The sequence below is a fragment of the Salvelinus fontinalis genome, chromosome 40 (genome assembly GCF_029448725.1).
Source record: "Salvelinus fontinalis isolate EN_2023a chromosome 40, ASM2944872v1, whole genome shotgun sequence".
Lineage (NCBI taxonomy): Eukaryota > Metazoa > Chordata > Actinopteri > Salmoniformes > Salmonidae > Salvelinus > Salvelinus fontinalis.
In genome coordinates, this window is record NC_074704.1 from 27,235,172 (window position 1) to 27,523,529 (window position 288,358).

At 42.8% G+C, this 288,358-nt stretch overlaps 5 protein-coding genes across 13 annotated transcripts in view; 2 read left to right on the forward strand and 3 right to left on the reverse strand.

Annotated features, from left to right (window-relative positions):
• Positions 1–9,659: 9,659 nt before the first annotated feature.
• Positions 9,660–114,921, reverse strand: LOC129839736 (signal-induced proliferation-associated 1-like protein 2). 2 transcript variants are annotated; one of them, XM_055907338.1, is made up of 22 exons: positions 114,709–114,921; positions 72,716–74,452; positions 69,869–69,996; positions 67,867–68,055; positions 62,288–62,462; positions 60,251–60,354; positions 57,610–57,767; positions 52,496–53,075; positions 49,422–49,696; positions 46,783–46,998; positions 35,674–35,823; positions 33,587–33,684; positions 32,883–32,980; positions 30,768–31,186; positions 28,076–28,300; positions 23,904–24,009; positions 22,716–22,956; positions 20,750–20,881; positions 14,509–14,571; positions 12,593–12,713; positions 11,621–11,702; positions 9,660–11,050 (listed from the first exon to the last, which is right to left on the reverse strand). In XM_055907338.1, exons 2-22 carry the CDS (start codon positions 74,181–74,183, stop codon positions 10,901–10,903), a joined length of 5,178 nt encoding a protein of 1,725 aa, XP_055763313.1. In that variant the 5' UTR covers positions 74,184–74,452; positions 114,709–114,921; the 3' UTR covers positions 9,660–10,900. The 2 variants fall into 2 exon arrangements, with proteins under 2 accessions (XP_055763313.1, XP_055763314.1); XM_055907339.1 differs by lacking the exon at positions 14,509–14,571.
• A 553-nt stretch (positions 114,922–115,474) lies between these two features.
• On the reverse strand, positions 115,475–150,340 carry LOC129839147 (uncharacterized). 4 transcript variants are annotated; one of them, XM_055906426.1, is made up of 21 exons: positions 150,124–150,340; positions 149,375–149,902; positions 142,959–143,123; positions 142,487–142,605; positions 139,960–140,074; positions 139,545–139,622; positions 138,719–138,834; positions 134,295–134,448; positions 133,848–133,990; positions 133,655–133,748; positions 133,228–133,356; positions 130,408–130,557; positions 129,976–130,185; positions 129,542–129,688; positions 129,008–129,160; positions 122,660–122,877; positions 122,310–122,493; positions 121,963–122,121; positions 121,293–121,613; positions 117,548–119,260; positions 115,475–117,139 (listed from the first exon to the last, which is right to left on the reverse strand). In XM_055906426.1, the coding sequence occupies exons 2-20, from the start codon at positions 149,861–149,863 to the stop codon at positions 117,572–117,574; spliced, it is 4,833 nt and encodes a 1,610-aa protein (XP_055762401.1). In that variant the 5' UTR covers positions 149,864–149,902; positions 150,124–150,340; the 3' UTR covers positions 115,475–117,139; positions 117,548–117,571. The 4 variants fall into 4 exon arrangements, with proteins under 4 accessions (XP_055762401.1, XP_055762400.1, XP_055762404.1 ...); XM_055906425.1 differs by having other exon boundaries at positions 150,054–150,340; XM_055906429.1 differs by lacking the exon at positions 150,124–150,340 and adding an exon at positions 149,064–149,130 and having other exon boundaries at positions 149,375–149,464.
• A 12,162-nt stretch (positions 150,341–162,502) lies between these two features.
• rrp36 (ribosomal RNA processing 36) lies at positions 162,503–166,708 on the forward strand. Of its 2 annotated transcripts, XM_055906856.1 has the most exons (8): positions 162,511–162,766; positions 163,415–163,862; positions 164,223–164,355; positions 164,613–164,679; positions 164,985–165,089; positions 165,289–165,366; positions 165,465–165,582; positions 165,980–166,708. In XM_055906856.1, exons 1-8 carry the CDS (start codon positions 162,764–162,766, stop codon positions 166,114–166,116), a joined length of 1,089 nt encoding a protein of 362 aa, XP_055762831.1. In that variant the 5' UTR covers positions 162,511–162,763; the 3' UTR covers positions 166,117–166,708. The 2 variants fall into 2 exon arrangements, with proteins under 2 accessions (XP_055762832.1, XP_055762831.1); XM_055906857.1 differs by lacking the exon at positions 164,985–165,089 and having other exon boundaries at positions 162,503–162,766.
• A 51,095-nt stretch (positions 166,709–217,803) lies between these two features.
• tmem264 (transmembrane protein 264) lies at positions 217,804–223,187 on the reverse strand. Its single transcript, XM_055906836.1, has one exon. The coding sequence runs from the start codon at positions 221,357–221,359 to the stop codon at positions 220,331–220,333; it is 1,029 nt and encodes a 342-aa protein (XP_055762811.1). The 5' UTR covers positions 221,360–223,187; the 3' UTR covers positions 217,804–220,330.
• A 42,991-nt stretch (positions 223,188–266,178) lies between these two features.
• Positions 266,179–288,358, forward strand: part of si:ch211-126j24.1 (phosphofurin acidic cluster sorting protein 2) — a 109,538-nt gene continuing 87,358 nt past the window's right edge. For all 4 annotated transcript variants that reach the window (XM_055907125.1, XM_055907127.1, XM_055907126.1 and 1 more), the window contains exon 1: positions 266,179–266,583. In XM_055907125.1, the coding sequence (XP_055763100.1) occupies positions 266,351–266,583 (233 nt within the window). In that variant the 5' untranslated portion in view covers positions 266,179–266,350. The remainder of the gene's footprint in view (positions 266,584–288,358) is intronic.

Consider the following 288,358-nt stretch of genomic DNA (forward strand, 5'->3'; position numbering starts at 1 on the left):
GGTATGCTAGGCAGGACACTAGATTCTCTAATGTGTGCATACACTATCATCAGTGGAGGGGGAGAGAGAGTGTCGAGTAACACACACAGCGTTTGATTTGATTTTAGCTGCCAGTGATGGGCAGGACTCCCAGGAGGTATGTTTGTAAATTAATTTGATTAAGCTATGTTAGCCTATTGATTCCTTTTTGATTAATAAATAAAACCGTTTTGGTGTTTTTCTGTAATACCTAGCAATTTTATCAAGTTGGCTTTAACTAGCCAGCTAGATAGGTTCCCAATCTCCCAACCTCATAACTAGCTACCAAGCCATTTCAGGCGTTCAATCAAGTTAAGAGTAGCTTGTCTTAGTATCTTAGCTGGCATGCTTGCTGGCTAGACTTTAGAAAATACCAAAAGTGCTTTAATTCTTGGGTTATGATAGTATATACCAGTGTGGCAGCTGTACTAAACTACTAAGGGCATAAACGTTGTTAAATAATCAATGTGGATCATTCATTTAAATGACAATTGAACAGGTGAAGACCTATGCTTAGATAACCTATGCAGAACAATAGATAGAAATATGTGCCTGTAGGATCTCTTAGAGATCAGAGGGGAGATGTACTGTACACAGAGACATTGGCATCTGGACCTGTGGCTGTCTTGACTGGATTGTCGCCATGTGTGAACCGGTATTGTGGTTGTGAGAGCCGCTGACAGTTTTCAATGCATCGATGCCACAGTAGAAGCCATATTCTTTTTATGTGTTCTTAGTGCCGATTATAAAAGGAATGCTGAGTTTCTATGGTGACGTGGGAAAGTCAAAGTACAACGACTCAGAGCCGATCTAGTTGATGCTCGCGTTCAAGTCGTTATCACATGCATGCGAAGCTCATAACGGAAGTCTATTAGCGACTTTAAACACTTTATAAGTTGTACTCCGTTTAAAGTGGCACCCACATTTTCAATGAAGGCTTTCTATGGCACCTCACTCCCGCCAGATTGTTCCCCGGCAACCCTTTGTTTACTGGCCTGCCTGAGGCTACTGCCTCATAAAAAAATAAACACATTTCGGTCCCACTTTAAACAAAGTATAATTTCTAAAGGCTTTATATAGCATGCATAAAGATAACGGCTTCGTAAGCACGACACAAATGCTTCACAAATCATCCATAAGCGTATGTCATACCCTATGAATGCTGTAGAATGTTAGATTCGGCAATTCACCATACTGTGGGAATTGTTATGTACCCTTTATACACAATTTATAGAGTATGACATAGGCTTATAGAGGATTTGTGAAGCATTGTTGTAGTGCTGAGGAAGCCTTTATAAATGATACTTTGTTTAAAGTGGGACCAAAATGTATTTCGTTTTTATGAAGGCAGTAGCCTCAGGCCAGTAAACAAAGGGTAGACGGGGAACAATCTGGCGGGAGTGAGGTGCCACCTACTGCCGCTATGCCATTGAGTAAGGCACTTCATACATAAACTGCTCCAGGGTGCTCCTCTTCAGCTGACCCTGTGTTGACCCTGTGCTGCTTCGAGGCTCTCATGTAAGTGTATGTTCACATGTCCGAAGGGGTTGGTAAAAAAACAAACATAATACAGCAAAGACACATTTCCATTTTACAATAACAGTTGTATTGTATTTTATTATGAAATGCTTGCTTAAATGTAGACTCAGCGAAGTGACATTGCCACGAGCGGCACCGCAGATATTGAGATGAGCAAGACGCAAGACTTCGCTCTAACACAGTCACACAGTATCTGCGCATGTGCACGGGTTCGCGTCACTCTGTTCAGAACAGCGGAGAAGTCGAGCCCCGCTTCAACGTTCGTAATTGTTGTGGAAATGTGCCCTCTGTGCTGTTTACTTTCTGCATCTATTGTACGTCATTACACTGACTCTGCATTTAATGTACTGAAAGGTCAGACACAAAGGTCCTGTGTAGCCTCTTACATATACAGTGGGGTCCGGAATTATTGGCTCCCTTGATAAAGATGAGCAAAAAAAGACTGTATAAAATAAGTTATACAAATACTGAGCTAAAAACGTTAAAGTATATTATTATATACTAATACAATTGCTCAGAGAACTAGATTTTGTTCAACAAGTAATAAAACATATCTCAAAAAGATTGGGTCAAACTGACTGAACCCACTATTATCAATACCGCAGCACCCTGCTAACACTGAGCCGTTTTCTGAAATGTTTTATGAGATTGGAGAACACATTGGGAGGGATATTGGACCACATTGGGAGGGATGTTACACCTCCATCCAGAATCTTTCCAGATCCTTGATATCCTAAATTCCCAATCTGGCCCTCAAACCATCATGGTCACCTAATAATCCCCAGTTTACAATTGGCTCATTCATCCCCCTCCTCTCCCCTGTAACTATTCCCCAGGTCGTTGCTGCAAATGAGAACGTGTTCTCAGTCAACTTACCTGGTAAAATAACGGTAAAAAAATAAAAAATAATAATAAAATAAAATCCTTCATCTGCGCTTATGGACTCCTGTATGTATCTTTCTGTAACTAAAAGCTCTATAGGCCTATATGTTCAAATAAACAAATTATATATTTTTTTGCCTGAAATAATTTTGTAATTATGAAATCCAGGGCCAAAAATCTGAAACAAAATGGAAATCTTTTACTAATTGATGTGGCTCATTTTCACTGACCTTCCTGTGAACTTTCCTAAAATAGTTTTTTTAGGATGTAAATCATCCTTACATGCACACACGCACACCGATACATCCTCACGCACGCTTACCAGTCACCACACGCACACATACTGTACTGTTCACCAACCACTAATACTACAGTTACTATCTAACACTTAATTACTGCTTATTACAACGGTTTATTGATTGCTCAATTTACATATATAATTGATAAAAAGTACATGGGGGCATACTGAAGTGAAACGAATGGTGACCTTTAGCTCACTTTGGTTTCTTCCGATAAACATACACCTTGCACTGTAGATTTTAACTTCTACAGCTTTGTGTAAATAATTCATTTGAAAGATTATTATTTTAAAGTCCCCTTGGCTGTTATGTTCACCCAAAATGTCCTTCATTTGAAAAGGGAGGAGTAAATGAACTACTTACGGAAGAACCTGCTGCTACTGTTTCCTACATAAGCAATAGCAAAGATTAAGCAAGAACTATTCCTCATTTCTACAGACAGATGGCTTCGGTAATGTCACACTTAGTCCACTGGACAAATTTTTGTCACCTTTGTAACATTGGCAAAGAGTGAGTAGAGTGGAGGTTGTTCGGTGAACCATGCTCATGTGATGAGTAACCTTCGTAAGACCTGAAGATTTTCATTGGCTAGCTTTAGCTCAGCAGTCTAGCATAATATTGTCGTCTCAATTCACAACTCTACTGACAGATAGCTTCGGGAATTTTTCATTCAGGGCACCGGACCAAACTGTCAACATGGCTAACCTTGGTAGTAGAGCTGCCGAATTCTCCCTGTAGGACCGCCGGGAGATGTGACTTTGCATGAACCTTTTCATGTGTCTGGCTGCCCCCCCCCCCCCCTCCTGGTCCTTGTGTACCCGAAAGGTTGCACATTTAACTTATTCTGTTTTATCCCATTTGAACTGTTCCAACCACTCAATTTATCATTAAGCCCTTGATTAGTTTGGGGGAGAAACAATGTTCCAACTTACTTGAAAGGACTGCGTAGTGAAAAGCAAAGTTGATGGAGCCCTAATGATGCTTAGATTAAGCTTCGATACACGGTCGGTCACATACACAGCAATATACTCCAAATGACCATTGCATTCCCATGATTATTATTAGAAAAATGTTCTCATTTTGACCTAAGGCTCACTGCTGAGAATACACTCTGGCCTAGAAAGCCCAAACCTTTTGAGGCACCGCAGCTGAAACCATTGCACAATTTGCAGCTTAACCCCGAGCCATAGAGGTCTCTGATCTTTCTCTACACTTCCTGCTTTCCATTGTGTGCGTGTAGGACACAGTGAAAAATACCAATGCATTGATCTTTTTTCCCTCTCTCGCAGCATTTTTTTCTTCATGAAATCAGGTCATCGGACCTATGAATTATAGATCCCTCTCCATGACAAACTCCGGCACTGACAACGTCGCATAGCTTTCTTTTTCCCTTCGGGTTGAACGCTTCTGTTCGGGATTTAGCGTTGCCTGGTGCTTTCGCAAGCATCTTTGTAAATTGTTGTTCCATTAAGTCAACTCTTGGTTCAAAACACGGGATCATTGGGAAGGGTAGGACACAGCATCTTCTCATTCCGTGTTACACTTCTCGGATCGGGGCTCTCATCCTAAAAGCACTTTGTCATGCGGCAGGTGCTCTATACGTTTCACCACGCAACCACCAAAGTGCTCTAAAATACTCTGATCGGCTCCACTGAGGAGAACGCTGGGGTTTTGAAATGGAAGGTGAAACATGAGCCAGAGTAAAGGGGGTGACAATGGAGCTCCATTCAATATTCAGCACTCCATCCATCTAACTTTCCCTTTTTTCTTCCATTCATCTTTAAAAAAAAAAAGCTCACTTTGAACTATTTCACTGGCCTATTTGTCTTCTCCACCTTGCAGGATGCCTCTCCTGTTTGATCGCTCTTCTCCTCAACGTCGCTCCTCCTGGCTTTTCTGTTTCTCTCGGGCCCTCATTTTTTAAACTCTCTTTTTCATCTCCAACCAAACCTTGCTACTCCTCCTGGACTTCACCGACGTGCATGCGTGTGTGTCTGCTCCCAATTGCATGTGTGAGTGGGTGTGTCTCTCTCTCGGTTCTTCCACTTCTTACATCTGTGGTCAAACCATATGACAGAGAAGATGGCACCAAAGAACATGGCTGATGTTTTACATTCTCCCAACCAATTGTGCAATTTTGTTATTTTTTTGTGTAACTTATTTTTTAACTTATTGTGTACATAATGTTGATGCTACTGTCTCTTATGATCAAAAATAACTTCTGGACATCAGAAAAGCGATTACTCACCGCGGACTGGAATAAACTTTTTCCTTTAATGAATCCGACGAGAAGGATATCCTGCTTTCACTGGAACAGGCCCAGATCCACGCCTTCTGCGTGAAGAAAAGACACCGGAAAAGAGTACGCAGATCAGGAATCCTTCTGAGAATCCAGAGGCGAGCGAGCAAACTCCCATTCTCCTTGCTAACATGCAATCGTTGGAAAATAAAATGTATGACCTACTGTTAAGATTATCCTACCAACGGGACATTAAAAACTGTATCATCTTATGTTTCACGTGGCTGAATGAAGAAACGGACAATATAGAGCTGGCGGGATATTCCATGCACCGGCAGAACAGAGACACTACCTCTGGTAAGACAAGGGAGTGGGGGTGTGTGTCTTTTTGTTAATAACAGCTGGTGCGCGATGTCTAATATTAAAGAAGTCTCGAGTTGCTCGCCTGGAGGTAGAGTACCTTATGATAAGCTGTTGACCACACTATCTACCAAGAGAGTTCTCATCTGTATTACTCGTAGCCGTCTATTTACCACCACAAAGCGAAGTTGGCACTAAGACCGCTCTCAACCAACACTATAAGGCCATAAGCAAAGACGAAAATGCTCACCTAGAAGCGACGCTCCTAGTGGCCGGAGACTTTAATGCAGGCAAACTTAAATCAGTTTTACCACATTTTTACCAGCATGTCACATGTGCAACCATGGGAAAACGGGGCTGTAGTGGAGCGGGTTGAGAGTTTCAAGTTCCTTGGTGTCCGCATCACCAACGAACTATCATGGTCCAAACATACCAAGACAGTCGTGAAGAGGGCACGCCAAAACCTTTTCCCCCTCAGGAGACTGAAAAGATTTGTCATTGGTCCCCAGATCCTCAAAAGGTTCTACAGCTGCACCATCGAGAGTATCCTGACCGGTTGCATCACTGCCTGGTATGGCAACATCTTGGCATCTGACTGTAAGGCGCTACAGAAGGTAGTGCGAATGGCCCAGTACACCACTGGGGCCAAGCTACCTGCCATCCAGGACTTAAATAATAGGTGGTGTCAGAGGAAAGCCCATAAAATTGTCAGAGTCACCCAAGTTATAGACTGTTTTCTCTGCCACCGCACGACAAGCGGTACCGGAACGTCAAGTCTAGGACCAAAAGGCTACTCAGCAGCTTCTACCCTCAAGCCATTGGACTGCTGAACAATTCATGAAAATCGCCACCGGACAATTTACATTGACCCCCCCCCCCCTTGTACACTGCTGCTACTCGCTGTTTGTTTGTTACCTATGCATAGTCACTTCGCCCCCATGTACAGATTACCTCAACTAGCCTGTACCCCTGCACACTGACTCGGTATCGGTGCCCCCTGTATATAGCCTCATTATTCTTATTGTTACTTTTTATTTTAGCCTACTTAGTAAATATTTTCTTCTTCTTGAACTGCACTGTTGGTTAAGGGCTTATAAGTAAGCATTTCACGGTAAAGTCTACACTTGTATTCGGCACGTGGCAAATAAAGTTTGATTTGATGTGGAGAGAGGTGAGGTAATGGGACCTAAATTGGGTGGCTGGGGCCTGTAGGAGAGGCATCTGGGACACAGGCCTACTGTTGTAGACAGGCTGGGCTGATATCTGTACAGACTTCCCCACCATACCACAGGCTATTGTCCCTAAGGGATGAGAATGTTCTCGATCTGCCATACATAATGGCTCATCTGCTGGACACAATGAGAGTATGTTGCCTTCTTAGTTGGACATGAAAGGGATCCACCCTTCTTTTTTTTCCCGCCTAAACTGACATAACCAAATATAACTGCTCAGGACCTGAAGCAAGGATATGCAAATTCTTGATACCATTTGTGGAAATGTGAAATTGATGTAGGAGAATATAACCTCTACCGCTTCTCTCTCCCGGATCCGGGATCCTCCTTATAAAAAAAGCTGATTAGCATAGCCTAGCCTAACGGGACAGGGATATCATATAATATAATTTCATGAAATCACAAGTCCAATACAGCAAATGAAAGATAAACATCTTGTGAATCCAGCCATCATTTCCGATTTTTAAAATGTTGTACAGCGAAAACACAATATGTATTTATATTAGCTAACCACAATGGCATGTTTCCACCACATAGGTAGCTTTCACAAAACCCACAAATAGAGATAAAATGTATCACTAACCTTGAACAACTTCATCAGATGACAGTCTTATAACATCATGTTATACAATACATTTATGTTTTGCTCGAAAATGTGCATATTTATAGCTACAAATCCTGGTTTTACATTGCAGCCACCATCACAAATAGCACCAAAGCAGCCAGAATAATTACAGAGAGCAACGTGAAATACATAAATACTCATCATAAAACATTTATGAAAAATACATGGTGCACAGCAAATGAAAGATAAATATCTTGTGAATCCAGCCAATATTTCCGATTTTTTAAAAGTGTTTTACAGCGAAAACACAATAGAATTATATTAGCTCATCACATTAGCCAAACACACAACACCATTTATCCACCGCAAACATAGCTTTCGCAAAAACCAGCAATAGATATAAAATTAATCACTAACCTTTGGACAACTTCATCAGATGACAGTCTTATAACATCATGTTATACAATACATTTATGTTTTGTTCAAAAATGTGCATATTTAGAGCTGCAAATCGTGGTTATACATTGTGAATACGTAGCAACAATTCACCAAAATCTCCGGGGATATTTTGGACAGTCACCTAATCTAATCAAAGAACTCATCATAAACTTTACTAAAAAATACATGTTGTACAGCAAGTGAAAGATACACTGGTTCTTAATGCAACCGCTGTGTTAGATTTTTTAAAATAACTTTACCACAACATACAGCATGCGTTATTGTGAGACAGCGCTCACCTATTCTCCGCGGTGTTGGAGTCAACATATTACACAGAAATACGAAATAACATCATAAATGTTGTCTTACTTTTGCTGTTCTTCCATCAGAATGTTGTGCAAGGAGTCCTAGGTCCAGAATAAATCGTTGTTTGGTTTTAGAATGTCCATTTCTTCTGTCGAATTAGCAACTTTGGCTAGCCATGTGGCGCGAACATGTCCATCATCTCTTGACGCATGTAACGAAAAATTCCAAAATTTCCAATAAACGTTGAATAAACTGATCAAACTCGGTTGAAAAATCCTTTGGATAGGCAAGCCCTGACACAGAGCCTCGTTTTCAGATTTTTCACTTCCTGTATGGAATTTTGCTGCCAAATGAGTTCTGGTTTACTCACAGATATAATTCAAACAGTTTTAGAAACTTCAGAGTGTTTTCTATCCAATAGTAATAATAATATGCATATTGTATGATCTAGAACAGAGTACGAGGCCGTTTAATTTGGGCACGATTATTCCCAAATTGAAAACAGCGCCCCCTATTCACAAGAAGATAACATAGATCTGGTAAAAGATAATACAAAATAATATTTTTTTTGTCCCATCTTTGAAATGCAAGAGAAAGGCCATAATTTATTATTCCAGCCCAGGCGCAATTTAGATTTTGGCCACTAGATGGCAGCAGTGCATGTGCAAAGTTTTAGACTGGTCCAAAATGTTCTATCAAGACTGCTCAAATGTGCCTAATTAGTTTATTAATAATTGTTCAAACAATACCATGTTATTCTTTCACTGTAATAGCTACTGTAAATTGGACAGTGCAGGTAGATTAATAATTTAAGCTTTCTGCCAATATCCGATACATCTATGTCCTGGGAAATGTTCTTGTTACTTACAACCTCATGGTAATCGCACTAGCGCACATTAGCTCAACGGTCGCGAGGGTGGGACACCGATCTGTAGAGATCCTTAAGAGGTAAAACTGGTGTCAACCAAATCTAGGCCTTGTTTTCATAAGAGACTAGTTTGGTTGTGTGGGGTTTTAGGAAAATACTATGCTCTGATTTCTCAACACACAAGACTTTCCAATATGTTAAGTCTAACCGAAAAGGCATAAACACAATTATAGTCCGATTACTATCATGTGAATTCTCCAGTACAAGACACAAGGTTGACAGCTATTTGCACTCAGAGCAAAATTTCACTTGTGCCACCTTGCCATAACAGCTGGTAGCCCATCACCTCTGAGCCAAATACTTTACAGTACCATCATTTTGGGGCAAATATTTATTTATTTATTCGTTTAACATGGCTCCAGGATCCATATCTGAAAGTATTATAAATGATATTTCTTCCAAGCCATGAATAATTCAAAAGGTTCATCTAGGTGATGCTTGTGAACACTGCCGGTCCATCTGGGTCTAATAAGATTTGATGATAGTGTGCCACACTCCAGAACACCCGTTTCCAGCTAGCCAGGCACCACTTTTGCGAGATCCTTTAGAGAGGAGCTGTTTTGAATAATGGCCTGACCTATAAAAAAGGCACTATGCGGATTCCCAATTGTGCCGAAGATATGATCCCTGTACAAGTGTTACCCATAATTCAATACTCTAAACGACTGCATGCCACTTACCAAAACAGTGTGTAGCACTGATTATAGTCGATTTTTATCAAGAATGTCAACTAACCAGTTCATCAGGGACATACTATAGGATGTCTGTTTAAGACATAATTTGTCTGCAAAACAGCACAGAACTTTACAAAAAAACACCTTAATACTCACAAACGTTTTCCCCGTTGAGTCCATTTTGTTTTTCCAACATCCTACATTTATTAAAAAAGCAAACCTTTTGTCCCATCTTTAACAAATCATCTTACAAAGAAAGAAAGGCATACAAATCAACAGGCTGTGTTCGAGCAGCATCCAAACGTTGGACTTCCCAGAAATAACCCTTTATATGTATATAGTATTTATATCTCATCTCTTGCCAACTATACAGACATTGCCAATAAGGAGCCTATCATCTTTTTTAGTGCAGAAAGGATCAAAATACTCAATATTAAAATAAACAATTTGGAGGGTAAATTTAAATAAGAGTGTTAAATACAAGACACTTTCTCTAAAGTACTGTACAAAGACCATCAAACACACTTTGGCATTGGAAATACATCATTCGTACACTTGGTGGTAACTTATGTACCTGCAAGTGTTCAGGATCGACTGCATAAGAATACTTTTCTCTGTGGCAAAAAGAAAAAGGTATAACATCATGGTAGACATCATTAGTGAGAGTGGTGGACAAGGCGTGGGGTTGGAAAAGGGACTACAACAACAGAAAAGACTACAGTGTCCATACACCACTGGTTAAAGTCAGGCACGTTTTTTGTTCCTGCAAAATAAACACTTCCAAGTAATCCGATACAACCGCAATTTCGACAACACCACAATCAGTGCTAACCATTAATAACAGTTTTGTGACTAGCACCATATTTATTGCTAGGACAATTTCATTTTTTTTTTGTTCAAAAGTGGAGTATTTACAAAACTTATACAAGAACCTTGTAACACCTTAGTTATTTCCTGGTTGTTATATAATGCATTAAAAGTCAAGGTAAAGTTGAGTAAACTTGTTTACTGAGGGAACCGATAAGTTTACACTTGCCTTATTCGACAAAAGAATATAGATTTCACATAAGTTACATTCATTTTTTGTTGTTGTTGAAATTCACATGTTCCTTCCTATAACCAAATAGCCAAAAACATGAGATCTGCAGCATTCTTCCCTTCCTCCCCTTTATCTTAACCTTCTTTAAATGTATCCCTTTACCCTCCCCCGGCCCCTTGGTATAGTTACACTAATTCATGTTGTGGTTTTTTGATTTCAAAACAATGCTACTAGCATTAGCACGCTAACGCGCACTCATGCGATGGCTATTCACTTTGAATCACCGTAGCCATCGTTCCACTTGACATGCCACCGGCTCGGGTAATGTGGAGTTACCGGCCATGTCGCAGTGTGTGTGTCAGTGTTCTTTGTTGTCGTTGCTCAGGGCTTCTTGTTGTCGACCGAGTGTAGGAACCACTCACTGAACCTCCTGAGCTGGGCGGCTGCCGTTTGGCTCTCCTCGTGCAGACGCATGTTGTCCTGACGCAAGTGCTGGACCTGCTCCTGCAACAGGGCCTTGTCCTCTTGCTCCTGTGGAGAGGGAACACACACACTCCGGTTATTACGCAACCTGGCGTGATGACATTGGCTATACATATGATCACCATTTGGCTTCATTATGACATAATTGTCCGGTTGTACACTGCTTTTCTGAATGAGAATACAAAATATAACCAGATGACAAGCAACTGGTCTCTGTTATAGCCAGGTAAAGATGTATGTTATATGACGGCGTCACCACATCATGGGCAAGCAATCGTATTCTTGCTGTTTATCTGGTCAGATAAAGACATATTTTTCTGGATGCTGAAAAGACTGACAAAACGTCCTTTTACAATCAGTATTCCACCTGACCATGACGACTGGTTTCGCTGGGGTTGTATGATTTACACCATACACCGACAGAGAAGCGTACATTTTTAAAACAACAGCTAATTGCACATACCATTTTAGTATATCGTAGTAGTATACCGATTCATGCGTTCGCCGCGCATGCCTTTGGATAAAAGTAATTAGCTAAATTACCATGTTATTGTTGTTATACATGCTAAAGTGATTCACTGGACACGTTACCGATGTGCTTCGGGGAGTTGACTATACCTTTCGTAGGTCGAACTGAAGCTGTCTGAGGATCTCTTCCAGTTGGATGACTTTGCCAGTGAGCCGAGCAGGAGAGCCATCCCTATATAGAGATAGAGAGAGACAGGCTTCTTTAAAGTTTTGCGAGTCTACAGAGCAGTCTATAGAAATGGACCTGTCACAATCTTCGTCGGGCGAAAGAGAGGAGGACCAAGATGCAGCGTGGTGAGTATTCATTTTAATAGAATACTTGAACAAAACCAAAAAAACAAACGACGACGAAACAGTCCCGTAACGTGAACACAAGAACACATAGTTATTAGTTCATTTTAAAAAGGTCCTATGCAGTTGTTTTTATCTCCAAATAAAATGTTCTGGTTACCAATTAAGCACCTTACTGTGATTGTTTTCAATTTAAAATAGTCAAAAATAAACTCTTCTTAGCAGAAGAGCAATTTTTCAAGGAAGGATCGCTATAGGACTGTCTGGGAGTGGTCTGAGTGGGGAGGAGAAAACTGAAAACGAGCTGTTATTGGCAGAGAGGTTTGGAACTCTTTCTTATTGGTTTATTAACTAATTTGTGTTGACACCAGGCAGGCCAAAACTCCATCCGACCAAAACAGGCGGAAATTTTAGGCAGTCTTTCAAAAAGCTCTTACACTAGAAAGGCATTATCATATTTTTCACAGTATTACTCCAACCACAATGTGATTTAAAAAAAAAACACACACACAGAGAGAGAGGGATAAATCACATTTTTGACTACACTGGGGCTTTAATCGGAATCTTTTGATCATAAAAGTTATTCCTTTAGAGGAGGATGAACAATATTATTTCGGGATTCATGCTATTGTCAGTGCATTCAGTCAGTAAGTAGTGTTAAACATACACATATGTAAGACCTTCTAAATCCCTAATCCCTTCTAAATCCCCTTCTCTACTAAGTCAAGCTCCTTTAACTGCCTGCCCCACCCATAGGCGCAGTACACCTACCCTGCCTCCGGAGCGGCAGCCTCCGACGCAGCCACCCTTCGACTCAGCTCACGGGAGAGCTCCATGGCCTGCTGGGCCTGCTCCACATCCAACACGGAGCACAGTGAACCCTGGTCCGCTGCTAAAGAAAACACACACACACTACTATTAAAGCCGACAATATGTAACTTTTTGGGGGTAGATCTGTTCTATGTGCTCTATTTCTATGCATCCCATTCTTACGTTTCGTTTTGCACACCAGCTTCAAATGGCTGAAAATAGTCAACAAAAATATAAACGCAACATTCAACAATTTCAAACATTTTACCGAGTTACATTTCATATAAGGAAATCAACTGAATTTTTTTTATTAATTAGGTCCCCAATCTATAGATTTCACAGACACAAAAAAAGGCAGAGGCGTGGATCAGAAAACCAGTCAGTATCTGGTGTGACCACCATTTTGCCTCATGCAGTGCGACACATCTCCTTCACATAGAGTTAATCAGGCGGTCGAATGTGGCCTGTGGAATGTTGTCCCATTCCTCTTCAATGGTTGCGTGAAGTCGCTGGATATTGCCGGGAACTGGAACACGCGGTCGTACACGTCGATCCAGAGCATCCCATACATGTCTGGTGAGTATGCAAGCCATGAAAGAACTGGGACATTTTCAGCTTCCAGGAACAGACATGGGGTCGTGCACTATCATGCTGAAACATGAGGTGATGGTGGAGGACGAATGGCACGACAATGGGCCTCAGGGTCTCGTAATGGTCACTCAGTGCATTCAAATGGCCATTGATAAAATGCTTTGGTGTTGGTTGTCCGTAGCTTATGCCTGCCCATACCATAACCCCACTGCCACCATGGGGCACTCTGTTCACAACGTTGATATCAGCAAACGGCTTGCCCACACAACGCCATACAAATGGTCTGCGGTTGTGAGGCTGGTTGGACGTATTACCAAATTCTCTAAGACGACGTTGGAGGCGGCTTATGGTAGAGAAATGAACATTCTATTCTCTGACAACAGATCTGGTATACATTCCTTAAGTTAGCATGCCAATTGCATGGTCCCTCAAAACTTGAGACATCTGTGGCATTGTTTTGTATAATTTTAGAGTGGCATTTTATTGACCCCATCACAAGGTGCACCTGTGTAATAATCAGCTTCTTGATATGCCACAGCTATCAGGTGGATGGATTATCTTGGCAAATGAGAAATGCTCACTAACATGGATGTAAACACATCTTTGCACAAAATTTGAGAGAAATAAACTTTTTGTGCGTATGGAACATTTCTGGGATCTTTTATTTCAGCTCATGAAACATGGGACCAAGACTTCACATTTTTGTTCAGTGTACAAAGTTTTTGGTTATGGAATATACATTTCACAGCAGTGTAGATGGTACAATGATTCTCTCCACTTGCTTGTTTTCTTACAAACTGAAATTAGTCAAAGTATTAGAATTTTAGCAACCAGGAAATGGCGGAGCGATTTCTGCATAGTGAACCTTTAGATCCCATGACACACATTTCGACTTCAATAATGTTCTGAACTGCTGGGAAACGCTAGATTGGAAGAGGAGAGCAGTTTAAATCAGGCGTGTTAGTGCTCGGCTGGAACAAACGTTAGCGGGAGAAAACATCACAACAGAAGAAGTGGTTGAGGTAACACCAGGCAGAAGCATTAGGTGGCTAGAAGGTGGTGGTAGTAGTAGCTACTGTAGTGTTACAGAAATGCTCGTAAAAACCCTCATTTGATTTGGTTTCAACACTAAATCTAATTGTGGAGGTCCCATAGCAGTAATAGCAAAAGCACCAACGGCAGTAAAGGCGAAAGAAGCTCTAATGCCAGTAACTAACTAGTGGTAGTAAAAGTCAAGGAATTCCAGTGAAGAGTAGAGCGCCTCGCTGAGCAAAATGTCATGTCACCTAGTGAGTCTTTCGGACAGTCTTTATCACACAGACGACTGGCATCCTTGTCGAGCTCCAGACCTGAAAACAGGAGACAGCACATCCCTCAGATACAGTTCAGCTACCCGCACTGTGTACAGTCCACTTTCAGTGCAAATAACCTACAGAAGAGCTTAAATGCTCCAAAAGCAATGTTCTAAGGAAAGGCACATTCTGGTGCAGCCCTTTGTAAGCAGTCCAATCTTGCAACCATGAAGGTGGAAAGCATGACTAATAGGGAGTGATGTAGAGTAGAATGGATCCTGTGGAGGTAAACCTAAACCTTTGCCAGAGTCTATTCTAAAAGCAACAATTATGGAGCTACTTTCTAATTTTCGCATACTTTTTTATACTGAACGTTATCAGATCTAAAACGAAACCTAATATTAGATAAAGGTTCAAGATTCAGTATCAACAATGTGCAAAAATAGACAAAATCAGTAAGCGGCAAATACTTTTTCACTGCACTGTATATAACAACTTGATGCACTGTCTCGGTGGGTGAAGAGGGTTGCACGAGCAGGCTGCGGGTTAAATATGAGAGCAAACTGGATTTCACAGTTAAGGCCCCACTCACAGTATAATATACAGTGCCTTCGGACTGTATTCAGACCCCTTGACTTTTCCCACCTTTTGTTACGTTACAGCCTTTTAAAATGGATACAACAACTCAGCTATCTACACACAATAGCCCACAATGACAAAGTGAAAACAGGTTTAGACATTTTCACAAATGTATTAAAAAACAACAAACAGAAATACCTTATTTGCATAAGTATTTAGACTCTTTTCCATGAGACTCGAAATTGAGCTCAGTTGCATCCTGTTTCTATAACTTGGAGTCCACCTGTGGTAAATTCAATTGATTGGAAATGATTTGGAAAGGCACACACCTGTCTATATAAAAGGTCCCACAGTTGACAGTGCATGGCAGAGAAAAAAACCAAGCCACGAGGTCGAAAGAAGTATCCGTAGAGCTCCAAGACAGGATTGTGTCGAGGCACAGATCTGGGGAAGGATACAAAAACATTTCTGCAGCATTGAAGGTCCCCAAGAACACAGTGGCCTTCATCATTCTTAAAATGGAAGAAGTTTGGAACCACCAAGACTATCCTTAGAGCTGGCCGCCCAGCCCAGTCAAATTGAGCAATCGGGGGAAAACGGCCTGGGTCAGGGATGTGACCAAGAACCCGACAGGTCACTCTGACAAAGCTCTTCTGTGGAGATGGGAGAACCTTCCAGAAGGACAACCATCTCTGCAGTACGCCACCAATCAGGCCTTTATGGTAGAGTGGCCAGAAGGAAGCCACTCCTCAGTTAAAGGCACATGATATCCCGCTTGGAGTTTGCCAAAAGGCACCTAAAGGACTCTCGGACCATGAGAAACAAGATTCTCTGGTCTGATGAAACCAAGATTGAACTCTTTGGCCTGAATGCCAAGCGTCACATCTGGAAGAAACCTGGCACCATCTCTACGGTGAAGCATGGTGGTGGCAGCATTATGGCGGATTATGCGTTTAAAATATTTCGACAGAACAACGATTTATCATATTAAATATTTCTTACTATGAGGTGATTTTCCATCAGATTCTTGGGCAATGCATCCTTTCTTGGGTCTAATCTTCTTTTGGTTGAAAGATGTCCTCTGTCCGTCGAAATGACCACTAACGTTCGACCGAGACCCATAAACGTGCCCGGTGCTTGAAAGTGCATAACAAAGCAATGCCTCAAAATCGCACTAAACGGATCTAAATTGCTATAATACGGTTCAGATTAACTACGTTATGATGTTTCTAACTCCTACATCGAATTAAATTACAGACAGATACATTTCACGTTGATAACCGAGCCTCTGAAAATGGCGTCCCGAGGTCCTCTTCTGCGTAATGGCAAAAGTCGAAAGGGGGGCTACCCTCACTCCTTGCCCTTTTATAACCTCTGAGAGCCACGCAAAGAGCCCATTCCACTTCTCATTGGTTACTGACATCCAGGGGAAGGCGGGTGCAGTTCATGTCGTTCCATAGGATATACAGAGACTTTCAAATCTGATCTGAAATCAGAGCTTCGCTCTCAGACCATCGCAGTACCTGTCATGGATTTCGCTGTAGAAAGAGTTCTGGGTCACCCACAGACAAAATTCCAACTTCTATAGAAACTAGAAAGTGTTTTCTATCCAATAGAATTAATAATATGCATATTGTACGATCAGGAATTGAGCACGAGGCAGTTTAATTTGGTGACACTCAGAAATATAAAATGCTAATAGCGCCACCTATTGGCAAAAGGTTAAAGGCACATGATATCCCGCTTGGAGTTTGCCAAAAGGCACCTAAAGGACTCTCGGACCATGAGAAACAAGATTCTCTGGTCTGATGAAACCAAGATTGAACTCTTTGGCCTGAATGCCAAGCGTCACATCTGGAAGAAACCTGGCACCATCTCTACGGTGAAGCATGGTGGTGGCAGCATCATGCTGTGGGGGTGTTTTCTCACGTCACCCCGCTCCTCCGCTCTCTCCACTGGCTTCCAGTTGAAGCTCGCATCCGCTACAAGACCATGGTGCTTGCCTACGGAGCTGTGAGGGGAACTGCACCTCCGTACCTTCAGGCTCTGATCAGGCCCTACACCCAAACAAGGGCACTGCGTTCATCCACCTCTGGCCTGCTCGCCTCCCTACCTCTGAGGAAGTACAGTTCCCGCTCAGACCAGTCAAAACTGTTCGCTGCTCTGGCACCCCAATGGTGGAACAAACTCCCTCACGACGCCAGGTCAGCGGAGTCAATCACCACCTTCCGGAGACACCTGAAACCCCACCTCTTTAAGGAATACCTAGGATAGGATAAAGTAATCCTTCTAACCCCCCCCCCCCCCCCCCTTAAAAGAGTTAGATGCACTATTGTAAAGTGGTTGTTCCACTGGATATCATAAGGTGAATGCACCAATTTGTAAGTCGCTCTGGATAAGAGCGTCTGCTAAATGACTTAAATGTAAATGTAAATGTAATGTGTTTTTCAGCATCAGGGACTGGGAGACTAGTCAGGATCGAGGGAAAGATGAACGGAGCAAAGTACATAGAGAGCCTTGATGAAAACCTGCTCCAGAGCACTCAGGACCTCAGACTGGGGCGAAGGTTCACCTTTCAACAGGACAATGACCCTAAGCACACAGAAAAAGACAACACCGGAGTGGTTCCAGGACAAGTCTCTGCATGTCCTTGAGTGGCCCAGCCAGAGCCCGGACTTGAACCCGATTGAACATCTCTGGAGAGACCTGAAAATAGCTGTGCAGCAACACTCCCCATCCAACCTGATAGAGCTTGAGAGGATCTGCAGAGAAGAATGATAGAAGCTCCCCAAATACAGATATGCCAAGATTGTAGCATTTTATCAAAGAAGACTGAAGGCTGTAACTGCTGCCAAAGGTGGTTCAACAATATACTGAGTAATGGGTCTGAATACTTATGTAAATGTGATAGATTTTTTAAAATTTGCAAAAATGTCTAAACCTGCTTTTCCTTTGTCATTATGGGGTATTGTGTGTAGATTGATGAGGAGGAAAGAACGATTTAATCAATTTTAGAATAAGGCTGTAACCTAACAAAATGTGGAAAAAGTCAAGGGGTCTGAATATTTTCCGAAGGCATTATAAGCCAGTGATTCTCAACTCCAGCTGTAAAGACCCACATGACTGCACATTTTTGGTCTAGCCCAGAACTAACACACTCGATTCAACAACTCAAACAGCCCGTGGCTAAGTTGAATCAAGAGCATTAGCACTGGGCTAGAACAATAAAGTGCAGTCAGATGGGTTGCCGAGTGGAGAAACACTAGAAGCCAGTACCCTTCCTTAGTAACTGACATGGCACAGTACACTATTGTTACCTTCCAGATAGAGAGCATAGGACAATTCTGGGTAGGGAAGAAGACATGAAAAAACAGACTAAGCTTGTGAGAAGTCAGAATAGCCTAGAAGATGTCCGAGTGGGCATCACATATCAATTTAGAAAGCCGGGTAAAGTGAGGTTGAGGAAAGTGAGGTTGAGTTTCTTGCGAAAGGGCAGCACCAACCATCCCCCCACCTGCATCTGTCTTCTCAATATTGGGATGGTGTTGAGAGGTGACGTGGATTTGGAATGTGGTATTTGAGGACAGAAGGGGAAAGGGATGGGAGCTGCTCTCGCTAAGATTGTCCTCGCTCAGGAGTGAGAAGAGGGGAGAGAGAAAAAGGGAATTGCGAGAGGGAAGAGAGATGAAAGTGGTTCTCACTAAAGATACGTGTCTCACTGAAGTTGCTTCTGAGAGCCAAGTGAGAGACTGAGGCTTTGAAAACCTCACCCATAATTACACGTCCCTCTTTCTTCCTTTTAACAATCACTCCGTTCTAATTGACAGTCTCAACATTGGCTTAACATTGACTGAAGTAAATCACAGGTGAAGTGATTATCATAGTAGAACACAAGAGGGCAAAGGGGGGGGGGGGGGGGAGTAAAAGAGAGATAAAGAACAGAGTCAGATATTCCTTGTCCTTAAAAAGACTAGTGAGTTGGAAACAACTAAAAACATCCCACGGCATTCTTTCTGTAACGCTCAACATGGAAGACAAACGGTCGAAGATAAATATGAATCACAACTGAAGAATGAGACGCGCAAGGAGAGAGGAATGTCTGTGTTGTGTCTGTTCTGCTGCCCTCTTGACTGTGAACCATTTGTCCTGTTCTAGTATGCGTGGGTCTACGGTAACATAAATAATGCTCGCTTGTTGCTACTAATGCTCACCCCGCCATGCTAATGAGGGCTAGCATGCTCGAGTTTCTGCGTGCTTAGCAACACTGCCTTGAGAGCACACGGCGAGCGACACGAAATACAACAAGCCAATTAAACGACACGGCATAATAATGCCAGGGTCAGCACTCCCACGACTCTCCAAGAAAATTAGTTCCCCCTTCTTTTCTCTGTTGTTGACTTCTATACAAATCGAAGGCTGCCGTGCAGCCCGATGCTAATCAATGGAGTCCCCGGCCCCACCCCTCGTTGCTCAGGGTGAAAAAAAATGTGGTCAACGGGTCCAACCTATCCAGTCTATAAGCATCTGTTTAGGTCATGAAGGAAAGCAGAAGGCATTTGAAGGAAGGGGAAAAAAAACATTGCGAGTACATCACCCTGTAATTCCAGATGACCAGAAACACAGTTGGACGAGGTAGCTAAGCCATAATTGCCAGAGAACGTGTGCAAGCAAGAGGTGCAATTACGGCGCGAATTCGGCAAAATGGTTCCTTGCTGTGCGCTCCATTGTCATAACGCTTCGCTTCTCAAGTCCCCAAATACTCTCTCTCTCTCCTTCCACTTCCTGCTAATTAGCACCTCGAGGTAGACAGACTGAGTTCAAGGTAGACACAGACAATATGGGAGAGACTGAAGATTTTGACTGGGTCAAGATGATATTGGGGGGGTCAATTGTAATTCATGTCAAGTCGACTTCAGCAAATGAATTTGGCAGACTTTAACTGGATGACGGACAATGAAATCACATCTGAACATTAAGAGAAAAGAAAAACAACTTTTAGAATGGTCTTTTCGCACTTTGAATTTCACGCCAAATTGGATACCTAAATTGACCAGAGTGGGGGGAAAAAAACAGTACGATTTAGACACTGAATAAAGGCCAGGAATTGTTGGCAGCAGCTAATGGGGATCCATAATTAATACAAATACTGAGTGAACAAAAGGGTGACAGTTCAAGCGCTGAACGCCTGATGAGAACTGGGGACAAAAGATTTGACAGCCTTTGACAGTATGACACCTGACAGGAAGAACCTTGGTAGCAGCAAATGTTAGTCAGGTACCACTTACAGCTAGCTAGCATTCCCAGAACATTTCTGGTAGGTTAGCGAACAATGTTTCTGGTAGGTTAGGGGATAACATTCCCATAACCTTTGTTGGTCCAGCTTATAAGTGCTTTAAGAAAGTCTGTCCAAAGGGATATTTTCCTTTTGACATTGTTCAAATGTATCATTTCCAAACAAATGTGAAGATTCCCCTTCTGATGTTCTCGCATCACAACCAAATGGGTACCCGACAAAAAAACATTCCGTACTGTTCTAGGCAATGTTAATTGTTAGCTGGGTAAGCTTTTGGGAGCATCAAAAGGTCAAACAGTAAATAAGCACTCCGTTTTGTTTAATGCCATGCGGGAGTATGATGAATCGAGACGTTGTCCTTACCTTCAAAAGCCCTTGCGGCATCAACAAGATGGGACCAGTCCAGGCCAGACACTGCTTCCGGGAGGGGCATCAGACTGCCATCAGCCATTTTGCAGCGGTCGGCCAGGGAGCTGTCAGAGAACCACAGCTCATCTGTAGAGATGAGACATTTCGGGTTTAGATAAGTGACTGACAAGCTCACCGATTTGGTTCTCCCTCCTTCCGCCTCTCCCTCCTTCCGCCTCTCCCTCCTTCCGCCTCTCCCTCCTTCCGCCTCTCCCTCCTTCCGCCTCTCCCTCCTTCCGCCTCTCCCTCCTTCCGCCTCTCCCTCCTTCCGCCTCTCCCTCCTTCCGCCTCTCCCTCCTTCCGCCTCTCCCTCCTTCCGCCTCTCCCTCCTGTCTACCGATAATTAGACATCAGTGCTCATCCATTCTCCACTTGGAACACCTGCTCCCATGTTAAGGCCAAACTGCTTGCAGATTTCCAAAAGTCATTTCAGGGTTTTGGAGTTTCAAAGTCAGTAAAAACACAAATAGAGTTTAAATAAGATGGTACTCTTAACGAATGAAAGACGGGCACTTTCCACCAAAGCGTAAAACAAACATCTCGCAGAGGTATTTCTTTTGTTGAGACATCTGGAATTCCCCTTGAAGCAAATACAATTCAGCCTGTTCAATTTGCACCAAATTGAACGTGCGAGACAAAACCCCATCCAAAATGTTAGAAAATGCGAAACAATTACATACTCGAATTGCACTCCTGCTTGGAAAACTGCCAAGAACACGGTTACTAAAAAAACGATGTCACAGTCTGCTGTTGAAAGCTGATTAGAGGACGGAGACGAAAGGGGGAGCTTCCTCCCGCCAGACAGACAATTAACCTGCATCTAGGGGACATCCACAGGGGTCAGCTTTGGCGAACAGACTCACACAAACCTAGGCATACAAATGTGTGCATAAAAATCTCACACACAGCTGGAGATGTGATCCCCCCCCCCCCCCCCCTAGAGTTAAGGTGATCTGAATAAGACACAGCAATCACATATCCACACACACACAACCTCCACCCTCCAAGGTGTGTGTGGAGGGGGGATTCAGTCATTGCGAAATACAACAAGTGGTTAGAATGTTTCAACAAAAACCGCAAGGAGGACCGACAATGAAAGGGTTAATATTTTGCATACTCAATGAGCACATATTGAGATGTTCTTCCCAGTGGAAAATATCCAATATATTGCTGTATTTCTTATGAAGAGAGTAAACTTTTTAAAATAGGTTTGCATAAGACAGATGGGAAATTGAAAGTGGCATACGCTGGTAGCTTTTACTACGGGTCTCGTAAAGTTCAGCTTCAGACTGGCAAGGGCGTTTGTATTTAATTGACCACAATGAGCTCGCAGTTAGATCTTTTTTTATTTCTATTGCCTTCATTTGAAAATCAAAATGGCTGCCCTGCCACTTTGTTTACTACTAAGCTGAGGAATGAGTCTGGAGAAATATAAAAGTGGCTGTAAATATCACAGAGTAGGCCTTTAAGTGCTTTTCAGGAGTAGGTGAATGCAGCTGTCCACTGTCCATTTGCCTCGTTTGCGTTCCATCTTTGGCAGATACATGAATGATTTCGTAACATGTGTTCCATTCCTAATTGAACGTCTGAATCAATGAAATGTACTCCAAGGTTTCCCTAACATATAATACAATGTAGGACAAACTTTGGTACTTTTACACTGACTATACAGTTTGGCATATTTCGATTTTAAGGTAAAAGGGGCCTTGAAAAAAACGGTATGAGCTGAATATGGTGGGTTAGAGCAGGGCTGGAAGAAAAAGTATACATCCTGTAGCTCTCCAGGAGAAAGGTTGGCCATCTCTAGATATAAAGAATATATTATCTATCTGTTCTATTACATTCTGTTTTCACAACTGACAAGACCTAGCTAGCGAGAGAGACTACGCCACCCCCCCACCCTAAACGGGCAGACACTCACTCTTGTGTAGCGGCGCCCCGTGGCTGTGGCCGAGGCTCATGCGAGGTGGCAGGGTGCTGGGGTAGGGCTCAGTGGGGGTGCTGAACAGGATATCGTTGGGCAGGGCCTGGTCCAGGAGAGAGCTCCGAGAGTTGACCAGGGACAGGGTTTTCCTGTAGCTGCTGCACAGGCTCTCGTCCGACAGGGTCCGGTACAGGGACCTCCGTGGGGACATGGGCAGGCCGCCAGGACCTGTCAGACTCTGCGGGAAGGGATGGAGAAAATGAGGGAGGGGAAAAAGGGTGACTGAAAATCCTGAGACGTTTTACATCTCGGAGAGCTGCACCGCGGAAGGGGTGATTCAAGCTCCAGCTGGTAGTGCTAAACTAGGAAAAAAACTGCCTGAATCTTCCACAAAATTGGCTAAACAGTAACTTCGGTCTACCACAGTGCCAAAAATGAGAGCCGATAATTTCCCCTCAATTATCTAACGATAGCTTCCCTGCGCATAGTAGTTGGTATCAATTCAGGGCGTCAGACAATAATCTTCCATTTATTACAGGAGGATATGTCAAGACTATTGACTATTATGTTGCTGGCAGCCAATTTCCTGTGATGTATTTCTCAATCAGTGAACAAAGAGGACCGAAGAGCAGCTTGCTAGCTCCCAGATCAAATCCATTTGTATCAACCCCTTCCCATTCTACCTCCACCCTTGTTTCCTGGCCACATTGTCTTCTTCTAATTACCCAAGAGCCTTTACATCAAGTAGTGGCTTTTTTCATGATGCTAGGCCGGTGGTATTGAACGGTAGATGTCTAAATTAACCTTTCGACAGGCGGAGGGAAGCTGTGCTCGAAAAAAGGTTAGCCCAAGTCTGGCGCCTTATAATCCCACTTGGTTTTCTTTTCATTTGAAAACGGTGGCAGCCTTGATTTTTAATATCACAAGCAATCTGAATGGATTATGTCAAGCGGAGGAAGGAGCCGACTGAAGGAAATTAAAGCAAGACACTCATTGTCAGGGGAGGAAATGGCTAACACGACACTAGATAATGCTGTCAGCTCTATTTATCACATTTCTATCTGCGACGTTCAAACCTTTCCTTTCACTGAACACAGCCCAGACAGCGTACGAATGAACCACGGAGTCGGAGTGATAGTGAACCGAGTAGTGTGTGGAGAAAAACTTGCGGGAGCAGGGGCTCACCTTGCCACGCCCCCCCTCCCCAGGGGAACTGTCGGGCAGCATCATCTTCAGGAAGGCCTCTCTGGTCAGGCTGGGCTGGCTGTCTGCACCTAGCATGGCCCGCAGCCTGCCCCCCAGGGGAGGATGGGGGATGCAATGGAGAGAGGGAGGGAGGGGAAGACGAACAGGCGGAAGAGAGAAAAGAGATTGAGATGAGTGAAAAAGGGATAAATGAAGAACGATGGTAAGGTAGAGAATGTAACGAGAAAGTGAGGGTAGAGAGAGAAAGTGAGGTGGAGAAAGGAGGGAAGAAAGAGATCGGGATGAGAAACAGGCAGAGAGAGGGTGTATATTGGGGGCAAAAAAAAATGGTAAGAGAGATGCATTAGAGACAAGCTTATCAGTTTCATTGAAGTTTCTTGTGAAAGCTATTGTCCAAGGGTAGGTGGGAAGGCAGTCTCTCCTGAACAAAGAACATGTGTCTAAAATAACACCCAATTCCTGGTCAAAAGCAGCGCTCTACATGTGGAATAGGGGGTAATTTACCCACAAAGGTGAGGTAGAGGGGGCATAGTGACACGTGTGGGAGAGTAAGACATATATAGAAGCATAAAGCTATCAAAAGTAAGACCAGGCAGCACATTACACTGCTCTTTGGGAAGGACAAAATCATAAAACAAGGTCATAAGAAATAAGTATACTACCAGAACTACTGTAAAGGGTTACTGAAAGTTGAATATCAACACACACACACACAAACAGGGGGAGTCATTTATTACAATATGCTGTTCGGAACCAGTCAATCACAGTTCTTCAACTGGAGGGCATCTAGCTTGGGGAGTTGCCGTTTCCAGGTAAACACACAGAGTGGGGGTGGGGTGTCACGGAAGGCACAGTTTGCATTGTGTACAGACACCATGTGAATGACAAAGCGGGTCGATTTATTTTACCAGCCCATTTCAACCGGGCTCTGTCCAATATTTATTAAGAAATGACGCACTTTAACTTAGACTTCCACACAACCAAATGGTGATTTTAATCTCAAGAAACGGCTAAATATTATATCATCTCAATTTTACAATGTCATTTGTTAGTAAATACAAAGTAAATAGTGGACTGTAAAATAAAGCATACGTAAGAGGTTTATTGAACCAAACAGGCTTCCGTAAAGCTAGTGTACCTGGATCTCAGTGTTAGAGTCTTTAGTAGGAAAGACAATACGCCTTCCATTCCACTGATGTAGAAAACCCCAAGTGAAAAAAGGAGGGAAATTATGGTAATGTACATTGAGATGTAAACAAAAGCTGTATACATGGCTGATATGCAAGCATACTGCGGTCAAAATTGTTATGCTATATATGGTCATACCTCAAATAACATTGGCCTTATCAAGCAGACTATGTTATAAACCTGTTACTTTTGTGTTAATTGTTTCTGTACAGGGGTAAGTACACTAACTACTTGTTCTTGCAGACATAGTACAAACTATTTACACAATAGTTACCTTGGAATAAGGCCAATGTAGTGGTGATGAAAATACTGCTCTACTCTTGTTAACCTCCACCAATCATAAACATTACAATGAAACCTGTCATGCCATGATATAATATAACAACAAAAGAATGGCAACTGTCCACGAATGCTACTTCTACACTATATATACACAAAAGTATGTGGTCACTCACCATTTTAAATGAGTGGATTCGGCTATTTCGGCCACAGTCGTTGCTGACAGGTGTATAAAAATGTAGCACACAACCACGCAATCTCCATAGACAAACATTGGCAGTAGATTGGCTGAAGAGCCATTTACTGAAGAGCTCAGTAACTTTCATCATAGGATGTCAAATGTCTTCCCTGCTAGAGCTGCCCCGGTCAACTGTAAGTGCTGTTATTGTGAAGTGGAAACGTCTAGGAGCAACAACGGCTCAGCCGAAGTGGTAGGCCACACAAGCTCACAGAAGGGGACCGCCGAGTGCTGAAACCACGGTTGCAACACTCACTCCCGAGCTCCAAACTGCCTCTGGATGAAACATCAGCACAAGAACGGTTTGTCTGGAGCTTCATAAAATGGGTTCCCATGGCCAAGCAGACGCACACAAGCCTAAGATCACCATGCACAATGCAAAGCGTCGGCAGGAGTGGTGTAAAGCTCACCGCCATTGGACTCTGCAGCAGTGGAAATACTTTCTCTGGAATGATGACTCGCGCTTCACCAACGGACGTGGAATTTCTTTCCTTCTTAATGCGTTTGAGACAATCAGTTGTTGTGACCAGGTAGGGTTGGTATACAGAAGATTGCCCTATTTGGTAAAAGACCAAATCCATATTATGGCAAGAACAGCTCAATTAAGCAAAGAGAAACGACAGTCCATCATTACTTTAAGACATGAAGGTCAGTCAATGAACTTCGAAAGTTTCTTCAAGTGCAGTCGCAAAAACCATCAAGCGCTATGATGAAATTGGCTCTCATGAGGACCGCCACAGGAAAGGAAGACCCAGAGTTACCTCTGCTGCAGAGGATAAGTTCATTACAGTTAATTCCATAAATTAACTTTCAACAAGGCACACCTGTTAATTGAAATGCATTCCAGGTGACTACCTCTTGAAGTGCAAAGCTGTCATCAAGGTGTAGGGTGGCTACTTTGAAGAATCTCACATTTAAAATATATTTTGATTTGTTTAACACTTTTTTGGTTATTACATGATTCCATATGTGTTATGTCATAGTTTTGATGTCTTCACTATTATTCTACAATGTAGAAAATAGTCAAAATAAAGAAAAAATATTTTACTTCAAAAAAAATAATTGGGTATTAGAAATGATTTCAGACAATTACATTGATGGAAGCTATGCTCACGGGGCGCCAGTCGGGGAGACATGTTCTAGATTACTCATGCTTCACCATCTAGCAGTCCGACGGACAAATCTGGGTTTGGTAGATGCCAGGACAACGCTACCTGCCCCAATGCATAGAGCCAACTGTAAAGTTTGTGGAGGAGGAATAATGGTCTGGGGCTGTTTTTCATGGTTCGGGCTAGGCTCCTTAGTTCCGGTGAAGGGAAATCTTAACGCTACAGCATATAATGACATTCCAGACGATTCTGTGCTTCCAACTTTGTGGCAACAGTTTGGGGAAGGCCCTTTCCTGTTTCATCATGACAATGCCCCCGTGCACAAAGCGAGGCCCATACAGAAATGGTTTATCGAGATCGGTGTGGAAGAACTTGACTGGCCTGCACAAAGCCCTGACCTCAACCCCATCGAACACCTGTGCGATGAATTGGGATGCCGACTGCGAGCCAGGCCTAATCCCCCAAAATCCGTGCCCAATCTCACTAATGATCGTGGCTGCATGGAAGCAAGTCTCCGCAGCAATGTTCCAACATCTAGTGGAAAGCCTTCCCAGAAGAGTGGAGGCTGTTATAGCAGCAAAGGGGGGACCAACTCCATATTAATGCCCATGATTTTGGAATGAGATGTTCGACAAGCAGGTGCCCACATACGTTTTTTAATGTAGTGTAGCTTCAGCAATCCACACTTGTTTTGTATTATCTATTTGCAGTCTCATCTATATGTTTACTTTGGGGGCACTATGCCCACTACGAAGGCTGTTTTGTGAACGGAAAATATCAGAAAAGGTCGCACTAGCCGATGGACACTTGACACTAGCTAAATGAGAGACCGTACTAGAGGACACTGCTTCAACTCCTACTTATCAATAAGATGGGACATGTGTCAAGAGGATTCTGTCAGAGCATCAAGTAATCAGAGGTTACTTTTAATATGGCTGTCCCCTTTGATCAGAACCTGCCTAAAATGGGGGCCTTTGGTTAGTATGGCAGTATGGCACCTTTTCAAAAGGACCAAAGCACTCAGTTTGTCAGCTCGCCATCTTTTTTCCAGTTCAGTTAACTTAACCAAGAAAGACCGTCAACCTGGCCAAAGGTTAGCAGGAAAGTACTAGTAAAGTTGACGCACTTGTGGCTTCTTTATTAAAATAGGACGATGGGGTTTGTTTCAACGGGTTACGTAGAGTCGAGGCTGAAAACTTGTCAGTCATGGGGGTAGAAAAATGATGTGTGGCACTGGCAACTATTATGATGCTATAGAGCATATAGACAGCGCTCTAGGAGCAAGTTACATGTCCAAGTAAGAATACAACCCCACAAAACACTGCTTATTTACTCACCCGTAGTCTTTTGGCCTGCCCAGATCCTCCATTGGAGAGCCATCCACGGCTTTCTTCCAGCCAATCAGATACTCTTTGCCTGGTGATTGGCGGGCGTGGATGGGATCATTAAGCCCCGCCCCTGTCACCGTGCTTCCGGAGGAGACGATGTAGACTTTGGAGGAGTCGACCGAGGTGGAGGTCTTAGGACCACGTTCCGAGGGGCTGCCTGAGTGCCGTGAGCCACTAGGAAAACCGAGACAGAAACATGTGATCACAGTTGGCCAATTACATCAAATATGAGGGGCTACCAAAAAAAACAGGGTTTGGGGTCAGTCCATTTTAGATCAGTAAAGTCAGGGGATAATCAGGAGGGATAATTCTGCCTCCTGAATTGAACTGACCCAAACCCCGCTACCCATATCAGTGGTTCTCCTCACGACGGGCTCTGTGTGGTTCTCGGAGCAGGTTTTGATCCTAACTCCTATTACTCCACTAGCCTACTTCAGCAGAATTCATGCCAACCCTGCCTATGCGGACAACATAGTGATACGAATTGGGGCATGATGACACTGCACTGTTGCCGCTGGCAGCGAAGGGCAAATGTGTCACACCTCATTAAATGCTGCATTGTGCACACTGCGGGGGGAGGCAGGATCATGCCATGGCCACAGTGAGCCTGCCACAACATGGAGGACCGGTCGTCAACCTTTTAGCATAATCTTGTTCCCAGACACTTTCGCCCCAAATGCACAAAGAGTCTGGTGGACCAACGCGTCAAACTTAGCCCTTTGTTAGACAATACAGAGAGGCTGGAGAAACTCCCAGCGCAGGCATTGGTTTAAATAGGCTTAACCTACCAACCAATCATCTCCCAGAACGCTTTCCCCTTCACTATCCCCCGTATGCTAGCACAGAGCCACGCCCCGCAGTCAGGTGATTCGCTAAAATGTAATTACAAATACTTTACTCAGTAGAGCACTCCCATAGAATTCTATGGCCACTCCCATTAAGGCCAATTTAGAGTGGTTGATATCCCAGGATTATATAGGCTGGGCGCAATAGCCGGAGGTAAAATAGCCGAGGTGTACTCACTTTTTAAGACACAAGCTCAAGTACATAATAAAAATATGAAATCATATGATGTAGTTCCTATTCAACAAAAGTTGAGGAATCGGGCTTGAAATTACAATGGCTGGCATGTACATTAATCAAGAAACTGGCTGGCTGGTATCATGTTACTGGTATAGTTAGTTATCCTTGTTAGTTTGCCCAATATTGATGTTGCGTTATCCATGTCTCCCTCCCTGCCCTGGATCCCCATTGCCTAGCGCTTTGGCTAACACTGACTTTTGCTGGTGCTAGGCTCACAATCGTTAACTATGCTGTCGCTGTCCTCTTCTTCCGCTAGAACTCTTTGACCCGGCGCTGTGACATCCTCTTCGGAATGGGCTTACATGCACGTTGACGTTAGCATTGGCACTGTCCCTTAAACTTTCCGGCCCCACCTTTTGCGTGGTGGTGTTACTTTTCCATGTTGATTTGGGAGTTTTCCTAAGTGGACTTCTCTTGATAGATAGCTCTTCTCGTGAACGGGAGCCCCTGCTCCCTCTAGTTTTTCCTGCACACTCTACTTGGTTCACTATCACTCCGACTCTGGTTCATTCGTACGCTGTCTGGGCTGTGTTCAGTGAAAGGAAATGTTTGGAACGTTGCAGATAGAAATGTAATAAATAGAGCTGACATGATTCTCTAGTGTTAGCCATTTCGGGTGCTCCAGATGGCCAGTCCATTACTGTGAGTAAGGCTAAATAGGTCATTGCTGTGCCTGCACAATAGATTGTTTTATTAATTCACATAGACACTGGGCACATCAACATCGATAATGGCGCCGCTAAAGTAGCCAGCTAACCTACTTAGCCAGCGACTAAGCAAAAACCACCGTCGTCATCATCGCAATCTCCCCACTAGATTCCCAATCCATTATTCTCGCACGTCCTCTCCAAGCTTGTGCACAGTAGCCTGGAGTCAAGGTTACCTTTCCAACATTTCATGTCCTTCATTTTTGGATCAGACCGAACGAAACGGAGTAGACCGTTTCCTGCCCAACTCTGCAGTTTGCTGCTGGGCCAGGCTGAGTACCTCCATATTGGGGTCAGGTAGGACCAGATATAGTCTTCATTTTCATGCTGTGCCAGGCTGAGCGGTGACATCAGGTTCTCCATTTTCAGTCAGACTGGATGAGCCAAAGTGCAGTTTCCTACCGGACTAAAAGTACAATGTGTAATGTGTACATGCCTAGAGCAAAAATAACTCACATCCAATAATGACAGACATTGAAAACATGGGCAGTTTGACCTCACATTACTTAGCCTGATGATGTGTCATTGGAATGAAAAAGGTACCAGTACTGATTTACATTTTTCAGTACCAGGGTTAATTTTAGAGTTAATATTCTACAAGAGGCGCTGATGATCAAGCAGAATAACATGTCAGATGCTGGTACCGCGGATCGGTGAGTCGTTGCCAACAATTCAAGCGCTGGTCATTGGTCAGATAAAAGGGATCCAGTCAGCCTCTTGGTGTAGGGTGATGTTGCCCCTAGACACTGATCATGGGTCAGTTTTGCGGCTTCCCCACTAATGGATTGGGAGAGTGGAAGCTGATCCTAGATCTGTCCTTTGGGGAACTTTATTTTGGAGCTACACCTTACCTGGACATGGAGGAAATCTCACTCAGGTCGCCCAGGCTCCCGTCCGTTACGTGCCCAGCCGAAGTGGCCTGGGTGCTGTAGCCTTGTGACGTCAATCCTCCTTCCGGCGTCCCCGCTCCGTGGTAACCCCCCGTCCCGTGGTTCTCCAGCACCCACTGCTCCCCTCGGGCATTCTGTGGGACTGGCCGGCCAGCTGAGACCCCCGGTACACCACCTCCGCTGCAGCCGGGTAGAGGGGGAGGTGGCGGGGGCATGCAAGGTGCCGTGTCGATGCCGCTGTCGGTAGATGCGCCCTTGATGTAGATGAGGCCCAGGGCATCGGGGTCCATGGGGTCACCAGAGCCGAAGCGCTTGTCGTCGCTGCTGCCGCTGGAGGCATTGCTGGAGAGCGTGTTGCTGCTGGAGTGGCTGGAGCCGGACTGGGAGAAGAGATGGAGATCAAACAACAATAGTTAGTGGTTAGCAGCATTCATTTGTGTCTGAAAATTAGCGGTTAAATCCTTGCTTCGTCCATTCTTGTTTTCTCAGTTCCTCTCAAAGAGCATTGGAGTAAAGGATCCAAGACCTCGCCCTCCGACCTCCAATGACCTTTGAGAGGAATTGAGGAAACAAGGATTCGGCAGCTAGTGTACATAGGCTATGTGTCCTTACACCACAATTCAATCATATCTTAGATAAAAGTGGAAAAACACATTGTGGATTTATTCACTGGTTCAGAATGTATTAACTTAACTTGAGAATTATGAAATTGGGGCCCTGGAAATGTTTGGTACAATTTACTATTGTACTTATTCGTTGTTACAATGTATTTACAGCAGTAAATTACCATAATCCTAACCCTAATCTAATCCAACAAGTCGTGTGGGAAAATGACCAACATACCACTTCACAGGCCTTTAGTGTAACAAAACTACATTTCATTTAAAACATTCTTTTCTTGTTGCTAGACTATATGTGGTTTGGACTTTAAACCATTCACATTTTGATTTAATAGAGCAATCCAGCCATTGAGCTTCCTACTCCTGTTAAGAGAGGTATATTCATAGCCGACTTGGGTCCCATTTTAACTACACCGTAGTAAAATAAATAATTCCTGAAGCTGCAATTAATGGAAAACTCCATAAACCGAGCCATTTCCAAATGGGTTCGGAGGGCATATGAAACTTTAATGCGCTCTGCATAGGGAGCCAAGTACATTCTACCCCTCGTTCTGTTTATCCCCTCAAGCTTCAAACATTGCAATATTTTTCCCAGGGCCAATTGTTGGGATGCTTCCTCATTTACAGTAATATTAATGAAAATAAATAACGCACATGAATCGATATTCACCATGCGTCGCCATTACTCTCAATGCACATTTACATTTATTTCAAATTAAGTGGTGGTGGTGGTGGGGAGAGGGGGGGGGGGGGGGGTTTTACAGGATAATAAATCCCGAAGCGACAGTTTGCTGTTAGTAAAAACGTCATCAACGACAAGGGTAAGCTGACCTTTCCTGGCCTGATCCATCAAGGACCGTTTTAGTCAACCTGAAGAGAGGAGGGGGGGACCCTCGTTCTCCGCAGTCATAGCGCTACACACCATCGCACTGTGTAGGCTTGGGGCTGTATGGGTAACCAAGCCGTTCTCTACTGCTAGGTGTGACCCTAAAGATCAGATGACTATACTGTACGGTATCATGACCCATCTGTCAAGGGTGTCGTGTTGCGGTCCAAAACCGAAGACCATGCACTTTGCTAGTAGGGGACAAGGTGCTCTGCGCGCGCATAGTTAGGTCTACCAAAGCCTTTATCGACTGACGGGACTCCTATGGGAAACGGTCACCGAATGGCCATGATGTTCTGTCATTGGATGACATGAATGCTTTCATGTGAAACGAATGAAACATATGATTGATTAATGAATCACTTTGTTTACTTACAACTACCTGATTTAGTCCTGAAACAGTGTTACAAGACATACTTTCCATTGATGTTCAAAATGTAGGCTATTGCATGAGATGACATAGACGCAACAAGCTAACCCAAAGAAAAAAGCATTACAGCGTAAAATCAAAGTTAACCTGGCAACCCTCAATAAACATCAGGATAACTCTTTCCAAATACGAGTACTCACGTGTCGGTATTTATCGGGGGAGTCCTTTGCTCCTTGTCTCGGCTGGCTTCTCTCCCTCGTGCTCAGAATCTTCGTGGAGGGATGGTGCCACTTGGCCTCTGCAAAAGAGGAATAAGACAATTTGTGATTTAAAAAAAAATGTATTTATAATTTTCTCATTAAAATACTTGTGTTGCAATTTCTACGATACTGCTCACCAGAGTTGACGTCAGGAACTATTATATATTCACTGGGAACTAAACAGATTGAAGTGGGGAGGGACTACCTGAATGTGTCCAATAAGAAACGCCTGTTTTCCTTTCCCATTTCAAAACCTTTTGATACAGCGTGAACTAATGAATATGACCCTAGTTGCCATTACTGGCATTTTTTCAACGCAGTTCCTGAAATGCCAAAAAATGAATTGGAATGGCAGTCATTCTATTTTATGTTACAGGCTATGAAAGCACATTTTGTCATTTGTTGACATCCCAACATGACACATTTGGTAACACTTAATGTGAATGACAATCTTGAATCTGGAAGAATGACAGTTAATATTGCTTTCTGTTTTGTCCGTCTCCAGTTGACCTTTTCGCTAAGTGCATTTCTACTGACAGGCGAGTGAGTCTCTGTCGTAGCACAGTTGATAATGATGATGAAAATGGTATTGGTGAAACATGATGCTTATGATGGTGCAGGTGATGAAGAAGAGTAACTCATACCTGCAGATCTGGTCCTCTCCAGCTTGGGCTCCCTCTCTCTCCGGCCCTCTCCCTCCTTGTCGCTCGGCTGGTCCAGGAGCAGTGCAGGGGACTGGCATCTACAGAAAGACGGATATGACAAAGCTAGCGGTATAAGCAAACTGGTTTAAATCTTCAAAAGTGGGAGGAAAGATATGACGTCTTTGCTGAACATTCTAACCCTGAAGACAATCAGGTCAGCCATTTTTTTGTTTTTCGCCCAAACAAACTCACAGTTAACTGACCCCGTACCTGAATGATCCAATGTAGAGCTGCCAGTTCTTTTCACAAGGGTTGGTAACCCTTGTCCTGGAGTGACGTAGGCACTTAAAAATGTTTTTGATTTAACCTACCTGGATGACCAGGTGTTATGCATTTAGACAATCATTTAACTGACCAATTACCTCAGTTGGTATGGTGTGGTACCTAATCGGAGCAAAATCCTGCGGCACTCCAAGAACAGAGTTGCCTACCCATGCCTTGCCTAATCACAACTGTATCGACTTTCAATGCAATCATTTTGTCAAATGAGAATTGTTGTCCTAAACTCAGGCCTCAAAGAGAAAAGAGAATGCTAACCAGCATATCATGGCTGCCAAACATTAGAATTCAGAAAATGTGTTCAAATTATAGTCTTCTCCCACAGCATCCTCAAAGCTTTGCCATTGCTTTGCATTGGAACCTTTTAAGTGCATTGTAATACTTATCAACCCCACGTCCTGCTCTACACACCACTGGCCATTGTTTCACTGTTTCTCACCACTTGGCTCGTCGCACGGAGCTATTTCAAACCTTTCCCTTGGTGTGTAACAGTATCCGTTAAGCTGCGGCTGCCCGGACACATTTCCACAACGGATGCTGTGGGGATATTGAAGGAATGCCTTATAACCTGAGAGCCAGGGTCCGGCTGGGGCCTCTGGCCCGGCGCCTATAACCTGGTCTGGACTGCCGAAGGTCAAGGAATGGGGGTACTGGAAGAACCAGGATGGGGGGGGGGGGGGTAGTAACGGTATTGTTCTGTCCTAGATAGAGGAGACGGCCTATCATATGACACAACTGGTCCCACTACATATACTTAATGTATGGGTCACTGTATTGAATATATACACAATGCTGAATATATGGGCCGATGTAGTGAAAATAAACACTACACTGATGCTTCTGCATTGTTTGGTCTTTGGTGTTTTAGGCTGGGTATCTGTAAAGTACTTTGTGACAACAGCTGAGGGATAAAGGGCTTTTAAAATAAATGTGATTGAATTTGATTGATTCATATGCAGTATGAGTCACTGTGAATGCTGAACAGTTATGAAAATTGCTTTGGATAAAAAAAAAATGCTAAATGACCATAGTATTATTATAGTCCTCTTTCTCTAAAGATTATGTGCCATCTACAGTATGCACAGGAGGGAATAGTCTGGTTTAAAGGAGTGTAAATATGGATTGAACTTTCGATGTAAATATCTAGCCTGTAGCACTATTCATATGAATTTTAATTGTGCATTATTCTTGTGTTTCTATATATTATGTACTTTGTCTTTTTAAGCACGTGACCAAATTAATTCCCCCCCGTTGGGATAATAAAGTTGATCTAATCTAGGAGCAAAGAAAAGCACCTAAATGCATTTTATTAGATGACAGCCATCTCTCCCATTTATTTGTGCTCGGGGTCTGTAGATTTCTCCTAATGCTCATAGCTGTAGGCCTATCTGTAACCGGGACACACAACAGACGCCATCAAATATGGACCTGATTATTTTGAGAAAAGTAAACATCCAATGAAAACTTTGATTTTGGACTGAACTATCCCTTTAAACAGATAAGTGGGCGGGGTTTCCACTTTTGGTACTATTTCATTGGCACGATTGCCCCAGACAAGCTACATCAGGCGCAGACACAGTATTTGAATATAATTGTATTCAAACCCAGTCTGCTGTGTACGTAACTCTCCATGGAAGGGTGAGGCTTGAGGTTGAGAGTTCCCTCACATGTACACCGTAGTCGTCCTAAAATATACACCATAGCTGTCATAAAATGTGCACCGCAGCACTGTGCTCTAATGCACTTACCCGTTAATGCATCCCGCCTTCTGGGACCAGGTGCCACAGGGTCCGGGGTCACTGGATGTGGACTGGTTGCTTGGGGAGCTGCAGTACAGTTGTCCTGTTTCTCGACTGCTACAGGAGGCCGTAGGGGAGATCTCATATTCCTGCAGTATCCTGAAAACCACAAAATAACATTCAGGGGACATTGAACCTAAACAGGCCTCAAAGTGCCCCACCTATTGGCTACAGCTCCAATGGCCCCGTTGAATGGAAAGGGTTTGTTGTTGGTTTGATTCTCAAAAGGGCCACGCAGACTAGGTCTAAGGAAACGATTTGACTGCACCGAGCAGACCAAACCAAATTGGCCACCGGGTGGGTCTCTTGGGATAAATGCATCTGCTAAACGACCATGTTATCACAGATATTATTCTCAGGAGTTGTGAAACAAAATAAAAAGAGCTGTCAAGACAACGTCAGGCGTGTCAATACAACTCATCACCTCGCCTGGACGCATGATGCATATGATCCTGTTTGTTTGTTTTGTATATCATTATGTGTACTATGCCAAAGGTCAAATTACAGATAAGAACGTTTATATATATGAATATTAAAAAAAAGAGGGTTTATTCGATACTGACAATACAAAGAGTAGGTCAACCGTTATATTGTGATGATAAGTTGTAACTGGACTACGAGAATCCCATCCATTTATGACGTGTGCTTGGGGAAATACTTGGGAAACATAGCGTAACTAAGCAGTTAGGCAAGGCGTTATTCTTAGCCTGAACACACTGTTCCAAGCCTCCGCGGAGTGGGAGATGCTCGAGCCTCCGACTCGTGAAACCCGACTCTCCCGCCGGCCCGGGAAGAACGCGGAGCCCTCGAAAAGGAAACACGGAATTACACATCATATGGAAAAGCTGCGATGGGATGGTAAATGTGCAATGGAGAAGCGAGCATAATGGAGGTGTGAAAGGGATCTTCAATGCTGCATCTTCAGCAGCATTGGAGCAGGCCTGCGTCGCAAAGCGTTGGCAGCTGCAAATTGAGTCCCACTCCCTCTTAATTAGCTGGCAAAGCTCTGACTAGGAGTCGAAGCCACAAAGTGTTTGCATATGTTTATTGTGTGGGGATCGTTTTGAATTCCGTGTCTCCATGTAGGTTTCCCTTAGGAAAACATGTCACCTGAATGGTTCCACTGTACTACCTCAGAGTATCACTTCTGTTTTTTCTGTAGAACCCAGGCAAAGTGTCACATATGACAAATACGGTATGGTAAAAGTGTGCGGGGAAATGTAATGTTACGTGACTCATAACCCAGAAATCCGTTTTTTATATTTCCCGCTGGTAACGGTGTGGTGACTCCCGGTACGCTCCACAGTGCTTATAAGAACCAGTATGTTACTATATTAACTGGTCTGGTCCAAAACGTAGACTGAGGAGGCTAGTGTCTTGGAAATACGTGGTCATTTAAAATTGTAAATATGTTTTTATTTTCAAGACATTACGGCGACATTGAAAATTCAAACTTTGTTCTGAAAGCTCTCCCCCTGAAGTGTAGCTCAAAGCGCTAACTAAAACCCAAATAATAATAAAGGACAAGGACTAGTGGGTCAGGACTTTAGGTTCACTAAAGCCTTAGATGGAGTTTATCGTAGCACACTGCACTTTATTATGGGCGACAATTTTAGTACTCATCACTGCATTCTTCTACCAGAAAGTTGGTTGGCCCTCTGATGTCACGTAGGTTGATACATTGCCATGTTTTCATTTATAAAGCCATTTTACAAAATCAGTACAGTGGGACTGACATCTTCACTAAACTTTAGACACCTGGTCTCAGGGATGGCGAACTCTGAAAATTCCGTTGGTCTCTACAGAGTTCTGTAACTCAGCTTTTAGTTTTCTGCCAACTTATTTGGTGGAACAATCTTTAAAATGTTCTTAAATGTGATGTTTTGGTGCCTCTAGGGTAATTCAGAAAGCTGATTGAGGACCTTATTACTGATAAATGGGTTTGTTTTTTTATGACCGTGTTTTCCTTTCTGCTTGCGTTTTGTATTTATATTTTGATGTGGGTATTTTCTGTAACTCAGGGTGCCATCTGTAAAAGAGATCTTGGTTTCAGTATGAATTAGAGGTCGACCGATTATTGGAGGACCAAAAAAAGCCGATAACGATTAAAATCGGTCGATATACACTGCTCAAAAAAATAAAGGGAACACTTAAACAACACAATGTAACTCCAAGTCAATCACACTTCTGTGAAATCAAACTGTCCACTTAGGAAGCAACACTGATTAACAATACATTTCACATGCTGTTGTGCAAATGGAATAGACAACAGGTGGAAATTATAGGCAATTAGCAAGACACCCCCAATAAAGGAGTGGTTCTGCAGGTGGTGACCACAGACCACTTCTCAGTTCCTATGCTTCCTGGCTGATGTTTTGGTCACTTTTGAATGCTGGCGGTGCTTTCACTCTAGTGGTAGCATGAGACGGAGTCTACAACCCACACAAGTGGCTCAGGTAGTGCAGCTCATCCAGGATGGCACATCAATGCGAGCTGTGGCAAGAAGATTTGCTGTGTCTGTCAGCGTAGTGTCCAGAGCATGGAGGCACTACCAGGAGACAGGCCAGTACATCAGGAGACGTGGAGGAGGCCGTAGGAGGGCAACAACCCAGCAGCAGGACCGCTACCTCCGCCTTTGTGCAAGGAGGACCACTGCCAGACCCCTGCAAAATGACCTCCTGCAGGCCACAAATGTGCATGTGTCTGCTCAAACGGTCAGAAACAGACTCCATGAGGGTGGTATGAGGGCCCGACGTCCACAGGTGGGGGTTGTGCTTACAGCCCAACACTGTGCAGGACGTTTGACATTTGCCAGAGAACACCAAGATTGGCAAATTCGCCACTGGCGCCCTGTGCTCTTCACAGATGAAAGCAGGTTCACACTGAGCACATGTGACAGACGTGACAGTCTGGAGACGCCGTGGAGAACGTTCTGCTGCCTGCAACATCCTCCAGCATGACCGGTTTGGCGGTGGGTCAGTCATGGTGTGGGGTGGCATTTCTTTGGGGGGCCTCACAGCCCTCCATGGGCTCGCCAGAGGTAGCCTGACTGCCATTAGGTACCGAGATGAGATCCTCAGACCCCTTGTGAGACCATATGCTGGTGCGGTTGGCCCTGGGTTCCTGCTAATGCAAGACAATGCTAGACCTCATGTGGCTGGAGTGTGTCAGCAGTTCCTGCAAGAGGAAGGCATTGATGCTATGGACTGGCCCGCCCGTTCCCCAGAACTGAATCCAATTGAGCACATCTGGGACATCATGTCTCGCTCCATCCACCAACGCCACGTTGCACCACAGACTGTCCAGGAGTTGGCGGATGCTTTAGTCCAGGTCTGGGAGGAGATCCCTCAGGAGACCATCCGCCACCTCATCAGGAGCATGCCCAGGTGTTGTAGGGAGGTCATACAGGCACGTGGAGGCCAGACACACTACTGAGCCTCATTTTGACTTGTTTTAAGGACATTACATCAAAGTTGGATCAGCCTGTAATGTGGTTTTCCACTTTAATTTTAAGTGTGATTCCAAATCCAGACCTCCATGGGTTGATAAATTTGATTTCCATTGATAATTTTTGTGATTTTGTAGTCAGCACATTCAACTATGAGTTAAAGTATTTAATAAGAATAGTTCATTCATTCAGATCTAGGATGTGTTATTTTAGTGTTCCCTTTATTTTTTTGAGTGTCACGCCCTGGCCTTAGTATTATTGGTTTTCTTTATTATTTTAGTTAGGTCAGGGTGTGACATGGGTAATGTTTATGTTTTGTTGGTTTTGGGTGTTTATTTGGTAAAGGGGTTATGGGGTGTAGTAGATGGTTTTGTGTTGAGTGTATATGTCTAGAGTTGTCTATGTTGGTTAGTTATCTAGGAGAGTCTATGGTTGCCTGAATGAGTTCCCAATTAGAGACAGCTGATTTCGGTTGTCTCTGATTGGGAGCCTTATTTAGGGTAGCCATAGGCTCTCATTGGTGGTGGGTAATTGTCTATGTAGAACGTTTGTAGCCTGTATGTATGTGCACAACGTTTGTAGCTTCACGGTCGTTTTGTTGTTTTGTTAGTTTGTATAGGTTTTTGTGTCGTGTTCATCTTCGTGTTATAATAAAAGAAGATGGCTTATTTTCCAACTGCTGCATTTTGGTCCGTTAATCCGCCACACGATCGTGACAGAATTACCCACCATAGGACCAAGCGGCATGACCAGCGGCAACAGGAGAAATACAAGGATTCATGGACATGGGAGGAAATTTTAGACCGGGAGGTACCAGGAGAATATAACCGCCCCAAAGCTGAGCTGGAGGCAGCGAAAGCAGAGAGGCGGCGATATGAGGAGCTAGCTCGGAGGCAGGAAAAGGAACCTACAAAGGATCTGGGTTACACTACGTGGGAGGAGATCGACAGGTGGGCGATCAACCCAGGGAGAGTGCCGGAGCCCGCCTGGGATTCTCTGGCGCAGTGCGAGGAGGGATACCGGCGAATGGAGGCAGCACGACGAAGCGGTAGGAAGCCTGTGGGAAAACCCAAAAAAATTCTTTGGGGGGGGCTTAAAGGGAGAGTGGCGAAGTCAGGTAGGAAACCTGCGCCTACTCCCTGTAATTACCGTGGAGAGCGAGAGTACGGGCAGACACCGTGTTACGCAGTAGAGCGCACGGTGTCTCCTGTACGTGTGCATAGCCCGGTGCGGGTTATTCCACCTCCCCGCACTGGCAGGGCTAGATTGAGTATTGAGCCGGATGTCATGAAGCCGGCCCTACATATCTGGCCACCAGTGCGTCTCCTCGGGCCGGTTTACATGGCACCAGCCTTACGCATGGTGTCCCCGGTTCGCCTACATAGCCCGGTGCGGGTTATTCCACCTCCCCGCACTGGTCGGGCAACGGGGAGCATTCAACCAGGTAAGGTTGGTCAGGCTCAATGCTCAAGGGAGCCAATACGCCTGCACGGTCCGGTATTTCCGGCGCCACCTTCCCGCCCCAGTTCAGTGCCACCAGTACATACACCACGTAACAGGCTTCCAGTGTGTCTCCAGAGCCCTGTTCCTCCTCCACGCACTCGTCCTATGGTGCGTGTCTCCAGCCCGGTACCACCAATTCCGGCACCACGCACTAAGCCTCTTGTGCGTTTCCAGAGTCCTGTGCATCCTGTTGCTGCTCCCCGCATTAGCCCTGAGATGCGTGTCCCCAGTCCGGTACCACCAGTTCCGGCCCTACGCACTAGGCCTAATGTGCGTCCCCAGGGTTCAGTATGCCCTGTTCCTGCTCCCCGCACTAGCCCTGAGATGCGTGTCCCCAGCCCGGTGCCACCAGTCCCGGCACCACGCACCAGGCCTACAGTGCGCCTCAGTCGGCAGGAGTCTGCCGTTTGCACAGCGATGACTGAACTGCTCGTCTCCCCAGCGCCATCTGAGCCATCCGTCTCCCCAGCGCCATCTGAGCCATCCGTCTCCCCAGCGCCATCTGAGCCATCCGTCTGTAATGAGCCTGCAAAGCCGCCCGTCTGCCATGAGCCTGCAAAGCCGCCCGTCTGCCATGAGCCCACTGAGCCGTCCGCCAGACAGGAGCCGCTAGAGCCGCCAGCCAGACAGGAGCCGCTAGAGCCGTCCGTCAGACAGGATCTGCCAGAGCCGCCAACCAGACAGGATCTGCCAGAGCCGCCAACCAGACAGGATCTGCCAGAGCCGCCAACCAGACAGGAGCAGCCAGATCCGTCAGCCAGCCATGAGCAGCCAGATCCGTCAGCTAGCCATGAGCAGCCAGATCCGTCAGCTAGCCATGAGCAGCCAGATCCGTCAGCTAGCCATGAGCAGCCAGATCCGTCAGCTAGCCATGAGCAGCCAGATCCGTCAGCTAGCCATGAGCAGCCAGATCCGTCAGCTAGCCATGAGCAGCCAGATCCGTCAGCTAGCCATGAGCAGCCAGATCCGTCAGCCAGCCATGGGCCATCCCTCAGTCCGGAGCTGCAGTCCCTCAGTCCGGAGCTGCAGTCCCTCAGTCCGGAGCTGCCATTCCTCAGTTCGGAGCTGCCCCTTACCCTGGTGCTGCCCCTTACCCTGGTGCTGCCCCTTACCCTGGTGCTGCCCCTTACCCTGGTACTGCCCCTGACCCTGGTACTGTCCCTGACCCTAGTACTGCCCCTGACCCTGGTACTGCCTCTTACCCTGGTACTGCCCCTTAGTCCGGAACTGCCCCTGAATGCAATGGGGTTAAGGTGGAGGGGGGTCGTTTGGAGGAAGCCTAGGAGGTGTTTAGGTACTGTGGTGACGTGGGGACCGCGACCAGAGCCGGAGCCGCCACCGTGGATGGAAGCCCACCCAGACCCTCCCCTAGACTGTGTATGGTGCGCCCGGAGTTCGCGCCTCAAGGGGGGGGTTATGTCACGCCCTGGCCTTAGTATTATTGGTTTTCTTTATTATTTTAGTTAGGTCAGGGTGTGACATGGGTAATGTTTATGTTTTTTGTTGGTTTTGGGTGTTTATTTGGTAAAGGGGTTATGGGGTGTAGTAGATGGTTTTGTGTTGAGTGTATATGTCTAGAGTTGTCTATGTTGGTTAGTTATCTAGGAGAGTCTATGGTTGCCTGAATGAGTTCCCAATTAGAGACAGCTGATTTTGGTTGTCTCTGATTGGGAGCCTTATTTAGGGTAGCCATAGGCTCTCATTGGTGGTGGGTAATTGTCTATGTAGAACGTTTGTAGCCTGTATGTATGTGCACAACGTTTGTAGCTTCACGGTCGTTTTGTTGTTTTGTTAGTTTGTATAGGTTTTTGTGTCGTGTTCATCTTCGTGTTATAATAAAAGAAGATGGCTTATTTTCCAACTGCTGCATTTTGGTCCGTTAATCCGCCACACGATCGTGACATTGAGCAGTGTATATATATTTGTAATAATGACAATGACAACAATACTGAATGAACACTTATTTTAACTTAATATAATACATCAATAAAATAAATTTAAATAAATAATGAAACATGTTCAATTTGGTTTAAATAATGCAAAAACAAAGTGTTGGAGAAGAAAGTAAAAGTGCAATATGTGCCATGTAAAAAAGCTAACCTTTAAGTTCCTTGCTCAGAACAGCAAAAATCCTTGAAGCTGGAGACTCAAATCTCCCTCACTAGCTTTAAGCACCAGCTGTCAGAGCAGCTCACAGATCACTGCACATGTACATAGCCCATCTGTAAACAAACCCATCTATCTACCTACCTCATCCCCATACTGTATTTATTTATTTTTCTTGCTCCTTTGCACCCCAGTATCTCTACTTGCACATTCATCTTCTGCACGTCTACCATTCCAGTGTTTAATTGCTATATTGTAATTACTTTGCCACCATGGCCTATTTATTGCCTTAACTCCCTTATCTTACCTCATTTGCACTCACTGTATATATACTTTTGTTTTCTTTGTTCTACTGTATTATTGACTGTATGTTTTGTTTATCCCATGTGTAACTCTGTGTTGTTGTATGTGTCGAATTGCTTTGCTTTATCTTGGCCAGGTCGCAGTTGCAAATGAGAACTTGTTCTCAACTTGCCTACCTGGTTAAATAACGGTGAAATAAAAAAATAAAATATGAAAGCTGGTTTCTTTTAACATGAGTCTTCAATATTCCCATGTAAGAAGTTTTAGGTTGTAGTTATTATAGGACTATTTCTCTCTATACCATTTGTATTTCATATACCTTTGACCATTGCATGTTCTAATAGGTACTTTAGTATTGCCAGCCTAATCTCTGGAGTTGATAGGCTTGAAGTCATCAACAGCGCAATGTTTGAAGCACAGTGAAGAGCTGCTGGCAAACGCAGGAAAGTGCTGTTTGAATGAATGCTTACGAGCCTGCTGCTGCCTACCATCGCTCAGTCAGACTGCTCTATCAAATCATAGACTTAATTATAATATAATAACACACAGAAATATGAGCCGTAGGTCATTAATATGGTCGAATCCAGAAAATACAATTTTGAAAACAAAACGTTTATTCTTTCAGTGAAATACGGAATCGTTCCGTATTTTATCTAACGGGTGGCATCCCTAAGTATAAATATTGCTGTTACATTGCACAACCTTCAATTTTATGTCATAATTATGTTCAATTCTGGCAAATGAATTACAGTCTTTGTTAGGAAGAAATGGTCTTCACACAGTTCACAACGAGCCAGGCGGCCCAAACTGCTGCATATACCCTGACTCTGCTTGCACAGAACGCAAGAGAAGTCACACAATTTCCCTAGTTAAAATAAATTCATGTTAGCAGGCAATATTAACTAAATATGCAGGTTTAAAAATATATACTTGTGTATTGATTTTAAAGAAAGGCATTGATGTTTATGGTTAGGTACACATTGGTGCAACGACAGTGTTTCTTTCGCGAATGCGCTTGTTAAATCACTGCATCGATTATATGCAACGCAGGACAAGCTAGATAAACTAGTAATATCATCAACCATGCGTAGTTAACTAGTGTTTATGTTAAGAGTGATTGTTTTTTATAAGATAAGTTTAAATGCTAGCTAGCACCTTACCTTGGCTCCTTGCTGCACTCACATAACAGGTAGTCAGCCTGCCACGCAGTCTCCTCGTGGAGTGCAATGTAATCGGCCAGAATCTGTGTCCAAAAATGCCAATTACCGATTGTTATGAAAACTTGAAATCGACCCTAATTAAAAATCGGCCATTCCGATTAAAATCGGTCGACCTCTAGACTGAATCGCTGATAAAATAAAGATGAAATAAATTCACCATTTGGTGCCAAGCGGGATTGACATCTTAACTCATGACGTATTAAGTTTAATGAGAGAAATGTCACAACAACCATTTGGTTCCCAGACTGCCAACAGAAGAGTTTTTAGCGAAGCAAACCACCCATTTTCTTCAACAGGTCTATAATATACACTGACTGGTACAAAACATTAAGAACACCTTCCTAATATGGAGTTGCTCCTCCCCCCCCCCCCTTCTCCGTCAGAACAGCCTCAATTCATCGGGGCCTGGACTCTACAAGGCTTCGAAAGCATTCCACAGGGATGCTCGCCCACGTTGACACCGATGCTTCCCACAGTTGTGTCAATAAGGGATCAAAGCTTTCACCTGGATTCACCTGGTCAGTCCATGTCATGGGAAAGAGCAGGTCTTCACAATATTTTGTACACTCAGAGTAGACTTGTAAAGTCTTCCATAACAGACATATACAAGGACACTCCAATCTGAAAATAGAGTTCTCTCCTGAGAGGCCAATCCATGCCGCAATCACTCCTGTGAAACCACCGGCTAGAAGGGAATCACTTCATCTCAATTTTCCGCCAGCAAACAGGCTGTGCTTTTCTTTCTACAAAAGGTCAAACTCATCCCACACAATTGCACTACTCCCACATATACCAGTATGCTTGCATGCGCACACACAGTTGTCACACAGTTGTAAATGGACATGCACACACTGATTAGATGTAACACCACAGATACGCATGGCATGGACACACACGCGCGCGTTCAATCTGATGTGTAATGCAACACTACCCTGAAAGACCAGTGCTGAGGTAGCCTTACTGTCGCTGTGTGTGTGTGTGTGTGTGTGTGTGTGTGTGTGTGTGTGTGTGTGTGTGTGTGTGTGTGTGTGTGTGTGTGTGTGTGTGTGTGTGTGTGTGTGTGTGTGTGTGTGTGTGTGTGTGCACAGACAATCGTGGACAGTCCACAGCAGAGGGGCAGTGCAGGGCTGCAAACAAGCACCTCAACACTCTAGAGCTCAATAAAACATTCACACGCCATGACACCCTGCTAGCTAACACCCCCCCCCCCCTCCCTCCCCCCATGCTGTGTGCCATTTTTAAATAACAGGGGCACAACATGGAGGTTGATCCTCAACCCTCAGACAGAGTGAGAAACATACACTCTAAATACAGGGTAGAGAAAGTTGATGCTTATGGAGTGATAATAAGCCAACAAAATGAAACATTTCATAATACAAATTCAACATGATTAGATTTGGATAAAAATTCTGTTGCCACTAAAATCACTCCATCAACCTATGACCCAACATAAGAGCAAAAATAAAACACTAGGAAAAACCTTATGGTCTCTTCTGTTTGTTTTTCTGTTAGTATTATATCACAGTGCCAAAGAGCTCTTCTCATCTACATTCAGCATTGATTCAGTTGTTTTCTCTAGTCCTGGGACCCACTGTGTGTGCAAATACCATCTGACACAATGTCTATGAGAAACACTGATTTAAGTATAGTAGCCACAGTATGTTAGAGTTGGAATTAGAGCTGGGTCGAGTTCATTAGGCATGAACGGTAGAAACAGACAAACAGGGACGGTTTACCCAGACTTGTCAAATAAAAGCTCATTCCTGTTTTCCATTGCAAATCATTTTAAAACACTGTTGGTTTCCCTAACGCCCCTTCCGCCATCTTGTTTTTCTTCCTGTCAGAGCCCAGTCTCCCAGTCATGTATTTGCCACTTGCTAATTTTATGCTAATCAAATTACAAAAACCTTGACCTCATTATGCACAGCCTATGCTAATATCGTGCAGTGTGTCAGTGATACTAAGGATAGAGGTGCCATTGTGTCCGTCGAGAAAATGATACAATTTCACTAACAAAAACAAGTCGGCAATGAGTCCTATTCAATTATTAGTACAGGTCCTTGGGATGAGTCAGACATGGTTGGCAAGCAAATCTGTATATGTACATGAAAATATTTTCTGAGTTGGAGTGACTCCTCATGCCAAGCAAGGAAGCATGCTTGATGTAATATAGCTCAAGTCTCTTTCGGTGACACACTTTGAGCATGATCATGAGTGTCAAAAGGCAGGGATACTCAAATCTGGCCTCCAGACAAGAAGTACTGCTGATGTAAATTCTTCGCTCGAAGCAGGGACTGATTAAGATCGAGATTCCACTCACTAGCACTAACCAAAACAGTGACAATGAGTTTACTCTGTTCGGGAAAAGTAACATCAGGACCTTGGCCATCCAGGCTCAAAATTTGAGTACCTCGGATCTAGGGCGCTGGAACGAGGAACTATGAGTCAAAGAAGATGGAAGTGGGTGCTGAGGTGTACCTGGTCCCGTCCTGTTGCTTCCTGTCGAAGGAGGTGCTGCGGGAGATGGCCCCCTGGGCGTAATGGAACATCTGCTGCCCGGGGCTGGGGCCCTGTGTGGGGGAGGTCCGGGACATGGATGGGCCACCACCCGGGGCTGCTGAGACACGGTGCCAGGCGGCAGCCGCGCTGGTCTTGTACTCCACCACGGGGACGCGGTACATCTCCGAGCAGCTCCTGATAGAACAAATCAAAGACACCTTAACAATTGAGCGTCTCACAAAACAATCTTAAAGCGGTGAAGTACATGTACTTATATTATACTGTAAGAGCATGAGTAAGTGTTGTTACATGTTATTGTGTGCATCTAATGTAAAAAGTGTGACACAATCCTCATAGGCTACTCTAAGTCAATGGGAGAGTTATGTTGATATTTGGCAGATGGACTGCATTTAAAGTGTTAGATATTTTGAGATTTTTCACTGCCTGATACGTCCGATTCCAAAAGAGGTACAGCCGTCATTCCACCTCTTTCTTGCTCGCTTGATTTAACCCTCAGAACATAGTATTAACCCAATATTCTGAGTGCGAAAGAGATGACCAACTTTCCATTGCATTTGGGACCAGACGCTGCCAACTTGTGTCCAACCTCATCCAAATGTACTGCTACTTTGCTACAGTTAAATATGTTCAACATTTGCTGACGGATATGAGCTACATTGACTAAGCCTGTGGCCGATTGACATCAATAACACTGGTATTAGTATTTTATTAGGATCCCTATTAGCTACTCTTCCAGGGGTCCACAAAAAACATGACATAGCACATAACATTAACAGAGCAGAGATAATTAGCTATATAGGCTGAGTCCCAAAAGCCCCCCTATTTCCTATACTGAACAAAAATATGAACACAACATGTAAAGTGTTGGTCCCATGTTCCATGTTCCATGAGCTAAAATAAAATATCCCAGAAATGTTCCTTACGCACATATAGTACAAAACTATGGATCATGTTGTTTTCTCCTTCACTCTGCTTGATTCCTGTTAAAACATGATTTGGCAAGTTTCAAGATCTCAACCGACGGCATTGGAATGTCCCAAAAAAATGGCACAGCCGAAAGCACTGTCTTGATTCATAAGTCTCAAATGGCACCCATTTCCATTATAATGCACTACTTTTGACCAGGGCCCATAGGCTATTTTTGAGTGGCCTTTTATTATACGGTGCACCTGTGTGATGATCATGCTGTTTAAATCAGCTTCTTGATATGCCACACCTGTTCGGTGGATGAATTATCTTGGCAAAGGAGAAATGCTCACTAACAGGAAGGTACATTTTTTTGGTGGATCTATTCTATATGGGAATAGATCGATGTAAATGCACCAGCTAAAAACATATGAGGTACAGTTGAAGTCTGACGTTTACATACACCTTAGCCAAATACGTTTAATCCGAGTAAAAATCCCCTGTTTTAGGTCAGCTAAGATCACCACTTTATTTTAAGAATGTGAAATGTCAGAATAATAGTAGAGAAAGTGATTTATTTCAGCTTCTATTTCTTTCATCACATTCCCAGTGGGTCAGAAGTAAACATACTCTCAATTATTATATTATTATTATTGGTAGCACTGCCTTTAAATTGTTTAACTTGGGTCAAACGTTTTGTGTAGCCTTCCACAAGCTTCCCACAATAAGTTGGGTGAATTTTGGCCCATTCCTCCTGACAGAGCTGGTGTAACTGAGTCAGGTTTGTAGGCCTTCTTGCTCACACACGCTTTTTCAGTTCTGCCCACACATTTTCTATAGGATTGAGGTCAGGGCTTTGTGATGGCCACTCCAATACCTTGACTTTGTTGTCCTTAAGCCTTTTTGCCACAACTTTGGAAGTATGCTTGGGGTCATTGTCCATTTGGAAGACCCATTTGCGACCAAGCTTTAACTTCCTGACTGATGTCTTGAGATGTTTCTTCAATAGATCTACATAATTTTCCTGCCTCATGATGCCATCTATTTTGTGAAGTGCACCAGTCCCTCCTGCAGCAAAGCACCCCCAAAACATGATGCTGCCACCCCCATGCTAGGAACAACAAAAGGCCACTAAAATGTGCCGTTTTGTCACAACACAATGCCACAGATGTCTCAAGTTGAGGGAGCATGCTAACTAAAGGAATGTCCACCAGAGCTGTTGCCAGAGAATTTAATGTTCATTTCTCGACTACCTCTCCAATGTCGTTTTAGAGAACGTCCAACCGGCCTCACAACCACAGACCACGGGTAAACACGCCAGCCCAGGACCTCCACATCCAACTTCTTCACCTGCGGGATTGTCTGAAACCAGCCACCCGGACAGCTGATGAAACTGATGAGTATTTATGTCTGTAATAAAGCCCTTTTGCTGTGAAAAACGAATTCTGATTGGCTGGGCTTGGCTCGCAAGTGGGTGGGCTTATGCCCTCCCATGGCTGCGCCCCTGCCCAGTCATGTGAAATCCATACATTAGGGTCTAATGAATTTATTTAAATTGACTGATTTCCTTATATGAACTGTAACTCAGTAAAATCATTGAAATTGTTGCATGTTGCATTTATATTTTTGTTCTGTGTAAGAATAAAACGGCACAAGTTTAAGTGCAAAGAAGGTAATGGTGTTTAACCTACCTCCTGGGTGTACCGTCTTCGTGGGGCTGGACGATGACCACGCTGACTGTGTTGGACGTGCGCAGCAAGTCGATCATCTGCTCGTGGGATAGTGTGGCCACAGCCACCTTGCAGATCTCCATCAGCCGGCTGCCCGGACGGAGACCCACCTGCCAGGCGAAGCCAAAAGGCTCCACGTCCGCCACCACGCCCTCGAAGTTGACGTGGAATCCCAGCTGGCCCAGACCGTTCCGCCTAAGGGTCACCTCCACTGTCTCGCAGCCCCGGGTGACAATCTAGGACGACATGACCAAGAGAGTCAATTCCAGCCTACTCTGAGCTAATGGCTTTATTAGGGTTTATCCATGTTGGCAATTGTTTTGATGCGTTATGAGCATTACCTTATAAAGCCTACTGTAGATCAACCTTTACCCCCCAGTTAACCTCATGGAGGGGCAGTAATTAGCAACTTTGTGGTTTGATCTAATCCACACAAAAACAAAAAACTTCAAAATCGCACGAAGCCAATGAGAACTTAAATCATTATCCCTTTTCAAGATAAAGTTGGTTGAAAAGACTAAAGGGCTCCATTCAATCAAACTTGGCAACAAAAACGAAATATAGTCCAAAAGTGGTCTGAGCTGGCCTCTTGAAGCGCAGGAAACAGTTACGGGATTTGACAAAAAAAAAACGTTTGCCAACAACAGAAGAAATACCTAGATCATTTCAGAACAAACCAGCCAATCGAACAATGTCAAGCTCTGCAGAGATTAGGGTCGTCCCGATGCCAAAGGTTAAAAAAAACACAATCTCTGTTTTGAGTGGCAACGTGTTTACTATTTTTCATCCAGACTCCCCAGTTCTTCCCCCCTTTTTGGCGTCTTAAAGCCTGGGCGTACGAGGCTAATGGTATCGTAACAACCCTAGCAACAACCCTAGCAACCCTAGCAACAACCCTAAACACCTTTGGATTATGCCATTTAACTGAACTGTAAAGGGCCTGGGACAGAGCGCTCAGGGACACCCGACCCCATACGACCTCTCGTCTCCCCCTAAATAACACAATTATCAACCAAATGACTCAATCAATTACAGGCAACAACAAAAAAAGCAGGAGGAAAGTACATGCCCCGGCAGGCGTTTATTACCAACAGTGATTCAAGAACAGTAACTTCTAACAACAAACATATTGTTGTGAGGCTGAGGTAAAGTGGCGGTTTAAATGGGGGACATCTGCTGACTTGCTGACTGAACTGCTGTGACTTGGGCCGGCTCCCAGGACTTGAGTAATCTTCTCAATGCGGCATTAACCCGTAGTAAACCATTTAACTAAACAAGATCTTTTCACATCAGATATTTTACAAAATACCAATTAGTGAAAAAATATCAGAATTGGGCTACCTGTCTAAACGCAGCCAAATACTGAGGTACAAGGTTTTATGCAAGTGTCTTATGATATTAAACTACAGTTCAAAAGTTTGGGGTCACTTTAGAAAAATCCTTGTTTTTGAAAGAAGAGCACATTTTTTTGTCCATTAAAATATCAAATTGATCAGAAATACAGTGTAGACATTGTTAATGTTGTAAATGACTATTGTAGCTGGAAATGGCAGATTTTGGGGGGAATATCTACATGGGCTTACAGATGCCCATTATCAGCAACCATCACTCCTGTGTTCCAATGGCACGTTGTGTTAGCTAATCCAAGTTTTTCATTTTAAAAGACTAATTGATCATTAGAAAACCCTTTTGCAATTTTGTTAGCACAGCTGAAAACTGTTGTTCTGATTAAAGAAGCAATAAACTGGCCTTCTTTAGACTAGTTGAGTATCTGGAGCATCAGCATTTCTGGGTTTGATTACAGGCTCAAAATGGCCAGAAACAAAATACCTTTCTTCTGAAGCTTGTCAGTCTCCTCTGAGAGTTCCTCTGTCCAGTGTCTGTGTTCTTTTGCCCATCTTAATCTTTTCTTTTTATTAGCCAGTCTGAGATATGGCTTTTTCTTTGCAACTCTGCCTAGAAGGCCAGCATCCCAGAGTCGCCTCTTCACTGTTGACGTTGAGACATGTGTTTGCGGGTACTATTTAATGAAGCTGCCAGTTGAGGAATTGTGAGCGGTCAGTTTCTCAAACTAAACACTAATGTACTTGTCCTCTTGCTCAGTTGTGCACCGGGGCCTCCCACTCCTCTTTCTATTCTGGTTAGAGTCCGTTTGCGCTGTTCTGTAAAAGGGAGTAGTACATAGCTCTTCAGTTTCTTGGCAATTTCTCGCATGGAATAGCCTTCATTTCTCAGAACAAGAACAGACTGACGAGTTTCAGAAGAAAGTACTTTGTTTCTGGCCATCTTGAGCCTGTAATCAAACCCACAAATGCTGATGCTCCAGATACTCAACTAATCTAAAGAAGGCCAGTTTCATTGCTTCTTTAAATCAGAACAGTTTTCAGCTGGGCCAACATAATTGCAAAGGGGTTTTCTAATGATCAATTACCCTTTTAAAATTATAAACTTAGATTAGCTAACACAACATGCCATTGGAACACAGGAGTGATGGTTGCTGATAATGGGTCTCTGTACGCCTACTTAGATATTCTATTAAAAATCTGCCATTTCCAGCTACAATAGTCATTTACAACATTAACAATGTCTACAGTGTATTTATGATCAATTCAATGTTATTTTAATGGACGACAAATGTGCTTTTCTTTCAAAAACAAGGACCCCAAACTTTTGAACGGTAGTGTATGTCTCACGCAGAAGTGGCCAATCTTCTCTCTGGTCGGTCCAGTGTGGGTACAGCCAAGCAGTAACAAACTCAAACCCAATTCAAGTAATCAACTAAACCTAGCCTTCAGTAAACACTTGGAGAAGTTGAATTAGATATGTTCCTTGTGGGTCCGATTGGCGACCCCTGGTTTAAAGGACTTTAACACTGAGGCGTGGTTTCCCGGACACAAATTAAGCCTGGACTAAATTTAATTCTCAATGGAAGATCTTAATTGAAAATAATGCTTAGTCCAGTATTAGGCTTAACCTGTGTACAGGATGTGTAGCACTGAATTATGTTGTCTTTTAGCCTAACACAACCTTCTTACCTCCAACCTCTGCATGATCTCCCGGACGTCGTCCCAGCATCCTTCCAGCGTGGAGAACACCACACACTCGCCTCGCTCGTAGAAGAGCCGGACGCTCCCAGATGTTGCGCTCCAACCAAGGACGTCGCGGCAGTAGCAGTTGAACACCACCTCCTTGGACACCTCTTCGATCAGCACCACAAACTCATTGGAGACGGCCAGCAGGCAGCCAATGTCCGACGACTGGCCAAAGTCCCGGGCCACCACGGCCCAAGTGACTGCCCCGTAGCTCTGGAGGTGGGCGTTCCGCCGGGGTCGGCTGCGCTCTTTCTTCTTGACACCCAACGAGATGAAGCTAAACTTGGCCGCTGAAGAGTCCACGGGGTTGGCGCTTACAAAGTTCTCGGCCAAATCTTTCAGGTACTCTTGTCGCGTGCGCATGGCCATGGCGCGGAACTTGTCCGACTTATGCACCGCATTCTCACCGTTCATCATCTTGGCCAAAAGGAAGTCCCGGAACATGGCCGACTTTGGGAAGAGCACCCCCTGGGGGATGGGAGGACCGAAGGCGGGCACGTCTTTAGATCTGGTGACCGCCACACTAAAATAAAGACAAACAGCTATTTTAATCCCTCTGTCGTTTACCATCATGATATTTTATAAGTAACACAAACAGGTCAAAACAATACATTTGAGAGAGATTTGTTGGGGGGGAATTTGAATTAAAGCCACTCCCTGGAAATGAAAAGGTTACAAACTGTTGTTCTGCCAATCAAAGGCCAATTACAAGAGCAGAACAAGTGGTTTCATGACCAACTGTACATCATATTAGATAGCTAAAGTGCTGTTCCATTGCGTGAATATAATTGACTACACAAGCTTAATTTTAAAATCCTCTGTTATAAATAGAGGTGTGGTTTCAGTTTAAACAAATATAGGTTGTTTCAACCCTCACAGTGGTGTAGGTAGTGACAAGCAACTGGTGTTTCTGTATGATCAGAATTCTGATTCAAGACTCAGGTCCTCTAACAGTAAGGGCCGGAAATCATTGTAGTGGATTTGAATCGTACAGCAGCATATCCAAATCAAATCAAAGTTTATTGGTCGCTCACACAGATTTGCAGAAGTTATCGCAGGTGCATCAAAATGCTTGTGTATCTAGCTCCAACAGTTCAGTAATAGCTAGCAATTAAAAAACGTAAAATACACAATCCAGAAAAATAACAAGCAATGTCAGAGACTGGAATATAAATATATAGTGGGGAGAACAAGTATTTGATGCACTGCCGATTTTGCAGGTTTTCCTACTTACAAAGCATGTAGAGGTCTGTAATTTTTATCATAGGTACACTTCAACTGTGAGAGACGGAATCTAAATAAAAAAAATCCAGAAAATCACATTGTATGATTTTTAAGTAATTAATATGCATTTTATTGCATGACATAAGTATTTGATCACCTTCCAACCAGTAAGAATTCCGGCTCTCACAGACCTGTTAGATTTTCTTTAAGAAGCCCTCCTGTTCTCCACTCATTACCTGTATTAACTGCACCTGTTTGAACTCGTTACCTGTATAAAAGACACCTGTACACACACTCAATCAGACTCCAACCTCTCCACAATGACCAAGACCAGGGAGCTGTGTAAGGAATCAGGGTTAAATTGTAGACCTGCACAAGGCTGGGATGGGCTACAGGACAATAGGCAAGCAGCTTGGTGAGAAGGCAACAACTGTTTGCGCAATTATTAGAAAATGTAAGAAGTTCAAGATGACGGTCAATCACCCTCGGTCTGGGGCTCCATGCAAGATCTCACCTCGTGGGGCATCAATGATCATGAGGAAGGTGAGGGATCAGCCCAGAACTACACGGCAGGACCTGGTCAATGACCTGAAGAGAGCTGGAACCACAGTCTCAAAGAAAACCATTAGTAACACACTACGCCGTCATGGATTAAAATCCTGCAGCGCACACAAGGTCCCCCTGCTCAAGCCAGCACATGTCCAAAAGTCTGAAGTTTGCCAATGACCATCTGGATGATCCAGAGGAGGAATGGGAGAAGGTTATGTGGTCTGATGAGACAAAAATAGAGCTTTTTGTCTAAACTCCACTCGCCGTGTTTGGAGGAAGAAGGATGAGTACAACCCCAAGAACACCATCCCAACCGTGAAGCATGGAGGTGGAAACATCATTTTTTGGGGATGCTTTTCTGCAAAGGGGACAGGACGACAGCACCGTATTGAGGGGAGGATGGATGGGGCCATGTATCACGAGATCTTGGCCAACAACCTCCTGCCCTCAGTAAGAGCATTGAAGATGGGTCGTGGCTGGGTCTTCCAGCATGACAACGACCCGAAACACACAGCCAGGGCAACTAAGGAGTGGCTCCGTAAGAATCATCTCAAGGTCCTGGATTGGCTTAGCCAGTCTCCAGACCTGAACCCAATAGAAAATCTTTGGAGGGAGCTGAAAGTCCGTATTGCCCAGCGACAGCCTCGACACCTGAAGGATCTGGAGAAGGTCTGTATGGAGGAGTGGGCCAAAATCCCTGCTGCAGTGTTGCAAACCTGGTCAAGAACTACAGGAAATGTATGATCTCTGTAATTGCAAACAAAGGTTTCTGTACCAAATATTAAGTTCTGCTTTTCTGATGTATCAAATACTTATGTCATGCAATAAAATGCAAATGAATTACTTAAAAATCATACAATGTGATTTTCTGGATTTTTTTTGTTTTGTTTTAGATTCCGTCTCTCACAGTTGAAGTGTACCTATGATAAAAATTACAGACCTCTAGATGCTTTGTAAGTAGGAAAACCTGGAAAATCGGCAGTGTATCAAATACTTGTTCTCCCCACTGTAAATACACACATATAATGGTGTAAAGGCAGTATGGACAGTATTGTCCAGCAGTTGATATATAGGTTGAGCCATGACTAGAATACAGTATATTGAGTGCATTCGGAAAGTATTCAGACCCCTTGACTTTTTCCACATTTTGTTATGTTACATCCTTATTTTTCCCTTATCAATCTACACACAATACCCCACAATGACAAAGCAAAAACAGGTTCACACATTTTTATTTATTAAAAATAAAATATCACATTTACATAAGTATTCAGACACTTTACTCAGTACTTTGCTGAAGCACTTTTGGCAGCGATTACAGTCTTGAGTCTTCTTGGATTTGAAGCTACAAGCTTGGCACACCTGTATTTGGGGAGTTTCTCCCATTCTTCTCTGCAGATCCGCTCAAGCGCTGTCGGGTTGGATGGGGAGCGTTGCTGCACAGCTATTTTCAGGTTTTTCCAGAGATGTTCGATCAAGTTCCAGTCCGGGCTCTGACTGTGTCACTCAAGGACATTCAGAGACTTGTCCAGAAGCCACTCCTGCATGGTCTTGGCTGTGTGATTAGGGTTGTTGTCCTATTGGAAGGTGAATCTTCGCCCCAGTCAGAGGTCCTGAGCGTTCTTGAGCAGGTTTTCATCAAGGATCTCTGTACTTTGCGCCGTTCATCCTACCCTCAAATCCTGACTAGTCTCCCAGTCCCTGCCACTGAAAACATCCCCACAGTATGATGCTGCCATCACGCCTCACCGAAGGGATGGTGGCAGGTTTCCTCCAGACGTGACTCTTGACATTTAGGCCAAAGAGTTCAATCTTTGTTTCATCAGACCAGGGCATCTGGTTTCTCGTAGTCTGAGAGCCTTTAGGTGCCTTTTGGCAAACTCCAAGTGGGCTGTCCTGTGCCTTTTGCTGAGGAGTGGCTCTGGTAGCCTTGCATGCATTAACACGCTTCAATTACTTACTTACGTCAGCCACGGAGGACGAAAGCATAGAGTTCTGGTGAGCATCGGTAGCTATGTCGGCGGCTCTATGTTGTTTTCCTCGAAGCGACAGAAAGTGTTTAGCTCGTCCAGGAGTGAGGTGTAGGTGTCCACAACGTGGCTGGCTTTCCTTTCATAATCCGTGATTGTCTGGAGTCCCTGCCACATATGTCTCGTGTCGGAGCCGTTTAACGCAACTCCACTGTGTAATGTTGTTTTGCCTCTTGATTGCGTTACTGAGGTCACGCCTGCTTGTACAGGTCCACATTCCCCTGTCACCTTGCCATGGTTAAATGCGATATTTCACACTTTTAGTTTTGCGCGAATGCTGCAATCTATCCACGGTTTTTGGTTTAGATGAGTTCTAATCGTCACAATGGGACAACATCCTCTATGCACTTCCTTATGAACCCAGTCTCCGAGTCAGTGTGTATGTCAATACTACTATTCTCAGAGGCGACCCGGAATATTTCCAGGTCCGCATGATCAAAACAATCTTGAAGCATAGATTTCGATTGGTCAGACCAACATTGAGCAGTCCATACCACGGGAGCTTCCTGTACCCGTTTGCCTATAGGTGGGCAGGAGCAGAAGAGAGGTGTGGTCTAATTTGCCGAAGGGAGGGAGGGGGATGGCCTTGTAGCCCGCCTCAAAAGGGAGAGTAGCAATGATCCACGGTCTGTGTTGCGCATGTAGCACAGGAGATGTGTTGATTGGATTTCGGTAGCATTTTCCTCAGATTTCCTTTATTAAAAAGTCTCCAGCTACAATAAATGCCGCTTCAGGATAAGCGGTTTCCAGTTTGCACATAGAAAAGTGTAGTTCCTTGAGAGCCGTCGCAGTGTCGGCTTGGGGGAGAATATACACGGCAATAATGATGACCGAATAAATGTATTTTGGGGGGGTAATGCGGTCAGCATTTGATGGTGAGGTATTCCAGATTGGGAAACCGTTACCACAATCACACAGAGAACCCTGCTGGCTGAATGGACAATATATCCGCAGAGTCATGATTCTGTAAAAAAAAAGACTGTTATACAGTCCCTGATGTCTCTCTGGAAAGAGATCCTAGCCCTAAGCTTGTCAACTTTATTATCCAGGGACTGAACTTTAGCGATGGAGGGAGTTGACACTTGATTCAACAAACATTAATAGAGGTACTTCTTATAATGATTGGATTCCAGCCTTATTGAAATTGGGCCCTTAGGTACATGAATGCTTGAATCAATGCAAGTTAATTGAAACCAGCTTTACACATCTCTCACACCATGCATTTTAGAAGTGTCGGCGGTCCACTTTGCTCACCTGTAGCAAACATTTTCTGTGCAAGGGTTGTGGACTCTGACGATGATGAACACGTGCTGGAAGTGTGAGCGAATGTTTTTGGGAGTGAAGGGAAGAGCACCAGATTCCTGGAAGATGACGGTGACGATGTCATTTCCAATGTGCCTCTTCCTCAGTAGCTAAATGGCAAGAAAAGGAAACGGAAAAGAAAAAGCACATTAGAATTCAGAAGAATAAATGCCCGTACAGTACATGAGAGACTAGGACAAGGTCTCAAAGGCTGATGAAGACCTAAATGATGGAAATCTATCCCATTCTAGAACACAAGTCAAGCTGTTAAGTGGTCAAGGAAAGGATATGGAGAACAGTAAAACTTGTTTATTTGGAGTCTATCAGAGGGCCTGTGGGAGCTACAGTTCTGTCATATTGCTTATACCTCTCATATCCTCGCCAATCAACAGAAGTGCTAAAGGCAGTGGCTAGGGTCCAGGGTTTCTTAACAAGGCGATAGCCTCCTCACCAGGAGGCCATAATCTGTTAAGTCCCTTGGTGTAGGTGGTAAACAAACGGGATGAGGGGTGGAATTGACTGGATAAAGGGGCTCAAGTAGCGGCAGAGCCTCTGCCGACCTTGGGGGGGGGGGGGGGGGGGTTTGGGTTTACGGCTAATCTCAGAAATCAAATGGGATCCCAGGGGAGGAATAATAATAATAATAATAATAATCATCATCAAGGCCCAAGACACATGGCCCGTTCTAATTTCGTAAAGCTCAGAAAGACACTGGCCCTCGTTCCTGTATAGGTGGCTTTCTATGAACGCTGGGCAGATTGCGGCATGTCCAGGAATCAGGATTGCCAGATGGCCACAGCTTTAAGATGGCCTAAAATCTTTATTGCTGTAACTTAATTTCAGACCTGCAGAATAGTCCATTAATAAAAAATAAAAAAAACTGATCTGAATGCTGTTCCCAAGAGCTTTACGTAAGATACTGCTTACGACTGCAAAGCAAATAGAATCAACATGGTGCACGTGACAATTCATTTATAGGGCGTGTTGCTATGGTCTAGATAGAAAGACCCACCCAGGCATATTCACAGACACCAAGCAGAGTGGGAATTGAATTGAGGAGTGCATGTGAAATTGTTGTCGTGGCAACATCTCCAGAAATATAATTTCCAATTAACAAGTCACTGACTGGGGGGAAATTATGCGCAACTCTGAAATGAAGAGTGCCAATTTCTAATATTGGAGAGCAGATTGTGACTAAAGGATCAACATGGCAAGATACCTGCTGTAGTAAAGGGGTATAAACTAGAAGAAATGTTCATGATAATGGTCACTAAAAATGAAGATTTAAAATAGGGTTGCATTTAGAGTTAACTTCATTAACATAAGTGATTTAAAAAATATATTTTTCAAAGCAGCTTAAAAAATGTGAGCTTGACTTGAGTTTCTGGGGGGGGGGGGGGGGGGGATACCAAGCTAACATATGGAATTGTTAAGATGGTCATATCAAGGATCATTTAGCCATTTGATTTAGAATTTTAGAACCCCTTTAGGTATCCCCCCCAAAAAAATATTAAAACAGTATTTGATGAAACATTGAATTTGGGCTTACTGAACTTAGCCGATAGAAAACACATTGATAACATATTCATACATGTAAAAACAGATCATTTTTAGATAGTAAAAAAAATTAAGTTTGTTTTGAAGTGTCTGTCCTATATCTGAGTGATATAAGATCAGGAAACTATTTAATTATTTTTGCACATATTTAACCCAATTTTTTGGGCACTAAACTATTGCCATATATACTTTAATACATTTTTTAAACTGTTACCGGGTTGCCAGTTAAACCCATGTAATAAAATAGATAGCAACTAGCTTAGACGGATTTTGATGGGGATTTTTTTATTATGCCAATTAATTTCCGCGGCTCTGCGACAATCTAACTCAAGAGGGTTATGTCCAGTGGTTTTTACTTAAGTAAAAAAACGTTGAAGTACTACTTAAGTAGTTTTTGCGGGTATCTGTACTTTACTATTTCTACTTTTACACTCGTAAAGAAAATAATGTACTATTTACTCCATACATTTTCCTTGACACCCAAAAGTACTCGTTATAATTTGAATGCTTAGCAGGACAGGTCCAATTCACACGCTGATCAAGAGAACATCCCTGGTCATCCCATACTAAGGTATCTTTACTTCTACTGAAGTATGACAATTGGGTACTTTTTCTACCACTGGTTATGTGCACATTTCAAGTTTAGATTCAGCCCTTAATGTTTCAAAAACTGACCTACTAGATCTTTATGTTAATTATCAAAAAGGTGTTAAATTGCTCTTTTGAAGTGGCACTCCAAAATCTGGCTTTAAGGGCAGTTACAACAATATTCAAATACCTCAGTGGCAGTGACATTTGCCGAGACCAATCTCTCAGACTATTCACACAAATGTTGGGGGCCCACTGTGGGTGGACACAGATTGACTAGAGCTGCTTTAAAAGGGATACTTGGGGATGTTGGCAATGAGGCCTTTTAGCTACTTCCCCAGAGTCAGATGAACACGTGGATAAAAATGTTACGCGTCCGTGTCCAGTATGAAGGAAGCTAGAGGTAGCGTTGCTAGCAGATACCCAGAGACTTCCAGAGTCCACTCACCTGTTGTCTGTTGTTGGGGGTGTAGGGGAGCAGTGTGGACACGTGGAACATCAGCTCGTAGTCTTTGTAAGTAGTGTAGAGAGAATGTGTTCCGGTGGAATCCGCTGTAACACCCAAACAAAGAATTTAGGTCAGAGCAGCTCAGACGGAGACATTCTAAACAATAGAATTGAAAAGAATGCTATACTGCAGTCTCCGGGAAAAATGATCTGCAATAAGATCATTGTATTCTGCAACAATAATCCTGTGGTGTTGCCAGGGACGGACTGGAACCAGAAATGAGCATTTCGAACATTTCCAGCACAACGGCCCATTTGTTTTCGAGAGGCCCCCCATTATTAGTCAAATAACGATAATACAGCGCAATTTTTTTTTTTTTCAACAAATGTACACAGGACCACTGGGCTGACAGACCTGCTATCTTGCATTTGCCTGAAATGCCCTATGGCCAGTCTGTTTCTGGGTATTTCTAAATGGCCCGTTCTCTTTCCCTTGAGCTCAGAAACAACACTGGCCCTTGTTCCTGTATAGGTGGCTTTATTTGAATGCTGGGCAGATTGCGTGTTATGTCTAGGAATCAGGTTTGACAGACGGACACCGCTTTAAGATGGCATAAAATCTTGATTGCTGTAACTGAATTTCGGACCTCCAGAATAATCAAAACAGTGATCCGAATGATTTCCCCAAGAGCATTACGCACGATACAGCTTAGAACTGCAAAGCAAATAAAACCAACATGGTACACATGACAATAAATGTAAAGAGAGTGTTGCTATGGTTTCGATAGAAAAGACCCACTCGGGTTTATTCAGACACCAAGTGAAATCAAGCTTTATTTATACAGCTCATTTCAGAAATGGAATGCAACAAAATGTGCTTCACAGGAAAAAAATATATAAAAAAACAAGGAAAATAAAAGCTGAAATATTTACTACACAACAAACATAAGAATAAAAACTAAAAAGAGTGACAAAAACTGAATGACTAAAAAACAAAGCTAAAAAGATATGTTTTAAGACCTCTTATACAGCCATACTGCTCGTTCTGTGCGTGATTTCCTACAAGATCGGAATGTCAGTGTTCTGCCATGGCCAGGGAAGAGCCCGGATCTCAATCCCATTGAGCACGTCTGGGACCTGTAGGATCGGAGGGTGAGATCTAGGGCTATTCCCCCCAGAATGTCAGGGAACTTGCAGGTGCCTTGGTGGAAGAGTCGGGTAACATCTCACAGCAAGAACTGTCAAATCTGGTGCAGTCCATGAGGAGGAGATACACTGCAGTACTTAATGCAGCTGGTGGCCACACCAGATACTGACTGTTACCCCCCCTGTGTTCAGGGACACATTATTCAATTTCTGTTAGTCACATGTCTGTGGAACTTGTTCAGTTTATGTCTCAGTTGTTGAATCTTGTTATGCTCATACAAATATTTACACGTTAAGTTTGCTGAAAATAAACGCAGTTGACAGTGAGAGGACGTTTCTTTTTTTGCTGAGTTTATATACACATATGGGAATCAGTACCAATCAGTCCTGGTGTTGCTAGCATCAAGCAGAAGGCAACAACAGCTCTGAAGTTGGCCAAACTCACACAGTACCTCCATAGACTTTAGTCATATCTCCATATACAGTGGCTTGGTTTTCACATTCAACAAGTTTACTTGTTTCACATACTCCACACTTTCAAAGCGAAGGAGAAACAAAGGATAGGAGCTGTGTGGGTTTTGTTTGCACTGTTTAAAAATATTTTTTCAGTGTACAGAGAGACATGGACTTTTTTTGTAGTTCTTTTGCGATCTACCACATTTTTTTAATAATACAGAGAAAAGGACTAACTTCTAAGTTTGCTCCTATCAAAAGATATGCCATTCAAAACGGTATTCTCCTTCTTTTCAGTTGGTCCGTACAAGATGACGTACAGCACGTGTCCAGCTGGGCCCTGATCTTCTAACTTATTGCACATGTATCAACCATATGATAAATCAAATGCGAATAAAACAAACAAACGGTGTGTGTGCGTCGAGCCGTGAACACTTACTTTTGTTGTCCAGCTGGGCCCGGTACTTGGTGAAGCCCTTCAGCCTGACCTTCTGGCCCAGCAGCTCCATGAACTCCTCCAGGGCGGGGCTGGCGCTCTCGTTGTTGTACATCTCCTCTTCGGTGCTCTGGCCCGCCTGGCAGTACATGATGCCAACTTTGTGCTGGAAGCTCAACTGGAAGCACAAAGAACAATAGGGTTGGGGTTATGACATTGTCAATGTCTGCCCAATATCCGTTTATTCCATGCTAATGTGTGGAAGAACCTTGTAATATAGAGGTGCGTTAGCAGACACCTAATGTCTGTTTATTCCATGCTAATGGGTGGAAGAACCTTGTAATATAGAGGTGGGTTAGCAGACACCTAATGTCTGTTTATTCCATGCTAATGGGTGAAAGAACCTTGTAATATAGAGGTGGGTTAGCAGACACCTAATGTCTGTTAATTCCATGCTAATGGGTGAAAGAACACTGTAATATAGAGGTGGGTTAGCAGACACCTAATGTCTGTTTATTCCATGCTAATGGGTGGAAGAACACTGTAATATAGAGGTGGGTTAGCAGACACCTAATGTCTGTTAATTCCATGCTAATGGGTGGAAGAACCTTGTAATATAGAGGTGGGTTAGCAGACACCTAATGTCTGTTTATTCCATGCTAATGGGTGGAAGAACACTGTAATATAGAGGTGGGTTAGCAGACACCTAATGTCTGTTAATTCCATGCTAATGGGTGGAAGAACACTGTAATATAGAGGTGGGTTAGCAGATACCTAATGTCTGTTTATTCCATGCTAATGGGTGGAAGAACCTTGTAATATAGAGGTGGGTTAGCAGACACCTAATGTCTGTTAATTCCATGCTAATGGGTGGAAGAACCTTGTAATATAGAGGTGGGTTAAACAGACACCTAATGTCTGTTAATTCCATGCTAATGGGTGGAAGAACCTTGTAATATAGAGGTGGGTTAGCAGACACCTAATGTCTGTTAATTCCATGCTAATGGGTGGAAGAACCTTGTAATATAGAGGTGGGTTAGCAGACACCTAATGTCTGTTAATTCCATGCTAATGGGTGGAAGAACCTTGTAATATAGAGGTGGGTTAGCAGACACCTAATGTCTGTTAATTCCATGCTAATGGGTGGAAGAACATTGTAATATAGAGGTGGGTTAAACAGACACCTAATGTCTGTTTATTCCATGCTAATGGGTGGAAGAACCTTGTAATATAGAGGTGGGTTAGCAGACACCTAATGTCTGTTAATTCCATGCTAATGGGTGGAAGAACCTTTTATTTATTTATTTTATTTATTTTACCGTTATTTTACCAGGTAAGTTGACTGAGGACACGTTCTCATTTGCAGCAACGACCTGGGGAATAGTTACAGGGGAGAGGAGGGGGAAGAATGCGCCAATTGTAAACTGGGGATTATTAGGTGACCATGATGGTTTGAGGGACAGATTGGGAATTTAGCCAGGACACCGGGGTTAACACCCCTACTCTTACGATAAGTGCCATGGGATCTTTAATGACCTCAGAGAGTCAGGACACCCGTTTAACGTCCCATCCGAAAGACAGCATCCTACACAGGGCAGTGTCTCCAATCACTGCCCTGGGGCATTGGGATATTTTTTTTTTAGACCAGAGGAAAGAGTGCCTCCTACTGGCCCTCCAACACCACTTCCAGCAGCATCTGGTCTCCCATCCAGGAACTGACCAGGACCAACCCTGCTTAGCTTCAGAAGCAAGCCAGCAGTGGTATGCAGGGTGGTATGCCTTGTAATATAGAGGTGGGTTAGCAGACACCTAATGTCTGTTTATTCCATGCTAATGGGTGGAAGAACACTGTAATATAGAGGTGGGTTAGCAGACACCTAATGTCTGTTTATTCCATGCTAATGGGTGGAAGAACACTGTAATATAGAGGTGGGTTAGCAGATACCTAATGTCTGTTAATTCCATGCTAATGGGTGGAAGAACCTTGTAATATAGAGGTGGGTTAGCAGACACCTAATGTCTGTTTATTCCATGCTAATGGGTGGAAGAACCTTGTAATATAGAGGTGGGTTAGCAGACACCTAATGTCTGTTTATTCCATGCTAATGGGTGGAAGAACACTGTAATATAGAGGTGGGTTAGCAGATACCTAATATCCGTTTATTCCATGCTAATGGGTGGAAGAACCTTGTAATATAGAGGTGGGTTAGCAGACACCTAATGTCTGTTTATTCCATGCTAATGGGTGGAAGAACATTGTAATATAGAGGTGGGTTAGCAGATACCTAATATCCGTTTATTCCATGCTAATGGGTGAAAGAACACTGTAATATAGAGGTGCGTTAGCAGACACCTAATGTCTGTTTATTATAAGATTTAAAAAAAAATATATTATCTCAATTCAAATCTTATAAAAGATAACTGGCATAACGCTTGTGAAACATTTCTCACAATTTTGGGGCTCATGACCAAATTATAGCAGGTGCTATTTTTCACAAGACACGTTATTTCAGAGCAACACCGAGATGGGACATAACAGTATTCAACAATGCGTTCCGTCTCATCTACACTCTTGATTGAAATGCTCTGTAGTGTCAGGGACGATTGCCGGCGCCGGTGTACGGTGTCAAATTAGACTGAAACGCCCATGTAAGCACACAGGGAGGAAGGGCTTTTTCCAAGAGTTTTACCAGCCCAGTGGATTTTATCTCCTGCTATCAATACCTATTACCTGACACCCGGTGCTGAGATCGTTCATTTTGAGAGCTAGTGCTAAGTGCACTGCGGAGCAGACACACACAAAAAAAGAGGAAGTAATTACAGTGTGAGTGGCCCTCAGACCACACCTAACTGTTGGTCCTGAATCATTGAATAATCTTAGAAATGCTATAGGATGAAACGTTTTTGTTTTTTTTGGTGTGTGGGGAGGCTTGGGGTGTGTGGTGCAAGACCGGGATCAGTAGACACTTGTGAAACAAAAAACAGTGGGGGTGCCCACTGCTCACAGCTAGGCGACATGACGAGACGAGCGGTCAAAAGAAAAATGTATTAAAATCTAGAAAAGGTCCCAATTTGCTTGGCCGGTCTCTTCTCATCTCTCCTAACACAGGGAATGAAGGGCCTCGCCTCCTGGTGCCTGCTGCGGCAGTTGTCGTGGCAACACTGCACAAATTCAGTAGGAGCCGAGGCCATATTGTTTTGGACAAGGGGAACGGAAGCTGTGCCGCCTTAGTGAAGGATTCACACTTGAGGGGGATGGGGGAAGTACTGCCGGTAAAGCGACGTTAGATTGCCATTGATTGTTGTCTTCACTATGTATCTCCACGGTTGCTTAACGAGTAGCTAAAACAATAAATAGCATTCCAGTCCTACTTACAGTAGATATAACCGGTGAAAGCTTATTATGATATTATGAATATCACATCAATGAAAGGTAATGTAATTGAATTCAGGAACATGTAATTAAACTTAAATCGAATTGAGGAATAAGAGACGTGACCGCTAGATATTCACAGAGGTCAAGAGTCCCCCTCCTCGCTCTCCAATAGATTTACAAACCACCCGCCACTTTCCGCCAATGACAGAGGCTAGTATGAAACTTGATCTCGTCATTACTCTTATTGCACACCGATGCCATTTCACCCCCTGCTGTTACATGCTTTAGGAATCGATCTGTCTCGATGCACGTCTCTGGTTACCCAGGTATCCAGTTACACGGCAATAACGCTTATTGTTTTCCCCCTGTCCAGAGTTGAGTGAAGCAATCAAAATCTGCAGCGTAATCCCTTGTTGTAAGCGGAAATACTTACTTATGACAACAGTGATGTAGATTGTATTAGGGCGTGTCATATTGTGCACTCATTTGCAATACAAATACCTTAGTCATTTACACTACCGTTCAAAAGTTTGGGGTCACTTAGAAATGTCCTTGTTTTCCATGAAAACATACATGAAATGAGTTGCAAAATGAATAGGAAATAGAGGCAAGACGTTGACGAAGTTATAAAAAATGATTTTTATTTAAATAATAATTGTGTCCTTCAAACTTTGCTTTCGCCAAAGAATCCTCCATTTTCAGCAATTACATCCTTGCAGACTTAAGACATTCTAGTTGTCAATTTGTTGAGGTAATCTGAAGAGATTTCACCCCATGCTTACTGAAGCACTTCCCACAAGTTGGATTGGCTTGATGGGCACTTCTTACGTACCATATGGTCAAGCCGCTCCCACAACAGCTCAATAGGGTTGAGATCCGGTGACTGTGCTGGCCACTCCATTATAGACAGAATACCAGCTGACTGCTTCTTCCCTAAATATTTATTGCATAGTTTGGAGCTGTGTGTTGGGTAATTGTCCTGTTGTAGAAGGAAATTGGCTCCAATTAAGCGCCGTCCACAGGGTATGGCATGGCGTTGCAAAATGAAGTGATAGCCTTCCTTCTTCAAGATCCCTTTCACCCTGTACAAATCTCCCACTTTACCACCACCAAAGCACCCCCATCATATCACATTGCCTCCACCATGATGACAGATGGAATCAAGCACTCCTCCAGCATCTTTTCATTTTTTCTGCATCTCACGAATGTTCTTCTTTGTGATCCAAACACCACAAAAACTTAAGATTCGTCTGCCCATAACACTTTTTTCAAATCGTCCTCTGTCCAATGTGTGTGTTATATTGCCCATCTTAATCTTTTATTTTCATTGGCCAGTCTGAGATATGGCTTTTTCTTTGCAACTCTGCCTAGAAGGCCAGCATCCCAGAGTCACCTCTTCACTGTTGACGTTGAGACTGGTGTTTTGCGGGTACTATTTAATGAAACTGCCAGTTGAGGAATTGTGAGGGGTCAGTTTCTCAAACTAGACACTAATGTACTTGTCCTCTTGCTCAGTTGTGCACCGGGGCCTCCCACTCCTCTTTCTATTCTGGTTAGAGTCCGTTTGCGCTGTTCTGTGAAGGGAGTAGACATTGCATTGTATGAGCTCTTCAGTTTCTTGGCAATTTCTCGCATGGAATAGCCTTCATTTCTCAGAAGAAGAATAGACTGATGAGTTTCAGAATAAAGTACTTTGTTTCTGGCCATTTTGAGCATGTAATCGAACCCACAAATGCTGATGCTCCAGATACTCAACTAGTCTAAAGAAGGCCAGTTTCATTGCTTCTTTAAATCAGCACAACAGATTTCAGCTGTGCTAACATAATTGCAATTGGGGTTTCTAATGATCAATTAGCCTTTTAAAATGATAAACTTAGATTAGCTAACACAACCTGCCATTGGAACACAGGAGTGATGGTTGCTGATAATGGTCCTCTGTACGCCTACGTAGATATTCCATGAAATAAAATAATGAGCAGTTTCCAGCTCATTTACAACATTAATAATGTCTACACTGTATTTAGGATCAATTTGATGTTATTTTAAAATGGAAAAAACAAGGACATTTCTAAGTGACCCAAACACACACACTTTGAAAATATGGAGTAGTTTTATTACCTTTTTAGATCATTTAAGCCAGCAAAATGAAGACTGTGCAAGAGGTGTGGAGATTTTCACTAGCGACTGTATGTCTATGGTCACTCACCCCCTGTTGGTCCAGCTTGAGGAGCTGCTCAGGGACCTTGGGCGAACTGATGGCCAGCCGGAGACACTGGATGTTGAGCTCTGGGACCACATACTCCAGCACCTCCTTCAGCGGTAGGCCCCTGGCCATGCCATGCTTGGCGGTGGAGGGCACGGCGTCTTCCAGGATGGCCCCTCGGAGAGTGGTGAGCTGGGGAGGACAGCGAGAGAGGCTGGAGGTCAGCTGGGTGTCTCGCCCTGACGGTTGAGTTGAATTTCGAGTACCAATTTATAAACTCGTGAATAAAGTTGCAAATTATAAGTACGTATAAATTATGAATAACCGTTTCATCATTTGCTAAGTTTAACCCCCTGGAGTGTATTGATGCACCGGTGCATCAAAGTCTGTCAGTTTAAGCTAGAGCTGCGTCTCAATCCACCGCATCACCCATGTCACCCTTCCACATCTGCGTGGAAAGTGGCAGATCTACAGTGCTGTTTGTCAGACCAGGAGATATGCCGAAAAAAATCGGTCTTCTCCGTCTCTAGCATCCAAACGGTTTGTCGCGGGACTCGTTTGAAGTCGGTAACGCTAATGTACTAGCGTTTGTCTGTAGTGTCCAGAATCGTTTGGGATACATATATCACCGTAGAACGGGGAGACAAACGAACGTGATGGTGTTCTCCATTTTGCTCTACGACCCTCACAAGTGACACGGGATCCGTCTAAATGTAACCCATACAAATTAATGGAAGTATGGAGGTAGTTCTGTGCCCAAAAAATATTTCCTGAGCGTTCTTATATCTCCTAGATAAAAGACACACTTCAAAACCTTATTCATTTTTTTACTTGTATTTTTGGCCATTTATGAATGTGTAATTCAATGCGTTTCTATGGGTTACAATAGTAAAGGATGATCCATGGTATGACCTTCTTAAAACAATTCCATATGGCAGCTTAGAAGCCCCCAAACGGCTTAGACTTAAGAATTGAGCACATATAGGCGTTACAATCATTACAATTCATAAGGATTTAGGTACAACATTGAAAGCTTATTCATGAAGTGTAAGCATCTATAAAGGCTCATTCGTGAAAGTTGTTATTAAAGGTTCAAAATTTGTTGCGGATGTCAGAATCTTTTCTGCACCCATGTTTCAAGAGCAACATGATCCTAAATAATGTTTGTAACACATTATGAGTGAGTGGGAATCATTTAAGTGTTTGACTGTCTTTAGTAATGTAGCTATGATGTTATTAAAGAACTATTCCGTTTTTTGGGGGGGGGGGGGGTGAATGCTTACAAATTATGAATAATATTTAAAAAATTAACTACATCAGGAAGAAAACGTAAAAGATAAATTACTGTGATATATATGAAACGTGAGTGATATATGGAGTAGTGAACTAGGATACTTGTGATGAAAAGAGAGTGCCTCCCCAAACAGCTTCACTTTCCCGCTGCATGCAGTTAACCCAGTGAGCTGGGAGAGAGACGTTTAAGTTAGGGAATTAGCTTTTAGTAAAACTAAATAGATTAGCTTTTAGCATTAGCGAGTCATAAGAAGTGCAACCACGAACGCCCCACTTACAGTGTCTCATGGGAGAACTAACATATCGTGGGATCAAACTTTCCCTTTAAGAGTTTAACTTCCATTAACTTGTCAGATTAAAAGTTGTCTAATGTCCCATTGGTTTGATCATACAAAAAGTCTGCTCATCTAGTTGACTGTGTATCGTCTCAGAACAGATGTACCTTTTGGTTGTGATTATCTAGAGTTCAACTACTTGGTTGAGTTTGAATTCAATTTAGAGGTATTTTCTATGTCACACCATTTGTTGTGATATAATTAATTGATTATTCATTATGTATGAAGGTATGACAATATTCTACGACTTCGGAATTCAGCATAGTCAGCAGTGTACATCATCATTACTGTGAGAGTCCACAGTAAGAACCTGTGTACATCAAACATTTTAGGACACCCTCAGCCTTAAGTGACATCTACCCTTTTCAATGATTTACCTCGCTAGTCCGGAAGGTGACCCGGTAGTTGTACTGTGCTCCCTCTTTTCCCTCATCCAGCTTTTCCCGGCGGATACTGACCGCCACGGGGCCCAAGTTCTCATCCGTGCCAAAGTAGTTCTGGTGATCTGAGGGTAAATGGCAAACGACGGCACAACACAAACGTTAGCTGTGGTTTGGATTATGATATACATAAGAAATATTTATTTTCAATTCACGTAAAATAAAAAATGTGGCTTTGGCACTCTGGCTTACAGGTAAAATGTTTTAAAAAAGAATTTAAAAAAAGATTTGCAACAAACACAGTTCAACTTGACATGATTTGCCTTTTGATTGGATTTTCCTTTGCATTCCTTAAACTCCGTGAATAGGGCCAACACATCACAGATTATAACCCGAGCAAAGCCAGAAAAGTAGACCAAATTCACCAACTAGATGGACCCACTGGCATTGCTAACCCATAGAGAGATATGCCTTAACCTAGTGTATCAATAACCATAAAGAGATATGCCTTAACCTAGTGTATCAATAACCCATAGAGATATGCCTTAACCTAGTGTATCAATAACCCATACAGAGATATGCCTTAACCCAGTGTATCAATAACCCATAAAGAGATATGCCTTAACCTAGTGTATCAATAACCCATAAAGAGATATGCCTTAACCTAGTGTATCAATAACCCATACAGAGATATGCCTTAACCTAGTGTATCAATAACCCATAAAGAGATATGCCTTAACCTAGTGTATCAATAACCCATACAGAGATATGCCTTAACCCAGTGTATCAATAACCCATAAAGAGATATGCCTTAACCTAGTGTATCAATAACCCATACAGAGATATGCCTTAACCTAGTGCATCAATAACCCATACAGAGATATGCCTTAACCTAGTGTATCAATAAATCAATGAGTGGACAAAATACAATTAATGTAGTAAAGCTCCCTTTTACTTGATTAATTGACATGTAGGCATATGACCTTGTAGGGTTCGAAAAGACATGTAACTACAGGCTCATTTCCAGAAATCCTGCACGGACTGCCAATCCTGCACTGTAGGAAAAACAGTCTTTGCAGTTCATTAACTTCAGTGCGGGTTTCATTAAACTCATCCCTAAAATGAAGCGCATAACAATAAACATAAGTGGAAAGTAGAAAGTGTTGAAAAGGTAAATAAAGAAGAGGACCAGGGGTGTCAAATTCATTTTGCCCCGGGGGCCACATTCAGCTTTCAACGAGGTCCGGCATGCCGCACTGGAAATGTGTTCCATTTCCTCTGTCAAAATATACTCCCTGACTGTCTAGCTTTAACTTATGGGATTATATATATATAAATATATATATAAATAAACAAAAGTATGTGGACGCTAATCTTCAAATTAGTGGATTCGACCATTTCAGCCAGACCTGTTGCTGACACGAGTAAAAATCAAGCACACAGCCATGCAATCTCCATAGACAAGCTTTGAAGAGCTCAGTGACTTTCAACGTGGCACCGTCATAGGATGCCACCTTTACAACAAGTCAGTTCATCAAATTTCTGTCCTGCTAGAGCTGTCCCAGACAACTTTAAGTGCTGTTATTGTGAGGTGGAAACATCTAGGAGCATCAACGGCTCAGCCGCGAAGTGGTAGGCCACACAAGCTCACAATGAATTGGAACGTCGACGGCGAGCCAGACCTAATCACCCAACATCAGTGCCCAACCTCACTAATGCTCTTGCGGCTGAATGGAAGCAAGTCCCTGCAGCAATGTTCCAACATTTAGTGGAAAGCCTTCCCAAAAGAGTAGAGGCTGTTACAGCAGCAAATGGGGGACCAACTCCATTTTAAGATGTTTGACGAGCACATACTTTTGATCATGAAGTGTATATAGTTTGTTTTCCCACAACAACAAAAATCCCAAAAGAGCTTCAATGGTCTATATTATTTATAAATTATACAGAGCATTCGAAAAGTATTCAGACCCCTTACTCTAAAATTGATTTAATAAAAAAATGTCCCTCAATCTGCGGCGGCAGGTAGCCTAGTGGTTAGAGCGTTGGACTAGTAACCGAAAGGTTGCAAGATCGAATCCCTGAGCTGACAAGGTGAAAATCTGTCGTTCTGCCCCTGAACAAGGCAGTTAACCCACTGTTCCTAGGCCGTCATTAAAATTAAGAATTTGTTCTTAGTTCATCATTCTTCCTCCCAACAAAGTTTGTGAGAAATTGCCAGAACAATCTGAGACATCCAAAAATATTTTCCACCTACGCTGGCGTGGAATTGCCCATCTTCAAGTTTAGCTCAAGTCTGAAAAAAGCTATTAGCGACATCTTGGGTTGATTGTGGATATTCATATGACTAATATTTATTTATTTTCAACCTATGGATACTGACAAATGTAGAGGGGAAAACTAATGCGCTGCATTGCGGCGGTGACTCGAGCGTGACTATCGTCATCTCAGGCAATGTCAATCACTGACATATAAGCGACATTTAAGTGCCTTCAAGTGCCCAGAAGTTGTGGTCAACAAACAAGCTACACTTATGCCATCGAAAAAGCAGAGTGGAAAATTGCAGATTTGACATGTACCTGCAATCTCAGGTGTCATGTTGACGTCTACTCCAGTCAATTCTTTCCTCATTCAATGAGCAGGTCAGAGATTTTCAGCGACCCTCACATTTAGCTACACATGGCCAGATTCTATGGCGTGTCTGCAAACGTTGTGCATTTGTAAACACTGCAAAGCACATCGTAAATGAACTTGAAAAACCCCATCTGGCTCTTTCTTTTAAGTTGCTAGAGTACATTATAGTAAGGAAACAATTTAGTATTAGGAGGTAATCAATGCCTCTCTTACCTTTATTGTAAAAGTACTTGTGGTAGTAGTAGGTCCCCTGGTCAATGTGTTCGATTATATAGCGCTTGTACATGTCCCTGTGGAAAGCCTGGCTCTCCCTTGGCACCTCGAGCACCGACACCCCTGCGTTGGTGCACCGGGTGCTGAGCGATGATTCCACAGAGTAGCCTTGTCCTCCAACCCCATAGTTTGCAGCATAGTCTCCACTCCCATAGCTGGCGCTGCTGGCTTTGCTCAGGGCCACCTTCCTCTCGCCCTCGCCACCAGTCTCGTTACGGAAGTACGGGCAGCTGAGCACCAGGGTATTGCTCTTCCCATCCCCTTCATCTGCGTCCATGCTGGCCTTGTGGCCCAGGTCCTCGCAGCTGCCTACGGGTGACTCACAGATGGGCATAGTTGTGGCGCTGTCTCCCAGCCCAGAAGCCGGCGCCTGGCACTGAGAGGCGGCCGATGCCCCAGTGGTAGTGTTCTTCCTGCGACCCAGGTCGGCGCGGTTGGCCACCGCCTCGCTGATGTTGAAGAGGACGCTCTGCACGTCGTAGTGGGCGAAGCACTTCTGGAAGCTCAGGGGCCTTCCGAAGCGCCCTCCGTCCTCCTGGTCCAGGTACTCGCCCTCGCTCTTCACATTCCGCAGCCTCCGGAAGATGGAGGTGTCGGCCTTCTCCGCCTTCATGCGTTGGATGAAGGACTTCTCCCGCTCACGGCTGTAGAGCAGGGAGCTGTCCACGTAGTCGTAGCCCGGGATGCAGACAATGTCGCCTCGCGCGATCTGGGCGGCCGTCTGTAGGCTGGGTGAAAGGGTGGTGTTGAGACGCAGCAGCTCCGGGAAACTCTGTGGAGGAGGCACGCTGGGTTGGTCCGAGCGGTCCTCCATGTGGTAGCCCCTCAGGGTTCCCACAAGGTCTTTGCTGGCGCCGGACAGACTCTGCTTGTCGAGAGAGGACGTGCTGCCATACTCACGGCGCAAGGTGGCCCCAGTGTTGGGGTTGATGGTGGTGTGATCCAAGTCCTCGGCGCCGATGTCACTAATGGTGACCTCGCTGTTGCTCCTCTTGATCCCAGGGAAGCCCTTCATGGGGGAGTGGCTCAGGAGGTCACACAGCGGATACTTGGTCTCTGGGAACTCGGCACTGAGCAACTCCTGGTTCTTTTGGAGGATGACCTCTGTGCTAAGATTTGACGGTCCCTTCTGGAAGGTCGGGACCAGGCTGTCATAGCCTGGTGGAGGTTGTGACTCCCAGCCGTCCTTTCGCTGGGGCCAGTCCGACACCCTCGCCCGGACACCCATCTTGGGCATGGCTGGCGTTCCTTGCACGTTGGCGTTTGGAGGTCCCATGGGCCTCTTTAACGCTTGGAGTTTCTTGTTGAACGGGTTATCCGACTGCATCAAATGATTGGAGCCCTTTGGTTCGCCAGCTACTCCAGCAAGATTCACTACGTCCTCAGTCCAGAGGCTAGGCGCGTTCATATCCTGTGTACAGGTACCTTACAGTCCCAAATTTCATGACTGGTTTCCAATACATGCCATTTGCTCTGGAAACTGCGATCAGGTAGTACTAGGCAAAAACCCAAATCTGGGGTTTCACTTCGCCAGGTCCATAATCCATAGAAAATGATTAGCTTGACAGATCTGCTTGGGTCTCTGAGGGACAGTGCAGCATAGAAGAAGGTGAAGATCCTTTCCTGGTCCACATCAAGCCAATGACCGACACATGGTGATCCTTTGTGGATTCAGATCTTAAAAAGTGAGAAACATAACACAGGTTAATTTCATTCAATTATAACATCAAAACTAAAAACAGATCTAAAATTGCATTTCAACAATTTGTACAAAGGCCTAAACACAATGAACATCAATTGTCATTGCTATTTCGGTTTAATCAAATCGGACCGAGGGCCTACAAACAATGTCCATGTACCAATATTAGAACAAAAGACATATGTATTGCTTTGATGGGGTTTTTGGCACATTGGGAATGGTGTGGCTGAAAGATTAAAGGCCTTTTCAAGTTCAAAGGCTCATTTGCAATAATTTCGAATGAATTATTTCATGTCTCTAGGTGCTGCAAGCTACATGGCTGTAAATGGCCCACAACCTTGTTGAATTAGAAAGATTTATCGCAGTTATCTGATCTGTTAATAATGTAACATGCCACACAGCCTACGCAAAAACAAGTAATGCCTCCTAGGTCTTACAGAAGAGTAACAATGTCATATGATATGAATCATCGTATCACTCTCTAAGTCAACTGTTTAGCACACTGCCTCTGGACTGTGGAGTCAATAAAATGTTAAAGTTGTGGAGGGCAGGATTTCGGAAAACAGTATACAACTGCCAACATTAACCAGTATTTGGTTAGTCATCTTGGAATGGGATTAACCGTGTGAACATGTGACCGACATGTCAACCTTCCTGATAAGTACCGTATGCATTTGAAAGTGATTCTAATTAGAAATGACAACATTACTGTGGAATTGCCCTTATTAAAAATTGTAGAAAGAGTGGAAGGGGGTATGTTTATGTTAAGGTAAGTTGCATTATTCAGAGGATTTATTTCAAAACAGGCTACAATGGTTGTGAACAAGGAGAAATGTACATCCGTACCAGATTTGAATATCCATAATTCACCATTTCCTATAGTAAACATCAACAGATTTAACACCGGGGGGGTATGTTAACACCATGTTGGAAAATACCCGTCTGCATATGTCCCAAATGGCACCCTATTCCCTACATAGTCCCGGGTCGAAAGCAGTGCACGATCTTTAGATAGGCCCCAAAACTCTGACCAGACGAAATAGTCCCCCTTACCCTTTGAAGAAAAACACAGGCCTTAACCTTTCATCTGTCTCTCTTGCCTCATTGTATTGAATGTTGAATGGCTCTGATTGGATGCTCACTTGAACTTTAAGGTTACCTTAGTGTAAAAAAATGTAACTAAATAAAGAGTATGATAACTAGAATAAAGTAACATCTTGTTGAGTTTTTTTTTTAAATTTGTTATAGGATACTTTTGAAGGTGCCACATCCATTCAAACACCATGGACCTTCACTGACTAGTTTATGAATCAACACTCTTAGCGAGAGCCAGACAGTCTACTGCGCACTAATCAGTGTAGAAACACCTCCAACAGACGGCTGTTCAAAGCGAGCATTAAGCATTCATAACATCAAGGTGTAAAAGTTATTCGCAATCACTACAGAGGCAGCCGTGCTATGACACGGAACACTGAGGGGGCCCCAAGAAGGAGCAACCGATGCCACCCCCCCCCCCCCCAATGACGCCCTACTCCATTATTAAAAACACCCTAATAAAATTAGATCAAATTAGAAAAGAGCCCTCATTAAATGCATGGCCTTGATGTCCGACTGCTTGAGAGCAAACAGATCATGAAAGCGTGAGATGAAAACTGCTTGTGACATACTTTCTTCCCCCCCTTCAGTACTCGCCAGGAATCTTCTGCAAAGGTTCCCGCCTCGGCAAAAGAAGACAACTTTGGTTCTAAGGCTCGAGTCAGTTATCTGATCTACAAAGCCGAATTAAGTGGATATGGGTTTAGAAGTACAAGTTCGTACTGCTTGACATATCAGTATGTATACTTCCTATTGGCCATCAAAGGCCTGACTGATGCTGCAGTAGGGCCTGACTGATGCTGGAAGTTGGGACAAGCTCAAGTGTGATGGTGCACTGCATCAGATGCTCGATTCTTCAATATGTCAATGTTTGTGTTGTTATATGTCTCAAATTAAAAATACATTTTTAAAAAACAGTACATACAGCACTATATTAAGCGTTATAGAGAGAACCGACACAATTGCAATAAACCCATAGTAATTATCAAGAGTCAGATAAATTGCCTGAACATTGGTCGTTAAAACAAGAGCATCTAAAAAATAGTTTTTTTTTTTTTTTTAAACAATTAAAAAAACATACAAACGTGGTCACAAATGAACGGGCGACACCGTCCATCAAACGTCAGCCTGAATGCAGGCTACAGTCTGCATTCAGGCTGAATGCCACAGTCGGTTCCAGCGGGGCACACAGAGCTGGCCACTCACCCAAACATAACGGTGTGCAAATGTTAGGCCAGTGACATGGGAGCAACATTTGGCTGGGAGGCAGAGTAGCGTTGTTTTGGTTGAAAATCGATAGAACGGACACTATGCACCCCGACGGGGGTACAGTGAAGTGGATGTCAGTACTGGGTATTGGATTCGGTGATTCGGGAGAGTCTGAGATGAATGGTGTGTGGCATCTAGAAATGAGCCAGGCCTAACTCATTGCTGGCTGCAGAAGTTTGTACTTGTTATGTCTGTCTGCATGGCTCAAACCCATGTGACACACTGTTACACTGAACTATAGATGTGTGTGTGATCTGGACATTGTACTTGAGCTATTTTCATATGTGACGAAGCTATTATTTGCAGTACTACAGTTCAAATTCAGTTATTCAGTCACATTTTGGGAAATGCTCAAATGCCCTGTATCATCACACTCCATTAACCACGGGAACGAGCGCAAGTGGCGATGTCCTTTGGGAACATTGGGTAATTAAGAAAGGCAGATAGACCTCCACTTTGCAGTATGATGAGGTGGGCAACAAAACAAATGACAGAGAAAGGAGGCCAGTGAGCAGCGGAAGCTTTGCTGCCAGTTCCAAACCCCCCCAGAGACAGACAACCCCATCATTCCTTTGTTCTACTTTTACAATGTGAGCTTTATCTTTACCATTAAAAATGATTCAAGAAAGTAAAACATACTGTATGTATTTTTTGAGGGGGGGGGGGGGGGGGTGGATTATAAATCGAGATTCAAATTCGCACCAAGGGATTGGCCGCAATATGCCTTGAAGCCTTCGAATCAAGGGGCTCACGTGTCTCCAACTGCTGACTGGGCTCGTATCCAAACCAAGGGGCAAGAAAACAAGGGCGTCAAAGCCTGCTTCCAACACCGTACATGGGTGCATCCCATTAACTGGCAACCCACCCTGGCACTCACATAACCTCACACATCAATAAGACAGAACTGAGATAGCAGGGTCCCCATCCATCTTCCCACTGCTCGTCTGCTTTGCCTTGTTAGGTGCACTAGCCTAAGTACCCAGGCATTCTAAGCCCCTGGAAGAACTACGAGATACTCCCAGTCACAGGCCCTAATGCCTTCCATGCCAGGGGAAGTTTTTCCCGGGATTAATTCCAAGCGGAGGCATGCAGGATGGGGTGGGAGGGGGAGGGGGGGGTACAGACGGGGATCAGTTCACATACACATTCCAGTGCGGTCCTGCCATATGCACTCCACCACGACATGCGTTTGATTCCCTGAAGCAGAGACAAATCAGTGTGTGTTTACTTTAAAAATGACTACTCCCTCAAGAAGGCAGGTTGGTAAGAGGGGGGGGCGGGAGAGGTTGGTCATCCATCGAGAACACTGTGCGGCTGTTTAGTTGCGGGGCTGTAGCTAGGGAAGAGGGGCAGCGGTGGTAGTGGTAGGTGGGCCAAATGAAGGTATGGAGAAAGGCCGTGAATAAACAAAGAGAGAGGAAGTGTGGAACATCAAGGAAGTGAATGTAAACACTATGATGGCTCTGCAGGAGCTAAATGAAAGACGGACCCCTGGGAAGGTTCCGGGGAGGCACATATGGGTGGGTTGTGGGGAGGATAGTGCATCTGGACATTAACATTGGTGTTGTTACGGTTGTGGTTATTTCCTCTACTGTTGGTCTTTCTGTTTACTATATAAAACAGGCCAGCTAACTTTCCTACATATTTTTGAAATAGTCAGTTAAACAATTTATTTATTTTTATTTGACCTTTGTCAGACATAACCTAGGTACAGCAGATCCCTTTATTGTATTGGACACTTAAAATGTGCCTTTAGAGGCCATGCAATTCAGTTCTCATCTATAAAACAAAAGTAATTTAGATCAAGAGTCCATATTAACAAAGGAAATTGAAGGACTAACAGTACAGTTAGATAGCAATAAAAACAGTACCATAGAGACACAGAATACGTTCGAGGAAAAACAAAAAGAAAAATGGAGGAACTTATTCAAGAAAGATCCAGTGCAATATATTATAAAAATAAAGCGAACTGGATGGAATATGGGGAAAAACGCACCAAAATAATTTTCGATCTTCAATATAGAAATGCTATCAATTTTTTTAAATTGAAACTTGTTACAAATGGAGTCACGCATGATTCAAACAATGAATCCTGATCTAGGATAACTGTTAAACCATGAAATTATTTGGCTTGCTCTAAAAGGATTTGGCTAAAAGCAAGGGTTTTCGTTTCAGTATCCTCCATCTCCACTAACCGAAGCTAAATTGTATGGATTTTTTTCCCTAATAATAATGTAAAATTAACATCCGTACAGAAAGACTCATGTAAAGGCCAAATTACAGAGGAGGAACTTGTTGATGCAATTAAAGCTTTTAAGGCTGTGGAAACTCCAGGGCTGGACAGCATACAAGTGGAAGTATACCAAACTTTTTTTTGATATACACAGAAGACCATTATCAGCATGTTTTAACCACTCCTATATAATGGTAGATTATCGACACACAACAAGGTCTGATTTCATTATTACTGAAACAGGATCCAAGTGGTATATATAAATATACAATCCATAAAAAAAAATTGGAGGACTCTTACACTTCAGTGTTTTAATGCAAAAATCCTAGAATTTAAAAAATATTGTCAGATATTATTCATCCTAATCAGACAGTTTTTTTTACATGGACGATACATTGGAGATAATATAAGACAAGTAATGGAAACAATAGAATACCATGAAATATCGCGGACACCAGGTCTGGTTTTCATAACTGATTTTGAAAAGGCTTACGACTGGAGTTTATATATAAATGCCTGGAATATTTCAATTTTGGGGAATCTCTTATAAAATGGGTTAAAGTTATGTATAGTAACCCTAGGTGTAAAATAGTAAATAAATGGCTACATCTCAGTAGCAGTTTAGATTTACAAACCAGAAAATCTAGTTATATATGGTTGTTAATCAAAGTTAGCTGGCTAACACAGTGATCCTGCTTTGTAGTATACCCCTCAGCACCTACCCTGAGCTATTTGAGATCATAGTAGCAGAGAGTAAATATGCCTTTACCCCAATAGCCAAATAAAACCACAAACTACTGGCGTTGGGTACTGGAGATATACAAAGTAGACCCGCCTCACCAGAACGCTTTTAGTGTAAAAAATAACGTGTGTACATGTAGTAGCTTTTTTTTACTAAAATGGCAAGCTGTTACTGAATTAGGCCCATATAGTCTGTGATGAGTGAGATGAGAAATAAGAAGGAGATAGTTGACTGCATCAGTACATCCAGTATATTCAAGTATGAGATTAAGTCAAATATCTTTCTAAAGACAACAATCGGAAAAATCAATTTTCATATCACTACTCCCGGTGGGCAAAACTGGGCTAAGCTGGCTGAAATGACACAGTTACAGGTTGCATGTTTATTGGATTCTCGCAGCAGTTGCTCTTCCACATCCTAAACGTATATGGTATAGCTATCCGTGTTGGAGTATAAAGTACTGTATCATTACTTTCAATCAGCCTATGTCAGCAATCTCTAGCAGTTTCTTGGCAAACCAAGTGGTCAACGTTAAGGGCTGCCAATAAAGCTCTCGTTGAGTTTTATTGAAAGTGGGATGGCCATGCTCTGGCTCCGCTGACTGGCCCAGTTGACTTGGATCAGCTGTTCAAATAAATCAAGGCCAGAACGCACCAGAAGCCCTTTTCAACCCGTGAACTTACCCCCGGCCAACATCACCCTTCACAGCTGAGCTCTAGGCAAGCTGCCACATGGAACCAAGATATGGGGTTTTTGTTTGCATAGATAAAGCACTGATGACATCTTTAAACAAGTTATGGGATTTATGGGTACTGTACGTCGGGCTGTTGTTTGATTAGCAACATGGTGCTCCAGGCTCGATCGTATCGAGCCCACGCAAGGAGCTCCCAGCTGAGATGGAACTGCTGGACTAGGACAATGTTGACTTTTGTTTGTTTCTTTTAGGGGGTCTGACATTTTGTTCAACTCCCCCATCTGGACTTCTCATGCTGGGAAACACTCCCACATTCGTCTCCTTCTTTCCCCTAACAGCAAGCCTTGGAATTCGTGGGCAATTAAGTGTGTTAAGGCTCAGTTATTCAAATGTCTAACTTTTAAAGTAATACCTACCATATGCCTTGCAGCATGTAACAATGCCACTCTTAGAGGCTAAGGACCAGACGGGGATGTGACTGTCGTTACCAAACAACTTGGGACGAGTGTCCTAAATACAGCACAAGGATGGGATGGCCAAGAACCAAAACCTTTCAACTGCAGACTGTTGCTGTGTCTATCTATAAAAGGCTCAATCATGCATTCCCCTTGTCTTTTTTGTTAACTTCAGCATACTAAACACTGAACCCAAACTCAGTCCTGGAGGGCCACTATGTAAGCACTAGACTCTTCAAGAAATGTCTTCAATTTATGCAAATCTTTTGGAATAAACTACAAAATCACCTGAGAAGGCAGCATCCATTCATTGAGAGCATCATTTTTTTTAAAGGTGAGTTGAAGACAATACCAGCCTATACAGCAGTCGGGAATTGTTTGGAAAGGACAGGTGCTCGAGATAAGACTGTTTACTGTGTCACTGCATCATACCACTCGTCTTACAGACAAAAGCAAGGAAAACAGTAGTAGGACCTCATCACCAAACAGTACAGCTGCAACACCAATATGATGTTAACAGCATACACAGGCCCGTGGACAAATGTCTCTGCGTGACGGTAACCATTTGCCGAGTAACAAGAAACACAAAAGAAATGGGTCAGCACTCGGTTGATGACATCAGTTGCTTTTATTTATTTATTTATTTTATTTCACCTTCATTTAACCAGGTAGGCTAGTTGAAAACAAGTTCTCATTTACAACTGCGACCTGGCCAAGATAAAGCAAAGCAGTGTGACACAAACAACAGAGTTACACATGGGATAAACAAACGTACAGTAAATAACACAACAGAAAAATCTATGTACAGTGTGTGCAAATGCAGTAAGATTAGGGAGGTAAGGCAATAAATAGGGCATAGTGGCAAAATAATTACAATTTAGCATTAACACTGGATTGATAGTTGTGCAGATGATGATGTGCAAGTAGAGATACTGGGGTGAAAAAGAGCAACAAAAGTAACAATATGGCGATGCGGTAGTTGGATGGGCTATTTACAGATGGGCTGTGTACAGGTGCAGTAATCGGTAAGCCGCTCTGACAGCTGATGCTTAAAGTTATTGAGGGAGATAAGTCTCCAGCTTCAGTGATTTTTGCAATTCGTTCCATTCTTTGGCGGCAGAGAACTGGAAGGAAAGGCCGGCCAAAGAGGTGTTGGCTTTGGGGATGACCAGTGAAATATACCTGCTGGAGCGTGTGCTACGGGTGGGTGTTGCTATGGTGACTAGTGAGCTGAGATAAGGCGGGGCTTTACCTAGCAAAGACTTATAGATGACCTGGGGCCAGTGGGTTTGGCGACGTATATGTAGCAAGGGCCAGCCAACGAGAGCATACAGGTTGCAGTGGTGGGTAGTATATGGGGTTTTGGTGATAAAACCGATGACACTGATAGACTACATCCAGTTTGCTGAGTAGAGTGTTGGAGGCCATTTTGTAAATGACATTGCCTAAGTCAAGGATCGGTAGAATCATCAGTTTTACGAGGGTTGCCACTCATAACACGGCTGGTTTTGGGCTCTTGCAACTTGTTGCAGACACTTTGAATCTGGGCACATAGGAGGGTGTGAACAAAACACAGAAGAACAAGCCATGTGCACACACACAGCCCTAGTGTTCTCTTTCATTTCCATATTCATTTGATCAAATCAAATGTTATTTGTCATATGTGCCGAATACAACAGGTGTAGACCTTGAAATGCTTACGTACAAGCCCTTAACCAACAATGTCGTTGAGGAAAATACCTAAAAGTAACAAATAATTAAAGAGTAGCAGTAAATTAACAATACCGAGGCTATATACAGGGAGAACCATGTGCAGGGCACCGGTTAGACAAGGTAATATATATATGAGGGTAGAGTTATTAAAGTGACTATGTGTAGATAATAACAGAGTTGCAGCAGCGTAGAGGGGGGGGGGGGGGGGGGGGGTGTAAGTAGTCTGGGTAGCCATTTGATTATAGGTTCAATAGTCTTATGGCTTGGGGGTAGAAGCTGTTAGAAGCTTCAAGGGCCTAGACTTTGCGCTGCGGTACCGCAGAGAGAACAGTCTATGACTAGGGTGGCTGGATTCTTTTACAATTTTAGGGTCTTCCTCTGGCACCGCCTGGTATAGAGGTCCTGGATGGCAGGAGGTTTGGCCCCAGTGATGTACTGGGCCGTACGCACTACCCTCTGTAGTGTCTTGCGGTTGGAGGCTGTGCAGTTGCCATACCAGGCAGTGATGCAACCAGTCAGGATGCTCTCGAAGGTGCAGCTGTAGAAACCTTTGAGGACCTGAGGACTCATGCCAAATCAAATCTTGTCTCCTGAGGGGGAATAGGTTTTGTGGTGCCCTCTTCACGACTGTCTTGGTGTGCTTGGACCATGTTAGTTTGTTGGTGATGTGGACAAGGAACTTGAAGCTCTCAACCTGCTCCACTATAGACCCGTCAATGAAAATGGGGGCGTGCTCGGTCCTCCTTTTCCTGGAGTCCACAATCATCTCCTTAGTCTTGATCACGTTGTTGTACTGGTACCACACGGTCAGGTCTCTGACCTCCTCCCTATACGGTGTCTCGTTGTTGGTGATCAGGCCTACCACTGTTGTGTCATCGGCAAACTTAATGATGGTGTAAAAGTCGTGCCTGGCCGTGAGTGAACAGGGAGTACAGGAGGGGACTAAGCACACACCACTAAGGGGCCCCCGTATTGAGGATCAGCGTGGCGGATATGTTGTTACCATCCTTACCACTTGGAGGCAGCCCATCAGGAAGTCCAGGATCCAGTTGCAGAGGGAGGTGTTAAGTCCCAGGGTTCTTAACTTACATAGGTGTTCATTTTATCCAGGTGTGAAAGGGTAGTGTGGAGTGCAGAGATTGCATCATCTGTGGATCTGTTGGGGCGGTATGCAAATTGGAGTGGGTCTAGGGTTAATGGTGTTGAGGTAAGCCATGGCCCAGCCTTTCAAAGCACTTCATCGCTACACCGTGAGTTCTACGGGTTGGTAGTCATTTAGGCAGGTTACCTTAGTGTTCTTGGGCTCAAGGACTATGGTGGTCTGCTTGAAACATGTTGGTATTACAGACTCGGACAGGTTGAAAACACTTGCCAGTTTGTCAGTGCATGCTCGGAGTACACGTTCTGTCAATCCGTCTGGCCCTGCGGCCTTGTGAATTTTGACTTGTTTAAATGTCTTACATCAACTGCGGAGAGCATGATCACACAGTCATCTGGAACAGCTGGTCCTCTCATACATGTTTCAGTGTTACTCGCCTTGAAGCGAGCATAGAAGTAATTTAGCTCATGTGGTAGGCTAGGGTCACTAGGCAGCTCTCAGCTGTGCTTCCCTTTGTAGTCTAATAGTTTGCGAGCCCTGCCACATTTGACGAGAGTCGGAGCCGGTGTAGTACAATTTGATCTTAGTCCAGTATTGACGCTTTGCCTATTTGATGGTTCGTCGGGGGGCATAGCAGGATTACTTGTAAGCTTCCAGATTAGAGTCGCGCTCCTTGAAAGCGGCAGCTCTATCCTTTAGCTCAGTGCGGATGTTGAATGCGGTCCATGGCTTCTGGTTGGGGTATGTACGTACAGTCACTGTGGGGACGATGTCATCGATGCACTTATTAATGAAGCCAGTGACTGATGTGGTGTACTCCTCAATGTGCTAGTCTGTGCTAGCAAAACAGTCCTGTAGCTTAGCATCTGCTTCATCTTACCACATTTTTATTGATCTAGTCACTGGTGCTTCGTGCTTTAATTTTTGCTTGTAAGCAGGAATCAGGAGGATAGAATTATGGTCAGATTTGCCAAATGGAGGGCGAGGGAGAGCTTTGTACACGTCTCTGTGTGTGGAGTAAAGGTGGTCCAGAGTTGTTTTCCCTCTGGTTGCACATTTAACATGCTGATAGAAATTAGGTAAAACAGGTTTAAGTTTCCCTGCATTAAAATCCCCGGCCACTAGGAGCGCCGCTTCTGGCTGAGCGTTTTCCTGTTTTCTTTTGGTGTTATACAGCTCATTAGGTCTTAGTGCCAGCATCAGTCCGTGGTGGTATGTAGACAGCTACGAAGATTATGGATGAAAACTCGCTTAGTAGATAGTGTAGTCTACAGCTTATCATGAAAGACTTCTTAGATATTGTGCACCAGCTGTTGTTTACAAATATACATAGACCGCCACCCCTTGTCTTACCAGAGGCTGCTGTTCTATCCTGCCGATGCAGTGTGTAACCCGCCAGCTGTATGTTAATCATGTTGTTGTTCAGCCACGACTCAGTGAAACATAAGATATTACAGTTAATGTCCTGTTGGTAGGATATACGTGCTTTTAATTCGTCCAATTTATTATCCAGCGATTGTACGTTGGCCAGGATGGCAAAGGCAGATTAGCCAATCGTCGGCGGATCCTCACAAGGCACCCCGATATCTTTCCGAAATATCTCTTCCACGACTTACGGGGATGAGGATCTGTTCAAGTGTCTGGAGTAAATGCCTCTCGTCAGACTCATTAAAGAAAACTGATTCGTCCAGTTCAAGGTGAGTAATCACTGTCCAGAAGCTCTTTTCAGTCATAAGAGACAGTAGCAGCAATATTATGTACAAAATAAGTTACAAACAATGCGAAAAAATAAATAAAAATAGCACGGTTGGTTAAGAGTAGAGGTCGACCGATTAAATCGGAATGGCCGATTAATTAGGGCCGATTTCAAGTTTTTATAACAATCGGAAATCGGTATTTTTGGGCGCCGATTTGACGATTTTTATTATATATATTTTTTTTTACACCTTTATTTAACTAGGCAAGTCAGTTAAGAACACATTCTTATTTTCAATGACGGCCTAGGAACGTTCTGCCTCGTTTAGGGGCAGAACGACAGATTGTTAACCTTGTCAGCTCGGGGGATCCGATCTTGCAACCTTGCAGTTAACTAGTCCACTGCTCTAACACCTGATTACATTGCACTCCACGAGGAGCCTGCCTGTTACGCAAATGCAGTAAGCTAAGGTAAGTTGCTAGCTAGCATTAAACGTATCTTATAAAAAATAATCAATCAATGACTGTCATTGCTCCAATGTGTACTTAACCATAAACATCAATGCCTTTCTTAAAATCAATACACAAGTAAATATTTTTAAACCTGCATATTTAGCTAATAGAAATCCAGGTTAGCAGGCAATATTAACCAGGTGAAATTGTGTCATTTCTCTTGCGTTCATTGCACGTAGAGTCAGGGTATATGTAACAGTTTGGGCCGCCTGGCTCTTTGCGAACTAATTTTCCAGAATTTTATGTAATTATGACATAACATTGAAGGTTGTGCAATGTAACAGGAATATTTAGTCTCATGGATGCCACCCGTTAGATAAAATACGGAACGGAATAAAGATTTTGTTTTCGAGGTGATAGTTTCCAGATTAGTCAAAGGTATATGGTTTAGAGAGAAATAGTCGACGCGTTATAATTCCTGTAATAACTTGCGGTTGAACTTGAAAGGGGTTCCTTCGTTATTTTACTGTTCATGTCTTCCATAGAGAATTTCTTGATCTACTTCAAATAAGGTCTGTGTTTCGTGCAGGCTTAAACCGCCTCGACGTTTTGATACCCGTGTAAATCTCACCAGGATAAGGTAACGTTTGTCAACATATTTTCATAAATCCACTCTAGAAAGACAGATTTTCGCTTATATTTAGCCAATATTGATCAGAGTTACCACAGTATAAAATTGGCAAGGTGGTGTAAGCCTACACGAAACACAGACCTTATTTTAAGGGAATCTAAAAATATCCTATGGAATAAATGAAGGAACCGCTTTTCAGATTTTGCTAGAAGGTGTCATGGGAATTATGACTCGCACTTTGGTCGTCAATTCTTACCATGCCCATTATTAAAATAGGATTTCCTGCATATAGAAATTACAGTTTTTGTTTTCAACATTCATCACAGGTAAACTCAATTTATATTTCAAACAGTTGAGAGTATTTGTCTCCTAAGCAGACTCTTCAGTATTATTGTCACTTCAGAGCTGTGTGTGTGTGTGTGTGTATTTATGTATTATATTAAGTTAAAATAAAAGTGTTCATTGTTCATTCAGTATTGTTGCAATTGTCATTATTACAAAAATGTGTGTGTGTGTATGATATATATATATATATATAGATATATATATATATATATATATATATATATATATATATATATATATATATATATATATATATATATATATATATATATATATATATATATATATCCAATTTTTTTAAATAAAAAAAAATAAAAAAAAATAAAATAAAAAATCGGCCGATTAATCGGTATTGGCTTTTTTTGTCCTCCAATAATCGGTATCGGCGTTGAAAAATCATAGTCGATCGACCTCTAGTTAAGAGCCCATAAAAACGGCAGCCATCCTCTCCGGCGCCATTGCTAAAGGCAGTGCTATGTCCAATGACAATGGTAGCAGAGACAGAGAGTGAAACGGAGAGTGAAACGAGAAGACGGACAGGGGCTTTTTCCGCAAGCCTATTTTCCCGCCCGGATTTCCCCATAGAGCTTGATGAAAGCCGTCTGTTGCATTGTCCGTTGACAAAAAATGTCACCCCATTAGGTGGGAGCGAGGAGGAATCATCATTCATGCTGGAATGCTAATGAAAAAGAAAAAACGAGGGAAAGAGAGGCGGCAACTGAAGTCTCCTATGAATATGAAAAAGGAGAAGGAAAAAAAACAGAGCAGCAGGTAGCTTGATTGCATTGCAGTAGCTCTGCTTCGCTTGAATGAAGTCAAGTCAGTCATCCCATATCAGGCTATAGCTTGGCCTAGTTGTCGAACAATAACACCTTTAAGGAGAAGTACATCCATCCACCCCCAAATTTCGACCATCTGGTGACAGAGGGAGCACTGAACAGAGAGATAGTGAGACTCCCCTCACACCCTACTGTGAGAGGGATGGGATGTGTAGCTAGCTATCCCCGGGTGTCCTCCCTGAACAAATGCCCACACTCTCCAACTGCCGAACTGATTGGGAGGTATTAGCATGTGTATAGAGGAAAGGGACACCATGACATTCAGTTTATCAGGACGGCAGATACAACCCGATTGTGTCGCCCAAAATAACCCCGGTCCACGTTGCAAACCCCCCAACTTCTGAGGGGCTGAAAGGGCCTTTAGAGGGGGAACAACAGGATTGAAGAAAGGCCTTTCAACTTATTCTGGGGGGGACACAATAAAAGAACGGAGCCCCTTTAAGTTCATGAGGTTTAAAAAGGAAAATGCTAAGGAGGCAAAGGATCTGGTGCTTTCAGAGCCTCCAATAGGACCTTCTCTGGGCGGCATATTTTTCGTCTTCCTGTGGATTGCAGCGAAAGAATAGGACAAAGGTATGGAGGGAGAGTGATTTTTCATAGAGATCCGAATGTACAATGCAGTCTCGATTTCGGGCCTGCGTGTATGGGTGTACGTGCGGGTCTGTACATGCATGCGTGTCTGCATGTGTGCGTCTGCACTCAATTCATCTAACCACTCCCTTTCACTTGGGAGCGTGTTTTGAAAGCGCTACCAAGTCTGACGAGATCATCTGGGATCAACCAAAGTCTCAGAGGAAACAGCCTCGACAACAGCATGATGCTTCTGCTTAATCCTCAAGTACACTACCACCAGTGCCTCTATTTAGACAGACTAGAGCGATCGGTCTCTAAGTCAATAAGTAACCCTTCCTAATCTGTTTTACACTGGTCTTAACTGTATAAACGTCTTACAATGCAGGGTTTGATGCCGAGGGCTTGATTCTGTGTGCTCAGAATCAAGCCCTGAAAACGTCTGCCTGGTGTCAGTTTGTTTAGACTCTAGGGTGGGGGGGGGGGGGCTCTAAATAATGCTAATTGAATAATGATCCTACATGTTTAAAATGCAGTGGTATGTTTTACAGTGGTAAATATGAAAACAAATAACCCCCACCGCTCAGTCATGGTTTAAACCATATTTGTATGTGGTGGCATTGTCCAATCAGTAGTGCTGAATTTCAGCCACAGCTGAGCCCCTTTACACAGTTTCCTTTGTACTTCCTCATTTTGCGCCATTTGTTTCCAATGCGTCCTTTTAAAAAAACAGCCTATGATTTTATTCCAAAGCATTAGATTTATCCCTTGATTTATCATTGTTTGCTTTTGTCAGGTAGCTGTTTAGAGTGCTCATTGCTTTGTGTTTCAGGTGCACACGAGCACTGGTGTTCTCCGTGCCCAAAAGTCGATTTAAAAAAATATATATTTGTTTTCTTTCAGCTGATGGCTGACAATATCACTAGACAACTAGCCAAAAGCTGGACACCAATGCGCATCCAATCCATCCAACAAGTATACGTTAATTACAGTAGGCGTATAGTTACCTCTTTCGGTTAGAATCATTCGATTTTGCAATGGCATAGGCCTAAATTATTTTTGGATTTGTGTACACGAGAACTGTTTTCATGGCGAAACGTTACGCAGGCATAGTTACACATACAGGACATTTCCCGAGACCTCTTAAGATCAATGATTCATACAGGGTTTAAGTTCAATTGTTAAATGCTTAATAATGACAAATAACACGGTCATAATTGTAATTATGTTAATTGTGTTTTATGTCACACAATCTGTAAAGACTCCAAGCATTAATACATTAAGCACTATTTATTTTTACCAGTACACACTGGCTACCAGTAGTCCTATTTGAAGTTCACAGTAATACACATTGTAGCCTAGTTTAGTAAGTTGACCGTGTGACCATCACGTTTTCCCCAGGACAGTTTGACGCATTTTAGGTGTCCCGACTTATCAGACCACAGTTTTTTTTTTTTTTTTTTTGTCTATTAACTAAATGGCAATCACTGAATGTAACAGATGTCCATTTCCATTCATAAAATGATGCAAGTACACACGCAGTTTGTATAGTGGAATTATTTTAGAGTGGACGAACGTGCACAGGTAGCCTACTTCTTTTTATTGATTTGTTGGACAGTCAGATGAAAATAACATGACGGGTTGTGTTCATGCCACAATAAAAAGGTCATTCATTTTTACTGTTTAAATTGCGTGTTGATTATTAGGCTCATAAAAAATCAAATGTGCAAGAGTGTGCACTCAATAAAGACCACCCCCCACCCTCCCGAATGCCCCTGGGTATTTCGCACTCTGCTTGTCACACGTCACACGTGACACCAAAGATCGGAGTCAGAGAGTCGACGCAATATTAAAACTAGCGTTAATGTCACTTATCGTTTCAGAGTGCATCGAATGCCACACAAAATAGCACGCAACAATGGTTTAAGCGTCAGAAGAACGTCAATGAAAGCCAGTCCTAGTGGTTACAATTTTATGATTACTTTGTCAGTCTTGCTCAATCACGCAACAGCAGGTGCGTGAGAACTTCTAGACCGCTCGTCTCATCAAAACATATTTTGGCCTCCCGGGTGGCGCAGTGGTCTAGGGCAGTGCTAGCTGCGCCACCAGAGTCTCTGGGTTCACGCCCAGGCCGCAACCGGGAGGTCCGTGGGGCGACGCACAATTGGCATAGTGTCATCCGGGTTTGGCCGGTAGGGATATCCTTGTCTCAGTATGTGAATGTAATAAAATGTATGCACTCTACTGTAAGTCGCTCTGGATAAGAGCGTCTGCTAAATGACTAAAATGTAAATGTAAAAAATATTTTGGTTGAGGGTTAGACACCCCTCTCATTGGTCGAAAAATATATGTGGTTCCCATTATACTAATCCATATTTAACACAAACACGAATCACCGGCGGTTGTTCTCCACACACCATTGAAAACGTTCCATTTTTCATATCTGTATTTTTAAAATAAATCTCTGTGGGTGAGAGAGGAGGTGTGTGTGTGTTGGGGGGGGGGGGGGGGGGGGGGCTGCCAGCGTTTCAGTCTGGTGGAGTGCTGTAGATCACTGCCTCCCAAATCAGACAGCTGTCAATTATGTGTTGTCTGTGGGCAGAGAGAGGACAAGAGACAGAAATAAGACCGAGTGAGGCCGAAATGGACCGAGGCAAAGTAAAGAGAAGGAAAGGAATAAGAGTGGGAGTGATAAAGATGGACAGAGAGGGAGAAACAGCAATATGGGGAATAATAAGAGTGGGAGGGATTCAAATGGAGACCGAATGACAGACATGGAAGGAGAGAGAGAACAGGAGAAAGACAGTCTTTGGATCAAACCTTTGTCTCCGAACACCAAACAGATCCTAATACATATATTTGGACACGTTCACTCTGCAGCCACAACAACCAGAGACTAACAAGACCCTCTTGACCCCAGATTGTTTGTCATCAACATACACTACATACATTACACCAGTTCAGCTGACACTTGGCATTGTGCATGGTAATCCTAGGCTTGCGAGTGGCTGCTCAGCCATGGAAACCTATTTCATGAAGCTCCCGACAAACCGGTATTGTGCTGACATTGCGTCCATAGGTAGTTGTAACTCGATAGTGAGTGTAGCAACAGATGACAGATGATTTCTTTTTTACACTCTGCGCTCTTCAGCACACGGCGGTCCCGTTCTGTGAGCTTGTGTGGCCTACCAGTTCGCGGCTGAGCCGTTTTTGCTCCAAGACGTTTCCACTTCACAATAACCGGATTTACAGTTGACCGGGGCAGCTCTAGCAGGACATGAATTTGATAAACTGAATTGTTGGAAAGGTGGCATCCTATGACGGTGCCATGTTGAAAGTTAATGAGCTTTTAAGGAAGGCCATTCAACTGCTAATGTTTGTCTATGGAGAATTTCTTATTTATTTCACCTTTATTTAACCAGGTAGGCAAGTTGAGAACAAGTTCTCATTTACAATTGCGACCTGGCCAAGATACAGCAAAGCAGTTCGACACATACAACAACAACACAGAGTTACACATGGAGTAAAACAAACATACAGTCAATAATACAGTAGAAAAATAAGTCTATATACAATGTGAGCAAATGAGGTGAGATAAGGGAGGTATAGGCAAAAAAAGGCCATGGTGGCAAAGTAAATACAATATAGCAAGTAAAATACTGGAATGGTAGATTTGCAGTGGAAGAATGTGCAAAGTAGAAATAATGGGGTGCAAAGGAGCAAAATAAATAAATACAGTAGGGGAAGAGGTAGTTGTTTGGGCTAAATTATAGATGGGCTATGTACAGGTGCGGTAATCTGTCAGTGAGAATGCATGGCGGTGTACTCGATTTTATACACCTGTCAGCAATGGGTGTGACTGAAATAGCCAAATCCACTAATTTGAAGGTGTCCACATACTTTTGTATATATAGTGCAGTTTCCACTTGAAAGAGGGGGTGTGGCAATGTAACGGTCACGTGACACCATTCATTTCTATGTGAAGAAAACCAAATTAAAATCACTTAAGATGGCATCTCACGGAAACATAACATGAGCGGTTTGAGCTACTCCAGAAAGTGAGGTTGCAGACTTGCTCTGTGTTTCCCCTTCTCATTGAGTAACTCAAGGCCGACCCGGGGTACTGCAGGGCGCCATTACAAACTAAATTATCCTCATAACTTCTTCTGTGTGCGATTTAAAAATAATTGGTTCAATGACAGTACATTCGGAAAGTATTCAGACCCATTAACTTTTTCCACATTTTGTTACGTTACAGCCTTATTCTAAAATTGATCAAATAAAAAAAACATTCAATCTACACACAAAACCCCATAATGACAAAGCGAAAACAGGTTTTTAGAAATGTGTGCAAATGTATTAAAAATCAATTGAAATTCCTTATTTACATACAGTGGCAAGAAAAAGTATGTGAACCCTCTGGAAATACCTGGACTTCTGCATAAATTGGTCGCAACAATAGACAAACACAGTCTGCTTAAACTAATAACACACCAACAATTATATGTCTTCATGTATTTATTGAGCACACCGTGTAAACATTCACAGTGCAGGGTGGAAAAAGTTTAATAACTGGTTGACCCTCCTTCTGCGGCAATAACCTCAACCAAACATTTTCTGTAGTTGTGGATCAGATCGGCACAACGGTCAGGAGGAATTTGACCATTCCTCTTTACAAATCTGTTTCAGTTCAGCAACATTTTCTGGATGTCTGGTGTGAACTGCTCTCGAGGTCATGCCCCAGCATCTCAATCGGGTTGAGGTCAGGACTCAGACTGGGCCCCTCCAGAAGACGTATTTTCTTCTGTTGAAGCCATTCTGTTGTTGATTTACTTCTGTGTTTTGAGTCTATGTCCTGTCGCATAACTCAACTTCTGTTGAGCTTCAATTGGCGAACAGATAACCTTACATTCTGCTGTCTTGATGAACTTGGGAATTCATTTTTCAGTCGATGATAGCAAGCTTTCCAGGCCCTGAGGCAGCAAAGCAGCCCAAACCACGATGCTCCCTCCACCATACTTTACAGTTGGGAAGAAGTTTTGATGTTGGTGTGCTGTGCTGTGCTTTTCCTCTCCACACATAGTGCTGTGTGTTCCTTCCAAACAACTCAACTGTAGTTTCATCTGTCCACAGAATATTTAGTCAGTAGCGCTGTGGAACATCCAGGTGCTCTTTTGCAAACTTCAGAATGTTTTTTTTTTGGACAGCAGTGGCTTCTTCCGCGGTGTCCTCCCATGAACACCATTCCTGTTTAGTGTTTGACGTATCGTAGACTCGTCAGAGATGTTAGCAAGTTCCAGAGACTTCTGTAAGTCTTTAGCTGACACTCTAGGATTCTTCTTAACCTCATTGAGCATTCTGCTCTTGCAGTCATCTTTGCAGGACAGCCACTCCTAGGGAGAGCAGCAACAGTGCTGAACTTTCTCCATTTATTTACAATTTGTCTTACCGTGGACTGATGAACATCAAGGCTTTTAGAGATACTTTTGTAACCCTTTCCAGCTTTATGGAAGTCAACAATTCTTAAATCATAGGTCTTCTGAGATATCCTTTGTTCGAGGCATAGTTCACATCAGGCAATGCTTCTTGTGAATCGCAAACTCACATTTTGTGAGTGTTTTTTTATAGGGCAAGGCAGCTCTAACCAACATCTCCAATCTCGTCTCATTTACTGAACTCCAGGTTAGCCGACTCCTGACTCCAATTAGCATTTGGAGAAGTCATTAGCCTAGGGGTTCGCATACATTTTCCAACATACACAGTGAATGTTTAAATTATATATTCAATATAGACAAGAAAAATACAATAATGTGTGTTATTAGTTTAAGCACACTATGTCTCTTGTTGTGACTCAGATGAAGATCAGATCAATTTGATGACCAATTTATGCAGAAGTCCAGGTAATTCCAAAGGGTTCACATATTTTTTGTACATAAGTATACATAAGTATTCAGACCCTTTGCTATTAGACTCGAAATTGAGCTCAGGTGCATTCTGTTTCCATTGATCATCCTTGATATGTTTCTACAACTTGATTGGAGTCCACAAGTGGTAAATTCAATTGATTGAATATAATTTAGGAAAGGCACACACACACACCAGTCTATACAAGGTCCCAGTTGACAGTGCATGTCAGAGCAAAAACCAAGCCATGAGGTCAAAGGAATTGTCCGTAGAGCTCCATGACAGGATTTTGTCGAGGCACAGGGGAAGGGTACCAAAACATTTCTGCAGCATTAAAGGTCCCCAAGAACACAGTGGCCTCCATCATTCTTAAAAATGGAAGAAGTTTGGAACCACCAAGACCCTTCCTAGAGCTGGCCGCCAGGCCAAACTGAGCAATCGGGGGAGAAAGGCCTTGGTCAGGGAGGTGACTAAGAACCTGATGGTCAGTGACAGAGCTCTAGAGTTACTCTGAGAAGATGGGAGAAACTTCCAGAAGGACGACCAACTCTGCAGCACTCCACGAATCAGGCCTTTATGGTAGAGTGGCCAGACGTAAGCCACTCTTCAGTAAAAAGCACATGACAGCCCGCTTGGTTAGCCAAAACGCACCTAAAGAACTCTCATACCATGAGAAACAAGATTGAACTCTTTGACCTGAATGCCAAGCATCATGTATGGAGGAAACCAGGCATTGCTCATTACCCTACGGTGAATAATGGTGGTGGCAGCATCATACTGTGGGGATGTTTTTCAGCGGCAGGGACTGGGAGACTAGTCAGTATTGAGGGAAAGATGAACGGAGCAAAGTACAAAGAGAACCTTGATGAAAACCTGCTCCAGAGCGCTCAGAACCTCAGACTGGGGCGAAGGTTCACCTTCCAACAGGACAACGACCCTAAGCACACAGCTAAGACAACGCAGGAGTGGCTTCGGGACAAGTTTCTGAATGTCAATTCAGTGTGGACCAGCCAGAGCCCAAACTTGAACCCGATTGAACATCTCTGGAAAGACCTGAAAATGGCTGTGAAGCGACGCTCCCCATCCAACCTGACAAAGCTTGAGGGGATCTGCAGAGAAGAATGAGAGACTCCAAATGTTTTTCCATTCACTATAACAGAGGATCCTGTTGTTTTCTGCTAACAATGCATGATGTACCGCTGTCGGCCTTAAACTTCCATGGCTTCAATGAGAGGGGGCAGTCCTTCTCCCCTGTGTGCAGTTGGCCACCATGCAATGCAAACATTTTGCAATGGGGAAAAAAACAGTTTCTTATTGGACAAGTACAGGTAGTGCCTCCCTGTTTCAGTCTGTGTTATTCTGTTTGTTACCTAATAAATATGACCTAGTTACCCACCATTTGCAGAGGAAAGCAGTGCCAGCCACAAGTTGAGTGATCTGTTGGACTGGTGACCGAGTGTGATAGCAATAATTCACATAGGTTTGAAGTGAAATAGTGCAGGAAAGAGGGATGGGTAACAAAATGATTAGGCGACAATGGAATGGGGAAGAGAGTGGAAGTATATGAGGTAGAGATAAACCGAGAGAGATGGAGATTGCATGGTCGCAGTGAGTATGTTGATGCCTCTCTTCTTCCGTCTCTAGGCAACAACCAACCGATTGGACTATGTTCTTCAGAGAGAGCAACCGGTCGGCTGGGAAGGCGTGCACCGTATCATTGAAGAGGAATTTGATTGACAGAATGTGCCTCTCCGTTTGGCTTAAGGCCTGTCGGGAAAACATTTTAGAGGGGGATAGACTGTAATTTAAGGCTCTTTCAAGCCTGCATAAAGTGTGGCAATGCTTCAACACATCTGTTGGTTGGGTGTGTGTGTGTAGGAAAGAGTGGGAGTGTTGGTGGGGGGGGGGTTGGGAGGGGGGGGGTAGCCAGCAGATGTTTCTACCACCTGACACTCCCATGTTAAAGAAGTGACGTGCCATCTGTTTTGCAGCCCGCTGTGCCAAAGTCAAAATGATACGAGTTCGTGGTCCACTTGAGTAAAAAAAGGGAGTGTTGCATTTGTGTGAGTGGGTTGAAGGGGGTAGTGAAGGGGGGAGGGGGCAGCATTTTTTTCCCCTTCAGAGGCCCCTGTGTGAAGGAGATAAGCTGGAAGAAAAAGATGAGATGGTGCCTTAGCTTTCAAGATTTATCATGCTGTATTCACCCCCATCTTCGACGGACTGTTAAGAGCCTAAATGCAGGAAAACGTTCATACCCGTCGGCCTAGCACACACTAATCCATGCTAAAGTGTGTGTGTGTGTGTGTGTGTGTGTGTGTGTGTATATACAAGCATGGTAGAAAAAAGACACAAATGATCATAAACCTTGTAACTAGCTGAATGAAAGGTTTTGCTCCAGAGAAAGCCTAACTGTCTAGTTGAATGTAGAGCAAGTTATTTCCATTCCTTTGTATGCTAGTGGAGGGGTATGGTATGTCCATTCATCATCTAGGGAGAGAAGACACAGAGCAGTCTAACTTTTACAAAGTCAACCAGGCTTGCTTGATCATCAACCAGGCTTGCTTGATCATCAACCAGGCTTGCTTGATCATCAACCAGGCTTGCTTGATCATCAACCAGGCTTGCTTGATCATCAACCAGGTTTGCTTGATCATGCAAATATCCTCTACTATAAGGCGAAAATACAAATAAAACGCTTTGTTTGTTTTCACGGACTCTCAAAACTCTCCTCCTAAATCCCATCTCACACACGCGCAGGGGCGGCGCAGTGCACAACGCTAACGGCGTAAGCAATTTAGCCATCGCTAGCTTTAATTACCGTCTCCCCCCTCCGAGGAGCCAGAACACCTGCACTATGTCAGCTCTGAAGTGGATGGGAAGCGTGATGCTAATGACAGACAGACTGGGGGTTCTCTTGTGGTGGTTATGGCAGCGTATTAGACATTGCTGTATGACATTTAGGTCTCACTGAGAGAGTACAGTCGGTCTTTGAAGGGACTGGAGCTTTAAGGCTAGACCCAAAGCATTGTAGTTGGTTGGCTTCCAAGCTCTAGCCTGTCCGCGTGTCTGAGCTGTATAGTAGGCTGTAGACAAATCCTGTGGTGGTCGTCATGGCCACAAGAGTTGGCAAGGCAGCAAAAACAGACTTGGTTTTTCTTGGTCTTTTTACAGGCCACGCATACAAGAGCAACCCGTACATACAAGAGCAACCCGTACAAGTGCGAAAATGGAAATATGTTTTTTTTGCATATAGCAATGAGACGGCCAGGGATCAGACATTACTGACACCTACCCCGGAGCAATTGAGCAAGGCATGTATGCCTAAGGGCAGATCAACAGATTTTTCACCGAGTCGGCTCGGGGACTCGAACTAGCAACCTTGTGGTTACTGGCCCAATGCGCTAACCGCTAGGCTATCTGCCGCCCTGAGATAGGGTGCAGAGTGAGACAGGGTGTGTGAGTCGTGTGTGTGAGTCACTGACTGGATTTTCTGAACTCCCTTTTACAGTATGTTTGTTTTCCTGTTCCAGACTGATAGCAAACGAGCACATGTGTACATGGTGAATTTGTACAGCCAAACAGATGATGTTTCTACAAACTGACCAGTGGCCATAGCAGTGTTTTCCACAAGTACATGGAGTAGCCAGCCAAATAGAAATAGTAGCCAGCCAGGCTCCCCCGGGCTGGGGGGGGGGGGGGTTCTGATATCTGATATAGCTTTATTTTGGTGGCTTCTGGTACATTCAGGAAATTTGGGATGCACGATATCGGTGAACATATCAGAATCGTCCGATATTAGCTAAAAATGCCAACATGGACCCGATGTCTAGTTTAACGCCAATGTGCAAAACCGATGTCAAAGCTAATGTTTATATAGGTATGCACGTAGGTACTGACGCCACGTAAAATGTAGCGCTATACGTGCAACACAGCATTCCTAACCTAGCCAACGATGTCTGCTGTTGCCCTTGACAATCAACCTTGACAATCAACTTTCGTGGGTGATGTTGGCTTTTGCCGACTGGTCGAACACCGGTGCGCTATTTTTCAGATGTTGCCCTACCGCAGTTACACAGTGATGGCGTCGCTGCTATTAGCTTCACGACTGACATTTGGACCAGCGATATCAGCCGCATGAGCATGCGGAGTCTGACAGCACATGGTCGTCGAGGATTTCGTACTGAGGAAAGTTGTATTGCATGCTCATGAATGTGCTGGTTGTCATTCCGCTGCTGCCATTTCAATGGCATTTGAGAACATGTTTGAAACATGAACACACTAGCTAGCTCCAGTCGAACAACTGACTCAAAATATGCTCATTGACTGCTCCTGCAGCAGGCGTGATACCCTCTGTCATGGCATTGAAACGCCCGCTCAACAAAACTGACGACACAGGCTGTGAACAAGCGAGTCGGTGGCATTCTCTTTACTGTGTCACCACCATGCTCGATGCTATGTACAAGGACCGCTACTTCGATGCAGACAAGAAACCAGGGTTTACGTGAAATGTTACAGACACAGCTGGACAAGATGGAAACGGACACAGTGACAGTGCGCACTGAGGAAGAGGCCACAGACAGAGCTGAAACTTCACTGCTTGACATGTTTGATGAAATCCTGGTTGAGAATGAAACGACTGAACAAATGAACAACGAAACAGCACAGCAAGTAAGTGAAAGAAATAGATTTTGATTATGTTTTACTGGTAATGGGGACATACGTAAATGTCAACAAATTCACTTTTTGGTCAGTGTGGTGTGTGTGTAACCTTTAACAAGACAAGTCAGTTAAGAACAATTTCTTATTTACAATGATAACATTCAGCCAAACCCGGCCGACGCTGGGCCAATTGTGAGCCGCCCTATGGGACACCCAATCACGGCCGGATGTGATACAGCCTGGATTCGAACCAGGGACTGTAGTGACACCTCTTGCACTGAGATGCAGTGGCTTAGACCGCCGCGTCCGTGTGTGTATTAACTACTTAACTGTACTGGAATGCTTAAAGTGGCCGTCTAAATGTTTAAAATCGGTTATCGTTTTGTTTTTTTTGCAAGGAAAATATTGGATATCGGTATCGTCCAAACATGTCATATCGGTGCATCGCTAGAGGAAATAACACCGATCAAATGTTTTCACACTTTTACAGTGTTACTTGCATCAGCTGTTGTACAATATGACATAAATTACAAAGGGTCTGCGGACATCCACAGGCGTCAAGCTTCCTTTTAAGATGCACTTTCTAAGCTATTTGCAATACAGGTGTTAAACGTGGGCTTTGCTACACAGAAAGCAGTAGATGACTACTCCATTGTCAACACTTGGATTCAAATCATTAGACGTATATCACCATCTTCGAAAATGTCACATACAGAGTCGTGAAAAAAGTATTTCCCCCCCTTTCTGATTTTTTTTCTATTTTTGCATACTTTTGATACTGATACTTCAATCAAAACCTAATATTAGATAAAGGGAAACTGAGTGAACAAATAACAACAATTACATACTTATGTCATAAACAAAGTTAGGCAATATCGAATGCCCTGTGTGAAAAAGTAATTGCGGCCTTGCACTCAATACCTGGTTGTGCCACCTTTAACAGCAATGACTGCGCCCAAATGCTTCCTGTAAATACATTTCTTTTTCAGTTTATTAATTTTTTTTAAACTACGGTTCCCTTTGTCTAATATTATGTTTTGGTTGAAGATCTGAACATTCAGTATAAAAAAAATAAAATGCAATTAGAGAATATCAGAAAGCGGGAAAAATACTTTCACAGCACTGTAAGCATCATTAGCGTTTAAGAAACAATTAAATCTGTTTATTTTATCACGCTCAGTGCAGAAATGTTACAGTAACCACAGCGTACACAACACACCCAGGTAAAGCGAGGTAGGACCGAACAGCAGACTCAAACCAGCAGTGTTTCACTGTTGTCAGTACATTTGTGACTGACAGGCGCTGTCCTATGATGTTCAACCTCTGTCAGGTATCTCGCTCCATACTTCTCCCGCTAAAATGAAAGATATGCATCTTCAAGCGATCTGTGGATAGGACTCCTGTATCAGTAGGATCGTAAGAAAACCCATACGGAAATTGTTAGGATCGTAAGAAAAGCCATGCGTGAAACGTAAAACATTCAAATTCATCTGTGAACATACAAACACCATGTTACGATTACAGACAAACATTTTAGGCTCGAATAAATCTTCTTGCAATTCTAAAATCTTTGAGTTTTAGTAGTTTCATTTTTTTTTTTTGTGTGTGAGGAGTGCTACCATTCTCTGGGTTCTGTCTGCAAGCATAACACAGTAAAGAAAACAGTCAGGGAAGTCAGGGAATACCGGAAAGAGGTATCCTGCACATTTTCAAGTTAAGTCTCCATTTTAAGGCCTCATGAGTGGCGCAGCAGTCTAAGGCACTGCATCGCAGTGCTTGAGGCGTCACTACAGACCCGGGTTCGATCCCAGGCGGTGTCACACCCGGCCGTGACCGGGAGTCCCATAGGGCGGTGCACAATTGCCCCAGAGTTGTCCGGGTTAAGGGACGGTTTAGCCGGGGGTGCTTTACTAGGCTCAACGCACTCTAGCGACTTCTTGTGGTTGGCTAGGCGCCTGCAGGCTGATTTCGGTCGTCAGTTGATTCATGTTTCCTCTGACACACTGGTGCAGCTGGCTTCCGGGTTAAACGGGCAGGTGTTAAGGAGCGCGGTTTGGCGGGTCATGTTTCAGAGGACGCATGACTCGACCTTCGCCTCTCCCGAGCCCGTTGGGGAGTTGCAGCGATGAGACAAGATGGTAATTGGATATCACGAAATTGGGTTGAAAAGGGGGGTAAAACACAAAGAAACACTCCATTCTCTACTACTCCTCAGTTGAGGTACCTTCACATTTAGTTAGCTAATGTCATGGCTTAGTTTGCCAACGCAAGTCTAGATAGCACTAGTGTAACAGTATAACTTTAAACCGTCCCCTCGCCCCGACACGGGCGCGAACCAGGGACCTTCTGCACACATCAACAACGGTCGCCCACGAAGCATCGTTACCCATCGCCCCGCAAAGGCCGATGTCTTGCAGAGCAAGGGGAAACCCTACTTCAGGTCTCAGAGAAAGTGACGTAACCGATTGAAATGCTATTAGCGCGTACCCGCTAACTAGCTAGCCATTTCACATGCGTTACACTAGCTGTACTATGCCTACAACAGTGAAGTTTCAGTCCGCTAGGTACAGTGGGGCAAAAAGGTATTTAGTCAGCCACCACTTGTGCAAGTTCTCCCACTTAAAAAGATGAGGCCTGTAATTTTCATCATAGGTACACTTCAACTATGACAGACAAAATGAGGGGAAAAAAACCAGAAAATGACATTGTAGGATTTTTAATACATGTATTTGCAAATTATGGTGGAAAATAAGTATTACAGGCCTCTCTCGTCTTTTTAAGTGGGAGAAGTTGCACAATTGGTGGCTGACTAAATACTTTTTTTGCCCCACTGTATATCTCTACAGCATGGGCATATCTCTGGTGACGTAGACATACCCATGCATGCACCTTATCAAAACATGACTCATTTAATATTGCACTGTCCCATTCTCTGGGCTCTGTCTGCAATCATAATCAGTAGTATCTACCAGGAATAATGAAACACATAATAATAATAATAATAATATGATGTTTGGTGAATCTATGAATTATGAATGACCACTGGAGTCTTTGCATCACTCAAAATCTTGCCAAAGCATATTCTGTAGGAGGGGTTAATATAAATTGTTCATTTGACATGATTTATATGAATTGGGTCATGAACATGCTTTGAAATGAACAAGGGAGAGGTTAAAACGTAGGCTAAGTCTGGCATAAGCTTATTCCCACACTACAACAAGTAGAGCGGTGTTTCCGCCGACACATTGGTGCGGCGGGCTGCCGGGTTAAGCGGGCGGGTGTTAAGAAGTGCGGTTTGGCGGCTCATGTTTCGGAGGACGTATGACTCGACCTTCGCTTCTCCCGACCCCGTTGGGGAGTTGCAGCGATGAGACAAGCTCGAAATTGGGGAGAAAAGGGGGGTAAAATACAAAATCTTTTTTTTTTTAAGGGAAAAGTGCGGTAGCAAGAAAAGTAGAGGTCAGACAGACAGACAGACAGACAGACAGACAGACAGACAGACAGACAGACAGACAGACAGACAGACAGACAGACAGACAGACAGACAGACAGACAGACAGACAGACAGACAGACAGACACACAGACAGACAGACAGAACTAAGCATCTGAAAACAGAGAGAAAGAAATCATTAGAGGGAGAGAAGACGCAGCAGACAGCCATTGAAAAAATAAAAAAAGATTGAAAGAGTGAGGGTAAGACAGAGAGAGCAGACTAAAAGCCTCAAGAGATGAAGAGCAGAAATAAGACAATGACAGAGGAAGAGTGGAGAGAGTGAGTGAGTGAGTGAGTGAAAGTGAATGCATGTTTAATACTCCATTGGGTACATCAGAGCCCTTCCCCGACCTGAGGCGGTCACATCAGTAGATTCTAGGAAGCAGGTTTGGGAAGCCTCAAACAAGACAAGACCCCCCCCCCCCCCCAACCGTGCTCCTCCATCCCCCCATGTCCTCTCCCACCTCTCCCTCCATCCCCCCCCTTCTCTCCTCTACTCAGGAAAAAGCATGCAGGGGCGGGCGTGGGGCCTGCCTGCATCGAGGCTTCCTTCAGCAAACATGTCTCCAGGAGCAGTATGTCTAGTCTCTGAGGAGTGGCCACCTTTGACCTCTCGAGTCTGTCAGAGCTAATGATCTCATGAAAAGACATGCCTTTTGAAAGGAGGCAGGTACTCAGATGAAATGTGTATCCTGGGTTAGGAAAGAAAGAGGGGAAAAGAGCGAACAAGGCTTTGGGGAAATGCTGACTTGTATTATACAACAGAATAGTTCAAGGCAGTGACGACTATAAGAATAAAATATTTCTCTGGTGTAACATTACCTGTTGAAATGCCTGTGTGTTTAGGAGCCATTTGCTCTACTCTGAAAGTGCACAATGAGTGCTGAGTAAGGGAGGATTAGTCAGCCCTACAAATTCCTGCGCCCACACCCACACCATATATAAACCAGATACCAAAACACCACAGTCTAGTAACAAACAGACATATGCCCTAACACCCACCTAACACATGATTTTACAATTACGACAAACTCGCACATTATGACCCAGTCATCCAACAACACATGGACCATATAAACGTGGGCCAAGATTTTCAGATATTTATGCTAGATGTCTATATACATTTATGCTAGATGTCTATATATAACATGTGAATAGACTAGCCCCATAGATAGCCTTAACACACACACGAAAACCCTGGCCCCCTGAATGATATCAGGAGAGCATTTCTGCCCAGTATGAAGTGAATTTGAACAACGCCACAGTGGCTCTTTTTGCGTTTTGACCTATGACCTTTGAGTGTTCATGGCCGTGTTGGCCAGAAACGTCCATTGAATAATCACATTGAATAAAGACACCATCACCAGCAAACTACGGCAAAGAGCATGTTACCCGGTGATTACGGTCACTACCCATTATCTGCCATTGCAACTAATTAAGCCCGTTGAAACTGCTCCCGGGTCCACGTTGCCGCTCTTGATTAGCGAACATAATTCCAATTAACCTCGAAACAGATGGGGTCATCTTCCATCTAACGGTTCCCTTTTGTGGAACGGAGGACTCCCCACGTGACGGCACCGGTAATCGGTTCATCAGCGGCTCGTCGTGAGGGCGAGTTCATCGAAGTGGGATATCGATGAGCTTCCCGGTCAGCGGGGTCAACTTGGGGTCAATGTTATCCGGCAGGATGTGTGTGGCAGAATTGTGAAGCTGGCAATACGTATTCCATGAAGTATGAATTAAATCCATAGACAAGCCTATCCATAGACAAAACTCTTGGTGAGTAAGACACTGAGTAGCACTTTTAAAAAGATTTCGCTTCTCTGTTTGAAGCATTTGGTGGAATCGCTTGACTGGAGAAAAAAAAAGACAGAAAAAAACCCCAGCTCTTCCTGTGTGGTGAGGCCTACTGTGCTGAGGACCCTCTACAAATACATCCAAAAGGTAGCAGAGAAGCTGCTCCCAAAAGTGAAGAAGATTTAGAAGACTTAGGTACGCAATAACATTTCAACTGGTCGGTACCTAAAATGTGTGTTATTGTATCCCCAAAGCTTCTTACAAAATCCCTTTTGGGAGCAGAAAACAGTTTAGGGTGGGGGCAGGAATAAACGTTTGAAAAATTGAAAGATGTGGATCAGAAAAATAACCAACACACACAGCTGGTGTAAACAAAACATAATACTTTAAAACCTATAAAGGAAACTGTAATAAAAAAAAGCATGACAACCAAAATAGAACTCGATACCAATCCAAAGCCACTAGGAGTAGGTCACACTGTTGGTAAATGACTACATAGCAAAACATCTGTCATGAGGTCTTATGACTGGTTGGTAGTAGAGCTGGGTGATATGGCCTAAAAATCTTATTTCAATTTTTTCCAAATTTATGGGCGTTTCATGATATACATCTCAATTTCTTTAACGTTTTCTCTAAATAAGCTTTGTTGGAAAATTAAAAAAAATAATAATCTAATGAATTCGGGGCGTGAAACATTATACCTAGGCAAAATAAGCATTCCACAATCATAACACAGACAAATAATTTCATTATTTTATCAAAATAGTTGAATTATTAACCTGCTTTTTTTTGCAATAACCACAGATCTGGCTTTCAAGTTTGTCTTCAGAAATTCGATTTTTGGTTCCAAATGTAACCAGAACCATGTACATCCACTTGTAATGACCACCTTCTGGTAGCAGGCATTGTAGAAAACGAACACGTCTCCTGCACAAGCTCTCAAGCACAAGGTCACGTGCTAATGAGTAGCCAGCTAATCCTCATTTTTCGAGTCTAGACAACTTGGATCTATTTGCTTGCTAACAAGGTAGGCCAGTTGAACTATTAGGAATTGGTGTCTGTGTGCGAGTGGGAAGGTGCACAAGTGCACACAGCACAGAAGAAACGAAGAAGACGAGACCAAAAACACATAACACTCATGAAAACTAACGGAAAATTAAAACCTTGATTCTTGCGATACAAGCATTTGGAACATTGCACTAAAACATACATTTGAATTCATTTTGATACGTCGCCCGGCCCTAGTTGGTAGTCATGCATTAGTCTGACGAAGTTGCCCGATTCAGAACATTCCTCTAACATGCAAGCCAACATGGTGACAGTAATCAAAGCCATTAGAGCCAATATGGTTGTTTAGCATCCAAAGCCACTTAGGCCTCCAATAGGTGTAACCTAAAAGGGAATCAAAGCCACACCCTTGGTGTTCCAAGCACCATCCTCTAACCAACTAAAGTTCTTCTTGGTTCCTATAATAACTGAACAACCAATATGCTGTCATCTTTTTCTACCTTTTGACTTGTCGACCAAAAATGTTCAAAGATAATGTGTTGCTAGTACTCGTCCTTTAAAAGCTAAAAAAAAAAGAAAGAAAAAAAGGAAGAAAAAAAGAAAAGAAAAAAAATTGGTGACAAACTTCCTCCTGCTAATATCAGCACATCCATCATTTCCCTCAGCCAGCTCTGCTCAGTGGGACTTGATCCGACGACTTCCCATCCCAATTCATAAACGACATCAGTGGAGATAGCAGAGTCAAGTGATCCAGGAATGTCAAAAGGAGATCCCCGAGGGCTTTCAATTGAGATGTCACTTTTCGCCTCAATGAGGAGAAGGAATGCAGGGAGAGAAGGCCGGTAATCTTCTTCTTATCTCCCGTTCGAGGCTGGGGCCAGTGAGGTCAGTACCCCGCTTCTGCTCTGGGCCGGAGAAAACACGACACATTCCCCCAGGTTGTTTCGCTTCAGAGGGGCTGCAGTTAACCGTAGCACGGCCAGAGGGGTTATCACAAGCTTGAGTTCAGGGTCAATGACGTGGCAGACTTTGAAATATCTGGTAAGGTGGGCTTAGTTTTTATCTGAAAGATTGAACCAGGCAACAACTTTTTCATGGTGTCCTTTATTTTTAGCCCTTTAAAATGTTTCAGTCACTGAAAGGTCATTAAGCCAAATGACACTTAGAAGAAAAATATAGATCCTTCTCTTAATCTTTCACAAGTATATGGAAGACATCTGGTAGACAGCTGTACGGGTCAAGCACGTATAAAGACTTGGTAAATCGGCCCCTGCAACTAACCGACACCAAGAGGAGAACTTCAGTGCAGTGATAGGTCATTGACAGGACTTTTACTTTTGACATGCAAATCCTCAGAGAATCTGCGGATTCCCAGGGTTATACAAAGGTTACACTAGTGACCTATCATAGGTTGGGGATGTCGGTCTATGGGGATTAGGTGAGAACACCTCTCTGGGAGCCAAACAGAAAAGGCTTTATTTATCTCAACCTTTTGATTGAGTTAAAACTCTGATTGGATGTGGCTGACCCACGTCTGTCAATGTGGTGCATCGAGGGCACTTGCACCTTAACCCCCCCCATAAAATCACCCCATGATTACAATTGGGTGCGGTCTACAAATGGGTCTAACAATGCCATAACCCACCCAGTGTCATTCTGTCATTATCACAATAATAATTCTAATGATAGTGTGTTCCAGAAAAAGGACATTGTCGCCCTATTATTTACCACCATCCACTAAACGACGAAGAATAACTATACTTGAAGACAGATTTGTTACGAAAGCAGTCAGAGCAAACTAATCTTCCTTTACAGCACAAGAAAAGGGTTAAGGAGGATCACATAAGTGAATCAAGCATATAGGGCTCCTCATCCACCCACACAAACGAACCCACAAAGAAAAATAGAAATGCCATGGGATATCCCATCAGTGTAATATGGTGGGAATTGTAGGCCACAAACATAATTTGTACTCTACTGTCGAGGACATTCAGTCGACATCCTCATTAATTCTTAGACAAATGGCTCGAAAGCTGTCTCCTCTGGCAATGACAAATGGAAATACTAAATGGTTCCCATGTCGTTGCTGAAATAACACAAACTGTGGGACTCCCACTTGGAGATGACAGCGCTGAGGGACTAAATGTAACAAGCTACGATTAGTAAATCGAACAAACAAATGTTGCAAAGCACAGAAATGGAGAGCAATGTCCCCAAAGGGCTAATGTACACATTAATACAACAACAAAGTGGCTTGTCATTCACTAATAATTGCAGAACCATTGTCACTGAAACTGTCATCTGAAAAGAAAGTCTTGCTCAATCCTCAAATGCATTAGTAGTGTTAAAGAGGAAAAACACAAGAAACTTGTCAGCACAGCTGCCAAGAACCAATAGAAAACTTCAATGAGACGGTGACCAAATATGACAACGTTTTTTTGCTTTGACCAGTTAAGACAAGCCCCAGATGATTGTCTATGTAGACACCCACACTACTGCTTTGTAGCGCATCGCTACTCAATAGTTACGAAGGCCTCCAAGTGTCGTAACACTCTAAATAAACCGGTCTGTCTTTTGATTGCATACACCTCAATGACAACAACGGTTGTCGCTTTACCAACCTTTTGACGGGTGTTTCTACAATAGCATAAGGCTCCCCTTTCTTTTCATAGACCCATCAAGCTCGATTCGTTGGTTCGTAGTTCCCAGATGGACACCAACCAAGGAAGTGCCTGTCAATTAGAGGTTATTTAGAGCTGAAATTATTTTAAAAATTCACCCGGAGGCAATTTGCTGACATCCTGAAAACAGATTCAACCTTGAGGAAATTAAAGGTGGCCGTCTACTTTAAACACCGTTTGTTTTAAGCAACGTTGCACTTGTCTTTGTTAGTAGCTTGATGTAAAGTTCAAAATGTCTAAGATCCTGAAGTTACTTTCACCGAGCACTCTGGAAACAAAGCGTGTACTTAGCAACTGTATCGGCCCTGGCCTCCTATTACTACTAACTTAAAGATTCGATAACCATCAATTCAGCCAAATGAAAATGTTACGAATAGAAACCCGGGCACAGTCAAAAAAAAAACTTTGCACAAACCAATGAAACAAATACATTTACAAAAAGGCCCAAAGTCCTCATTTATACTTGTCAGCAAGATTGCACACAGCATCCATTTGTCACATCTAATTTGAAACGCATCCAAACCGGTTCAACACCGCCCCAGCAAAAGCATTCAGGCACACTTGATTGGTCCACAGCCATTTTCAAATACTAAAACATGTCGTCAACAGATTCGTTTCTGGGTGAAAATAAAGGTAGGCCATCTATTCGATTGGCGGCGATAAAGCTCTGTCGTCAGCTTTGAAACGGTCTTTAATAGAAACGAACGTGTGTCTGAGGAGAAGTCGAATTGGATCCCAGTGTGGGCTATGGTGTCAGGTGTCGAGGCAGATGGCTGCGTGTTTGGAAAAGGCCTTGCCAGCAGCTTGATCCCCTCCCTTGAGAGCATGAGGTGCTGGGATAGAGAGAATGTCAGATGATAGCGCAGAGGTTCCAAACGGTTACAGAGACTGGGAATGCGGTTACGACGACACACGAGCAGGCTAAATGTTATCCTTCCTTTAAGGGAGTGTAAGAGAACAGCAGTAGCGTTGATTCAAGTCATTCATATTTTTCCCAAGGACCCACCGAGAGCCATAGCTATGAAGAAATGCTGACATATTACACACCGGAAATTATTTTGCATTCTTCGATACTCGAAAAAGTAGAGCTGTGCCGTCTAGGAAGTTCATCCAAAGGTTGCTTCGGGATTTAAATATTTAATTGGCTTTAACTCCTTGCACTTAAGTCAATCCACTTAATTGACCTTAAACCTTGACCTAAGTCAATCACCTGACCAGTTTATGGCACCAGCGCAAACACCGCGCAGGCCCAGTCACCGTATAGTAATTACAGCTAAGAATAGATTAAACACACAAACGAGTCGAGTGAATAAAGCCGTCCATACTGGTAAACCTGTTAAATCCCATTTGTCACCCTGCAAGAGCTATGGCCCCCGTGACTGACTAGCTGGGCTGGCAAAGCAGCGTGCTAAGACCAGGTGATTCACGTTGGAATGTCACCGCGATCAGTAGAGCGGAAGTCAGAGGCCTTTCCCCCGAGCTGGTGTCGCCTCTTTAGGGCTCTCTGCTGCTATCATGGGGAAGGATACGTTTTTTTTCTCCATCGACCTGCAACTAAACTCTCTATGGGGTTTATGGAGGAGTGGCGCATGCCTGGCCACAGTCTCCTTTCACCTGTGGTATGGAGAATTGGGAATTAAGGGAGGTGATTGTGGAGGCAGCTCTTCCCTCCAGCTTCATGGTGAAATCAAATCATTAAAGACCCCCCAGAGTGGCCCAGATGAAGGGAGGTCAACGGAGATTCCAGCAGAGACTTCCGGACTCCATGCAGGGACACCAAGAAAAGGCCTGGCTACCGCTGTCCTTCGCACAGATGGCCCAGGCTAGCTAATCCCAGTCTGCGTCCGTGCATTCCCTTGTTACCAGATACCGGGTCATAAGAGTTGCTGAAGGCCCTTTAAAAAATGTGTTTACCCAGTCCCAAAACCCCTTGTCTGTAACACTATCAGGCAGCCTTTCTACTCATGCACATTGAAATAGGTCTGCAAGCTGGCCTGCGGTCAGGTTACACATGTGGATGATTCAATGTGCAGACTATCGCCAGTGGCCATTTTCCTGTTCTGCGCCACACAGGATTTCTAGTCATGCGACACAAAGTTGCAGACACCTGGTTAGGAATTGAAATATGTGCGGTACACTACTGGGCAGGGTAAGAAAAAAGGTCAAGTGAAGGACAAGAGGAGAACTTGTTTCGTCTACAGCAGTATGGCACTTAGTCCTTCCTCTCTTGACCTTGTTTGGAGGACCACGAAACACGTCAGGAATGATTCTCTCGCACTCCATTATCTATAAATCACGCAAACAATTGCACATGATCATCCCTGCCAAGTAGGATACTGGCGATGAGATCACACTCCAATTATTTAACCTCCCCGGGGGAACCAACGAAGCAGAGGACAAGGAGGTGGGGAATATGGAGATGAGTAGAGAAACCTGACCCGCAAACAACAGATCCAGATAACATTACGCTCCAACGCCCTACAGCAAGAAGTACTCTGAGTTTTCAAACATCAAGAGTGGAAAAGGGGGAAAAGGGAACGCAGATAAGGATTTGTGGATTACTTTCATCTACAGTGAACACCTTGCTGAGGGACGACTTTCCTTGGCCTGCTTCAAGGGGACCTTAATGCAGACAGAAAATACCCTGAATACACTGCATCTATAAACGGGCTTGGCTCGTCTCAGCTGTCCAGCATTCCAGGAACAGGTTTACAAAACAAAAGCCATGCCTTTTAATTAGCTGCCTCCAGTAAAAAAAAAGTTGGAGCCCCATTGAGCCTGCTTGAGTGCTGACAGGTACTTTTGCAAATTCAGATAAAAGGAGCTAATCTGGCTAAACAAATCACCCTTAAGCTTGTCCTCCCAGGCGCTTGGCAATAAAAATGCTATTGATTTTAGCCATATGAGGAGGGTATGCAGGCTAGAATTGGTTGCCAGTTTTGAGCATTTTAGGCATGTTGATGAGTGGAAGGATTTTGGGAGCCAAAGGACCACAGCACTTCCCTTGTTCCCATAGCCATTTTTTTTAGGGATCCTCGTGTGTTTTGGCGACTTTATATTTAGGAAAAAGCTAATCTCGGCTAATGTATTCTTGGCTGCCTCTTGATCTACCAAGGTCTATCCTGGAGAAAACGACTCCCTCTTTTCAAAGTTGAGCATTTCTGTCAGATTCCTTTTCTCGTGGCCCGATAAACCACTTCACAAGTCATTGTGTTTGACGTCTCAAACTCGCAAAGCATCAGCGAGCTATAAGAAGATGCACTTAGCAGGCGTTTCTCCAAAAGTCTGAAATCAAAAGTGCCGCGTTGTAGGCTGATGAAGGCAACAGCTGAACTGTCAAGGTTAACACTGCCACACTGGGTAGAAGAAACAGACTTAGTTTTAACAAAACCCAACCCTTTACACAGGTACCAACTAGTTTAGTTGACAAATTATCCTCATATATGCTTGTGTGTGTGAGACTTATTTTGATAGCATAATAATATCATCATCACTACGCTATCAAAACACAATGTTTAGCAAGAGCCTACATAACTTAGGATAGATTCATTAGAAACTATACAAAATGTATTGTAGAGCAAACTTATCCAATTTGAGAAGGCATACTCAGTGGTGTAGTGGAGGGTATACGCAAGTATACGGCGTATAACCATTTATTTTCAATGGTCATTGTATATACTCACTTCTTAATGCCCAAGATGCATACCATCAGAGACGGAAATATCCATTTGAAATGTAGAAAGTGATCCAAAAATGCAACAGCCATCATGGGTTGCCAATATGACTAGGATAATGCCTTTGGTTGCTAGACAATGAAAGAACACTGGTTGCTAGACAATGAAAGAGCACTGGTTGCTAGACAATGAAAGAGCACTGGTTGCTAGACAATGAAAGAGCACTGGTTGCTAGACAATGAAAGAGCACTGGTTGCTAGACAATGGAAGAGCACTGGTTGCTAGACAATGGAAGAGCACTGGTTGCTAGACAATGGAAGAGCACTGGTTGCTAGACAATGGAAGAGCACTGGTTGCTAGACAATGTAAGAACACTGGTTGCTAGACAATGAAAGAACACTAATTGAACAGGATAATACATTTGAGGAAGGCTTAATAAAATAAATTGCCTCCACATGTCTATGGTGGAATTTTGGCTATAGGCTACTTTGAAGCTAGGTAAGAAATGCCTCATAATATGAAATAAAATGTCCAGGTTTCAAACAATTAAGGAACAGGAACAAAATACAGCAATGCTAATGATAGGCCTATCCGTCCTCAGGTAGATGGAAGGGCTTTCACAAAAACCTTCTCAATAAAAATGTTAACTAGCTACAAAGTAGCCTATGGCTAGCCTGCTAAATAATAACATGATTATTGTTATCAATCCAGTGGCCATTTTTTTTGCAAACTACATCTCCTGTGCAACAGAAACACCACTAACCACAGTGTACCTGAGCCTTTGAATTAAAGGGAAACTGCACCCAAAAATAAAAATGTCTTACATTTTTTCCCAGATCTCAAAAGTTGTCTCCTGATGTGGTTTGTTGTTGTGGACTTAGAAAAACAACAAAATTAGATATTTTATTTAAAAAGGTGTGAGCGAAAACCTGAGAGAAAAAACATGGGGCAAATCTGAAACCTGTGAATTTCTGACTCCGTTGACAGACTCATTTATCTGTTTCAATACCTGGCCTACTATTAGCAAGCCCGAGATGTACTCTTAAGGAGCCTAATAATTTCCTTTACTCCTAAAGATCAAAGGACCTCATGTTATTTTCGGAGGTAGACTGGCTCTGGCTGCCAAAACAGCCAAATGCTCCATCTAAACGGGAATAGATTCTCAATTGCAATACGATTCTAGAAAAATAAACCTCTTTACTTTCCTATTCCAACAAAATAATTCCACAAATGCAAAATACACACTGTTTTAACCAGCTTTATCACAGTTGTCACTGAAAAATACTGTCGGCTACGTTTCTGGCGGCCTTCTTCCGTTGCACACAGGTGTTCGGAGCACGCTAGATAGCACAGCGGTCCCCATGTCGTCCGTATTTTTGCTGTAACATGGAGATATGGCCTTGTGGGAAAACACTAACCCCATAAAAAAGTTGTGTATCAATTAAACATTTCTTGCTGATATGAAATATAAAGTCGTTATACTTCCAAAACGGTACCACAAGCAATGCATGTCAATGTTCAGAACGAGTGTCAGGGCTCTTAACAAAACTCCCCAGTACAGATGACACCTTCATCCAATGACCTTCATCCAATGAGTCACGATCAAGGGCAAACTCTTAAGGCTTCCGCATGCTTCAGTGCGGCTGGCACCTAGCCAAAACGAGTGTGCTCACATCTTCACTTGAACAACAAGAATAAAGCAGCAAAAGTACAGTTTGTCCATCTTGAGGTGCCATAGCCAGTAGCCATTCACTTCCTCAAATAGTCAGAATGAATCTTAGATAACTCAAGGAATCTGTGATTCATTTTGATTTTTTTCGTCGAGGAGATCATAGTCTTCGCAACTTTACATCCAACTCAGTTTTTTTGGTGCAGTATTTCTCAAGTGAAAAAAATCTGAATGAAAACGAGTCGTCTATCGTTGAATGACAACAAACACTTAATTTAAGAATCCCTACTGCTGAACAATGACTGATGAAGGGGTGTAAACTTCGGCTACCGAAATTCGGCTTGTCTCAATTTTTTGTGAACGCACGAAGAAACCCTTGCTGAAGTCCAAAACGAACATAAACATCACAAAATGCTGTCATAATATATACACAAACTGTTTCCAAATATTTCTCCACGGGAAGCATGCAGGCCTTTAAGCCTACTGCATGCTTCTGCTAGGGGACCCAAACGAGGGTGCTTCGCTAGAAAAACAAGAAAAAAGCGGTAATAGTACTGTTTGTCCATCTTAAGACACCATAGCCAGATACACTTCCTCAAATAGCCTGAATTAATCTAAAATAACTGAAGAAATCGGTCATTATTTTCACTTTTTTGTCAAGGAGATCATAGTTGGGCAATTTTACATCTAACTATGATGTTTAGTGCAGTTTTTCTCAAGTACATTTTTTGCTATTAGTCTCTCCTTGAATTACAAACACTTAATTGAACACTCTCTACTGTTGACCAATCACCAATCTTCCTCAACCTATGTCGGCTTGCCTCTAGAAAAAAATCTGTCCACGAACAACCGAAAAAAAACCTTGCCGAAGACCAAAAACGTCACAAAATGTCGTCATAATATATGCAGGAACTGTTCCAGACGGGAAGTATGCGGACGCCTTTAGGTTTTCCTGACTTAAAGACCAATATAGGATGTATCATTTTAGGTGTGTATGTCACTGTTTCTCATAGAATTCTTCACAAAAAAAGTTTGTATAATTTTGGCAAAAGGTTTGTATACCTACTTCACACCACTGTCGTTTTGACCTTTTTCCCGTTGAATCCCAACATAACATGCATTGAGTTTTGCAAACAATCAACATTTGACTCAAAGGAAAGAAGTTGAGCTAGCGCTGTTATTTGTAGAATATCAAGAAGCCTTATCGTATCAATTCTGGCTACAAAATATCAGTCCAGTTTACAGTTTATGAACGGTGTTTTGCTTCTAATGAAAAGTTAATGTAATTTAGGCTAGAGAGCCCGCTGTTGAGGGCGAACTCACAGCACAATAGAATCGCAGACCCTTTTTGTTTTTACCATTCGACACCAGATTTAGCTGGTCAGGCCGACTTTTAAAGTTGCATTCGGTTATGATACCATTTGAACAGCTTTCAAATCAATTCATGCCAACGTGTTATTCTTATAAATGTGGCTACTTTAATCGAATTACTTAAAACAACAAAAAAGATCTTACCTCAGGCGAGATCTAGATAACTCCCATCCCATTTTATCCAAAACGATTAACTTGAAGTCTTAACATCCTAGTTGAAGAATAAACTGTATTTATCAAGGACTTTTTGCAATTGCAACTAGACAAAGCCCCGTCCCTACAATTCATGAACTGTATCAATAGGCCTAGCTGTGTCTGTCTATACAACTAGTTTCTGTTAAGTCGCGCTGGCAACATCGGCAGAAGTCCCGCCTATCCCATGCGGTAATTTGTTTAGGGATAGGCTGACCTACCGTGACGTTATTGCTCGTTTGTTCTCTGAGATGTCAATCATCACTTGTAATTACTGAAACATAGACACAGATAATGCAGAAAGAATGAGTAAAATCATACAGAATACAGTAATGAAAATGTGAGCATAAGTAATAGTAGTGACACATTATCTTTCCTGTACTGCTCGACAATGAATCCACTTTGGTCCACATTGTGTCCACATAAAGTAGCCTATCTAAATGAAGGCTCTTAAATGGTCCATTACTAGCCACAACTGGAAGTTTGCACAGCCATGAATTGGACTACAAGTTGTCTTGCTTTTTGTAACAATAATAAAGTGAATATCTCTGAGCCTGGCCTTCTAAAATGTCTACTCGAAAGGCAATCTTCCTAGATACTTCAAATTCATTGAAAGAGTATGAGAGGTTGAACTTCTTCATGATAACCTGAAATAGGCTTCTCTATTACAACTAATAAACTGACAAACCACTTCAATTCAATATGAACAGACTGCAAATTATCTTTGATTTATTTATTTTTTCTTTACAAAAGTGATTACAATTATAAATGATAGTCTACTGTACAGCAGATTAAAATAGGTATCAATGGCAGTTCTTCCTTTATGTGCCCTGCATGCAATTCATACACAGTTGAAAGAAATTAGACACCAAGTGGCATTAAAGAGACAGAGCAAATACATTTTGATAATCTTGTATGGTATTCCATGGGGTAAGTCTATTCAGTTCAGTGTATTGCACTATTTGTGACCCTGCATCAAGTGTCTGATTGCTTCAATACAGTAATGTGTATTGCTTTATGTTGTATCAGGCAGTCAAGTCATGGTAACAGCCAGTAACCAATGGAAAGAGACACAAAGAAGATTGTAGTGCTTCGGCCCTCCATTGGCCATTGACATCCATCAATTATTGAGTGGAAATCCATCTTTGGTATGGGACGTTTGATACGGGATGTCCTGACTCTGTGGTCTCTAAAGATCCCATGGCACTTTTAAGAGTAGGGGTGTTAACCCCGATGTCCTGGCTAAATTCCCAACCTGGCCCTCATACCATCATGGCCACCTAATCATCCCCAGCTTCCAATTGGCTCATTCATCCCCCCTCCTCTCTCCCATGTACCTATTCCCCAGGTCATTGCTGTAAATGAGAATGTGTTCAACTTACCTGGTAAAATAAGGGTTAAAAAAAATGGGTTGAGGATACCTAGTCAAAATCACAGGTAAGAGTTTAATATGGGGAATTCTAGCTAATTTCCCTTATTGAAGAACAGTACATTCATAACTACTTTGGTCTTGTATGGATGTTTTCAGTCTCCTCTAGTGAGATTCCTGCAGACTGCTTGCAGCTGGTGTAAAGTACTTAAGTATTTTTGGGGGGATATCTGTACTTTACTATTTATATTTTTGACAACTTAAAATTTTTCTTCAATACATTCCTAAAGAAAATAATGTACTTTTTACTCCATACATTTTCCCTGACACCCAAAGTACTTGTTACAGTTTGACAGGGAAATGGTCCAATTCACACACTTATCAAGAGAACATCCCTGGTCATCCCTTCTGCCTCTGATCTGGCAGACTCACTATGTCTCAGGGTTGGATTGTGCCCATGGCTATCCGTCTATTAAAACATTTGTTTTATTATTGTGCCATCTGGTTTGCTTAATATAAGGAATTTGAAATGGTTTATACTTTTACTTTTGATACTTAAGTACATTTTATCAATTCAGTTTACTTTTGATACTTAAGTATATTTAAAACCAAATACCTTTGGACTTTTACTCAAGTAATAGTTTACTGTGTGACTTTGACTTGAGTCATTTTCTATTAAGGTATGACAATTGAGTACTTTCTCCACCACTGCTGCTTGCACACGATAGTCCTCTAATGTCACTGAGACAATGTGAAGTTAAAGTCCATTTTGAGTCAAGGTTGGTTAAGGGGCAGAATAAACTGATCATAGATCTGGGCCCGAATCCCACAAAGCATCTCAGAGTAGGAGTGCTGATCTAGGATCTGTCATATCATCTTATTCATTATGATCTAAAAAAAAATCTAACTAATCCTAGATCAGTACTCCTACTCTGAGACGCTATACGTTTAGGGACACTTTAATCTCTGGCTGGTTGGTCACTGGTCTGTGCTTCAGTGTGGCATGGGCACCACCTGGTGGGAGAAGAAGGAACATGAGAATACATTGAAGATTAAAATTGAGTTGTTCAGGGCAAAACCAGTTTCAGACAATTGTTCACTCAATGTTCAGGCTGTATCAAAAGGTGTTATCTGTGTTAAAACAGACATGCATACACTTCAAGCTTTTCCTAATGCGGTGTCCATGTAGAACTTGATTTAGAATTGAAATGTAAAAGTCTGAAATCTAAATCAATGTTACTTATCTAAATCAATGTTACTTAGGCTACACTTTGCAGTATGAAACCAGTTGGTTTGTGTGTAGAAATATTAATGCAAGAATGTATGTGTATTACACTATTGCAGATGCATTGTGTGTGTGTGTGTGTTTTGAATGCAGATATATACAACTATCAGATGGACACTTTTGTTGATCTTACGTACCTCATATTTTTGGACCACAGTAATTCAAGGCGCTCTTTCCCGGTCTGTGCCATTCCAAATATCCTCCAGCTCCTCTTCCTCCTCCTCAAACTGCCAATGATCAGGATGGATATGATCTGGTTCTCTTTTGGGTGAAGTTTCTTTTTCCAATACCATCATGGGTGCGGAGCTGTCGGAGCACACGCAACAGTTGTCCTCAGAGCACACAATGACTCGCCCAGACCTGCGCACACCCATCCACGTGGAGTCTTCAGACACAGTAGACAAGATCTTGATCTCTACAACTCGAAGTGCGCTTTGGAAAGTGAATTGCCTCTTTGCCGAAGGGAAGTATATGTGGTCATTGAGGTCTTGAATCTTAGTGTGAACACTTAAACAGTTGTGCTTGTGGTTCGGTGGCGGTTCAGTGCGGGCGTGGTCATGCATCATCGAGCTGCTGCAGTGTGGTTCAGAGTCCAAAATGGCCACTGGAACAGAACTCTCAACCTTATCCTCATCGTGGAGACCCACAGTGCTGGAGAAAATGTGCTCATGTCCAGCAGCAAGGGCAGGACTCCTCGTGGCGCATCTTAGGTCGTGATAGGCGTCATCTTTCGCAGGTAGCGAGACACACTGAACCAAAAGAGAAGCAGACTCTGCGCTGACCTTCTGCAAGTCCTGCCTTGCTGTTTCACAGCTCATTTCCTCTTTTGGACTGAGGGCGAACGTATGGCCAATCACTTTGTGAGTCTGACTGAGTGAGTGTGAGTCTGCCAATTTGTATAGATTCAAAGGTGAACCATTTTGACCAGCATAGTCCCCTGTTTTGCAGATACTTTCGTCCCCTGGACTGAGGGTGAAATTCTGCCCAATCACTTTCTGAGTTAGACTGAGTGTATTTGATCCTGGCGGTCTACACGGAATCGAAGGTGAACCATTCGGACTGTCATGTTCCCCATCAGCTTCAAGATGCCTTTCCTTCTCTGGACTGAGGGCGAAAGTCTGTCCAATTACTTTGGACGATACGTGAGTCTGACCGAGTGTGTTTGAGCACGATGGTCTATACAGATTCAAAGGTGGACTGGCATGGTCCCTGTTGGCTTCAGAAGGCACTTTCTCAGTTGTGAGGTCTTTTGCACCCATCTGTGAGATTTTCCCCCAATCCTTGGGCAGGTCAAAGCTCAACATCGACCCAAGAGGGATAACGCCATAGTGGCTCTTGTCTTGCCTAATGGTCATCTCATTGGGTCCATGCAAGAAATGCCCCTGGATGGTAGGAACGGTAGGATTGCTTGACGTGTCTGAAGAGTTTCCATCTATGACACTCACCACAGAATTATTTTTGATATACAGTTGGAGTTCTGTATTTACTGGACTCCCTTGTTTGGCACGGCATTCCTTCTTATCCTCCAGTGGCCAGGTGTAGGCTCTGTGTGCGGCACCGATGGGCACGGTAGTAACCCCCTCCGGCTTGGGCATTCCGACAATGCCAGTCACAGTGTGCCTGTGTGTAATTTTCTTCCTCCTTTTCATCGGTCCCTTCAGGTTTAAGGTAGAGGTGGGACTGGTTCTGGGTAAGGTGGGGAGCAAGACAGTACTGACTTGGGGTACGAAAGTAGCGTTGGTTGAGCTTGTGGAAACGGTGGTTGACAGGTGGCTCCTGTCTGGGATATGAGGCGATGCCACCTCTTCAAAAACAGGACTTCCGTCTGTGACTTGCAGATAGGTGCTCACCTGAAACAGATTAAGATACTTGGATGTGTTAAAATACAAAAAATCTGCCAAATGTGACTTTCATTATCCTTGAAGTTAAATGCTTACGCAACCATGATCAAAGATATCTTAGATTCATGTACGAAGACCCAATTTGATACTCGTAACAAAATTTATGAAATATGTAGTGGATTCTGTAGGAAAATACTGTACGTTATTTTAAGACATTACTTCAGCTGCAAGCCTTCAAAATGGGATCACACATTCTGCAAACGTTATCAAAATCACATGGAGATGAGGTGGTCTCATACCCAGCTGCAGTGGCAATGGCTTGACCATGACTAATCCATTGAGTGTGAGCCAAGTTGATGAAACACCACATCTGGAATGGGGGACCTTACAGAAATCTTACAGCACATTCCTTTACTAATAGCTGCTCTAAGCCATTGGGATCAGCTCTCCCTATCCCAGTCCCAATCTAAAGCTTTTTAAGATCAACACAATAGAAATGTGCCTGAATGTCTTGAGGTTCTACTAGATGTTTTGTGTTATTAGCTGTGGGGATGGGTTTATCGGCCTTGAAATACACCACATGGCCAAAAGTATGTGGACACCTGTTCGTCGAACATCTCATTCTAAAATCATGGGCGTTAAGATGGAGTTGATCCCCACCTTTGCTGCTATAACAGCCTCCACTCTTCTGGGAAGGCTTTTCACTAGAGGTTGGAACATTGCTGCGGGGACTTGCTTCCATTCAGCCATAAGAACATTAGTGAGGTCGCGCACTGATTAGACCTGGCTCGCAGTCGGCATTCCAATTCATCCTAAAGGTGTTCGATGGGGTTGAGTTCAGGACTCTCTGCAGACCAGTCAAGTTCTTCCACACCGATCTCGACAAACCATTTCCATATGGACCTCACTTTGTGCACGGGGGTATTGTCATGCTTAAACTGGAAAGGGCCTCCCCCAAATTGTTGCCACAAAGTTGAAGGCAACCAATCATCTAGAACAGGGGTGGGCAACTCCAATCCTCTGGGGCTTGGTGTCACACTTTGGTGTCACACTTTTTGTACATCCTTAGCAAACACAGCTGATTAATCAAATTGCATTCTAAACTGAAGATCATGATTAGGTGATTATTGGAGTCAGGTGTATTAGCTGGGGCAAAACTGTGACACCAATCAGGCCCCCTAGGACTGGAATTGCCCACCCCTGGTCTAGAGTGTCAGTGTATGCTGTAGGGTTAAGATTTCCCTTCCCTGTAGCTAAGGAGCCTAGGCTGAACCATGGAAAAACAGCCCCAGAACATTATTCCTCCTCCCCCAAACGTTACAGTTGGCACTATGCATTGGGGCAGGTAGCGTTCTCTTGGTATCTGCCAAACCCAGATTTGTTTGTCGGGCTGCCAGATGGTGAAGTGTGTTTGTGTGCGGCTGCTCGGCCATGGAAATCCATTTCATGAAGCTCCCGACAAACAGTTCCAGAGGCAGTTTGGAACTCGGTAGTGAATGTTGCAACCGAGGACAGGCGATTTTTGCGCCCTTCAGCACTCGGCGGTCCGTTCTGTCAGCTTGTGGGGCCTACCACTTCGCGGCTGAGCCGTTGTTACTTCTAGACGTTTCCTCTTACAGTTGACCAGGGCAGCTCTAACAGGGCAGAAATGTTAAAACTGACATGTTTGGAAGATGGCATCCTATGACGGTGCCACATGGAAAGTCACTGAGCTCATTCTACTGCCAATGTTTGTCTACGGACATCGCATGGCTGTGTGCTCAATTTTATACACCTGTCAGCAACAGGTGTGGCTAAAATAGCCGAATCCACTCATTTGAAGGGGTGTCCACATACATTTGGCCATGTAGTGTATTTGTGCCTTTTAGGTAGACTTGACAGTATAACGTCATCGTACACGTTGGATCAACTACCTGCTTACAGACATCTACAGCAACATAAATCAAATCTGACTGTTGTCCAAAACTTTGCATCCTCCATTTAATTTGGTTGATGTTGTCTTGTGGTATGTAGATATGAATATGTGGTGATCTGTACTCACCACTGCCTGCCTTGGCTCCACTGGCCCCTGTTGCAGACTGCCCCCTGGTGGCTGTTGGTCAAAACTGAGGATGAGGTTGATGCTGCTGCCCAGTGGGGTGACAGTAGCACAGGGCTCTTCAAGGATAATGCTGGGCGAGTTTACTGCCACAGCCAAGGGGACGTGTGGTGTGACGTTTACCAGCTTGGCAAAGTTTTCTCCATGGTGAACTATCCCCGATTGGGATTTTTGTGGTCCTTCAAACCGGCTCGCCACCATCAGCCTGTGCTTTGTGGACAGTCTTTCCGAGGACTTGTTGTGTTCTGCCAGAGAGGATAGAGTCTGCAAAGAAAACCAAAGATTTTGTTCAATAACTCCTTTTTTAAAATATTTAAATTATTTTTAGGTTTTGTGCAATAAGCCTTGATCCTTAGAAGCATAATTTGCCAAGATTTGGGCAGGTTGAATATTGTCAGAAAGCACTTGGTCTTCTATACACATCTATACAGTAGCTTCACCACAGCGATGTAGTTCAGTGCATTAAATGTGTCTAATTCTAATAGAGAGCAGTGGTATTGTTCTGAAAGAATTTGTTATAACGAATAAATATCGTATTGACGTGAAAGCAGAGATATCCTTTATTTTTTTACTATTATTATACATTTTTTAGGGGGTAGCAGGGATATCCTACCTGGGGTTGGCCTTGTGAAAATCTGGTTGCGTCTCCCTGAGGGGCATCACTTCTTCTTGAATCCCTTGACCTCTCCCGACCCAGCTGGTCTTTCTGCGCCCTCCAGTACACCAGGATCCATCCCAGCATGCTTTGCAGTTCCTCAGTCCTCTCCTTTATCTGTAGAAACAGTTGCCAGACATTTTCAGTCTCTTCTAATGGTTGGGTCATTGGGGTTTGTGCACCTAGACTAGTTAAATTTTTAAAACACGTGAAAGTACAAAATATTTTAATTGATCACAGTCTTTTCAAAGGCTGTGGTCCACAGGGCAAAATATGTTTGTGACCCCTGTTGTAAAAGAACTCACAATATCTGCCAAGTGATGTCGCTCCTTGATAAGCTTCTGCCCAGCAGCAGCGAGCTTGTCAAACTCGTCAAACTTCTGCTCTATCCTCAGATCTAGCTCAGATGGAACACTCGATTCTGCCAATCTCCACTGCTGGGCTGAAGCCTCTGTAAAAATGCAAGTCTGTGTGTCCTCTGTCCATGAGCTGTAGGGGAGAGAGAGGAGAGAGCTCAGTAGGTCAATTGGTTATTACAATAAGCATTCATGAGCACTAAACATTTACATGTACATTATTCAGGACAAAACAGGCAGAACATTCCAGGTGTACCAAGAACAATAGTTGACATCATACTGTATGTGTAATCCCTTACATCATGGCCAGGTAGGCCCTAAGAAAGTCTTGCAGTTGCCGAAATTGTTGGAGGTTGCATTGGTTCTCTGCCATGCTCCAGCCCAACTCCTGCCAAGCTTGCTGGGTCGCATGGACGTTCTCCCCCAAAGCCCCTGCCATCTCAGGTAGGAGGACCTGTAGTTGCGAAGCCAGTCCCTCCATCTCCTCCACCTCCTCTTTTATGACCTGATAGTCCCTCTGAAAGAAGATCATACTGTATGTTTTATACTGTATGTGGAACAATTACACTTTCGCAGGTGAGATGAATATTCTTGTATCGGAGTTTAAGCCTGACAGAGGCTCAAAACCAATCCAATTTAGCGAGTTCTGAACTAATAATGCCTGTCATGATCTTATGATAGATAATGGACATGGGGTTGCATTCTGCTATGAAAACAAAATCTATATTTTTTTCTGGTCTTTCAATCTACAGAGGGATACCATGGCTAGTATGATTGAACTCCTCATGTATCATGACTGGATGGCCAAGATTACACTATTGACAGCTTATGCTGGATCGTTTGAGACAACTTTCCCTTTATTAATGATGTTCGAAATTTTAACACAGGTGTAAAGTCTATGAATCTGAGATGATATCTGACAATTCTAGAGTTTTTTTTATACAATGCTATGGAGCGTTAAAGCAAGCTGAAGCATACACAATATCTCTGAAGACACTGGACCATACAGTGCATTCAGAAAGTATTCAGACCCCTTGACTTTTTCCACATTTTGTTACGTTACAGCCCTATTCAAAATGTATTAAAAAAAACATTGAAGTATAACATTTACATAAGTATTCATACCCTTTCCACAGTACTTTGTTGAGGCACCTTTGGCAGCAATTACAGCCTGGAGTCTTCTTGGGTATGATGCCTCAAGCTTGGCACTCCTGTATTTGTGGAGTTTCTCTCATTCTTCTCTGCAGATCCTCTCAAGCTCTGTCAGGTTGGATGGGGAGCGTCGCTGCACACTGTTTTCAAGTCTCTCCAGAGATGTTTGATCAGGTTCAAGTCCGGTCTCTGGCTGGGCCACTCAGGGACATTTAGAGACTTGTCCCGAAGCCACTCCTACGCTGTCTGGCTGTGTGCTTAAGGTCGTTGTCCTGTTGGAAGGTGAACCTTCACCCAGTCTAAGGTCCTGAGTGCTCTGGAGCAGGTTTTAATCAAGAATCTCTCTCCATTCATCTTTGCCTCGATCCTGACTAGTCTCCCAGTCCCTGCTGCTGAAAAACATCCCCACAGCATGATGCTGCCATCACCATGCTTCACCTTAGGGATGGTGTCAGGTTTCCTCCAGACATGACGCTTGGCATTCAGACCAAAGATTTCAATCTTGCTTTCATCAGACCAGAGAATCTTGTTTCTCATTGTCTGAGTCCTTTAGGTGCCTTTTGGCAAACTCCAAGCGGGGTGTCATGTGCCTTTTACTGAGGACTGGCTTCCGTCTGGCCACTCTACCATAAAGGCCTGATTGGTAGAGTGCTGTAGAGATGGTTGTCCTCGTGGAAGATTCTCCCATCTCCACAGAGAAACTTTGGAGCTCTGTCAGAGTGACCATTGGTTCTTGGTCACCTCCCTGACCAAGGACCTTCTCCCCCGATTGCTCAGTTTGGCTGGGCGGCCAGCTCTAGGAAGTGTTTATTTATTTAATGTATTTATTTTATTTAACCTTTATTTAACCAGGTAGGCAAATTGAGAACACGTTCTCATTTACAATTGCGACCTGGCCAAGATAAAGCAAAGCAGTTCGACACATACAACAACACATAGTTACACATGGAGTAAAAACAAACATATAGTCAATAATACAGTGAAAAAAAATATTTAAAAAAAAATAATAATAAGTCTATATACAATGTGAGCAAGTGAGGTGAGATAAGGGAGGTGAAGGCAAACAGATATATGTATAAATAAATAAAAATATAAAAAGGCCATGGAGGCGAAGTGAGTACAACACAGCAAGTAAAATAAAAACTAAAAAAAACACTGGAATGGTTGGTTTGCATTGGAAGAAAGTGCAAAGTAGAGACAGAAATAATGGGGTGCAAAGGAGCAAAATAAATTAATAAATAAATACAGTAGGTAAAGAGGTAGTTGTTTGGGCTAAATTGTAGATGGGTTATGTACAGGTGCAGTAATCTATGAGCTGCTCTGACAGCTGGTGCTTAAAGCTAGTGAGGGAGATAGGTGTTTCCAGTTTCAGAGATTTTTGTAGTTCGTTCCAGTCATTGGCAGCAGAGAACTGGAAGGAGAGGCGTCCAAAGGAAGAATTGGTTTTGGGGGTGACTAGAGAGATATACCTGCTGGAGCGCGTGCTACGGGTAGGTGCTGCTATGGTGACCAGCGAGCTGAGATAAGGGGGGACTTTACCTAGCAGGGTCTTGTAGATGACCTGGAACCAGTGGGTTTGGCGACGAGTATGAAGCGAGGGCCAGCCAACGAGAGTGTACAGGTCGCAGTGGTGGGTAGTATATGGGGCTTTGGTGACAAAACGGATGGCACTGTGATAGACTGCATCCAATTTATTGAGTAGGGTTTTGGAGGCTATTTTGTAAATGACATCACCGAAGTCGAGGATTGGTAGGATGGTCAGTTTTACAAGGGTATGTTTGGCAGCATGAGTAAAGGATGCTTTGTTGCGGAATAGGAAGCCAATTCTAGATTTGACTTTGGATTGGAGATGTTTGATGTGGGTCTGGAAGGAGAGTTTACAGTCTAACCAGACACCTAGGTATTTGTAGTTGTCCACATATTCTAAGTCAGAGCCGTCCAAAGTAGTGATGTTGGACAGGCGGGCAGGAGCAGGCAGCGATCGGTTGAAGAGCATGCATTTGGTTTTACTTGTATTTAAGAGCAGTTGGAGGCCACGGAAGGAGAGTTGTATGGCATTGAAGCTCGCCTGGAGGGTTGTTAACACAGTGTCAAAAGAAGGGCCAGAAGTATACAGAATAGTGTCGTCTGCGTAGAGGTGGATCAGAGAATCACCAGCAGCAAGAGCGACATCATTGATGTAAACAGAGAAGAGAGTCGGTCCAAGAATTGAACCCTGTGGCACCCCCATAGAGACTGCCAGAGGCCCGGACAACAGACCCTCCGATTTGACACACTGAACTCTATCAGAGAAGTAGTTGGTGAACCAGGCGAGGCAATCATTAGAGAAACCAAGGCTGTCGAGTCTGCCAATGAGGATGTGGTGATTGACAGAGTCAAAAGCCTTGGCCAGGTCAAGGAATACGGCTGCACAGTATTGTTTCCTATCGATGGCGGTTACGATATCGTTTATGACCTTGAGCGTGGCTGAGGTGCACCCATGACCAGCTCTGAAACCAGTGTCTTGGTGGTTCCAAACTTCTTCCATTTTATAATGATGGAGGCCGGCCTCCCGAGTGGCGCGGCAGTCTAATGCACTGCATTGCAGTGCTTGAGACGTCACTACAGACCTGGGTTCGATCCCAGGCTGTGTCACAGCCGGCCATGACCGGGAAGCAGTGCAGCTTGGCAGGGTTGTGTTTCGGAGGACGCATGGCTCTCGACCTTTGCCTCTCAATGGGACAAGACTAACTATCAATTGGATATCACAAATAAAATAAAAAATAAACAAATAGAATGATGGAGGCCACTATGTTCTTGGGGAACTTTAGGTTTTTAATCAACAAGTCATTGTCAGCTCGAGCTATCAAGCAAAACCCATTGCTTGACTATACTCCCAGACTAACGGCAGGAAGCTAGAGTGGAAACCATCCCTTTTCAGAAACACAGCATTAATAGAACAGAAATGTCTTCCAATTAGTCAAGTATATAATCGTTAACTATTAATATCAAACCAATCAGGTAAATACATAATTCTTCTATCACAGTACCCTTCCCAAGATCTGTGTCTCGACACAATACTGTCTCGGAGCTCTAAGGACAATTCCTTCGACCTGACGGCTTGATTTTTGCTCTGACATGCACTGTCAACTGTGGGACCTTATATAGACAGGTGTGTGCCTTTCCAAATCATGTTCAATCAATTGAATTGACTACAGGTGGACTCCAATCAAAACAATAGTTTTCAGCTGTGCTAACATAATTGCAAAAGGGTTTTCTAATGATCAATTAGCCTTTTAAAATAATAAACTTGGATGAGCTAACACAATGTGTCATTGGAACACAGGAGTGATGGTTGCTGATAATGGGCCTCTGTACGCCTATGTAGATATTCCATTAAAAATCAGCCGTTTCCAGCTACAATAGTCATTTACAACATTAACAATGTTACACTGTATTTCTGATCAATTTTATGTTATTTTAATGGTCAAAAAATTAGCAAGGACATTTCTAAGTGACCCTAAACTTTTGAGGTCACCTTCGTCGTTGTAAGGATGGTCGGACCAAGATGCAACGTGGGGTAGGTTAATCATTTTTATTAATGATAACCAGCAACAAAACAAGAAAGAGCAACCAACGAAACGTACAGCCTTGTAGGGCTCAAAAGCAACAATACAAAAACAAGATCCCACAAACAACAGGTGGGAAAAGGCTTCCTAAATATGATCCCCAATCAAAGACAACGATAGACAGCTGCCTCTGATTGGGAACCATACCAGGCCAACATAGAAATGCAAAACTAGAGTACCCACCCTAGTCACACCCTGACCTAACCAAAATAGAGAATAAAAAGGATCTCTAAGGTCAGGGCGTGACATTTGAACAGTAGTGTGTGTATATATGAATATATATATACAATACCAGTCAAAAGTTTGGACACCTACTCATGTAAGGGTTTTTCTTTATTTTTTACTATTTCTACATTTTAGAATAATAGCGAAGACATCAAAACTATGAAATAACACATGGAATCATATAGTTACCAAAAAAGTGTTAAACAAATCAAAATATATTTTATATTTGAGATTCTTCAAAGTAGCCACCCTTTGCCTTTGACAGATTTGCACACTCTTGGCATTCTCTCAACCAGCTTTGAGGTAGTCACCTGGAATTCATTTCAATTAACAGGTGTGCCTTGTTAATTTGTGGAATTTATTTCCTTCTTAATGTGTTTGAGCAAATCAGTTGTGTTGTGAGAAGGTAGGGGTGGTATACAGAAGATAGCCCCATTTTGTAAAAGACCAAGTCCATATTATGGCAAGAACAGCTCAAATAAGCAAAGAGAAACAACACTCCATTACTTTAAGACATTAAGGTCAGTCAATACGGAAAATGCCAAGAACTTTGAAAGTTTCTTCAAGTGCATTCGCAAAAACCATCCAACGCTATGATGAAACTTGCTCTCATGAGGACCACCACAGGAATGGAAGACCCAGAGTTACCTCTGCTGCAGAGGATAAGCTCATTAGCCTCAGAAATTGCAGCCCAAATAAATGCTTCAGAGTTCAAGTAAAAGACACATCTCAACATCAACTGTTCAGAGGAGACTGCGTGAATCAGGCCTTCATGGTCGAATTGCTGCAAAGAAACTACTACTGACGGACACCAATAATAAGAAGAGACTTGCTTGGGCCAAGAAACATGAGCAATGGACCAGTGGAAATCTGTCCTTTGGTCTGATGAGTACAAATTTCAAAATTTTTGGTTCCAACCACATTGATGAGATGCAGAGTATGTGAACGGATTATCTCCGCATGTGTAGTTCCCATTGTGAAGCATGGAGGAGGAGGTGTGATGGTGTGGGAGTACTTTGCTGGTGACACTGTCTGTGATTTATTTAGAATTCAATGCACATTTAACCAGCATGGCTACCACAGCATTCTGCAGTGATACGCCATCCCATCTGGTTTGCGCTTAGTAGGACTATCATTTGTTTTTCAACAGGACAAACCAACACACCTCCAGGCTGGGTAAGAGCTATTTTACCAAGAAGGAGAGTGATGGCGTGCTGCATCAGATGACCTGGCCTCCACAATCACCCGACCTCAACCCAATTGTGATGGTTTGGGATGAGTTGGACCAAGAGAATGCCAAGAGTGTGCAAAGCTGTCATCAAGGCAAAGGCTGGCTACTTATATTCTTCAAAAATATAAAATATATTTTAATTTGTTTAATACTTTTTTGGTTACTACATGATAGTAAAAACAAAGAAAAAACCTTGAATGAGTAAGTGTGTCCAAACTTTTGACTGGTAGCCTATCAGATGATAGATCCTGGGAATCAAACCCACTATCCTGACGTTGCAAGCACCATGCTCTACCAACTGAGCTACAGAGGACCACATCCAAATAAAAAACTGTTAAGTCAACTCCTGCCTGACTCATACGTTCTTGGATGTCTTGACTTTGATAGAGGGAATGTCCTCTTTTTAACACACATACATACACTGTATATACCTCTAGCTCATCCTGTTGCTCCTGCAGTCCCTCGAGTTCAGAACTATAGGGCTCACATCTGACCGCCATGTCTGTCTCAGTGTCCAGAATGTTCATGCTGAACTCTGCACACCTGGACAAGAGCTGGTTGATGCGCAGCTTCAGTGTTGATTGCTAGTAGAGGAGAGGAGAGGAAAGGAGAGAAGAGAGGAGAGGGGGCATCACAGATTTTATTTTAGTCAATAGGTAAAAAATGACTTTGTGCTTGTAGAGTTTCACAAATTGAACAATAGTAACAGAAACAGCCTAACTTTACTAGCATTGACTGGTTACACTATTTACACTACAAGCACAGTGTGCAAATCTGTGGCGTTTTTTTTATGTTAAAAGCAACAGAAAATAATAATATAATATATGCCATTTAGCAGACACTTTCATCCAAAGGGACTTACAGTCATGCATGCATATTTTACTTACGGGGGTTCCTGGGAATGCTCTACCAACTGAGCTACAGAGGACCACATCCAAATAGAAAACTGGTACGTCAACTCCTACCTGACTCATACGTTCTTGGGTGTCTTGACTTTGATAGAGGGAATGTCCTCTTTTCTCCACTGCTTCACCAAGACCCTCCAGGACCTCCACCAATTCCTCCATAGGGTGGTCCATGCACCCCTGGTCATCCATTTGTCCAGTAAGGGTCTGCCATGATACTCAAATAAATGATTCAGTATTTTGGTAGATTGTGGTTGTATTCATCTAATTTAAGTTATCTGATGATAGAATTGGAGTGGGATTAGCTTTGCCTGCAAGGCCAGTGACCATGTCTTGTTGAGGTCTAATGGGAGTTTTAGTGGGAGTGTATGTATCTAGAGAAAAAACAGACCCCACCTTCCTTTTACAGAGGTTTGAGGAAACCGAGTTTCAAGAAGGACATTAATAAAGTGGTATTTGGAAAACCACGTAAACAGATAAAGCTGAAACCTTACCTGTTCCTCTACCTCACAACGATCAAAGTTTTCATCGTGGTCAAGACACCTCAGCAGCTCTGTCAGCATTCCTCTGTCGTTTTCCTCCAATGTCTCAGAGAGATCCTCGACATCTGGGACGCTCCAGAATTCCACGTTGTCCGTGGTTGCCCTGTATTCTGACATGCGTCCTTCGAGCCGATCCTTGTCTGTCTCATGGTTGTCATCCCTCTACAAAGGATAGCATGGATTTGTCTTCAATGCTGCATAAATTGCCCTCTGGGGACCAAAGAGGGTCTCAGAATAGGAGTGCTGATCTAGGATCAGGTCCCCCTATCCATATAATCTTATTAATATGATGTAAAATACATAACTGATCCTACATCAGCACTCCGACTTTGAGACACTATGAATACAGGCCCAGATCAGTACATAGACACCAATAATCAATACCTCCAAGTTGAGCCTCTCAGAGCTGTTTGCATCAATCATGCTTCTATGATGTCTTCTCCTCAGAACTTCCCATAGCGTCTCCACTTGGCCAAGGAGGTCCTCCATCTTCACACCACCTTTGTGCTGGCCTTGGGTTGACCCTGGCTTTTCCTGTCCCAAAGCATGGAACATGAATCTTTGCTCTAGTCTATTATGTCATTTTGTAGGATAAAATAAAATATTTTCCATTTTAACAGTCACATTTATACATTTCTGAATTGTAAATTCTATTAGTCAATAGGAAAATCCCGATAATGAAAGTAATGTTCAATTTAAACCCTTTGCCAGAATGAATGACCCCAACTCTGATATCACCTGCAAATCTCATCATACATATACTGAACAAAAATATAAACGAAACAGTCAAAGGTTTCACTAAGTTACAGTTCATATAAGGAAGTAATTCAATTGAAATAAATGAATAGGCCCTAATCTATGGATTTCACATGACTGGAAATACAGATATGGATCTGTTGGTCATAGATACCTTATCAGAAGGATCAGAAAACCAGTCAGTATCTGGTGTGACCATTTGCCTCATGCAGCGCAACACATCTCCCTCACATAGAGCTGATCAGGCTGTTGATTGTGACCTGTGGAATGCTGTCCCACTCCTCTTCAATGGCTGTGCAAAGTTGCTGGATATTGGCGGGAACTAGAACACGCTGTCGTATTCCCAAACATTTAATCGGTGACATGTCTGGTGAGTATGCAGGCCATCGAAGAACTGGGACATTTGCATCTTCCAATAATTGTGAACAGACCCCTGCGACACAGGGCCGTGCATTTTAATGCTGAAACATGAGGTTATGGCGGCGGATGAATGGCACGACAATGGGCCTCAGGATCGCGTCATGGCATTCAAATTGCCATCGGTAAAATGCAATTTTGTTTGTTGTCTGTAGCTTATGCCTGTTGACATTAGCGTAACAGCATAACCCCACTGAGACCACGGGGCACTCTGTTCACAACGTTGACATCGGCAAACTGCTCACCCACACAACGCCATACACGCTATTTGCCATCTGCCCAGTACAGTTGAAACCGGGATTCATCCGTGAAGAGCACACTTCTCCAGTATGCCAGTGGCCATGGAAGGTGAGCAGTTGCCCACTGAAGTCAGTTACAACACCGAACTGCAATCAGGTTAAGACCCTGGTGAGCATGACGAGCACTCGGATGAGCTTCCCTGAGACGGTTTCTGACAGTTTGTGCAGAATTTCTTTCAGTTGTACAAACCCACAGTCCCGCAGGTGAAGAAGTCGGATGTGGATGTCATGGGTTGGCGTGGTTATACGTGGTCTGCGGTTGTGTTGCCGGTTGGACGTACTGCCAAATTCTCTAAACTACGTTGGAGACAGCTTATGGTAGAGAAATGGACATTCAATTCTCTGGCAACAGCTCTGGTGGACACTCCCGCAGTCAGCATACCAATTGCACTCTCCCTCAAAACTTGAAACATCTGTGGCAGTGTTGTGTGGCAAAACTGCACATTATAGAGTGGCCTTTTATTGTCCCCAGAACAATGTGAACCTATGTAATAATCAGTGGCAACCCGTCATTCACGGCAGGTGGGGCAGAGCCCCACATTTGCAAAAAAATATAAATAAATGTATATATATATTTTTTTTTTTGGGGGGGGGGGGCTTGCCTGTTTGCATGTTCTTTTGGTAGGCTCAAGGTCATTAGCCACAGAAATGACATCAAATCACGTTCTATGTCCAGTAGCTTTGATTGGACTGATCATGTTAACATCTTACTTTCATAATTTTAGCTAGCAGTCATCATCATGATTCGTGAATCAAGTCTACTGGCAAATCTTTTTTAATCCTTGTCATATGAAGAGATATAATAAAGAGAAAATATAGATTAAACGTATCGGTGCTCATCGGCCATTGGACATAAACATTACACAACAATTTGGATATAGCAAATTCAACAATGAGTTGTTTGGAAGGAATCGGTGACGGTGGCTAATCGCAAGGATTGCAGCTGGGAAGTCAGACCGGGAAAATACGTTTTGAACAGTCATCCAACTCGGAATTGTAAAAAAAAAAATATTGATGACATAATTTGGGACCAAAGAGGGTCACAACAAAGTGATTCCAAAAATGTCTTATATGCTGCTGCATAATTTATGTAATATGCCAGGGTGATATGGTCAGCCATATCAGTTATGTTTTTTTAAAAAGGCAGTAAATGAGGATGAATGAACTGTTTCGCTGCCAGACAAGGCTCCGCTGATAGCCAGGTGTAGCAGTGGTAAGGATTCACTCCATGGTGCTGAAAGGAAAGCTCTGCTGTTGGGACAGCTTTATGTAGGCCCTAACAGTTTCTGGGCACCGCTTGTCGCCATTATAGTGCAATGAATGTATTGTTTAGTGTTGTGTTGTGTAGTAGCTTAGCTGGCATACATAAAAATAAAAAAAAAGTGGTTTACCCCAACAAGATTTAAATGCTAAAATCGCCACTGGTAATGATCATGCTGTTTAATCAGCTTCTTGATATGCCACACCTATCAGGTAGATGGATTATCTTGGCAAAGGAGAAATGCTCACTAACATGAATGTAAACAAATTTATGCTCCAAATTTGAGAGAAATAAGCTTTTTGTGCATATGGAACAATTCTGGGATATTTTATTTCAGCTCATGAAACATGGGTCCAACACTTTAGATTTATATTTTTGTTCAGTATATATTGCCCAATGTAAAACTTTCTGAATCCGATAAGTACCGTCGCAAAGACTGCATATTATGCAAAGAAAAGCTACAAGACTTACTCCCTTGGACAGGTCTAAGCAAATCGTGTTCGAAACAACATTGTCTTGGTCAATATCAGCTGGCAGGTTTTTAGTCACATCTGGACTGGGGGTTGACATAGCAAGGTTGTCTTTCAGCCATGACAGAGTCTTCAACCAAGAAACAGGAAAGGAAGAGGAAGTGAGGAAACAAGAGGAGGAAGTGACGTTTGGTTAACCCAGTGGGATGCATCCAGGCCCAAATGCAATCATTTGCAGATAAAGGAAAACTACAGCGCACTGGGGGTTCGCTCTCGATGTTTACACCGCACCAAAGTTGTAAACCCCGTTAAAATCAACAGACACTGTTCATGTCGCGGACATTGTCACTGGATATTTACTCTAAAGTATTAGTACTGGTACTGTAGTAGCAGACCACAAAAAACACCAGAAATCAATCCATAGCTACCTTATCAGCAGATGTGGTAGAATTTTGCAACTGAATACCAAGTTCCGATTGGGAATCTGGAGAACAAGTGTTCAAATGGGTTGTCTGGTCCTTTCTGCAAAGCAAGCACACACGTTCACTTAATGTTCTGCTTGAAGGGTCGTCAACAATTTAATCTGGTTTCAAAAAACAAGACGCTGATGAAAGTCTGTACCCTTGCCTCTCCGCACGCCGTCTTCCAATCAAGTCATCCAGACTGCTGGCGGTGTCACAGGAGACTCGGGCATAGATTTCAGAAGGCTGTTCTTCAACTTGACAAACAGTCAGCTTCCCGGGGACACCACAGTCTTTTGTGTTCTAAAAAAAAAGAGAGAGGAAATGACATAGGTCATTAGTAGGTCATATAATTAGAGTTCAAATACTATTTCACAGAGGTATCAAGTACCACCTACTCTGATGATTTACCCGTTTCATAACAGTTCACCCAAATTACACCACATATTACAGAATTACATATTCGTTGTTAATCGACTGCTTTGAAGGTAAGGAAACCTATATGTCATGTTGTCATTTGGGTGAACTGTCGTCATTTGAGTGAACTATCCCTTTAACTACTTTTAAAGAGAATTTCCTAGTTATTTGAAAAAATGGGTCTGCTGACCTCGAACCCTTTGAGACGGTTCTGTTCCTCTTTGATGTCCTTTCCTATGGTCCTCTGGGCCTCATGTTCCGAATCTCTGGTTTGACTGTGTGAGCCAGGTTCGTCGCAGGAGAAGTTTATGTCAAGGGTGGTGGGCAAATCTGGCCACTCGCTCCTGCATGGCAAAACATTATGGGTTACTTATTGTAACCCTGGTTCTATCAATGATAGTGACCCTACCCTACTTCATCCAGAAGGCCAGTTGACACTCTCAGTGCTAGGTTCATTGGTAATGAAATAGAACAGTTCATGTGAGTGACTGGGCTAAAATCGTGATAAAGCAAGAACAAGCTCACTGTAAACGACCATTCCAGCACACACGATTACCTCTGCACGTTGTTTTTGCTGTTGTTGTGATTGTGGTTTCGGATAGAGAACGAACTCAAAATTGTCTCGAGAAAAGTCACTGTCCGAAATGTTGACAACAACAAACATGCAGAGGTAATCATGTGTCCGGGAGTAGTCTTTTACAATGTACGATATTATGCTCATTCTCCACAGCAAACACTGGTGTACTGTATACACCCCGGTGATATACTAGGGAAATTGTGTTTCCTGAGGCTTCTATTTTCAGCCCCGCAAAGAAGATGAGAAAAAAGCATTGTGGTGCGGAGTGTTAAAAACAAAACACATACTGTATTTTAGTGCTTTTAATGGAGGCAGATTGGAAACAAAGGGGTAGATAGATGTGGGGGAGAGGTCAGAAGGGTGGACACGAAGATTGAACTCTGGACTCCAGGGCTGTGGTACATAGCGACGGGAGTGATACCACTTAACCACGGCACAGCACCTATTGTCATGCATTCGAGACAATATCTCCAAAGTGGATCCTTCGTGGCAGCTGCGGATGCCTGTTAGTCAGTTGCACTGTATATTCTTCAGGGTTTGAGTCATACCCACAAGTTTGAGCACTCCTCAACATGTCCAGAGCGCTTCTGCTTGGAGACGTGTCACGTGACTCAGAAATCACAGGATGAACAACATTGACTGGATCCCCCGGATAAGCTGAATTAGCTAATGACATGTTATGCAACCATGACAATCTGAACAGACAGAGGGCTTTGTCCTTGGAGTGACTGACTGGGGCTGGCAGGGGTATAAAGGAATGATGTCACCCCCCCTCTGAAGGGGTGAGGTCATGGTTTCAGGAAAGTGCTTTTGTTTTTGAAAGAGACTATAAAATAGAGAGGGAACAGCTGGGAGGAGTCAGACATCTTGGAATCAAAAAGGAACACTTTGTGTATGTCGGTTGTCTTTAATTCGAACGTTCTTTCCCGCCGGCGCCCGTGAAGGAAATCTATTTCCAGTTTTGACAGAAGAGAGCCTATTGCTGCCCGTACAACAAAAATACAGCGTTTGTGATGCTGATACACACGCGACAGAAATGGGCACACCTCTCCACACAGATGCTTGGAATGTGGGTCATCGGTTTATATTTCAAAGGTTTGATACCCTAAAGTTTTATGGTTCAATGGGTTAAGACATGTGTTAATGCCTCTGTAAACCATACAGTTTAAATCCAACATCTGAGGTAGAACATTTGTAATTAAACTTCCAAAATGTAACTTTAAAAAGGCAGAAGTGCATTTAACCCACAGTTGAATGACTAACATGGTAACTGACCAGTATACTTCTGTTCAACAAGCTTTATAAGCTACATCCATCTGTATCCCTGGTCACTAGGCCATACCATACTTATGAGGCACTCTGCACACATCTGCTGAAGAAATTAGGAGCAGGTTTATCGTATAGTATAATCTCCCCCAAAATGTCTTTCTCTATATTTATCTATATCTAATTTTACACATGTCGCTCCAACTTCTACACAGAACACTTTTACTGAGACACAGGGGCTTGCAAAATCCGTGTCATGTTTAAAGTTGGCGCATTGCATAACACAAAGAGAATGTCAAGAATGAATTCCCCTGAATTGATTCCATGGCGATTATTTGGACTGCATTTGTTATGAGTGAAACTCAGACTATGGCTTATTAGGGCAAGAATCATTTCAATGTGGGCTTCAGTTGCCATTAGGGCATTGGTTCTAATCCCAGAATGTCGTGTTAGTTACGCAACAAGAGTGTTAGTAGAAAAACAATCTTCTTCTTCACCGAGTATGTTTTCCATTTTTCCAATTGTAAACATCAAACCTTTTCATCTGGAACACATATTCCATATGAGTTCATCCAGACGTAAACTGTTAAGCAATGTTTATCAACGTGTTGGAAAGTTCGGAGTCGACGTGTGGGTTGGGTCAAAAGGGCTGCCCATTTTGTATCATTATACTGTAGCAACGGCTGGCTAATTCAGTTATTGGTGACCTCCATTATTGATTTTATTCAGCACTACCATATGTAAGCGATTTTATGGAGGGAAAAATAGCAATGGTGTGAAGTACTTTTAAGGAATACCTAGGATAGGATAAAGTAATCCTTCTAACCCCCCCCCCTTAAAAGAGTTAGATGCACTATTGTAAAGTGGTTGTTCCACTGGATATCATAAGGTGAATGCACCAATTTGTAAGTCGCTCTGGATAAGAGCGTCTGCTAAATGACTTAAATGTAAATGTAAATGTAAGTACAAATAAAAAATACATTTTTGGGGTAGCTTTTACTTTTACTTCACTACATTCCTAAAGAAAAGAATGTACTTTTTACTGCATACATTTTCCCTGACACCCAAAAGTACTCGTTACATTTTGAATGTTTTGCAGGACAGGAAAATGGTCCAATTCACACACTTATTAAGAGAATATCCCTGGTAATCTCTACTGCCTCTGATCTGGCAGACTCACTAAACACAAATGCTTCGTTTGTAAATTATGTCTTAGTGTGTCCATGGTTATCCGAAAGTAAATAAAAAAAACAGAAATGTTGCCATCTGGCTTGCAGATGGCATTTTAAATTTTATTTTTTCTTTCTTTTTTGATACTTAAGTATATTTTAGCAATTACATTTACTTTTGTTATTTAAAACCAAATACTTTAAGACTTTTACTCAAGTTGAATTTTACTGGGTGACTTTCACTTTTACTTGAGTCATTTTCCATTAAGACATCTTTATTTTTACTTAACTATGACAATTGGGTACTTTTTTCACCACTGACAAATAGGCTACAGGTAAGCAACCTGGTTGTCAGACTGTGGTTTCAGGAGGGAAATATACACAGTCTTCAATAGGGTTGAGTGATACAAACACATCCTCACTTGAACATTTGAACCTTGCCCCTAATTTAAATTGTATTTGTGAGTGTTTATTTCTATGTTAATTGTATTCCATGGTTCCTGCTTAACATACATTATTAATATCATGCCATAGTTGAGATCTCATTCCACCAATTCACCTGAACCAGTTAAGTGTGTAGTAATTGAGTGTTTGTGTCTGAATTGGTATTGGCTACTGAGTTGGTATTGAATTGGTATTGGCTCCCACTGAGATAATGAGCTACAGATGTTTAAATGTTTGTGGGAGAGTGCCAGTGGGGAAGAAGAGGTAAGCAACGATAGACCAGTGAAGGTTATAATTTTATTCTGGGGCTTAATAATCTTTTAGTCCATGTTTTTAACATTTTAGCTCTGCCATTTTGAAGCCTGTTTTTGTATTTATATATTTATTGAAAATAAATCTCCCAATTTGGAAGAAACCATTCCAGTTATTTTAGTAGAACCCTTTTTATGTGAAGGGAATTCAGGAACCATGTGTGAACGTTGCAAACATTCTCAAAATCCTTGGATGTTCGCATTTGATCTTACATTTATAGCAAATATTGCCATAATATATAGACACGATGATAGATGGCATCCTTGTAACACACCCCTAGATAATGTGATATTAGATCAGTGTTTCCCCGAGTACCCCCAACAACACACATTGTTGCCCTGGACAAGCACATCTGATTCTACTTCTCAAGTAATCAAGTTGAATCAGGTGTTTTTGTCCAAGGCTACAACGAATGTGTGCTGTTGGGGGTACTCCAGGACTGGAGTTAGGAAACACTATGTTATATAATAGAAGGACTTTATAGGATATCCTGAAATGGCACCCCATTATCTATGTAATGCACTACTTTTGATCAGAGTCGCATGGGCCTTGGTCAAAAATAGTGAACTACTGTATATAGGGAATAGGGTGCCATTAGAGCAAGGTTTCCCAAACTTGTTCCTCGGGACCACAAGGGGTGCACATTTAGTTTTTTGCCCTAGCACTACACAGCTGATTCAAATAATCAACTAATCATCAACCTTTGATAATTTGAATAGCTGTGTTGTGTAAGGGCAAAAACAAAAACGTGCACCCCTTGGGGTCCCGAGGACCAATTTTAGGAAACGCTGCATTAGAGAAACAGACAAACAAACAAACAATATGGGCTTTAGGACCCTTATTTACCCACTACCCTCCTGGAGAAGGCCCCAGCTCTCCTGCACCTCGGCCTGCTTCCGCGTCACTCTGGCAGCCAGGGTAGGGTGGAGGTCCGAAAGGCGTGAAACAGTCTCGTTCAGCATCTGGAGAGAGCATGGTCGAGGAGGGGATGGGGTTAGTGGATGGATGTGACACAATTCATTTACAGTTGATTTACAGTCTTGGAAAACGACCCACGCTCTTGAAAATGGAAGTCTACGGTTAGATTTAACACGGAAGTATAACATCACGTCATAGAAGACTTCTTCTATGGTTAAGGGGGAAACGCCTCAAAAAGATTCAGAGAAGGTCTCAAAGGGAGTATTCTATATTTTAGTGTTATGTTTCACTGTCTTATGATAGTTCCTCTGTGTTTCTCTCTACTTAGGATTGAGGTAGTATTGAGTACTGAGCAGGTGGCCTAGTGGTTAGAGCATTGGGCCAGTAACCGAAAGGTTGCTAGATCAAATCTCTGAGCTGACAATGTAAAAAAATCTGTCGTTCGGCCCCTGAACAAGGAAGTTTAACCCACTGTTCCTAGGCCGTCATCGTAAATAAGAATTTGTTCTTAACTGACTTGACTAGTTAGATAAAGGTTACAAAATGTGCTTAGACCATACATTACAGTTGTAGTGTATTCCTTTTCAATTCATATCGGAGTACATTTTAGTATTTTCAATGAGAACATTTGTAAACGACCGGTATTTCACTTGAAATGGAATTGAACACAACCCTGATGCATGAATGATGCACTGCTGCATTTCCCCATAAATGCATGAATTATTTTGAGCTCCATTCCCCATGTGCCACTCACCATGATTTGGCTGGCAATATTGTAGATCTCTGTCTGACCGCAGCTCTCCTGGTTATCTGATCCAGACAGGACGCTTCTCTACCAAACAAATAAAATAATATAGAGTCAATCGTTATGATACTAAGCATGTGTAATCACGTGGAATTACCAAAACAATGATAACCTGCAGAACCTTGGGACCACATTTCCACATGCCATTCAAATGATAACAACGAGGAACTATGGAGTAAAACGATCTTATATTTGGGGTTAGGATGTTATGATGGGGACATGATGATGTACTAAGCTCATGACGCATATATCTTTCAAGAATCAATCAAACATTTAACAGCATGTACATATTGCAGATTGTACCTTTAAAGGATCACTGGTGCAAAATAGGACTCTTGTCCAAATTCCTATTCTGCCTTTTTACCTTCCTGTTGATGGTGCAGATGATGGTGTCAGCCTGTTGGTAGAAGGAGGAGACGTCCAGAGCCAGTTTGAGGTCTTGGTGATAGTTTCTTAACAGTGACTGGAACCTCAGCCAGCTACCAAAAGAGACACAGTATCTAGTTCAGTGCTTTGGCAATGGGATCACAATGGGGTCAAATTCCCAGATATGACTTGAAATCCAAGATGGATGTTCAAGTCAGACCAAGTACTGTTACATAACATGGAAAGCTGTAGTTACATAGGCGTAGATAGGAAAACAACATGTCAACGGTAGCCATAACAAATAGACATCCATAGCACCAAGGACAAAGTATATGTAGCCTAGTCAAGGACTCTAACCCAGACGCTTAGAAGAAATCACAGTATGCCTTCCGAGAAACCATCAAACAGGCAAAGCGTCAATACAGGACTAAGGTTGAATCGTACTACACCGGCTCTGACGCTCGTCGGATGTGGCAGGGCTTGCAAACTATTACGGACTACAAAGGGAAGCACAGCCGCGAGCTGCCCAGTGACACGAGCCTACCAGACGAACTAAATATCTTATATGCTCGCTTCGAGGCAAGCAGCACTGAAGCATGCATGAGAGTATCAGCTGTTCCGGATGACTGTGTGATCATGCACTCCGTAGCCGATGTGAGTAAGACCTTAAAACGATTTAACATTCACAAGGCCAGACGGATTACCAGGACGTGCACTCAGAACATGCACTGACCAACTGGCAAGTGTCTTCAATGACATTTTCAACCTGTCCCTGACCGAGTTTGTAATACCAACATGTTCCAAGCAGACCTCCATAGTCCCTGTACCCAAGAACACCAAGGTAACCTACATAAATGACTATCGACCCATAGCACTCACGTCTGTATTCATGAAGTGCTTTGAAAGGCTGGTCACGGCTCAGATCAACACTAGTATCCCAGAAACCCTAGACCCTCTCCAATTTGCATACCGCCCCAACAGATCCACAGATGATGCAATCTCTATTGCACTCCACACTGCCCTTTCCCACCTGGAGAAAAGGAACGCCTACGTGAGAATTCTATTAATTGACCACAGCTCAGCGTTCAACACCATAGTGCCCTCAAAGCTCATCACTAAGCTAAGGACCCTGGGACTAAACACCTCCCTTCAACTAGATCCTGGACTTCCTGATGGGCCGCCCCCAGGTGGTAAGGGTAGGTAACAACACATTTGCCACGCTGATCATCAACACGGGGCCCCTTAGGGGTGCGTGCTCAGTCCCCTCCTGTACTCCCTGTTCACCCATGACTTCATGGCCAAGCACCAACATTAAGTTTGCCGACGACACAACAGTGGTAGGCCTGATCACCAACAACGATGAGACAGCCCTATAGAGAGGAGGTCAGAGACCTGGCAGTGTGGTGCCAGAATAACAACCTCTCCTTCAACGTGAAGATGATTGTGGACTACAGGAAAAGGAGGACCAAGCACGCCCCCATTCTCATCGACGGGGCTGTAGTGGAGCAGGTTGAGAGCTTCAAGTTGCTTGGTGTCCACATCACCAACAACCTAGCATGGTCCAAACACACCAAGACAGTCGTGAAGAGGGCATGACAACATCTATTCCCCCTCAGGAGACTGAAAAGATCTGTCATGGGTCCTCAGATCCTCAAAAAGTTCTACAGCTGCACCATCGAGAGCATCCTGACTGGTTGCATCACCGCCTGGTATGGCAACTGCTCAGTCTCCGACCGCAAGGCACTACAGAGGGTAGTGCGTACGGCTCAGTACATTACTGAGGCCAAGCTTCCTGCCATCCAGGACCTTTATACCAGGCGGTGTCAGAGAAAGACTCAAGCCACCCTAGTCATAGACTGTTCTTTCTGCTACCGCATGGCAAGTGCTACCGGAGTGCCAAGTCTAGGTCCAAAAGGCTTCTTAACAGCTTCCACCCCCAAGCCATAAGACTCCTGAACAGCTAATCAAATGGCTATCCAGACTATTTGCAATGACCCCCCCAGCCTCATTTTTATATTGCTGCTACTCACTGTTTATTATACATTCATAGTCACTTTACCTCTACCTACATGTACATATTATTTCAATGACCTCGGCTAACCGGTGCCCCCGCACATTGACTCTGTACCAGTACCCCCTGTTTATAGCCTCACTACTGTTATTTTTTATTGTTGCTCCTTAATTATTTGTTATTTTTCTATTTTTCTTTTTTACTTTCAATTTATTTTAGTAAATACTTTCTTAACACTTTTTCTTAAAACTGAATTGTTGGTTAAGGGTTTGCAAGTAAGCATTTCACAGTAAGGTCTACACCTGTTGTATTCGGCGCGTGTGACAAATAACATTTGATTTGATTGAGCCATAGAGGAATCAAAAAAACTCAAATAAAGCGCGAGTGGCCATGATTTATCATGAGTATATCACAGCTTAGGGGCCTCGAGTGCCTTGCTGTTATTGCTTTATGTTTTAATTAAAGTAAGGCGTTATTGATACATCTTGCTCAAACGGTCAAAAATGGGACTTACGTTTGGTTCACGGTGTTCTCTCCAGAAGGGATTTTGTTGCCTTCTATCTGTTGCAGTCTCTTCCTCTTCTCTCCCCTGTGGTCGGTCTCCGCGTCAAGCGTCTCGTACTGATGTCCATCCTATAGAGGACATTATAAAGGAAGAATCGGTGAACCAGTATACTCAATGCATGGTTCTGACACGTGAGGGCATGTATGTGGAGACAGTACAATATTGTAGGAAGTAAATGTAATTCATGTGTGGTGCATAAAGGCCCATGACATGATACCGTTTCTTTATCCATTCCAGGGTGCACATTTTTGTTTGAGCCCAGCACTAACACACCTGATTCCACTAATGAGTTGAGTCAGGTGTGTTAGTGCTGGGCTGGAACAACATATGTTTTATGGATCTGAGAAACACTGAACTATGAGCTTCACCATATCATGGACCTTTGTGCCCTACACATTGATTCATTAATTGAAGCGCAAACCTGTTTTATGTCCAGACTTCTCGTCGTCTGTATGAGGGAATTCTCAATGTCCTTTCGGTCTCGCTGTTGGGTCGGTGACGCGTCCTCTGGGTCCTGCAAAGGACATCCAAGGACACTACAGCCATACTTCAGATCCCAATACTTCCTCTTGAACCAAGAGTCCACCTGTATAGAAACACGATTGAGTAATTAACAAGTCTTTAAAATCAAGTTGATACGAAATTAGTTCAAGGGATGTTTACTGTAGCAGATATGCTCTTACAATAAAGTATCTATCCATGATGACATGAGTACATTTGATGAGTACTGTAGTGTGGAGATTACTGTTTATAAATACAGAAAATATACTGAAAAGAATATATAAAAATACACTGGAACACTGATTTAGGTGTTTGGCTAACTAAACAGTTTGGAACCTATGATTAAACACCTGGAAGTGAGCAAGAAAAAAGGAGTAAATGTACTATTATTGATAGTCGTTTGTTACAAAGTAAAACTGCAAAATAATCATATTATTGATAGTCAAAACAGAACAAGCCTGCAATATATCATGAAATACATTCCTTTACATTTCCCAATCTAATTTATACAGACATGTCAAATTGCAAACATTGCAGGTGCACTGAGAGACAGTTGCAAGCCTGTGGTACTCATCATTCTTGTGTTTCACAATTGCACAAATAAATGAAAAAGAAGTGATGAATTAAAAAGACGACTCTAGCTCCCACTCCTTACATTTCTTATTGGACAGTTAGTTCAATTTTACGACAGTCTGTAAACAAGATGAATTGGTCCCATGTGGGTAATATATATATATATATATATATATATATATATATATCAGTTGAAGTTGGAAGTTTACATACACTTAGGTTGGAGTCATTACAACTCGTTTTTCAACCGCTCCACAAATTTCTTGTTGACCAACTATAGTTTTGGCAAGTCGGTTAGGACATCTACTTTGTGCATGACACAAGTAATTTATCCAACAATTGTTTACAGACAGATTATTTCACTTATAATTCACTGTATCACAATTCCAGTGGGTCAGAAGTTTACATACACTAAGTTGACTGTGCCTTTAAACAGCTTGGAAAACTCCAGAAGATGATGTCATGGCTTTAGAAGCTTCTGATAGGCTAATTAACATAATTTGAGTCAATTGGAGGTGTACCAGTGGATGTATTTCAAGGCCTACCTTCAAACTCAGTGCCTCTTTGCTTGACATCATGGGAAAATCAAAAGAAATCAGCCTAGACCTCAGAAGAAAAATGTAGACCTCCACAAGTCTGGTTCATCCTTGGGAGTAATTTCCAAATGCCTGAAGGTACCACGTTAATCTGTACAAACAATAGTATGCAAGTATAAACACCATGGGACCATGCAGCCGTCATACCGATCACGAAGGAGACGAGTTCTGTCTCCTAGAGATGAATGTACTTTGGTGCGAAAAGTGCAAATCAATCCCAGAACAACAGCAAACGACCTCGTGAAGATGCTGGAGGAAACAGGTACAAAAGTATTTATATCCACAGTAAAACGAGTCATATATCAACATAACCTGAAAGGCCGCTCAGCAAGGAAGAAGCCACTGCTCCAAAACCGCCATAAAAAAAGCCTGACGGTTTGCAACTGCACATGAGGACAAAGATTGTACTTTTTGGAGAAATGTCCTCTGGTCTGATGAAATAAAAATAGAACTGTTTGGCCATAACGACCGTCGTTATGTTTGGTGGAAAAAGGGGGACGCTTGCAAGCCGAAGAACACCATCCCCAAACGTGAAGCACGGGGGTGGCAGCATCATGTTGTGGGGGTGCTTTGCTGCAGGAGGGACTGGTGCACTTCACAAAATAGATGGCATCATGAAGGCAGGAAAATTCTGTGGATATATTGAAGCAACATCTCAAGACCTTAGTCAGGAAGTTAAAGCTTGGTCGCAAATGGGTCTTCCAAATGGACAATGACCCCAAGCATACTTCCAAAGTTGTGGCAAAAAGGCTTAAGGACAACAAAGTCAAGGTATTGGAGTGGCCATCACAAAGCCCTGACCTCAATCCTATAGAACATCTATAAAAAAGCGTGTGCGAGCAAGGAGGCCTACAAACCTGACTCAGTTACAACAGCTCTGTCAGGAGGAATGGGCAAAAATTCACCCAACTTATTGTAGGAAGCTTGTGGAAGGCTACCCAAAACATTTGCCCCAAGTTAAACAATTTAAAGGCAAGGCTACCAAATACTAACTGAGTGTACGTAAACTTCTGACCCACTTGGAATGTGATGAAAGAAATAAAAGCTGGAAATAAATCAATCATTCTCTCTACTATTATTCTGACATTTCACATTCTTAAAATTAAGTGGTGATCCTAACTGACCTAAGACAGGTCATTTTTACGAGCATTAAATGTCAGGAATTGTGAAAAGCTGAGTTTAAATGTATTTGGCTAAAGTGTATGTAAACTCCCGACTTCAACTGCATATATATACACACTACAGTTCAAAAGTTTGTGGTCACAGAAATGTCCTTGTTTTTTAAAGAAAAGCACATTTTTTGTCCATTAAAATGACATCAAATTGATCAAAAATACAGCTTCATTAAATAGTACCCGCAAAACACCAGCCTCAACGTCAACAGTGAAGAAGCGACTCCGGGATGCTTGGTTGCTGATAACGGGCCTCTGTACGCCTATGTAGATATTCCATAAAAAATCAACCCTTTCCAGCTACAATAGTCATTTACAACATTAACAATGTCTACACTGTATTTTTTTATCAATTTGATGTTATTTTAATGAACAAAATTTTTTACTTTTCTTTCAAAACAAGGACATTTCTAAGTGACCCCAAACTTTTGAACGGTGATATATACACTGAACAAAAATATAAACACAACATATAAGGTGTTGGTCCCATGTTTCATGAGCTGAAATAAAAGATCTCAGAAATGTCGTGCCATTCATCTGCCGCTGTCACCTCCTATTTCAGCATGATAATGCACGGTGCCATGTCGCAAGGATCTCTACACAATTCCTGGAAGCTGAAAACATCCCAGTTCTTTTATGGACTGCACACTCACCAGACATCTCACCCATTGAGCATGTTTGGGATGCTCTGGATCGACGAGTAAGACAGCGTGTTCCAGCTCCCGCCAATATCCAGCGACTTTGCACAGTTATTGAAGAGGAGTGGGACAACATTCCACAGGCCACAATCAACAGCCTGATCAACTCTATGCGAAGGAGATGTGTCACGCTGGATGATGCAAATGGTGGTCACACCATATACTGACTGGTTTTCTGATCCACGCACCTACCATTTTACATATTCCCAGTGATATGAAATCCATAGATTAGGGCCTAACAAATGTATTTACATTTCCTTATATGAACTGTATCTCAGTAAAATCTTAGAAATAGTAGCATGTTGCGTTCATATTTTTGTTCAGTGTATATTTGAACCACCTGTGTGTAATATATTACAAAGGATTTCTGTATGGTCATTTAAGCATTTGCAATACATTGGCTGTCACAGGGATCCATGAGTTGTAGTGTAATGTATTAGGAATGTAGCTGTTATTCATTTATAAGTGCTGTTAAAAGTAACCATGATGTGTTATGAATGGTTATCGCATTTACTGCACTATGAGCATGGTCATGCATTATACAGATGGTTATCAGTATTTGTAACATAAAAATGTGAAAATAATGTTTTTTTTTTGCCATAGCTGTGAAATCACTACAGGCGATACATTCATTTCATTCCATTTACTTCTGCCACTTTGCAATTCTTCATTTTCTGCGAGCTCCAGAGCACTACTCCATCTCCATCTACTCCATGCGATTTCATAACCTTGTCTGTCGCCGTTCTCTCAATGCCATGCCAATACATTCTGTACTGATGACCTCATGCAAAACGTTGAATGATGCCTATTATCTTTCCGAGACCTCTTACATCATCACTGTATGTAGCTAAATCATGGAGCAACCTGCTGCTGGTTCCCTCCAGTCTCCACAATAATCTGAAACTTGTTAGGCCTGCCTGCTTTTCATCTTAGAAAGACGTTTGTTTTCCTGGAACGTAATGTACTGTATTTTCTGCAGTGAAATACAAACTTTGGTAACAGTTTACTTAAAGCTTGCAGTATGATGCAATGATAAGCTTGTATGTGAGCTTTTATCATGTTTTACAATAATGTGTCTCTGTAAGCCCTGTTGCAGAGGTTTCATGTAAGAACTGTTGCACAGGTTTCATCATGTTGCAAGATTTCCATGTGTGTAGTCCCAGCCACAGGTAGGCTACGAAAGACCACAACACTGAATGCACATACCCTGTAGTATTTGGATAGCTTGGCTGGCTAAAAACAATGTGTCTATTTAGTCGTGGGTACTTGAAAAGTTGAAAACTTCATGAGATGTTGTAACAGCGGTCCTCCTCCTCTTCGACCGAAAAGGAGGAGTATTGAGGGAACCAAGGCGCAGCGAAGTTTGAACACATATTTATTTAACAAAGACACGAACTTGTATAAACTAACAAAACAACAAAACGGTGAAGACAGACCTATACGACGAACTTACATAAAACAATAAGAACGCACGAATAGGACAATTAGACTACACAAACCGAACAAACCGTAACAGTCCCGTATGGTGCAAACAATTACACTGACACGGAAGACAATCACCCACAACGAACACTGTGACAACGCCTACCTAAATATGACTCTTAATTAGAGGAACGCCAAACACCTGCCTCTAATTAAGAGCCATACCAGGCAACCCAAAACCAACACAGAAACAGAAAACATAGAATGCCCACCCAACCTCACGTCCTGACCAACTAACACACATAACAAACTAACAGAAATAGGTCAGGAACGTGACAGATGTAGACATCATCATGAGAAACGGGGAAATGTACAGACGGATGCACAAAAACGGACCCCCAGAGCTAGACTCAATCCTGGTGAACAATGAAACGTGTCTACTAAACACAGCTTTGTGTGACTCAGCCAGCCCACCTACACAGGGCCGAGATGAAGAACGAAGAGAGCCAAAGCCATGATCTCATCTCAAAATAATTGCTCCTCTTTCTCGCTGTTGGGGCGTTCCTTTCCCCCTCCCACTGTCCTTTTGCTAGTTGCACGCTCAGCATTGAAAACTGTGACCACGGGACTGTCGTCTGTATAAATATCTAACTTAATTTTCCGGTTTACTTCATATGAATATCATGCTTTCTGAGTGCATAAAATATGCATCTTAACATGGTATGTGATAATAAGTACACGATCTTCCTCGTCTGTAAGCTTATTTTGGTATGCTTGTGCCACTGGAGTGGAACTTATGGAACGTGTGGAGTTACATTTCAAAATAGTTGTTCAATGTCGCCATTAAATACAATCAGGATCCCCTTTAAATTCCGAAAGGCACTCGCAAATATTGAAATAACCCGTTTGCCAGCTGTGGATCTGGAGAAACACTTAATCACAGGTACCAACTTCAGTTTGGCATCATTATATCCGCCAACGCAATGTGCCTGTTTGCTATTTTTATCGCGCAACCCCTTCATTTATGGAATTGGGAGTCGTTTATTCTGTGGAAATAACCAGTTCATCCGAAACGTGGCCTTTTGCCTAGCTTAATGAAAGCCTGCTGATGATCTCATGGCTCCAGAGTACAGTGTGGATAATGCAACACTGAGGTAATAGTGCACACATTGTGTGTGTGTGTGTGTGTAGGTTCCATGCTGGAACAATGCACGTTATGGTGTGTGTGTGTGTGTGTGTGTGTGTGTGTGTGTGTGTGTGTGTGTGTGTGTGTGTGTGTGTGTGTGTGTGTGTGTGTGTGTGTGTGTGTGTGTGTGTGTGAAGGTTTCATGCTGGAACAATGCACATTATGTTGGTGTTTATATCACGTTGTTTTTGGTAACAGCTGAAAAAAAGCATACTGTGTTGCAGGGTGGAAGGCGTCCAACGGAAAGATCCTGGTGTTGTTACTCAGCTTAGCCAGTAACGCAAATCCAGTAATTATTAGTATGTTAAAAAACACTATTACGTAATGAGAGCATCACATAGTATGTGAAATGAGGGAGAAAAACAAAACATTACTTACACTGGGTTTTGTGGTCATGGATTTAATTCCCAATCCTCCTATTGCCTTTTGGCTCTGGACTTACTTTCTTTAAAGTAAACAAGTCAATTCATTTGCTTTCAGAAAGCTCGAGAATGGTTAACACTGGTCACATTGACCAACAGAAAACAAAACAAATGTCCATAACACTGGTTGAGACATTCACCATTTTAAAGTCAATTGATTTGAACCAAGTGATTTGAAATGTACATTAGTTGGTGCTGGCTTGTAGCCTATCCCAACTCAATAACATGTGAGACACCATGAATAAAACAACTGTAATCCAAGGTTACCTTAGACTGAGAGTTGGACCTCTTATCCAAGTCGTCCTCTACCATCAAGGATGGCGGTTTTGGGTGAACACTGTTGCAGTTGCTTCGGATGGTCTCTGACGTGGATCTAACTGAGGTGGCCAGGTCAGAGTCACACACGGACACGTCGGGGACTGTCTCGACGTTCCGGCAAATAGCAATCTTCCTGATGGATCTAGAGGATGCAGTGGGGGACACAGAATTCCTGTCCTCCTCCACTCTCTCATCCTGATGTCCCTCTGGTGTTGAAGCGTAGACCTGGGGGGCCACTTGTGGGAGTTCCGAGTCCCCAGGCCACCCCTGGGACTGGCCCACGTAAAGGGACATTTGGTCGTGTAGCTCCAACTTTTTCGGAGCAGCAGACTTCGGCAGATAGACGTCCACGAACTCCTGGCATTTGGCTTCGGAGGGGACAGACAGCCTGGTCCCAATGGTAAAGGGTTGGATTTTTCTGACGACACCCTCAGACATGGTTTTTGATAGCTGTGCAGTTTCGTCTAGATGGGCATACTGTGACAAGAATCACAAAACAATACAGATATCTCACCTCATGTACTGCAATGTCCAGTATCAGAAGTTAAAAATTTGAGGAAAAATAAGACGAATCCTCGAATAAACAACGCTCTTTTACCCCCAAAAAATTGTCAAACGCAAAACTCACTCAAATAGCCACCCGCCTCCTTGCACCTCATGGAGAGGAAGACAAGTACAGGACACACAATAGAACGTACCCTCCTGTCTGTTTCGAAGCTATCCACTGAGCTACAGCGCCTGTGTCATGTCAGGGGAAACCAATATGAGGAGGGAGGAGTGCCTCTTCTGAGCAACCACCAAGCAGAGAGAGAGAACTGAGTGAATAGAGAGAGAGAGAGAGAGAGAGAGAGAGAGAGAGAGAGAGAACTGAGTGAATAGAGAGACAGAGAGAGACAGAGAGAGAGAGACAGAGAGAGAGAGAGAACTGAGTGAATAGAGAGAGAGAGACGTCATGCCAATAAAGCAAATTGAATTGAATTGAATTGAATTGAGAGAGAGAGAGAGAGAAAATTGAGTGAATAGAGAGAGAGAGAAAATTGAGTGAATAGAGAGAGAGAGAGAGAACTGAGTGAATAGAGAGAGAAAGAGAACTGAGTGAAGAGAGAGAGGGAGAGAGGGAGACAGAGAGACAGAGAGACAGAGAGACAGAGAGACAGAGAGACAGAGAGACAGAGAGAGAGAGAGAGAGAGAGAGAGAGAGAGAGAGAGAGAGAGAGAGAGAGAGAGAGAGAGAGAGAGAGAGAGAAAAGGGAAAGTGTCTGGCTTGCTGCCTGGGTGCTCTCTTAGAAAAAATAGGAAGGGAAAGAGAGGGGGGAAGTTTCATTAGAGGAGTGAGGTCACCACTTTCTGTCAAGGGCTGGGCAGAGTCAGAGTGACTGAGGGTTGTAAAACTGGAGCTGTAAAAACTTCCTCCCTAAACAAAAAGCTCCATGCTCAGATATGAGTAGAGTAACAGAGGGGTAAAATGCTCTCTTGCGCTCTCTCTCGCTCTCACTCTGGTCTCGCCTGCTCACAGCTGGACAATGAGGTCATGCTTTTAACAAGAACAACAAACATGAAGCACCTCTAGATCTCACGTCTGCAGTCTGCTCTCTCTCTCTCTCTCTTTCTCCCTATCTCTCTTTATTTCTCTCCATAACTGGTCAAATTGTCAAATGTTTACTCTACAAAGACTAAAAGGTGAGGGTATTTGCTTGTCCTCAAACACGCCTCAAGAATCCATTGTCTTTTCTAACAGTTTTCACACTTTTTCATAACATAACATCCCTAGGAGTTTGTTTTGAGGAGTAACAAAATCCAATGCAATTTCCCACTTATTTTTCTAATCCCACGTTCACAGTCCAAACATTTACAGACACACATAGGAAACACATTGTGCTTACTCAGGCCTCAGGCTTCCACTTGATTTGAACCAGGTGTCCTATCTATGGGTCAAACTACATCAGGCTACTACTGTAACATCCTCTGTCCTTCTTTGGCAATCACTTACAGGTATTTTCCATGTTATAAGCCATAGGCCTATACTGTATGTGGACTGGGACTTATACAATGTTGTTTGTTCTTATAGGAACAGGAGAAAATACCTGTTTTTGTTTCATGAAGATGGATTGGGGGTTTGTAGAAAGAAGATTACTTTTGTTTTCTCAGATATTTCCCTGTGTAATACTATACTCTGGTGGAACTGTGTTCACATATTTGGCTTGTACAAGATGTGGGGAAATTCCCTCGTTGATTTATGAACGCGACACAATTACACCGTGCTAACTTGCTCGCTCTCACAAATAAACACCCTTCTCGTGTTTTGTATTTCACCCTTACACCCCACGCCCCCTTTGTCTCGAGGCTCAACTGAAGTCAATTGACTTAGGGTCAACGCCATGACGACCAAAAATACTTAAGGCGTGAAACAGCCCTGTCCATTTACTGTTCCAAGAACCAACCGTCTTATGTGCACTGTAGCTGCATGACCTCGAATTCCTATGGCTATAGCTCACCCCTTACAATGACAGCTCTTGTTTAGCTGATAGCAAGAACAAAGAGTTCAGTCACATACTCCTGCGTTTCCAACACTTATACCAACATGGGTTACTAGACATTTTCATTTTGCCATGATGCTAATGAAACATTAAGCATTCCACGAATACATTTCAATATGCAGTATTTTAATATAAATCTGACCATCTTGATCCTACCATAACACAAACTCTATGGGGTGGTTTCGCGGACACAGATTAAGCCTAATCCTAGACAATTTTTCACTTTTAAACTGGACAAATTTCTATTACAGACATGCTTTAAAATAGTCTCAGACTTGCCATAGTCTAGATTTAAAAAGTCTGATTTCCAGAAGGACGATTATAATTCATTTTGATCTTTTTTTTATTTTTTTTATTTCACCCTTATTTAACCAGGTAGGCTAGTTGAGAACAAGTTCTCATTTACAACTGCGACCTGGCCAAGATAAAGCATAGCAGTGTGAACAGACAACAACACAGAGTTACACATGGAGTAAACAATAAACAAGTCAATAACACAGTAGGGGGAAAAAAAGGATCTATATACAGTGTGTGCAAAAGGCATGAGGAGGTAGGCAATAAATAGGCCATAGGAGCGAATAATTACAATTTAGCAGATTAACACTGGAGTGATAAATCAGATGATCATGTGCAAGTAGAGATACTGGTGTGCAAAAGAGCAGAAAAGTAAATAAATAAAAACAGAATGGGGATGAGGTAGGTAGATTGGGTGGGCTATTTACAGATGGACTGTGTACAGCTGCAGCGATCGGTTAGCTGCTCATATAGCAGATGTTTAAAGTTGGTGAGGGAAATAAAAGTCTCGAACTTCAGCGATTTTTGCAATTTGTTCCAGTCACAGGCAGCAGAGAACTGGAAGGAAAGGCGGCCAAATGAGGTGTTGGCTTTGGGGATGATCAGTGCAAAATACCTGCTGGAGCGCGTGCTACGGGTGGGTGTTGTTATCGTGACCAGTGAACTGAGATAAGGCGGAGCTTTACCTAGCATGGACTTATAGATGACCTGGAGCCAGTGGGTCTGGCGACGAATATGTAGCGAGGGCCAGCCGACTAGAGCATACAGGTCACAGTGGTGGGTGGTATAAGGTGTTTTAGTAACAAAACGGATGGCACTATGATAAACTGCATCTAGTTTGCTGAGTAGAGTATTGGAAGCTATTTTGTAGATGACATCGCCGAAGTCGAGAATCGGTAGGACAGTCAGTTTTACTAGGGTAAGTTTGGCGGCGTGAGTGAAGGAGGCTTTGTTGTGAAATAGAAAGCCGATTCTTGATTTGATTTTGGATTGGAGATGTTTAATATGAGTCTGGAAGGAGAGTTTACAGTCTAGCCAGACACCTAGGTATTTATAGATGTCCACATATTCTAGGTCGGAACCGTCCAGGGTGGTGATGCTAGTCGGGCGGGCGGGTGCAGGTAGCGAACGGTTGAAAAGCATGCATTTGGTTTTACTAGTGTTTAAGAGCAGTTGGAGGCCACGGAAGGAGTGTTGTATGGCATTGAAGCTCGTTTGGAGGTTAGATAGCACAGTGTCCAAGGAAGGGCCAGAAGTATACAGAATGGTGTCGTCTGCGTAGATGTGGATCAGGGAATCGCCCGCAGCAAGAGCAACATCATTGATATATACAGAGAAAAGAGTCGGCCCGAGAATTTAACCCTGTGGTACCCCCATAGAGACTGGCAGAGGACCAGACAACATGCCCTCCGATTTGACACACTGAACTCTATCTGCAAAGTAGTTGGTGAACCAGGCAAGGCAGTCATCAGAAAAACCGAGGCTACTGAGTCTGCCGATAAGAATATGGTGATTGACAGAGTCGAAAGCCTTGGCCAGGTCGATGAAGACGGCTGCACAGTACTGTCTTTTATCGATGGCGGTTATTATATCGTTTAGTACCTTGAGCGTGGCTGAGGTGTACCCGTGACCGGCTCGGAAACCGGATTGCACAGCGGAGAAGGTACGGTGGGATTCGAGATGATCGGTGATCTGTTTATTAACTTAGCTTTTGAAGACCTTAGTGAAAGCTTAAATTAAACCAGGCCAAAAAATGTATTACCTGGACTATTTCAGTGATGATCAAAGACCACCACCATGGCCAGACAGAAGGGCGATTATAGACAGGAGCAACCCACTGAATGATTTTGATTAAATCAATTTTCGTGATCGTTTCCGTATATACAAAGAAAATGCAGCTGACATTGAGGTTTTTGGCATCTGGAACCTTCCATTGTGAAACAGGAGATTTGTGTGGTGCAAGTGAACAGACAGTGTGCAGAATAGACCACAAAGTCAACAATTTCGAACTGAAAGACAATTACATGACGTTCCATTATGCTGTTACCCAAGCCAACTACAAGGTAGTATGAATATGGGAACTTCCCTGGAGTCATTAGCTGTATAGATGGAAGTCATATTCCCATCTACAGCAGATGCTGAGACGTACAGGAATCTTAAAAACTGTACAAAGTGTGTGCACTCCCAATTTGCAGTTCTCCAACATTGTTGCACGCCGGAAAGGTTCAACTCTAGAACTCCTCTTTGTATGCTCATAGTGGAATCATACTTGGTGACAGCGGGTATGCACAGACCAACTTATTGTTCAACCCCTATCTTCCTGCAATAGGACCTGAGCAACAACGGTACAACCAAGCTCATATTCGCACATTTTTGGTTTGCACATTTTTGGTATATGGAGACTTCAGCATGCTTATAGAGAAGGGAACTCAACATGTACTGCACTGACACAAATTACTGTACTGTTAGGTTTCAGTGCAGCCTTTGAAATTATTGACCATAACCTGTTGTTGAAAAACATATGTGTTATGGCTTTTCAACCTCTGCCATATCTTGGATTCAGAATAGAACTCAAATGGTTTTCTTTATTGGAAGCTTCTCTAATGTCAAACATGTAAAGTGTGGTGTACCTCACAGCAGCTCTCTAGGCCCTCTACTCTTTTATTTTTATCAATGACCTGCCACTGGCATTAAACAAGGCATGTGTGTCCATATACACATCAGCAACCACAGCTAATGAAGTCACTACAACCCTTAACAAAGAGTTGCAGTCTGTTTTGTGGTCCCGTGTGGCTCAGTTGGTTGAGCATGGCGCTTGCAACGCCAGGGTTGTGGGTTCAATTCCTACGGGGGGACCAGGATGAATATGTATGAACTTTCCAATTTGTAAGTCGCTCTGGATAAGAGCGTCTGCTAAATTACTTAAATGTAAATGTAAATGAAATGTAAATGTATGTTTTGGAATGGGCAGGCAGTAATAAACTGGTTCTGAACATCTCTAAAACTAAGAGCATTGCATTTGGCACAAATCATTCCATAAGTTCTAGACCTCAGCTGAATATGGGAATGAACAGTGTGGCTGTTGAACAAGTTTAGGAGACTAAATTGCTTGGTGTTACCTTAGATTGTAAACTGTCACGGTCAAAACATATAGATTCAATGGTTGTAAAGATGGGGAGAGGTCTGACAGTAATAAAGAGATGCTCTGCTTTTTTGACACCACACTCCAAAAAGCAAGTTCTGCAGGCTCTAGTTTTGTCTTATCTTGATTATTGTCCAGTCGTGTGGTCGAGTGTTGCAAGGAAATACCTAGTTAAGCTGCAGCTGGCCCAGAACAGAGCGGCACGTCTTGCTCTCCATTGTAATCAGAGGGCTGATACAAATAATATACATGCCAGTATATCTTGGCTAAGAGTTGAGGAGAGACTGACTGCATCACTTCTTTTTATATCACTTATTTTTATACAGACCACTTCAGACCACGTCACTTCTTTTTATACAGACCAAATAGTCTTCTAGGCCTATGTAAATCAATGACGCTTGCATTTAACAAGCGGCTCACGTCGACCTACACATATTAAACCATAGACCTATAATTAATAGACTATGAGACTAAAACATAATGCCCAGGTATAACAGTAATAATCACAATAGGCTTGGCAACCTCTCACTGGCTCAGCGACCAGGAGATATTAGGCTAGGCGGCCACAAATGTCATTTAACACGAGGAGAGCCGAGAGCTCCGTATTGACTCAAAACAAATGTACTTTTTTAAATTACTCAGCCATTTCAAAAGTTATGTCCCCCCATCCGTGACTTTTCCTAAATAAGTTTAACACCATTTTTTTAATAAGCAGTTTTAAGAGGGCATGTCAATTGAAACTACACCTAAACTATATCAAAACAAATTTCACACATATAACAATTGTTACCCTAAAGACAAGATTACATTGACAATAGTCTGGTGGGTGAGAATATTATAAATTGTATAGGAAGAATCGGATGAACAGCACAGCTTGGAAAATAACACAGAAGCAGGGGAAAAAACAGAGTGTGAAAAAGTGACTGTTGCTAATTCTCCTACAGAATCACAAGCAGGTAAAACATTTTGATGTCTATATAATATCCGAAAGAGCAGATTCTTAGCAGAATTACTGCTATTACATGCACTCTATGAGGACAGACGCTGGGAGACGAGAAGCAAGTACAGGGAGTGAATATTTTATAAATAACTGACATGAAACAAAACAAGGACAGTGTCTGGACAGGGGGAACAAAAACGATATTAGCGATGACACGGGAATGAAACTGAGGAATAGACAGATATAGGGGAGGCAATCAATAAGTGATGGAGTCCAGGTGAGTCCAATGAAGTGCTGATGCGTGTAACGATGGTGACAGGTGTGCGTAATGATTGACCGTCTGTGAGGAGGAGTGGGAGCAGGCAGGACACACTCTCTACACTCAAAGCATAGTAATATATTTAAACTCAGAATATCCCATTCTGTTCTTTTGAAATGTATTTTCTTAAATTCAGATATTAATTCCTTAAGACCTGCCTTAACAAATGAATACTCTTTGTGATGGTATTTATTTATAGATGATAACACTTGAATGGTGGTGTTTTAGTGGTTTTTCTTTTGTACATATAGCCAGCCTAATGTTACATAAACTAATTAAAATGCTATTGTGTTCTTTGAAATACATGTTCTTCCATATTCTGTTACCCAAGACCTTCATAAACGGAAACCAAATTCTTATTCTTCCGATAGTATATACGAAATGTATTTATTAGACTAATAGAATGTTGACTTTCAAAAGACACCTCATTGGCCCGAAGGGGGGTCCAACAAGGCCAGGCTTTTCTAGTGTTAATCCCTGACACGGAGGCCAATCAAAGTAGATCAGGTTTGCAATAGGTTACACGCTGCATATGAAACACCATCAAATAAAACTTAAATTATAGACTAATAGTATGCTAATGCACATAATAACAGGGCCATAGCCTATATAGACTAGAACAGTGGAAATAATATTCTTAGACGAGATCACTTTATGCAAGGGAGTGCAATTCTCTACTTGGAGCGGGACATCAAGTGCACCTACTATGTATTGTGTGATATCAATGAAATTATCAATAGCTTATAGGGCCTAACTATAGTGCACGGACAGAGAAGCACAGAGCTAAGTTCTATTTCCAATTCAATTCAATTCCGAAAAATGATAGGCTACTGGAAATAAATATTGTTTCACGGATTTACCTATTTTCATATACACTACCGGTCAAAAGTTGTATAACTTTTATAATTACACTGGTAATATGTCAGTTGTTGTAGCCTATTACTTGTGAGGCACATAGGACCATACATTTAAATAACTTTTACATTTTTATTCAACTGAATTGTCTCAGCAGAGGGAGGGAGAGAGTGTGAGTCGAAGTGGAGTGTTGTATAAAAATGGAGTTGTAGTGCTGATCATTGTATCTGAATGTACTAAAACTCTATTCAAGGTCCTCGATTAGATAAATGTACAGCACTAGATTTTATGAACGATGTCCTTGAGTGTCATGAAAGTCATCATCCAAATAAAATGTAACATTATTATTGCCAATATACTGTATATCCCTTTTGTTTTCCCACCCACTCCCTATTGCTTGCTAAGAATTCTATCTGAGGGTGTATGCATGTTTAGACCGATGACGGACTTGGACTGGAATAGGTGCTATATAGCTATATAAATAAATACTGGCGTCAGAGTTAGTAAAGGTTTATGTGCATGGTTTGAACGTCAATAAAAAAAACTTAAAAAAAAAACTGAACCCAGACCTCTTTCTGACCAGTTTCAACTGAAATTGAACTAGCTAGCAAATTTGTTGCTAGTGTAACCGATGTGAAATGGCTATTTAGTTAGCGGTGGTGCGCGCTAATAGCGTTTCAATCGGTGACGTCACTCGCTCTGAGACCTGAAGTAGTTGTTCCCCTTGTTCTGCAAGGGCCGCGGCTTTTGTGGCGTAACGATGCTTCGAGGGTGGCTGTTGTCTATGTGTGCAGAGCTTGGTTAGCTTGGTTAGCTCGTTGCTAGCTGGCTTGATCAAACAGGGCTGGCAATGAAATTGTGTCTAGCAAAATTGTACAACCAGCATTTTGTCAAATTTGTGAAATCACAATGTAATGAAGAAGATGACATGAAGTGAGTTTAGAATTCTCAAACAATATGACAGAAGCAGCTTCAATTTGATCGGCTGTTGCATGCTAATTTAATTGTGTTTGAGTTGCTTCATGTAACAGCAACGTTCATTGAGATGATGTCACTTGCAACCTGCAATTGCAACTAAAATTGTTGTAGTCAAGTCACTAAACCTCGAGTCCGAGTCGAGTCTCAGGTCCCCTGTGCTCGAGTCCGAGTCGAGTCACGAGTTCCTATGGGTAAGTCCAAGTCAGAGAGAGATGACAAATTCAAAGACAGCCTACTTTTCTATACGCCTACTCAAGGGGAGAGAGAGCTAGACTGTTGTCTTACTACTAAATTCAATACTATTGTTTGCAATTTCGCAAAGTTGTTTGTGTTTCTTAAAAAGGCAAAGCTAAATATTAGGCTTGTGACTGGTGGTTACGGGGAAGCAAGAAAGTCAAAAGTGTAGCCTATGATCGGAGTAAAAGCCTGAGCGAAGTCTGCCTGGCCACAATCATCGCTTGTGCTCCTGCAGCTCACCAGCTGATGTAGGCTGTGTGTGCCGGATGTGGCACGTCCTTCCCGCAGCTAGAGAACAGAACCCTCGCTGCTCTGCGCAGCCAGAGCTGCTCATATTCTGCTTATCAGATCAGCCTATCCAGTGCAAGTGCAAATACAAGTCACGAGAAGGCAAGTCCAAGTCAGCAATGGTCGAGAAGGCGAGTCCAAATTCAAGTCAACAATGGTCAAGTCCAAGTCGAGTCACAAGTCATGATAATTGGGACTTGTGTTGGACTCAAGTCCGAGTCCTGGACTCGAGTACTGTAACATTAACGTCATGATTAATGTCACTGCAGCCTTAAGACTTATAAACTCAGACCTTTGCTAAATATGTTTAGTCTCCCAAAAAAGCTTGTCCATTTCATGTAACGTTCATAATGTCTCTCATTTGCTTCATTTCTCTAGCATGCCTATATTTAGAAGTCTGCCTTGTTGAGTATACACTCCCCCCACGGACTACTATAGACACAAATATCAAAAGTTTAATTTATATATTGTTTCGCCATTCTGAGACATTAAAGTTGTGATTTTGCGTGTCAATGTAATGTCCATAACGTTGGAATCCCCCAGCTATTTGTACTTATTTTGACATTGACCTCAAAATCAATTATAAATCATTGCTTACATATAAATCAAATTGATCAAAAAAAATAAATAACTTTCAGAGGACAGTGGAATCGTTCGTGGAGACTTCTCCCCCCAGCAGAACACTGTAGTTGTGAAATATATAACCTTGCCATCACACTAGCCTCAGTTCCACTTCCATACTCCACAGACAACCTCCCTGATGTTTCACTTCACAAAAAGTGAAGGAATGAGAAACAAGATTCTCTGGTCTGATGAAACCAAGATTGAACTCTTTTGCCTGAATGCTGTTAGCGTTCGTTTCTTTCAGAAGTTGACAATCAGGAACATAGCACGCACGTTTCCAAGTAAGTTCTGCATCGAACAAAAGGTCTCAAGTTGTTTTATTAAAGCGAAGTCCAGCCGTAGTGATGTCACCGACTACGTCATTACCTTTTTACTCCTGAGACCAAAACCCTGCATCCACAGCTGTACAAACATAGAGTTTCAGTGTTTATCTAAAAGCTAGGCAATAAATGTCCCCTCCCCAAAGTTGATTTATTGTGGAATGTCTGAGTAGTCTCTTATCTCCCACACTCCCCTGCAGAGTTCTGTCTCAGTCACACATTTCTAAGAGGGGTCTTCTTTATAAGATAGAGAGAAAGAGCAAACAACTGTGGACAATTCTACAACTATATAATGAATATATATTTTGTTAATCTGTAGTCTAGGACCCTATAAATGTAAGGAGGGAGGGGTCTTATGACCCCTTCTATTAATATAACATAAAAATAATCAATTATTCTAATACATCAAACATTTTTGGTACAACCCTTTTCATGACCCCTAGGTGAACCAGACAATGCCAAGCATCACGTCTGGAGGAAACCTGGCACCATCCTTACGGTGAAGCATGGTGGTGGCAGCATCATGCTGTGGGGATGTTTTTCAGTGGCAGGGACTGGAAGACTAGTCAGGATTGAGGGAAAGATGAACAGAGCAAAGTATAGAGAGATCATTGATGAAAACCTGCTCCAGAGTGCTCGGGAACTCAGACTGGCACAAAGGTTAACCTTCCAATATGACAACGACCCAAAGTACATAGCCAAGACAATGCAGGAGTGACTTCGGGACAAGACTCTGAATGTCCTTGAGTGGCCCAGACTTGAACCTGATCGAACATCTCTGGAGAGACCTGAAAATAGCTATGCAGCGACGCTCCACATCCAACCGGACAGAGCTTGAGAGGATCTGCAGAGAAGAATGGGAGAAACTCCCCAAATACAGATGTGCCAAGCTTGTAGCGTCATACCCAAGAAGACTGAAGGCTGTAATCGCTGCCGAAGGTGCTTCAACAAAGTACTGAGTAAAGGGTTTGAATATTTATGTAAATGTGACATTTCATTTATTTTTATTGAGAAGCCCAAGCTTTTGTGGTACAGGTGGCATTCACCTCTGCGCCGCAGGATCATTCTGGTGGTCTCTTGAGCATTGGTGTTCCTGTAAGCACACGCAAAGCAATGCCCACTTGTGGTGCCACCGGATAGCGAAAAACAAGTAAGTTAACCTTTATTTATTGTCATTTCAATTTGTTTGTAGTAGTTAAGTGTTGAATTAGATTAAATAGGTACCTCAATCGTTATTTCAAATAATTTCAGCAATTGCGAGCTAGGTAGCTAGCGAAGTAAATTTAGCTAGCTAGAAGGCTCAGCTAAATAAAAATCCCCCTAGAAACAGCCACATCTCATAGTCACATCATGAGATTTGTAAATGAAAGAGGAATATAATAATACGAATCGAATGGAGTTTCCCAACTCCCCATTTAGATTATTTCTGACGCAGCACAGAAATGCCTATATCCAGATGGTGTGTCCTAACAGACCTGCCAACTTTCTTTGTTACTTTTAAGGTTTAACCAACATGCAGTACCTCCAGCAGTCGAGAACCATTCGTCCACCAGCTCAGGGACAAGCTCCTGATCTTTGTGTCTGGTACCTGTCACAAGCTACACTATTCACAGCCCTGTGTAATGTTCAATATAATTACATTGCTGGACTTTTTCAAACTTAATGTATTTGTATTGTTTTAAAAATGTAAAAATAAAAGAAAACACTTTAAATGTGTATTTGTTTTAGCTGATAGTGAATTCCCTAAGTGTTAATACATGTGTGTTTACATCGTTAAGCCTTTACGTATGTGTTATGAATGACCAAAGGTGTCTGACTTTCCAGTAAGTACAGTGTCACATGATACAAGGAATGTATGTATGTGTTACAAATTACCAAAGGAGTCTGACTTTAAAGTAGGTGCAGCATCATGCGATATAGTCTTTATGAATGATTGAAAGTGTCTCACTTCAAACTAAGTATTACAGGACACAAAATAAAGTGCCAATAAATAGGTCATTAATGTACTGCTGATTTTTGAAGGACAGCTACCCATTTCCACTATTTCTCTTCTTAAAATGGGATTTTAAACCCTAACTAATGAAGGCCAAATTTGATTCGTTGGACCTTCCGCGCATTTGGGCATAAGTGTCCGGGAACGAGATTAGGTGTATGTGACAAACATGACTACACTTCAGAGCATGGGCCATCCTACAGCACAACATGTCACATGTTCATATCATATTCGACATAAGTGGGTTATGTCACATTTGATATTGGTGATTATGTCACACAGTTATGCCACATTTATGAAGCCTGTATAATGCATGACATACGGTTAGAGATGATTTGTAACACATTCATGTAGTGTTTATTAAGGCATTATAAAGCCTTTAAAAGCTGAACATCATTTAAAGCGGGGCCGTTTTTTTCACTCTGCAAGTAAGCCTACCTACCAATGAGAATGACAAAGAAGTTTGAGCAGTGTTGTCCAATTTTATCGAGAATAAAGCTCTGAAGTGCATCGGGGGATGAGCAACACATTCTTGTTAGGATAGACAGAGAAAGGTGCCTTGAATTAGAAAATGTCAGCATTGTAACAAGGTCAAATTTAAGGTAACGCATACATCTTTGGGCCCGCGTCTGCTTGTATCTGAATACCTATTCAACAGTGCCCCCCCGTTGGTCGATTAAATATTGCACGGGAATCAGTCAGACTCAGAGTAGCTAGCTAGCTAACAGTACGCAACTAAAACCCACGTGGATAACTTCTTGGGCTGGTTGCTATTATAGTTCGTTTCTAAGTAAGGATCGTCGTTCATATAATGGTAAGTCGTTAACGTACCTACTTAATAACTCTTCTGCCAAAAACAATACCGTGTTATATCCACCGTTGTTGTTAGTTTGACGTTTTTATTGCAAGCTAGCCACTATAGCTAACGTTAACTAGTAACATTAGCCATGCAAGACAAGGCCTCTCTAAAGCCTGGTACTCGAGTTGTGTTCTATTCGGGGGGAGAGTGAACGCCGGGGACTTGCGTTGAGAGACATTATTTCTGCATGTCACAAAATATAAGCTACAGTATTTATGTAGGCGTAACAGCGATAGTTGGCTACCATACTTACCGTTCCACCAAGGAGTGGCTTTCCAATGTAGCGCACGGCAATTTGTTTTTAGGGGTTTTATGTAACCTTTCTCGGCATAGGCAGGTGAGCCAATCAATCACATTTATTTATAAAGCCACCGTTTTTCCAAGGACTCTAAATACGCGTGCTGTTTCTGGTACCGGTATGTCTACGTGTTGCTAGAACGTGCAGCCTCATAGCAACATGTTAGGCGTAGAGGTGTTTCACCCTTTGTTGTTATTGTTTAAAATCGACTTTCTCAAAGTAGGCTACCTAAATCTATTTCAGGCCACATACACTTTGTAAGCGAGTGAGCTAAGGCTTTACAACTCCTTTGTTTCTTTTCACAGTCCACAATGTCCTCCGGGCACCAGAAAGCAACGATGAAGCGAAAGCAACATCAAGAAGTGGCTGTCACTGTGTCTAGGTTGGATAACAAGTCAAAAAAGACCAAAAATCTGTCAAATAAAGCCCCTGACAGTAGTGGTGAAGACTCTGAACTGGAAGAAAACTTTGCCTTACTCAGTAAAAAGAGCTCCTCAGGTATGAGCCAGGAAGAGTCTGGCCAAGAGGAAGAGGAGTACAGTTTGAGTGGTGGAGAGGCTCTTGAGGATGACAGTGAAGAAGAGGCTAATAATGAAGATGATGCAGAGGTTGAAAATGCAGAGAGTGATGGTGTTGACCACACAGGTTTGGGTAGTGACACTGAGGACTCTGAGGATGTCGATGATGACGCAGAACAACCGGAATTGGTAAACAGCAGTGGTGAAATACAAACAGAAGACAACATTAAAAAAGGTAAATCGTAAGCGTAGTTTCATTCACTGCAGTTGAACTCCCAGGAACAAATGTTAGGTGTTTTTATTTTATTTATTTAACCATTATTTATCTAGGCAAGTCAGTTAAGAACTAATTCTTATTTACAATGACGGTCTATAGGATAGTTTGGTGTGTTTTCCATCTCATTTATGAAGAACAAATCCTATATCCATACAGAACTATAACTATACAATTTGTAACCAAATGGAAATTGTCTGCATTTGAAGATTCAATTTATAATTTATACATAATAAGGTTATAAAATATTCTCGACTAGTGAAATGTCATGTATTCTAAGCGAGCCAGTGAATCCTTCATTTTTCTTTATGACTTTTACAGAGCTTTCAACAATGTCTTTTGAGGACATTATGAAGTTTCAAAACAAGGTGGGGACAAAGGTCTACAATGAAATAGCCTACGGAACAACCAAGGCTAAACAAACTCCCACAAAGAAACGCCTCAACAAGAATAGGTAATGTCCAATTGTCTGTTCCCCTTCATGCATTAGAATAAGACCATTACGAATAGCTGAGTTGGAGCATGGATGGCACTCTAAATATGTGTTATGGGTTTTCGATTCCTTTGTGAACCTTATTGTATGTGTTTTTATTCCGTATATGTTGAGCGTACGTCATTTTGGAGAAAATCTGTTATTTCATTACTGTGGGGGATGGTGTATGTATTTAAACTCCTAACAATCCTTTCTCAAACATTGTTTTTCTCTTTAAGGCCAATGGAGATATCAGCCAAGAGGCCCGCCCCTTTTCTCAGACAAGTAGTTCCTGTCAAGAAATCCGTAAGGCTCTTCTGAAGTATTTTGTAGATTGACATCTCCAAAATGTTGCTTTTGACCTCTCAAACCTACTTGTTGCATGCTGTCTTTTATTTATTTAACTGGGCAAGTCAGTTAAGAACAAATTCATATTTACAATGACGGCCTACTTGGGAACAGTGGGTTAACTGCCTTGTTCAGGGGCAGAACGACAAATTTTTACCTTGTCAGCTCGGGGATTCGGTTGCTGGACCCAACGCTCTAACCACTAGGCTACCTGCCGTCCCAGGTGTAATTGTAATCGTTTGTCACTTTTCCCCCCCTCTCAGGTGTCAAGAGATCCTCGATTTGACGATCTGTCCGGTGAATACAAACCGGAGATCTTTGAGAAAACATACAGATTCATCACCGACATCAAACAGCGCGAGAGAGATGTGTGTGAACGATCAATTCTAATCAGTCCATATTTGTCTAGTCCATATCAGTCCGTTTTCCATTTTAGACAACACACATTTTAAATAGGACTTGTTCTGCATTATCTCTTGTACAACATGGTCCTGCTTGTCCTCAAGATTTTTTACATTTGACTATCACTGAATTTAATTGTGTTCATTCTTTGTGGTATATATATAGGTAGTGCAGAAGAAGCTCAAGAAACCAATGAAGGGCAACCAGAAGAAGGAGAAACTTCAGTTCCTGTTGAAAAGGATGGTGAGTTAACTGCTGAACACACACACAACCATGCAAAGTAGTTTTAGAATGAGCGCTGCTTTTTCTATATAATTCACCCGATTCCTTCTCATATTCAGGAGAACCAGGAGCGGGCCCGGAAGAGCTGGGAACAGCAGCGTGAGAAGGAGCTAGAGTTCAAGAGGAAGCAGAGAGAGATGGCGGGCCAGGGACTGAAGCCTTTCTTCCTCAAGAAATGTAAGTTGGGATGTAAAAGCGTGACATTCTATTCTATTTCTTCTACTCTGAAGTCTATTTATTCTTCTCTATAGACATTATTTTTCTATGTTGTAAAGCTCTTAACTTCAGATATGATACAGTTCTATAATCAAGGCAACAACAATGCAATATCGTTGAACCCCTTTTAGAATTTGCCACTAGACTATAATACAATGCTGTACCCTGTTTGGTTGGGTGGGGAATCTCATGTTTTTTTCACATTGTAAATCAGACATTACAATGGAATAAGAGACTGTATCGCTGTCCAAACGTCATCTTCATTGACCACAAGACTCTGGTTGTAGAAATGCCATTACGGCGAAAGCGCAGATAGGATACTCAAAAGCCTTACTCTGCTCTCTTAACCCTCTCACAGCTGACAAGAAGAAGCTGGAGCTGGCAGAGAAGTACAGCGAACTGAAGAAGAGCGGCAAGCTGGAAAACTTCCTCAGCAAGAAGAGGAAGAGGAATGCTGGCAAAGACCGCAGGAAGCTGCCTTTCCAGCAGAAGTGACTGTCCTGATTGGGACATTTTGGCCTCAGAAACTGGCCCAGGAACAGTCTTGCTCTTTTCTTTGTCCTTGATGATGATGATGATGATGATGATGATGATGATGGGACATTTTGGCCTCAGAAGCTGTCCCAGGAACATTTTACACTGCTTTGTTTTTACTAAGGGCCAATCTACCAAGGGGTCGCTCTTCTATCTTGAGATTCATGTGAGTAACTTGAACTGGTCCGAATCCCATTAACAATGTATGATTTATGTGAGAGTCTCAGATGCTTGCATGCATCTTAAGTTTGGACTGAGCCAATAAGGTTAGGAGAGGGCTGAAAGAGACTGAAGCCAAGCGAATGCGGCCCTATCATGGCCATGGAGGTGTCCCATGGGAGAGGACTTAATCACAACTATGGTATATTTAGTACTTCATATCGTCTTCCCGTATTTGCTCACCGCCGAGGAATTTCTGAAAGCACACTGTTGATTTTGTATGTTTTTATGAGGACTTCCAATGCAAATACGTATGGTTTGTATGTATCATGTTATTTCATTGGAACATGCAGAAGGGTCATTTTTGTATTAAATATATACGTCATTGCCAATATCACGAGTGTCAATCCTCTCCTCAACCAAACCTAGCATCTATGTTATGATCATTCATTGACAAACTTGGTTGCATGGCACTTAAGTGCACTCACATTGTCAAATCAATGTTTTCACCAATGATGAGTCACAAAATGGATCAGATGGGTGTAGTTCAAGACTGTATCCTGACTAAAAACTTTTTTGTTTATTAAATGGGTTTACGTGCAAGACAATGGGTTAGATGGGTCATTGAATGGGAGTTCAAATACTAAGGCTGTTCTTGATTGAGCCTGCCTGTTTTAATGGAACCAGTGATCCCAAAAGTACAAACTCCAGGCAGGCTAAAGCCAACTCTGAAATAATTTGAAAGCTTTCAAATTGTGTTAGTGAGTGAATCTGTCCCATGATTACGAGATTGAGATATTAAGTTAAAATATTCCAGTATATCCCCCAAAATATGGATGTTCTTGTTGCCAGTAGTTGTATTCCTTACATGTTGTCACGGACTTGTTGCTGCTGGATGCTGAAGGCGCTGACTGAAGAACAACTAGAAAGATTTCAGCCTGTAGCCTGAATTTCCTGTAGGAAGCCAGCTAGAGAACGATGTCAGGCAGGAAACAGTGGTGGAGAGCTACCTTGATGAGGTGAACAGTAACGATCACCTTGGACATCCTGGTAAACGTGAAGATAAACCAGAATTATATAGCTGAGAGATGTTACTTGTCAAAAGGTTTAGAACACCTCATTCAAGGGTTTTTCTTTATTTTTACTATTTTCTACATTGTAGAATAATAGTGAAGACATCAAAACTGAAATAACACATGGAATCATGTAGTAACCCAAAAAGTGTTAAACAAATCAAAATATATTTTATATTCTTCAAAGTAGCCATCCTTTGCCTTGACAGCTTTGCACACTCTTGACATTCTCTCAACCAGCTTCATGAGGTAGTCACCTGGAATGCATTTCAATTAACAGGTGTGCCTTCTTAAAAGTGAATTTGTGGAATTTCCTTACTGTGTTTGAGCCAATCAGTTGTGTTGTGACAAGGTAGGGAGGTATACAGAAGATGGCCCTATTTGGTAAAAGATGAAGTCCATATTATGGCAAGAACAGTTCAAATAAGCAAAGAGAAATGACAGTCCATCATTATTTAAGAGATGGTCAGTCAATCCGGAAAATGTTAAGAATTTTGAACATTTCTTCAAGCGCAGTCGCGCTATGATGAAACTGGCTCTCATGAGGACCGCCACAGGAATGGAAGACCCAGAGTTACCTCTGCTGCAGAGTATAAGTTCATTAGAGTTACCAGCCTCCGAAATTGCAGCCCAAATGAATGCTTCACAGAATTCAGGGAACAGACACATCAAAACATAAACTGTTCACAGGAGACGGACACCAATAGGACACCAATAATAAGAAGAGACTTGTTTGTGCCAAGAAACACGAGCAGTGTCCAAATTGAGAGTCCAAATTGGAGATTTTTGGTTCCAACCGCCATGTCTTTGTGAGGACAATGACCCAACAAATCAAATCAAATTTATTTATATAGCCCTTCTTACATCAGCTGATATATCAAAGTGCTGTACAGAAACCCAGCCTAAAACCCCAAACAGCAAGCAATGCAGGTGTAGAAGCACAGTGGCTAGGAAAAACTCCCTAGAAAGGCCGAAACCTGGAGAGGAACCAGGCTATGAGGGGTGGAGATTATAACAGAACATGGCCAAGATGTTCAAATGTTCATAAATGACCAGCATGGTCAAATAATAATAATCACAGTAGTTGTCGAGGGTGCAACAAGTCAGCACCTCAGGAGTAAATGTCAGTTGTCTTTTCATAGCCGATCATTGAGAGTATCTCTACCGCTCCTGCTGTCTCTAGAGAGTTGAAAACAGCAGGTCTGGGACAGGTAGCACGTGCGGTGAACAGGTCAGGGTTCCATAGCCGCAGGCAGAACAGTTGAAACTGGAGCAGCAGCACGGCCAGGTGGACTGGGGACAGCAAGGAGTCATCATGCCAGGTAGACCTGAGGCATGGTCCTAGGGCTCAGGTCCTCAGAGAGAGAGAGAAAGAGAGAATTAGAGAGAGCATACTTAAATTTACACAGGACACCGGATAAGACAGGAGAAATACTCCAGATATAACAGATTGACCCTAGCCCCCCGACACATAAACTAATGCTTCATAAATACTGGAGGCTGAGACAGGAGGGGTCAGGAGACACTGTGGCCCCATCCGATGATACCCCCGGACAGGGCCAAACAGGCAGGATATAACCCCACCCACTTTGCCAAACCACAGCCCCTACACCACTAGAGGGATATCTTCAACCACCAACTTAACATCCTGAGACAAGGCCGAGTATAGCCCACAAAGATCTCCGCCACGGCACAACCCAAGGGGGGGCGCCAACCCAACACACCTCCAGGCTGTGTAAGGGCTATTTTACCAAGAAGGAGAGTGATGGAGTGCTGCATCGAATGACCTGGCCTCCACCATCACCCAACTTCAACCAATTTGAGATGGTTTGGGATGAGTCGGACCGCAGAGTGGAGGAAAAGCAGCCAACAAGTTCTTAGCATATGTGGGAACTCCTTCAAGACTGTTGGAAAAGCATTCCAGTTGAAGCTGGTTGAGAGAATGCCAAGAGTGTGCAAACTGTCATCAAGGCAAAGGGTGGCTATTTGAAAAATCTCAAATATATTTTGATTCGTTTAACACTTCTTTGGGTACTACATGATTTCATTTGTGTTATTTCATAGTTTTGTTGTCTTCACTATTATTCTACAATGTAGAAAATTGTCCAAATAAAGAAAAACCCTTGAATGAGTAGGTGTTCTACATTTTCTGACTGGTAGTGTAGATGAACACGCAGTATAAACTGTGATCATTTAGACATTTTGCAGGCTCATTATAATGAATGGAATGGTATCAAACATGGAAACCAGGGCCTGTATCCACAAAGCGTCTCAGAAAGGGTCCTAGGAATTCTGTTAAAACCTGTTTTAAGACAAGAAAGAAACTCCCATGTCAGAATCATTTTTAGGATGATGTTATGACACTGCTAAGACAAACTCTGAGCCAGGAGTAATATCGCCCCCCCCCCACATCCATATACATATACCCGCATTAGCAGTTTTACAGCTAATTTCCTGCAATCCTACACATTTTCCCATAGGGTGGAGGCAAATGTTTGCCGTTTTTAATATGATAACTGATGATCGAAGGGCCCCACCCCGGTCGGTAATTCGACCATGCTTACTACACGTTTAGATAGCTGGCCACTTGACTAACTTACCAATCAAAACAAATTTGCGAACATGGGCTAATTGAGTGAACGCTGGTGCACAACCAAATTTCAAATGTGTACCTTGTGTACTATACTGTTTCACGTAGGTCTAGATGATGTAATGGTTGATCATATAGAAATACCAAAGCATTCTTTCAACAACTCCAAAGCAATTGCCTGTCTATGGCGCAGGACCTACTGACTCGCTGCCTTTTCCTATTTTCAAGACATCTGCTGATAACACTTAACCCCATGAAGTTGTTTTTCACTACCTTGACATCTTGGCTGCCACACGCTTTTCTGTAATAAACACCATGAAGTGTTTTCGATCTATGGATTCAGCACACTGTCAGCTACAATAAATACAGAGTCAAAACAAACTTTTGAGAAATTTATAAGAGCGATAATGTGCCATAAAGGCAAAAAGTGAAAATACTGATGGTGAATTTCTTCGTTTTTTATTGTGAAAAGCATTGCAATACATTATGAACAAGATATCCAATGCAAGACTGTGGTTCCCCCAGGTCTTGATTACCTCTAAGTTTTAGGTCCCACAGTTGACAGTGCATGTCAGAGCAAAAACCAAGCCATGAGGTTGAAGGAATTGTCCGTAGAGCTCCGAGACAGGATTGTGTCGAGGAACAAGGGTACCAAAAAATGTCTGCAGAATTGAAGGTCCCCAAGAACACAGTGGCCTCCATCATTCTTAAATGGAAGAAGTTTGGAACCGCCAAAACTTCCTAGAGCTGACCGCCTGGCCAAACTGAGCAAACGGGGGAGTAGGGCCTTGGTCAGGGAGGTGACCAAGAACCCGATGGTCACTCTGACAGAGCTCCAGAGTTCCTCTGTGAAGATGGGAGAACCTTCCAGAAGGACAACCATCTCTGCAGCACTCCACCAATCAGGCCTTTATGGTAGAGTGGCCAGACGGAAGCAACTCCTCAGTAAAAAGCACATAACAGCCTGCCTGGAGTTTACCAAGAGGCTCCTATGTGTTTTCAGCGGTCTGGGAGAATAGTCACGATCGGGGGAAAGATGAAAGATGAATGGAGCAAAGTACAGAGACATCCTTGATGAAAACCTGCTCCAGAGCGCTCAGGACCTCAGACTGGGGCGAAGGTTCACCTTCCAACAGGACAGCGACCCCAAGCGCACAGCCAAGACAATGCAGAAGTGGTGTTGGGACAAGTCTCTGAATGTCCTTGAGTGGCCCAGCCAGAGCCCGGACTTGAACCCGATCAAACATCTCTGGAGAGACCTGAAAATAGCTATGCAGCGACACTCCCCATCCAACCTGACAGAGCTTGAGAGGATCTGCAGAGAAGAATGAGAGAAACTCCCCAAATACAGGCGTGACAAGCTTGTAGCGTCATACCCAAGAAGATTTGAGGCTGTAATCTCTGCCAAAGGTGCTTCAACGAAGTACTGAGTAAAGGGTCTGAATACTTATGTAAATGTGACATTTGATTTATTTTGTATAAATTCGTAAAAATTTCTAAAAACCTGTTTTTGATATGTCATGAGGTATACCTCTACGCAGACGACACCATTCTGTATACTTCCGGCCCTTCCCTGGACACTGTGCTATCTAACCTCCAAACGAGCTTCAATGCCATACAACACTCCTTCCGTGGCCTCCAACTGCTCTTAAACGCTAGTAAAACCAAATGCATGCTTTTCAACCGTTCACTGCCTGCACCCGCACGCCCGACTAGCATCACCACCCTGGACGGTTCCGACCTAGAATATGTGGACATCTATAAGTACCTAGGTGTCTGGCTAGACTGCAAACTCTCCTTCCAGACTCATATCAAACATCTCCAATCCAAAATCAAATCTAGAGTCGGCTTTCTATTCCGCAACAAAGCCTCCTTCACTCACGCCGCCAAACTTACCCTAGTAAAACTGACTATCCTACCAATCCTCGACTTCGGCGATGTCATCTACAAAATAGCTTCCAATACTCTACTCAGCAAACTGGATGCAGTTTATCACAGTGCCATCCGTTTTGTTACTAAAGCACCTTATACGACCCACCACTGCGACCTTTATGCCCTAGTCGGCTGGCCCTCGCTACATGTTCGTCGTCAGACCCACTGGCTCCAGGTCATCTACAAGGCTATGCTAGGTAAAGTGCCGCCTTATCTCAGTTCACTGGTCACGATGGCTACACCCACCCGTAGCACGCGCTCCAGCAGGTGTATCTCACTGATCATCCCTAAAGCCAAAACCTCATTTGGACGCCTTTCCTTCCAGTTCTCTGCTGCATGCGACTGGAACGAATTGCAAAAATCGCTGAAGTTGGAGACTTTTATCTCCCTCAACAACTTTAAAAATCTGCTATCCGAGCAGCTAACCGATCGCTGCAGCTGTACATAGTCCATCTGTATACTACCCACCCAATTTACCTACCTCACCCCCATACTGCTTTTCTTTATTTACTTTTCTGCTCTTTTGCACACCAGTATCTCTTCTTGCACATGATCATCTGATGATTTATCACTCCAGTGTTAATCTGCTAAATTGTAATTATTCGATTTATTGCCTACCTCATGCCTTTTGCACACATTGTATATAGATTCTCTTTTTTCTACCATGTTATTGACTTGTTTATTGTTTACTCCATGTGTAACTCTGTGTTGTTGTCTGTTCACACTGCTATGCTTTATCTTGGCCAGGTCGCAGTTGCAAATGAGAACTTGTTCTCAACTAGCCTACCTGGTTAAATAAAGGTGAAATAAAAAAAATAAAAAAATATATTGTGTGTAGATTGATGAGGAATAAAAACAATTGTATCAATTTTATAATACGGCTGTAACTTAACAAAATGTGGAAAAAAGTCAACCGGTCTGAATACTTTCGTAAGAAAAGTTTACTTTTGAGGTCTTAAACGCGTCACTTTACATGGAAAGGAAGCGATTAAGAAGTTTATACCTACTTAAACTCACATCAGTGTGTATATTTAACAATCTAGCTTCATCCTTTGCCCTCCAGTGGATGGTAGCGTTACTACACCACAGAATGACAACACTGTCTATGCTCAATTTTCATTGGTTAATGAAAATAAAGGGCCTAGATCAGGGGTGTCAAACATACGGCCCGCGTGCCGGAACCGGCCCCCAAGGAGGTTCGATCAGGCCCGCAGGATAATTTGAAAGTGGGAAAAATGCATAAAAGACATGGAATTAATATTTTTAATTCGCTGCAATTCATGGATTATCCGCTAAGGGGCGCACTCTTTCCATCAGAGTAGAAGACAAGCCGCATCACTGAGACAGACTGAAAACAGCAGACGGTATCAATGCGCCATCTGCTGCTTGTTACGACGTTGTTAATACCTTGGTCTCTACCTCTCCGCTACACCCTCATTAGCCAAAATGTCGTTATCCAAACGGAGAAAAGTAGATAAGGAGTGTAGAATTTTCAAAGAAAAATGGACCACGTCCTATTTATTTACAGAGATGCACGGAAAACCTTCGTGCTTGGTGTGTTTGCAACAAGTTTCGGTATTGAAGGAATATAATATTCGACGCCACTACGAGACTCATCACAGCGAAAAATATGACGGCTTGCAAGGACAACTGAGAAGAGATAAGATTAACGAATTGCTGGCGGGTCTGAGGAAACAGCAGTCAACTTTCATCCAGAGCCGAGAAGTCAGTGAAGCAGCGGTAAAAGCCAGCTACCTAATTGCTAGCGAAATAGCATTAGCATCGAAGCCGTATTCCGACGGTGACTTTGTTAAACGATGCATGATGAAGGCGGCTGAACTTGTATGTCCCGAGAAGCGACAAGCTTTTGCCAATATTAGCCTGACGAGGAATACTATAGCAGAGAGGATTTCGGAACTATCGGCAGATTTAGACAGTCAATTGAAACAGAGTCAAGTCATTTATTGCATTTTCCGTGGCAATTGACGAGAGCACATTTGCACAGTAAATTGCACATTTGTCTAAAGAAATATGAGGTGTTTCATGAAATGTTTTGTAAAAGGATAGTTCATTAAATTTCAATATTTTCCTAATGTTCTTGTGCTTCTTTACACCAAAACAAAGGAAAGACATGATATTTTGGTTATTTATAGCAGAGTATGGTATAATTTTAATGGTCCGGCCCACTTGACATCTCCCTAGGCCGTATGTGGCCCACGATGCGAAATGAGTTTGACACCCCTGGCCTAGATCGAGTTCCAAATGTGGTACCACTGTTTTCAACTCGACCGTAATTCAATTTTGGTGATTTTATTTAACCATTAATCATAACAACAGTATAAGTAATACTTAATCCACTGTCATGCACCTTCTATTTGGAACGATACTTGGAAAGGACTGAAATGTACAATTGTGTCACAATACAGAGGCGGATGCAAGATGCAAGCAACGATGGTTTAATGAAATAGTTTACAGCATCAACAGGACAGACAGAATATACTCAGACAGAATCCAACCCAGGGCCTAGGGCACATCCTCTGATGATAGCGTGCTGAGAAATCCAAGGGAGTGAGTCCGGCTGGGTAGGAAGGAGCACAGCAGATAATCCCCACAAGGGCTACGAGAAAAAGAGCACTGACACACGACACAACCTCAGGGAAGAAACAACGATCTGACAACAAGAAACACAGGTTACAGAACATATAAAAGGGGAAGATAATTAATTCCAGCTGGCGCAGACAATCAGGCCAAGATTGGAAACCACGCCCACACAAACACAGGAGAGAGAGAGAGAGAGAGAGAGAGAGAGGCAGTGGATTCATGAACCGTGACACTACCCCCCCCCCCCCTAGGAACGCCTCTTGGCGTTCCCAGACAAATCTACCTGTCGATTGAAATCATCGATAAGGGAGTGATCCAGAATGTCCCTAGCGGGTACCCAACTTCTCTCCTCCGGACCGTAACCCTCCCAGTCTACCAGGTACTGGAATCCGCATCCCCTCCTTCTCGAGTTCAAAATCCGATTGACAGAAAAGGTGGTCTCCCCATCAACAAGTCGTGGCGGCGGCGGAACCGGGACCGGCGGGTTAATGCGTGCCTGAAACACCGGTTTTATCTTGGACACATGGAAGGTAGGATGAATTCTCCTATACGCCGGAGGAAGCTTGAGCCGGACCGCCACCGGACTAATGATCCTGGTGACCTTGAACGGCCCGATAAATTTGGGGGCAAGCTTGTTAGAAACGGATCGGAGTGGAATGTTCTTCGTGGAAAGCCACACTCTTTGTCCAACGACGTATACCGGAGGCTTCGACCGGTGGCGATCGGCCTTAGCCTTGGTGCGCGCCCCCACCCGGAGGAGAGTCTCACGGGCTCTGCTCCATACGTGACGGCACCTCTGGATGAAAGCGTGAGCGGAGGGAACCGTGACCTCGGACTCAGTACTGGGAAAGGTAGGTGGCTGGTAACCTAAACTACACTCAAACGGAGAGAGACCCGTGGCTGCCACTGGCAACGAATTGTGAGCGTACTCAACCATAGAGAGTTGTTGACTCCAGGAAGAGGGGTTCTTAGAAACCAAACATCGCAACACTCTCTCCAAATCTTGGTTGGCCCTCTCCGTCTGACCGTTGCTCTGGGGATGAAACCCTGAAGAAAGACTTACACTTGCTCCCAGTAACCTACAAAACTCCTGCCAAAACTTGGACACAAATTGGGGCCCCCGGTCAGAAACTACGTCCATCGGCAGGCCATGTAAGCGAAAGACATGATCCACGACCGTTACCGCTGTTTCCTTGGCAGATGGTAATTTAGGCAAGGGAATAAAATGAGCCGCCTTCGAGAACCGGTCCACCACGGTCAAAACAACCGTCTTGCCCTGGGAGGGCGGGAGACCGGTAACAAAATCTAGCGCGATGTGGGACCAGGGTCTCGAAGGGACCGACAGCGGTTGGAGTAACCCATCTGGGGGTCGATTAGAACTCTTCCCAGTGGCACAAACCGAGCAAGCCAAGACAAAACTGTGAATGTCACGAGCCATCAGCGGCCACCAAAAGCGTTGCTTCACTAAAAAGCTAGTACGGCTGACTCCTGGATGACACGCTACGTTGGAGCAATGCCCCCACCGAATAACATCGGACCGACACCCCTCCGGCACAAACAACCGATTAGGCGGACAACCGGGCGGAGGCGTTACCCCTTCTAAGGCCGTTCTGACCCTCGATTCAACCTCCCATATAAGTGTGGAGACCACTAGGGTCCTGGGTAGGATGCACTCGGGAGTGGATGGTCGTTCGGAATGGTCATAAATACGAGAAAGGGAATCGGGTTTGACATTCTTGGAACCCGGGCGATACGAGAGAGAGAAGTCAAAACGTCCGAAAAAGAGTGCCCACCGCGCCTGCCTGGAGTTGAGTCGCTTGGCGGTTCTGATATATTCCAAATTTTTGTGATCGGTCCAAACTATAAAAGGTACCCCCGAACCCTCTAACCAATGGCGCCACTCCTCCAATGCTAACTTCACTGCCAACAACTCTCTGTTGCCAATGTCGTAGTTGCGTTCCGCAGGTGATAACCGATGGGAAAGGAACGCGCAAGGGTGCATCTTGTCGTCAGAAGAGGAACGTTGGGAAAGTACCGCACCTACCCCCACCTCTGAAGCGTCCACCTCCACCACGAACTGACGCGAGGGATCGGGAGCTATGAGGATGGGAGCCGAAACAAAGCGGCTCTTGAGTTTGGTGAATGCAGCCTCGGCTGCATCGGACCACCTGAACGTCACTCTGGGGGAGGTTAAGGCGGTAAGAGAAGCAACTATCTGGCTAAAGTTGCGAACGAAACGCCTGTAGAAATTGGCGAATCCCAGAAACCTCTGTAGGGCCTTACGGGAATCTGGGCTTGGCCAATCCACCACAGCCTTAACCTTGTCAGGATCCATGCGAATACCTTCAGTCGAGACGATGTAACCTAGGAATGGAACAGATTGTGCATGGAAAATGCATTTTTCCGCCTTGACAAAAAGTCCATTCTCCAACAACCTCTGAAGCACTCGTCTGACGTGCTGAACGTGTTCCTGGAGAGAAGAAGAAAAAATCAGTATGTCATCCAGGTAAACATATATGAACTGATCAATCATATCTCTCAGCACGTCATTGACGAGTGCCTGGAAAACCGCTGGGGAGTTGGATAACCCAAAAGGCATGACCAAATACTCGAAGTGCCCTCTGGGGGTGTTAAACGCGGTCTTCCATTCGTCCCCCCTCCTTATGCGAACCAAATGATAAGCATTGCGTAAATCCAACTTAGTGAACACGGATGCTCCCTGTAACCTTTCAAAGGCTGAGGACATCAACGGTAAGGGATAGGTATTCTTCACTGTGATGTTATTCAACCCACGGTAATCAATGCAAGGACGCAGAGATCCGTCCTTCTTCCCCACAAAGAAGAACCCCGCCCCCGCTGGAGAAGAGGAAGGACGAATGAATCCAGATGCCAGAGAATCAGAGATGTATCTCTCCATAGCCTTTCTCTCAGGAACAGAGAGTGAATATAACTTGCCTTTAGGCGGAGACTCACCTGGCAATAATTCTATTGCACAGTCATAGGGACGATGCGGAGGAAGAGAAGCAGCACGGGACTTGCTGAACACCTCCTTCAGGTCGAGGTATTCAACGGGCACGTTAGACAAATCCACTGCCTCCTCTAGAAACACAGAATCAGACACAGATGAACAAGCAGACACTAAACAGGACTCAAGACACTTGTTACTCCACATAGATATAGAGTTATGACCCCAGTCAACTCTGGGGTTGTGTTGGGTGAGCCAAGGGTGGCCGAGAACTAATGGTGCAAGGGGTGAGTCCATGAGTAGAAATGATAGTGTCTCAGTGTGATTGCCAGAAGTGATGAGTGTGATAGGTTCAGTGGTGTGAGAAATGTTGGGGAGTTCTTGACCATTGAGAGCGTTGACGGATATCTTGTGCGTGAGTGAGGTGATAGGAATCTGGAGCTTGTGAGCGAGCTTGAAGTCCATGAAATTACCCTCTGCTCCTGAGTCCAGTAAAGCTTGGGTGTCGTGCGTGTGGGTGGCCCATCTTAGTCTTACCGGGAGGAGAGTAGATGATGAGGTCTTCTCTGTGGTGACACCACCCGATAGTAGCCTCATACTTACTACCGGGCCTGATCTTTTACCGGACAGGAGTGGATAAAGTGGCCCGCTCTACCACAGTAGAGACAAAGTCCTTGGGATCTCCGCCTCTCCCTCTCCTCCCGGGAGAGGCGAGCTCTCCCCACCTGCATGGGTTCGTGAGCGGAGGCTGAACTGGCCGTGTTCCCGCTGCTGGCATGCCAACCCTCCGTGTCGTTATACGGTCTGTTAGGGTATGCTCGGCGGCCAATACGACTCAGACGAGCGTCGACCCTCAATGCTAGTTCCACTAGTCCATTTAAACTCCTGGGAAGGTCCAGAACATAAATCTCCTTCTGGATCCGGTCCTCCAGCCCATGCAGGAACATGTCCCACTGCGCCTCCTCGTTCCACTGACATTCTGTGGCCAGAGTGCGGAATTGAATGGAGTATTCCGATACTGAACGGTCTCCTTGGCGAAGGTCAGCGAGTAGTCTGGCCGCCTCCCTACCCGCCACGGCCCGATCGAAGACCCTTCTCATCTCCTCGGAGAGTGTCTGGAAGGAGGTGCAGCATGGGTCCTGGTTCGCCCACACCGCCGATCCCCAAAGGGCCGCTTTGCCTGATAGCCGTGTGAGTACGAATGCTACCTTAGACTGTTCACGGTTGAAGGTCCGTGGCTGCAACGAGAAATACATGGAACATCTCGTCAGAAAAGCTCTGCAATAGTCAGGATCACCTGAATAACCCTCTGGTGTCGGTAGCCGTGGCTCTAGCTGGGAATCCGGCTCTGGCGGGGCGTGTTGAACTGCCGGTGTAGGTGGCGCAGCGAGACCCCCCAGATGTTGTAATTGTTGGGTCAGCTGGGATACCTGCGTCGCAATGGCTTGTACTGCCCGACCTGTGCTAGAGATGTTCTCCTCTTGTTGGTCCATTCTCGTGATACTGCGGGAAATGAATTCGGTCAGACTCGTTGAACTCGCTGCATCCATGATGTGGTCAGATCGTTCTGTCACAATACAGAGGCGGATGCAAGATGCAAGCAACGATGGTTTAATGAAATAGTTTACAGCATCAACAGGACAGACAGAATATACTCAGACAGAATCCAACCCAGGGCCTAGGGCACATCCTCTGATGATAGCGTGCTGAGAAATCCAAGGGAGTGAGTCCGGCTGGGTAGGAAGGAGCACAGCAGATAATCCCCACAAGGGCTGAGAGAGAATGAGCACTGACACACGACACAACCTCAGGGAAGAAACAACGATCTGACAACAAGAAACACAGGTTACAGAACATATAAAAGGGGAAGATAATTAATTCCAGCTGGCGCAGACAATCAGGCCAAGATTGGAAACCACGCCCACACAAACACAGGAGAGAGAGAGAGAGAGAGAGGCAGTGGATTCATGAACCGTGACAAATTGTAATGCATTACTAATTTGATACTCAAGATTTTTATAGACAAAATCATGCAGCTTTCTGTGGATCTAAGAATTTAATAGTCATTTTGGTCATGTTCACGTTGTAACACTGAATAAAACATAGAATAAACAACATTATGATGTAATTGAAACACTCAATGGGACATTAGAGTATTTTAGAAGTTTGAAAAATTTCTGATATAGAGTTGAATGGGGGGAACCTGGTTACCGAGATTTACCGCCCAAAACCACTCCCTTTTCCCGGGAAAAATAACTTTGAGAAACCAGTAAATTATAATAAATTATTTATATGAACAGCATGGCGTGAAATGGAAATGTTAAATTGTATGCAATGTCGAAATCTGGCTTCTCGACTGCCTCTGCATGATGAGTCATCAATGCTCATTGTGGGGGCAAACAGCTCATCTCAGTATGGAGCGCAGTTCACAATGCTTTTTTTCTTATGACAGGTAGGCCTGCGTTTGCTGCAACATCGTGTATGCTACGGTAATATAAAGACCGAATGCGGGTCTAATTTACCCATCTCCATCTGGCTTTCGGGAATCACATTTTTATTTTATTGCAGTTGCAGAGTTTTAAAACGGCCTAGCACTCAAATACCGTTGCTTGAAATCAGTGCACGCGCGAGCACTCTCTGTCGGTCTTTCTCTCTCTCCATCAACTCCATTCAAATTGCATCCAAAATAGATCATCCTGTTCTAGATTAATATAAATCTCTATATATATAGATGTCCTAGCCTACCTCTTTCAGGTAATACATTCAATGCAGTATTAGCCTTATATTTAGCTAATTAATGATGGGTTCTGCATAATAGACTTCTAATATGACAAATACAATTTGATTTGATTTAACTTAATCGCCTCTGTCTCTTGCGCAATACGCACGCACCTGTGCTCCGCTGGCCTCTATCCTTAAAAAGCGCTCCTTATTTATTGGAGTCCAATGCAGGGAAACCTAGACCATAATAGCTTGCTGGACAATATTGTTTTTAGAATTACTTATAGCAATAGACTTTTCGAAGAGGGACGCAAGCTCTTGTTTGCTGAATGTTAAATACAGCCACCAATAGAACTCAAGGATAGTTTGAAAGAAGATCCAGACCCATAACCGTTCAATCCTCGTGAAGAGAAGTGAAAGCCTTCTGCATCTAATTCTGGTCCTATATTACTTAAGGGTGTCATTAGAATGATGAAGATAAGGACAACACCATGTATTTCATTTAACTGTTGAAACCGAGGGAGGAATGAAGCAACAACAGAGAGATAGAGGAGGTCGGCTAATGACATTAGGGGAAATATTATTAAATGTATAAGGTCAGGGTGTTGATATACCAAGTTCTTAAAAGAACTCCAGCATAGAGAAGAGAAAGACAGAGAAACAGAAACATCACATTTAACAAAAATATAGCTTATGCAAAGGGTGTGCAGTTAGTTTGTATAAAGATGGAAGGAAGGTTTTATTACAGGCTAGGAGCAGTGAATATTTGATGAATACAAAAAAAAGGAAACATTTGAGTCACGTGGGGAAAAGAACGCATGGGACATTCCCTGTAAATCAGATAAGGCGCTTTTGATTAATTTATTTAAGCCTATAGGCTTTATACATATTTTCTGATAAAAGTATTGACAATCATGACCAGAAAATGTTTGACTGTCCATGGGTAGGCTATGCCTAAAAGATGTAAAACGTGCCCCCCTTCCGCAGTTGAGGAATGATCATGAATCGGGAGAAGGCAGCAATGTGACACGCGTCCCCAGTCAGCACGCACACCTTTGGCCGACATCAAAATGCATAGGGACATGTAGTTTGGACCGCGTTTGCACATAGGCGAGATGTGCCGATAAAAATCAGAATAGAATGTTGATGCCTGGCCGACATATAAACGATGTAGAACGCTCTTCATACTACATCTTCCCGATGTATCATGTATACGTCGTGACTACGTTGGGCAGACGTATGCGTGCTATCTGGGACCTAATTTAGATGTCTACATGATCTACGGCCAACTCTGTGATGCTGAGCGCGCGTGCATTTCGACCTCCCTCACTCACGGCCGCCCTCCCGCCGACCTTCTAAATGGAACGCGATCGACTAACGATATACCGCTGTCAGGCCGACATCGGAAAAATGTATGTGTGCTGTCTGGGAGGCTTATCACCACTTTAGGGCACCACTATCCCGATGCCGATAGAGGGCGGCTTCAAAACATTCATAACAATGGCATGACGTGACCGAGTGATGGAGGTGCAACCTATGAATACCGTGCGTTATAGGGAAATAATGCACCCTCTAGAATGCCCTTCAAGCCAATAAGAAAGGAATATTCAGCAATGACATGGTATAAGTGGGACTTTAGTGTAGCCTACACTTCAAATATTTATTAGGCCCACACTAATTGTGGTTGTATTGTGAATCGAAGAGCAGGCAACACTTTGTAAATGAATAATATGAAAGGAACATCTTACAGGCTATATACAGGCTATAGGATAGGCCTAATACAGAAATGTGAATATAGGTGAAATTGTGCAAAGTTTTATATGCATTTTGATAGTTGGCTACTTCGTCAAATTTGTGCAATTTCACTTGAGGACCAGCAGTGGAAGGTTTTCTCCTTTTAAAAATAATCTTGCCTTGAATGGGAATTCGAACTCACAGCCACCATATGCCAACACCGTGGAGTAGATCATTTTAATGGATCACACCACAACTCCAGTCTTCGCCTTTGACTTTTATGAGGTCTAAATACAAAGTTACATGTTATGTAATCCTCCTACTTTTTTTCAGTGAAAGTGCATGGATGTATGTTACATGTATGAGCAAAAACATGTATATGTGCAACCACTTGAATTTTGTATGACATCAGTGGCCTAGTCAAGGAGGCATCATACTAAAATATAGTAGCACACTCCACTTAGACCATAGGTAACAAATTAAACCAAGCTGTTGGATGGTTTAACATTCTGCCTCTGTTGGACAAATTGACCTGTTGAACAAATACGATTGGACTGTGGCTCTACCGTTTAAAGTCTCTGATAGGTTGATTTGTTATTTTGGATATACTTATCTGCTCAGCATCATGGCTAATTTGGCCAGGTTGGCTTATGAGAAAAGCTAGCAGCTAGCCATTTTAAACCAATGGTTTAAATCATGGTCAAAGTAAAAAATAAAAGTTCACAAGTATGGCCCCAAAGTGTTAACTAAATCCTTTTGTTTACATACAAAGTATCAAAACATAGGTCCAAAGTTTTAGCATTAAGATGATGTACACTACCATTCAAAAGTTTGGGGTCCTTGTTTTCGAAAGAAAAGCAAATTTTTGGTCCATTAAAATAACATCAAATTGATCAGAAATACAGTGTAGACATTGTTAATGTTGTAAATGACTATTGTAGCTGGAAACGGCAGATTTTTTGATGGAATATCTACATAGGCGTACGGAGGCCCATTATCAGCAACCATCACTCCTGTGTTCCAATGGCACGTTGTGTTAGCTAATCCAAGTTTATCATTTGAAAAGGCTAACTGATCATTAGAAAACCCTTTTGCAATTATGTTAGCACAGCTGAAAACTGTTGTTCTGATTAAAGAAGCAATACAACTGTCCTTCTTTAGACTAGCTGAGTATCTGGAGCATCAGCATTTGTGGGTTTGATTACAGGCTCAAAATGGGCAGAAACAATTGTGACCCATGTCAATCATGCCAATGTTTAGCCAAAATATAGTAATGAAAATTATGCTAGTTTGAATTCTTGCACATTAATGCTCAGGACAGTATAAAACATATACAGTACAGCCTGTGGGAAAAAAAATATTTCACCCTTAAGGGGGAAAAAAACTGTCCATTTAATAAACAAACAGATATTTGGCTGAAACCTTTCAAGCAGGGAGAGAACCTAATAGCCATGAGTGAGATTGATCACTTTTGCTTGTTTCTGTTTGGAGAAATTCAAAGTGTTACAATTGCCCCTGGTCTCCCCTACTAAGCTCAGATAGGCATTAATAAATAAGATTCAAAAGTTGCCGGGAAATCGCCTAAAAAATCGTACACTTTGCACCTTTCACTTGACTTAAAGACCACTTATAAATGTGGTTAGCCCTTGATCTCGCTTTTTTGTGAATATCTATTTACTCAATTGCCATTTTGTTTGAAATTATTTTTCACATAAAAATGGGAGGGAGCTCGGTCAGAAAACATCCGGATCTGGGTTTCTGGCATTAATCCCTAGTGTGTATAGAGTTATGTATACTGCCACGTCATCTTGTGATTCAGAAGAATGCCACTGAGTAAATAGTCCTTGGAATTTTCTTAGAAAATGTAATTAGTCAAGGTCCGGTAGAAGGGGGATCTGAAGTATGATGCAAATGCAATACCTGGCCTAGAGCGTGTTCTGGCCCAGACAACATGGTATAACTGTCATGTCAGGCCTGCAGTGAGTTTTCTGACAAGGTAAGCCAATATCATTAGTTAGTTCCCAGTAAACCACAAACTTGGTAAGGTAAAGAAAGTGGTAAATATATAAATTAATTATCTTCCCCACTGTTTTTATTTAACCATGATCCCTGCATATAATACAGTCTTTGAAGACCACAACACTTGGACCACAGCATCTGTAATCTCATTAAAGACCACAACATTGTAAGGGCTTTGACATAAGACTGGATTGTATCAACATTGATATGCAAAACAACATTTAAAAAAAGCATTTTCTGCACCAGGTCAGGTGTAACTGTCATTTCAGGTCTACCAAGTTGGCTTATTGGGAAGTTATCTTAGCAGAGAACACGCTCTAGGTCAGGTATCTGCCTCTGAACATCGACAAAAATACATTAATATGTACAGTACCAGTCAAAAGTTTGGACACCTACTTATTCAAGGGTTTTTCTTTATTTTCACAATTTTCTACATTGTGGAATAAAATTGAAGACATCAAAACTATGACATAATACATATGGAACCATGTAGTAAAAAAAAAAGTGTTAAACAAATCAAAATCTATTTTATATTTGAGATTCTTCAAAGTAGTAGCTTTTCACAGTCTTATTATTCTCTCAACCAGCCGCACTTTAATAATTCCCACGGTGAATAGCTAGGCCTGCTACACTATTGCAAAGACTTTGATATTACCTGCCGCAATTGATATGGTAATATGTGGGGAGGCAGAGGCACAGATACTCACATCAATACCTTTGTCAGATAACGCTGTCAAACAAAGAATTTATGCTATTGCTAGCAATCAAGAGGAAACTGACTGAACGATTCAAAAACTCCCCAGCTTATGCTCTCCAAACAGACGTTAGCTGTGAGGGCCGAGATGCCCACGCATTGACTTTTACGGGAGATGCAATTCGCAAGGACATATAGTCCTATCTCACAATTCCAGAGCATGCAACGACACAGTGTGGTGGGTGGCTACAAAATACGAAAAACAGATTCCATGGGATCGAACGGTGGGCTTTTGCACAGATGGGGCTCGAATGGCGGGACGGCGAACAGGCCTCTATACTTTAGTTATGAATGTATCTCCCTCTGCCAGATGGACGTATTGTCTGATACACCGAGCAACTGGCGGCAAAAGAGCTGAGCACAGCACTAGGAGATATGCAGCAGCAGGTAACTTCGATTGTGAACTACCGTACATCAAACCACATCCACTGCGCGCACACCTGTTCGCAAAACTATGTGGAGATATGGGTTCAGAGCATGACAATGTTCTATTTCACCCCGAGGCTTGGTGGTTAATGAGGGGGAGTGTTGGAAATATATTTTTGCATTGAGAGAAGAACTGTTGTCATTCATAATGGATGTAAAAAAAAAACAGACTGGTTGACTTTCTGTGTAATGAACTGAAAGTGTGTCTCCTTGCTTATGTAACAGGCATATGCAGGGGGAAATACAAAAACATTCCACAGAACCTTTACCTGTGACTTGTTCCGAGAATTAATGCGGAGAAACGGGGTTCGTCATGTCCGCAGCGTTCCTTTTCACCCGGCCTCAAATGGCTTAGAGGAGCGTACTGTGCAGACACTGAAAGAGGGACTTAAAAGGATGACTGGGGGAACCATCACAGCTAAGCTCTCTCGGTTCTCGTTGAAGAACTGCATCACGCTGCAAACAACAATAGAGCCGGCTCCAGCTAAAATGTTGATGGGCAGAAAGCCAAACGCTCACCTGGATCTACTGCGTCCAGACATCAAAGCACGAGTGGAACATAAATAGAGACATGACCACCATGCTAGGGAGAGACAGTTAAAACCCAATGACACTGTCTACATCCGCAACTTCCCAAACAGCAGCCAGTGCTGGTTGCCAGGTATCATTCTGAGTCAGAGTGGTCCAGTCTCCTTTGTGGTCAAACTGACTGATGGTCGAGTCATGCGCAGACACCAGGACCACATCCGCCTGCGCTATGACAAAGAAAATACCATGTTTTCAGTCAGAACAGCTGTGGGTGGTAGTATGCGAGTTGAAACCCCACAGGAAACAGTATCTGAGGAACAGACCTCGCTCCGCCAGTACACACCTTACCTGTGTCTCGTGGCACACCAGGAGTACTGCGCAGATCCTCAGGGTAGTCACAAGCACAGTAGTGAGTCATTTAGCAGACTCTCTGATCCAGAGACACTACAGTAGGGAGTCATTTAGCAGACTCTCTGATCCAGAGCCACTACAGTAGGGAGTCATTTCGCAGACTCTCTGATCCAGAGCCACTACAGTAGGGAGTCATTTAGCAGACTCTCAGATCCAGAGACACTACAGTAGGGAGTCATTTCGCAGAATCTCTGATCCAGAGCCACTACAGTAGGGAGTCATTTAGCAGATTCTCTGATCCAGAGCCACTACAGTAGGGAGTCATTTAGCAGATTCTCTGATCCAGAACCACTACAGTAGTGAGTCATTTAGCAGACTCTCTGATCCAGAGTCACTACAGTAGTGAGTCATAACTCTGTAGTTGAGACTGAGAGTCTCGTGGTGTTAGTGTTTGGTTGGAACGTCAGACCTAGTTGAAAAGAAATAAGGACTGTCATATTTTTTGGTTTGTTTACATTTACAGAAACACTAGCAGAAGTTCTAAAGTGTTGTGAGAAAGAGAAAAGAAAACACTGATGTGGCTGTCTGGTTAACCTTATGTTCTTTCCTTACAGGGGGGGTTGAAATTATAGGGGGAGAAGTGTTATAGTGTGGACCCTATATTACTTTGAATATGTATTGTATTTACAGGCAGTGCAGTATGTGTCAGACGCTGACCTTAGAGATCCTTTTAATTTTTTTAAGAGCAGTGAATATGTTAGGAATATATTTAGGTAACATTGAGCCATGTGGTGAAAAGAATGCATGGGGCATTAACTGTAAATCAGAAAAGGCACTTTTATTAATGTATTTAAGCCTATAGGCTTTATACAAATTTTCTGATAAAAGTATTGACAATCATGACCCGAAAATGTTTGACTGTCCATGTGTAGGCTATGCCTAAAAGATGTGAAACGTACCCCGTGGGCGAGGAATGATTATGCTCCGAGAGAAGGCAGCATTGTGGCACTCCTCCCCAGTCAGCACACACACCTTCGGACGACGTATCATAATGCGTAGGGAATATGTCGTTTGGAGAGCGTTTGCACATAGGCAAGACGCCGCCAAGACATCAGAATAGAATGTGGATGCCTGGCCGACGTATAAACCATGTAGAATTTAGAATGTAGGCATTCAAAATACATCTGCAAGACGTCTTGCCAATGTCCTAACACTCTCCATACTACATCTACCTGATGTATAATGTATACATCGTGCCTACGTTGGACAGACGCGTGCTATCTGGTTCCCAATTTTGATGTCTACACGATCTATGGCTGACTCTGTGATGCTGACCTCCCACACTCACAGCCCCCCTCCTGTCGACCTTCTAAATGGAACGCAATCTACTAACAATATACTGCTGTCAGGCCGACATCTGCGAGACGGATGTGTGCTGTCTGGGGGACTTATCACCACTTCAGGGCACCACTATCCAGCCAACGATAGAGTGCGGCTTGAGATTGTTCAGAACAAAGGCATGACGCGGCTGTCCTGATGTGACTTTCATTAATCTGATGATTGTTATGTATCGAATCAACTAAGTATGTTTAATTGTTACTCGATTAAATTAATAATGAAACAATTAACTCATTAGTATCTGGGGCACCATGGAAGAAGTTGTTTAACCAGTTACCATCTCCTGAATTAAACTCGAGATATATAAGATATATATCGATAACAGTAATTTATTAATCATTACCTCATATTAGTCTCATACTTCTGAACGTCGCATACTCCTTGCATCACAAACCCCAGCTTTACTGATCATTCCGTACAACACAAATTGATTTAATTGTTGATTTACTATCTAACTAAATGATAACACAGGACACACATGCACACACACACACTTAATACGATGGAAACAGGTCCTCCCTAGTGGACTAATGACAACATGACTGCTTGTTTATGAAAAGAGGGAGAGGTAGAGAGGAACTTTGCCACGAATCGCCGCCTGTTTGGGGTAAGAAGTAATTAATGTATTTACGTGTTTGAATGTCTTCCTTCCTCGTGTATCTCTGTTGGTCCCAGACCTTTGTGAAAAGTGTTCCATTGGGCCTTCTCCAGCGCTCTTAAGTGTAAGGCTCTGATTGTCCACAAGAGGTCACAGTGTCCTTAGTTGTCCGTGGCTTCAATCCCTTGTCCTGTAGTCTTAAGCAGAACTAACAGAATGGTGTTTACTTTCACCCATTCTGGAAGAGTGGTCCTCTGAAGACAGCTGATCAGCCGTGTCGATGATCCCCAGTGGGGTGATGTGAGCAGTGTAGTTGATGATTTGAAGAGAGTAACAGGATGGTCCTACTTAAATTCACTTTCTTAGATATAGTACTTAGAACAGCTACTCAGCCGTAACATTGATTGTTAGAGGGGCTACTTTGTCATCTTCACCTCGTGTTGATTTTCAGGGTCGTAACCAATGGAGACTTAAGCTGCAACTTGTCCTTCTGGTCTGATATGTTAATTCTCAACTCATCCTTTATACACTCTGGTAGGGGTGTTTCCGTCATGCTGACACGCTCTCTGAGCCCCCTCAGGCGTGGCTACTGACTGGGCAAAGTATCATCAAAACTATGTTCTCATTATAAAACTAAAATCACATAATTCCAATCTTAACAAAAATATTCTCTTCATCCATGATATTTCCTACACAACGTAAAGGATGAAAACCTGACATACACAGTGTGAAAACTCTGTGTATGTCACTCTTCAAGTTACAATATTTTTCTTATATAATATTTATACAATTTTTAATGACATCCCAAAATAGACATTAATTTTCCATATTCCATCTCTCATCATTCCCCACATCTGGATGTTAGAAATATTGTTCCAGTGTTCACTTTTAGATGTTAGAGTTTTTGGGCAGCAAAATGTCTCTGTTACAAAGAGATTCCAATCACCACTACTGAAGACCAAAAGAAAGTCCTTTGCTGCATACATAAAACCCCCACATCAATCCCTCCTCCCCTCTACGAGTGAGAGAGGTTTGGTGAAAGGCAGATCCATTGTAAACCTGATCTTTGGATCCTCACAGGAGAGTCATGACACAGCCTAGTGACAGAGGTGCAACGTATGAATACTGTGCGTTATATGGAAATAAAGCACGCTCTAGAATGCCCTTCAAGCCAATAAGAAAGGAATATTCAGCAATGCCATGGTATAAGTACATATACATGGTATAAGTAGGACTTTAGTGTAGCCTACACTTCAAATATTTTAGGCCCACACTAATTGTGGTTGTATTGTGAATCGAAGAGCAGACAACACTTTGTAAATGAATAATATGAAAGGAACATCTTACAGGCTATATACAGGCTATAGGATAGGCCTAATACAGAAATATGTCACTACAATGAATAGAGGTGAAAATACATAGATGTGTACATTTAATTGCACAAGACCCCGTATGTTTTACATTGGTTATCTTGTTATTAGTCCCACCCCTCAGCTCCATTCAACCCCTCCCATCTATCTCTTAACACCATCCATTTTGGATTTCTATTTACCATATATTTTTCAACTGTGCTGTGATGCTTCACAAAAGTACTGAACCTTTTTAATTCTCATAACTTCCACAGATTACAAATTAAAGATAAACATTTTTGCTAAAATAATTATTATATTACTAATTGATTGACTATGACTTGTTAAATCACCCAGTATTGCTATCTGCAGCGTTAGTTTTTTTTTAATATATAAAAAAAAAAATGTATCCCCTTTTCTCCCCAATTTTCGTGGTATCCAATCGCTAGTAATTACTATCTTGTCTCATCGCTATAACTCCCGTACGGGCTCGGGAGAGACGAAGGTCGAAAGCCATGCATCCTCCGAAGCACAACCCAACCAAGCCGCACTGCTTCTTAACACAGCGCGCCTCCAACCCGGAAGCCAGCCGCACCAATGTGTCGGAGGAAACACCGTGCACCTGGCCCCCTTGGTTAGCGTGCACTGCGCCCGGCCCGCCACAGGAGTCGCTGGAGCACGATGAGACAAGGATATCCCTACCGGCCAAACGCTCCCTAACCCGGACGACGCTAGGCCAATTGTGCGTCGCCCCACGGACCTCCCGGTCGCGGCCGGCTGCGACAGAGCCTGGGCGCGAACCCAGAGACTCTGGTGGCGCAGCTAGCACTGCGATGTGCAGCGTTAGTTATAGGTAAATGTTGCAATTCATCAGCCATTCCTGGATTTGTGACCAAAAACGAGCTACATATGGACAGTACCAAAATAAAATGATCTAATGACTCTGCGTCCTCGCAGCAAAATCTGCAGAGCTGGGAAGATTGTATCCCCCACACAATCTTCTATTGGTTGCAAGAATTTTGTATTATAATTCAAATTGAAAAATTCTAAGTTTTGAATCCGGCGTTGTTTTGCGTGTCAATTCATAAACCATGTGCCATGGAATCAGTACAAAGAAAATCTCTCCCCAACTATTTTGCAATTAAATGGCACAGCTGTCGAATGTTTGGTCCTTAAATGAAATTGGTATATGTTTTTATTTATCACAAATTTCTTTAACCATTTATGGTGTTTAATGCAGGGCCGACCGACAAGTTCCTTACTTTTCCCCCCTTTTACTTTCCTCTTCCATTTTTGTGGTAATGCTGCAATTAGTTGGTTGTAATTTTGGTTAGAGTAGACATTTCCATATGTCTGTGTTAGCTGCATGGGTGACATAACTCCACCAAATCAAAGTTTATTTGTCACGTGCGCCGAATACAACAAGTGTAGTAGACCTTACAGTGAAATGCTTAATTACAGGCTCTAACCAATAGTGCGAATAAAAAGGTAAATGTGTGTGTGTGTGTGTAAGTAAAGAAATAAAACAACAGTAAAAAGACATTTGAAAATAAGAGTAGCAAGGCTATATACAGACACCGGTTAGTCAGGCTTATTCAGGTAGTATGTACATGTAGGTGTGGTTAAAGTGACTATGCATATATGATGAACAGAGAGTGGCAGTAGCGTAAAAAGAGGGGTTGGCGGGTGGTGGGACACAATGCAGATAACCCGGTTAGCCAATGTGCGGGAGCACTGGTTGGTCAGGCCAATTGAGGTAGTATGTACATGGACATATAGTTAAAGTGACTATGCATATAAGATAAACAGAGAGTAGCAGCAGCGTAAAAGAGGGGTGTGGGGGGGGGGGGGGGCACACAATGCAAATAGTCCGGGTAACCATTTAGTTACCTGTTCAGGAGTCTTATGGCTTGGGGGTAAAAACTGTTGAGAAGCCTTTTTGTCCTAGATTTGGCACTCCGGTACCGCTTGCCATGTGGTAGTAGAGAGAACAGTCTATGACTGGGGTGGCTGGGGTCTTTGACAAATGTTAGGGCCTCTGGCACCGCCTGGTGTAGAGGTCCTGGATGGCAGGCAGCTTTTCCCCAGTGATGTACTGGGCCATACGCACTACCCTCTGAAGTGCCTTGCGGTCGGAGGCCGAGCAATTGCCGTACCAGGCAGTGATGCAACCGGTCAGGATGCTCTCAATGTTGCAGCTGTAGAACCTTTTGAGGATCTCAGGACCCATGCCAAATCTTTTAGCTTCCTGACGGAGAACAGGCTTTGTCGTGCCCTCTTCGCAACTGTCTTGGTGTGTTTGGACCATGCTAGTTTGTTGTTGATGTGGACACCAAGGAACTTGAAGCTCTCAACCTGCTCCACTACAGCCCCGTCGAGAATGGGGGCGTGCTCGGTCCTCCTTTTCCTGTAGTCCACAATCATCTCAGTCTTGGTTACGTTGAGGGATAGGTTGTTATTCTGGCACCAGTCCTATTTATGACATAATTTACAAAAATTATACCTTTTTTAAACATCTTATCAAAAAATATGTTTTTTTTTAATCAATTAGTCTATTTGAATTTAACCACAATATTTGTTATATTATTTGTTCTGTCTTTTCAGGTGGAGACTAGGAGACTATTTTCGTTTTTGGCTAAAAACACGTACCCATTTGAAACGGCCTATTTCTCAGCCCCCGAAACTAGAATATGCATATAATTGTCAGATTAGGATAGAAAACACTCTGAAGTTTCCAAAACTGTAAAAATATTGTCTGTGAGTTAAACATAACTGATATTGCAGGCTGAAACCTGAGGAAAATCCAACCAGGAAGTGCCCCTGTTTTTGAAACCTCTCTGTTCCTATGCATCCCTATTGCCCATTTAAAGGGATATCAACCAGACTCCTTTTTCTATGGCTTCCCTAAGGTGTCAACAGCCTTTAGACATAATTTCAGGCTTTTATTTTGAAGAATGAGCGTGAACGACCACATTGCGCAAGTGGATAGGTGGGGGCTCTCAGAGTGACTTGTGCGCAAAAGAGAAAGGCAGCCATTGTTACTCCCGGTCCTAGTGAAAAGCCAACTGTCCCGGTTGATATAATATCGAATAGAGATTTGAAAAACACCCTGAGGATGGATTATAAAAAACGTTTGACATGTTTCTGTGGACATTATGGATATAATTTGGAATTTTTGTCGGCGTTGTCGCGACCGCTCTTTCTGGTGGATTCCTGGGCATAACGCATCAAACTAACGGAGGTATTTGGATATAAAAAATATCTTTATGGAACAAAAGGAACATTTGTTGTCTCACTGGGAGTCTCGTGAGTGAAAACATCCGAAGATCATCAAAGGTAAACGATTAATTTGATTGCTTTTCTGATTTTCGTGACCAAGTCACCTGATGCTAGGTGTACTTATTGTTTTGTCGAGCGATCGATAAACTTACACAAACGCTTGTATTGCTTTCGCTGTAAAGCATAATTTCAAAATCTGAGACGACAGATGGATTAACAAAAGGCTAAACTGTGTTTTGCAATATTGCACTTGTGATTTCATGAAATTATATTATATTATATACCTGTGGCGCTAGGCTAGGCTATGCTAGTCAGTGTTTCTGATGACAATTATCACAGATCCAGGATGGGTAGTCCAGAAAGGTTAAACTGAAATTGCAACCAACTTTCTAAGGCTTGTTTAAAAAAATAACGACATTTTGGAGATTATTTTGTTTTCAAATAACTGAAAGTGAGCAGTTGAAATCCGAATAAAGGGAAAAAGGCCGTTCTTGAGACATTCTTACTAATTTACTAGAGAACCAATCTGGATTAAAGTATAACTTTTGTATGACTGATGCCTTTAGTGAGAGGTCTAATGATTTCATATTTAATCATTTCTGGCCTCCGAATTCATATTCGTTATATAAATAGGCCCATTAAATTTTGTCTGGCTTGCCATTCCAAATAAAATGGAATTTTTTTTGTTCATATAATTTAAAAGCAGGTCCAGACCTGCTCCTGGAAGGCTTCAACCTGTGAAGGCGGCCCCCACTCTTAACAAACTACAACATATAAAGGCTTTCATACAGTGCAGCATATAAAATGTCTTCATAAGCACTAGATGTTGGACAAATCATACGGCGTTGCCATACTGTATAAAGGGCACCTCTAAATTTCCACTGTTTGTGGAACCCTGCTACAATATAGATAGAGTGCAGATTTCTTGATTCTTATTATTAATTGTGTACTTGTTTGACATTTTTGTTTGACAGCATTGTTAGGAGCTATTAACACATGAATTGAGCTGCATCCGTTATAACATCTGCTGAACTGTGTATGCGACAAATAAACGGAGTTTATTTTCTCTCTGTGTGTGTGTGTGTGTGTGTGTGTGTGTGTGTGTGTGTGTGTGTGTGTGTGTGTGTGTGTGTGTGTGTGTGTGTGTGTGTGTGTGTGTGTGTGTGTGTGTGTGTGCGTGTGTGTGTGTGTGTGTGTGTGTGTGTGTGTGTGTGTGTGTGTGTGTGTGTGTGTGTGTGTGTGTGTGTGTGTGTGTGTGTGTGTGTGCATGCGTGGGGATGGTGACTGGGCCCATCTTTGTGTCTGTGCATGTTGACACTGAGGAATGAAGTAACTTGGTGTGAGAGATTATTTGATACATGTAGTCACATGACACTGTCCTCCCTTCCACTGGCATTCTGTTATGTTCAGCTGATAACTTTTTTCTTTCTGTCATCTGGGGGTCAAATCTCAAATCTGTCATCTGGGGGTCAAATCTGGACTCTCTCCCTCTCCCCATTTACTTTAACTAGCATCCTCACCCACTAAGCACCAAATGGCACCGTGCCGTTTGCTTAATATAAGCAATTTCAAATTATTTTACTTTTGATACTTCCAAGTATATTTTAGCAATTACATTTACTTTTGATAGTTAAATATATTTAAAAACAAACACTTTTAGACTTTTACTCAAGTAGTATTTTACTGGGTGACTTTCACTTCTATTTGAGTCATTTTCGAATAAGGTGACTTTACTTATAATCAAGTATGACAATTGGATACTTTTCCCACCACAGTGTAATATAACCTATTCTAGGAGCCTAGTGTGTGTGTATGAACTATATGGAACATTTTTGGACCATTGGCTTCCCTGAAAACAGGTACTAACAGGAGGAGCAATATGAGTCTGTCAGAGGTCGCCACACTGACGGGGATGGTGTTGGAGGCTCTGGTGGTCCACACAGTGAAGAAGCAGGTGTCCCTCCCAATGATGTGGAGCTGACCTAGTGCCAGTAAGGATTTTCTTCACGGAGGTTGTAAGTCCTTTCTTGATATATAAATCCTTCGACATCACTGCTTCTTCAATGGTAAGGTCCCTTCACCATAAGGACACTTGACCTCCACCACTGCTGTGGTGCCCACCAGATCATCCGGTGAGGCACCCAGTATCCCCGACCCCATGACACAAAGCCCAGACTCCTGCACATCCATCTCTGTAGCCATTTGCCTTGATGCGTATCCGGATGGTCTGGTGCCCTCCTCTTCGATATATGTGCCCTATTTTACAGACAACACCCCATCCAACGACTGAGGACCCTTTTTAGCTGCGGAGAAGTAATTCACTTGGCCCTAACCACTGCTCTATAATTGCTGGCCACCAACCTTTCTCTACTCCTAGTGTGCCAGTTGGGGCTGGTGCGCTGTCCAACTGTTGCCTGCCCTATAGCCTCCTGCTGTCGCGCCATGCCAGCCAGGATGCCTTCATTTCCCAGGTGCCCTTTTTTTTTATAATGCCTGGTACAGACAGGGATCGCAGGGAGGGTAGCGGTTGTTCTGGCTCAGATTCAAGGAGAAATGCCTTTGCTGAAGATCCTCCTCTGTGGTCTCTCAGAGGGTTGTAGTCTTCGGCTGGGTACAGGTCATCCACTGACTGCACCTGGTTGGGCACGGCTGGGTACAGGTCCTCCACTGACTGCACCTGGTTGGGCACGGCTGGGTACAGGTCCTCCACTGACTGCACCTGGTTGGGCACGGCTGGGTACAGGTCCTCCACTGACTGCACCTGGTTGGGCACGGCTGGGTACAGGTCCTCCACTGACTGCACCTGGTTGGGCACGGCTGGGTACAGGTCCTCCACTGACTGCACCTGGTTGGGCACGGCTGGGTACAGGTCCTCCACTGACTGCACCTGGTTGGGCACGGCTGGGTACAGGTCCTCCACTGACTGCACCTGGTTGGGCACGGCTGGGTACAGGTCATCCACTGACTGCACCTGGTTGGGCACGGCTGGGTACAGGTCATCCACTGACTGCACCTGGTTGGGCACGGCTGGGTACAGGTCATCCACTGACTGCACCTGGTTGGGCACGGCTGGGTACAGGTCCTCCACTGACTGCACCTGGTTGGGCACGGCTGGGTACAGGTCCTCCACTGACTGCACCTGGTTGGGCACGGCTGGGTACAGGTCATCCACTGACTGCACCTGGTTGGGCACGGCTGGGTACAGGTCCTCCACTGACTGCACCTGGTTGGGCACGGCTGGGTACAGGTCCTCCACTGACTGCACCTGGTTGGGCACGGCTGGGTACAGGTCCTCCACTGACTGCACCTGGTTGGGCACGGCTGGGTACAGGTCCTCCACTGACTGCACCTGGTTGGGCACGGCTGGGTACAGGTCCTCCACTGACTGCACCTGGTTGGGCACGGCTGGGTACAGGTCCTCCACTGACTGCACCTGGTTGGGCACGGCTGGGTACAGGTCCTCCACTGACTGCACCTGGTTGGGCACGGCTGGGTACAGGTCCTCCACTGACTGCACCTGGTTGGGCACGGCTGGGTACAGGTCCTCCACTGACTGCACCTGGTTGGGCACGGCTGGGTACAGGTCATCCACTGACTGCACCTGGTTGGGCACGGCTGGGTACAGGTCCTCCACTGACTGCACCTGGTTGGGCACGGCTGGGTACAGGTCCTCCACTGACTGCACCTGGTTGGGCACGGCTGGGTACAGGTCCTCCACTGACTGCACCTGGTTGGGCACGGCTGGGTACAGGTCCTCCACTGACTGCACCTGGTTGGGCACGGCTGGGTACAGGTCCTCCACTGACTGCACCTGGTTGGGCACGGCTGGGTACAGGTCCTCCACTGACTGCACCTGGTTGGGCACGGCTGGGTACAGGTCCTCCACTGACTGCACCTGGTTGGGCACGGCTGGGTACAGGTCCTCCACTGACTGCACCTGGTTGGGCACGGCTGGGTACAGGTCATCCACTGACTGCACCTGGTTGGGCACGGCTGGGTACAGGTCATCCACTGACTGCACCTGGTTGGGCACGGCTGGGTACAGGTCCTCCACTGACTGCACCTGGTTGGGCACGGCTGGCTTCCTGCACTCGCGTTCCACATCTGTATGGCCGATATTGTGAACCGCCAAAAATAGGCTGCATGGCTACACTTATGAGCTCCATGGAGGCATTTGCTTGTAGTACAGAGAATCCCCTGGTTACCTATAGAGACCTGCCAAGAGGAAGGATGTTAAGTGCCACATGCCTTTCCATGCATGACTTTGAACACCTTGAAAAGCATTCGTTGTAAGAAATGTGCTGTGTAAATAAAGCTTGATTTGATTGATGACATTACAGCTGTACTGTAGAATATTTCATAAACACATTTTCACGAGGAGAGGTGCAGTTTTTCCATCAACTTTTCATTGATAACTTGAGATTTGATCATTTGACATATCAATCATACAGTGGGAAGGATCCTATAAATCAAGACTGTGAATGCATGTACAACCCCAAATAAATAAATACTGGCTTTGAAAATGAAACTACAATACATGCTGAATGTCTAAACAAAGTCACTTCTGAATGTCAATAGACTTTTTTTTAATTCATTCTCATCCATGACAACATTCTAGAATGGAGTTATCACTCATCGAAGTCTGTCATCCAGGCCAATCTGGTTAATGATTATAATATTGATTAAGTGTCAATCACCACCTTCCGGAGACACCTGAAACCCCACCTCTTTAAGGAATACCTAGGATAGGATAAAGTAATCCTTCTAACCCCCCCCCCCCCCCCCCCTTAAAAGAGTTAGATGCACTATTGTAAAGTGGTTGTTCCACTGGATATCATAAGGTGAATGCACCAATTTGTAAGTCGCTCTGGATAAGAGCGTCTGCTAAATGACTTAAATGTAAATGTAAATGTAAGTGGCTGTTTCCTTGTAGAATGTCGACAGCTGTATAGAACACACTGTATATCACACTTAACTTACTAGCTACACTCACCAGCACAGGATAAACTTTATCCCTCATGCTGGCCCCGACCAAACCGCTAAATTGCCCCTCTCTATAGCTAGACTTCTCCACATGGCAGACTTGTAGTGGTCTTCCCCCTTTTAAATGCTCTTATGCTCAGCCTTAGACAAAGTTTTGAAATAGACACCAAAGTCGACATACTGTAACAAACATTGATCTAAGCTAAGTAGAAACAAAATCATTGTTTGACCTACTGCTCTGCTAACTAGCTACCTAAAGTGTAGTCAGTGGCTAGCTAAGACAGAGAAAGGGGACATAAGAAGGTAATGGATTGGACACAGTCCTCTGATCGCGCTGGTGAACAGTAGCGGACGGTGTCAACTAGAGATGATGTGCAGGAAATTGTAGTCCTGTGGTCTTCTCTGTTGCTAATTAGCATTTCACATTTTTTGAGAAGTGAAGGCGAATATATTAATAAAACTCACCTTGTACAAGAGAGAATTACACGGTTATCAAAACGTCACGCCAGGGCAAGCCTACTCAAAACACAGACCTTATAAGAAGTATTTCTAAAATCCCAGATGCAAAAAATGAATGGTAAAAATATGATAGGAACCATTGCCTGGTTTTATCGCTAGGTTTCATGGGTATTATGACGCAACCACTGTGCCAGACTATATATCTATATATTAATGAATCACTAATATTGTTTAATACTTAAATTGTTTATAGATGTGTAATGTATGTTTTATGAAGGTATGTTTCATGTCAATTGTTACAGAGTAATAACGCTGATTTCCTGTGCATACAGTTTTGGCATGCAGGCTCAACTTTGTCAGCGAAGTTCAATTAGATGGTTTCTAAGGAGTCATTTCCTTCAAGGTCATATAATGTCGACGTTGAATGCTGCCTTGATAATGGGAAAAAATATTTTCAAACAAACCAATAAATGAGAATTCATTGACACTCGTTGTGTTTTCACCTTTGAATCATGGTATCTTGTATCTATACACACCATTCCAACAACCTTGCATTTAAGCACTGTAATGCGATGATGCAACATTTCATAGATCTTTACATTTGTACTGAAATCATTTTAAAACTTTGAAATCCCGGCACCAGTCGTTGTAAACAGTGACCCACTTGGGTTTGTGGAGGACTTCCTATACCTGGGCAGCCTCAACAGCAAGGACAGCAGGGCTCAAAAGGGGCATCAAGGCAAGATTGAGAAAAGCTCAGGGTGTCTTCTCCCAACTCCATCTGGATGTCCAAACAGTACAGCCTTAAAACAAAGATCCACCTATACAACAGCAATGGAAAATCTGTCCTGTTGTATGGGTCTGAATGCTCGCGGGTCATCAAAGCAGACATGAAGAAAGTTGAGGCATTCCATAATGGATGCCTCAGAAGAATCTGCTGCATTTTCAGGCCAAATAAAATCACCAACCTCGAACTCTACAGGAAAACCAAAAGACAGAATATCACCCATCAAATCAAGATCAGAATAATGCGTTGGCTTGGCCATGTTTTCCGGATGGAGCAGGATCACAATCCCCAAAAGTTCCGAAGGTGGATTCCACCAGGGTCAAGAGAACCTGGTAGGCCTAAAGCTAACTGTCCCAGAACTTTGGTGGGCGAGGTGGCCAAGATTAACCTCTCGTAGGGCGAGGGGCAACACAGGCCTCATTGTAATCTCATGTCCCATAGTGGTGGAGTACACTATTGAGTACACTAAGTGCACTATATATAATAAAGTATGTGGACACCCTTTCAAATTAGTGGCTTTGACTACTTCAGCCACACCCGTGGCTGACGAGTTTATAACATTGAGCACACAGCCATGCAATCTCCATAGACAAACGTTGGTAGTAGAATTGACTTACTGAAGAGTTCAGTGACTTTCAACGTGGAACAGTCATAGGATGCCACCTTTCCAACAATTCGGTTCTGCCCTGCTAGAGCTGCCACGGTCAACTGTAAGAGCTGTTATTGTGAAGTGGAAACATCTAGGAGCAACAACGGCTCAGCCGCGAAGTGGTAGGCCACACAAGCTCGCAGAACGGGACCGCCGAGTGCTGAAGTGCGTAGCGCCAAAAATAGTTTGTCCTCAGCTGCAACATTCACTACCTAGTTCCAAACTGACTTTGTAAGTAACGTCAGCACAAATATTGTTCGTCGGGAGCTTCGTGAAATGGGTTTCCATGGCCGAGCAGTCGTACACAAGCCTAAGATCATCATGCGCAATGCCAAGCGTCGGCTGGAGTGGGGTAAAGCTCGCCACCATTGGACTCTGGAGCAGTGGAAACGCATTCTCTGGAGTGATGAATCACTCTTCACCATCTGCCAGTCCGACGGACAAATCTAGGTTTGGCGTATGCCAGGAGAACCTGCACCAATGCACAGTGCCAACTGTAAAGTTTAATTCTCTGGGGCTGTTTTTTATGGTTCGGCCTAGGCCAGTGAAAGGAAATCTTAACGCTACAGCTTACAATGACATTTTAGACGATTCTGTGCTTCCAACTTTGTGGCAACAGTTTGGGGAAGGCCAAATCATGTTTCAGCATGACAAAGCCCCTGTGCACGAAGTGAAGTCCATAGAGAACTGGTTTGTCGAGATCAGTGTGGAAGAACCTGACTGGCCTGAACAGAGCCCTGACCTCATTAAATGTGAAGACTGTTATTTTATCATCAATTCTCTGTGCAATTATTATTACGTAATTAAACTAATCATGTAAACTTTAATTAACTAGGAAGTCAGGGCACCACGGGAAAATGTTTATAGATTCTCTATTTCCTGAATTGACTCTTCAGATATTTTCATATCTTATCGATTAGTCTTCTATTAATGTATCATTATTACCTCATCAGTTCTCATTACTGAACGTCGCAAACCCTTAGATATCTGCATGAACCCTAGCCTAAATGATGAATCAGCGATATACAAATTGGCTTAATTATTTATTTACTAACTAACTAAATAATCACAGAAATACATAACAAATAAACAGTAGATATTGGCTACTAACACAATGCATTGATAAAGTCCCTAGCGGACAAAGTAGATATGACGGCTTGGTAGACAAGGGAAGGGGGGTGTAGACCGCTCAAGAGCGGGAAACACATAGCTGATAACTACACTCATAGAAATTGCTAATACTTTACATGAACGACCGCTCATTCGAATATACATTTCAATTTACATATTTACAAGTGTATGTCTTGTTGTCTCTTTCTGTGGTCGCCGGTACGTCTGCTGGAGAGAGTCGACAGAAAAGTCTCTGGTTGCGTTCCCCAGGAGTCACAGTCTGTCGTAGTTGTTACAATGGATGCTTCAGAGTACCATTGGGAACTGTTCTTAGATCGAATGCGTTTACCAGACTAAAGTATTTACAGCGGCAGTCTGCATAATTGTTCTTTAGTTTGTAGATTTCTTTGTCATTTCAACGTGAGAATGATCTCCGCATTCTCTGGTCTTGTCCTTTGCAGAGTTGTAGCCATTCCAATGTGGGGACTCTCTGACTTAATGACTTAATGTACATTTTGTAGGAAGTGGCTTTTATACTCTGTGGAAGAAGAGGTTCTATGCCGCATAATGTGATGTCTGGGTTCACAGGGGTGTGCCCACTGACTAGTTAAACGTTATATGAAAATCCATACTCTCATTTAGAAGGCTAACATTACATTTCATCTTTTCACAAATAGTTTAATATGTAATCATATGTTTTACACAATATTTAAATGTAAACCCCATAATTAAGAAGTGTACACAACCAAAGACCCAGTAATGAGTGTTTCCTGTCTTTCATGAGATCACCAAATTAAACACACTCGTCGTGACTGTCCCTTAAGTGACCACGGACCACTCCCACATTCTCAAAAATAGAAATATTGTTTAATTATTCAAACTTTCGATGTCCAATGGTCTCTCGGTGTTCCACAGTTTACATTCCAATCTTGAACACTACAGAGCATGGAGGCAGCGTATTTTATGACCGCCCATAAAACAGACGACTTCCCAATCTCCCCCTCTACGAGCGAGAGAGCACGCTGTAGAGCAGACCCACTGATCCTTCAGATCATCACAGGAGAGTTATGACACCTCATTCGCATTGAACACCTTTGGAATGAATTGGACTGCGAGCCAGGCCTAATCGCCCAACATCAGAGTCTGACCTCACTAATGCTCGTGTGGCTGAATGGAAGCAAGTCCCTGCAGCAATGTTCCAACATCTAGTGGAAAGCCTTCCCAGACGAGTTAAGGCTGTTATAGCCTTAACTCGGACCAACTTCATATAAACGCCCGTGATTTTGGAATGAGATGTTCAACATACTCATGTAGTGTAAGTAATATGGCAAACCTCAAGTTGAAACGGTCTAATTGCTTACTGTAGATCTTTACTAATTTATTTTTTAAAGTTTGTGCCAGTGCAGAATACAAAACAATGAAATTGTCAATTAGCTATCATATTCCAAGCCAAGATGAAGAAAGAACAACCTGCAGTTTATTCAGCAGTCCATCCTATACCATACCAAAGGTAATGTCAGAATGGAGTGATATTAGTACCAACAGAAAATTGTTCTGAATTGAAAATGATACAAAATTCTAAACTAAATTTTCCATTTAAAAAAATGGTGCGACTTCCTTTATCTCTTTAAACTTATTTTTGTGGTTGTGGGATTAGAACGCTTATTTACAACGTCAGTTTCGATTGACGCAATAGTCAGCATTTGAGCTGGCCACTGTTTTTTCACAGAAACATTTTGCACTAAAACCGTCCTGTGACCTGTTAATTTTTGGACGCAATGTTCAGACATTCACAGAAGTAGCGACACCCAGAGCGTGACACCCAGAATAGCTGACAAATAGCTTAGCGTTAGCTCATTATAATCATTACAACCTTCAAAAAAGTATTTTACACACATCATAGGTGTTCATTATAATCTATGCAATAATCAGAATGCATTAGTTGTCACCAGTACTTGAAAACATGGTGAATAAAACTGTAAATGCCAGCCAGAAAATGTGCCAGTTCGTGCAAGACTGTGCAAATGCCTGCATACTTGATCTGCGGAAACACTAGGGAAGTGCTTGGGCTCTCCTCAAAGAGAGAAGTTTGTCCGGCTCAGTAAAGCCTCAAACATAAATTGTCCACAACAGTGAAATGGGCTACTTCTATGTGAATTAATGAGGAGGCGGAACACACCTCAATTCAAACTGTTGTTAGAAAATACAACTTGTTAGAAAATAATTTGAAATTGACAAGTTGAAACATAGCCTATAGATAATTATAAGGCAGCATGTGTTAACTGTCCTGTTTTGCTTAACAATCATATTTTGGAACAGTGAGTGCAGTCTGACGTCATGTGCATAAAAAAACTCACTGAGGCGACCGTTAGAGATATTTGGAACTCACATGTGAATGCGTTAAACGGTGTACGGAAAATTGTATTTTTAAAAATAATATTTAAGTCCAATTAATGATTAAATTCACAGTCAATTTCTGTTGCCACTAAAATCACTCCATATGGCAGCCCCCACCTTCAGTCCTTGTCATCGCTTGTTGTTGTTGTTGTACAAGGAGTATATGCCTCTCTGTGTTGGTTCACTCATTCTGTTATTACTGGAATGAAAGGTAACTATAGCAACATGACAGAGACCCGTGAGAGCAAGGAGTGCCGACAGTAAGATATTAGATTCCCATCTCAGTGAAGTTGGTGAACCTAGTGAACCCATGACTAGGGTGAACGATGAGGATGATGGGAGGGAGAGTCAAGAGGATGACTCAAGACAACCTGTCACGTTCGTTCTCCTCCTCGTCTGAGGAGGAGCATGGATCGGACCAAAACGCAGAGTGATATGAATACATTTTCTTTTATTAGAGACGAAAACGAAACGAACACTATACAAACTAATACAAAAACAATAAACCACGAACGTGAAGCTACAAACGAAAGTGCACACACAGCTACTAACGTTAGACATAGACAATTACCCACAACAGCCCAATGCCTATGGCTGCCTTAAATATGGCTCCCAATCAGAGACAAATGAATGACAGCTGTCTCTGATTGAGAACCATTCAGGCAACCATAGACATACCTAGAAACCTACACTCAACACTAACCCATACACTCTAACCAAAACTCCCTAGACACTACAACCACCCAAGACAAGACAAAAACACAAACATCCCCCCTGTCACACCCTGACCTAACCAAAATATTACAGAAAATAAAGATAACTAAGGCCAGGGCGTGACACAACCGAACTGCTGTTGATGAGTTCACTCTGCGAGTTTGTGTGTGTGAGTGTGCCCCTTCCATGCCCGCAACAGTCAGACCCTACCTACCTATTGCTTCTGCCAAAATTAAATAGCTGCTGGTCTCGCTCTCTTCCCAGCTCACTGCACTTCCCCCTGCTCCCTATGCTCTGTGTGTGTGAGTATCCATAAACGGGTGGAATGTTTACTTGCCAAAATGATGTGCGCTCATCCAAGAGTTAGGAAACAGATGGGGTTGGTTTACAATCATAGGATTATTGACGTGTAATTTATATTTTGTCTCCAAATTTGTATTGAAAACAAATACATTTGCACAATAAGCACTTCTTGGCTCTGAAATAAATCGGTACCTTTGTTGGTTGGCTACCTAGCGAATTTTTGCCATATTAGCACAGATGTGACATAGCTCATAACAACTCAACAAGGTTAAAAAAAAGTGCAAAATTCCATATGATAAAAAAAAACGAATTTACTGCATTTATACACAATTAAAAAACTCAAACGCAATTTGGAGAACAGCAAAAACAAGCATGACCCCTCTGACATCAAAAACTACAAACCGATGTCCCCTCTCTATTTTCTTTACAAAACACTTGAGAATAATGTCTCTGACCAACTCTCTCGTTATCTCTCTCAGACCGATCTTCTTGACCTTAACTCACTCAACTGAGACCACTCTCCTCTGTGTCGCAAAGGCTCTCCACTTTGCCAAGGCTAACTCTCTCTCCTCTGTTCTCATCCTCCTAGATCTATCTGCTACCTTCGACACTGTGGACCATCAGATCCTCTTCTCCACCCTCTCAGGGCTCGGCATCTCAGGCTCCGCACATTCCTGGATTGCATCCTACCTAGCAGGTCGCTCCTACCAGGTGGCGTGGAGAAGATCGGTGTCTTGACCACGTGCTCTCACTTCTGGTGTCCACCCAGGGCTCGGTTCTAGGCCCTCTCCTCTTTTCTTTCTACACCAAGTCGCTCAGCTCTGTCATATCCTCACATGGTCTCCCTATCATTGATATGCGGATGACACTAAACTACTCTTCTCCACCCCCTCTTCTGACACCCAGGTGGCGACGCATTTTCTGTGTGCCTGGCAGATATCTCCGCTTAGATGTGGGCCCACCACCTCAATCTCAACCTCAACAAAACAGAGCTACTCTTCCTCCCGGGAAAGGCCTGCCCGCTCCAAGACCCCTCCATCGCAGTTGACAACTCCACAGTGTTCCCCTCCCAGAGTGCAAAGAACCTTGGTGGGACCCCGGACAACACCCTGTCATTCTCTGCAAACATCAAAGCAGTAACTCGCTCCTGCAGGTTCATGCTCTACAACATCCGCAGAGTACAACCTTTCCTCACACAGAAAGGGGAGCAGGTCCTAATCCAGCCACTTGTCATCTCCCGTCTAGACTATTACAACTCTCTGTTGGCTGGCCTTCCCGTTTGTGCCATCAAAACCCTGCAACTTGTCCAGACTTGTCCCCAGTCCACAAAGCCGCAACCCACCTGATGTTCAACCTTCCTAAGTTCTACCATGTCACCCCGCTCCTCCGCACACTCCACTACTTCCAGTCAAAACTCACATCATCTTCAAGACCCTGATGCTTGCCTATGGAGCAGCTAGGGCAAATGCACCTCATTATTTTCAGGCTATTCTCAAACCCTATGTGACCTCTGATGTCTTGGCCCTCCCACCCCTATGGGAGGGCAGCTCCGCTCAGCCCAGTCAGCTCTTCTCTGTCCTAGCACCCCAATGTTGGAACAAGCTTCCCCCTAAAGTCAGGACAGCGGAGTCCCTGCTCATATTGCAAAAACTTCTGCAAACCTTCCTCCTTGAAGAGTATCTAAAATAACTCTCATGGTGCCCCCTTCTCTTTTCCCACTAGAACTGACTTCGCTGATAAATCATTTGTTCAGGGAAAATGTACTTGATACAATTGTGATGTGTTCTTGTCTCACCTACTGTAGCTATTTTAACATAAATGCACAAATTGTGTGAACTATAAAAACAAAACAACCCACCGTTTTCACATATGTTGATGATGAATATGAGGTTGAAAAATTATGACATTTTTCCTTTAAACCTTTGCTTACAGCTTCCATCATTGTGGGTTTGATCCTCAAATCAGGCACATGTTACACTTTCAGTTTTGTTTCTGTTTTGTCTTTCTGTTTTAAAAGTAGATTCAGCGATTTAACGTAGATGCACAAAGTAAACAGCATAGTGGGTCAATTTCTGCAACAACTAAGAACTTTTGATGGCGAGGCTTAACATCTCTGCTGTTTTGGTCCCGTTGCTACCACGCTGGAACAGCATGAAGCGAACCCATGCACATGCGTAGATACTATGTGCCTATGTGAGAGAGAAGTCTTGCATCTCACTCATAGAAAATGGCAGAGCAATTTCTGCATATTGCACCTTTAACCTCACACGAGTTAATGCCTGAACTTTATCTTCAAGGTTATTGCGCCCTAGAGGCGAATGAGCATGATATCTTTGTTGCGCATTCCGGTAAGCCAGTCTCACATTTTAAGGCGTCATCAAATCAAAGTGTATTTGTCGCATGCACAGCATACAGATGTAAAACAGTCCAGCGAAATTATTACTTACAAGCTCCTTCTCAACAATAGTGTTCAATAAAAGTAAGAAAAAGACATTCAGAATAGGATCTTAAAGAGCACAGAATCAATACAAGGTCAGATATCTAAAAATAAAAATGACTTTACAACAAATCTAAGAATAAAAACACACAAGAAGTAAAACACATGGGAATGTATGTTAAACACAAGGCCAGTACCATTATCTTAGCAATGTGCAGGGATACAGTGGTAGTCAGGGTAGATACAGTGCCTTCCAAAAGTATTCACACCCCATGACTTTTTGCACATTTCGTTGTTACGGCCTGAATTTAAAATGGATTAAATTGAGATTTAGTGTAACTGGCCTACACACAATACCCCATAAGTGGAATTATGTTTTTTGATTTTTGCTAACAACTTAATTAAAAATGAAAAGCTGAAAATGTCGTGAGTCAATGAGTAGTCAACCCCTTTGTTACAGCAAGGTTAAATACATTCAGGAGTAAAAATGTGCTTAATAAGTCACGTAGTAAATTGCATAGACTCACTCTGTGTGGAATGACTACCTAATCTCTGTACCCCACACATACAAGGTCTGGTCCCTTAGTCGAGCATTGAATTTCAAACACGGATTCAAACACAAAGACCAGAGAGGTTTTCCAATGCCTCGCAAAGAAAGGCACCTATTCGTAGATGAGTAAATCCCTTTTAGCATGGTGAAGTTATTAATTACATTGGATGGTGTAGCAATACCACCAGTCACTGCAAAGATACAGGTGTCCTTCCTAACTCAGTTGGAAGGAAACCGCTCAGGGATTTCATCATGAGGCCAATTATGACTTTAAAACAGTTAGAGTTTAATGGCTGTTGATAAGAGAACTGAGGATGGATCAACACAGAGTAAAAATAAGGAAGCCTGTACAGAATATAAATATTCCATAACATGCATCCTGTTTGCAATAAGGCACTAAAGTAAAACTACAAAAAATGTGGCAAAGAAATTAACTTAATGTACTGAATACAAAGCGTTACGTTCAGGGCAAATCAGGCACAACACAGTTCCACTCTTCAAATGTTCAAGCATGCTGGTAGCTGCATCATGTTATGGGTATGCTTGTCATCAACAAGGTCTAGGGAGTTTTTTAGGATAAAAAAGGGGAATAGTGCTAAGCACAGGAAAAGTCCTAGAGGAACACCTGGTTCCGTCTGCTTTCCAAATGACACTGGGAGACAAATCTACCTTTCAGCAGGACAAAATCCGGGCCTTCCTCAGACACCGCCTGATATGAATTTCCTGCATATCCAGGGATGCACTGAGCCGTTCGCACCATTCTCTGTAGAGACTTGTGGTCGTGGAAAGTGCAGTTGCCATACCAGGTGGTCATGCAGTCAGTCAAGTTGCCCTCGATGGTGCAGCATTAGAACTTCTTGAGGACCTGAGGGCCCATGCCAAGTCACTTCAGCCTCATCAGGGAGACGAAGCACCCTCTTCACAACTGTGCCAGTGTGTGTGAACCATGTAAGGTCTTCTGTGATATGGACACAAAGGAACTTGAAGCTCTTGGCCCGCTCCACTGCAGCCCCGTCGATGTGGACGGGCCATACTTGTTGAGGGAGAGATTGTTGTCCTGGCACCATACTGCCAGGTGTCTGACCACCTCCCTGTACACTAAAAAGAAAAGGTTTCTGGAAAATTGAAGGTAAATAAATGTATTTCAGGTTCCTGTATGATCCTTTACGATAATATAAGGTTAAACAAGTAACCTTATGGTGCGTTTAATAACCCAGTCTCTGCCACCAGTTATTTGTAAATCTTTGTAAGCGTAAGGGTTGCTTTGAAGAACCCTTTTTAAAAGAGGGCTTTGTTTTGGAACCAGAAGTGTGCTCACGAGTAAAGTGCACTTGGTCAAAAGACGCGCTGGAAATAGGAAGAGCGTGGATGGTTGGATACACAACAGGTGAGAGACAACTGCAACGGATCGACATGGAAGTCGAGTAAACATTAGCTATTCACTAGCTAAGATAATAATCAAACAACTATAAAAATATATATTTAAAAAAAAATGCATAATGTAATGTACCGTAAAACTTAAATTGAATCACTGAACACAACAGGCGCTTATTAGAGACAGGCTTCTATTTGAGCCAGTGTAACGGATGTGAAATGGCTAGCTAGTTAGCGGTGGTGCGCGCTAATAGCCTTTCAATCGGTGACGTCACTTGCGCTGAGACCTTGAAGTAATGGTTCCCCTTGCTCTGCAAGGGCCGCAGCCTTTGTGGAGCGATGGGTAACGATGCTTCGTGGGTGACTGTTGTTGATGTGTGCAGAGGGTCCCTGGTTCGCGGCGAGGGGACGGACGTAAAGTTATACTGTTACATTGGTGCCGTGACCCGGATCACTGGTTGCTGCGGAAAAGGGGGTGAGTGTAACGGATGTGAAATGGCTAGCTAGTTAGCGATGGTGCGCGCTAATAGCCTTTCAATTGGTGACGTCACTTGCTCTGAGACCTTGAAGTAGTGGTTGCCCTTGCTCTGCAAGGGCCGTGGCCTTTGTGGAGCTATGGGTAATGATGCTTCGTGGGTGACTGTTGTTGATGTGTGCAGAGGGTCCCTGGTTCGCCCCCAGGTCGAGGGGACGGACGTAAAGTTACACCAGGCATCTATTTTTTAGTTTTTTTTATATATATTCCATGTGTAACTCTGTGTTGTTGTATGTGTCGAACTGCTTTGCTTTATCTTGGCCAAGTCGCAGTTGCAAATGAGAACTTGTTCTCAACTAGCCTACCTGGTTAAATAAAGGTGAAATAAAAAATTTAAATAAATATCTAATGCACACAGATTTTGCTGATTTGCATAGTTAATTGTTTCATTCCAGCATTCACTTCCGGCATTTTAATAAATGTCTTCATGTCCTGCACTAATGTGTTATCATTTACACATTGTGTCACGTTTCTTCTCTCTTAGTATGCCTCTATAACAAAAAAGGTTTCCTTGACAGAATAAATATTCTCCTCGTTGACTGTGCATTTTCGGCAGTTCTTACTTTCGCGATCGGTCGATTTCTAGGGGTCTGTACTCCCGAAGTTGTTGACTGTTTTTGTTCTCGCCAGTTAGCTCGCAGTTCTCAGCTGTTAGCAGGAAATGGCTAGCAGTTTCTTACTGGTGATAAAATAGATGATTGCCGTAACTTTTTTGAGTCATTACTTAATTATGTAATGTAACAAATCAAACATTAAACCTCATAATCAATTCAAGGTAATTCATTTAGACACGGTATTTATTTTTGAGACTGCGTTTTAAGTTTTTCATCAGCTAGCCAAGCTACATACCCTGTAATGGATGGGGCAACAGTGTCTCCTGACACGTGCCGTCATCATTGCTTTGCACAAAAAGGGCTTCACAGGCAAGGATATTCCTTCCAGTAAGATTGTGCCTAATTTAACCATTTATCGGATCATCAAGAACTTCAAGACCTGTTCAATTGCTGTGAAGAAGGCTTCATGGCGTTCAAGAAAGTCCAGCAAGCGCCAGGACCGTCTCCTAAAGTTGATTCAGCTGTGGAATCGGGGCACCACCAGTACAGAGCTTGCTCAGGAATGGCAGCAGGCAGGTGTGAGTGCATCTGCACGCACAGTGAGGCGAAGACTTTTGGAGGATGGCCTGGTGTCAAGAAGGGCAGCAAAGAAGCCACTTCTCTCCAGGAAAAACATCAGGGACAGACTGATATTCTGTAAAAGGTACAGGGATTGGACTGCTGAGGACTGGGGTAAAGTCATTTTCTCTGAATCCCCTTTCCGATTGTTTGGGGCACCCGGAAAAAAGCTTGTCCGGAGAAGACAAGGTGAGCGCTACCATCAGTCCTGTGTCATGCCAACAGTAAAGCATCCTGAGACCATTCATGTGTGGAGTTGCTTCTCAACCAAGGGAGTGGACTTACTCACAATTTTGCCTAAGAACACAGCCATGAATAAAGAATGGTACCAACACATCCTCCGAGAGCAACTTCTCCCAACCATCCAGAAACAGTTTGGTGACGAACAATGCCTTTTCCAGCATGATGGAGCACCTTGCCATAAGGCAAAAGTGATAACTAAGTGGCTCGGGGAACAAAACATCAATATTTTGGGTCCATTGCCCAGGAAACTTCCCAGACCTTAATCCCATTGAGAACTTACATTTACATTTAAGTCATTTAGCAGACACTCTTATCCAGAGCGACTTACAAATTGGAAAGTTCATACATATTCATCCTGGTCCCCCCGTGGGGAATGAACCCACAACCCTGGCGTTGCAAGCGCCATGCTCTACCAACTGAGCCACACGGGACCACTTGTGGTCAATCCTCAAGAGGCGGGGGGACAAACAAAAACCCACAAATTCTGACAAACTCCAAGCATTGATTATGCAAGAATGGGCTTCCATCAGTCAGGATGTGGCCCAGAAGTTAATTGACAGCATGCCAGGGCGGATTGCAGAGGTATTGAAAAAGAAGGGTAAACACTGCAAATATTGACTCTTTGCATCAACTTCATGTAATTGTCAATAAAAGCCTTTGATACTTATGAAATGCTTGTAATTATACTTCAGTATTCCATAGTAACATCTGACAAAAATATCTAAAGACACTCAAGCAGTAAACTTGGTGGAAATTGACATTTGTGTCATTCTCAAAACTTTTGGCCATGACTGTATTTTGTGTGCACCAGTCCCTCCTGCAGCAAAGCACCTCCACAACATGATGCTGCCACCCCATGCTTCACGGTTGGGATGGTGTTCTTCGGCTTGCAAGCATCCCCTTTTCCACCAAACATAACAATGGTCGTTATGGCCAAACAGTTCTATTTTTGTTTCATCAGACCAGAGGACATTTCTCCAAAAAGTACAATCTTTGTCCCCATGTGCAGTTGCAAACTGTAGTCTGGCTTTTTTATGGTGGTTTTGGAGCAGTGGCTTCTTCCTTGCTGAGCGGCCTTTCAGGTTATGTAGACATAGGACTCGTTTTACTGTGGATATAGATACTTTTTTACCTTTTTCCTTCAGCATCTTCACAGGGTCCTTTGCTGTTATTCTGGGATTGATTTGCACTTTTCGCACCAAGGTACATTCATCTCTAGGAGAGAACCCGTCTCCTTCCTGAGCAGTATGACGGCTGCGTGGTCCATGGTGTTTATACTGGCGTTCAATTGTTTGTACAGATGAACGTGGTACCTTCAGGCGTTTGGAAATTGCTCCCAAGGATGAACTAGACTTGTGGAGGTCTACAATTATTTTTCTGAGGTCTTGGCTGATTTCTTTTGATTTTCCCATGATGTCAAGCAAAGAGGCACTGAGTTTGAAGGTAGGCCTTGAAATACATCCACAGGTACTCCTCCAATTGACATCATTTATCCGACGCTTCTAAAGCCATGACATAATTTTCTGGAATTTTCCAAGCTTTTAAAGGCAGTCAATTTAGTGTATGTAAACTTCTGACCTACTGGAATTGTGATACAGTGAAATAATCTGTCTGTAAGCAATTGTTGGATAAATTACTTGTGTCATACACAAAGTAGATGTCTTAACCGACTTGCCAAAACTCTAGTTTGTTAACAAGAAATGTGTGGTTGAAAAACGAGTTTTAATGACTCCAACCTAAGTGTATGTTAACTTCCAACTTCAACTGTAAATGGAATGGTATCAAACACATGGTTTCCATGTGGTTGATAGCATTCAATTGACTCCATTCCTGACATTATTATGAGCCGTCCTCCCCTCAGCAGCCTCCATTGATATAGTTATATCTCTGTCATATTGAGGTGTCTAGCTATAAAATAAATCTGATCAATCAAATTGATAGGCTTAAACTAGGTGTCTTCGCTAGACAGACACACACAGAGGGGGGGGGGGGCAGTGAGAAAGAAAGGGTGAAAGTGAGAGAGAGGTGGGAAGAGAGTGGAAGACAAAGAGAGAGAAAGACGGCAGTACAAATATACTTAGACTTTAGTATTTCAACAACTCTTCTCTTCCAACTTGTTAGGCAATCGTATCTACCTATGGGGGTAGGATGGCCAGCCACACAGGAGGGCGATTTTTATTAAGGAGAAGGAGGCCATGCTGACAGAAATGCATTTTGTACATTTCGGAGTGAAACGCATGAATGCCAAATTCAACCTACGCTTCTTCTGATGGGGAATTGTCAAGGGGGTAGACAGCTGGGCAAGTGAAATAACATTTTTGTTTATCAACCACATAATATTATATCTGAAATTATTATGATTTCAATTAATATATCAGAGAGCACACAATGTTTCAATTTGTCACTTTTTGCTTAAATGTCAGTACCATGTCTACCCTGCCAGAAGTTTGAGAGGGCGAAGACTGTGGCGCTGGAGTTGAAGCCCATCAAAGTTATTTCACCATGGCACATGATCGGTAACTGTCCCAATTCTAATTTTGCCCTGATAAGTTGTTTTGTAATGGTTTCTTTATTTGACCACATCAGAATTCAATATTATAGTGTGTGTCAGTGTCCTTACAAATATGAAAATCTGCAGACTGTATTACACAGATACGGGTAAGAATAAAGTAATCTTCTCTCTAACTCTTTAAATGTTAGGGGTTGACCTCATTGGACCCTTCACGAAATCCAGGAATGGCAACAGCTGGTGCCTGCCTGCGACCGATCACTTTACCAAGTGGGTGGAGGCAATACCCAGTAAGGTCAGTAAAGGAAGAGTATGTGCTTAACTCTAAATTCCCTTCTGTAACCCATTAAAAAGGTGCTTGGAACCAAAAATAGATTTTCGTTTAGTATGATACCCATCAAGGATGAGACTAGCGAGGCCACTTCCAAGGCGATGGTGGACTATCTTTAACACCCACGGTTCTCCTGAGGTCATCTTGAGTGACCGAGGTCAGGAACGCTGGAACAAGGTACGGCTGTTAATTTCTCTAGGGTAGGAATTTTGGATGAAATGCATGCCCAAATTAAACTGCCTGCTTCTCGGGCCCAGAAGATATGATATGCATATAACTGGTAGATTTGGCTAGAAAACACTCTAAAGTTTCCAAAACTGTTAAAATAGTGTCTGTGAGTATAACAGAACTGATTTGGCAGGCGAAAACCTGAGAAAAATCCATTCAGGAAGTAGTTTTCTTTGTTGGTTTTGTAGTTTTCTATTCAATGCCATTACAGTATCCATTGACTTAGGACTCAAATTGCAGTTTCTATGCCTTCCGCTAGATGTCAACAGTCTGTAGAAATTGTTTCAGGCTTGTATTCTGAAAAATGAGGAAGTAAGAGCAGTCTGAATGAGTGGACCCTAAAGTGTCACAGAACTTTTTCATGAGCGAGACCGTTAGAGTGCCTTTCTTGTTTACCTTTTAAATTGACGACGTTATTGTCCGGTTTAAATATTATCGATTATTTAGGCTAAAAACAACCTGAGGATTGAATATTAACATTGTTAGACATGTTTCTATGAACTTTACGGATACAATTTGGATTTTTTTTGTCTGCCTGTTTTGACTGCGTTTGAGCCTGTGGATTACTGAAGAAAACGTGCGAACAAAACTGAGGTTTTTGGATATAAAGAGACTTTATCGAACAAAATGAACATTTATTGAGCAAATTAATGTCTGCTGAGTGCAACCATATGAAGATCATCAAAGGTAAGGGATTCATTTTATCTCTATTTCTGACTTGTGTAACTCTTCTACTTGGCTGGTCACTGTTTGTAATGATTTGTCTAGTGGGCTATGTTCTCAAATAATCGTAAGGTATGCTTTCGCCGTAAAGCATTTTTTTAAATCTGAGACCGTGGTTGGATTCACAAGAAGTTAATCTTTAAACCTATGTAAAATATCTTTTGTTTTCTGAATTTTTATAATGAGTATTTCTGTATTTGAATTTGGCGCCCAGCAGTTTCACTGGCTGTTGAAGAGGTGGGACGCTAACGTCTCACGTACCCAAGAGAGGTTAAAGGTTATATTCTGTCACCAATGGTTTGTTTTATACATTTTTTACAATTTGTTTTTCCATGGTACATAATTAGACATATTTTAATGTCTTACATTGTCAATAGATATCGCTTTCCTACCCCATCCTCTAGGTTTGGTGAATGGACCAACCAGACCCTCAAGACTGCCATGGGCTGGTCCCTTGATTGGTACCAGGAAGGGTGGGCCAACCTGAAGGTAATTCTCTTTGCACACAACAGCAGCATCCAGGCCGAGTACGGACGGGAGCTGCAGCTGTTGACTGAGGTAAACAATACAATTGTATATACAATTATTGCCTATACTGTAGTCTTCCAAATGTGTGATTGACTTAGTGTTGTTGTTTGTCTATTGCTATTTTTGCATAACATACTTTCAGATCATTGAAACCCCACCTGGTGTGGTGGAAGTTGTCAAACCAGATCAGAACGCCTTTGAGTACTACCTTCAGGCACGGACTGAGAAGGAAGTGGAGGTTTTATACCAGATAAAATGGATTGCCCGCTGTTAATAACACTACACTAATCCATCAAATGTTCTCACAGTAAAGTGCAACCTGTGTGTTTGCTTGTTTACGTCTCTGTCTCCTACCCTGTTCCCTTTCACTCTGCTCCTGTTCTCCAAGACCTAGGGGTTCTGCCCAACACCCAGACGTGGATCCACCTGATGTCTTCCATTATCAACCATCCTCCAACTTTTCATTACATCATCTACAGCTACTGTTGTTGTCATTATCGGCTAAGAAAGTTTTCTTGATCTATCATACTGGGCACATAATGTGAGATTGTCACGATCGTCATAATGATTGGACCAAGATGCGGCGTGGTATGTTTCCATCCCTTTTATTAGGAAGAGAAAACTCAAAGAACAAAAACAACAAAGCGAACCAAACGAAATGTGACACTCAAAATAGTGCTAACAGGCAACTATACATAGTCAAGATCCCACAAAGCACAATGGGGAAATGGCTACCTAAATATGATCCCCAATCAGAGACAATGATAAACAGCTGATTGGGAACCATACCAGGCCAACAAAGACATATAATTCCCCTAGATAACCCACCTTTAATCACACCCCGACCTAACCAACATAGAGAATAAACAGCTCTCTATGGTCAGGGCGTGACAGAGATACACAGATTAACTAAAAACGCTAGCACTGCAAACACTCAGAAAAAAGACAGCAGCAGTGTCTGGACATTGCAGTCTCCCTCTTCAAGTCCCCCTTCTGAGACTTGCTGCCTGTTGAGAACAAGTGACAGGCAGAATTCCACACACCAGAATTCAGTATTTTAGTCTGTGATTGCCATAAGAGCGCACAAAAAATCCGTACCAAAACCTATCAAAGTTTGTATTAAAATCTTAAATATTGCCAGGTTGGTTTTCATAGTTGTTTCACAAGGTGTTTATTATTGTAAGTTAAAAGGTATTCTTTGATGGTATTTATTTGTTCCACATTATTCATTGTTGTATCCTAGGACCTACAATAGATCCATATATGAGCTATGCGAGTTGGAAAAAATCATCAAATTATATTATTTCAGTGTAGATAAGGGAAGGGAAGGTTAAAATAAAAACATGACTGCCAGACGAACCAGTGTTTGAATCAAACTGATTTGCATATGAATGGAGTGGAAATTAGCCGCCTTTGTGATCTGTAAGGTAAGTAACTTTAATGTGTCAAGCAGATTACACATTTTTTTTGGCCATTTTCGAAACGTAGCAATGTTTAAGACATGGATTTTTTTTATGTTGTAATGTTAACAAGGTACCCAAAAGTAGCTTGAATTTAATGTTTTCATTTTATTAACTCAACATAACTTGTTCAAACAGTGAAATTGCCGCGGAAATCAGCCTTGTTTGCATAGTGATGATGAAAATAACGTAATTTAGGCTGTAATGATCTCCAGAATGATAATCATTAGGTCATCACACCTTTGATATAGCAACGCTAATAGTTTATCGAATTCCATTGTGAAGTAAAGGGGGACACTAGTTGGCATGACAGGCCCGGTGTTGTTGCCTACCCTCACCACCTGGGGTCGTCCTGTCAGTGAATTCAGGATCCAGTTGCAGAGGGAGGTGTTCAGTCCCAGGGTCCCAAGCTTGGTAACAAGCTTGGAGGGGACTACAGATGTATGCTCTTAATTTGATCAATCTGTTGTTGCTGAGAATTTTCCTGCACCAGAGGATTTACATATATCATGAACGCTGAGCTGTAGTCAATGAACAGCATTCTCACATAGGTATTCCTCATAGATATTGGGTATTTGAATGCAGACTTGCAGTGTGATGCTTGTGTCTTTTGGACAAACAGAAAGAAAAACTTGCACAAGGTAATGTAATTTCCTTGGTGATGATGAGGAGGGATGGCATTTGTTATTTCAATTTTCTGCAGGCGATTTTGACGCAGGCGCGTGTGGCATGCCACGCTCTGATGTAACGCGTGCAAAAAAATACTGCATCTGTATTTGTGCATATATCATATACGTGTGTGAGTATGGGTCAGATTTTGACCCGTCAGAGGATCTCAAGACCACTACACTTTCACTTACCCATTCCTTATAACTTACCCATTCCTTATAGACAACCTCAGCAACATACACCTCCTAAAACATGAATAACTGCCAAGCAGCAGTGTACATTTTGTCCTTGATCATATTTAAATGAAGTTTATCATATTTTATTATTTTCCCCTAAGGGTCCAAAAAGTGAGGGATAAATTGTGAGCTGAAATATTTAGTTGGTACATTGCCTGCATACTGTAATACCCTATAAATAACGTGCTTTTAAGGGTTCAAAGCGTAACCGCAAACAGAGTGCTGCTGCAAAGGCATTGTAAAACAATCAGGGAACAATACAGAAGGAAATGCAGTTATATAATCATTAACTTATCTTCCTCATACTGCGGATATCAGTCATTACAAGATATTGGGTAGCCATGGATACCACACCAATTATGCAGCATGGTCTTTCTGAGAAAACTGTAAACAGAATTTTTATATTGATCATTTCTCAAACATAGAGCTCATACTGTTCGGAATATATTAACTCTGAATGCAGAGGGGTCATGCCCTTCTTTTTTGAGGGAGCACTGATTGACAAATGCAAGGTCTTTGGATTAATTATGCACTCGGTATAGTTTTTCTTATGTAGACTGAAATTGTACTTTTGAAAAATGGGAACCCATCTTCCAACGGTGAATGGAGGGAGTGAAGAGAACAGCCATGGCTCAATTATAAAAATATGTCGTTTTCACAGGACAGAAGTTCTCTTGTGATTTCTCTGTCTGAACACGAATGTGTGTAGAATATCTCTCTTTGATAAAATGTCTTGCCGTGGAATTATTCTAATCAAAAGGAGAGACTTTTGCATTTCTTCAAAACAAGTCAACTTTATTATTTAATTACTGCAGTAATGGAGCTTGTCAACGACCCTCCTGTAGGTGATTCGTTGAGAGCCCAACCAACAGGACTAAGCCACAGCATTTTATAGCAAAGTCCATCCTCCTGGATGTTCATGACAAATCACAAATGTATGGAATGGGTCACAAGGTTCGGATTTGTATGAAAGATACTAATAATTCACAGCAAACAGTATCTGCTCTAAAGACTATTCTCATCGTGTAGAGACCAGGGTCTGGCCCCCAACTCCATACTGGAGCCATCTCCCCCTGGTACCCCAGTATAGAAACATTAACTCATGCTATGGTCTTGTTAGGCTTATCACCCAAAGACATCGTAAGTCTTCTGTCAGTGTTTGATCTCCCAGAGGCTCATCCTCAGTAGAACACATACAGATGAAAGTGTTCTAAGAACCCCCCTATTCTGTTGCATAAAACAACCATTTGATGCAATAACAGTATTATAACATAATCTTGTAATTTCGCCACCATAGTCTTCTTTCAGTGCAAATATCTGTCTTTGTAGTCATACACGTACAGGCTAAGCTGAAAAGCTCAGCTTCATAAGCATGTGTCAGAACAAGTTAGCAGACATCGCTCATTTTCAATACATATTTGATAAAGGCCTGTTTTCGGAGACACGTACACCAGTCGCATTAAAGTCTTTTCTTCAATCTTATTTTGTTGACCACAGTGAACATTAAGAAATCATCTTAAGAAAAAAGTCTACTTCTCTTCGCAAAATAAAAAATGATTTGGAAAAGAAAATGCTTCAAATTGTTCCTTTTTCTTTTTAAAGCTCTTCAGTGTCACGCATATCGCTTAATCCAATGCAAAATACATAACAATCACAACCTGAACTCTCTCAATGCAGGGCTCATTTATCAAAGACAAGTCAGTCAATACAAATGGTTCACATTGACACTCAAACAGCATTAGAACAAAAACAGTTTGGAAAGGAGGACCGGTCCGAGTGAAAGTACTCTCCTGTTCATTGAACTGCCTCTACAATGCTGAAATAAATAATAAACACAGACATTATTAGTAGAGTGTGCGGAATGTCTTTCATTTACTTTATCCAGCATCCAGCACATTCATATTCTTAGGTAGTTTTACAGGTGCACCAAAGAGACATAAATCATCCCCATCTTATTAAAATAGAAGTATCCCTTTGCTCTAGGGGATCGTGTCCCTATACCGGGACGGTTGTTGCTAACGTGCGCTAATGTGACTAGACTGACGTTGTAAGTAACAGCCAACTTTCCAGGACATAGACATGTCTTATATGGGCAGAAAGCTTACATTCTGGTTAATCTAACTGAAGTGTCCAATTTACAGTAGCTGTTACAGTGAAAAAATACCATGCTATTTTTTGAGGAGAGTGCACAACAACAACAAAAATGTATCACGGCAACTGGTTTGATACATTCACCACAAAAGGTAAATAATGTAGTTACATTCAGTAATCTTGCTGAGGGTCCCAGAGATAAAACGTAGCGTAGTTTTGTTTGATAAAATCAATTTTATATTCAAATATAGGAACTGGGTTCTACAATTTGAACCCCTGCTCCCCACACCCACCACACCTGGCCATCTAGATGTGTGAAGGTTAGTGTCTTTTCTTTAGGGAAGCTAATTATCCATCATTTATAACATTCCTGGGAGTGTGTAAATTGAAATATTTTATTACCATATACTTTTTGTATGTTCTCTATAGTTATGTACTTGAAAATGTATCAATTGACCAATTCGGCACATTTGGGCAGACTTGATACAATTGCATTTTGTGCAGTAATGCAATGCTTCATTGGATCAGTCTGAAACTTTGCACAAACACTGCTGCCATCTGCTTGCCAAAATCTAAATTGTGCCTAGACTCTTATGCGATTTAATGGCCTTTCTCTGGCATTTCAAAGATGATGGAACAGAACAAAAAAATTGAAAACATGTTTTTTTGTTTGTAATATTTTTTACCAGATCTAATGTGTTATATTCTCCTACATTAATTTCACATTTCTACAAACTTCAAAGGTTTTACTTTCAAATGGTATCAATAATATGCATATCCTTGCTTCAGGTCCTGAGCTACAGGCAGTTAGATTTTGGTATGTCATTTTAGGCGAACATTTCAAAAAAGGGTCCGATACTTAAGTCGCTCTGGATAAGAGCGTCTGCTAAATGACTAAAATGTAAAATGTAAAATGTAAGATCCTTTCATTTTTGTTTTTTGTTCTCCATTAGATCATCATCATTGGGGGGGACACACATTCACTTCTCCCTATAGTCATTTCCTCCCTTGTCCTAGGAAATGGTGCAACAACATGTCGTGACCCTACACAGTGCTTCCTTGTGTCAACTGTTCTGGTAACACTTTACTGAAACCCTGCAGGCATCATGCTTAATAACTTGTTATACGCATGAATTAGTCTTTTATAATGTCCTATAATAAAGCTTATAATATGTTATGTATCTTTATTACTTTCTCACCAAGACCTGTGTCACGTTTGCTCAACCTCTGTGTCACTCACACACACCATCTCTTCGGGAAACTTTGTGAAGTCTTGAATCACTACTTGGGGTGGCATGGGCATCGGCATGGGCACAGGCATAGTCACTTTCGGGCCGTGGACAACGCAATTCTTCTGCATCTCTACCCCAAGGGCGGGAGATGGGACCTCACCGAGATGCCTCCGATACTGGACGAAACTGCACGTCTTAAGAACAATGGCGATCACATTTTTACCCATCAGTATCCCAGACACCCTGGAGTCCCTATAGAAAACCATGTTCCCGCCTCGAATGAAGAGAGTGATGATGTTAATAGTCACCAGGCTGAGAATCGGGTAGAGCATCATCTTATGGGGCACGATGTTCACCCCTTGCATGCTGATCTCGCTCAGCGACACGCACGGCAGCACGAGCAGCAGGATGTAGCAGTAGAAGAACATGAGTCCCTCCACCCATAGGGGGAGCCCTCTCCTCTGAGGCTCCCATAGGTTGGCCTGCACGTCCAGGACGTCAAGCAAGTCCACCACCACCCAGAAGAGTCGACACCGGATCTCCTCCTTCTTCTTCTGCGGACGCACATACTCCATGTGGTCGATGGCCACCAACGTGATGTAGACCACGGGCACACAGATGGACAGAAGCAATGTCAGCGCCTTCCGTGCCACCCCGTCCACGCCGCCGCCAGTCCAACCGTCCAAACCTCCCCTCTTCCCGTCCTCGGCCTTGTAGTTCTGGTAGACAAAGTAGACCTTGATCTCCAGGACGAAGACGTAGAAGAACCATAGGATCATGGTGTAGCCACGCTTGGAGGTCCGCACCTCGGAACCCACCCACACGGCCACGTAGCGTAGGACGAGGAGGAAGCAGATGTCCCCCACAAGGACCATGATGCACACACCAATCCTCCTGGGCCCCTGGTTCTGCTCCACCAGGTAGGCGTCCATCAGCGCCATGCTACTCATGATCAAGATGGCCGACAAGCACACATGAGGCTTGTTGGTGGGCGGTGGTGGCACCATACTGACCAGGTGGCGAAGGTCAAAGAGAAAAATAGGTCCAAGAAAGAAGTGAAACCAAGATCCAAGAAGAAAGGACGAAACACAGGTCAAAGGAAAATGAAGTTCCAAGGAAAAAAATAGTTAAAAAATGTAATAAAATATCAAATAAATGAAGGTTGTGGGTCAAAGCAAAAACCTGGGTTCAAAGAGGGTTGTGTATTATAATAAATGAGTGGTAACTGTCTCTGTTCATCAGTTCATTTTAGTCCTGTTAGTTGAATCAGGTATATACCACCAGTTGGTTCAGACAGTTTTAGTCCCATCAGATGAGTACAAAGTCAGGTCCACTTGCATGACCTGCCATCAGTTCCCCCAAAATACCCTCGTAAATATGAATAGTTATCCTTCAACCTCTATTCAGTACTTAGCAAGCTGGGAAAATGTCAAGCAGAGTAACTTTAAAACCGCATTGCTGCCTAGGGACTGTAATAAAAAAAGAAATCCTTACTACCAATAATAGTTTTTGCCCAAACTCTAAAACTCTACACTCTAAACACAATACCTCCACGCCATTGATTTGTAGTCCTTTAGTATTTGCAGTTACTGGGAATTGCTCTTGTATTACTTTAATGTTCTTGTAATTGTGCCAGTGGTTGATACCATTTTAGATGTTGGACATTGTAGATAAGTTGCCGCATAAAAAGCTCTTGCCGAGCAGTAAGAAAAAGCGCAATGGTTTCAGCAATGCACTTACACTTACGTCTCCAGTCATAATCAATCATAAGGATTCGCAGCATTACATTTCCGGTTGGATGCCAATGTAGAATTGGGAACTCCAGCACTAATTCCATTCAGTGGCACGGAGTGAAAAAACATGATGGATATGGTCCATTATTTGAGTATTGGATATCCACTGCAAAAAATGATAGGTTTCGTCTCCATTGTAATCCTCACACGTTCCCAACACTGTGATATTCCCAATATATTGTGTTGACAAAAGGAAATGAACAACTGCCATTCCAATGTTCTCTTTCCGCTGACCCACAAATTCATCCCCCGAACTCCCCTTCTGAGTCATAAAAGGGAACCTGTGTGTGCAACCTCAAAAAGAAAGGACTGAGAAAAGTTTATCTTTCAAGTTGAATCCCTGAAAAACAACAAGCCTCTTGTCCTTTTCAATAACAAGTGCTCTCACTTCAAAGATGCTCTCCCCTTGACAACACGAAAGCTCTTCCTGCGGAACGATAAAAATAATGTGTCGCTTTGATCAACTATCTGTTCTAGGGGAATGTCCTAGGATGTCCACCGGAGTGCGGTCCAACCTCGAATGCCGGACGTGCCCTACTGCCCATTGAGACACACACACGGCCATCAACGAAAAGCTCTTTTCCCTCCTTTGTCATCTTCTTTCCCCCTCCGAAAAGGAGTTGCGAATGGCCATCACATTGTCACAGCATTGTCAACTCTCCCTGTTTCAAATGTCCTCTAATGTGAAAATCTCTAAACATTTGCCCTCCTTGCTCCTCCTCGAGGTTCTGTTTTTGTCTGTTCCTTCTCAAACTAGGTCTGCTGGAATATCTTTTTCGCCCCTCCTCTCTTGCCTCTCTTCCTTCCCCCACTCGTGTGTGCTCAGCCGTTGGATGGCGAAGAGGCATGCTCAGAAAGCCACAGCTGCAGGAGGAGAGAGAGAGCGAGGGAAAGAGAGATACGGATATAAGGGAGCGACGGTGACGGTCATGTGTGAGCTGCCTCCTGCCATCAAAATCTCTTCTCTTTTTTTCATCCCCTTTTCCCCTCCTGGCCCATGCTCTTTAAAGCCCTCTGTCCCTCTCCTTCAGAGTGACTGATCCCTGCTGTGAAGTCCACCCAACCCCTCAGATGTCGAGATCCTCCTCTTATCAGGGGAGGGCAAAGACGCTTGGGGGGGGGGGGGGGGGGGGGGGGGTTCAATAACATACAAATCACACACACACTTCACTGAGACGAGTGACACACACCCCCCACACACACAAATCACACACACACACTCCACTGAGACGAGTGACACACGCCCCCACACACACGTCCCCTCCAGCGGCCCCCTGTGTGTGTGTGCGTGCGTGCGTGCGTGCGTGCGCGCGTGCGTGCGTGCGTGCGTGCGTGCGTGCGTGCGTGCGTGCGTGCGTGCGTACGTACGTACGTGTGTGTGAGAGAGAGAGAGAGAGAGAGAGAGAGAGAGAGAGAGAGAGAGAGAGAGAGAGAGAGAGAGAGAGGAGAAGGGGGAGGCTAAACCTTGGCTGCTCTTTCAGAACCTTTGCACTGATTTCTTAAAGGGAACACAGGGATGAGAGACAAGAGATACTCAGATCCCTTAATATATCACCATCCATCCAAAATGTGGGTGCAATTATACACAATTTATAACAATAACGATAGGGGAGCATAGAAATAGAATTGTCAATAACTTAGAAATAGAATCATGGAACATTGACCTGAGCATTGACTTAAATGAGGATGCCTGTTCCAGAAATCACAGTTGTACTTATCAGCATATATCATTACAAGCCATAACCTGTACCTCAACATCACAATCTCTCTTTTCGGAAAGACAGGCTCTTTCATTATTGATGAAAGACTTCTCTTTTCCAGAATTAACAGTCAGGCGTAACTAATACATGTGCAAGAGGGAGGGCTAGCAGTGTGTGAAGGAGCTAGCTGCCTAGCCCCAGCGCTTCGCTAGGCTAATTAAGCATGTCATAATAAATGGGTGTGGAGAGATGGAGGGCTAGCACCACACTAGGTCTTTGAGCCAGTGTGGGGGAGCGTTAGCCCCAGCGCTAGGCTACGCTATGCTAATAAGGCATGTTTGATCACTTGGCATAAATCCTAACATCCGACTGTTAAGACACCCCTCAGGGGACAGGTTCTGTGATGCATTACTCCCAAATATGAGCACACAGGTGGGGGTCTTGATCGGGGTTGGAGTGGGGTGTCGGGAAAGCCACCGCCACTGGCCATCCGTTTATTGGATCGCGTGTCATTGACTCCAGGCACTCTCCCTGTCGTGAATGCTTATGCTAAACTATCTAAACACCAGTGAAGCAGAGACAGACTATCGTCCTTACCCACTGTAGTGAGGCACGAGCTGTATCCAAGTAGAAATGGAAAGTGTTTTCCACCAAGTAGATACATGTGTTAATTAATTGTGCTTTGTAGCCTCTCTCTCTCTCTCTCTCTCTCTCTCTCTCTGCCGGGAAATCATTTCGTCTCCTTCTGCCTTTCCTGTAGGTTCCTTTTTTTCTGAGAAATAATCCCTGAAACCAAGATTGGTCTTTCTTTGATGTAACCACTTATTCTCATGAGTATACTCTTAATTGTATCTCTTAAATGTTTTAACGTGTGTTTAATCTGTCAATTTGAATGTGCCATAACAATAAAATCATTTAAATTACTCTGGTTCTATTACATGTTTTGTAATGACTTGGTTGAATATGCTTATGGTTTTTCTCACTGTCAACATTATCACAGCCAAAACCACTTCAAAATATACAATGATGTATAATCAATCACAATGACACTGTGAAAGCTTTCAGCAAGAGCTAAAGTGCTTTCTTACTTACGATGTAATTACATTTTAACAGGGAAAATGGGACTAGGGAAATTATAACATATCAAAAGGAATTACAGCTTGTTCGTTGGTTATTGCTATGGAAACTCCAAGGAGTGTCTAACTTCCTTTACTTGCAACTGGCAACAGCCCCATTTCTTCTATTCAATGCACAAAGTTCCCAAAGTAGAGCTAACTCAATTACTGTAACGAAACAGGAGACGCAAGTGCAAAATGTGAGGTTCTCAAATCGTATTTTCTCAAAGAGGCAATAAACTACGAGGGCGATATAACAGTTCCACAGCATCCAACAACATGCATCACCCTCCAATAAATTGGATGAACGAATGTGAAAAAAATCATTTCTAGAGCTGAGAAAAAAAATACCTTTGGAGGATTTTGGAGTCTGAGGGACTGTTCGATACAGGGGTGGAATTGCTGTTGCTCGCATAATTGTATCAACGGACTTGAAGGTGTATGTGAGCAATTTGGGCAACATCGCACTCGACACCATCCAAACACAACATGATCTGATACAGCTCAAATAGCACATAATAAGTATGAATCGTATCATCCCAGTGGCAACTTCTGTGAGTGTTGGTGGAATAGGAATGAGTTCAGGACGGTGTATGGAAATAACTTTGACATGCAAAGAAATTATTTTTTTGTTGTTGTGAACCTCGAAAATGTTACAATTACAGTTCTCAACGTGACTTTTCCAAATTCCACCTGTCTGTGAGTGTCAGGTTGTCTCATTGGCTGGGAAAACACTGGAAACTCACGACAGAGTAGTCACCTGTGCCTTGTGGAGAGAAAGTACCTAAGATTCCTAAAAATGTCCACTGGGACCAGCGATATTCTTAGCGACAGCTCGTCTACTACTTGGCGCTGACCTACTTCTTCCTTTACCGTGAAATATTGGTCCTGCCAGTTGGAGAGCTGTTACCGGTGTCTCTGCCCCTCCAATGTGGTTTACTTTTAAAGGCCCTGCCTCCAACCAAAAGCCCATTTTCCAACTGGTGCGAGCCCGGGTCCCGTGCCACCAAGAATAATGGCCATGGTCACGGTCGGTCAGAAAAGCGTACCGTATCCATCTGCCGTGCTGTGGTCATTGGTGTGGATATAACATCTAGAAAATTGTGCTACATGGTTTCCTGTGATACATATTTATTTCTGCATGTGTTGGGTATACATAAGAAGGACAGTATGTCCTGTAAAATGTGTACGGGTGGTATAATCCACACACAATACCACGTGCCAAATTTGTTTATCTGGACACGAATGTGCCACTCGGGGGCACAGAAGTAGAGAGCTGCAGTAGATACCCGGGTTGTATCCCAAATGGAACCCTATTCCCTATGTAGGGCAGTATTTCTCACTAGGGCACATAGAAAGTAGTGCACTATGTAGGTGAAAGGGTGCTATTTGGGACGCAATCCCAGTGAACCCCATGGAGAGAGGCTGTCCATTACTGACAATGGCCATTTATGTTTAAGGGCACTTCAAGTTCCATTGTAATTTTCTCCCCTTTGAAGACAATGCTTTTTTCCTTTGAGTAATCACCTGGGGCTTGTGTTAGTGTGGTGGGGGGTGGGTTCTTGGGAACATTGGTGGTTATTTATAACATGTAACCACAACTGTTCATGTCACCTTTTTCTTTACAGAAAGAACACAGAAAGACATGATGTTTAATGTAGCCTGCTGCACTACAGTTAATTACCATATTGGATAGTGAGTCACATTTGCTTGACTGTAGGAAATGTGCCACTTACGTGTCAGGACCCGGTGAGAGAAACAGTCACTAATAGTTGGCAGAACCCAGAAGATGAGAAAGACTCAGCAGTACTAGAGATAATGATTTAATAAAAGGACAAGATCCTCAGGCAAAGAACATAAATCCACCACGTCCAAAATAAAGCCAAGAGGCACAAAATGGATATCCTCCAAATTACAAAGAAACTCCACAAAGTGGTAAAAACAGCAGGGAAAAACAAACCTCAAAAGACTACTCAAAAATACACAAGAACTAAACCAGAGAACCTCTGGAAAATCCAATAAGAGAACTATATGATTTCACACAAAAAGGCTGGGGCTGGGTGCTAACATACAAACACTGAGCAAAGAACTGAGGAACACACAGGGTTTAAATACTAACAAGGGAACGACACACAGGTGCAAACAATAAAAGAGCAAGGAAAAAACAAAAGGTTCAAAAAAGGTGCAATGGGGACATCTAGTGACAAAAACCAGAACAGTCCTGGCCAAAACCTGACAGAATCCCCCTCCTAGGAACGGCTCCTGACGTTCCTACCAGCCTTCTCAGGGTGGAGGGCCCTGAACTGACGAATGAGGTCAGGGTCCAGTATGTCCTTGGCAGGAACCCAGGAGCGCTCCTCGGGACCGTAGCCTTCCCAGTCCACCAGATACTGCCAGGACCGCTGCACCCGGCGGGAATCCAGTATCCGGTGGACGGTATAAGCCGACTGGCCTCCGATGACACGGGGCGGAGGGGGAGGTCTGCCTGCCGGGATAAGGGGAGAAAAAACAACAGGTTTTAATAAAGAAATGTGAAATGTTGGATTGATCTTAAAGGATCTGGGAGGCGAAAAGTAACGGGATTGACTCTCCTGGCAATCTTAAAGGGACCGATGAATCTCTGGGACAGCTTGCGAGACTCCACCCGTAGCGGTAAGTCTTTTGTTGAAAGCCATACTCTCTGGCCGGGGTACAGGGTAGGACCGGGACGGCGACGTCTGTTGGCTTGTCGCTGGTACTGCTGTGAAGCACGCAGAAGATTAAGACGGGCCTTCTTCCACGTAAGCCGACAGCGTCTGATGAACCTCAAGGCTGAAGGCACTCTGACTTCTGCCTCCTGGTCCGGGAACAATAGCGGAGCATAGCCAAACTGACACTCGTGCAGGGACATACCAGTGGAGGAGGAGCACAAGGTGTTGTGCGCGTACTCGGCCCAAACAATGAAGGATGACCATGTGGATGGGTTGTTGGAGACCATACATCTGAGGGTGGTTTCCAGCTCTTGATTCATCCTCTCAGTTTGGCCGTTGGACTCCGGGTGGTACCCTGAAGAAAGACTGGCCGTAGCCCCTATGAGTTGGCAGAAGGCCTTCCAAAACCTAGAGGCGAACTGTGGACCTCTGTCGGAAACCATATCTTGCGGAATGCCAAAGACTCGGAACACATGGTTAATCACTAACTCAGCCGTTTCCTTGGCAGAAGGTAATTTGGTCAAGGGAACAAACCTGGCCGCCTTAGAAAACCTGTCGAGGATGACTAGGATAGTAGTATTACCATGGGACGGAGGAAGGCCAGTAATAAAGTCCAACGAGATATGGGACCAGGGTCGGTGGGGAATAGATAAAGGGTGAAGGAGTCCTTGAGGGCGGAGGTGAGAAGATTTGCCCTGGCAGCACACGGAACAGGCCTTGATGAAAGTGGCAACGTCTTCTTTTATGGTGGGCCACCAGAACTTACGCTGGATGAACTCCAAGGTGCGACCTACGCCCGGGTGACAGGTGAGGCGAGAGGAGTGCCCCCACAGAAGGACTTGGGACCTTGCTGCCTTGGGAACAAACAACCGATTGGCAGGACCTCCTCCAGGACCCGGTTCGATGGCTTGAGCTTGTTTCACGGTATCCTCCACTTGCCACGAGATCGGAGCCACGATCTTAGCGGCAGGAAGGACAGTCATGTCAGTATCTTCTCGAATGGCAGGAGAGTAGATTCGTGACAAGGCGTCCGGTTTGAGATTCTTCGACCCGGGTCTATAGGTGAGGATAAACTGGAATCGGCTGAAGAAAAGAGACCATCGAGCTTGTCTGGAGTTCAACCGCTTCGCCTGCTGGATATACTCCAGATTTTTGTGGTCCGTAAGCACTTGAAATGGTTGAGAAGCCCCCTCGAGCCAGTGTCTCCATTCCTTCAATGCCATCTTAACCGCTAGGAGTTCACGATCCCCCACATCGTAATTCCTCTCGGCCGGGGTAAGCCGGTGAGAGAAGAAGGCGCAAGGATGAAGCCTCTTGTCTTCACCCCTCTGAGACAGGACAGCTCCAACACCAACCTCTGATGCGTCTACCTCCACCACAAAAGGTTCATCCGCCGTCGGTAGTGTCAGGATGGGAGCAGAGAGGATGCGCTGCTTGAGTCCTTGGAAGGCCGTCTCAGCTTCTCTTCCCCACAGAAACCTTGTGTTGCCACCCTTGGTTACAGCTGAGAGAGGGGCTGCCACCGAGCTGAAGTTCTTGATGAACTTGCGGTAAAAGTTGGTGAAGCCCAGGAAACGCTGAACTTCCTTAACGGACTTGGGGGTGGGCCAATCCGCTACCGCCCCTACCTTCTTGTGGTCCATCTGGATCCGACCGGGTTCCACTACAAATCCCAGGAATTGTACTCTAGAGGAATGGAATTCACACTTTTCCGGCTTAACGTACAAATGGCTGTCTAGGAGGCGTTTGAGCACTTGTCTGACATGCTTAGTGTGTTCTTGAAGGGAGCTCGAAAAGATGAGGATGTCATCCAAGTAAACAAACACGAAAATGTTAAGCATATCCCTAAGCACATCGTTTATGAGCGCTTGGAACACAGCCGGGGCGTTGGTCAGGCCGAAGGGCATCACCAAGTATTCATAGTGACCAGTAGGCGTGTTGAAAGCGGTCTTCCACTCGTCACCGGGTTTGATCCGCACAAGATGGTATGCGTTCCGTAGGTCAAGCTTAGTGAAGACCACTGCTTCCTGGAGCAGCTCAAAGGCTGTGGCCATAAGGGGTAGCGGGTAGCGGTTACGGACGGTTATGGCATTAAGTCCCCGGTAGTCGATGCAAGGACGTAATCCACCGTCTTTTTTGGCCACAAAGAAAAACCCTGCTCCTGCCGGCGAGGTGGACGGACGCATGAGGCCTGCTGCCAGAGCGTCCTTGATGTAGGTATCCATAGCAGCTCGTTCGGGAGGAGATAGGGAAAAGATCCGACCCCTGGGGGGGCAGGTGCCCGGAAACAGGTCGATGGGGCAATCGTAAGGTCTATGGGGTGGTAGTTTGGTGGCCCTCTGTTTGCTAAATACCGGTTTGAGGTCATGGTAACACTCGGGAACTCGGGACAGGTCGATGGATTCTAGAGACTCGGGAGGGGAACTCGGGGAACTTGGGAAGATACAAGTGGCTTGGCACATAGGACCCCACTGCTTGATAGTGCCCACAGACCAGTCGATGTGAGGGTTATGGCTGTGAAGCCAGGGGTATCCAAGGACGAGAGGGAACTCGGAACACGAGGTCAGATGAAAGTTCATCACTTCCTGGTGTTGGGAAACTGAAAGTCGCAAGGGGGTAGTGACACGAGTGACAAGTCCAGATCCCAAAGGGCTTCCATCCAACGTAGTAACCCTTATGGGGTCTCTTAGAGGTTCAGAGGGAACGCCATTCTCCTTCGCCCAGACACCATCCATGAAGTTACCTGCGGCTCCAGAGTCTACCAAGGCTTGAAGGGGAAGCTCGTGGTTGTCCCAGGAAAGGGTAACTGGAATGAGCAGGCGGGAGTTGGATGGATGGGAGGAGGTTATGTTTCCCGTTACAGTCCTCCCAGGCCTGCACGGGAGAGTGCATTTTCCCTGGAGCCCGGGACACGTGGAGAGGAAATGGCCCGGTTTGCCGCAATATAGACAGCATCGCTCCCTCATCCGGCGGTCTCTCTCAGCCTGGGAGATGCGTCCAACCTGCATGGGTTCCGGTGGAGTCAGCGAGGATAAAGGTGGAGACTCGGAGCTGGGACCGATAGGAGCTAGGGTGAGAGATCTACGGTTGAGCTCTCTCTCTCTCAGACGCTGGTATATGCGTGAAGCCAAGTTGATCAGGGACTCGAGGTTGTCCGGTGGTTCCCGAGTGGCCAATTCATCTTGGATGGTGTCGGAAAGACCCTTCAAAAAGCACACTGTGAGCGCCTCGTCGTTCCAGCCACTCGCTGCTGCCACCGTGCAGAACTGGATGGCATAGTCCGTCACGCTGCGCTGACCTTGGCGGAGAGTCAGGAGCTGTTTGGCTGAGTCAGGACCGCTGGTGGGATCTTGAAACACTCGCTTGAATTCTTCAGCAAAGGTAGAGTAGCTGGCACAGCAGGGACTTTGGGCATCCCACACAGCAGTAGCCCAGGCTAGGGCTTTTTCCGACAGCAGGGTGATGATATATGCTATCTTGGACCGGTCGGTGGGAAACGACAAGGGTTGCAGCTCGAAGGAGAGAGAACATTGGGTGAAAAAACCCTTACAAACACTCGGATCACCTGAGAACCATTGGGGAGGCGGCAGATGAGGTTCAGCCAGGAGGTTAACTGCCACGGGCACTTGAATCTGATGAACTGGAGCAGAAGCGGTTGCAGGGGAAAGTTGATCAGAAATCTGCTTTATGGAAGTCATCATCTCCGACAGAAGTTGAGAATGTCCAGCCGGTAAGGCCTCTTGCTGAACCAGAGCAGCTTCATGACGTTGGACAGTCCCCTCGTGGTGGGACAGCATGGGAAAAAAGTCCTGGGTACCGGCTGCCTCTGGGTTCATTATAATGGCTCAGTGTTTCTGTCAGGACCCGGTGAGAGAAACAGTCACTAATAGTTGGCAGAACCCAGAAGAAGAGGCAGACCCAGCAGTACTCGAGATAATGATTTAATGAAAGGACAAGATCTTCAGGCAAAGAATATAAATCCACCACGCCAAGAGGCACAAAATGGATATCTGTCACGATCGTCTTTTGGAGAGAGAGAGGACCAAGGCGCGGCGTGTGAAAAATACATCTTCTCTTTATTAGAAGAAGGAAAAACGAGACAAAACAACAAACAGACGACCGTGAAGATACATAAACAGAAATGGTGCTGACACTGACCACTACACACTGACATAGACAATTCCCCACAAACAGCTAAAGCCTATGGTTGCCTTAAATATGGCTCCCAATCAGAGACAACAATAACCAGCTGTCTCTAATTGAGACCCAATTCAGGCAACCATAGACTTTCCTAGAACCTACACTCAACCATAGACACAGCTAGACATATTCACTCAACACAAACCCATACACTACACCCAACACCCCCTTTACCATATAACCACCCAAAACCGACAAAACACAAACATTCCCCATGTCACACCCTGACCTAACTAAAATAATAAAGAAAACAAAGAATACTAAGGCCAGGGCGTGACAATATCCTCCAAAATACAAAGAAACTCCACAAAGTGGTAAAAACAGCAGGGAAAAACAAACCTCAAAAGAATACTCAAAAATACACAAGAACTAAACCAGAGAACCTCTGGAAAATCCAATAAGAGAACTATATGATTTCACACAAAAAGGCTGGGGCTAGGTGCTAACATACAAACACTGAGCATAGAACTGAGGAACACACAGGGTTTAAATACTAACAAGGGAACGACACACAGGTGCAAACAATAAAAGAGCAAGGAAAAAAACAAAAGGTTCAAAAATGTGCAATGGGGACATCTAGTGACAAAAACCAGAACAGTCCTGGCCAAAACCTGACATTACGTTTGAATAAAAAAATCCCTTCACATGTATGTTTTTGAACAAAAGAAATAGGCCTACCTGCATCATTTCTGAGACTCGTGGATGTTCAATTACCACAGCTTTTTTTCGTGTGCAAAGAACAGCGTGACCAAACTTTGCAAGTCCATTTTGGTAAACACTGACTTTACCAGAAGGCAGGGCTTTGCAAAGGCTTTGTTTTTCTTAATTGACAGATTGGCTTGAAATGCATTACGATGGGTCCGTCGTTGGAACATACACAAGTGAACAAGTCCATCTGTTGATGAGCATCAAGCAGAATCGATGATATACAGCCACATATTGTACTTGGGTATTATCAAACATTGTGTAGGTGTGTGTGCGGGCTGGTGCCAACAAGCCAATATGGCGATCCCATTATTATTTTGTTGTGATTAAGTGTAAAAGTATTCATATGGATTAAAGGTGTTCATTCAAATATTCAAAGTTACTACACTACAGAAATCAACTTGCTCATTTGTAAATTGTACATTGAGTATATAAAACATTAAAAACACCTTGATCTGTTTCACCTGTCCCTGTGATTGTCTCCACCCCCTCCAGGTGTCGCTTATTTTCCCCAGTGTATTTATCCCTGTGTTTCCTGTCTCTCTGTGCCAGTTCGTCTTGTATGTTTAGACAACCAGCGGTTTTCCCCCCGTACTCCTTTTCTATTCTCTTTTGCTAGTTTTGACCACTGCCTGACTCTGGATTACTTTCCCGCCTGCCTGATCATCCTGCCTGCCCTGACCTTGAATCTGCCTGCCCTTCGGTACCTATTGGACTCTGTACTGGTTTTGAACCTTTTTTGCCTGTACATGACCATTCTCTTGCCTACCCCTTTTTGGATTAGTAAACATTGTGAGACTCCAATCATCTGCCTCCTGTGTCTGCATCTGGGTTTCGCCTTGTGCCTCGACACACCTGCTCTTTCCATGACAGACTGAGCAGGTGACTTCAGGTGAAAGCTATGATCCCTTATTGATGTAATTTGTTAAATCCACTTCAATCGGTGTAGATGTTGAGGAGGAGACAGATTCAAGACGGATTGTTAAGCCTTGAGACAATTGAGACATCGATTGTGTACGTGTGCCATTCAGAGGGTGAATGGGTAAGACAAAATATTTATTAAGTGGCTTTGAACGGGGTGTGGCAGTAGGTGCCAGGCGGCCCGGTTTGTGTCAAGACCTGCAAAACTAACAGCGTTACATAGTGTTTCCATTACTTTCATCCAAATGGATTATGTCCAACCATAGAGAGAAACCATATGGAAGAAAGTGATGGTAGCACTTTGGTATGGTAACGTGGTGATGGTAGCATTGTTATACATTGTACTTTAGCAATTGTATAATAATGAAGTTGAGTTATTGTTATTACACGGGCAGTATAAGCTGCAGTCTGTTTTCTTCTTGTGCTATTACAAAAAACACTCAACTCCTTTACTATGTTTTTGACTTTAGGCCCCCTCTTCATTAGGTGTAGTTAATGCAGTTAATAAGCAGTACCTTATTAATAAGATGGTGTAACTACTTTAAATCACAGTGTTGCTAGACAGGAATAAGAACAGCACTGTTGGGACTCATAAAACGAGTGTACAAGTAAAAATTGGGATAGAAATTAGTCATCAGAATCTTCCCTTTTTCATTTTAATGACCACGTGAGTCAGTGATCAGACCAAGATTCCCAGACACCAGAAATCTTACAAATGTATCGTCTGACCCACAAATGTGTTATTTTTAAAAAAGTTTTAGATGGGATGGAAACAGTAAAAAGTAATGAAAAGATGCTCTGGAAATGCAAATGGGGGAATCAAATTAGCCCAATTTACTCTGCCATAGATTTCCTCAGAAGCACACCCAAAACCAGTGTCTACAGTAGGTCCAAATATTCTTATAGCGTAGTTCTTTCCCTAGTCTCCTTTCCAACTTGGCCCAATGGGTCTGGACTAAACAGGTGCCAGCAGTGACGTGGAAACACGCGGTGCATCTAAAAAGTGGCCTCCTCTCCTCTCCATTTTCTGCACTGACCTCAACACACAGGACAGGTCAGAGTAACGTTGTGGTGGCCACCAGGACTGTGCTTTTGTCCTTCAAGTTATTTCACGTCAGTGCAGATGAAGGAAAGGAGATGAGGAGAGGAAGCCACTTTAGACTATTGAGATGCACCCCTGTATACAATCTCTTCCTCTCACCTATCAGTCTACCTAGTCACAAGGGGACTTTAAAAAAAAAAAAGATGTTTTCAAGGGTTATACTGTTGTAATAGGAATTAGATTAGGAGTGTTTGTAACGTGTTCAGACATTTGATTGAGCTATTTAATGTCATTCATATAGGGGGAATTAGATATAGAACATGTGTTGCCCGGCATTGCATCTCCTTTGCAAAAACAGAACTGAAACTCTATTGGCGTCTCTAATGCCTTAAGCTGTTAATGAATGTGTTACGTGGTTCATAAGCTCAGCCTGAAGCGTTACCTAAATATATGTTTCTCTCAGCATGGCTTCCCTTACTTTGAATGTCCACTCTTATATCTTGAGCTTATATTTCATGGTGTGTGGGTGTTTCTTTTGCAAAGAGGTAATGTAGATGGACACAGACACATATGCATACACACACACACATCCAAATCCTCAGTGTTCCACTCATGAGTGTAAAATTGCATCTGGCACCCAAAGGCACTTAGACCGCGGACACGCCGCTTCCCACAGTTCTTTGCATTTCCCGCCGTCACGTGATAAAAAAGGTTGCGACATTTTTCTGGCATTTTCTCTGCTTGTGTACTTGGCATGAGATGCGTACTCTTGCTCTACTGTGGGAGGTAGACTATCTGTTTTCTTCAACTCCAAATCAAATCAGACTATAACACTTTCATCCTGGAGATAAACTTCACAGAATTAAATGAAAGTTGAATTAAATGTACTCCACAGCTCACCAAACAATTCTCAAATCCTGGTGGGAGAACAAACAAGTCTTATTCAGTTTTAAATCATCATCCATTTTGTTTAAAAAAAAACGTACTTAATTTATGTACCTAATTTATGTACCTAATTTGTACCTAAAATGTACCTAATTTAAGCAACATATAACAATTATTAATTGATTGGCTTGCTGAGTTAAATATGAGGGGTCTATTTATATTGTTAACTGCGTGTATATGTGAATTACCGATTGTATACATTAAATCTGTCTCGTTAGGACTCGAGGGACAGTGCCTGCATCAGCCTCCAGACACATGCTTCCTGATGCTCGCTAGTCCAAACTCTCAGCCATCCACTTGCCCTAGCTTACTTCAAAGCAGCGGGAGAGGAAAGAGGCCACACATTAGCATACATTTACATACCTGCAGATGCACCCTAATTTGTGGCAGCTGATGGTTTAAATACTTCTCATTGGGAGAGAGATGCATGGGCGTAATTTCCACTTGGGACTAAACCTGGGTTCAAGTACTATTTGACATCTCTCAAATACTTGGAGCATTTGCCCTAGTCAGCCTGGAGTGCCAGGTGGGTGGGGTTTGCAGCATTGTGACTATTCTACTGGTCCATTAAGCCAGACAAGCTCAGTTAAGCACATATAAAGTGTCACCTCCTGATCTGTTTTACCTCTCTTGTGCTTGTCTCCACCCGCCCACCAGGTGTCTCCTATTTTCCCCATTATCCCCTGTGTATTTATACCTGTTTTTCTGTTTCTGTTGCCAGTTCGAATTGTTTTGTCAGGTCTTCCCAGCATGTTTCCCGTTTCTCCTATTCTCGAGTTTTTGTTTTCTAGTCTACCCGGTTCGGACCGTTCTGCCTGTCCTGACCCTGAGCCTGCCTGCCATCCTGTACCTGCCTGACTCTGATCTGGTTTACGAACCTCTGATTGCCCTCGACCTGCCTTTTGCCTGCCCCTTAGTGATAATAACTATTCCTCCACCTCCTGTGTCTGCATCTGATTTCTATCCTGAGTCGTGATAATAAAGCATGTGAAATGACTTCAAATATTATTTAAATCCAGGTCGGCAAGGGAGTAGGGACGCACACACATACATTGTAAAGTTAAATGTTTCTCCCAAACACATTTCTCAAGTGATGTCATCATGTATTGCCCAATTAGATAGTGTAGAAATGTATGAAATGAGCTTTGAATGGCAATTTGGTAAAAGAGCTTTGAATAGCAATGCAGGAAGCCCCCCAGAACCATTGTCTGATGTTGCTCCCCCACATTTTCAATGCAAGTTTTATAGGAATGCTAATCTAAGGGCCTTTTAGATCACAATGAAAAAGGTTACATGGGCATGGAAGTCCTAGATCAGCCCTTTCAAGTTGAAGGGAGTAGAACAGAATGGGGCGTTCTGTCTTTTCATTCTAAAGTACATGTAAGATGAATGCTATGTTTCAATTCCCTCTCTAATCTCCAGACGTCAAAGAGCTAATGGAGCTCATCATGAACCCATGACTGTTCCAGTAACTCACACATTGTCTTTGCCCATAAGGCGCTACCCACTCTGTTATTTCCGTCTTTGAGCTTGTAACTGAAAGTCAACAGGAATCCGAAAGGAGTGTGTAAAACCTGACATTTTTTCACACAAAACAAAATCGGGGTACTTTCGTTGTCTTGTCCCTTGCGTCCGGGCTCGGAAATCAATTTCAATCTCCATAAAATGTGGGTGTGTTTAGCGGTAAACCGATTAGTGTTTGATGTTTCAGTATCTGTCCTTAGACCTATATACATCCCCTCTAGATTTAAAAATATGTGTGTGTGTGTGTGTGTGTGTGTGTGTGTGTGTGTGTGTGTGTGTGTGAAGCACTGTGCGGATACAGTCTTTGGGTATTCGCTAACTCATGTGTTCCAGGTTATTATGTTACTGACACCATTTAAAGTCGTTGTAGGCCATAAACAGGTTTACGTTACCAATTTTTCACAGATCCCAAATTATTTTGACAAGGAGTCTTCAATGTGTCCACACTACATGATTTCAAAAAAAATGTTACGGTCGCTTTACCTTTCAAAAGACCAGCCTGCTACCAAAGACACAATAGGTGTCAGAATAAATAAAGTCAAGATACAAGGATTTCAAATACAGTATGAACATTTTGTCGGGCATTTCTGGAACACGTATCAGGAACAATGAAATATCAAACAATTTATACAAATGTCAGAAGACTGTGGACACAATACTCACACCATCAATCAATTACACAACGTAAGACATCGCCCTGCATAATTCAGTCAGCTTTGATAACTTTAACCAGTCTGTTAATTTTTTATCTTCAACTCCTTGGCCTTCTGGTTGTCAAAAAGCGTTCTGTATGTACCAGGTCTTCCCCTTGGGAAGTGCTTTGGACTCTCATCTGAAAAAGTGTGTGTATATACAGTGTGAGACTCTGAGCACACAACCAGGTCAGAAGGACTGTTCCGGTGTTCTGGAGCCAGGCGGGTAATTGTCCGGAGGGTGACATCCTTCTTCTTCATGCTTCAGTGAGTTTTGCCTGCCTACGCTTGTTCCGCAGCTGCACAGGTCATCTGAAAACTCTTGCACGGTGCATGGGACCCTTCGTTTCCATCCGTTTCCTCGCAGTCTGCACAGGTTACTTTCATGGATGCGGACGGCCCTTGACACTACGAGGTTTTAATGTGTTTAGATTGCCTTCGTGAAGATGAGAGGTGCGAGAGCCTCATTCTACTAAGATCCATCAGCTGTTGTGGGAAAAAAAGTCACGAGCATGTCATAACGGAGTTATAAGCGGTTATACACTCTTACAAAAAAGGGTTATAAAAGGGTTCTTTGGCAGTCCCCATAGGAGAATCCTTTTTGTTTTTAGGCAGGACCCTTTTGGGTTCCATGTAGAACCCTCTGTGGAAATGTTTCTACATGGAACCCCGGGAAGGTTTATACCTGCAACCAAAAGGGTTCTACCTGGAACCAAAGGGTTCTGCTATGGGGACAATCCGAAGAACCCTTTTAGGTTCTAGATGGCACATTTTTTTCTAAGAGTGTATATACAATATCAATCCTTGACTTACTTCTGCCAGGACAGGGGGTAGTATCGGGGTACTCACCGCTGGGACTCCAGGTAGAAGTTGCCATTTGGTACAAATCTAGAATCGGCTGACCCTCCCCAAATCCTAACCTTCCAGGGGCAACTTCACCTTACTCCCCACTGGGTCAGACAGCAAAGGACGAAAGCATGTCGGAGCAAGAACACAACACATAAAAGTACCAGGGAGCACAGAAGTTAGAGGTCGAGTTTTCTTTTGAAAATCCGGATAAAAAAGATCATATAACACAACTATCTAAAAGCCTTAATATTTTAAAGTTTCATTACTTGAATTTGCAACATTAAAAAAATCAGTCATTTTGTTACAAGATAGTGGGGCTCCTTTTAATGTTTTATTTTGTAGCAAATCAGAAATTTTATTTGGTTTATCAAGTTCTGATGTTTTAAAATGTATCAAATAATCTGAGCTTGAATAAAATGATTGCACTTCAAGGACTGTGCCGGAAGCAATTAATTTTTTTGGGGGGGTGGTCGATAGAACCATAAATAAGATACTTTGAGATGACAGTACAGTCACTGTTAAAGGTGACATCATGTATGCCTAGACATTGCATTGTACTGTAATTAAACAGTTGATCACACTGCAGTATAAATAGCTGGGGACTGCGTCCAAGATGCTTGACCATTGTTTTCGACATCATTTACTAATGCTCACATACACCGATTCATGGACCGTCTATATCTGGGTTGCATTCGGTTTACACGGCCCAAATTCTCATTTGCACTAGCTTTCAGTGCGCACAGGCAGCAGGGCAAGCAGGTGACGACGTCATCAAGTCATCCAAAAACATGACAGACATTAGATTCGTATAGAATTGAAATTTCTTCGGCCGCGAGTGATGAAAAAGAAATCGGCCATAGCAACAATTCTTTCAATGATTCAATGGATGTTTTATGTACAAAGGTGATGAATAAAGTTTCTTATTAAGAGCTCTGAAATATGATTTCTCTATGTGGCCATCTATGGAAATTGTCTTTCTGGGACGGGCGTCAGATAAACTCAAGTACCGAAGCAAGGCTGTAGGAGCAGTTGAAACCGTGGTAATGGATTGGAAGTTTTTTTTTAAATGTATGTCTCACCAATGGGTTTTGAGGGTTTATGAATTATTGATAGCTTCCTTGTGAATTCAATGCTTTATAGTGCAAATTAGTGCATTTTTAATATGACACCACATTCTCATGATCTCATAGTCATAGGCTATAGTCCAAGTGTTAATGTCTTACAAAAATGTACATAGAAGTACAAATACATATGACTTGACAATAATAAATACAGTTAATTGTTCATGCTTACACTTTTACTGTGTTCTCCCTCATAAGGTAGTATTTTCACCCTGAACACTCAATCCAAAATGGCCGCCAAATTCTGTCACCAAGGTCCGGAGAATTATCCTGCACCTTTCCGTCACCCCTGCCTCCCTCCCAGACTATCTCCTAATCCACTCAATTCTTTCCTCAGCTCACCTCTCCTAACCCACCACATAATCATTACTCATTTCTACCCACCCCTCTTATGCAATGTATATTGAATTAAAGCCCGTCTTCAAGCCTCTCCCTCCCACTCCCTCAACCCCTAAAGACCCTCATTTAGGAGCCTGCTGAGTCATTGATTGGATTGTGAAGGGGTCTCAGAGCAAATCAGACTATACCAACCCGTTATCAAATGGCCGACCACGTGACAGGACATCCTCTCAGCTAATCTCCATTGGAGCGTAGCTAATGGGATGTGCGCATTGATTTTGCTGTGTCGTGGTCGTTGCCTCAATACTTCACAGTGATGATTGAATCAGCACCGATCAAACATGAATCGAGAATATTTCAGATATTATGGCAATCGCCTCCATTTCAGAAGCCAATAGCACCCATTTGACAAGGATGGATGGAGAACTTTGGATGGATGTTTTGTTTTAGCCATGCACCGTATTGTCAATAGGGGCAGAGTAATGGAAGGTTTAGTCAGATGGATGACATCAATACTAACATAAATACTTTTTAAAGAGATACTTGCTGTCAAGGAATTGAACACACACTATAATACACCATAAAAAGGAATTGAGGGGACCCTCCATTCCAAATTCCAAATCAATAGCATGTTGACCTTGACCCCTTTTGATTGGTAAAAAAGGTCAGTTCATAGTTCATATTTATCCCATGGTATAAAACGACTATTCCCAGACGAAAAATGATTAACTATGAACTAATCAGGAACTATACATAATCAAAGTACCGTAGGCATGATCTATTCCTATTAATTAATGCTGTAACCATTATGTAAAGACCATCTCAGACTGTTAAGGAAATTGTGGAGCACGGTGTCTATATTAGGAGGCATATCAGAGGCAACTCCTGCTGAGAATGAAATCATTTATGCTGAGACTGAGGCGTTCATAATATGGAGACTGTAGTGGAGGATTCTCACACATTGTCCTGCTGACAGTCAGCTAGGCCCTACAGGAGGTTAAGCCCTTTGAGCCAGCTGGCTAACTCCCTCAGCTCACCAGCCCTCTAACACTAATGGACCTCCAGGGAACCTCAATGTCCGCCAGAGGTCGCAAGCCATTTGTCACGACTTCCGCCGAAGTCGGTTCCTCTCCTTGTTCGGGCGGCGCTCGGCGTCGCCGGTCTTCTAGCCATCATCGATCCACTTTTCATTTTCCTTTTGTTTTGTCTCGTCTTCCCACACACCTGGTCTCAATTCCCTCATTACATGTTGTGTATTTACCCTCTGTTCCCCCACCATGTTTTTGTGCGGAATTGTGTATTGTAAGTGCATGTGCACGTTGTCTCTGGCGCGCGACGGGTTTTGTACCCGTTTGTTTGTTGTTCTGGTTTCCGGTGGTTTTGTGAATAAAACGGCTCCGTTGATTACCCAGTTTTGTTCTCCTGCGCCCGTCTTCCCTGCCGCCAGTTACGCACTCCCTTACACCATTATCTATCATTGTTCAATACTACTGTGTATAAAGAAGTATTTCCTTACACATTTTGTGCCAAATCTCTGCTGACTCCATCATTATCTGCTTCCCAGGAAGCAGCAGGCATGTTCAACCTTTCAATCTCTGAAATGATGCTACAGTATGCAGAGTAGCCCACTGTGTTACTGTAACTGCAGATCTTGGAGATTAGATTATCCCACCCCCGATCTAACCTCAACCATTAGAAGATTTAGGAAATATCTGATCCTATGTCAGTTGTGGGGGGGGGGGGGGGTAACCTCTCTAACTAATCCACACCACTGTTTTCCTCGTACGTGTCAATTGTTCTACCTGAATTCTACCTGAATGACTTGTTGGGAAAAAGAAACCTCTGCATGTTTCTCTCCCCTGAGCATGTTACAATTTCTATTCCTTATTCAAACTAAGCAAATGCTTACCATAGAGTTGGTTTTGTAAATTGCAAGGTGGTAGACCGCCCCAAAACACACACACACACACAGTCACACACACCAACCAACCAAGCGCTGACTCCCTGGGAGACCCCCTCTGATGTTTTTTAGGAACGTCTCCATCCTCCCAGCATGCAACAGTGCCCGGAGCAAGAGCTTCAAAGGCTCAGCAACGTGTGAAACAATACATCTCATATCTCACACGTCCTCCTGTGCCATTCTTATCCTGTGTGTGTGTGTGTGTGTGCATTCAAAATCCTGTGTCATCGCTTGTAGGATCGCTTGTGTGTTTCGACACAGCATTCTGTCAGTCACATTGGCAACTGTACATTGCCTATCGTGGGTGGGAGCAATCATCCTGTTAAAATTCTGTACATGTCTCTCGTATTAAGAACCAAAGTGGTTTTGATGGCACCAGTTTTGACAGACATGCTGGGTAAATACAGCTTCAGCTCGGTTATCTCCCAGGAGTACCGATTAGAAACGGTAGAGTAGGGCAAGGTTGCATTCCAAATAGGTTTTGGCCCCGTATGGGCCCTGGTCAAAAGTAGTGCACTAAAATGTGAATAGGTGGCATTTGGGACATAACCCAAGGGCTCCACTTTTCATATTGTCTTCATAAAACATTCATAGTACTTCCACAGGGAACCCCCTAAAGGAGCGTACAAAAAAATGTATAATAAGTTGCATGGGTGTGAATTAATTACAGTGAGCACACGAGAGTTTTGGACTCTGTGTTGGTGTTAACATTTTGTGCTAATTAGCATCCCTGGTGTATTGGTACATCTGTCTTGTAGTGTGACAGCGAAGGTGCTTTTTATTGATTTGGGGCACCAGACAGCAGTCAAAGTGTGTCCAATACTGTCGTCATATTACAGAGCTAATAGCCATGACATTAAAGACACTGTCCTTCATTTATTTTTCAGTAAAATGGCAGATATGCCATCACTTGTTTTGGTAGATGCTGGAGAAATATAACCACTCTCCAATTCATAGAACTGTGAGTCTTTGAGAGCAAAATGTTAGTTTTTAACATGTTTTTAAGCTTTAGGGGAGAGTGGGTTAAGTTGAGCCATTTTTACATTAAGCATTAATTGTTCAAAAGAAATATGGTATTTGTTCTTACAAAGATATCTACATATATTTCAGGATGTTGTGTAACCTTGGAAATAATCCATTTTGAAAATATAGCTTGTCCCAAAAAAGTTATCTTGGCACAACTTACTACTGGTATGGGGTAAGTTGACCCACAGGGCAGGTTAAGTTAAGCATACAAAAATGTTTGTACTGAATTAAATATAGCCCACTACTTTTTTAGAACCATGTCAATCTTTATTTCCCAAAGACACAATCACAATTGCTTTTTATGTGTTTGAATCAATTTAAGCATCTTTTGAAACAGGCTTAACCCCTTTTTTAAACACTTTTAACATAGGCCAGGCCCTGTTGTCACCTCATATCCCAGCGATAATGCTTTGTATTATGCCTGGGAAGAAAACGCTTCAATTTGCTCAACAAGCCATTGGCTCAACCATTGCCACAAGGATGCACTTTCATGCAAGGTTTAGAAAATGCATTTTGAAGCTCGTAGAGACTCCTGGGCTCCCGAGTGACGCAGCGGTCTAAGGCACTGCATCTCAGTGCTAGAGGTGTCACAACAGACCCTGGTTTGATTCCAGGCTGTATAACAACCGGCCGTGATTTGGAGTCTCATAGGTCGGCGCACAATTGGCCCAGCGCCGTCCAGGTTTGGGTTTGTCTGGGGTAGGCCGTCATTGTAAATAAGAATTTGTTCTTAACTGACTTGCCTAGTTAAATAAAGGTTCAATTAAAAAAAGAGACCCCAACTGATGAATAGAACAATCTAAAAAATTATCCACTTTGGTTTTGATTAAAGCATCTTGAAACCTCTTACCACAAATTAACTTCACTTTTTTTTGGACCTAACTTACCATTTTTATTCCATGTGGTTTCTTCCTTCAAAGACTCCATGAAAAGATGACCTCTTCCGAAATATTTGGTCAAATAATTAATTTTGTGTATGGTTTCCAAGAAACAAGGGTGGCTCAACTTACCCCTTTGGCTCAACTTACCCCTTTAGCTCAACTTACCCCACTCTCCCCTACAAATAACAGAGAAAAACAACCTTAGATTTTGGGGTTATGATGAGGTAAGACAATCGTACTAAGCTCATTCGGGATTTATAAGTGATGGTCTTCCAAAATCAATGGATTTTATATATTCTTATTGAAGAATTATATATTCTTATTGAAATAGTATTAGAATGAATTAAATATAGCAGATTGTACATTTAACACATTCCCTCTGGCACTCGAATTGGGCAGCTGTTTTTGTTTATGCACCCATCCAGCATCTTGCAGAAAGCCAAAGGCCTGGGGCCTCATTTCTAACTGTTGCATACAGTAAATGTAACACTAAATCGGATCTCTCATAAAACGGTGTGCGCATGAACGAGCATTATATCTCCGCCTGAAAAACATCATACACCTTTTATGGTGGCAATAATGCCCTTATTTGCTGCATACTTTGGAAGTAGTGGAATTAGGCCAAGACAGTATCTAAAGGAAATACACTACATGACTAAATGTATGTGGACACCTGCTCGTCGCACATCTTATTCCAAAATCACGGGCATTAATATGGAGTTGGTTCCCTCTTTGCTGCTGTAACAGCCTCCACTCTTCTGGGAAGGCTTTCCACTAGATGTTGGAACAATGCTGTGGGGACTTGCTTCCATTCAGCCACAAGAGCATTAGTGAGGTCGGGCGATTAGGCCTGGCTCGCAGTCGGCGTTCCAATTCATCCCGAAGGTGTTCGAGGTGGTTGTGGTCAGGGCTCTGTCCAGGCCAGTAAAGTTCTTCCACACCGATCTCGGCAAACCATTTCGTATGGACCTCGCTTTGTGCACAGGGGCATTGTTATGCTGAAACAGGAAAGGGCTTTTTCAAAACTGTTGCCACAAAGTTGGATGCACAGAATCATCTAGAATGTCATTGTATGCTGTAGCGTTAAGATTTCCATTCACTGGAACTAGGGGGCCTAGCCCGAACCATGAAAAACAGCCCCAGACCATTATTCCATTCAGCAATAGGGGAGTGATTGCTTCCTACAAGATACACAGAACGTGTACTTTTGTAGAAATCTTTGAAAAGCGAGTCGAATAAAGAGCTTTTTTTGTCTTAAAGGGGCAGTGTTGTATTTTTAAACAGGCTTGAATAAGCTAAGTAGCCAATAGGCAGAGGGTAACATAATTTGTCTGATTCTCTCTTATATTGGTATGGGAATAATAATGCTGCACAGAATTTTCACAACATTCAAGGTTGCGCTCAGCAGAACTGAAATTTGCTCAGTGCCGAACATTGTGTGTTATGTATTATATTTTTATATTAAATATTTTGCTAGGCAACACATTTCACATTACAGTATTCCCGACGTGGCCTACAAACGTCAATGGAAAAGGTGAACTGTCTGTTATACCATTAAATTGCGTTTCGGACTGGATCGCATATAGCGAAATACGCTGCTTGAAATAGCTATTCTATTTTATTTACTACATGGAAGTGGGTCCAATTAAATGAGAGATGGGACAAATGATAGCCTATTCTACCTTGTTGTTGTGCCTGCCTATAGGCTATTTTGCGAGTAACCTATCACAGTCATAAAAGTTGAGGAATTTATTCTGCAATGATCATGGAAATACATGCCTATTCCTAATTATTTTAGATGATTGCATCGTGTTATTATATTTCACTAGGCTTACCTGTTCTTTTGTTTTGAATAAGTGTCATCGTATGTTCCCCATTTGTACAAGGCTAACACGAGGCTACTTTTGCCTTCTTGCAACGCAAGACTTCAACCACTAGAAACTGTGCGCACGCGTGTGATAAAGTTTGCGGGAGGATAAGCTCATTCTCACAACAAGTTCAGTTTTGATAAACGCAACCTTTGGCGTGAAAACTGGTGCACGCATGTTTTGGGGTATATTTTGTGTGTACATAACGTTTAGAAATTAGGCCCCTGGTGTGCTAGGGCATAGTCATTTCCATTGACCTGAGAAAAAGATGATTCGATGGACTGGGACAAAAATGCAAGTGTTTGAGCACAGTGTTACGGAGATGATCTGTCATTCAAAAAGTAAAAGGGTGCTCTATAGTAAAGCTGTGAGTGTAACTCATAGACTTTGATAGACAGTGCTAGTGCTCCATTAGCCTATTTTAGCATTGGCGGCACTATTGAAGACTTTAACCATTTTGAAGTAGTAAACTGGGTGTTACTTCTTATAGGTTACGGAAAGGAGGTATAAACAAATAAATGTTACTCCTGAGCAAACATTAAATAACTGCAGGTAGCAGTAAATCACCAACCTTGTCTTTACACCTGTTCAGACAACTCACTCCAGGTGGCAGTATGCATCCTTTCAGTTTCTCCGACTAATAGAAGTTGGAGTAAAAGAAATGGATTACTTTGAAATGAAGAAAGCCCTCAATGGCACTGCCCATACGGTCACAGAAGCCATTATGGCATGTGTGCAAAGAAGGCCCCTCTATCGACCTCTATGTTGTATCTTCAATCAGCAAAGCACAACTGCTGGACAATTCTGCCATCTTTTGGTAGACCGTGAGAATTCAATTCAAGCCATCCTAGTAGTGTTCAGGGACCACCTTGTTCACAGCTACTGTAGGTATGTAAACATGCATGCATGCACACACTACCTGGGAAGGGAGTCTACCTGAGGATAAATTTGACCACAGTACTTTATGAAGCAAGTCCCTATTGATAATATTTCAGCAAGAAAACGAGAGAGCATACAGCATGATATAATAAATAAATACCTTAAAAGCTGAATGATGGTTCTGGAGAAATGTTTAACCATTCTCAAATTCATAGACAGAGCTAACTTAGCTAACTTCACACAACACAACTTATGGTACCCTGGCTGTGAATGTACTTGATTATATATATACGAATTAAATGTGCTCTTAATCAAACTAAAATCTTAAATCATACATTGAGATAAATATATGAATTACACAAACATATGAATTACACTCAAAAATTGCACACATAATTGCAGTCGGAAAGTATTCAGACCCATTGACTTTTTCCACATTTTGTTACGTTACAGCCTTATTCTCAAATGGATTCAATTATTTTTTCCCCTCATCAAACTACACACACCTGCAAAGACAGGTTTTTAGAAATTGTTGCAATTTTATTTTAAAAAACAGAAATACATTTACATAAGTATTCAGAACCTTTACTCTGTACTTTGTTGAATCACCTTTGGCAGCGATTACAGCCTTGAGTCTTCTTGGGTATTACATTTACATTTAAGTCATTTAGCAGACGCTCTTATCCAGAGTGACTTACAAATTGGAAAGTTCATACATATTCTTCCTGGTCCCCCCCGTGGGAATTGAACCCTGGTCCCCCCGTGGGAATTGAACCCACAACCCTGGCGTTGCAAGCGCCATGCTCTACCAACTGAGCCACACGGGACCACGCTACATGCTTGGCACACCTGTAGTTGGGGAGTTTCTCCCTTTGTTCTCTGCAGATCCTCTCAAGCTCTGTCAGGTTGGATAGGGAGCGTCACTGCACAGCTATTTTCAGGTCTCTCCAGAGATGTTATATCGGGTTCAAGTCCGGGCTCAAGGACATTCAGAGACTTGTCCCGAAGACACTCCTGCGTTGTCTTGGCAGTGTGCTTAGGGTCGTTGTCCTGTCGGAAGATGAACCTTCGCCCCAGTCTGAGGTCCTGAACGCTCTGGAGCAGGTTTTCATCAAGGATCTCTCTGTACCTTGCTCCGTTCATCTTTGCCTCGATCCTGACTAGTCTCCCAGTCCTTGCCAATGAAAAACATCCCCACAGCATGATGCTGCCAGCTTGACCGTAAGGATGGTTCCAGGTTTCCTCCAGACGTGACGCATGGCATTCAGGCCAAAGAGTTCATGATTGGTTTCATCAGACCATAGAATCTTGTTTCTCATGGTTTGAGAGTCTTTAGGTGCCTTTTGGCAAACTCCAAGCAGCCTGTCATGTGCCTTTCCCTGAGGAGTGGCTTCCGTCTGGCCACTCTACAATAAAGGCCTGATTGGTGGAGTGCTGCAGAGATGGTTTTCCTTCTGGAAGGTTCTTCCATCTCCACAGAGGAACTCTGGAGCTCTGTCAGAGTGACCATCAGGTTCTTGATCACCTCCCTGACCAAGGCCGTTCTCCCCCGATTGCTCAGTTTGGCCAGCTCTAGGAAGAGTCTTGGTGGTTTCAAACTTCTTCCATTTAAGAATTATGGAGGCCCCTGTGTTCTTGGGGTTCTTTAATGCTGCAGACATTTTTTGGTACCCTTCCCCATGTCTGTGCCTTGACACAATCCTGTCTCTGAGCTCTACGGACAATTCCTTCGACCTCATGGCTTGGTTTTTGCTCTGACATGCACTGTCGACTGTGGGACCTTATATAGACAGGTGTGTGCCTTTCCAAATCATGTCCAATTAATTGAATTGACCACAGGTGGACTCCAATGAAGTTGTGGTAACATCTCAAGGATGATCAATGGAAACAGGATGCACCTGAGCTCAATTTCTCATAGCAAAGGGTCTGAATACTTGTGTAAATGCAATATTTCAGTTTTTTATTTTTTATAAATTAGCAAACATTTCTAAAAAACTATGTAATATTGGGTATTGTGGGTAGATTGATAAGGGGGAAAAACTATGTAATCAGTTTTAGAATAAGGATTTAACGTAACAAAATGTGGAAAAAGGGTCTGAATACTTTCCGAATGCAGTGGATATGTATAATTTATTTATTTATTTTTGGGCCTGTTTTGCATGTTATTTTGGCATTAATACGTGTCACATATCAGTTTGCAAACAATGTAAAAAAAAATATATATAATATTGAGTTCATAAAGCCGCATACAAAGATGGTCTCGTTTTTGCTTTCTAGAGTAAGGCAGCTCCAAAATGCAGGTGTTTCAGCCTAGCTCTGGGCTTTCTGTGGTGGTGGGGCAGCCAGGGAAAATTACGGAGCATAGGGGCTGGTAATGTTCTCTAGTTGCGCCGTGATCGGCTCAGTGTTCTGTCAGAAGCCCCTTGGATGCTGCCGTAGAGTTGCATTAGAAGTGCCCATCCAAGAAGGCTCAAGGTCATTGGCCACAGATAAAATTACGTCAAACCCCGTTATATCTTTAGTAGCTTTGATTGGACTGATCATTTCAACGTCATACTTTCAAAAATGTTGCCAGCAAGCTAGCAGTCATCATCATGAATCAAGTCGACAATCTACTTGCAAATCCTTTTCAATCCTTGTCATATGAAGAGAAATTATGAAGAGAAATTATAGATAAAACCTATCGGTACTCATTGGCAATAAACATTACACAGCAAGTTAGAAATAGCAAATTCAACAATGAGTGGTTTGGAAGAAATCAGTGGCTAACGGTAAGCCTGTTATTCAGTGGAGTGGATGTGTGGTCCAAGTCTGGGTTTAATGGTCTCTTTTCCAAGTTTAAAAGGATAAACATTCAACATTGGCCATGCTGTCAATCCAGCATGACTTCTGCCACTTTCAAAACAACTGGAAACTCGCAACTGGGAAATTTCAGGGTAAGAAATTTTCATATGGGTCATATGGGCTACTAACAGCTTACTACACAACATACAACATACACTTAGTATACATATCTCCCTGGCGTATTACATTATATATGCAACAGCATACAAGACATTTCTGGACTCACCTTGTTGTGCTGTAATCACTTGAACAGGAAGGTGGTGCGGTGGTCCTTCTTTTGGGAAAATTTCGTCATCAAAATTTGTCATCAAAGTCCGGCATTCTCTGGATTTATGGTGCTTTCAAGACAACTGGGAACTCATAAAAAACAAGTTTGAATAATGACATCAGAGATCTTCAGGTCGGAGCTCTAGAAAGAGGCCCAAGTTCCCGACATGGAATTCCAAGTTGGATGACCGTTCACAATGTATTTTCCCAGTCGGAGCTATTTTTTTCCAGAGTTCCCAGTTGTCTTGAACTCACTGAAGTCTGAGATTTACGAGTTTCTAGTTGTTTTGAACGTGGCAGAAGTCATGCTGGATTAACAGCATGGCCAATGTATTCAACTTTTTTCTGGCCCATGGTGTTGCATGTGAATGTCTATCCTTTTAAGCTTGGAAAAGAGACCCTTAAACCCAGACTAGGACCACACACCTACTCCTGTCACGTTCCTGACCTGTTTTCTTTTGTCTTGTATTTATTTAGTTGGTCAGGACGTGAGTTGGGTGGGTTTGTCTATGTGTGATTTTCTATGTTGGGATTTTTGTGTTCGGCCTGGTATGATTCTCAATCAGAGGCAGCTGTCAATCGTTGTCCCTGATTGAGAATCATACTAAGGCAGCCGGGGTTTCACGTGTGTTTTGTGGGTGTTTGTTCTTGTGTCAGTGTTCCGCCACACAAGACTGTCACGGTAGTTATTTTGTATAGCATATTGTTTTTGTTAATTAGTAAATCACTATGGAAACTAACCACTCTGCGTATTGGTCCGATCCGTCTCGCCTCTCCTCGTCCGAGGAGGAGGATTACGACTGCCGTTACAATTCCACTAAATAGCAGGCTAGTGATTGCTTTGCAACGCTTGCAGTTAGCCACTGACTCCTTCCAAACCACTCAATGTTGAATTTGCGATTTCCAACTTGTTGTGTAATGTTTATGTCCAATGGCTGATGAGCACCAATACGTTTTATCTATCATATGACAAGGATTAAAAAGGATTTGCTAGTAAATTATCCACTTGATTCATGATGATGACTGCTTGTCTAGCTTGCTTGGTAAAATGTTGAAGTAGGATGTTGACATGATCAGTCCAATCAAAGCTATGGTAGATATAAATGGGTATTTAAGTTCTGGTCAGATAACTAAAAAAGAACACAACTTTTTGGCTATTCAATACCCTAAAATTGCCACTTTTTATACTTTGCCGAAATCACACAAGAATGTTACAAAACCTCCAGGGTGCCCTATTGTAGCGGGCATTGATGCAGTAACAGCCCCTCTATCAACTTTTGTTGACTTTTTTATTAGACCACTCGTAGAACAGCTCCCCTCCTTTGTAATTTAACATTGGCTGAAATAGTACTCACACACAACTATTCCATGTTTCTAAATGATTTATTTATTCAGGCGAAGGGTACTGCTATGTGATCCGCCATGGCTCCTAACTATGCTGATTTGTATGTGAGTTACATGGAAAAACAGTCTATTTTCAATCCTCTCAAAAATGTTTTCTTGCATAACATCATTATTTGGAAACGGTATATTGATGATATTTTTGTTCTGTGGAGGGGTGATGCAAAACAGCTCCAGGCGTTCCATGCTTTTCTTAACTCCTGTTCTGAGCATCTGAGATTTACTATGTAATCTGATACACGTCAAATCAGTTTTCTTGATCTTCTGATCTTGTGTGAAGATAATGTTCTATACCCTGTAAAGGTACAGGGAAACTACTGATCATAACAGTTTGAGGGCTGATAGTTGTCACCCACGTATTTTGAAAAACAGTTTGCCCTATAGCCAATTCTGTCGATGTAACGGCTGATTTCCTCCTCTTCGTCTGAACACGATCGGACCAAGACGCAGAGTGGAAAGTGTCCATGTTTTATTAACAAAATAACCTGAACACTAACGAAACAAAATAACAAAGAGAGCCTAACAGAAACAGTCCCGTGTGGCACGAACACTGACACGAAATACAATCACCCACAAAAACCCAACACCAAACAGGCTACCTTAATATGGTTCTCAATCAGGGACAACGATTGACAGCTGCCTCTGATTGAGAACTATATCAGGTCAAACACAGAAATAGACTAACCAGACACAAAACATAGAATGCCCACCCAACTCACGTCCTGACCCACTAAAACAAACAATTAACACAATAACTAGGGTCAGAACGTGACAGTCGAATCAAAAGAATTTGTAAAAACAATCAGATTTCAACAGAAATATGGCTGAGACGCAAAGAAAATTCAAGGAGAGGGTCAGATTAATACTGCCATTGAGAAAGACAGAAAAAACGAGACATTACCTTTTTCAAGGTCAGTCTCGCAAAAATAAGCATTCTTGCGGTCTAACTACCCGCTATTCAAAGTGCTCTGAACAAATTAAGGGAATCGTTTACAAACATTGGCACATTCTAAGATCCGATGATAGTATCGATAATGTGTTTTCGGACCTTCCCTTGGTCATATTCTTGCGGGGCAGAAACCTCAGAGATCAACCCGGCCTCCCGGGTGGCGCAGTGGTTTAGGGCACTGCATCGCAGTGCTAGCTGCGCCACCAGAGTCTCTGGGTTCGCGCCCAGGCTGGGCTGGGTTCGCGCCCAGGCTCTGTCTCAGCCGGCCGCAACCGGGATGTCCGTGGGGCGACGCACAATTGGCATAGCGTCGTCCGGGTTAGGGAGGGTTTGGCTGGTAGGGATATCCTTGTCTCAGTATGTAAAAAAAAATGTAATAAAATGTATGCACTCTACTGTAAGTCGCTCTGGATAAGAGCGTCTGCTAAAAATGACTAAAATGTAAAAAAAATAATACAAAAAATCAACTGGTAAACTCTGATTTACCACCCCAAGATATCCCTGCACAACGTGTATTTGCACCCCTCCTGGATGGAAACTACAAATGTAATGGCTGTGCTCAATGCAATAGCACTTATAAATGTAGATCCTTCAAACAGAGAAACAGATTCCAATCAAAGGTGTTTTCACATGCTCCACTAAGGCAGTTATTTATTTTATAACTTGTCCTTGTGGTATAAATTATGTGGGTAAAACAAAAACAAATTAAAAGTACGTATCTCGGAGCATCGTAGCACCATTAGGTGCAAAAACTCAACAGTTGCGTCCCACTTTTTGGAAGAAAACCACTCGATTACGTCTCTACGTTATATTGGCATCGAACACGTCACCCTCCCTTGGAGAGGGGGTTGTCTTGTTTTGCACGCTTTGTACAAAATAATAAAATGCAGTACTACAGGATATTTCTTAACGTAGCTCTTTATTAGCTAAATATAACTGGCATGTTAACGTATCGCCAACCAGGATCAAACTGACCATCACCTAACCATTTGGGTGGTCTTAACCAATCATAGCACAGTATGATATGGAGGTAAAATGCATCCAATTACAATTCAGTATGTTTACACATATGAATATTACCTCGACAATTTATTGTTAAAACGAGAGGCTGCTTGGATCTTTCATTTAAAGACCCTTATCCTGCAGTGTTTGTCATTATACCCTGATGAAGACAGCTTGTCTGTCGAAACGTTGGACATAAATATTTTTGCATCTGAGCTCCTAGAGTGTGCGGCTCTCCTTAATTTTTTAAGTTTTCCACTCCGCTAGCCAACACCTCGCCTAAATAGGAGTGCATTTCTTTCGCCTCTAGATATGTGATTTGACATGTTATCTGTGGCCAATGACCTTGAGCCTTCTTGGATGGGCACTTCAAATGTAAATCACCAAAGGGGATTACTTTTTAGAGCTCTCATCGTAGATTTTGCGGTAGTAGTGTCCCCGTGAGTGACAGAATACTGAGCCAATCATGGCACAACTAGAGAACATTACCAACTCTTACGCTCTGTATTTTCCTCTGGCTGCCTCACCACCACAGAAAGCACTGAGCTAGGTTGAAACACCTGCATTTTGGAGCTGACTCATTCCTATGCTTCCTGGCTGATGTTTTGGTCACTTCTGAATGCTGGCGGTGCTCTCACTCTAGTGGTAGCATGAGACAGAGTCTACAACCCACACAAGTGGCTCAGGTAGTGCAGTTCATCCAGGATGGCACATCAATGCGAGCTGTGGCAAAAAGGTTTGCTGTGTCTGTCAGCGTAGTGTCCAGAGCATGGAGGCGCTACCAGGAGACAGGCCAGTACATCAGGAGACGTGGAGGAGGCCGTAGGAGGGCAACAACCCAGCAGCAGGACCGCTACCTCCGCCTTTGTGCAAGGAGGAGCAGGAGGAGCACTGCCAGAGCCCTGCAAAATGACCTCCAGCAGGCCACAAATGTGCATGTGTCTGCTCAAACGGTCAGAAACAGACTCCATGAGGGTGGTATGAGGGCCCGACGTCCACAGGTGGGGGTTGTGCTTACAGCCCAACACCGTGCAGGACGTTTGGCATTTGCCATAGAACACCAAGATTGGCAAATTCAAAAAGAAATCAGGGTCAAAAAGAAATCAGCGCTAGCCCTGGGCGGACGTAGACGGCGGACGTAAAGGTAATGGCGGACTGAACGAAGTTATGTAGAGCACCTCAAGATAAAACATAATATTCGAAATATCTGCTAAATTAGACAAAAAATATTAGCACTAAATAATCTGGTGGGTGATAACCTTCAATCTGGATAATAACACAAAACAAATCCTAAGACTAGAGACATTTATCGACAAATATTACGAAAACAAGCAACACCCAAACATGACGGAGAGTAAGACAGGGGAACCGATTCAAAAACGAAAACGTGACTCTTCAACAGACACTGATGATTTAATATTCTCACCACCGGGAATGGTAAAGGTCGAAACCGATCTGTTAAAATCAATAAATGACAAACTGGGTATACTTGAATTAGTTAGTAAGGATATAAAAGAGTTGAAGGCAAGCCTAGAGATGAGTGATGAAAAAGCTGCGACATTGGAGAAGGAAACACACAAGCTAAAAGGGACAGTGAATAAGATTGAAACCGAAATGAATGAAATTAAAAAGGAGAACACCGTTCTGAAGGAAGCCTTACTGGACATACAAACTAGATCCATGAGAGAGAATTTGGTACTTACAAATATTCAAGAGAAAAAAGGAGAAGTTCCTGAATCTGTAGTTAGAGAGTTCCTTCTTACAGCGCTTCAGATTCCACGCGAAGTTATCGACAAGATCCAAGTTGAACGTGTACACCGCTTCGGACAGAGAGGACAGAGGTACGAACGCCCAATCGTTGCCAAATTTGCTTCATTTAAAGATAAAATAATGGTTAAAAGCCTGGGTAAAAGACTTGCTGGGGACCAAAATTGGCATGAATGATCAGTTCCCGAAGGAAATTGCAGAACGGCGCAAAGTTCTGTATCCAATTTTCAAAGAAAATAGATTAAAAGCGAAACGAGTAGCTCTCGTCGTTGATAAACTATATATTGATAACCAGTTGTTCAGAGACACAAAGACTACTCCATGGTTATTTCAAACATTACAAAGTTCTCATAGATAAGGAAAATAAACACAATTCTAGCCCAGGTTATTGATTGTAACAATACAATAAAAAATATAGCTTTTCTATAAATCTTCACATATAACTAATTGAACACATAAGCACTATTTCTACATAGTGAAGATAAAAACTAAGTAAACAGAAGGCACAGTATGTGTGGATGGTGTGGTGTGTGTTTATTTGATTTGTTATGTTTGGAAAGTTGAGTGAGTGAGTAATGAAATGGTTGCATATCCCAGAGCCAATGTATTGCTGTGAGCCGGGGATGAGAGGGCTTTCAATGTTGTTCAGATGATGGATATACTTTCATAATGAATTATACGTCTTATTTATTTATTGTCCTATCATGGGGAACTACATTTTTAAAATAAATTATATCTAATTATTTATTATCCTATTTTAATGGTACGGTCCATGGCTCTATACCCTAGACACCCACATGAATGGCCCAGATACTAAGGAGAAGTCCCTAACTGTTTTATGTGCATGCTGTAAGCGGTCTGTATGCAGCCAAAATGAGGTCAGAGACCAAGAGCAGCACTGCCCCCTCAAGATTCTGAGCCTGCTTGGCAGGGTTGGTCCTGCAAAGCCAAAGCCCCCTAAAGGGAGAGCATAACAAACAAGGAAATTCTCAAAGCTGCTAATGAGAACCTTGACGACCTTGTACCTAGCCGGTGGGGATTCCGGTGGGGTGCCCCCACCCAGGCAGTGGCAGTGCTGGCAACACTAGCTGCAGTAACCCATGGGGAGGGGGTCCCACTCGGACATTCAGAGAGGGGGTATATTATTGTGGCCCTGGTGGCACGAAATCAAAGTCGGACTGCATGGAGATGCTTGGGAACATGGTCAAAACGGATGACCGTATTGTGGGTGTTTCAGGAAGAAGGTGTACATTTGACCTCCATCATCTAGGATGTGACAATGGTAAATAAATCTCTACATTTATGCTCATTTTTTGCGCGTTCTTGCAGGCCTTCTCATGCAGCTGCAACTGCAAGTACATTTGTAAATCATGACCTATCTTGAGTTGGGCTCTGGGATGGTGCAATTGTTGAGAAAGTGAGCTTATGGTTGTGTGGGGGTAAGGGCTGAATGTGTGTGGGTGTATGTGTGTATCCCACAACTGTTGCGAAGGAAGAAGTAAAAGATGTTAGGGACTATAGAGGATGATCCACAGCAATATATAATAAAAATCGAGGTGAGGGCGATGAAAATGCATTTGGCAATGGATCTACTTCAATTCGGTAAATGGCACTGTGTGCTCTTTTCAAAGGATGGATCCCAGTCGGTCCAGGGCTATGGGATACAGGGGGTCGAGGGTGGTCTGCCGGGCATTGGGATGACAACCCAACTCGAGATGAGGGCTTTTAGCTGGTGGAATAGTAGGGACCAATTGGAGGTTTACTTAGTAGAAATGCAAATATCATGGTACAACTATATAGACACTCAATCATTATGTTACTTTTTAATAGGACGTTTACAAACATATATTTTGATAAAAATAATTGAAAGGTGTGTCTCATTATGGTAAGTGGTGAAATAAGTATAGCCAGTTACAATTGTAATGGCTTAGCAGAAAATAAGAAAAGACGATCAGTATTTACCTGGCTAAAAGAGAAGGATTATAATATCTATTGTTTACAGGAAACCCATTCAACAGTTTTAGATGAAGTTTTGTGGAAAAAGAACTGGGGGGGCGAAATATATTTCTCCCATGGGCAAAGAAATTCAAAAGGGGTGATGGTTTGAAATAACAATCATTTTGATCCAAATGTGCAACTTGTCCAAACAGATCCTCAAGGTAGATGGATTATTTTAAATATGTTATTGGACAATAAACAGATATGGCTTATTAACCTATACGGTCCGAATAATGATGATCCAAGCTTCTTTGACAATATATATAAGAATGTATCAACTCTACAAGCAACACTAGACTCTATTATTATAGTGGGAGATTTTAATGCGGTCTTAAATACCTCTATGGACCGGAAAGGAAATCACACTACAAACTATCACCCTCAGGCACTTAAGGAAATCAGGAATGTCATGGATATCTTGGAATTAGTGGATATATGGAGACTTAAATACCCTGACCTAGTGAGATATACATGGCGGAGGCTTAATCAAGCTAGTCGCCTTGACTACTTTCTTATATCATTCTCTCTGGCACCGAAAGTTAAAAAGTGTTTGATAGGGGACAGAATGCGGTCGGACCATCACATAATTGGCATACATATTACTCTTACGGAATTTCCACGTGGGCGAGGATATTGGAAATTTAATCAAAGCCTACTAGATGATACATTGTTTAGAACTAGGACAGAAGAATTTATAACTGACTTTTTTAGACATAACATAGGTACAGCAGATCCCCATATTGTATGGGACACTTTTAAGTGTGCCTTTAGAGGCCATGCAATTCAGTACTCATCTATAAAACAAAAGCAATTTAGATCAAAAGAGTCCATATTAACAAAGGAAATTGAAGGACTAACAGTACAGCTAGATAACAATAAAAACGGTACCATAGAGGCACAGAATAAGTTAGAGGAAAAACAAAAAGAAATGGAGGGACTTATTCAAGAAAGATCCAGTGTAATATATTATAAAAATAAAGCGAACTGGATGGAATATGGGGAAAAATGCACCAAATTCTTTTTCAATCTTCAATATAGAAATGCTACCAAAAAAAACGTATTAAAACTTGTTACAAATGATGGAGTCACGCATGATTCATCAAATTATATTTTGAAAGAGGAAGTAAAGTACTTTAAGAATATGTTTTCGTTTCAGGCTCCTCCATCTCCACTAACTGAAACTAATTGTATGGATTTTTTTCCTAATAATAATGTAAAATTAACATCTGTACAGAAAGACTCATGTGAAGGCCTAATTACAGAGGAGGAACTACTTGATGCAATTGGGGCCTTTAAGGATGGGAAAACTCCAGGGCTGGATGGTATACCAGTGGAAGTATACTTTTTTTTTTTATATACTCAAAGGACCATTATTAGCTTGTTTTAACCACTCCTATATAAATGATAGATTATCAGACACGCAACAAGAAGGTCCCAAGTGGTATATATAAAGATCCAGTCCACTAAAAAAATTGGAGACCTCTTACACTTCAGTGTTGTGATGCAAAAATCCTAGCAAAATGCTTGGCGCATAGAATAAAAAAAGTTTTGTCAGATATTATTCATCCTAATCAGACAGGTTTTTTACATGGACGATACATTGGAGATAATATAAGGCAAGTACTGGAAACAATAGAACACTATGAAATATCAGGGACACCAGGCCTGGTTTTCATAGCTGATTTTGAAAAGGCTTTTGATAAAGTACGACTGGAGTTTATATATAAATGCCTAGAATATTTCAATTTTGGGGAATCTCTTATAAAATGGGTTAAAATTATGTATAGTAACCCTAGGTGTAAAATAGTAAAATAATGGCTACATCTCAGAAAGTTTTAAACTATCTAGAGGTGTAAAACAAGGTTGTCCACTATCGGCATATCTATTTATTATTGCCATTGAAATGTTAGCTGTTAAAATTAGATCAAACATTAATATTAAGGGATTAGAAATCCAGGGCCTAAAAACTAAGGTGTCATTGTACGCTGATGATTCATTTTTTCTTTTAAAACCACAACTAGAGTCTCTCCACGGCCTCTTAGAGGATCTAGATACATTTGCTATCCTCTCTGGATTAAAACCAAATTATGATAAATGTACCATATTACGTATTGGATCACTAAAAAATACACATTTTACATTGCCATGTAGTTTACCAATTAAATGGCCTGACGGAGATGTGGACATACTCGGTATACAAATCCCCCAAAAAAGAAATGATCTCACTCCAATAAATTTTTATAAAAAGTTAGCAAAAATAGATAAGATCTTGCTACCATGGAAAGGAAAATACCTGTCTATTTGTGGTTAATCACCCTGATTAACTCTTTAATCATATCACAGTTTACCTATTTGCTTATGGTTTTGCCTACACCTAGTGACCTGCTTTTTAAATTATATGAACAAAAAATATTCAATTTTATTTGGAACGGCAAGCCAGATAAAATTAAAAGGGCCTATTTATATAACGAATATGAATTCGGAGGGCAGAAAGGATTCAATATTAAAGCATTAGACCTCTCACTAAAGGCATCAGTCATACAAAAGTTATACTTAAATCCAAACTGGTTCTCTAGTAAATTGGTACGAATGTCTCATCCTATGTTCAAGAAGGGCCTTTTTCCCTTTATTCAGATTACACCTGCTCACTTTCGGTTGTTTGAAAAGGAAATAACCTCCAAAATATCTTTATTTTTTAAACAAGCCTTAGAAAGTTGGTTGCAATTTCAGGTTAATCCACCTGAAAGGACGGAACAAATTGTACAACAAATATTGTGGTTAAATTCAAATATAATAATTGATAAAAAAAACTGTATTTATCGAAGAAATGTTTAAAAAAGGTATAATTTTTGTGAATGATATCATAAATAGGACTGGTGGAGTAATGTCACACATGCAGCTAACACAGACATATGGAAATGTTTGCTCTACCCAAAATTACAATCAATTAATTGCAGCATTACCACAAAAATGGAAGAGGCAAGTAGAAGGAAAAAAAGTAAGGAACTTGTATGTCGGCCCAATATTAAAGAACATAAATGGTTAAAGAAAAGTGTGATAAGTAAAAACATATACCAATTTAATTTAAGGACCAAAAAACTGACAGCTGTGCCATATAAATTGCAAAATAGTTGGGAAGAGATTTTCGATGTACCCATTCCATGGCACATGGTTTATGAATTGATACGCAAAACAACGGCGGATTCAAAACTTCGAATTTTTCAATTTAAATTACTGTACAAAATTCTTGCAACTAATAGAATGTTATATATATGGGGGATACAATCTTCCCAGCTCTGCAGATTCTGCTGTGAGGAGGCAGAGTCATTAGATCATTTATTTTGGTATTGTCCGTATGTAGCTCGTTTTTGGTCACAGGTCCAGGAATGGCTGAAGAATTGCAACATTTGCGTAGAACTAACGCTACAGATAGCAATGCTGGGGGATTTGAAAAGCCATAGTCAATCAATCAATAATATAATAATTATTTTAGCAAAAATGTTTATTTTTAATTTACAATCCGTGGAAGCTATGAGAATAGGAAGATTCAAATCTTTTGTGAAGCATCACAGCACAGTTGAGAAATGTATGGCAAATAGAAATCCGAAATGGATGATGTTGGAAGATAGATGGGAGGGGTTGGGTGGACCTGAAGGGTGGGACTAATAACAAGATAAACAATGTAGGGCATACGGGATCTGTGAAATGTGTATAGGTGCGGAGCTTTTGTGAAATAGCACAGTTACAAGTGGAAATCAAACTGGATGGACAACAGAAATAGAGGAAGGACTAAGAACAAACAAGAGAGAACTATTATAAAGTAGACTGTGTCTGTAAAATGTGTATAAGATGTATAAATTGAAGGTAAAAACAGAAATGTTTATTAGTTTACTCCAATTGGGGGATCGGTGGTAGGTTTTGCGGGGAATAATAATAAAGGTATATTCTTTAAAAAAGTATGTATGTCTATATATGTATGTGTATGTATATATGTGTAGATGTATGCATACGTGTATGGATATATATATTTACCCCCAAAAATATGGGGGATTGGAAATGATGCAGACAATTACATTGGAAGCAACATTCTTTCCACAATATTAAGCTGATCCACCCCTAAAAAAAGTCGCTGGCGCCCTGTGCTCTTCACAGATGAAAGCAGGTTCACACTGAGCACATGAGCACATGTGACAGACGTGACAGAGTCTGGAGACGCCGTGGAGAACGTTCTGCTGCCTGCTACATCCTCCAGCATGACCGGTTTGGCGATGGGTCAGTCATGGTGTGGGGTGGCATTTCTTTGTGGGGCCGCACAGCCCTCCATGTGCTCGCCAGAGGTAGCCTGACTGCCAATAGGTACTGAGATGAGATCCTCAGACCCCTTGTGAGACCATATGCTGACACATGCACATTTGTGGCCTGCTGGAGGTCATTTTGCAGGGCTCTGGCAGTGCACCTCCTTGCACAAAGGCCGAGGTAGCGGTCCTGCTGCTGGGTTGTTGCCCTCCTACGGCCTCCTCCACGTCTCCTGATGTACTGGCCTGTCTCCTGGTAGCGCCTCCATGCTCTGGACACCACGCTGACAGACACAGCAAACCTTCTTGCCACAGCTCGCATTGATGTGCCATCCTGGATGAGCTGCACTACCTGAGCCACTTGTGTGGGTTGTAGACTCCGTCTCATGCTACCACTAGAGCGAAAGCACAGCCAGCATTCAAAAGTGACCAAAACATCAGCCAGGAAGCATAGGAACTGAGAAGTGGTCTGTGGTCACCACCTGCAGAATCACTCCTTTTTTGGGGGTGTCTTGCTAATTGCCTATAATTTCCACCTTTTGTCTATTCCATTTGCACAACAGCATGTGAAATGTATTGTCAATCAGTGTTGCTTCCTAAGTGGACAGTTTGATTTCACAGAAGTGTGATTACTTGGAGTTACATTGTGTTGTTTAAGTGTTCCCTTTATTTTTTTGAGCAGTGTATTTTACATTTCTTAAAACTTAAAAATAATTATGATCATACTTAGTGACAGTACAATATTGGCACTATTTCATTTAACTATCAACAGATAATTTTCTCCTAAACATCCACTGAGCAGCGCAGAGACAACATTAAAATGTATGCAGACTCGTTACGCTTTAGCACGGAGTGATTTCATCCGTCTGTGACCAAGAGAAAAGGGCTTTCATTCAGTTCTATTAAATTATTTTGTTTGATTATTTTATCATGTTGAGCGCTCTAAATCTGACTGAGAATATTACAGCGAGATGAAACCACAATGCCTGGACTCGCTAGACAGTCACCGTTCATTTGCCGTCTCCCAAGCTGGGTGGGTTCAGTTCACTTGAATGTTTGGTACGCGGTGGAACGGTTTGTACTGAACGACTCGTTTCCCCAAAATGCTCTTGTACGTTCTTGAACAGACTTTGAGGTATGTTAGATCCCGTTGGGTCAGGTGTGGTTTGAAACCATGAGTTACGTATTTAAAGGGAAGTGGCCATGCTGACAGCGTTACCCAACCCACAACCCAACTCATCCCCGTTTTTCAACTGGTCGTCCAGTACAGCCAGAGAAGAAGAGGCGAAGTGAGAGGTTTTACTCAAGATCTGTCAACCAAAAATAAACCCACAAAGTGAATAATTTTTGTATGGAGGTCAATGAGAGCGTGTCGAATTTGGTCAACAAAAAATGTAATTGCTAATTTACTACATGAGGCTTATTTGATTGAATAGACGTGTCGTAATGGTAAGGTTGTTACGAATAAACTGATATAAGTGGACGCACGTGGCATTTTCGGAAACTTTGGGAAAAAAAGACTAACTTTGGAGTTGTGCTTGTTGTCATAGAGATAGAGGACTCATCATGGACATAACCCATTTTAACATGGACCTTGTGATAAAATAATTTAAAAATGTTGAAAGATAATGATAAAATAATTCCACTCTGAAACCTTATAACTGTGTGAAATTGATTAGAATCATAAAATCATAAAAAGAGACTTGGGAGAGGACAGGGAGTACTTCTCAAGGTCTCCCTAATCTCGGGGGAATGGAACTGTCGGCTGGGTAGTGATACAAAGTGGTGCGAACTGTGGAGAAGGATAAAACTCACCTACTGTTTGTGTGTATGTATGTGCGTAGGATACCTACTGTTTGTGTGGAAGTATGTGCGCAGCTATAAAATGGATGTTTTTGTATTCTTGACTTGAGAACGTTCTCTGAATAAACGTTACTATCTTTTTGCATAAGCTGAGTCTTTGACTAATTATTATTAAACCCGTGGTCTTACAGATCTTGGGGATTGGTCAGAGTTATTTATTGATTGTTATTATCATTGGAATTGAAAATTCTCGTGACATCTTGCCGTTGAGGATATCAGTAGTAGTCAACTGGATTAGTATTCCTATGAGTTGGGCGCAATCAACGAATGAAGAAGAAAATGTACTACTTTAAAATGGAGATAGCATCAATGGCGCTTACCATTCTGTCACAGACGCTATAATGGCACAGCTACAAAGATGAGTCCACTATCTATCTCTATGGCCTGTTGTTCACACGCGTATCTGCCCTCTCATTGTCTAGAATGGTCCCATCTGATCTCGCCTCCTCCCGCCTGCCTTCCATCTTTGAGGACATACATTTCCATTGTTAGAGTGGTCAATCGACTATCTTCTAAATATAATAGACAATCTTTGGTACAGCACCGTTTCCGTTCAATTGAACGTTCCAGGACTGGACGCAGCCCTGGACTCGCTCACTCAGAGGAAGAGATCATTTATTCTTTGTCTGGATAGGCCAGAAAATGTTACGCCACCTAGAGTAAGTGAGGGAAGTTGTTGCCTCTCATTCAATTAGTGATGGCGAACTGTCTGATCTGGTGCACTTGTCTACCCAGTGTCTTTGGTTTAGAAATATGATTTCCTTTGAGAACTGCAGTAACACTTGACGTAAAGCCATCAGGTCGTATGCTTTATTACTTGGCATAACCATGTATGAGCCCTTGTAATGTTTATGTTTTATCACATGGCTTATAATATGGATCTGTGTAGCACAGATCCATATTATATTATTTTATTTTATTTTATTATTCCATATTTTAGTCAGGATCATTATAAGAGGATAATAAGACATTCTGAGGTTGTCATATACATTTTTCAATCTTTATGCCACTGGCTTTGAGTAAAGCCAGTGTGTTCTATGTATGTGGATGACTCAACACTATACACGTCAGCTACTACGGCGACTGAAATGACTGCAACACTTAACAAAGAGCTGCGGTTCGTTTCAGAATGGGTGGCAAGGAATATGTTAGTCCTAATTATTTCAAAAACTGCTTGGAGTAACCCTGGATTGTAAACTGTCATGGTCAAAACATATTGATACAACAGTAGCTAAGATGGGGAGAAGTCTGTCCATAATAAAGCGCTGCTCTGCCTGCTTAACAACACTATCAACAAAGCAAGTCCAACAGGCCCTAGTTTTGTCACACCTGGACTGCTGTTCAGTAGTGTGGTCAGGAGCCACAAAGAGGGACTTAGGAAAATTACAATTGGCTCAGAACAGGGCAGCACAGCTGGCCCTTAAAAGTACATTAATTAACATTAGTTAACATTAATTATATGCATGTCAATCTAATCTGTCATGGCTCAAAGTGGAAGAGAGATTGACTTCTTCACTACTTGTTTTGTAAGAGGTGTTGACAAGCTAAATGTACCGAGCTGTCTCTTTAGACTACTAGCACACAGCTTGGAAACCCATGTGTAACTGTATTGCTTCCGTCCCTCTCCTCGCCCATACCTGGGCTCGAACCAGGGACCCTCTGCTCACAACAACAACTGCCTCCCACGAAGCATCGTTACCCATCGCTCCACAAAAGCCGCGGCCCTTGAAGAGCAAGGGGAACAACTACTTCAAGGTCTCAGTGCGAGTGACATCACCGATTGAAACGCTATTAGCGCGCACCCCGCAACCTAGCTAGCCATTTCACATCGGTTACACTCATCCCCCTTTTGACCTCCTCCTTTTCCGCAGCAACCAGTGATCCGGGTCACGGCACCAATGTAACAGTATTGCTTCCGAGGCGCACAGTACTACATAGAGCCATGACTACATGGAACTCTCTTCCACATCAGGTAACTGATGTAAGCAGAAGAATCAGATGTAAAAAAAAACAGGTAAAAACTGTGAAGAGACAGAAACACGCATATGCACACAAGCGCTAGCACACGCACTCTACACACACATACATTGTATTAGTATTGTTGTATGGTGGTATTATACATTTTGTATTGCAGATATGTAGTGGTGTAATAATGTTATATGATGCACTGTTTTCCATTTTGTTTTATATGTAATATAAGTGCCTTAATGTGTTTGGACATCAGGAAGAGTAGCTGCTGCCTTGGCAGAAGCTAAATGGGGATCTCTAATAAATACACATGCTCATGACAAGTCTTACAATGCATTATAACTACACTAGAATGCTTTACTCCTGTTAATCTCAGATATGAGCAGAAGAGAAGATATGCATGCAATGTCCCTGTACAAGCTAGAATCACATATAAATACAGTAGTAGAAGCAGTAAATGTATCTTTGATTGCCACTGGAAGGCACTACATCCCAGTAAACAAGGTGTGGGTGCTCCTTATTGGTTGGGTCCAAGTCAAGCCCTGTCCTAGTCAGTACTCAGTCTGTTCACTAGTCATTAGCACCAATACTGACAGAAATTACAGTTGGAGATCAAACCTGGGTCAAATAGGCCTATATGTGAAGTAATTTAGTTTGCCCAGTACAATGGAACCAATGGAATAGTCCCAAAAGTGCAAATACCAACCTAAATTAAGCACACACAAAATAAACGATGTAATAAACACATTACAAGCAGAACATCAAATGAAGTGTTACAGAAGCATATTTTCCCAACTCTTAATGGAATGTGCAAGCGACACAGTGGATTTTTTTTGTATATAAAAATAACATTTTAATATGACTTGCCATTTCTTTCTCAGGAATGGATTGTGGGCTAGTAGAGGAGTATGATTTTATATTAAGGGATATTTCATTGGTTGTTGCAGCAATTTTTATTATGAATCCTGATTATGATCCCTGATATATTGTATCATTAGTCTATATATTACGTTTCTTACTATGGTCATAAAATGTCCAATAAATAATTATGTATAGACTAATAATTGTCAACTAGCTATAATCACATTGCGGTTAATTACATTTAACAATGTTATTATAATCCAATAATATTCAGCTCTGATTTTTTATTTACAATCAACCAATGACCCGCCCCTTTGCTGGCGCCCCTAGCGTCCAATAGTACCTCGTTTTTGTGTGTGCGTGCTTAATAGCGCCCCGCCCAGATTTGTGTTTGAACGCTTCTGTTTCAGCACTATCTCGATATGCTAGCCTTGAGCTGCCTGCTACACTGACAAGTTTCTGCGATATAGCCGAGAGTGGCTACGCGAGCGAGCATCACAGCCTGATAGCCTGCTGCTACCCCGGGAGAGGCGATGATGGCGGCGGCCGTAGAGAGAGGAGGAGTGCGGGCCGCTTTCCTGAATCCAGGTAGCGGCGGCGGGATCGGTGGACCACCCCCGGCACCTATGCCCACTGCTCCCGGAGCCGCGGTTGGAGCGGGTGGCATGGGTTCGAATTCTGGTGGGTCGGATGGGCCCATGCCTGTGCCTATGAATCTTTTTGCAACATGGGAAATCGACCGTTCTTCTCCGAGTTGTGTTCCAAGGTAGGCTAAGCTACTTACATTGCATGTAATCCGTTTTCTTTGCGAGTGGGCGTCTGTAGTAACGTTTCCAATTCGGAGTGCTTGTTACAAGACAGCTAGGCTACATTTTGAGAGCTGTTCCATGGTCCGTAGCAGCAACCTCACACATCCATAATTCAATGACATTTGGTTGTTTGTTGTAGGTCACTCGGACTAGACAGTCAATTTCTCTGGATTTATCAAATCAAAGTCTGCCCTCGTAGTCTCCTTTTTTGTTTATTTTAAGAATGTACGCCAACAAAGAACAATATGACGATAAAACTATCTTAATGCCAAAGAAGGTTAGGCTATACGCATTCGGAACAACCAAAAAAATCTACAATTGCATTGGCTGAATTAGTTTGTTAATAAGTCTGCATTTATTAATGTTTTGCTCTCCATAGAAAGGGTTTGCCTTGCCATAGACCCCTCTTGATTTTCAAAGAGACACTTTCCCGTTATTTGAAGCAGATAACCGTTATTCTACATGGAGCTATTTTCACCGAGTTAAACCGTTTGTTATGAATTCCATCCACCCATAGCCTACATTCCAGAACTGCATGGTAAAACATACTTGATATGCAGCTAGAAAATGTTTGCCAGTCAATGAAACTGCATAGGGTATCTACAGGGAACTGCCAAAATAAAGGAAAGGCTTGAGTAAATGATGGATACAAAGTATATTGAAAGCATGTGCTTCCACACAGGTGTGGTCCCTGAGTTAATTAAGCAATTAACATCCCATGTATAAAAATACCCATTGCCCATTATGTTGGCTAGAAGAAGAGATCTCAATGACTTTGAAAGAGGTGTCTCAAAGGAGCATAGGCAATGTGTGTGTCTGTCACCGGATCTCAACCCAATGGCGAACGTGCGTAAAGCTGGCATAATTCAGATATGACGTAATTATTTCAAATCAAATGTATTTGTCACATACACATTGTTAGCAGGTGTTAATGCAAGTTTAGCGAAATGCTTGTGTTTCTAGTTCCGACCATGCAGTAATATCTAACAAGTAATGTAACCAAACAATTTCACAAAATTTTAGCAGTATCCACTGAGTGTAACAACAGCGGGCGATATGGTTCAATGTGCCAATAAATCAGAACAATCTACTTTTTAGTTTTCTTCAAATTGCCTGCGTCTTGAAGCTAAAGGTGGATCATGTAGGCTATACTTTACTAATGACCATACCAAAAAAGAGCGACAGAGAGCAATGTACAATACGGTAAATTTATCAAAACAAGGAATTTGTTGTAAGTGTATGGGGGCCGCCATCTTTATGCGCCTCCGTTATTGGGAGATTCTGGACTTTTGCCTGAGACAGATTTTTCCACCAACAAAACACAAATTATGGATTTTCACTTGGAAGAATGGTGTCGCATCCCTCCAGTAGAGTTCCAGACACTTGCAGAATCTATGCCAAGGCGCATTGAACCTGTTCCGGCAGCTGCATGGTGGCCAGCGCAGTCAAAAACATTATTTGGCTGTGTTTTATATATTTTTCCACCCTTTTAGTGTAAGAGCTGTTTGAAAAGACTACCTGACATTTAAGCCTGTTTTGGTGGGATGGATGGCTTTCCCTATAATAAAATAAAATGGTATTTGTCACATGCTCCGAATACAACAGGTGAAATGCTTACTTACAAGCCCTTAACCGACAATGCAGTTAAGAAAAATACATAAAAATAATAATAATAAAGTACCAAAGAGCAGCAGTAAAATAACAATAGCGAGGCTATATATAGGGGGTACCGGTACAGAGTCAATGTGCGGGGGCACCGGTTAGTCAACGTAATTGAGGTAATATGTACACTGCCGTTCAAAAGTTTGGGGTCACTTAGAAATGTCGATGTTTTTGAAAGAAAAGCACATTGTTTTCCATTAAAACAACATCACATTGATCAGAAATACAGTGTAGACATGGTTAATGTTGTAAATGACTATTGTAGCTGGAAACAGCTGATTTTTAATGGAATATCTACATGTACAGAGGCCCATTTATCAGCAACCATCACTCCTGTGTTCCAATGGCACATTGTGTTAGCTAATCCAAGTTGATCATTTTAAAAGGCTAATTGATCATTATAAAACCCATTTGCAATTATGTTAGCACAGCTGAAAACTGTTGTCCTGGTTAAAGAAGCTATAAAACTGTCCTTTAGACTAGTTGAGTATCTGGAGCATCAGCATTTGTGGATTTGATTACAGGCGCTCAAAATGGCCAGAAACAAAGAACATTCTTCTGAAACTTGTCAGTCTATTCTTGTTCTGAGGAATGAAGGCTATTCCATTGGAGAAATGGCCAAGAAACTGAAGATCTCGTAAAACGCTGTGTACTACTCCCTTCACAGAACAGCGCAAACTGGCTCTACCAGAATAGAAAGAGGAGTGGAAAGGCCCCGGTGCACAACTGAGCAAGAGGACAAGTACATTAGATTGTCTAGTTTGAGAAACGGATGCCTCAAGTCCTCAACTGGCAGCTTCATTAAATAGTACCCGCAGAACACCAGTCTCAACTCCAACAGCGAAGAGGCGACTCCGGGATGCCTGGCAGAGTTCCTTTGTCCAGTGTCTGTGTTCTTTTGCCCATCTTAATATTTTCTTTTTATTGGCCGGTCTGAGATATGGCCTTTTCTTTGCAACTATGCCTATAAGGCCATTAATCCGGAGTCACCTCTTCACTGTTGACGTTGAGACTGGTGTTTTGCGGGTACTATTTAATGAAGCTGCAAGACTCAGACAGGGAGAGGTTGAAAATGTCAGTGAAGACACTTGCCAGTTGGTCAGCGCATGCTCAGAGTACACGTCCTGGTAATCCGTCTGGCCCTTGTGAATGTTGACCAATTTAAAGGTACGGAGAGTGTGATCACGCAGTCGTCCGGAACTGCTGATGCTCTCATGCATGTTTCAGTGTTACTTGCCTTGAAGAGAGCATAGAAGTAATTTAGCTCGTCCAGTAGGCTTGTGTCACTGGGCAGCTCTCGGCTGTGCTTCCCTTTTGTAGTCTGTAATGGTTTGCAAGCCCTGCCTCATTCGACGAGCGTCGAAGCTGGTGTAGTACGATTCGATCTTAGTCCTGTATTGATGCTTTGCCTGTTTGATGGTTCGTCGGAGGGCATAGGGGTATTTCTTATAAGCTTCCGGTTTAGAGTCCCGCTCCTTGAAAGCGGCAGCTCTACCCTTTAGCTCAGTGTGGATGGCTTCTGGTTGGGGTATGTACATACAGTCACTGTAGGGATAACGTCATCGATGCACTCATTGATGTTTTCATTATGTCCATTCTGTTGCAAAACGTTTCTTAAAACTTAAGAAACTGGGAGAGACCTACCTGGATTTGGCCAATGGAAACTCCAGTTTCTCTCGTCGCCATCTTGGAGGGTGGTCCAAATGATTAGCCAAGCAAGGGAACCCCTCAGCCCACGTTTTTAGTCAGCTTTGTGAGTGTACAATTATGTTCACTCCGGGGCCTGAAACGCCCCATAATTCAATTTGCGACGATTGTACATCCGCTAAGAAACGTCAGCGATGAAACGTCAACTTAAAAACAACATCAATTGAGAAGTCAACATACATGTGTATGTAAAAACGGATGCAAATAAGTTAGAAATTGTAAGTCAGAAGTTCCAGCTAGGCAGGCTAACGTCAGTTAGCTAATTAATTTGCTAGCTATCTTACAGTAGGCGTATATTAATAATTATATATTTAATAGAAGTGGACATGCAATCATAATTGACTGTTGCGCATATAAAGCACCCACAAGCTACCGGTGGCTGAAAACACAATCATCGCGGGATCAACGAGTGACGAATTTCCGGCCAAGGGTGGTCCATTAAGAAATAATTTCTTCCTCCCTCGCCCTGCAAGTGTATACTCGTCAGACGTCATGATACGTCATCAGAAGTGTCCACTTAATTTGAGGGCTGAGGGGATAGGGTGTGTCTTTTAAGTGTTTGGACCGCAGCCAGAGAGTTCCAAATCTCTCTGCTGTTAACAGTTAATTTTCAGTTTTCCCCTCAGACCGCTCCCAGACAGTCCTAGCATAATTCTTGCTTGAGAGATGCTTTGCTAAGAGGCTATTTTTGTTTATTTTTGACAATTTTTAATTGATAAGTCACATTTAGGTACTTCACTGTTACCCAGAAATGATTTGATATTGAGATAAAAATGGTTGCATTGGACCTTTAATACACTTTATGTTGGTGTTTCCTTTATTTTGGCAGTTACCTGTATACAGCATGCCAGCCTAATCTAATTGCTCTAATAACCCAGAAATCACGGGTTCAATGATGACAGTAGAATATGCTAATGATTACCTCCAATGTCTCTCTTCTTGTATTTATAGGCTACTTAGCATTGTTTTTCTGTCCAACCCACTTACAGTAAGTAGGCTTAGGCCTATTCACTCAATATTTGACAACACTTTACTTGAACTGTATATCATAAGTGTCACAATGGTGTCATAAACTTGTCATAACATTCTTATATCACCGAATGTCAAGTAATATTGTACAGTACACACATACAGTAGGTCTAACCACTGTCATAACTCTCTATATGCTTCATTGACACATTTTGCGATTAGAAACTGAAAATGATTTATGCTCTGCAGGCTAAGTGAAGACAATTTCAATATCCCTAACTTTTGAACAAATTGTGCCTGTCTTTGCTCTTAGCCATATGTATATTGTATGAGGTAACAGGCTTGCCAGGTTTTACCTGTTGATAATTGGCACGCTTTCTGTCATTACAGCAGTGACTGAGTTTTAGAAATACTTCATGCTTCATACATAAATACATTCTCATAGATTTGATGTCCTTTTCCTCGATGTTCTTTATCGTCTTTTTCAATCTATCCCCTTAAACTTGAAATCGTGAAATGCAAGCCCCATGTAACACACACACATTCTTCATGTTTATTTAATAAAAAATATTTTTTCTTTACTTTGGCAGAGCAGAGTTGAAAGTTATTTAACAGATGTATATATCATAACATGGTATCATATTAGCTTTGTCTTGCGGGATCCCTCAGCGACAGATGTTCTCGTACTCGCCTAACACATGTACACATACATTTTCAGTGGCTAAGCCGGAAAGTTCCCTGCAGACAGTGAGAAGGAAAGGAAGTAATTGTGTTTACGGAGATGTTTTTTTTTCTTTTTCTCCAGTGTCCTTCAACACACTCCAATATCCACACTGCCATTTTTCTCATTTTCAGAATTCATTCTATAACACCTTACAGGCTTGTGGGGACATTTTTCGTACAGTCGCGACTCGCTACCCTCTCCACAGTAATACAGAGTAGCCTACGCCTAAACCAAGGTGCATGAAATGAAAGACAAATGGGATCTAGCAAAGATATTCAGCTGGAGGGGCAAAAAATTAACGGAGTGTGAAAATGGATGGATTTTAAAAACACCTTTTTATTAAAATTGTAATATAGGCTATTGTCCGTTAAGATTGTCTGAGCATTTTTTCTAGATCCAATTTTGTTCTTTATTTTATGTTTTTTAGAGATACATTTTTCAAGTTACCTGCATATAAAAAATGGTTAGTGCTTATCTACCTGACAGAATCATTAGCATTTTCACATACTAAATTAAATCTTAATTAAAGAGTAGGCCTAACTAGGGATGTGACAAATTAATTTTTTAAAGATAATGTTTAAACTGTACTTTTTTTATTGATTCCTGTTAAAGAGAAATTCCACCTAAATTCACAATGCAGCTGTGCTGCTGCCAGCAACGTTTTTTTATCTCACGGTGTGTTCCTTTTAAAAATGGTTAAGCATTGCACCTGTACTACTGTTACTGTACCTCAATTCCACCTCGCAAAGTTTGCATTTCCTTCTCATTTAACTTCTCAAAGTATTTCCATACAGGACTTCCCTACTGTCGCTTGCTTTTCTCTGCCATTTTCCAAAGTTAACGACAATGACGTAGTGGTGGAGAGTCGACTCCAAAATAATTGATTCCTTGACTCCTTGAACGTCAACTTCCTGTGCCAACTGTCGTTTATGAGTGTCAAGATGCCTAAGATTCAGTATTTTTAGAACGGATGAGACTGATTAGTTGTTGTACCTCCGAGAACACAACCACTTGCATTTTTCATAGCGAGGGACAGAGAGAAAGGGGAGTGGCACAGTATAGGCGGGTCGGCCACCAGTCAGAACCATACAATAGGCCTATCTATCAGCAATCAAATGCTGTATCTCGCAATGGAAAGCTGTATCTTGCCATTTCTTGGCTTACAATGTCTAGCAACTTCAGTAAAGCAGGGCCTATTATCAAATGAATAGGCTAGGATATTCTACACGCAACAGACCGAAGACTGAACACACACACGCATCGTTAGTGAAGCCCGAGAGGAAGAGGCGAAGCAAGAGGTCTGTCTCACTCAAATCTGTCCAATTAACCCAATGCGTTTCTATGGGCTTATTTTGGAACTAAGCGTGTCACCTGCCTTCCCGCCTTTGGGACAATGACTCCCATTGTTAGGGTGGAGACATGAGCATCTTATTATTAAATGCAGATCTCTGGTGAAGAACAAGAGCAGGCAAACCAGCGTGAAGGAGAGAGGAAGGGGTAGGCAGAAAGAATGTCTTGGTAATCTATTTCTCGCTATATCTTGACTTGCAGGCCGAGCAAATTGTTTGCTTTTAGCTTTCTGGGTTTATTCAAACTACCTTATACTATTTGAACCTTTACAGGCTGAAATCTAGTTAGACTTTAACATGTAAAATAATGTTTTTTCATAACTGTACTGTGATTGTAATTTTGTTAGGGGAAAAAACAAACAAACAAAATAAATTGGGTTATGGATTTTCTTAATGTAAAGGATACCAACTTTGTTTAAACGTTCACACTCCTAGGCCGAAGCACTGTTTTTTTTTTCACCGCCATCGTTGTTGTTGTTGTTACTTTTGCTTGCCAAGGTGGACAGGTCATTTGAAGCGTGTCTTATACAGTTGAAGTCGGAAGTTTACATACACCTTAGCCAAATACATTTAAACTCAGTTTTTTCACAATACCTGACATTTAATCCTGGTAAAAATTCCCGGTCTTAGGTCAGTTAGGATCACCACTTTATTTTAAGATTGTGAAATGTCAGAATAATAGTAGAGTGATTTATTTCAGCTTATATTTCTTTCATCACCGTCCCAGTGCGTCAGAAGTTTACATACACTCAATTAGTATTTGGTAGCATTGCCTTTAAATTGTTTAACTTGGGCCAAATGTTTCGTGTAGCCTTCCACAACCTTCCCACAATAAGTTGGGTGAATTTTGGCCCATTCCTCCTGACAGAGCTGGTGTAACTGAGTCAGGTTTGTAGGCTTTCTTCTTCCTTGCTGAGCGGCCTTTCAGGTTATGTCGGTATAGGACAGGTTTTACTGTGGATATAGATACTTTTACCTGTTTCCTCCAGCATCTTCACAAGGTCCTTTGCTGCTGTTCTGGGATTGATTTGCTATTTTCGCTCCACAGTACATTCATTTCTAGGAGACCGAACACGTCTCCTTCCTGAGCGGTATGACGCCTGCGTGGTCCCATGATGTTTATACTTGCGTACTATTGTTTGTACAGATGAACGTGGTACCTTCAGGCATTTGGAAATTACTCCCAAGGATGAACCAGACGTGGAGGTCTACATTTTTTTTCTGAGGTCTTGGCTGATTTCTTTTGATTTTCCCATGATGTCAAGCAAAGAGGCACTGAGTTTGAAGGTAGGCCTTGAAATACATCCACTGGTACACCTCCAATTGACTCAATTAGCATATCAGAAGCTTCTAAAGCCATGACATCATTTTCTGGAATTTTCCAAGCTGTTAAAAGACTCAGTCAACTTAGTGTATGTAAACTTCTGACCCACTGGAATTGTGATACAGTGAAATAATCTGTGTAAACAATAATCTGTGTCCATGAGTTCATCTGACTCTGGGTGTGTATAAAAATGACTAAATTGCCAAAATAACCCACTATTCCTTTAATGAATACGGTACCCAGCACCATTTTTGCACCTGTGCACATTCACAGCGGGAGCCAGCCTGGTGACCCAGGGGAGAGATCCCTCATTGCTGGCCCAGATGTGTCTTCTATCTCTGGGTAACGAGAGCGGGGATGTTGGCTTCCTGAGCCAAGGCTATGGAGCTCTCCTTAGGGATTGTACAGTGGCTGAGAATGCAGAGAGAGAGTTAAATTTGAGAGTGGTTACATTTCTCCAGCTCCATCCCTCAGCTCTTTATCCAAAAAGTGGTAGGGGGCTACCTGTTGTTGTTTGAATCCCAGATTTCCCTTTTAATCAAAATCAAATCAAATGTTATTGGTCCCATACACATAGTTCCAGTTCCGACAGTGCAGTAGTATCTAACAAGTAATCTAACAATTCCACAACAACTACCTAATACACAAATCTAAGTAAAGGAAGGGAATAAGAATATACACACATAAATAAATGGATGACCAATGACAGAGCGGCATAGGCAAGATGCAACAGATAGTATAGAATGCAGTATATACATATGAGATGAGTAATGCAAGATATGTAAACATTATTAAAGTGACTAGTGATCCATTTATTAAAGTGGCCAGTGATTTCACGTCTGTATATAGGCAGCAGCCTCACTGTGTTAGTGATGACTGTTTAACAGTCTGATGGCCTTGAAATAGAAGCTGTCTCTCGGTCCCAACTATGATGCATCTGTACTGACCTCACCTTCTGGATGGTAGCGGTGTGAACAGGCAGCGGCTCGGGTGGTTGTTGTCCTTGAGGATCTTTTTGGCCTTCCTGTGACATCGGGTGCTCTAAGTGTCCTGGAGGGCAGGTAGTTTGCCCCTGGTGATGCGTTGTGCGTTTTTAAAGGAATAGTTCTGTTTACTCAAATTACATTTGGGTGGGCTTTGACAATCTCTTCACACATTAAGATACCTGCAAAAAACATATGTAGTATACGTATATCAAATCATTTTATTTGTCAAATGCTCCAAATAGGTGAATAAATATATAATAATAAATAAGGTGTAGACCTTACAGTGAAATGCTTACCTACAAGCCCTTAACCAACAATGCACTTTTAAGAAAAATACCACAAAAAAAGAAATAAAAGTAACAAATAATCAAAGAGCAGCAGTAAAATAACAGAGTAAAGAGCACATTTACAGAGTAAATGTGCGGGGGCACCGGTTAGTCGAGGTAATTGAGGTAATATGTACATGTAGGTAGATGTGTTAACGTTGGTGAATGTAGGCATTGTAGTAGTACATTGTCATTTTTGTGTCAAGTCAAAAAAACATAATAGTTGTGGTAGTAACTGACACAGATAATAGCATGAGTAGGTATATTTTTACTCCATTTTATATGAAGAAGTGGGCATTTTAGTTTGGACCAATCGTGGAATCAATTTAGCCTTTTCTCATATAGGAGGTCATTTTGCAGGGCTCTGGCAGTGCACCTCCTTGCACTAAGGCGGAGGTACCGGTCCTGCTGCTGGGTTGTTGCCCTCCTACGGCCTCCTCCACGTCTCCTAATGTACTGGCCTGTCTCCTGGTAGCGCCTGCATGCTCTGGACACTACGCTGACAGACACAGCAAATATTTTTGCCACAGTTCGCATTGATGTGCCATCCTGGATGAACTGCACTACCTGAGCCACTTGTGTGGGTTGTAGACTCCGTCTCATGCTACCACTAGAGTGAGAGCACCACCAGCATTCAAAAGTGACCAAAACATCAGCCAGGAAGCATAGGAACTGAGAAGTGGTCTGTGGTCACCATCTGCAGAATCACTCCTGTTTTGAGGGGTGTCTTGCTAATTGCCTATAATTTCCACCTTTTGTCTATTCCATTTGCACAACAGCATGTGAAATTTATTGTCAATCAGTGTTGCTTCCTAAGTGGACAGTTTGATTTCACAGTGTGATTGACTTGGAGTTGCATTGTGTTGTTTAAGTGTTCCTTTTATTTTTTTGAGCAGTATATATATATATATATATATATATATATATATATATATATATATATATATATATATATATATATATATATATATATATATATATATATATATATATATATATATATATATATATATATATATATATATATATATATATATATATATATATATATATATATATATATATATTGTAAACAATGTCTCTGATATACCACTCACACACACACACACCCCAACCTCGGTTTCTCCTCAGAAGGGAGAGATAAGTGATGGCGAACCCACCTAGGAATAGCTGGACCCACAGTAATTAAACGTGTGCGCTGGAATCAGGTTAGCCAACCAATAGCGCCTCTGTTATTCATGCTGTTTCATTGGTGTTTAATTGGTGCAGGACCCATTATTCCTGATGGAGTGGGCTAGCTGTGTTGAAGAGTGATGGGGTTGACTGAATGTGCTGTGGGATAGGGAGTGACCTATTTAATATTGGAAATGACAAACACCATATAGGCTAATGTATAGTACGACAACCAGCGATTCTCAAATGCGTCCTATATGGAAAATGGAATGGGTTTCTCAACTAATACAACATCCTAGACCTATATTGTCTAATGTATAGTACGACATCTAGTGATTCTCAATGGCTACCTATGGAAAATGGAATGAGTTTCTAATGGTGGTGAGGTATTAACTGAGTTGAATATGGTACATCCTTTGTAAGGTGCTCATCAAAACCAACATCCCCACTGTTGCATACTTGCTTTTTGGTTAAAGTCAAAAGTTCTACCCATACATTTACCCTGCAAACAGCAGGGGTGATCCCAAATGGCACCCTATACCCTATATAGTGAACTACTTTTGAGCAGGGCCTTACTAGGGAATAGGGTGTCATTTGAGTCACCACCCATGAGTTACCCTGCAGGGAGGTCTTTGTAAAGCATTGCCCCAAAACGTGATTGAACTTTGTAGACGATGCCCTTTAGCTTTAATATTTGTATCTTATATTTTAATGCTTCAAACATCAACCTATAGAATCCACTTAGTTCAGTAATGAAGCATGGCACTTTTGTCACCAAAGGAAAAACCTCTTCAATACTTGATCTGCCGCTGAGCGCAAATCCTTGATTTAAAGATCCCGATTTCTTATCCCCTGTCAGTGGATTTGATATCTTCATTCAGCTGGTCTATCTCTCTCTCTTTATCTCTCTCAACATTTCTGTCATTTAACAGACGCTCCTATTCAGAGCGACTAGTCATAGTAAGTACATTATTCCTCAATAAGGTAGCTATCAGCAAAGTCAGTGCTAGTAGAAAATGGAAAAAAAGTGAAGTCTTTCTCTGTCTCGCTCTGACTCTTTAATATTTAAAACTACTATGGTAGGCAGACGTCGTTCGGAATAAATTGCAATTTGAAAAGGACAGCTCACGGACCCCGACTGTGCTCGTTTTTCATACCGTGCTCTCCGAAGGCCTACTACTGGCTTGAAAGCAGATAACCGAACCCCACGGTTTGACTAAATTGCAAGTTTCTGATGTCACTGCCTCAGGCCCCTTTTTAATGTGTGGAATGGATCATGGTCAGAGCATTCGCCCTCCTGTTGCTAACCTGGTTAGCATTCGCCCTCCTGTTGCTAACCTGGTTAGCATTCGCCCTCCTGTTGCTAACCTGGTTAGCATTCGATACACATACGTTGTTGAATGCCAATGCTTTTTACATTTTGTTGTTATTTGTGGCCTGTTTTTTTTGTGGTGAATATTTCCGAATCTGTTCCTTGGTCAACAGAAATGTCAACATATATTATGCAGTTGTTGTTATGCTGTTGTATCTTGTTATGCCGTCTCCGCTATAGTGGACAATCGCTTGTGTATTTTTTTTCAAATCTGCTTTTGGGGGCATGTGTGTGTGTGTGTGTGGGGGCATGTGTGTCCCTGTCAGAGGCCCAGCTTCATATTGTTATTGGAGGAATTACCAAAAAGACTTCACCCCAAATCAGAAGCACATACTCTCTTTTCCAAAAACTATGGCAAGCACCTACAGAATCTTTGTTGTGGTTTAGAATGTGGAGGTGTGTGTGTGTGTGTGTGTGTGTGTGTGTGTGTGTGTGTGTGTGTGTGTGTGTGTGTGTGTGTGTGTGTGTCAGGAAAATAATCTGGTCTAGTGTGGATTATCTGAGGTTTACAACACCTGCTGTAGCATGTGTTTCTTTCTGCAGCTGTTTCGACGCCAGAGTGCTAGCCAGCTAGGCTAACTTTTGGGTGCGATGTGAAACCAGAGCGTGGGATGCCGCTACAGCAGAGCAATAGAGCACCAGCCGCTCAACGCTATAAAGTTTGACTTTCTGTAGTAAAATTGACTGTTTTTCAGTTCACAGATATTTTGTTGTCCTACTACACCAAAAACTATACAGAATTGAAAAAATGGCTTACAATGAGTCAACCTATGAATGGTTATGACTCATTGCAAATTCAATCAACTAGTCACGTTAACACAAGAAAATCAGGCATTAAAATGTTTGTTGAACGACGCAAGGAAACTACGTTGACTCAACCAACTTCTGCCAGGGTTGAGACGGTTTTGGCTGATTTCCGTCATTAAAGGAAAACTCCACCCAAAAATGATCAATTAGTATTTGTTTCATTAGTCCATTGTTGATATAGTCCCAAAATGTTTTGCATGTCAGCAATCAAGTTTTCAAGATGTATAACTTTTAAAAACGCAGCATCATATGAGGCATTCTGTATCATGTGATTCCAAATGTATCATACCGGCTGTATTTCTGTATTTTGAAATACACTTTTGGTTATGTAATGTATATGGACACCTGTTCATCATGGGCATTAATATGGAGTTGGTCCCCCCTTTGCTGCTATAACAGCATCCACTCCCCTGGGAAGGCTTTCCACTAGATGTTGGAACATTGCTGCTATAACAGCCTCCACTCTTCTGGGAAGGCTTTCCACTAGATGTTGGAACATTGCTGCGGGGACTTGCTTCCATTCAGCCACAAGAGCATTAGTGAGGTCGGGCACTGATATTGAGTGATCAGGCCTGGCTCGCAGTCGGCGTTCCAATTCATCCCAAAGGTGTTTGATGGGGTTAAGGTCAGGGCTCTTGCAGGCCAGTCACGTTCTTCCACATGGGTCTCAACAAACCATTTCTGTATAGACCTCGCTTTGTGCACAGGAAAGGGCCTTCCCCAAGCTGTTGCCACGATGTTGTAATTGTCTAGAAAGTCATTGTATACTGTAGCGTTAAGATTTCCCTTCACTGGAACTAAGGGGCCTAGCCCGAACCATGAAAACAGCCTCAGACCATTATTCCTCCTCCTCCAAACTTTACAGTTGGCACTATGCATTGGGGCAGATGGCGTTCTCTTGGCATTTGCCAAACGCGTTTCCACTGCTCCAGAGTCCAATGGCACCACTCCAGCCGACGCTTGGCATTACTCATCGTGATCTTAGGCTTGTGTGCGGCTGCTCGGCCATGGAACCCATTTCATGAAGTTTCAGACTAACAGTTCTTGTGCTGACGTTGCTTCTAGAGGCAGTTTGGAACTCTGTATTGCGTGTTGCAACCGAGGACAGACGATTGTTACTCGCTACGCGCTTCAGCACTCGCCTGTCCCGTTCTGTGAGCTTGTGTGGCCTACCACTTCGCGGCTGAGCCGTTGTTGCTCTTGGATGTTTCCACTTCACAATAACAGCACTTACAGTTGCGCGGGGCAGCTCTAGCAGGTCAGACTTCTTAAGAACTGACTTGATGGAAAGGTGGTATCCTATGACGGTGCCACGTTGAATGTCAGAGCTCTTCAGTACGGGCCATTCTACTGTCAATGTTTGTCTATGGAGATGGCATGGCTGTGTAATTTTATACACCTGTCAGCAACGGGTGTGACTGAAATAGCCAAATCCACTAATTTGAAGGGGTGTCCACATAATTATGGCCGTGTGTGTGTGTGTACACACTACCGGTCAAAAGTTTTAGAACACCTACTCATTTAAGGGTTTTTCTTAATTTTTACTATTTTCTACATTGTAGAATAATAGTGACGACATCAATACTATTAAATAGCACATATGGAATCATGTAGTCACCAATAAAGTGTTTAACAAATTAAAATATATTTGAGATTCTTACAGTAGGCACACTTTGCCTTGATGACAGCGTTGCAATCTTGGCATTCTCCCAATCAGCTTCACCTGGAATGCTTTTCCAACAGTCTTGAAGGAGTTCCCACATATGCTGAGCACCTGTTGGCTGCTTTTCCTTCACTCTGCGGTCTGACTCATCAGAGAGATTAAAGTAGATGTCACACGTCCAGATTTGATGGATGACCCTATGTGGTCCTATGTGAGCCTATGTGACCGCTATGTGAACCTAAGGGGTTGCCTGTCAGGGCATTCTGATGGTTAGGTGGGGGTCTTTGGGTAAGGGTCCAGTTGTCAGGTCAACCGGTAATGATTTATGACCCCAGCCTGATTTATGACCCTATGTAATGATTTATGACCCTATGTCCTGTTGTAGCAGGCCTGCCCATATTTGGGCTTCCGGTCAGGACATCCTGGCCGGGGTGGGGGTCTTTGGGGTAAGTGTCAAGTTGTCAATGTCGTAAATCAGAAAAAGATCATGATTTATGAACCTATGTAGTGATTGATGCCCCAATGGTTTGTAGAAGGGGGGCATGCCCATATTTGGGCTTCCGGTCAGGACATTCTGATGGTTAGAGGGGGGCTTTTGGGTGGCAAGTGACCAGGTGTCATGTCAAACTGTTCCTGGATGTCTAGTGTTGGGGGGTTGTTAATGAACATTTCAAAGAGGCTGGCTTTGCAGAAGCCTTATAAACCCCCAAAACAATGCCTGTTTAAGACTGTACAAGATCTTAAGAATAACCATGGAATTTGGGATCGGTGGCAAAGCGGTGATGACTGTAACAACTGAAGCGGGTCCTCGGTTGGTTCATAGAGCACGGGCCAAGTATCAACCCGCAATATATGATGCTCCAAAAAAACGTTTTTTAAATGTGTATAGAAGCCAAATACCTCCATCAAATGCGCTGAAAGATCAAGTGTTGATGTCTAATGGACAGCTATGGGGGTATCGGTTTGATTACGTGGCCTGTAGAGTGACCCTCTATACTGTCGCTGAAGGAGAAGAATATACAGAACAGACTGTAGGCTTGGACTATGGTGTTGAAGACTGGTCGGTTTTTCGCAAGGTGGTGTGTCCTGAACTGCGCCTTATCACCAAGGGGTATAGTGTGTTCACGGGCCACGAGACCCGTTGGGAAGGTACCCCTGACTCCTCAGGACGTATATTTCACAGGGTGAAAATACAAAGACAGAATGGACGTCCCTGCGGCTTGGAGTTCTATATCGGCACCCAGGAAATCCGAAACCAAAACCTTCGGGAGGGGGGCCATACTGGGGATACCAGACTGCGTCTGCTTATCCCTTTTAAAAGTTGGGATGTAGTGGAATTGAACATGTTGAAGGCGTTGGATGATCTCTTTGTACAGAGCCAACAGAGGCAGAGCCTTGTGCATTTAAAGAAGTGCATAATATATACGAATCTTGAAGATTACGTTTCAAAAGAGCCTCAAGAAGATACAACTTCAGAAGAAAACTAAGTACGGGGAGTCTTTAACCACGCCCAGATACCCTAAGGCGGGGTTCTACAATAAATGCAAAAGCAGCCGGTTCTTCATTTCATCATAGACCATGGATATCCCTACCTTCTACGAGGACTCCGCTACGTCATGGGGCCCCGAAACTAAGGACTCAATGCCTCGCAGCCCTACACTCTACTCACCCCTGGCAAGACCCGCGACACCACCTACATGTACCCAGCCTGAGGATGTGTTTGATGGGGTGGTCAGTACTATTTTTGTGGATACCATCAAGGCCTCTGTAGCTACACTTTTAGACTTGGTGATTGGCGACTATATAAGAGAAAAATGCATCGGCTGTGAGATCAATCACCCCAGCCAGCGTCGTCATCCTTGCCTATACGACCCTCCGAGATACTACTTTTTCAATCATTTTGAGGAGCTGGTGAAAAGACTGTGGTCCCGCAGGTTTATACCATCGCTGGTCAGCGCCCTGGAGTCTATGGGTCTTGTGCCGTCTATCCCCAGAGTTTACGGGGTAACCGAGGCCTTCCTACATGAACTGAAGGAGGCAATTTTCATCCACGAGAAACTCAAAGAAATCCGACACACCCTGGTGACCGACAACAAATACCGGGAAGCTGTGGTGGCTGATGTGGTGGTTTTCTGGCTCAATAAATCCCAAGAGACCGAGTGACATTTTGTTATTTAGAGCTATGGGTAACTATGTGTCTACGATGTTGGAGCGAATAAATACATTTTTTCTTTTGAGAGACCTTACAAATGTTATGCATCAGATTATTGAAAATAAAGTGAATAATGTATCGTTCTACACGACACACAATACCTGGGCTAATGTCGAGCGTTTGTTGAAAATGGAACAAATCATGAATCATGTACGACATACGGGTGGGAGTTTGCAATGGACACAAATGGTATCAAGAATTGTTGATGAGTCTGAAGAGCTAGAAGTAACTTTGGCTAAGATTTTGCATTATTTGTTTGAACCCCCATTTAATGTGAACGTGTATCATATTTGTTGTTTATATACTTATATATCCGACGTGTGTGTTTTAAAAATTCAGCGGCACAAACCTGTACATCTAAACCAGATATACAGGGTGTTGCATGATGTGATTGTTGAGAAAACTGGGACTTGTATCTTGCAACAAATCCTGAATTGGTTGTATACGTAATACTTGGTGTTAAAAAAATAAAAATTCTCAAACTGAAATGTTGTCGTTATTTGAAAGTTGCTCATTAACGTTATTGTCCCTCAGAGAGGCAAGAAGGATGGCTGAACAGCTGTTGAAAAACATTTATTATAATCCCTCTAACCCCGGGTCTTATGGTGGTAAAGAGCGTTTACAGAGAGCAATAGCCGAAGAAACAGGTAGCCTGTTAAGCGATGCTAAAGTGAGTGAGTGGTTATCAGAGCAGGATGCCTATACTCTCCATAAATCTGTAAGAAAACATTTTCCAAGAAATAGAGTTTTTTCTACGCATCCCTTATCCCAATTTCAGGCGGATCTATGCGACATGCAGGCCCTTGCCGATAAAAATGATGGAAATCGCTACATGCTAACGGTTATAGATATTTTCTCTAAAGTAGCCTTTGTAAGGGTTTTAAAAAATAAGAGCGGGGCCGAGGTAACCCGGGCCTTTGACTCGATCTTGAAGGCAGGAGGCGCACCCAATAAAGTGCAGACTGATGGAGGAAAAGAATTCTTCAATAAGACATTTCAGAAGCTGATGAATAAGTATAACATAATACATTTTGCTACAGGCTCGGATTTGAAAGCTTCGGTTGTGGAACGCTTTAATAGGACTTTGAAGGAGCGGATGTGGAGATATTTTACAGCTCACAACACACACCGATATCTCGATATAGTTCAGGATTTAGTAAAGGGGTACAATAACAATTATCATAAGAGTATAAGGATGAAACCGTCTGAGGTGTCTTCTGAAAACTCTTTTCAAGTCTTTAAAAATCTGTATGGTTTGTTCCCCGTTCGCCGTAAGAAAAAAATTAACTTTAAATTCAACGTGGGTGACTTGGTGCGTATATCTAAATTGAGGGGTGTTTTCGACAAAAAATACGAACAAGGTTTTAGCTCGGAGTTGTTTACCGTTACAGAATGTCTGCCACGCATACCCTCTGTCTACAAATTACAAGATTATGACGGGGATCTTATAGAGGGATCTTTTTATGAAAAGGAATTACAGAAGGTCCAGTTGGGTAAAGACAAAGTCTTTCACGTGGAGGAGATTCTAGATCAGAAGAGAGAAAAGGGTAAAAAATGGTTGCTGGTCCGCTGGAAAAACTGGCCCCAAAAGTTCAACAGTTGGGTATTGGAGCATGATGTGGTGGAGGCAACGGGGATTAATTTAAACCCACAGTCCTGATAACTAGCTCCTCATTCTCGTGTACACAGGAGTGCATCATGGAACACAGCGGCTTCTACCTGACTCTCCCCAGTAATGCGTCTGCACATATATATCGTAATAATCAGAGTTCGAATTATACAACCAATTTTCCAAAGCCTATAGAGTTATCCGAGGCTTGGGAAGTAGGTCTCAGCGAGATTACATACCCCCATAGTTGGTATAATATCAAAGATAAGGACCGTGATTTTTATTGCAAAAAGTTATCGGAACCTGCGAAACTTATTAAGCTTAAAAAAGGTTTCTATAGAACCGTCGACAGGATCGTCTCAGAGTTGAATGAACACCTAACCCTAAACAAGATGGAAATATTCCTATTCTACAATCCAATCCATAAAAGGATACAAATCTCAGGGCCTGCTAACGGGGGTATAAAGACCAGCGGTAATTTATCCTACATGTTGGGGATGGGTCCCAATAAATGGACGTATGTGAAAGATAAATTATTCCCATTCCCTGCCGATATCCATGCAGGCTTTTACAACATATTTGTGTATACCGACATCATAACCTATCAAAGGGTCGGAGACACATGTGTGCCCCTCCTGAGAACAGTTCATATAGACGGAAAGGATGGGGACATCGTCACTGTCAATTATGACAAGCCGCACTACGTACCCGTCAGCAAGAAATATATTGAAAACATTCTGGTTGAGCTTAAAACGGATCAGAACGAAAACATTGAATTTACTTATGGTAAAACTATTGTAAAACTACACTTTAGACCCACCAAAACCTCTCTACATATATAATATTTGGTATTATATTTATAAACATAATACCAAATAAAAGGGTTATGGAGCACCCTCAGCTCGACCCCAACCGTTATGTTTCATACTATGTGGATCAAGTTGGTAATGGACTACCAGGATATCATGGATCACCGACAATGTATGGTGCGGGGATAGGGGGTATATTTCGTAACCTCTTTAGGATGGTTTTACCGTTTATGAAGAGAGGCTTCAGCATAGCCAAACCACACTTAAAATCCGCGGCTAAAAATATAGTAAGTGAGGTTGTAGCAAATGCTATGACCCGCAGAGCGTCACCAGAGGTGGAGCATCAAGAAGGCTCTGGTCTTATGATATTGTCTCGAAGGCCTAAAAAGAGACCCCCAGGTTTAAGACGCAGGCCTGCACCTAAAAAGCGGAGGTTAACTGTTAAAAGAACCTCAGTAAGTCAAAGACGTGGTAAAGTGAGGAGGTCTGGACCAAAAAGAATACTAGGAAGTATTTTCTAAAAGAATAAGTGACATGGCTCTTTTACACCGAATGTCCTCTGAAGCTATAAAGACAGAACTCGATCTTTTCACGGCACCGTTAACGCAGCATTCAATAGACAGGTCCAGTTATGTGGAGATAGCCCCCCTCTCGGCTATTACAGATAACGGGCCTATCGAATTTTTCATACCAGGACACGGTGACAACTATCTGGACCTCAACAACACCTTGGTGCATTTACGTCTAAAAGTGACCAAAAGAGATGGGTCTAATATTGCAGGCGATGCCAAAGTGAGTCTCATTAATTACCCCTTGGCCACCATCTTCTCCCAAGTGGATGTGACTTTGGGTGAACGCCTAATCAGTCAAAGCAGCGCCACATACCCATATAGAGCCATCATGGAGTGTTTGCTAAACTACTCCGAAGACACTCTCAAAACACAATTTAGCGCCGGGTTGTTTAGCAAGGATACTGCAGGAGTCTCTATGGAATCGACAGACCCTTCCACGGGGGCGAACAAAGGCCTAGCGGCACGCGCTCGCTACTGCGCCGAATCTCGAGAGTTTCATTTGCTAGGCCCTATACACTCTGACATTTTCTTTCAAGAACGGTTGCTCCTAAATTCTGTTGATTTAAGATTAAAATTAACCAGGGCCAAGGATGAGTTTTGCCTGATGTCTCCCCAAGACGGGGATTTTAGTTTGAAAGTGTTGGGGGCCACCCTTTTTATAAAAAAAGTGTCTGTATCTCCGGCAGTACGCCTGGGTCACTCACATGCTTTGATGAAAGGAAATGCCCTTTACCCTCTCCAAAGAATTACCATGAAAACCTTTAGCATACCTGTGGGCAGTAGAATCTGCAGTCAAGAAAACCTATTTCTAGGCCCTTTACCTAGATATGTGGTTATAGGTCTGGTTGATCACGCCTCTAATACGGGGAGTTTAGATAAAAACCCCTTTAATTTTCAACACTTCAATGCAGAGTATGTAGCTCTCTGTCAGGACGGACGTCAGGTTCCGGCTAAGGCTTTCCAACCCCAATTTAACAACAACATATCTGTGCGAGAATTTTACAATCTATTCCTGGCCACAGGGAGGCATCTAAAAGATCTCTCTTTGCCTATTGACAGAAATGATTTTGCAGAGGGTTACACTTTGTATGCTTTCAATTTATCACCTGATGATGACACCTCAGGAAATCTGTCTGTGATGTCCCAAGGTAACCTCAGGCTGGAAATGCGTTTCCGTACACCTTTAACCTGTACAGTTAGCATGATTGTTTACGCATGCTCTGATTCAATCTTGGAAGTGAATGCCCGAAGACAGGTCTTAGTGGATTATTATTAAGGACCTTTGAGCAAAGACATGAATACCCAAGAGTTGGAAGGGCTCATGAGCCGCTTGATTGGAAAACAATTTTGTGGAGTGATGGCTTGTGATGAATTACCTATTGAGATATGGCCTGAGAGGCCTGCAATGTTTATTGTCAATACCCATCCTAAACACATGCCTGGTGAACATTGGCTAGCTATGACATTAGAACAGGAAGGTGGAAGAAAAATCTCAACTTTTTTTGATTCCTATGGCTTTCCCCCCGGTTTTTCACATTTCCCTAAATCTATTAAAGATTTTTTGACCCTAAACGGTTCAAAGATCTACTACAGCATCAAACAAGTGCAAGATAACCTTTCCACTACATGCGGTCACCACTGTGTATTTTACCTGTGCCAAAGAGCCCGGGGAGTTTCTTTTGAAGATGTTATGTTTCTTTATAAGGATGATTTAAGAAGTAATGATGACTTTGTATCTTGTTTTGTTAGAAAATATCAAAAGTGTTCAAATGTGTGTCGTTTAAGAACGCGTAATCAAGGCGTATGCTCACGTCATATGTTTCAAGAATGCCACAAATGTTAAATTGCTTATTTTTCAAATAAAACATTTTATTGAATTTAATCATAGTCATTCAAAAGTCATTTTCAAAAGTCATTTTCAAAAGTCTAACCACGCCGAGAGATCGGGATTAGGAAAAGGTCCTGAGACGTTCATGGGAGTAAATGAGTTAGCATCATCGCTTTCATAGGGGGGCGGTGTCGTTGGGGCATCTTTAGGGGTGCTGTATCTCGTTGAAGGCTTTTGTTTTAAAGCTTGAATCTGTTGACGAAGCTTATGGTTGGGTACACCCGAGAGGGGAATGTTCAGGATTGCCAGGGCCTTAAGAAACTGACGCCAGCCGGGAGGCCTTCGGTCATCAGCAACCTTGTGGGCAGCCGTGGTACTTTTAAGTAAGTCCACCATATGGGAACCCCTAACAACAGCGCCCTGAAGTATAAACTCTCCAGAATCGTTCCAAGCAGCTAATCCCTTTGAGTCTTTTATCTTGTTCATAATGTATTTAACATTCTTCCGGTTACGTAAAGGCACATGTGTCAGTAGGTCATGCATAACTTTATCTTCAAAAGGCATTTGAGCTTCACCAGACATAGGATCTTCACTAGGTAAGAGCGCCGGTACAGGCCTTACCGGGGCCTGGCTATCGTTA

Coding starts and splice junctions, on each gene's coding strand:
- tmem264 (XM_055906836.1), bottom strand. CDS start 221,359: ATGGTGCCACCACCGCCCACCAACAAGCCTCATGTGTGCTTGTCGGCC.
- rrp36 (XM_055906856.1), top strand. Junction 164,680..164,984: donor TAGTTCCTGTCAAGAAATCC/GTAAGGCTCTTC, acceptor CCCCCCTCTCAG/GTGTCAAGAGATCCTCGATT. Junction 165,367..165,464: donor AGTTCCTGTTGAAAAGGATG/GTGAGTTAACTG, acceptor TCTCATATTCAG/GAGAACCAGGAGCGGGCCCG.
- LOC129839147 (XM_055906426.1), bottom strand. CDS start 149,863: ATGTCTGAGGGTGTCGTCAGAAAAATCCAACCCTTTACCATTGGGACC. Junction 138,835..139,544: donor ATATTGCCAGCCAAATCATG/GTGAGTGGCACA, acceptor TGCTCTCTCCAG/ATGCTGAACGAGACTGTTTC. Junction 130,558..133,227: donor GCTTAGACCTGTCCAAGGGA/GTAAGTCTTGTA, acceptor GCTTTGGGACAG/GAAAAGCCAGGGTCAACCCA.
- LOC129839736 (XM_055907338.1), bottom strand. CDS start 74,183: ATGAACGCGCCTAGCCTCTGGACTGAGGACGTAGTGAATCTTGCTGGA. Junction 69,997..72,715: donor CAAGTACTTTTACAATAAAG/GTAAGAGAGGCA, acceptor ATTTACCCTCAG/ATCACCAGAACTACTTTGGC. Junction 62,463..67,866: donor TCAAGCTGGACCAACAGGGG/GTGAGTGACCAT, acceptor TTGTGCTTCCAG/TTGAGCTTCCAGCACAAAGT.